The 278004-nt window shown below is 44.0% G+C and overlaps 4 protein-coding genes across 6 annotated transcripts; 3 read left to right on the plus strand and 1 right to left on the minus strand.

Moving 5' to 3' along the window:
- The first annotated feature begins 2383 nt into the window (after positions 1 to 2383).
- Positions 2384 to 58747, plus strand: SLC45A3 (solute carrier family 45 member 3). Of its 2 annotated transcripts, XM_060231319.1 has the most exons (6): positions 2466 to 2584; positions 40260 to 40374; positions 43936 to 44342; positions 45520 to 46344; positions 48604 to 48869; positions 54138 to 58747. In XM_060231319.1, exons 3-6 carry the CDS (start codon positions 44117 to 44119, stop codon positions 54567 to 54569), a joined length of 1749 nt encoding a protein of 582 aa, XP_060087302.1. In that variant the 5' UTR covers positions 2466 to 2584; positions 40260 to 40374; positions 43936 to 44116; the 3' UTR covers positions 54570 to 58747. The 2 variants fall into 2 exon arrangements, with proteins under 2 accessions (XP_060087303.1, XP_060087302.1); XM_060231320.1 differs by lacking the exon at positions 40260 to 40374 and having other exon boundaries at positions 2384 to 2584.
- Positions 58748 to 95494: 36747 nt separating this feature from the next.
- On the plus strand, positions 95495 to 103586 carry LOC132566362 (Krueppel-like factor 15). The gene is made up of 2 exons (XM_060231307.1): positions 95495 to 96521; positions 102703 to 103586. Exons 1-2 carry the CDS (start codon positions 95587 to 95589, stop codon positions 102881 to 102883), a joined length of 1116 nt encoding a protein of 371 aa, XP_060087290.1. The 5' UTR covers positions 95495 to 95586; the 3' UTR covers positions 102884 to 103586.
- A 5766-nt stretch (positions 103587 to 109352) lies between these two features.
- ELK4 (ETS transcription factor ELK4) lies at positions 109353 to 136785 on the plus strand. 2 transcript variants are annotated; one of them, XM_060231308.1, is made up of 5 exons: positions 109353 to 109600; positions 126320 to 126535; positions 129650 to 130537; positions 132009 to 132125; positions 134839 to 136785. In XM_060231308.1, the coding sequence occupies exons 2-5, from the start codon at positions 126329 to 126331 to the stop codon at positions 134935 to 134937; spliced, it is 1311 nt and encodes a 436-aa protein (XP_060087291.1). In that variant the 5' UTR covers positions 109353 to 109600; positions 126320 to 126328; the 3' UTR covers positions 134938 to 136785. The 2 variants fall into 2 exon arrangements, with proteins under 2 accessions (XP_060087291.1, XP_060087292.1); XM_060231309.1 differs by having other exon boundaries at positions 109359 to 109413.
- A 9280-nt stretch (positions 136786 to 146065) lies between these two features.
- Positions 146066 to 207394, minus strand: MFSD4A (major facilitator superfamily domain containing 4A). Its single transcript, XM_060231310.1, has 10 exons — positions 207153 to 207394; positions 182548 to 182746; positions 178298 to 178537; positions 156300 to 156468; positions 153295 to 153410; positions 152546 to 152719; positions 150284 to 150431; positions 149041 to 149111; positions 148142 to 148262; positions 146066 to 147269 (listed from the first exon to the last, which is right to left on the minus strand). The coding sequence occupies exons 1-10, from the start codon at positions 207383 to 207385 to the stop codon at positions 147208 to 147210; spliced, it is 1533 nt and encodes a 510-aa protein (XP_060087293.1). The 5' UTR covers positions 207386 to 207394; the 3' UTR covers positions 146066 to 147207.
- Positions 207395 to 278004: the final 70610 nt, after the last annotated feature.

Here is a 278004-nt window from a genome sequence, read left to right on the forward strand (position 1 = left end):
AACTGAGATAAGATCCAAAGCAACTATTAGATCAAACACAGCTACTTGCATTTTCTATGTGCTCTGAAATTAAGGGCACTGGTGTAAATTTAGGTGTCAGTAGTTGAAATCTCCACAAAAGAAGCAAGCTGGCTTGTCTTGCATGATCTACTCCTCCATTCCTCTTCTTGTTGTTAATATCCCCACTGTCTACTGATGTGATTAAATTCTGAAAACAAGACTGCCAGGGAAGAGGAGGCCCTGTGTAAAAGTATTCATGGAAGAGGTTCTAGGCATGAGGAACTACAAAAGAGAAAACAATAAACACATATGCCACAGTAGTGTGATTCAGAAAATTCTATGAGCTAATAGGTAGTTAACAGGCCAATCTTATTCATGTTTACTCAGAACACAATCTCATCATGATGAATGGCATTTCTTCCAAAGGACTGCAGCCTTAGGCTCTTCCCTTAACAAGCTTCTTGTAGAAACACCCACCCCACCCTGAATAATGTTCAATGTTCAGCCAACTAGTTCAAATGTATTTGCGTTTATGCTCATTCCTTTTTCAAAAGCATTTAAAGTCTTCATATAGATTCATTTTAAGGCTGAAAGGTTCCCTGTGCAAGCACCAGTCGTTTCCAACTCTGGGGTGACATTGCTTTCACAACGTTTTCACGGCAGACTTTTTACGGGGTGGTTTGCCATTGCCTTCCCCAGTCTTTTACACTTTCCCCCCCAGCAAGCTGGGTATTCATTTTACGGACCTCGGAAGGATGGAAGGCTGAGCCAGCTACCTGAATCCAGCTTCCACCAGAATCGAACTCAGGTTGTGAGCAGAGAGTTCAGACCACGGTACTGCAGTACTGCTGCTTTACCACTCTGTGCCATGGGGCCACTGAACTTAATTTAATTATTTATATACATTTGAATACACTGTGGAATTGACCTCTTTAAGAAACACTTTTATTTAGCACATTAGTTCTTGCAAAGTTAATTTTATCATACTTACCAGTAATACTGTAGAATACCTTGATTTCCCTTCTGCTGAGCAACAACGGCTTTTTGGCTGGAGATACAGGGTTATATGTAATAATGAGCTATTACTATGTTGAATGAGACAAAGGTTCTAAAATATTTTGTGCTGCAAAAGAGCTTTATTAGTAGTGTAGATCAGAGAAGAGAACAGTTTGACAGAGAACCTACTAGCATAACAATTCTGAATCACTCTGTAACTGGTACTGATACAGTCCCATACATTTATACTTTGCCTATTTTTCTTCTGTTGTGTACTATACGACCCATGTCTGTCCATCTTCCAGCAGAAGCCTAAGGCTGCAATTAGAAGCATGTGGATAGTTTCCTTCTGTGCATGTTCATTTAAGAACTCATTCCTGTTAATTTCAATAATGCTTTCTCCTGAGTAATTGTGGTTTACATGGCAATAGGGGTTTGCCCCAGTACTTGTCAGATGGGTGGGGTGGAGATATCATTCTAATGCAATGTTCGAAGTCCCCCAGAATACATACCAAATTTAAACTGCAAAATTTAAGAACATTTATTCTAATAAAATTCCTTTAATTATGTAGAATGTAATGGTAATCAACTCAGGTTCAGAGTCAACAGTTTACAGCTGTAATGCATAGTTTGTGTCTGTGTGCATGCAATTAAATATAATACTGTATTGTTATGCATGTTAAATTTGTTTTGGATCTTATATAAGCCAAAGGAAGATGTTAATTTATTTAAAATATTTATATAAGCCTATTTACTGTTTTGTTTTGACAGTGGCTTCTTTATCCATTGCACGCCATTAGAACGGGGTGTTAGTACCGGGGTTAGAAAGTCAGACAAGGAATAGGGCCAAGACCTGGTTCAAATGCCTACTCCTTTTAGCTAACTGGGAGACTTATGAACCTAACCCGCCTCGCAGGATTGTTGTGACGATAAAACAGAGGAGCGGAGAACCACGTAAGTCGTTGTTCTGAGCTTTTCGAAGGAAAGAGACCATTAAAATGTCAGGTATATAAAATGTTTAACTATATACCTTAAACAGTAACGTGCGAACAATCCAACTCCGTGTATAATCAGGCTCCTCAGGGAGCTATCCTAATTAAATGCGTGCGCGGATTTGCAGCTGTGTAATGACAAGTTACAGTAGGTCACACTTCCAAGGAATGTTCCCTCCAGTCAGGCTGCACCGCGTGTCTTTGAAGGGGGCTTGTTACGGGGCGGGCGGTGTGTCCGCACCTTCCTAAACGCTTCCCCCTGAGAAAACCCCAGCCACCTGCTTCCAATCAGGAGGGGAGCAACCAATCGCGCCTGGGGACTGGGCCGCTTGCCCCTTTCGGCTGCTTCCCTGCGACTGCTCGCGGTCAGAAATAGGGATCAACACAGCTTCGCAGGATCAGCTTCACTCCTCCCTGCACCTCCAGCGACGCATGCGCTCTGGATTTTGGTGATTTAAAAAGCGGCAGAGGGAGAGGCGCTGGCTGGGACTGACTGTCCACGAACTCTCTCCTCACCGCGGTGGCCGAAAGGAAGACGTGCAGCCACAGCGGCGCTCGGGAGCGAGACGTGCGGGTTGCTGCGCCCTTTTCCCCAGGTATCACGCGGGAGCAAGCCCGGCGGTCTGCCCTTTGCGCGGTATCCATTTGCACGGGGTTGTTTAAGGTTAGGTGCCTCATGCACTGAAACGTAGATGCTTCCTTTCCCACCCCCACTCCCCCGGTGAAATGGAAGCGGACGGAGGTGATTTCCGAAGCGAGCCACGCCTCCTCCCTCGCCAGCCCTTAGCCGGTCCATGTGGGCTTCTGGTACTTCAGTCTGCCTGGGTGGGAAGGGACGGAGGCAGACGGGCGCCCCGCGACTCCTCTTTCGGCTGACTGCTCTGCTGCTTTTGGCGGAGGGGGGCAGCGTTTGAAGCAGGGCGACGCTGCGCCTGCTCGGCAGCAGGACTCCAAAAGTTACCTTGCTTTGCTTGAACATCATCCTGCCGGCGCTCTTCTTTCTCTCCCTCCTCCCCACCTCCGACGTCTCTCTTTTGGAAAATGTTCCTTGGGTTTTCGCCTCCGGAAAGGGGGAGGAATGAGTCAGCCGGTTAATCACCGGTGTGTTTATTTTGGTTGACTTGCGGCAAAGCTGCTCCGCTGACCAACCTGCGAAAGAGTCCTCGCTTTGCTATTCCCAATTTCCTGGTTGCCGTAACTTGGAGCGTGTTGTGCTTAAGGGACTTCGTTACAGCCGGGAGATGTCGCCGATGAATGACTGCTGTTACTGTTGACTTTTTAATAAGCGCCAGTCGACTCGTGGGCGAAAGAAATAGCCTTGATTGGAAAGAGGCGAGCGAACGCTCTGCTGCTTTTCCAGAAACTGTCTTTCCTTGTCTAGATATGCTGTTATAGCCTCTAAATCTAAATAAGTTTTCTGCATTAATTCTGTCTCTGCTGAAGCTGGTGAAATGCTCTAAACACAGTAGGTATTTGCAGGACATTTTTTGTAGAAAAAACCCAGCAGGAACTCATTTACATATTAGGCCACATTCCCTGCTCACCATTGTTTCAGTTAGGGGTATTTTTGTAGAAAAAGCCCAGTAGGAATTCATTTACATATTAGGTCAAACCCCTGACACTAAGCCAGCTGGAACTGCCTTCCTGCTCAAAAAAGCCCTAGGTATTTGATATAGACCAGTTGCTGGCTGGCCTATATAATCCAAACAAAAATGTTTTTGACTAGTCTTCCTGTGCTTGGGGAGAGACCACTGTTTGCTCCCTCCCCCCTTTAGCAAAGGACCCTTTTCCACAACTGGCACAACAAGGGGCTGCACCTCTTAAAGCTTCTGGCAACTTGCTGGTAGGCGGCAGGACAGTCAGATGAAGAGCTCTCCCTGGATGACTGAAGCAGAGTTGGGTGTAGTTGGCTAATTTAGTGTGGTGGGCATGCTGGGTTAATCTGCATTTGGGGAATTAGATACTCAAAGAATGGTTGATGAAAGAAATGACCAGATAAAGGGGTTAAGTTCAGTAAACATCCTGCTATAGAAAAACATGGCGTGTTGGGGAAGTAATTTGGCCCTTCTCTGTAGGTGCTCATCAGTGCTTCTCTAAATACAAAGCTCTATTGAAGGTTTCATGAAGTCCATAAACAAACTGTTGCACAGATCAGTCAACTTGCTATTTGAGTCACTTTCTTGGTAGTCAATAATATTTGCATTCTGTATAGACAACTGTTCATCATAGACAGCAAGAAAGCCTTGATCAGCTCTGCCTGCTTGGGGAAAAATTCAACTGGCAGAAATCAATCCAATAAAGCAGTTGCCTTAATGCCCCCTTCCCCAGCTGTAGGCAGCCTTTAAAACATGAAATTAATGGCTTCTGGAAGCACTAAGCTCCTAGGATAAAGTAGGATATAGCCCCAGTGTTTTAGTTTGGTTTATCTGTAATAAGGAGCACTTTCTAAGCCAAGCATACAGGAGTGACTTAGTGCTATGATAACAGAAGGTGCAAATATTTGCGATAGGAGCAAACTGAAGGCTTTCAAAAATGTCCAGCTGTGCACTCAGTGTGCTGATGTTGTATCTGAGCACCCTCATAAAATTCCATACCACTATTAAATTCTTGGAAACCTCAACAATTTGAGTGATGACTCTGCTTCCTTCATTCCTAATGCATTTCAAAAGGTTGCCAATTGCTGCAATAAAAGGAAACTCAGGTATGCCACATGAGCATCCCTTTTGAGTTACTTAGTACAGTTCTGTAGTACTACCAGATGACTTTTGTTTAGATTCTGTGATAATATGCAGGGAGAGTAGTTCCCACTGGAATAATCTCCAATAGGATGGGAAAAGTGTCTCTGAAGAAGCCTGAACTACTCTGCCTGTCATAATGGCCATATCTTGTGTCTAGCAGTGCTTTACAAACCAGCTTTAGGACTTAGCCCTCAGTAGGATGGGAAGGGTGTCTCCGGGAAGGGTATCTCTGAAGAAGTTTGAAGTACTCTGCCTGCCAACATGGCCATATCTTGTGTCTAATGGTGCTTTACAGACCAGCTTTAGAACTCATCCCTCAAACTTCTTAGGTTATTAAAGAGACCTGACCCCAGGACCACTCAGATATGTTGGCACCATGGGTGCTAGAAATGGACGGTGCCAGGGAGGAATGGGGCTTACTGTCATCCATGCTGCCTCTGGAGCCAACATAATGTTACACTGGCAAAAGCACCAGTGAAGTGCTTCTGTTTAAGGAAATGGAAGCAAAAGAGCCCCCATACCTGCCTCCCATCATGCCTACATGACGGTAGTGCAGTTTAGAATTGTGGGTAAGCCTACAGGCCATTGCAGCTCTTTCAAGTATATATAAACCCCAGCCAGAACTAGGCATCTCAGGTATGCTAAGCCTGTGCTGTTTCACAGCACCTTTCTCTGTGGTCTTTCCTTCTCTGATGTCTGTATGGTTGGCTTCAATATTGGGGTCACTGAGGATTTCATATACTCTATGGTCAGGGTGCCCAACCTTTTTGAGTCTGTGAGTACCTTGGGAATTTTGAGAGAGTATGGTGAGCATCACCCTGAAATGGCTTCTGCAGGAGATGAGCTCAAACCTCCCTCCTTATGTTGCAAAAGAATCACAGAAGGGGAATAAAAAGAAATGAATGAAAACCTGAGGTGGGGGAAGAAGGGAGAAAAAGTGGAACAAAAAGGAGAGCCTGAAAGGGGGGGGGAGTACAAGGGGAGGTTACCAGCCCTCCTGACCCTCCAGCAGTTTGGGCTGCTGTTGCAGACATGGGAAGTCTTTTAATTTGAATGAGGGCAGTCAGTAACAAGCCCTGCCTTACAATGGCCCTGTCCATTTTTTGAAATGCTTAGGTGGTGGGAGTCTCATTGGGGAACCCTGCTCTATGGTATTTTTTTTTCTTGTTTGCCCGGTTGGCTGTGTAGTTAGAACAAGAGTCTCCAGGCTTGTTGAGTTTGTGGGAACTGAGAAACAGCACCGCCCCCCTCCCCCCTCCAAGAATTGAGCCTTGCGAATGGCATGGCCAACCACAACAGGGCTGCTGTGGGCTTGGGGCAAATCACAAAATGTTGGAAGGCCTCACATTGACCCCAGTTTATGTGGGGCGTGAAGCATTAGTTCTAGACCCACCTTGTCCTTGCTGGTCAAAATGTGAGTTTTGCCTTATTCCTAACTTGGTGGGACTCAACCTCCCCTCCATTTATTACTCAAGTACTTTCCTCCAATGAGTTATGTGTATGTGTGTGAGAGAGATAGGAACATAACTGTCGAATATAATAAATGTGTCCATCAGAACCTTGAAGACCTTTGATTTCACTTTAATAGAACTGTACGTTTTATATTGTTTTTACTATGTTATCTGCCCTGAGCCTGTATTTGGGAAAGGGCAGAATTTAAATATCCTAAAATCAGTCAATCAATAAACTGCCTAGAAGCAGCATGAGCAGGGAACTTGTGTTTTAATTGAACAAATGGGATGGTCACAGTGTTGCTTGTAGTTGCTTAAAATGGATTATCTTACAAGTAACCATGTTCATCTTTATGCGTCATAGATGCCATTTTCCTTGTACTGGTTACTCCAGCAACCATTGCACTGCCTCTCGTGCATGCTATCTTGTTCTCTAGTCTTCTGTATCTGCAAGATCCTGATTCTTGCACTAGGGCTGCCATCCTCCAGGTGAGGCCTGGAGTGCTCCTGGAATTACAACTGATCTCCAAACTGTGGGGATCAATTCCCCTGGAGAAAATGACAGGTTTGAAAGGTGGACTCAATGGCACTGCATCCCTGCTGAGTTCCCTCGCTCAACTCTGCCCTTCCCAGGCACCACCCCTAAGTCTCTATTAATTTCCCAAACCAGAGTTGCCAACCCTATTATCCTGCATCCAAAATAAAATAATTTGCCCAGTTGACTTGTATTATAAAACTTGGGAGTTTTCTGATTCCTGCATTAAAGCTTTTCTTTGGCATCCTAGACCCCCTAATTATAAGTGTTTACATAAGGCTGGCTTCTCATGGCGTCCTGATGTGTTTTGACACGTGAGGCTTAACTTGGTCTACATTATACCTAAAACTTTAGCTATGCTGTAAATTGTGTTTCTGTTTGCAATTAAAACATTCACAGGACACAAGAGGCTGTTACAGAGTCAGAGGAGTGGCGGAAGCCTTCGCTTGTATGGTTTATGCATTACCCAAATCTCTATATATGTAAATGAACGGAAGTTGGCCTCTTTTCTGCTCTATTACAGTAATTATGTTTAGGTTGACAATACAGCCTTATACAATGCCTGGCTTTTGATCAATGCTATTAGGCAAAGCACAAACCCAGAATCTCTATCAAGAACTACTTTGCAAGATGAGATTACCAAAATGATTAGGAGGCTTGTTTTACCTTCCTGGATGGTATTTTCTTTCAATGCCAGCAAGATCTCCAGGTACAGAATTCAGTATTTTTCAGACAATTGCTCTTCATTGTAGTTTAATCTAGTTTGTGGTCTGATCCAAAGGTTAGTTTGAGACCTGAGAGGTAAGCTTGAAGAATAGTTGTGTACTTGTGAAAGTTTGTATTAAAATGTCACTCTCTGTAGTGCCCCACCTTAATTGTGATTCATTCAGGATTTCTCTGCATAACATTTTAAAGGACAAATTTACCCACAAGTTTTCTCCGTTCTTCCTTGCTGGACTGGTACAATGCCTGGGTTTAGATCTCATAGAGCAAAGTAAACATTCATTTGTTCCAGGCCTTTTAACCAAGGTATTAATGTCACTTATGACTATTTCTAAGCTGATCCGGAAGTAGAATAGGATATGCCTGTAAGGCTGCAGTGTAGCAAAGAAAGGAGCAAGGGTGCCTTATTGGTGGCAAAATCCCTGACCCTAGAAACAGTGTGTATGAAAGGTAATGGAAAAGTTGCTTTACAACTTCTGGTGTTAAAACTGAAATAAGGAAGATCTAAGTAGATTTATCCTTTAGTGGCTTGATATGCTCTGTACAGGTCACAGTTGTTGGGGCTTGCTTTTGTAATGAGCTGCAGCATTTCCAGTTTGGGACTGGGAAGGATGCCTAAGCTTCAGGGCTGTGAAGTCTTGACCAGCTTGGTGAACTGGAGTCCAGGCTGCTATGGAACTACCCAATAAATCTTTCTGTTTTCTCTCCTAGGAGGTCCTTCGAACTTGTGGCACCTTTATTATTTTTTTCTGTCCAAATATAAGTCAGTTCCTGTTTAAAGTCTGAAAATATTTATTTTAACATTTTGCCAGTTGGAATATGAGAGGATGCAGGCCCTGCGAAAATAAAAAGCTGAATAGAGGAACACAGCTCAAGTAGCATTTTTTGTTTGGGTTGGGGAGGCAGAGTGAAGAATGGAATATGTTCTGAAGCAGGCAGGTGCCAAATCTGCAGACAGTACAAAATAATCTATTTAAAAGCCCATGTTGTGGCTCTCATTTACTCATAAAAGACAGCCCTCTATTTGTCCATAGGGTTCCATATTTTGGGGGTACAAGATTGACATCCACTAGGAGCAGAACATTTTCTCAAATTTGCCCTTTCTGGGCAAAATTATTGCGAGGGCTGTGGCGTTGCAGTTGCAGGACTTCTTGGAGGACGCTTCCACCTTGGACCCATGCCAGTCCGGCTTTCGCCCGGGCCATGGGACGGAAACAGTCTTGGTCGCCCCTCATGGATGACCTCCGACGGCAACTGGATCGGGGCGGCTCGGCAGTATTGCTGCTGCTCGACCTGTCGGCTGCGTTCGACGTGGTCGATCATCGGCTGCTGACCCGCTGCCTCGCCGACGCAGGAATTCGGGGGCTAGCCTTACAGTGGCTCTCCTCCTTCCTCGAAAATCGGGGACAAAGGGTGGCAATTGGGGGGAAGCTGCCTCAGAGACACCCACTCTACTGTGGGGTGCCTCAGGGGGCAGTTCTCTCCCCGATACTGTTGAATATCTTTATGCGCCCCCTTGCCCAGATTGCACGGAGGTATGGGCTTGGCTGTCATCAGTATGCTGATGATACCCAGCTCTATCTATTGATGGAAGGCCGGACTGGCGATGTCCCTATAAATTTGGACCGGGCGTTACAAGCCGTGGCTGGCTGGCTCAGGCTGAGTGGGCTGAAGTTGAATCCAATGAAGACTGAGGTCCTTTGCGTGGGCCGGGGCAGACCGGGAGGAGAGATCATTCTGCCGGCTTTTGACGGTGCGCCACTGATACCAGTACGCAGGGTCAAGAGCTTGGGAGTGCTACTGGAATCCTCGCTATCAATGGAGGCCCAGTTAGCCGCCACTGCTAGATCCGCCTTCTTTCATCTCAAGAGGGCGAGGCAGTTGGCTCCCTTCTTGGAACGCGATGACCTAGCAACTGTGATCCACGCAACGGTCACCTCAAGACTAGACTACTGCAATGCCCTCTACATGGGACTGCCCTTGTGTCGAACACGGAAACTTCAGGTAGTGCAGAATGCGGCGGCCAGGCTGTTGGTGGGACTACCTCGATGGGAACATGTACGGCCTGGGCTGCGGGATCTGCATTGGCTCCCGGTCGTTTACCGTGTTCGCTGTAAGGTGCTGGTTATTACCTTTAAAGCCCTATATGGCCGAGGACCTGCCTACCTTAGGGACCGCCTCTCCCCATATGTTCCCCGGAGAGCACTGAGATCTAGCTCCCAAAACCTCTTACAAATCCCTGGGCCAAGAGAGGCTAGACTGAAGACAACCAGGGAGCAAGCCTTTTCAGCAATGGCCCCTCGATGGTGGAACCAACTTCCAGAGATGGTGCGAGCCCTGCGGGACTTGAATCAGTTCCGCAGGGCTTGTAAAACCTTTCTCTTTCAGCTCGCATTTAAGTCAAATTGACTAAATTGTTTTGTAGCCCTAACCATCTTATGCACAACTGTGACTGACAGTAATGATTGTATGACAGTATGTATAATTGTGATTGATAGTAGTTATAGCACCTGTTTTATCTATTTTAATTAATTTATGTAATTGAACTGTATTTTAAATCATTGTTTATCTTGTATTTTATCTAAATCTTGGCATGCCATGTCTGTGAGCCGCCCTGAGCCCGCCTTTGGTGGGGGGGGGGGCAGGATATAAGAATAAAACTTACTTACTTACTTTTCAGTCACCACCCCAATGTTGTGGAATGCTCTCACAAAGAAATGGTTAATTTGACCTCATCATTTGCTTCCATTTGGTTTGTTCATCCATGCTTTTTAAAATATGCCTTTTCTTTTGGACACTGACTTATTCTTGATTGAATTTGCTATGGCTGATAGTTTTAAAAAAAAAATCGTGCATAAATGGGGCAATAGAAAAGTAGTACAAAATGCTGGAATGAAATAATTCTCCAGGGGGGAAAAACATTCAAGGTTGATAAAGCTGGTTCTTTGAGACAGGGTATTGACCTTTTCTCTCTAGGAAAAAAAGTCTGTTGCAGCTGTTTACAGTCAGAATCACCTGCTCTGGGTCTGACTTGAATCAACCATGCAGTGAACAGAATCATGCTGACTTCAATGAACTACAAGAGATTTCTGAATGAAGAGCTGTGCGGATTTCATAAAAACCTGCCAAGAAGCTGCTTTTGATATATATATATATATATATATATATATATATATATATATATATATATATATATATATATATATATATATATATATATATAATATGTTCTCCCCCACCCCATTCTGGAATGTTTTAAAAATCATTGTAACCCACCTTGAGTTCTCTTTAGGAGAAAGGGGGGGGGCTACAAATATCTTTTAAAAGTCGCAGCTAAACTGAGCTTGTGATGAAGGATCCTCCATTGTTTCCAGAGAACTAAAGTCAAACCAGACAATCTCTACAGTAGAAACTGAAGGTGGGAGGGAATTTTTGCAAGCCCAGCAGAACCAGTGCAATGTACAGTGCCCTGCAAACCCAGTACTTTTTGTTCATAATATTAACAAAGGTTTGCTACTGTACTACTCTTAAATACATTCTGTCACAAAATGGGATAGGGATGAGAAAGTCTTGATACCAAGAAGTGAAAATCAAGTAGGGAGGAGGAGACATGGAAAAACTGGGTGAAGGGAAGTTGAAATGATGAGAAACATGCAGGAAAGAGGGAGAGAAATTAAGAAAGGTTGTTTCATCTTGCTGGAACATCCTAACTATTGCTTTGTAAGATCTGGCTGAGCTGGGTGCAAGGAATGAAAAAGAGAAAGGCTAGACTATTGGAGAAAATGACCTGCAGACTGCCAATTACTGAAGCAGTTATTAGTGTAGTAGCTTGGTGGTACAGTCTGTTAAGAAAGTTTGCTTCAGTCTTGGAGAAAGGGAAGTCTAGCTCGGTGTTTCCCATTAGCAGGGTCGTGACCCGGTACTGGGCCACGGAAGCCTCAGTACTGGGTCACAAGAAAAGCCAAAGCTAGCCCCAGCAAAGCCTGAACTCCGCCTGGCTTCCTTCCTTCCCCGTCTCTGTGTTGGGCAGAGAGGAGCTGGACTGCCTCTCCTTCCTTCTCCCCCGCTCTGTGTTCGAAAGAAAAGCTAAAGTCCACTGGCACGTTAGACCCATAAAATGTTCTTCAAGATATGAGCTTTCATGTGCCTTGCAGTATTTTCTTTTGGGGAGATCTTCCTGGGAGGCCTGGGCGGCAAAGAAGGGGGGGATGTTTTTTTCAGCCAGGAAGGGTGGGGAGTGGGCATTCCAGAATTTTTTTTTTACCAAATGACCCCTGAGCAGAATTGTTGCAGGCTAGGGTAATCTGATGGTGAGTAAGGCTCTTTTCTTTCTCTTTCTTTCTTTCTTTCTTTCTTTCTTTCTTTCTTTCTTTCTTTCTTTCTTTCTTTCTTTCTTTCTTTCTTTCTTTCTTTCTTTCTTTCTTTCTTTCTTTCTTTCTTTCTTTCTTTCCCTGCAAGTGTTGCTCTTTCTGTATTCTTGGTGCTGGCAGGGAGGAAAGCAACAGTGGGAGGGCTTCTAGTGCCCTGGCCCCACAGGTGGACATTTTGGTGCTTTTTAAGCATTGTGTGAGAGAATTTTAGACTCGATGGTCCACTAGCCTGATCCAACATGGCTTCTCTTATGTTCTTTCTTTCCATGTCTTTCTTTTCATTTCCTTTCCTTACATTTCATTCTTTCCCTTTCTTTCCTTCCATTTATACTGGATGAAACTTTTCTGTTCATCATACTGTTGTTGCAGACATAGGAGCTCTGCCATTTAAAAGTTGGCACCCCCGATTATAGCCAGCTGGCCTTTCTATGAGATTTCTGTGTGAGTGAGTGAGTAAGTATGGGGCAGAAATAGATTATTGGAGATTACTGGTGTATATCTCAACAGCACTGGAAGTGATGGTACTATGAACTTGGCACCATTTTACTGGTCCTGCTTTTAACAGCTGTCTGACACCAAAATTAAACTCCTGACTATAGATATTAAAAAGAATGAAATAAATTCACTGGCTAAATATCTGCATTGTTTTTAAAGGCATGGGAAACACAGCCAGTAAAAAACTGCAAGCCCCTCATAAATATCCTTTTTGGGATAACTGCAGAAAAGCTTATATGAACTGCATATAATTTGAAATTCATTAATTGCAGTAGAGTTCTCTGCTACCTTTCACAACAATTCCCAGTGTTTCAGCCAAAGAAAAGTATGAAAAATAGCTGTCAAAATATTTTCTTGAAGCCAAGCAAGCTTGGTTGTAGCTGGAGGCAATGTTCCAGTAGTAGCAGCTGAAGGGAAGGGCCCACTAAATGTGTCAGCATATTTTGAGGTAGAGCAGCTGCCAGGGCCCAGTGTGGGTGGTACACAGTGCTGGCATTCCTCATGGCAATGGCAACAGCACTCCCACCTGCATACACTGGCCAGTGCTGTTGAGGAAGGAGCGTGTAGGTGGTGCAGACAATTGAACATAGGCATTAGGAGTGCTTGCAAGCTGGAGAAGAACACACAAACAGGTGCATGCCGGTGTGGAAAGAGAGGACCCTGGGAATGCCCACTGTCCACCTCCATTTTGGCTCAGCATGAGTTTCAGAGAGATTTTTCTGAAAACAAAGTTACTTCAGAAGAAGAGGCAGGTTTGGGGGAGTGCCCTGGAAATGACATCACATGAAGAGGTGGGGTTTTGGTTCAGTGTGCCCTGGAAGTGACATTACTGGGCCCTTGACCTGGAAGTGACACCATAGGAAATGACATAATTCCTGTCTCCCAGATCCACCTCCAAATTTTAGTGGCCCTCAAAGGAGAAGTGTAAAAATAACTGGGCCACAGGAAAGAAAAGTCTGGGAAACCCTGGTCTAGCTGATCCCAGAGTGCTTTTTGCTGTGCTCAGGCTTCCCTAAACCCCTGGTAGCTGTATTATAAAAATGAAAGACTTTGGCTGAACACTGCACAAGGACTTGCCTTTAAGGGTCTTCCTCGAGTTGCATGTGGGTTGGAGTACACCCTCTGTCTTGCCCTTGGTATGCCACTGATGAAGAGTGCCACTATGCTGCATGGCAGTTTCTCTACATGAAATATTAAGGTCCTGAAAAGTTCACTAGCTCTTCTATATCTGATGAAATGTCGTCAAAATACAGGGGACTCATTTCTTTCACTCCTGCACTATGGCAAGATCATCTGTATTACTAGCTGGCTAGTTCATACAATTGAATTTGTATCCTTTTAGTTTTGACATTTGTAAAGTTTTGAGTCAAAAATCTTGAACTCCAGATGTCAACCCAGTTTGACGGTCAACAACCGCTCTGAAAGACAACTCCTCTCATTTGCGGAAAGCTGGTCTCTTTATTTGAGAGAAAGATGAATTTCCTTTTTCTGGCAGCAATTTTCTTTCCTTGTCTTTTGACATTAGTTGTTGAGTCTTGCCCAGGATAGCTTTAGAATTTATTTCCAAAGCTGTGTTGTTGTTTGTGTGTGTGTGTATGATAGCTCAGCTGTCCGTTTTCTGGCAGCTAAATGCTGGTTCGCCCCACAAAGATGCCAACAGATTGCCTCAGGGAGGCTTTGCCAGCTAATTGTGCAATGGGAGTCAGCTGGGTTTTCAGTTTTGAAATTGTCCTGCTAAGCACTGCAGGGTGGAGGGGTGATGGCTGCACCTGGTATGCAAACAGCACACAGGACTTGAGTTGTAGATCAAGATGACTAAGAGGGAGGAGCTCCTTTCTCCTCTATCAAATATAAGAACTACGTGATGGAAGCAACGTTTTCTACAGACCATGTGCACAACAGTCATTAAGGCTGCAGAGAGCCCAGCAGGACTGGTCAAAGTAACATGGCACTTGCTGTGTTCCCTGGAAGAAAGATGGGGATGCACCAGGCCCTTTCCTCATCTTTTGATTCCTATGAACAAATGTTACTGTCCCTCCCGCTCAAAAGCTATTCATCATTGCCCTCCTACTCTGCTGACATCAGATTATGAAATATGCTGTTCTAACATTTTCTTCCCAGGTCTTAAGAGCCCCCCATTAATCAAGTTGCTTCTGTGCTGGTTCCCATAAGCGTTCTGCTCATAAGCCAGCATGAGACTTTGCTTATGCACATCCCTCAGTTGATTTCTTGGTGCTCAGTTGCTGATTATTAAAGACTTTATGACTTACAGTGAAATGTGTGATCTGTATTTTGGTGCTTCTATTCCACATTTCTCTCCAATAAGGACCAATATTCCTATTGGTTGTATTACTTACACTGTCCAATCCACTTTGAGTCTCAACAAGAAAGGCAGACTGTATATAAACAGGGCTTTTTTTTTTGAAGCAGGAACTCCTTTGCATATTAGGCCACACATCCCTAATGTACCCAGTCCTCCTGGAGCCTTGCAGTAGGCCCTGTACTAAGAGCCATGTAAGCTCTTGGAGGATTGGCTACATCAGGGGTGTGTGGCCTAATATGCAAAGGTGTTCCTGCTACAAAAAAGCCCTGGATATATAATAACAATAATAATAGCAGCTGACAATATCATTCTCAACAATTTTGTGAGGTTAGGCTGAGAGGAAATGATTGGTCCAGGCTTGCCCAGTGAGTTTCTGTGGCAGAGTTGGGACTTAAACTTGGCTTGAACTGGGGAGGGGGGGGGGTTTGAACCCAGATCTGCCAAGTCCTAATGTGACACGCAGAATATTTTGAAATGTCTAAGCCCTTCCCCTCATACCAACATTTAAAAGAGGCTACAAATTTAGAGATGTCTGGGTACTCTGCACACCTGATATTCTTGTGCTGATGATGAATTCAGAGTAAATACTGTTGAGTTGCCTGATTCTGAACTCACAATAGCAAAAGAGGACTAGAATCTCCCTGTCAGCCATAAATACCAATTGGAGGAGGGGGGAACTACCTATTCTCAAAGCCCTTACTTTGAATGTTTTTATTTTTATTTTTAGTATAGTTATAATTCTGTATTTCACCCAAAATGGGCTTCCCATCATGGCTTATAACAATCAAAACGTATCACAAAGATAAAATATAAGATCCTAGGAATACTTGACTGTATGTATTGCAAACTACTGTTGGAATTCCTCCAAGGGTCAGCACCTGTATAATATGGGAACAGCTTTTTGAGAAACACGAAATACAGTTCTTTGAGTCCTAAACCAAACTGTAATGAGTAATTTCAGTTCAAGGAAAGAGAGAACCACCCAGCATTCTTAGAAAGGCAAAAAAAGGGTGTGGGTATTCAACTTAAGTTTTTAGTGTATAGCTTTCCCTTGATGCTTCTCTATCTTACCCAGGCTGTATCCTCATTGAATACCTATATAGTGCTGCTTCTCTTCTCTTCCCGTCTCCCCCTACCCTGCCCCATTCTTCCAAGAAGCCTTTGATTTTAGCCCTTCAGTCCTCACCACAGCTGAAACTTAGGGAAAGTAGATGTATTACTGCTTTTGCTCAGATTTTTCTCCTCTTGTTCTTCCTTCAACCTTTTTTCCCCTCTCACTGTTGAAATTAGAGTCAAGCTGCACATTAGATGAAAAAGCCATGACGGATCTGACTTTTTTAAAAAGTGGAAAATAGTTGGATTATGGGGGTTTGTTTGGGTCAGGGCTACCACACAAAAGGAGGAGGAGGTCAGCCCTTTGTCCCCAGGTCATTGTCCTAACCCCTTTGAGCTGCTATTAGCCCCACTGGGGTGGGAGAAGCTAAGCAAAATATAGGTATCTGTCGTCTCTCCCTTCCCTATTGGGTCTAATAGCAAATAGGGTGACAATGGGGATTTCTAGTGGGAAACTGGCATAATGGGTAACTGTTACCCATCTCATAGCACTATATTTTTATTTTACTTCCTTTGTATCCTGGCCTTCTCTCTAGTGGGGACCCAAGCAGTTTACATTGTCCGCCTCTCCTCTGTTTGATCACCACAACAACCCTGTCAGGTAGATTAGGCTGATACTGTGAGTGGCCCAGGTTCACCCAGTGAGTTCCATGGCAGAGCAGGGATTCAGACCTGACACTGTAACCGCGACACTGTATTGGCTCTCTGAAACCCTTTCCCAAGTTGCCCTCTTCCTCATGGCTGCATTCACACTTGTAAGAAATCCAGTTGTGGCTCTTCTGTGCAATATGAAGTTCATTTCTTTAGACTCTAAGGTTATAGACCCATCTTTTTGTTGAGGGGCTTTATAATGCTTTGTGAATTTATAGTACTGACTGGTGGAAATGTAGAGTAGTGTTTCATTACATACTTTATCAATCTTTAATGCCCTTTACTAGCTTGCAAACAGAATGTTTTCCAGAGATGCTTACTCAAGAGTAGACCCCATTGTAGCATTTGCACATATGCCTTCACTGGTCACTTCTGATGTGATATTAATTTCCTGCCACAAAACTCCAGGTGGAATGAGAAAACTATATTCAAATTATATTCTGTGCATCTTACTTCATGCCCCTGGGTACTGGCAATGCATGGGTAATGCAGTCCAAAGGATAGCCTCATGTAAAATGAACTTCCTTGTAAAGCATTTGATGCTTTGGCTTGAATGGACTCTTGTTAATTACTTTGCAAGTAGGTGTATCATAACGGTTGGTTGTAAATGTGGATAATCAGTTACCCAGTTACTCTTCTGCTTCACCTGTGTTCTGTATGAACTTTGATTTGGTAAACACAGTCAGAGGTAGGTAAACATTTGAAGAAATTAAATGTAAGAAGCTAGTGCCCTTCATTAGCTACAGTTGGCCTGAAAAACTTTTTTCCTGATTCCCATCCTGTCCATATGGCACAATAGTGTGTGAGAGACAATGCGTGACTGCAGGCAGATTTCATAATCTGCTCATCAGCTATGCTTTGTGTTACTTGTGTTGGAGGGCAAGCAAGATCAGCTGACACAAAGACCTCTTCTACTGTCAAATGCATCTCCTCTTAGTCCCTTGAGGACCCTCCTCCTTGTTGGCTCTGATCATTTGGCACATGTTAAATTGATGACTATCCTAACTCTGCAGTGTGGCTGAAGTGGTATCCTTTCTTGAAATTCATATAGGACCTAGAGAAAATACAAAGTCATACCTGGATTAGTCCATACGATTGAGCTAGATGATGGCTAGCTATTATTGGTTTGATTGCTGACTTTGGAAACCACAGATATAAAAACAGCAACATTTTCTAGACTTGCAAACTTCTTTCCAGTCCAATTATTAAATAATGAACTGTCATGCAATCTTGTGTAGGGTTATTCCAGTCTAAAATCACTTATTTCAGTGGGATTAAAGTGAATGACTCTGCATGGATAGGGTCTATAAAATACTAATGGTGAGTTTTCAGTTCCATCTCCCCAACCCCACTAAGCAGTGCCATACTTTGAAATGGGATAGGGTTCCCAATCCCCAGTTGAGGACAGGGGATCCCCTCATTTGGATGCCCTCCCCCTGCTTTGGGGTTATCAGAAAGTAGGAAGGGGAGAAGGAAATGTCCACTGGGCACTCTGTTATACCCTATGGAGACTGGTTCCTTAGTGTAAAATGAAGACTTGATCCATGGGTGTCTGGGGCTCGAGGGGGGGCTGTTTTTTGAGGTAGAGGCACTTACTTTTCCACATGGCATCTGGTGCCTCTCCTCTAAAAAAACCTCAACTTTCAAAATGATTGGACCAGGGGGTCTAATGAGCCCCAAAAGAAAGTGCCCCCATCCTCCATTATTTCCTGTGGTAGGAAGGCATTTAAAAAGAATGTGGTACTTTTCAATGTGATGGCCAGAACTCCCTTCGGAGTTCAGCTGAGCTTTTCACAACCTTGCTTCTGGCTTCACCCCCAAAGTCCCCAGATATTTCCTGAGTTGGACCTGCAACCAAAAATGGGAGGAGTTCTTTAATCTGGCACGAGTTCAAGAGATCTACAGTTTGGCTTTGGGTAGCACTGAATTGTGATGGCCGTAATGGCATTTAGCTTTCTTGTGGGTGTAGGAAGCACAGCAGCTTCCTCAAACTTCTAAAATTTGCCATTCTGCTGAAGAGAAAAATCTTGATCCTTGGGCAGTTAACCTGCCTTTTAATGTCCTCTAACTGAAACTGAACGTGTACACATCTCAGTTTTTTACTTCATCCTCAAAAGGTTTTCAGTTTCCAAGCTATGCCCTCTTTCTCCCCTCCCTGCCCAGACGGCAAAGAAGGAACCTGCCAGCAAAGGTCAAAGTGTTCCTGGAGAGAGATGCTGGCAGGGATATAAATAGCTGGAATTGTAGACCAGAAAACTGCCATGGGGGGGGGGGGAGTATTCTGCTACCATGTGATTACAGAAGGCCCCATTAGCATTGTGTGTGTGTGTCTGGGATTCTAAGTGTATCCTCCATTGCAGAGCACAAGGTCATGTTCTTAACTTCCATCAGAAAAGGGTCATAAAACTCCAAGCCCTCTGTCATAATCTCTTCAAAGCTGCTTCTGGCCAATATTTTAATGGAGTGGTTCTTCTATCATTGCTTTGCTATAGCATTGAGGCATCTGTGTTGGTATCCAAATCCAAAGCGTTTAATTAAATTCCTGTTCTTTTTTTTTTTTTTTGCAGTTAATGCTAGCACTGAATTGATCAAAGGGCTGGTTGTGGTTTTCCCAGTGATGATGTTCTGTCTAGACCTCATTTTCAAAGGCCCAAGCAGCATCCTGCCTGACTGGTAGTAGTATTCATGTAGGCAACAGGCCTTGTGTACAATGAAAAGAAGCAAATTCAGTTTTTGGTACTTCAGAGGCGTGACCTGAACATTCAAAGGCTGGTTTACCTCCTAGAAATCCATAGAAAACTGAGCAATAAATGAGCATAGTTTCCTTCAACTTGCAGTATTCGATCTTGGATAAATTTCACATCTTAATCTACTGGTTTTAAGATTGTCACTGAAACATTCGTTCATTCTCTCTCTCACACACAGACACATCTCTTCAGCTTATTTCTATAATAGTCAATGACCCTAATAGTATGAGTTAAGGAGGCAGTGACAAGTTCAGTAGCCGTTAATGTTAACATTTTCTGTAATTTTTTCATTTAATATCTTCTAGAGTTGAGCTATTCAAAGTCCTAAAAGACGATGCTGTTAAAGTGATGCACACATTATGTCAGCAAATTTGGAAAATGCAACAGTGTTTCCAGGATTGGAAAATATCAATTTATATTCCAATCCCAAAGAAGGGTAATGGAAAAGATCAGTTTATATTCCAATCCCAAAGAAGGGTAATGCCAAGGAATGTTCAAACTATCACACCATTGCACTAATTTCACATGCCAGCAAGGTCATATTAAAGATCCTACAAGCTAGGCTTCGGCAGTATTTAGATCAGGAACTACCATAAATTCAAGTTGGGTTTCAGAGAGGTAGAGGAACTAGAGATCAAATTGCCAACATTCGCTGGATTATAGAGAAAGCACGGGAGTATCAGAAAAATGTCTATTTCTGCTTCATTGACTATGCTAAAGACTTTGATTGTGTGGATCACAACAAACTGTGGCAAGTCCTTAAAGAGATGGGAGTATCAGCCCACCTCACATGTCTCCTGAGAAACCTATGTAAGGTCAAGAAGTAACTGTCAGAACGGGATATGGAGCAACTAATTGCTTTGGAATAGGAAAGGAGGTTCGACAACGATGTATATTGTCACCCTGCTTATTTAATTTATATGCAGAGTACATTATAATAATAATAATTTTATTTGTATCCCGCCCTCCCCGCAAGGGCAGGCTCAGGGCGGCTCACAGCATATGAATACAATACAATAAAATTATAAAATTATACATAGTACTTACACTTATAATTATAAAATCAACATAAATCCATTTACAAATTGTGTTAAAATTAATTATGGTGCTATAACTTAGATCTTTGAAACATTCTGTGGCTAAAACATATCCAGCGACACTTTCTTAGCTTGGCATTAGGTGAAGGCTATTTTGAAGAGGTAGGTCTTACAGGCCCTGCGGAATTGATCTAAGCATCGCAGGACCCGCACCACCTCCGGGAGGAATGCGGAATGCTGGCCTGGATGAAGAACATATGAAGCTGCCTTATACTGAATCAGACCTTTGTTCCATCAAAGTCAGTATTGTCTTCTCAGACTGGCAGCGGCTCTCCAGGGTCTCAAGCTGAGGTTTTTCACACCTATTTGCCTGGACCCTTTTTTGGAGATGCCAGGGATTGAACCTGGGACCTTCTGCTTCCCAAGCAGATGCTCTACCACTGAGCCACCGTCCCTCCCCAGACACAGGGGAGGATGAAGCACAAGCCGGAATTAAGATTGTCAAGAAAACATCAACAACCTCAGATATGCAGATGACACCACTTCAACATCAAAAGAACTTAAGTTCATGGCATCTGGCCCCATCACACCTTGGCAAATAGAAGGGGAAGACGTGGAAGTAGTGACAGACTTCACATTTCTGGGATCCAAGATCACTGGGATCCAGATCACTGGTGACTGTAGCCATGAAATTAAAAGACATTTACTCCTTGGGAGGACAGCTATGGTGAACCTGGGCAGTATAAAATCTTCTAAATCATAGTCTCTTAAAGTTCTTGTTAATTTGTCCATCTCACTCCATGTCATAACTTTTACAATCCAATCCCATTTTTCTGGTATTTTTTCTTGCTTCCACAACTGCGCCTATAATGTCCTAGCAGCTGAAAGCAAGTACCAAATTACAGTTCTATCTTGTTTTGGAAATTTTTCCATTTGTAATCCCAACAGAAAAGTCTCTGCAACTTTCTTAAATTCATATCCCAAGATCTTAGAAATTTCTTGCTGAATCATCTGCTAATACTTTTTTGCCCTTTCACAAGTCCACCACATATGGTAGAAAGAACCTTCATGTTTTTTACATTTCCAACATCTATCTAGCATCTTATTGTTCATCTTTGCCAATTTTTTAGGAGTCATATACCATCTATACATCATTTTGAAACAATTCTCTTTAATACTATGACACGTTGAAAGCTTCATAGAATTCTTCCACAAGTGTTCCCAAGTTTACATCTGTATTTCTTTATTTACATTAATTGCCCATTTAATCATTTGAGATTTCACTACTTCATCCTCCGTAGACCATTTTAACAGTAATTTATATATTTTTGAAATTAATTTTTCATTATTTGTTGGAAGCCGCCCTGAGTCATTCGTGGGAAGGGCGGGATATAAATCCCAAGTAAATAAATAAATAAATAAATAAATAATCTCCAAGCAGAACTTTTTCCATTTCTGTTTGTTCTTTTCTTATTCCTTCAGTTTTTATATCATTATCCACCAAGCTCTTTATTTGTTGCATTTGGAACCAATCATATTTATTATTCAACTCTTCAGCAGTTTTCAGTTCTATTTTGCCACATTGTATTTTTAATAAGTGATTATATGACAACCACTTTTCTTCACCTATCTCAGCCGTTATTTTTCGCTCCATAAGACGCACCTAGTTTTTCCTTTTTTCCTCCTCTAAAAACTAGGCAAGGAGAGCTCCAGCAGCACCCGACGGCTGCTCCCGGCCCGAGCCCTTGGCCCCGGCAGCAGCGGCAGGGGGAGGCGGCGGTGGCTTCCGGGCTAGCTCCAGCACCCGGCAGGGCTTGTTGCACACGGCGGGGCTGCTGCTGCTGCTTCAACTCTCCTTGCTGGGGCTGCTGCAGTCGCTAGTCGGTGTGCCTTGCAGGGGAGGAGGCGGCGGCGGCACCTTGTTCTTCTGGTTGCTTTTGCCCCGCAGTGATGAGCCCTGCGGGAAGCCGCCACGGGGGTGGTGGTTGTGCTTCGGGTCCTCCGTGTCGCGGTTGTGCAGGCAGATCAGCCCGATCTTCTGGCTACTCTGGCCATCTTCCACACGGCCTCCTTCTTCGGGGGGGGGGCGATCTGCTGCCCACGCCTCCCAGTGCCAAGAAGCCTGGGCGGGGGCAGGGGGGAGGCGCTCCAGGAGGCAGAGCCCCCTCTCGCCACGCTCACTTGCTGCTTTGCGTCACAGCCTTCGGGGATGCTGCTGCGGGCAGCATTGCAGCCTTCAGGCCGCCTCTGCCGGGGCCATCAGAGCCACACAGCCGGAGCCAAGCAACAGGCATTTGCAGGCTGTGGCTCCGCTGCGGCTCCGGGCGGGGAAAGCGAAGGCGTCCCCCCTTCCTCCTCCTCCTGCTGCTGCTGCTGCTCGCTCCATAAGACGCACACACTTCCCCCCCACTTTTTTTTGGGGGGGGGAAGTGCGTTTTATGGAGCGAAAAATACGGTACTTCAACTGGCACTATCCATAAGTTTTCTCTCATCCCCGTATTTCTTGTATTTCATCCATGTATTTAGCAAATTATTTCTTATATAATGGTGAGAGAAAAAACCGTCCATCTTTTTTCCATAATACAAATATGAGTGCCAGCCAAATTTATTTCCGTGACCTTCCAGCACTAAGAGTTTTTTGTTTAACAGCGTTATCCATTCTTTTATCCACACTAAACAAACTGCTTCCTTATTAGGGGTCCCAACCCTCCCGCCCTGGCGGGGGACCCCAGGATTTCCACCCTCTTCCCCCGCTCCCCCCAAAAAACGGAAGTGGGGGGGAGGGGGGGAAATGGTGAGCCGCTGCCGCCCCCTCCTCGCCCAGTGAAGCCATATGCGGCAGGCCCGCCGGCGCCCAGCAGCAGGAGGAGGCGGCGGCGGAGGAGGAGCTGTCAGCCGAGGGCCTCGCTGGCGGTGTTGGTGCAGCAGAGGGGCAGCAGGAGCGCGGCGAGGAGATCGGGCGTGCCGGAGCAGTGGAGGTGGTGGAGCCAGGCGCAGCCCAGGGCGGTGAGGGAGCTCTTGAAGGGGTGCAGCACAGCCCCGCCAGCACCAGCGCGGCAGCGCTGGAGGCCAAGGAGGAGGCCCCGAGCCCCCGGCCCTGCTCTCCATGCCCGCGCCACCGCCCTGCTTCACCCAGGCCTCCAGCCTCAGGCGGCCGCGGAGGGGCAGGGAGGACGAGCGGGAGGAGGAGGTAGGGACAGCTGCCTAGTGCGGCTGCGGCCCGGGAACCTGCGGCTGCGGCGCTTGTCACAGCCTTGATATTGGCTCCACCCCTAACATCTCCTGGCTCCACCCCCAAAGTCTCCTGGCTCCACCCCCAAAGTCCCCAGCTATTTCTTCAATTGGACTTGGCAACCCTATTCCTGATATAATTTTAAATTCAGTAGTTGAAATCCACCTCTCTCTTTTGCATCTGTTAAAATTTTCATTTTGATCCTTTGTTTCTTCCCAGCCCACACAAATTCTGAAAATTTTCTTCGCCATTTATCAAATTGGGAATATCACAATGGGAATAGTTTGAAACAAATGCATTATTCTTGGTAGAATATTCATTTTTATTGCAGCTATTCTACCCAGCAATGACAAATTAAGTTTGTTCCATTTTAACATATCTTCATCCATTTTACACTATAGCTTCTCGTAATTATTTTTAAATAGATCAATATTCTTCATTGTTATCTCCACACCCAAATATTTTACCTTGGAGGTGACTTCACAGCCCGTTAGTCTCTGTAATTCTTGTTGCTTATTTATTTGCATATTTTTACATAGAAATTTTGATTTTTCTTTATTAATACAAAGTCCCGCCAACTCCCCATATTCTTGTATTTTGGCTAACAACAAAGGTGTGACTTGTATGGGGTTTTCATTTATAAACATTATATAATCTGCAAATGCTCTGTATTTGTAAGTAAATCCTTTTATTTTTAATCTTTTTTTATCTTCTTGGATCTGCATCAGTAATATTTCAAGAGTCATTATAAACAACAATGGGGAAAGCGGACAACGTTGTCTTGTACCTTTGCTAATTATCATATCTTCTGTAAGGTCTACGTTTATACATAGCCTTGCATGTTGTTCAGTGTATATTGCTTTTATCATTCTTATAAAGCTTTCTCCCAACTCCATTTTTCTCCATTACTGCAAACATAAAATCCCAGTTTAAATTGTCAAATGCTTTCTCTGCATCCAAAAAGAATAATGGTACTTCCTTTTCTGGACGTCTTTCATAATTTTCTACAATATTTACAACAGTTCTGATATTGTCTCTTATTTGCCTTTTGGGAAGAAACCTCGCTTGATCTTCCTTTATAAAATTTATCAAATGTTGTTTAAGCCGTTCTGCCAAGATTCTTGTATATATTTTATAGTCATTATTTAATAGCGAAATTGGTCTATAATTTTTTACATTTGTGACATCTGTATCTTCCTTTGGTATCGAAATAACAGCTTCCTTCCATTTGTTTGGTATTTTCCCTTTTATTCTTATCATGTTACCAACTTCTGCAATTTCGGTGTTAACTCATCTTTAAAGGTTTTAAAATATTTAGCTGTATATCCATCTGGCCCAGGTGCCTTTCCATTTTTCATTGCATTAATTGCAGTTTCAATTTCTATTTTTTCAATTGGATCATTCAAAACTTTAAGCATATTTTCTGTTAAGGGTTCTATTTTTATCTTTTGTAGATACTTATCCATCTTTTCTTTCTTTATTTTGACACCTTTGAACAACTTGGCATAATACTTAAAAAATTCTCTTTATTTCCTCTTGACTAAACACCTCTCTTTCATCTACCACAATTTTATTAATAATTTTGTTTTCTTCAGTTGCCAAGCCAAATACTTTCCAGGTTTATTTGCTCCCTCAAAAGATTTCTGCTGCAGTCTTTTCAAATTCCATTCCAATTCTTTATTTAACAAATGTCTCATTTGCGTTTGTAATATTGTAATTTCCCTTATAATTTTCTTTTTCCCTGGCCTTTTTCTCAACTCTCCTTTTTTCTTTATTTCATTTTGAATGTCCAACAACTGTTTTTCTTTTGCTCTTATCTTTATTATTCAAGGTAATCAATATTCCTCTCATTACTGCTTTGTAAGCATCCCAGACCATCTGAAATTCTATATCCTCTTTGTCATTCATTTGAAAGAAAGTTTTAGTTTCATTTTCTAGGTATGTCACTATTTCTTTATTCTGTAGCAAATCTTCATTCAATCTCCATCTTCTCAACTTCTTAGACAATTTTGTAATCCACATTATTGGGTTATAGTCAGCCCCGATTTTAGGTAAAATCTCTATTTTCCTTGTTATAAGACCTAAATCTTTAGTGCCCCACAACATGTCAATTCTAGAAAAAGTTTTTTGTCTTGCTGAAAAAAAGGTATAGTCCCGCACTTCAGGGTTAAATTTCCTCCATATGTCCTCCAAATTTTCTTGTTTAACCAATTAAAAAAAATGTTGGCAATTTTCCTTCTTTGTTATTATCCCCCGCCCCCGCAGACCTATCTAGAGAGTTCTTAATTGTTCCATTAAAGTCTCCCATTATCAAAACTTGGTCATAAGTCAGTTCATCAAATTGTTGTATAATGTCTTTTTAAAAAGCATCCTTTGCACCATTAGGTGCATACAGTCCCAATAATGGGGTTTTTTGCATTTAATATTATTTCTACTGCTACAAATCTTCCATCTTTATCTTTAAACACTAATTTCGGCTCCAATTCTTGTTTAATATAAAAAATCATTCCCCTTTTCTTTTCAGCCAATGAAAAAAATTCTAACCCCAATTGTTTATTCCATAAAAATTTGTAATCCTTTTGTTTAATATGCACTTCTTGTAAACAAATGATTACAATTTTGCTTTTTAATCCAATGAAACGTTGCCCTTCTTTTTTGTGGTGAATTTAGTCCATTTACATTCCAAGACAATAATTTGTAATCCATCATGGTGCAAATTCTTTGTTCTTCATAAAATCTACACAGTTCCTGTGCATTTGTAATTGTGATTCTTTTCCCCTGAAGTTCAAAGCTCAAACCTTCAGGTATTATCCACCTAAACCTCATTTCATTGTCCAATAATTTTTCTATCAGCTTTTTATATATTCTTATATCATTTATCACTTGCCTTGGCAACTCCTTCATAATTCTTACTCTGCTGCCTCCCACTATTAATGTCTTTTCAAAGTTTTTATTCATGATCTTTCCCACCATTTCTTTTGTCATGTATCTTATGACAACATCTCTTGGTAAATTATTTTTCTTGGCATAGAGTGAGTTCACTATATACATATAGTCATACATATTTTTAGTCTCTTCAGGAGCTTCCTCTAAAAATTCTGCAATTATTTTTATTATATATTCTTTCAAGTCACCATATTCCTTTTCAGGTACTCCTCTCAGACGTATCTGAGTCTCCCATCAGTTTGCAGTCATGGATTGTCACTTTTTCTTGCATTTTCAACAAGGTGGAATCATGTACTTTCATTCTCCCTTCTACCTCCTGCACTTTCTTAGATGTTTTCTCTGTTTCCTTTCTGAGATCTTCCATATCTTTTAAAATCTCTTCAATAATTTCTTTTTTTGATGCAGTTATCATCTCTCTCATGCCTTTCATTATTCTGGCCTCCATTCCCTCTAACTGATCCTGCATTTTCTCCAATGAAGTAGCCCTTGTACGGGTTTGCTTGTGTTCTGACATTTAAAAACAGTGAAAATTTTGATCTCACCAATTTCAAATTTAACTATCAGATTCAAAAGATTAGAGCTTGCTTTTTATAACAAGCCTAATTTCGCCGTCCTCAGAGCTTCCCAAGCCGAGATATTAATTTTTTAAATTTTTAAATCCTTCAAAATGGCGGTCGCAACTTTTTGCTTCTCTGCAACTTTTTTCCCTTTTTCTTTTAAAGGCTTCTAAAGTCCATTACAAACAATATGTCCAATAGTATTTATCTTCTTGTCATCATCTCAATTAATTCTAACAATTTTTAATGTCCCGAACACTTTAAAAACATTATTTTAATTTTGACCTCCAAGCAATGGCCGCCAATGTTTCTCAATGGTATTATAATCCTAGAGTAGGCTTTTCATCTGCTACTTCCTGCTTTACTTGCCACCAAATCTCGTTTTCACTGGTAAAGAGATCTCACGATGCTTGACGTACTTCCTGTGTTGATTGTATATGCTGCAGGTCTGTGATGGTGCTCTTTTTTCAAAACCGCAAGTAGACCAAACAATAAATTCCTTTTCACTTTTTAGCACTGTCCTTTAAATTTACAAAGTCCAAATTTCACCTCTTCCTCCCTTCTTCTTCCAAGCTTTCTAGATTTCCATTTCCCACCTTCTGAATTTATTCTGTTTAACTGTAAATAGTCCCGGAATGAAAGATAGTAATCTGTACCTTTTCTGCCAGTTATGCAGATCCACACCGGTCTTGTGTAACTTTATATGTTTAGCAAAGTCCAAGAAGGTTAGTATTCTGTCGAGTTTATGTCAAATAAATGACTCTGAGAACTTCTGCAGATGATGAAAATGCAACTCTTCTCCAGAGACCCTCAAAGCCTCAAAGGAGCTCCCCCCTGGGACTCCATTTTAGCCAAGGTAAATCTCCTCCAAGTTTCCTGTGCATATCTTGGACTAATCTCTAATTGAGAAAAGTAGGCATTAATTTGCCTTCCACTACCCCGAACAGAAGTTCCAGCCTGCTCCCGTTATGAGAAGCAGCTCAGCTCAGCATTTTCCTCCCCCGGAAGTCTTCTGGTTCCCAACTCTTAACAAGAGGGAGGTCTTCCTTTGCTGAAGCCTCACCTGGATTTGCAGCCAGGCAGCTTGATCAGACTGTAGCAATTAATCTGTAGTTCTTTCTCATTATATGTCTGTCTCCAAGGCTTATGCTCTGCATGTAGACAGCAAAATGGAAAATGTCAATGATTGCCTTTGACAGCATGACCAGACTTGGTCCTACGTGGGGAAAGGGTCTGTGATGCTGCTGTCAGATTCTTGACACCATGGAGTGATGTTAAGCTGACTAAGTATCTGTCTCTTTCTAGAGATGGGGACGGGTGGGAGGCAGAACCTCAAATGCTTCAGAGCATGTGCCCATCAGTTTCTGAATGTGTTGAATTGTGAAATGTGGCAGCAAAGCAGATCTCTTTAGCTATGACCTTGGGAGCTTAAAAATCATTCCCTCTAGCTTTGTAGCAAATGAGGTGCTGGGAAGGGAGAACAAGCAGTCAGGTAGGAGCTGTGGATTTTGGATGGAAGGACCCAGATTCTTCTGAGGTATAAAAGATGAATGACAATAGAACTTAGAAGTGTGCTAAGCCTCTAAAGACATGTCTTAAATGGCAAGGAAATGCTCATTTTCAAATTCTGCGTTGCTGGAACTTTATGGATAGGTTGCTTGGCTGGTAGTACTAGACTGTGTGGGTCAGACAATGCTGCTAATGGGGCTTTTGAAGGTTGAAACATATAGGTGGAGATACCGCCACCCTCCAAATACTGTTTGGACTAATGTGTGATATTGATTCCCCACCCCCAGTTGTGTCTTACATTTAGTTAGTGCTGCAGACCTAATATTTGCCATGTGAACAAAAAGAGGATATGTATCTATTGGGGGGGGGGGGCAGAGAGATAGATAGTAAACCAGTGGTGTAATGGGGAAGATAAGGTTATATGGCTTGATGGGTTTTTCTGATAAATGCAGGATAGTTGGTAATAAAAAACAACAACACTTTTGTTACCAAATGGTGACTCTGTTCATGTGCTGGCACAGCTGCAGAGTGAGAATCCAGAAACAAGATAGATGAGTTTAAAGAGGTCCAGTGTGGAAGGCAGCAGCCTAGGGGCCAATGTTGGATTAAAATGAGTGTGGGGGAAAACTGGCTGCACAGTAGCTTCCATCTGCAGTGTGGATTATGTGGAATAGTCGTTTCTTGGAATGTATCAAATGTACATCTGACCTTTGTTTGCCAAGGCGCTGGGTCAAAGGGAGGTGGTCCCCTCCCTTCTTTCAGTAGAAGACTTCTGCAATGGAAACATATGACAAAATAGTTTGCAGGACTTTGATCCTGCAATTGGGTCCAGATTTTTTAAGAAGAGTGGAAACCCTTGACTTGAAGGTGAACATTTTGACAGGAAGGCACAGTATAAGGGGGTCAGGCTGCTTTTCCTGCCCAGATCCCCACTGAAGTGAAATCAGCCAACAGTGCTTGACAGGTTGTACATAACCTCTGCATCTCTGACTTTATTTATTTAAAATGCATCTCTATTGCCTTTACGTACAAATAGGGTCCTCGAGGTGGCAGACTTTAAAATAGCATTTTCTATGCAGCTTTTCTATGAATGAAAGTAGGGTTGCACTTTACAAAATGATTCATAAAATTACTTGGATAAACAATTAGAGACTGTGGTCCATACCACTGTGTATAGCTTGCTGTAAGTAGGAAATATACCATGTCGTTTTGCATCATGTAATGTGTCGTGTTAATATTTATGCTTTTGCTTCAGTCTTGTTTTTAGATTTCAGGTTGGCTCTACAGCCCTAATCCTATTGGATTGTGCATTGAATGTCCCATCCTGTTGATTATATTGGCTCTCTCTGTGTAATCCACCTTGAGTCCAGTGAGGGAGGTGGACTGTAATGTAACTGAATAAATGAGTCCACTTGCAGAAAGGGCGGGATAAAAATCTAAAGTAAATAAGTAAATAATTTTTTTAAAAAACATATAAAATATTTGAACAATTTGATAAAAATATATGGACATACAGATATAACACAACCAGGGTGGAAGGCCAATAAGTTAGGAATATGCCAAACAAAGCAAAAAGTTTTCACCTACTTGCAGACAAATTTCCAGGTGTTGATTGTGGGGGGAGACCTCCAAACGTTTGGCACCATGATTGAGAAGGGCCTTTCTTGGGTTGCCACTCAACTAGGTGATGGGAGGATCTGAAGCAGCAGGGCCTCCAAAGATTACCACCGTGGACAAGTAAGTTTATGTGAGAAGGGTATGCTGGTCCCAAGCCGTATAAGGGTTTTTTGCCTTGAGATCTGGAAATGCTGGTGCACTTCAAACATTGCTAATTCACCAGCATTTTTTTTTTTAAATGTGATACCAACCATATTTGCTTCCTTAATCCCAAAAGAAATACCTTCTCAGACCATATGGGAATTTTGTTAATGAAACTTTGAAAAACACATGGTATTCTAGGGCGTGCTGGATGTTCCTATGTGATAACTCCGCAATTTTAAAAAGCTTTATGTGCTGAGGCATTCTTTCCGATGGGAAGTCTATGAACTAGTGTGTGTGTGTGTGTGTGTGTCTGGGGGGAATTAAGAGGATCTTAAAACAATACTAATGGGGCATCTCCAAAGATGGCTTGGGGGGTATTCTTCTCCTTGAAGTATGAGCATTTCCTGAGTTTAGCTCATAAATCGGCATTGGTACTTCAGTTTGTGAGAGATTCAAAGGCCCTGAACTTGGCAGAGCTAGAAGGGGCATAAAATGCCTTGGGCATTGCTCTGTAATACAAAACCTAGTTTCTCAAACTGTAGATTCCTTCCCTAGACGGGGAAGGGTGGGGTGGGGGGGGCGGTATGCATTGTTAGCCTCTTTTCAGTGCTGTTGTTTTAGTTACTGGATACAGAAAAGAACAGAGGGAGGGGTGCTGGGCCACCTGTTGGATTTTGACACATCAGGGAGCCCACTGACCTTTTGAACAGTCTCTGTCTGTCCTCTTTCTTCTTGCCTGTCTCCCCCCCTCCTTTTCCCTTCCAATCTCTCAGTATTCAGTTTACAACCATCCCATTGTGGCTCTTGGACTGGAAGCAGCTGTTGGGGGGGGGAGTGTTTCAGGCTCAAGTGTAATTTCAGCTTCTTCAAAAGCCTTGAGAGCTTTCTTTTTCCTTCTGAAGAGGACAGCAACGGCAACAAGGGGATAATTTGATGGATTACTCTGCAGGGCTGAGAGGCTGTTGGCTAATCCCTTTTGTGCATCTGCTGGACAAGACGCTCAGCAGAAGCCTCCAGCCTCAGGCGGAGAAAAGGCCGCTCAGCAGGGTGGGTTTTTACACACTGACATATAAATACAAGCACCCTGGTCACATGGTATGGGGTTTAATCCCTGCCCACTACCATGGCCTGAAGGTTAAAGGGGGGGCACCTGATTGGGACTTCTTTATGTTTTACTCACTTGATTTAATTTACATTTTTTATTCTCCTGCTAATAAAAAACCTGGAGGGGGGGATGGAGGCAGGCAGGAGACTGGAAGAGCATGACACAGACCAGATGCTGGTGCTATCAGAGCATCAATCAAGTCTGAGCTGAAGTCTGTCTTAATGCTAGTATGTCTGGAAACTCAGCTTTGCTCATCTTCTTTGATGCTGCTGAAATTGGTAGCAGTGGCGGTTCTGTGTCACAGAACGTGGATAGCAAATGTATTAGGCAATATGGTTTGGAACTCACCCACCCTGTGTCACTGTGCTTGGAAGCTGTTCATTCCCCACTATGTCTCTGCCACTTCTTTCCATTCGTCCTCGAAGACGCTCAGGCTGCTATTATATGGTACTTTCCTTTATTTTTTTCCCTCACAAGGTTGAGGGATCCAATAATTGATCCAAAGCCACTCAGTGAATTTCGTGGCTGAGTGGAAAATTTGAGCCTGAATCTCTGCAGCTCTAATCTAATGCTCTACCAATCATACCTCAGTATTGCCATTCAGGACTATGGCTGGTTTACAGCCTATGTCAAACAGGATGTGTGTTAGATGTTGAAGAATTTTACCCCAACCACAAACAGACACAAACTGCTGAATGACTTGGGCGGGGAGGTGGGGGGATGCTTTCATTGCAATCCAAGTTACATGCACCATGTGTGCTGTTTTTCTCAGAGAGAGAGAGAAAGAGAGAGAGATTATTTTATCATATTTGTATTTTGCTCCCCCCCCCCCCCGGGAACTCAGAGAGGCAAAACAGGCACCCCACTTTTACTGCACAGATTCAGCTGAGAGATGAAAGGTTGCCCAAGACCACCCAAAGAGCTTTGTGACAGAGAAGGAATTTTGACCCATACATTCAGCACATACTCTACCCAGCTCCCTATAACGACTCTTCAGCTCCAACATTTCCTTGGCTGACATAAACTTGTGCTATATCAAGCTGTTTGTGGTTTTTTATTGTAGAAATTGTAGGCAATGGTGCCTTACATTTTTACCTTTCCCCTTCACTGTAACTTAAAACTTAATTTTGCCTCTGTTGGGCTGGAGGACCTCACTTGTGTCCACCATCATTACACGACCAGACACTTTGGCCAGGTGTTCAGTCTATTTCAAATTATTTTGCAGACATTTCTTCTTCCTCTCCCTCTTTCCAGTTAATGCTGGCTGCTGAAAGCCAGTACTGAACTCAGCACTATAAATGACACCTTCTTCCAGAGAGTCCGATACTTGTGTGATTGCCAACTCAGTCTTGGGAAATTCCTGGAGATTTGTGGGTGGTACCTGGGGAAGGTTGAGTTTGTGGAAAAGAGAGAGTTCAGCAGGGATGAATCTGCCCTTGGAAGCTGTCATTTCTTGCCTGGAAGAGACCTGATCTCTTCTGGAGTCTGGAGTTGCAATTCCAGGAGAAATCTAGGCCCCACCTTGAGGTTGGAAACCCTGTGTCTGTCATCACTATGGACTGGAGAAGATACTAGAATTAGCAAAAACATTATTTTAAAAGATTCTTTTCCACACAGAAATTGCATGCTGATTCATATGTCTTCAAGATATGTGTGTTAGCTTCTTTCCTAGGTCAAGGGAACATTTCAGCCATTCTGTTTGAATAATAAGATTTCCAGAAGCATGTTTATTAGTCTCACTGTGCACTGAAGGGTCAGTAGTAAAATAGCACTCACCAGAACCTGAGCTAATTCAGTGAGATTTATTTTCATTTCCAGCCGTGCTTTCACCCCTGCCCTGGTAATAGGCACATACTTTTGCAGGGTCATCAGAGGTCAGGTGAGTTTTCTGTTCCCTCTGAAGCAAGAAAGCTAGAGCTGTTTTCCATGGTGTATTTCACATTCAACTGGAGTTACCACCTTCTGACTCTAAGCCTTTCTGGACATCAGCCTTTTAAAAACCCCACAATCTATGCTTGTGATCTTGATTCTAGCCAAACATGTGTACACACATTAGAGAGAGTGTAGGGGCTGAGAACAACCAATGAAGGTGTGGAAGCTGGAAAGGAAAGAAGATAAAATGGAAAATTCCACCTCACTTTTCTCACAGGGACTCAAGATGGATTACACAGAATAAACCAATGCAATCAACAAGATGGGACATTAATAAACAATGAAATAGGATCGGGCTTGTAGCTCCAACCATAAGTCTAGGAAACAGAACTGAAGTGTTAACATGACACATTAAATGATGCAGAATTACACAATGGGGGCCAACCAACAGCGAGCTATGCACAGTAGTACAGATCACAGTTTATCCAAGTAACTTTGTGAAGCCTTTTGTAACAGTGCCTACCCTATTGCCTGTGCAGAAGAGCCCCCTTGAATGATTTAGTTTTGCATAGTTTGCCAAAAGCCAGGAAACTGGGAGCCTTCCTGACTTCCTTAGGCAGGGCATTCCATAAGATGGGGACCACATTAGAGAAGGCACATGCACAGGCAATTGTTGACTTTGCCTGTTTGCAGGTTGGTACCTACAGAAGGCCTTATTTGGATTAAGTGAAGCTATTGTGGCAGAGCATAGGGGGAGAGACGATCTCATTGATATGGGGATCCAAGGCTATGAAGGGCTTTGTATGTCATAGACAATACCTTAAATTGAGTCTGATAACAGATGGATAGCCAGTGAAGTGACTGGAGAATGGGAATAATATGCATGCTCCATCTAGCTCCCAATAATAGCTGAGCTGTGCCATTCTGCAACAACTGTAAACTTCAAACATTTTGCACTGATGCCCTGCTGCTAGAACATAAACACAAACACTTCTTCCCCCCAACCCCAAACCTTGGTCCTTGTGGGAAACATGTCCTCTGTGCCAATATTGATAACACTTCATACAATCTCCTTGTATGAAGTGTGAAGAATATTAGTACAAAGTACAACTGTGTCAATTGCAATAATAGTTTTCTTTAAAGTAGAAGTGAATCACTAGAACAGTATCACCTGCAAGGCATTTGATCCACTTTCATTGCTGGTTGGTGCTGTAAGGCCAAGTCTTCAGAATCCAAAGATTGGTGTAGTGGTTAAGTGCTTGGACTCATATCTGGGAGAACTGGGTTTGATTCCCCACTCCTCCACGTACACCTGCTGATGTGACCTTGGGTCAGCCACAAGTTATCTGAGCAGTTCTGGGAGAGCTCTCGCAGCCCCATCTACCTCACAGGGTGTCTGTTGGGGAGGGTGGGCGGGGAAGGAAAGGAGATTGTAAGCCACTCTGAAAACTCCTTTGGGTAGCAAAGGGTGGGGTATAAATCCAATCTCTTGGTCTTCTCTCTTAAGGCCACAGCAAACTGGGCAGGGTCAAAACAATTGGGGGAATCCTATCCCACCCCTCAAATATCCCACTTTAGAATTCTATCAAGGGCTTGAATGGAAGATTTTATTCCTAGGGAAAACCCCATGCATCTGGAGCTTTTACCTGCTCTGTAGGTGGGTTTGCAGCTTCTATCATCCATGTATAGAGGCCAGCTAGTTCACTGTTGGATCCAGGGACATCTCCATGGCTCAGAGGAGACCTATTTTGTGTTGCCATTGCACATGTAAATAGTTCTAGTCTATATGTCCCTTTGTGCAGCTATCTTTAAGTTTATCATATTTTTGTTCTCAGTGCCTTAATATTTGCCTCACAACAGTTCTGGCTTCTCTACAAGAGGCTGAAAAAACAAATGACTGGCCCTTGCTCAATTGGGGTAGGGATTTTAATCTGTTTTTTCCTGAAACTTCTCTGACACTGTAGCTGCTGCATCACACTAACTCAGTTTGTTGTTTATAGTCCCATGTATGTAGATGGTTTTCTCTTGACTCTTTCCAGTGGCAGGGTACTGGATTGTACCTTAGCAGTGGACAACAGTGGTTTGTTGGTCCAGCTCTTGGACTGATCCAGGTTGTTTAATTGCATTTCACATGGCAGTCTTCAAAGCTCCCATGGGCACGTGACTGCCTAATAAATACATGTATAGGAGAAGCCACCAGTGGACACAGTGCAATGGAGGGACAAGTGGGCCATAATAGGTTGAACTGCTGCATGCATCCATCTTGGCACTTTAGCTTCATCCCTTCTGTGTGATAGCAGCACCTCTAGGATCTAATGCCACCTTGGTTTTTTAGGGGGTTGCAATGTTGTTTTTATCTGTTATACGACTTGTGAACTGCCCTGAGCCTGGTTTAGGGAAGGGTGGTCAAAAATTAAATAAAATAAATAAAATGAATGCATGTGGGAGGCATGGATGTTACTATATGTTACTATAATAATGGGTGTATATGTACATAGCAACACATGTAGTTATAGTAGTAACTGTATGTCACTATAATCATGTATGTTACTATATGGCTGTACAGTAGCATGGATAAGATTAGAAAAAATGTTAGTAGATAGGAGGTAACTGTTGGAAGACTTTTCAATTTTTCAGCAGTTTTGTTTTCCCAAGTTCTTTTAAAAAAACATATCCAGTTACTGAATACTGAAGTGGAAAATTAGTTGGGGGAAGTGTTTGATTTTAAATGGTGTTTTTCCTGATTTGGCACTTGTTCTGCATCTTCTGTTCTCTTTGTGCTTAGTCACTATGTTCAAGTTCATGAGATCCTGGATGATTTTTCCTTTTCGTCTTTGAATGGGCCGAGTGGAATAGGGGGAGGAGAGTTGTTCCAGTAGCCATAGGAATGCTAAACATTCAGGCGTATTTGGGGTCAGCTGTTGTCAAAACTGCTGCCCTCCTCCAAAACTGCTTTAAACTTTCTCTTTGTTCCATTCTTTCCCTTTAAATCATGTTGAAGCCCTGCCCATTTACCTGGCTTATAGGTAAGGAAGTTTGGTAAATTATTCTGATGTTTCTTGGAAAAGCTGCTCTTCTTGGTTCAACTGGTAGGGCTTGAGTAATACTGATTTTCAATCTGTTCCCCATTGTGGGAGGACTACAGCAGTACTGTATCCCTCACTGGTGGCCAGGGAGAACCTGGCAACGCTACTCGATTCTTTGCCAGATAACTGTAGACCACAATCAATATATTACATTCATGCATATTCATCATGAAACAGGTAATAGCTTATTTCATGACCTGAAATGAATTCTTCATTAGGAGGAGTGCAGAGATCTTAAAATTTAGCCATACTTTCTATTGAGCCTTAAATTGTATGTAAAGATGGATGAACACAGCACACCAATTTTTGTTCAAAGATATCTTTGGAGAGGATGGGTAATATGGGGGTGGGGGTGGATTGTTCATGAGTAAATACACATGGAAAATACCTTCATGCTCACAGAAATGTTATTCCCCACCCCCGGATTTTCCCTGCTGCTGTGGCAGCTTTATAGCTCTCACTTCATACTGCTCCTGGATGTCCCAGTCCCCTGGAAGGGGCATTTCCTTCTGCAATGGAAGCAGGAAGATAAGAAAGTCACGCTTTTGTGCACAAAACTGAACACCTGAAATTCATTACTAGAAACCATAAAAAGGGGCCATTGCCACTCCAGTATTCCTGGCATTCCTTTCAACATTTTGCAGTTGACCAGGTTCAAGAAGCTTAGTCCAGTGTACACATATCCAGTTTGGTGTAGTTGTTAAGTGCATGGATTCTTATCTGGGAGAACCAGGTTTGATTCCCCACTCCTGCACATGTACCTGCTGATGTGACCTTGGGGTCAAGCTACAAGTTCTCTTAGAGCTGTTCTGCTCAAGAGCAGTTCTAGGAGAGCTCTATCAGCCCCTCCTACCTCACAAAGTGTCTGTTGTGGGGGGGTGGGATGGAAAGGAGATTGTAAACCACTCTGAGGCTCCTTTGAATAGTGAAGGGTGGGGCTTAATTCCAATCTCTTCTCTCGTCCCTCTCTTAATTTTGAGCACAGGATTTGGAATTTCCTTGTAGTATTTTAAAATCCTGAAGTCATGTGTGAGTCTGCACAAAATGTAAACCAAGACTGACCTTGGAGTGTCATGACCCAGTGTTCCCTCTAAGCTGAGTTAGTGTGAGCTAGCTCACAGATTTTTAGCCTCCAGCTCACACATTTTTGTGCTCAGGAAAAATGGTCCCAGAGCACAATAATTTATGCAGTAGCTCAAACAGCTTTAATACCAGCAGCTCACAACGTAGAATTTTTGCTCACAAGACTCTGCAGCTTAGAAGGAACATTGGTCATGACTGTTGCAATTTTTTCGTTCTGGTGGGCTGCAACTACCCCTATTGGGCTGGGTTTCCTCTGCTAAACTCTCTGATGTGGCTATGTGCTTGATGGATGTAGTCTGCCAGCAAACCTGTTGTGGTTTATAATATATAAACCTATTCTCAACTGAGACTGCTACTTGTAGCCAAACTGGAACCTGCAAAATAGAGGGTGTCTTATTTTAAAGACAGATAGAGTTCCCTTCTTTCTGCCTTGAGCCATGCTTTTTCCAGATGATTGTGAAGCAACCTGGAACAACCTACAGCTTGCTCATTGTAATGTGGCCAGTGTCCCAAGAACAACTTTCTTCAGGCATTATGCATCATGCAAACTGGGAACCCACTAACCACATGTATTGGAAGCATACTGTTCTTGCAATGCAACCTCACAGTACAGGCAGTTGCTGTCTCATGTGAACTGGGCAATGTATGCAGTTTACACCTACATAACATTTCAACTTGGCTACTGTCTTATTCACTTGTGTTTACAGCCAGATTACCTTAAACTGCTGCAGGAAGGACATGTCTGAAAGGCTTTTCATAAAGCACCATATCTTCATATAATAATTTGTTTCTTCATATATGCTCCTAGAATAAAATTTCCTACAGTGTCATGTCATCTAAAAGGTAAAGGTAGTCCCCTATGTAAGCACCAGTCATTTCCGACTCTGGGGTGACATCACATCACAACATTTTCACGACAGACTTTTTACAGGGTTGTTTGCCATTGCCTTCCCCAGTCATCTACACTTTACCCCCAGCAAGCTGGGTACTCATTTTACCAACCTTGAAAGGATGGAAGGCTGAGTCAACTCTGAGCCCAGCTACCTGAGCCTGGTTACCTGAACCCAGCTTCCACCGGGATCAAACTCAGGTTGTGAGCAGAGCTTGGACTGCAATACTGCAGCTCACCACTCTGCACCGCGGAGTTTCTGGCAAGTCATCTAGATACCACTTAACAGAAATTCTTCTGGAATCTGATGAAAACACTCACACAAGTTAGTGTTCATGGTAGGGTCAATTTGTGTCTTTGTTCTTTGGAAGGGCTTCTGTGCCCCTAACAACTGTGTGACCAGCAAAATTCAGCATGGGGAACTTCCCTTGTCTATATCTGCTGTACTTCTGTTTGCAATGCTGCCACCACAGGGTGAGAGAGGCTTGTAACAGAAACCTTCTATTTTCTTGTGGAGCAGTGTTATTTCAGAAAGATAAGTGTGTGGCACACTGAAATAAAAACCCTAATATTTTAATTTACTCTCTCCATAAAAATATAAGAGTTGTAGTGAGTGACTGGTTTTTTTGCTATTGGCATCATTAAAAAAAGAAAAAGCAGTAGGGAGGGCTCCCAAACCAAATAGAATAGGTGTGCTGAGCATAGGTTAACTTGGGCCCGCCTCCTCCTCCTCCTCCTCCTTGCAAAGGAATACACTTCCTTTTACAATGACTGGTGCACTCCCTTGTGTCTGGGTCAGGCTCACTTTGTTAAAGCAGCTTTGTCTGGAGGATGAATCCAATGTGCCTGGAGTTCACCTGCTGGCTTTTGAATGATTGCTGCAGGGAATAAGGTGAGTTGGTTCCTGGTACTGGGGATGAGTAATGACTTTTTCCAAAGTTTTGGTGAAGCTGGAGTAGCCTGATCTTGTTGTCTTGTTAAGCTGTCTGCTGCCTTCTGTTTCTATCCCAGAAGATTTCTGCTGATGTCAGGCTGACAAATGTTCCTCCTTGAAGGGTACTGCAAATATTTTGAGAGAAATGTCATTTCACTTGAAAACTGTGGCTGTTCTGTGACTCATTGTTGATGGAAATAGAGCAGTTAGAAATCCACTTGGGAATATTTTTTATAAATTGCAGTAGAATTTGTATGGACCTGAAGTCTCTCTTGCAAATAGATTCCTGTTTTCAGTGTGTCAAGAAACATCATCTACACAATATATGAATTGGATTTGTGATGAAAGCTCAATGGAACCCCAGGTTTCAGCCTGCCTTCTGACTACTACTATTGCACACACTATGGCAGGTTCTCTGCAAAGTAGTATGAATCTCCTAAGGTAGTAGTAGTGTGATATTAGCTAAGTTAATTCTCTCCAAAGTAGTCTCTGCTTCTTTCAGTATCTAAATGCTGTGTGAGTTCTTCTGAGGTGGTACTTATGGAAGGGCTGAAGTGCTCTGCCTTGAGTTTCATGGCTTCAGGGAAAGTATATATCCCAAAGAGAGTTTCATGTTGATGAATTTTAAAACTGCTTGTCTAGTTCTTCAGACATCTTCTTGGCTGATTCTTTGTTAGCTCATCTTCCAGTGGTCAGACTGCAGATTTAAAAAATATTGCATAGGTTCTAATGGAATGAATATGTGCGGACAAGCACCTCCTTCCCTTCCATGTGGAAGAATGGCAACTCTGCATCCAAACCAGTGGTCCAGTTTTCACTGTGGTCTGCAGAAATGGATAGGACAAATGAATATAACTATTACATCGAATCCCCTTCAACATTACTATGAGCTCATGATTCTTGGCTGAATCACATATTATTGATTCTCATGAAACACTGGGATAACATTGTGTTTTTCACCAGCTGAAGTTTCAGTTTATGATTATGAGTGAACCCCACTCTTTTGTAACATCCCCCCCTTTCTATGGTGTATATTTTGTCCTATTGAGGCTTTGTTTGGTGTATCTACTAATATTGAAGGTGCCACAGAACTAATGTGTGTTTACCTTTGCAGATTAACATGGCTACCCCACTGGAAACTGAAGCACTCCATGACTCTTTGTTTTTTGCATTTCTGTGAAGAAACTAGTAATCTTACAGCAGTGTTCCACCCAGTCATCCTGAATACGGTATAAATATATGTTTTTGAGTATATGAGGAGTGGCAAGTGTATTACTGCTCCTTTGTATACTGGACATAGGAAGAAAATGTTCCATATGACAGACTCTTAGTTAAACCTAACCAGAGCTGCTTCCAAGTTTGTCAAATGAGCTTTTAAACAGGATTGTTAGAAAATGGATGTGAGAAATGTATTTTAGACACCTCCCCTTTTTGTTTTGTTTCATGCTGCCTGGGTCTCCACACATGCCGCACCTCCCCTTCTTCCATTATTTAGTCAGTTACAGTGAAGTCCATAAGACCTATGGAAGCAGTTGACGAGATGGAAGTCTATGGAGCACTTGTAAGAAGTGAAGCATCTTCAATGTGGTCCAGTCACCCCTTCTGAGTGTCTTTGTGGCTTTTCCCCATTTGGCTGTGGTCTGCTCTTTTCCTAAGTATGCCAGAAGTGAAATATTTGTGCTGCTCGTAGACTGGCTGCAGCTCTGAAGGTGGGCGATGGGCAAATGAGTTGCTGGGGGAGGGGAAGACATGAGGCATGAAAATGTCTGTCTGTATCAGTTCTATACAGAGTGATGGGGAAGGCCCCATGAACTTCTCAACTCTGAGCAAAGAGGAGGCTTCTCCTGTAATGGCCATAATTGCATCACTTGGGAGAAGTTGCTTCACCTAGAGAAGGCACGAGAGGCCACGGAGGTTTGAGCAGAGTTCATGAGAACTGGCCTCTTCTGGGTTTTCCTCTGAATGTTCTCAGGATGTTAGAGAGGTGTGGGCCACATGATTAAATGGACAGCCAGAACATCAATCAGTAAGCTGTTCTTGAAAAACATGGATTTCTATAGCGATGATTCTGTCATCACCTTCTTGGCTGAGACAGGAAATAATCTTGATATGGTAATACATCACGACCATCTGCAGGGATAACTCCTTGTTAATGGGAGTTGCCAGGTCTGTTTAGTGAATGTTGTGCAGGTGTGACTACTTGACACTTTGAAACCGCAGCACATTTTTTCCAGAATGATTTCAATTAGTTGTTTCCAAAGTAAATAAATAAAAATCAATGTACTGTTGGATGTGACTTGTTTTGCTTTTTAAAAGAAACAGGGCAGATTTGGAGATTTTAAAAATCCATGGCCACACTTCATTGGGAAGTTCTGCTGCACAAGGCCTGTTTGGACACTTGAGGGGTATGGGCACAGAGCTGTGTTCTTTAAAGGGAAGTACATTGTTCAGAAAATGTCACAGATAACACAAATCAATATGTTTGCTTAACTAGTTGGGGGGGGGGGATAGTAACATAGACAGGATGGGCACTTGCTAGCAGTTTCTCTGTTTAAAATGTGCTTGTTTCACATTTATGCAGCCCAGAGAGCCCAATAAGGAAGATGAAGATCAAACCTTAATTTTTGGTGCTCCCTTTTTGTTCATGGAACATGTTATTTGTCATACTAAGGGAAACATCTATGACCATTGAATATAACAGAATTAGGCAACATGGCTGTAACACAGAAAAATCAGTTTGTTTGCCTGTCCAAACCAAGTTCTTGATAGGGTTGCCAGGTCTGTGTTGGAAAATACCTGGAGACTTTGGGGCTGGAGCTGGGAGAGGGCGAGGTTTGGGGAGGGGAGGGGTCTCAGCATGGTACAATGCCATAGAGTCTACCATTCCAAGCAGCCATTGTCTCCAGGGGAGCCGATCTCTGCCAGCTGGAGATCAGCTGTAAAAGCAGGAGGCCGGAGGCCGGCAACCCTAATTCTAGACCAACATATTTTCTAGTATACATGAACTAGCATCACTTTCTAGATGGCTACAAGATCTCTTAGTTCCCAACTGCTGTAAATTTTGAAATTGAACAATGTCTGTAAATGCTCCCCATCTTTTTGTGATGATTAAAGAGCTGGTAGGGCAACATTGTCCTGGTTTGGAGGGGAAGATGGCTTTTGATACAGTACAAAGCAAAGTGGATTTGGGCCTGGAAAGATGCCTTTTCACAAAGAGGTCTGAATGGGCTGATGATAGAAAATTGATACTCGTTAGCTTCCATATTAAGAAGGAGTGCTTTGCATTCTACAAATTGTGGGCCCTTAGCCTATGCCTTTAGGACTGCAGCAAAGGAAAGGACAGTCGCTCAAGGATAAATTGGTTGTTAAAGTAATGAATTATGATGGAATAGTTGGAAACGACTGGTGCTAGCACAGGGGACTACCTTTACCTTTTTAGACTTTCAGCGTCATAGTAACAGGGAGGACACAGTCCTGGAGACAATTGTGCCACCTACTGGATATTGTTGTGTCTCTTAACTTATTTCAAACATATTGTGTGGCTCTCAAAGCCCCCATGACTGCATTGGCCAGCTTAGAGAAGGCATTTGTCTCTTTTAATCACTTCTCTAAATCAAGCCAGCTAGCAGCTTGGAGAATGCATTTAAATGTAAAGTTGCTTTCTTTCCACCTCTCACTCCCTCCTTTGTCTCCCCATCTACTTGTCTGCCTTCCTTCCTTCCTTCAAACATCTGACATTCATGCCTTGTGGTTCTCAGACATCTTGACATTTATTCCATCCCACTCCTCCACTTGCACCTGCTGGAATGGCCTTGGGTCAGCCATAGATATCGCAGGAGTTATCCTTGAAAGGACAGTTGCTTTGAGAACCCTCTCAGCCCCACCCACCTCACAGGGTGCTTGTTGTGGGGGAAAAAGATATAGGAGATTGTAAGCCACTCTGAGTCTCTGATTCAGAGAGAAGGGTGGGGTATAAATCTGCAATTCTTCTTCGTCTTCGTCGTCTTTGTGGTCTTACATTAGCAAGTTTGGCCACCCCTGGTTAATATATGTTTGAAACTTTCCCCTTTAAATTTATTCCATGTTTTTAAAAAATTAGGTCATCTTTCTCCTCAAAGTGGGAGCTCAGAAATATCCTTATTTGCTCAATTTTTAAATAATACTTGTGACAGAGCAGTATTTAAGTAATGGACATGTTTGAGAGCAAATAAGTGATTAACTTGGTGACAGGAATTTGGGCATTAAATTACTCTGACCCAGTGTCTAGCAAGTTTATTGCTGCAGGCATGCATCACTGGATACTGTACTACTATTGCCCTATAGTTTTAATTTACTTCCTGGGTTGTGTTCTCCACCGAGGGAAAAACAGTGTAATTTATTTCTGTAGCACAATATCCAACTATGTATGGAGTAGCCTTGCTGTCATGGTACCTAATCAAAGTTTCCTGAAAATATTAGTTCTGTAAAGCTGCTAGAACTAAAAATCTCTTGTGATCTATAGCTCCAGGGAATCTTTGGGAGGAACCATGGCAGCTGAACCTGTTTGAAAGCCATATAGACACATGTGTTTATGCGGGCTGAAAGAGAGATTACAGGTGGAAGCTAGGCCCTGGGCAAAAAATGAAGTATTTAATCAGAATCAGTATGTTCTTGAGTGAACTTTGGATGGTGTGAATGATTTGTATTGAGGAGTTGGCTGTCTGCTTTTGTAACAATCTAAACGTGTAGACTTGAGAAAATTTGATGTGCCCATGTGTGTTGTGTTTAACTTTTTTCTTTTTCTTATATAGAATGTGAAGCACAAGAAAGAGTCTGGAATGTTCCTCTTGCTGTTCTGAGCCCAAACTGTGTATCGGTTTGACCAGCATAACAGTCGTGACTCAGTACTGGCTTAAAAATGGCCACCAAGCACTTGCCTGTGAGACTTGGAAGAAGACACAGGACTACGATATCTCATTTTGGATCATCTTGATGAAAATGTTGTTGGCTTGGCACAGTTTTCTGATGCTGAGGTGCAAGGGTGGCATGGCTCAGAAAGCCTGGGTCAGCATGCTGTTTCAGAACCGTAAAGCCCAACTATTGTTGGTCAACTCACTGACTTTTGGCTTGGAAGTCTGTCTAGCTGCAGGTGTCACCTATGTGCCACCCCTATTGTTGGAAGTTGGGGTGGAAGAAAAGTTCATGACTATGGTTCTGGGTAGGTGGCTTTCATTTTTTTGTGTGTGGGTGTGTGTATGGGTGTAATGTCCATTCTCCATGCCAGATCAGGTGTGACAGACTAAACTCTAGTGTTGTGATTGATATATTTTGAAGTACTTCAATATTCCTTTTATGCATATTAGCAATGTGTCCCACATTATAGGGGATGTGTGTGAGAGATGAATGCTTACACTGCCTAAGTTGTATGGACCTCTGTGAAAATGCAATAAGATGTCTATATCTTCTGCAAAGTAGTGCTTTATCTGTAATAATTTAGAATCTCTAGACATTCTTAGAGCCAGTATTAAACTACTGTGATGTGTGCACAACTAGTAAAAATGTCAGTTTCCCACAAATACGTGCCTGAAGCAGTTCACATTAAATACAGTTGTTCATAATAGGGTTGCCAAGTCCAATTTAAGAAATATCTGGGGACTTTGGGGGTGGAGCCAGGAGACATTAGGGGTGGAGTCAAGATCTAGGCTGTGACAAGCATAATTGAACTCCAAAGGGAGTTCTGGCCATCACATTTAAAGGGACGGCACACCTTTTCAATGCCTTCCTTCCATAGGAAATAATGAAGGATAGGGGCACCTTCTTTTGGGGCTCATAGAATTGGACCCCCTGGTCCAATCGTTTTGAAACTTGGGGTATATTTTGGGGAGAGGCACTAGATGCTGTACTGAAAATTTGGTGCCTCTACCTCAAAAAACAGCCCCCCCCAGAGCCCCAGATACCCGCAGATCAATTCTCCATGATTTTCTATGGGAATAAATCTCCATAGGGAATAACAGAGTTCCCAGCAGACATTTCCCTCCCCTCCCCCCTGCTTTCTGATGACCCTGAAGCGGGGGGAGGGCCTCCAAACCAGGGGATCCCCTGCCCCCACCTGGGGATTGGCAACCCTAGTTCATAATCAGTAAATAAAACAATCTAAAATTCTAAATCAATTTGTTGAAACCTAAAATGGCATAATAACCATATAAAGCGTTGCTTAGAAACTGGTGATTCTTCTTTAGTGAAGTTCTTGACATTATCTTTGAAGCCTGTGTTTGAGTTTGATATTGGAGGCTGAGTTTGAATGTACTTGTTTGTGTTTCTGAACTGACAGCCACTATCTTTGTCAAATCCCTCCATGTCAAATAATCTGTTTTGTCTCCCTCTCTCAATTCTAGGGATTGGTCCTGTTCTAGGTCTGCTGTTTGTGTCTCTCATTGGCTCTGCCAGCGACCACTGGCGCAGTAGCTATGGCCGCCGCCGGCCTTTTATCTGGGTCCTGTGTCTAGGAGTTTTGCTGAGTCTTCTGATCATTCCTCATTCTCATCATCTGGCTAGCCTTATTACTTTGAACACCCGCTCCTTGGAGATTGCCTTTCTTATAATGGGCATTGGCCTGCTTGACTTCTGTGGCCAAGTCTGCTTCACCCCTCTGGAGGCTCTTCTCTCTGATCTCTTCCAGGAGCCAGACAACTGTCGGCAGGCTTTCTCCATGTATTCCCTTATGATCAGCCTTGGTGGTTGCATTGGATACCTGCTGCCGGCAATCAACTGGGACAGTAGTTTCCTGGCTCCTTACCTGGGGGGACAAGAAGAATGCCTCTTCAGCCTCCTCACCCTCATCTTTCTCAGCTGTGTCTTAGCCACTGCCTTTGTGACTGAGGAGGTGGTAACCCAGACTGAAGTGCTGGCAAGTCCTGCTATGAAGGATTCCTCCATGCCCCCTTCCCTTAGCTGCTGCTTTTGCTGGGTTCCAAAGAGCTTTCTGAAGGTCCGGCATTTGGTCCAGGCATTTAGGAATCTTTGTGCCTTGGCTCCACACCTGCACGGACTGTGCTGCCATATCCCCAAGGTGATCTGGCAGCTTTTTGTGGCTGAGCTGTGCAGCTGGATGGCCCTCATGACATTCATGCTGTTCTACACGGACTTTGTTGGGGAAGGGCTGTACCAAGGAGTTCCCAGAGCTGAGCCGGGCACAGAAGCCAGACGAAACTATGATGAAGGTAAACATATGGGGTAAAGAGAAGGAGAAGCTTGTTGCTTATGCCTCTGCAATTAGGGCTGCCAGGTCTGTGTTGGAAAATACCTGGAGACTTTGAGGGTGGATCCGAACTTTGGGAGGGTGAGGTCTTAGAATGGTACAATGCCATAGAGTCCAATGTTTTTTCTGCTGGAGATCAGTTGTAAAAGTGGGAGATCTCCAGGCCCCACTTGGAGGCTGGAAACCCTATCTGCAACTGATATCTGCATCCAAATACTTCAACTAACAATACTGATAAATGATGCACGCAAAGTGGACTTGGAGAAAGTTATTTCATGTTTTGTTGCAAATTCTTGGTTCTTTCTGACCTTGGGATTCTTTCCAAAGGGGAAGGAAGTGGAGGGAAGGAAGAATTGGTGGTGGAAGGAGGCCAGTTAGTGTCCATGTGGTCCTGTGACAGTGTTGGCTCTAGACCTAGGAAATGCAAGTTTAATTTTCTTTATTCTGGAATGTGCTTGCTGAATAGGCTTGTACCTAGTTGCTTCACACTGTACTAGTAAGGAATAATGTTTGTTTAAATTTCCTGAACAATCAAATAAAGGATTTTCTCCCAAAAGGCCTGGTTCAGTAGGGTAATTCTTATGCATATTAAGGCATCTTTCCTATTTATTGGTGTAGAAAAGTAAATGTGGCAGCAACATAATAGGATGCTAGCCAAATGCAACTTACTGGATGCTTACTTGTAGTCCATTCTTATCAGGACTCTTATCAGGACTCTGAGATTCTCAGCTAGGGAATGTAGCTTATCATTCATGTTTATAGAAAGTATATGATCTGCATCTTACAAAGTCAATAGTCCACCACTACTTCTAGCCCTGTCTGTTACTGAGTTTCTGGAATCTCAGAAATTTTTTTTGCCCATCCTGCTCCTCAATACTGTTTTTGTAAGGGGGGGGGGGGAATAGCTGAGCATGGTATATTGTTATTGTATTTAATGAAGCATGCCAGTTCTGTAGCACATAATTGCCTTTCTGGCAAAGTTTCTGCTGAAGGACTTCGACATTCTTTTGCAACAATGTTGCAATGTGTAAAATACAACCTTTATGTACCCCTGCCTGACCCAGCACACATGCTTGGAAGATGTGCAGGCTGCATTTCACATGCAAGATTGCAGAGGAACTAAAAGCAGTTTTTCTTAGAGTTGATTCACTAGTTCTTTAAACATTTGGTGCCTTGGATTCAGTAATAAATCAGGAATGATGATTCCCTATCTGGTTTATGAGCAGAAACCTCAAGAACTGCTCAGGTGCCTAGGTTAGTACAAGATCCTCCCGATGCATATCCTGTGGTCAGCATGTGCCATTCTGCAAGTATGGATTTCTCTTCTGTTGCCAGGCTTTTGAAGATGGAATCTTTTCTTTCTTAGCTTAAAAAGGTGCCTTAGTGGTAGGTTTTCTGGAGTGGTTCCAGCTAAAGCTCTTTGGTCTTTTGCCTGCTTTTTTTGTTCCAGTATAATTCATGTTGAGGTTGGTGTGACCTTGACTGAATATAATTAAAAGTAAACATCTGCAGCCTGTGGTGCCTGCAAGTCCTGCCCGCATTGGAGGCTCCATTAAGTACCAACAATGGTATTCAGTGACTGCAGTGATATGGAGCCATGACTTGTATATCATTCCCTTTGGAGATGCATGGAGGGAAAGTCCAGACCTTTGGATGCCTTGGGAAATGTTATGGATGAGCAACTCTAGTGGTTGTCAGCAGCAGCTTGAGTTGCCATTTCCAGTGTTAATGCTTCCATGGAATTCATGGCCAAGACTTATGAGCTCCAGGTCCACAAGTTAGGGTTGTTCACAGGTTAATCTCTTGGCTGCAGTTAACTTCATGAGTGGACATTTTGATATCCCATGTACATGTTTGAAACTGAGAATATTAAGGGATAATTTGTCATATATATCCCATCTGTGGTTCTGCAGAGAGGAGTCAAAGAGGAAGCCTTCCATGCTATGTATGTTAGGTGTCTGTGGTTCCCTTGAGCAACCCACCTAATACTCATTTGCACTTCTAGCTTGCGTATCTTTATTAGTAATAAAATGGGTAGTTGCAATGCTGGGACAATTAAGAAGTTTTTCCAAGATGACTGCTTTATTAATGGAGACAGTTACAATTTAACAATCTTAAAACTGATCCTGTGGCCAAACACATAAGATGACCTGGCTGTCTTGGGTAGTCTACCTGCAGTTTCCTCCCCATCTCACCCAATGTTCCTGCATCTCTTTTTCAGGTATTCGGATGGGCAGCTTGGGCCTCTTTCTCCAGTGCGTTATATCCATCTTCTTCTCAACAATCATGGACCGGATGGTGAAGCAGTTTGGGACACGAATGGTCTACCTCGCCAGTGTGGCCTTTTTCCCACTGACTGCCTTCATCATGTGCTTTTCACAGAGTGTCATCATTGTCACTGTTTCTGCTGCTTTGACGGGCTTCCCCTTCTCAGTGCTGCAGATCCTGCCATACACACTGGCATCACTTTATCATCATGAAAAGCAGGTGGAGTAATGTGTGTGTGTGTGTGGGGGGGTGTTATGTGTCTAACATGTGTAGGAGGCTTCTTAAGGGTTGTGGGTGGGGGAAACAGGCTAGTTTTGCTCAGAGTGTTTAAACTATGAATAATTTCATCTTATAAGAGCAATATAAGAGCTTTTACAGACTCTGGCTTATACCAAGTAGCATTTGTCTCTGAATGGTGTGTTGCCTGGAGTGCCTTTGGTAAGAGAGGCGACTTAGAAATAAAATTGCAGAGAAAAGCTCACAGCATGGTAAACTAGAGAGCTGAGGTTATTGTTTGTTTAATAATTTTGGTTTTGTGGGATTGGGTTGAAGGCTACTTTCTGCTTCCTTTTCCCTATTTGCATTCTTAAAACAAGTCTAAGGAAGAAACCTGGAATGGCTGAAGGTGTAGAAGTTTCTTGGAACTCTTTATAAGCACTGCTTGGGGTTCCCCTCCCCTGGGATAAAGCAGCTGGAGGAAGTGCAGTTGGAAAGTATACCAAAGAGTGGAACTATCTGCCCCATTCTCTAGTGCCATGGCCCCAATCTAGGCCACCATCTCCCTGTGCTTGCTTCTTAGGGTCAAAGTGCACATCTTTTAGTTCTAGTAATGAAACTCCACCATAAGGCTGGCTTGATGCCCAAGCAGCAGTTTTTGGAGGGGGAGACAAATTGGTAATGGAGGCACCCACACTCACATCCTGTTTCTGCTGCCTAGTTCCAAGGACCTAGCCAGGGTGGCACTGGAAAAGAGCATGTGAGGTGGCAAAATGCCTTCAGTCACCTCTAATGTATAGTTAGTATTAACAGCAAGCTCACAGCTATAATGTTGAAAGTGTGTGCAAATGTTCCCAGTGGGAAGAAAAAAGACAGAATCCAACAAGGATGATTGATTTGTCACTACAATTCAAGGCCTATCCCCTTCTCCTCTTACTCTAGTTGCATTACTGCTAAATATACAACTCTTTGTACCTATCTCTTTCTTTGGGTATTTTACTATTTTAAACTCCTTTTTCTGTCTGCCTCTTGTCAATCCTTTTTGTATCTGCTTCTTGTGTTTTGATTTGTTTGCTTCTCCTCTCTTCTGAACTGAATCAACAAACAGTTCCTCCATAACTGCTGCCAATCCAGTTTTGTGAGAGCCCGCAAGACTAACCCTGTCTGAAGCTTCACACTCGCAAGCCGCGTAAGTCGGTTGCATTTAACGCATGCCCTTGAATAGTGCTATGATATGAGCATCTGAGCATGAGGACTTTCGACCTTTGGATAAGTTTTTTTGACTGTCTGGGGTTGAACAGGAAGAAATGGCTACACTTCTGAGGGTAGCAGTACATGGATTACAAGTACCCTAAATGATTGATGGGGGCCAAAATTCCTCCTGCTTTACCCTATTCCTCCTGAAATGATTCTTGTGAATTGGATGGTAGCTATTAATTTACTTCCAGAAAACCTACCCCGGTATTTTTAATGCATCTAACAGTGGAAGTTGGGCGGGGGGGGGGGGGGGGAGAAATTAATGGGAGGCTTACCATTTCTTGTAAATAGAATACAGCCATTTTCACACTCAAACCTGAACAATTATTCTTTTGAAGTGTTTCTCGCTTCTCCATTGATCAGTTCTTAAAACTAGCTTAAATAACTAACATTCTGCATGTTACAAGGTCACTTGGGCCACCGTGTTCTCAGAGTCCATGGCAAAAATGGAACTTGAACACAGACCCATCTCTCTCTCTTTACAATTGAAATATACATGCTAAATATGTTGACAAGATACAAGAGGGGCCCAGAGTTATTGTGATGGCAAAAATCCATCACATAAGCAAGGAAATATTTAAGTTTGGACTATAAATAGACTATATTGAATCCACTTGGTCTTCAGCCTTGTCAAGTGAGACTTTCAGCTTATAACTGGACTGCCCTGGAAACATGGCAAAATACTCTTTTGACAGAGCTCCGCTTCCTTTGTAGACCTTTGAGGGACAAAGTAGACACAGTGGAAGTAGCCATGTTTATATGCTTTATGGGTCTGCACCACTCAAAGTTAGAGGCAGGAGTCTAGTTTTCATTTTTAAAGGGGGAACTGAGCTCCTTGTACTGCATTCCTCACTCACAGCACTTTTGTCTCTACCTTGAGTGAGAGAGAAGTACTGGAAATAGCTGGAGGAGGAAAAATAAGATGGAGGTGGACAGGGACTATCTTTCCAACCCCATCACATATTGTTTGGCTGTAAGATTATCATGCTAGTACTTTGGATCCTGGATGAAACCATCCTCCCCTTTTTCACTCAGTGGTGCTTCCACTGGTGCTAGGACTTCTGTTGGTTCAAGGGAGGTGCCTATCTGGTTCTTCCTCCTTAATGGTCCATACAACTTTTTGCTCACCTTGGTTCCACAGCTTCCAGCACAGGCTCTTTGGAGGCCTACTGGGAGGAAGGTAAAGAATGTGAAAGAACTGCCTTCTGAGTATTGTTGCATTTGAGCTTCATAGGAGCCAAGCCAGTGTTCTCTATTGGTGAGGTCAATTTGGAGCAGAACACCAAATGGTGAAAGCTCTTTTCAAGAAGTGTTTGTTCTATTGGCATCCACTGCCCTGTTCTTTAGCTTCCGAGAACTGGTCTCAGTGTAGCTTTTGAGATTGTCACTGGACCTCCCACTTTTTTCTTCTAAGTTCAAAGCTATTGGGGCTGCTGATTTGATTGGGGAAGCATGCTTGAAGAGGAATTGGAGTTCCATGAGCTCCATAAGAGGGAACAAACAGTGTGGTGCCTTTATTTATCCCTAACATTATAGAAGAACAGTTTTAGATTGGGAGTGAGGGGATTGTATGGGCAATGGAATGTTACACGGATAGTTTGAATGTGAGGTCAGTTCCTGTGGGATCAATAGCACATGGCGTTTATATAGAATTTTAGACTGTTCAGTGTGGTTCATGTAATTCCTTAATGAGCCTCACAGCAACCAGGTAAGGTAGGTTAGATTTCCATATTGCAGATAGGGCAAGAGAGTCTGAGATTCCAATGGATCTCATGGGAATGTAACTGTGGAGATTTGATTTGAGAGGGCCATCCGGGTAACAGGTCAGTCTTAACTGCCTGCACTATTTATCACCTTTCTTCCTGCATGTGTTCAGTTCTGATTATCCTGTGGCATGCAGGCATCTAGAGAAATGGAATGCCAGTTGCTGGATCACTGACACAACTAGTCTCAGTTTCTACAAAGTGGTAGTTTGAATCAGTGCTGCTGCTATCTTATGAATTTGGACCTAATGGGATGACTTTTAGGTAACTTTAGGCAATAGTATTGCTTTCTGATGGCGCTGAACTTGAAGTTCTTTATCTTCCTTTCTGTTCAAAATAAAAACAGGAGCCATTTGTGGATAGAATTTAAATATCATCAGTCATGGTTGTGGCTTTGGAATATCAAACATGAGACCACAGTTACAGCTAGCTGAGAAAGGATTATCTGACCCCTAGGACCATATAACTATCAGCAGCCAGTGAGAGAAAAGAATGTGTAGTCAAGTCAAAACCAACCCCCAGTGGCCCCAGCCATGGGTGGGGAGGCATTCAAGGCATGAAATGAGTGGAGGTGGTTTGCCATTGTCTACCTCCATGTAGCAACCACAGTCTTCCTTGGTGGTCTCCCATCCAAGTACTGACTGCTTAGCTTCCGAGTCCTGATGAGCTTGGGCCAAACTGGACTGTTCCATTTTCAGGTTTTCTGTGCCAGAATTTCTACCTTCCAGTCCCCCCTTCCCCTGATGCTAGCCAAACTCTGTCACCTTCAGCTGTGAGCCTTACAACTCACATACAGGAATTTGCAGGATGCATTCAGCTTCTTTAATATCATTCTGCTTGCAAAAGTTGGCACTGTTGGTTGTAGAAAGGAGAATGTATTGTGCGGGGGGGGGGGGGAGTGAGAATTCTGTATAATGAGAACACTCAAGTGTGTTTAACGCCAAAGTGGTTTCAGCTTGGCAGAGCGTGGGAACTACAGGGGGCAGGTATCAGTCAGTAAAACTAAGACCATGCAAACTCCATTATGAAATATGATTGATATGGACATAATAGTTACAAAAATGTGGTGAGGGCTTCTAGCTGAGATTGGCTTTTCTTGTTTTGTTTTGTTGTATCTTAAAGCTGTGGTACTAACCTATATTTAAAAGTGTGCCCAAATTTCCTGCCTGTGGATTAGAATAAAGATTGGTGGATACTAAGGAAAATTGCAGAAGATTGATTATTTGTACCATGGGCCCATTCTGAGTAGAGATGCTGAGGTGGGGGAGAAGAGATGGCAAATGCCTGTGTGCTCTCTTCTTCCTCCCCTCCTGTGAACTTCATAAGGGTTTTTGGGCGACCAGTACCCCAGAGTATTGCACCAGGAAGGCCTTTGGTCTGCCTCAGCATAGCAATGAGCATATCATCCTGTTCCATTGCGTGCTTATTCATCTCAGTTGCAGGAAGCATAGGATGATATGATCAGACACATTCTTAAGACTTCTTCATTCATACCAGTATCAACTACAATGGAAAGCAAGCCATAGCTTATCTTTCTAACATGTAAAAGTACCAATGACCCATTGAAATGCTGTCTAACATGAGACTAGAGCTTTGAATTTTTTTAAATTAACATATTTAAATGTTTATACTCTTTTTCTTTCTCTGTGGGGAATCAACCCATTTTATATCATCTTCCTTCCTTCCTCATGTTACCCTTGCAACCCTGTGACAATGACTAAGTCACCCAGTAGGCTTCAATGACAAAGCAGGGATTTGAACCTGGGTCTTTCAGATCTTAGTTTGATATACAGACCGCTACAGCAGTCTGGCTCCCCAAGCCAACTTCCAGTAGTCAGCTTGGTAGTAAACTTAAAAGATACACCTCTACATACACATAAAACTGATAATAGTTCTTTTATGTAAGTGTTTTGCTGAAGCAATAGAAACATGGGGTGTCAAAAGAGGATATGTTGATTTGCAGCAAAAGTCCAGTCATATACAAAGCGTTGGTCTATTTTATTTTATTTATATTTAGACTTATATCCCGCCCTTCTCACCGAAGTGTCTCAGGGCGGCACCACAAGAGAAGGCCAGTCTTGGGCTAAAACTAACTCTGACTTCCTGGTCCTTACTGACTTGGGACTGAAGCCAAGCACCTGGTTGTTGGGTGAAGCAGCTCCATTGTCCAACTTCTGTCTTGATCTTTCTAGTGCCTTTTAAAATGGCTTCATTGTTCTGTTGCAGCCTCTTACCCTGTTTTCCCTTTCAGATCTTTTTGCCGAAGTACAAAAGTAAAGAAGAAGATACAACTCAACTGGACAAGAAGGCTGGCTTCCTCAAAAGTCACCTTTCTGCCCAAAAACTGACCTACCAGAATGGACATGGTGGGACCCTCTTTTCTCCTCCTGTGGCTGGCTCTGCTCTTTGTGTCAGCTCACCTTGCGAGGTCTCACTCAGGACGATGGTAGGAGAAACAGATGCTGCAGCTGCAAGCCGGGGCATCTGTTCAGACCTGGCCATCTTGGACAGTGCCTTCCTTCTCTCTCAGGTCATACCCTCCCTCCTTCTGGGTTCAGTTGTTCAGTTCACACAGTCGGTCACTGCTTATATGGCATCTGCTGCTGGCTTTGGGCTCGTGGCCATTTACTTTGCAACCAAAGTTGTCTTTGACAAGAGTGATATGGCCAAGTATTCAGTATAGGAAGGGTGGGGAGAAAGACTATGAGAAAAATTGTGCACATTGTAATGGGTAATGTAGAACAGTCAACAAGGCACATACGGCCTTCTTTCTCTCTTCCCGGCTGGGTTGCAATGAGACCTGTGCAAAAACTCTGACGGGAAAGAGAATGCTGAGCTGATCTCAGGGTATCAAATGAAAGGGAGCCTGGTACTGTGTCCTTTGTTTCTCCATGATGCCTTCATCAAAGTGCCTCTGTTCAAAAGCCTACCAAAGGGGCTTGCAGGAAAGGCCAGCTTGTCAGGCTATTCCAGTGTTAGCTTTGTCCACCTGTGTGGGAGGAGAGTGACACTCTGCAGAAGGCATGAAGGATGGATCAGAGCTGTTACCCTCCCTCCTTATTGGCATTGCCTTTTTACTGTTGGTCTTCATTTTTGGTCTAAGCTATGCTCTACATATCACACCTTTTTATGTCTTTTTGTGAACTGGAAAAACACAGGGGAAGGAGGCCAAGTTGGCGCACTTGCCCTTTTTGAAGGGATGAAGCAATGACCCACACCCCTTTATCCATCCCAGGATATACTGCAAGTCAAGATCATGGTGGTATGAATATACTGGGTAGAGCTGTGCAAGAGGGGGGCTTGTTTAGGAGAGGATGCTGTGGTTGAGCTGGCAGGAACTCTGCAGTGGCACGATGGAAATGAAAAGCTTGGTCCTGATCTGATACTCTTTTCCCATAAATGCCCTAAACAGAGCTTGCAGTTAGTGCAAACAGAGAGGCTTATGTAAGTACAAGCTGTAGAACATGCCTCTCTGGAGACTTGGCTTTAAGTGACTGACTGGCACAAACAAATGACAGAACCTTCCACTGTATGGTACTGAAAAGAATCCTTAGTGTACCAGCTGGGTACAAATACTTGCATGCATCCCTCCTCTCCTGCCAAAGTGATGTGGCCAATTTGTCTGTGCTGAAGGGATTGATGGGGGGAAAAGACAACCCTTGTCCTTCTGTATACGACAAGGATGGGCTCCAAGCTGTGTTTTTCTACATGTGATCCAGCTTTTCTGCCACCCAAATAGACCACCAGAGGCACTCCTCCTGCCAGGTAAATGTGGCAAAGCGTTTTGCTCTTTTTAAAATCTTTTTTCTGCAAAGCAGTTTTTAATGAGCCATATTATAGCTAGCAGCTATTCACTCAGCAGCATGCAGAGCAGCTGTTTCTAAGGCAGAGTGTAGACTTGGCATACCCAATACAGAAAAAAGTTCAGGGTGCACTGAATTATAGGACTGCAAGGACACACCAGCAAACTGAGTCCAGCCTTCTTTCCCCATGGCAAGAATTCTTTATTTGATGCCACAAATTATATTGTTCTGTAGCTGTAATGATAAATTCCTTCATGTTTTGAGCCTTTGGGTCATTATCTAGATGACTCCTTAGAGCTGAAGGGATGGGAAGACTGTGCAATCCAGTTCCTTTTGCCAGCATAAAACCTACAGTGCTCTGCAATCCTGACAGATTATCTTGGTGCTGTATAGACTGTAGTAAATCACAGGCAACAAGCATGAAAGCCAAGAGGATCATACCATAGGGAAAATACTCTTATTCAGTGGTGAGTATGCTTGAGGGAAAACCCCCTATCAGAGCTAAAGACAACTCACTCACACTCTCTGAGACCATGTAGGATGACTGCTAAAGCCTGCAATAGGGGAAGTGGCCCATAAGGCTTTCCCAATAGATGGATTTGTTGGCCTTTAGCCACAGGCTGTTAACCCTAACAGAATTCATAGCCTCTGACTTTGTACACTGTTGAGGTTTTAGAGGAAGAAACAACCCAGTTTCTGATATGGAGTCTTCATTCCTAGAAGCTACAATTAAGGCCTTGGGTTAAAATACCCTCCTAGATCTTTCTAGTCCTGGGATAATCCAGGGCTGCTTGTCTAAGAATCAGAAGGAAGTGACAGCATTGAAGTGAAATGAATATTCAGGTACAGCTTTCAAAAGGTTGCATATTGTAGTCTCTCGGAAGTCATTTGCATGGGATTCTACACTCCTGTTGGTTCTCTTGGAAGTGCTGCCTTTAACAGGCCTAGACATCAGCCAAGGCGTGAATGCAACAACTCCACAGATTTCTTCTCTTTCCCATGATTGCCTATAAATTTAGCATGCAAGTCTCCAACAAGCCTAAGGCACTCCACCACAAAAGCCCCAGCCTCTTGCTGTGTCATGGCTTCGATCAGTTCCTGTAAGAGGTAGAAAATCCTGTGTGTGAAACAAGTGCAGCTAGTTTCCGACACCTTGGTGTGATGTCATGGGTGGCGGCGGCTATATTTTATATTTTCAGAGAGCCAAGCAAGTTGAATGCCTGGGGCCCTAACTTGCTTCTAAAAGCATTTGCCAGTTCTGTGTACTATTTTAATGCAACGGGTGGCTTCGCTATAGATCTTCATGCTTTCTCTTGTGCAGCTTTGGGAGCTTTCTGCTGTTGCTTGATTGGGTGGGAGAGATTTGCTGGTAGTTATATATTTTTTATGTAAAAGATTTTTCTGCCAACTTGGGTCTCCTGCAACTAGGAAGACAAAAGGTGCACAATACAGTACATGTAGTCATTTGTATCTCATTTGCTTCTTGTGAAGACTTCCTTTCTATAAAGGGAAAGGCCTATTTTTTAGGCCAGGGTTTCCTGGAGCTTCTTTAACTTGGGTAGACCAAGTTAGAGCTATTCTACTCCCAACAAGCCTAGGTCAAGTATCTGCTTCAGTGTGTTGGGAATATATGTATATATCCCATGGCTGCATATAAAAATATGTGGATAAATGTCACTCCCTGTTTTCTTGCTTAGCACAAGGACCTGACTTTCCACTGGGGGTGGGGTGGGGGGCGGAATAGGGGAAACAGTGGAGCACCTTCCCCCCACTTGTCTTGTAACAGCAGTGGCTCACTCCTAGCACTTCTGATTTACCCATCCCACAGCTCTTGTGTGACTCTTGAAGGGGATCCTGATATGCTACTTGAGAACCCATGTCTGGTCCTCTAAGGAAGAGTCCATGCAATGAAGTAACAGAAATGTCAATCAATCTCAGGTCATAGGTGTGTGCAAGACCCACTTTCTGTGGCTGCCACATCCCTTCCTTTCCTAGGGAAATACTTTTACCTATCTGGCAAATAAGGACAGCAGCAGTGTTTGAAAACTGCCATGAATACCAGAACAAATCAGGCTTCAGGGTTTTTTTGGGGGGGTGGGGGTGGGAATTATGTATTACAGGTGGGATCTAATTATACAAATATACAGGTTAGCACGTTGAAGAAATGAGATGCTAATGACACTGAAAGAAATTGTAAGGCTTGGATGCTGAGGCCAATTGTAGCAGCTGAGCAGAATGTGTACAGCTCAAGAGCCAAAAGTCTATGTAGCCTATCCAGGTGGCCTGCAGCTGCAAAGACAATCCTTAAAAGTATCTGAACAAGCATTCCAGGCACAGGGAGGTACTCGGGGTAGGAGCATGCTACATGTTACTTTGGAAATGTACAGTCAGTCCTAGGTGTGAGCCTCTGCATTTCTTTGTTTCTCATGAGCAATGAAACTGTTGGTTGTATGGATGGAGAAGATTTAGCTAAAGCTTAAATTTAATTGAGCCATTCTTAATTTGATTTTTTTTAAACCTCAAATTGAAGCAGGAAAAATAATGCCATTCCAGTTGTTCTTTGTAACTCTGCTCACTATTGCTGCGCCAGGTGTTCAGCAGTATCCACAAGTACTCATTACCCAGCATGCAGCCTGCTCTGTGCCAGTGTTTTTTTCTTGCACCACAGACAAGCCAGTGAAGAATCAGACACTGGGCATAATGGATGAATACAGAGTCCAATTAGCTCAGTTACAATGGCTACCATGTCACAGGCTCTCTTCACTTTTAATAAGTTTTGTTAGCTAGCGTCTTTCATCCTTTTCCATTTCACTCTCCTCAGGCAGCTCTATTTTAAGGGAACTCGTTGAACTTTTGGCTAGAGATTGGATGGTGCTTTTACTTCTCTGCAAGAGATTCTTTTGAACCAGTTGGTCTAGAGGAAGGAGATTTCACTGCTGTTTTTATTCTTTAAAAGTAAAACACTGTCTACAATTGTGTGTTTTTATTTATTTAGGGAAGTAAATATTTTGTACATTTTATTGTGCAAGGAATATTAAAGTCTATTAAGGAATAAAAAGCCAATTTTCTTCTTTTTTCTTTTAATGATGCATTTGGTTCGGAATTGGGTGTCAAGTCTGAAACCACTTTTTGTGTGCTGAACTAAGGGAGATGCTTCTGACCAATTGCAGCCACCTTGGCCTATAGGGGTCTTGAGTTATTAAAGGGAAGAGGCCTTTTTTGTTTTTATGGATCCTTAGCCATTGACATGCCGAAGATAACATAATTCTGGCCTCAATTCTCATTTGCCCAGTTTCTAAACGCAAAAGGGCATTTGACACACCTGGCGGAAGCTGCAAAACGTTACGAAGAAATTTAGATTGCACTTTCTCGAGAGCCTTCAGTTTTTTAGCCGAAATGCCCAGGTTAATACCATAGAGCAATTGTGTTAACACTTTGTTTTGGAACAGTTTCAGTGCTGCCGGAACATAGAAGGCCCCCTTAGAGCGAAAAAATCTCAGGATAGCGTACATTGTTTTCTCAGCTTTCTCCACCCTCATATTACAATGTTCAGTATAGGCACCTGTATTCTGAATTACCATTCCCAAATAAGTAAATTTTGTTACTTGTTCTATTTTCTTCCCTTTCATAGGCGCAGAGCTATGCCAAAGCAAAAAGTATTATCAAACAAAGAATCTGCGATATAGAGAGACAAAGGGATCTAGAACAGGCCCCCTCTTTTTTAGCAGCTACTGAGACCAAATATGTTATGAGGACGGCCAAGTACTTTTTTTATTTGGAGGTACCAGCCCACAGAAGAGCCTTTACATTGGCTCGATGCGCAGCCATGCCCTCAAAGGTGCTAGAAGGGAAATATAGAAAAGTCCCATATGAAGACCGACGCTGTCCTTGTGCTATGGGAGAGGTGGAGTCGATGACTCATATGTTTTTTCGATGCCCTTTCCACCAGGTACAGAGGGATAGGTTTGTTTCCCCGTTTGTAGTTAAACCAATGGCAGACGCGGACGAGGCATGTTTGGAGAAACTTTTGGTGGATGCAAGTCCAACTATCTCTAGACAGATAGCCAAATTTTGCCATTATCTTGTGAAGTTCCATACTAAGAAACAAGAAACTGCATGTCTTGTATGATCTCTTGGAATTTTAGTTTATAAATGTTTTTATATACTCTGATTTAAAGGATTTATATTATAAGGGAGATGAATAATGCACAAAGGCAACTATCCAATTTACAGTACAATGTAGGCATATCCATGAAAGCTGGTTTACTCTTCAGTGTACTTTGATTTGGTTTATCAGTCTCTTTTTACTTCTGAAAGGAGATGTTTGCTTTTAAAAAATATTAAAAGGGGCATTATTCAAGAAGCAGGTATTTTTAGCATAAGACAGTTAGTCAAAGCCTACACTGCTCCAGAAGCTAAGCAGCTGCCTTTTCAGAAAAGGGATTGCTCAGTATTGCAAAGGTTTGGATCCTGTGAACAAGAGATTTAAACACATGGCATTCAGGTATTGCAATATCAGATGCAAGGGGGGAAAATCCCACTTAAAGTTGAGATTGGTATATGCAGGGGTGGAATTCTAGCAGGAGTTCCTTTGCATATTAGGCCACACAACCTGATGTAGCCAATCCTCCAAGAGCTTACAAGGCTCTTTTTTGTAAGCTCTTGGAGGATTGGCTACATCAGGGGTGTGTAATAGGCTTCCCAACCCTCCCGCCCTGGCGGGGGACCCCAGGGTTTCCACCCTCTTCCCCCGCTCCCCAAAAAAAACGAAAGCGGGGGGAGGGGGGAAACGGCGCCGGGGAGCATGGCGAGCCGCCCGATCCTGGGCGCCACACCGCTGCCGCCCCCTCCCCGGCCACCGCAGCTGCTCCTCCAAGATGGGCCCAAGCTGAGCCCATCTCGGAGGAGCAGGCAAAACCAGAGAAGGGGAGGGTGAGGCAGGCCAGGAGCATGGCGAGCCGCGAATCCGGGCCCTTCTAGGATCCGGACTTGCGGCTCGCCACGCCCCTGGCCCGCCTCCACCCCCCCTCCGCTTCCACCCCAGAGGCGGAGCGGGCGAGGCCGCAGCCTCTTCTCCACTCGCCGTGGCTGCTCCTCCAAGATGGGCTCAGCCCATCTCGGAGGAGCAGCCACGGCGAGCGGAGAAGAGGCGGCAGCTGCGGGGCGGCTCGCCACGCTCCCCGGCGCCGTTTCCCCCCTCCCCGTTTCCCCCCTCCCCGTTAGCTCCGTTAGCTCCACCCCAGTGTCTCCTGCCTCCACCCCCAAAGTCTCCTGGCTCCACCCCCAGATATTTCTGGGGTTGGACTTGACAACCCTAGTGTGTAACCTAATATGCAAAGGAATTCCTGTAGATTTCTACCCCTGGGTATATGGAAATATTACACCATGTGAATTTGTGGTCTGTGTCCTATTGCATGTATTTGCATTTGAATGGGAATATAAACATATTTCTCTTAATGGTCCTGCTAATAGGCTGCCAGTTCCTCTTCATGGCTGCTAATAGGCTCCTCCTAATGAAAGTGACATGGCTCTCTTTACCCAGTCAGCTTTTTTTGATTTGTGGAACTCTAAAATAATAGATGGGATAAGAGTAAAAAATTGGTGCAATGCAGAAAAATGTTAACAATGGTGAGTTGGCACTGTCAAATGTAACACTATTAATAGTTGTGAACCAATGGCTATAAATTCATTACACATCTTAGTTGTAATGTAGATATACCAGTTATATTGTCCCCAATGTGGTGCCCGTGGGCATCATGGCACACAACACCTTTTCTGTAACTTGCCAAGTGTTCTTTTAAAGTTCCGTTGGCATCAGCTGCTACCATGGCAAAAGGATCTTCAATGTTTGACTAAAGGTAAGTTGTATCAGCCATTTTGTGGCTGTTTCCACCTCCTCTAGCAATGATTTTGTGGCAGCTATGTTGTGAATGCACCCACAACACTGTAAGAATTCTAAATGTTCCCACAGGCTCAAAACAGTTGGGAACCCCTGAATTAGATATTTCTATACCAGAATGGATTTTATCAGAAAAAAGTTGGATGTAAATTTGCTGTAACTTGAAATATTTTAATTGTAATCTGATACGTATTCAAACTTTAGTCCTCTAACATCATCCAGAGTTTCTATTGCAAGGTGCTCCACAATTTTGCTTCCTAGAGGAGTATGACTTCTGTTTTACACTTTGAAAATCAGATTTTAAAATTTAATATAGAAACAGGATCATTCACTGCAAACTGGCTGCAGTCTTTGCAAACAAGCACTGTCATTACAAAATACAGAGAAGTTACCAAGTGAATTGAAATTTTGATTAAGCTGGCCTAACTTTTCTTGAGTATGAAATTATAAATGGCACAAAATACTAATATCCTATAATACTAGGGGAGATAAGCATATAACCATGGAGACATTTATATTTACCAGCCTGGTTCCTGAATATTGCAATTAAGGAAATTTTTAAAGTTAAAGTCTCTCTCTTTTGACAGCATAGGACTGGACCTGAGCCTACTTCAAACAGAGTGATTCTGAAGACATTTTGCCTTCCCTGTCTCATTGTAGTGTCCTACCACTGCTGAAGTGGGGGAGAAATTGGGATGGGGTATGCAGAAGACAAGGTACATGTTTGCTCTATTTGCAGAGTTTGCTCTGTCACACAAGAGTGTAGGAATATTTCTGCTATTGTTCCAGCCCTTTTTACTATAAGACATTTGTTCCAAAGGGTTCTTCAGCTCAAAGGAACAGTTTTTTTTTTGTTTTGTTTTTTTTTGGGGGGGGACAAAAAAGCAATATTGGAAGGAACAAGAAAAAAACTGCCAAACCATTTCTGTTGAAAAAGTAACATGTCAGAGATGCCCTTTATCCCCTTTATTATTCATACTAGCAATAGAAATTTTAGCTATAAAGAATGGACAAGATTATAGAATTTCCGGAATAAAAGTGGATGATGTAGAGTTCAAGTGAAAAGCCATGCAGATGATGTGGTTAACAGCTTTGAATCCCCAGATATTTTTGCAATATGTAATTGAACATATTGAAGAATTTGGATACTTACCAGGCTATAAAATTAACAAAAAAAAAAGACAAAAACGATAATGAAATTTTTAACACAACAACAACAAGACATTATAAAGGGTGCGGAGTGCTCAGAAGCTACCAGTCCTATTAAATATTTTAGAATAAATTTGATTGGGCAAAACTGTATTCTTTTTAAAAATAACTACCAAAAACATGGAAATTGATACAAGTAGATTTATCAAGATGGAAAAAAATTAAAAATGTCATGGTTGGGAAGAATCTTTGCAATCAAAATGAATGTGCTGCCAAAACAACTTTATGTTCCAAATGTTATTGAAGAAGAGAAATGAGGTCCGCACAATTACTGGTTTGAAGGGAGGTTTACTTTTTGGTACCAAAAAGTAGGACCCAGCCAGGCTTAGCTGCCCCAAAGACTGAGTTAAAATCATTCTACATATATACAGTTTTATTCACTCAGAAGCACCCAGGTAGGCACACATGCTTATCTGATTTCAAAGATCCAGCCTCCACTGAGTTCTCCCTGGTAAATTTCCATGATTAAGTTCCTTCACTCTATCTATTTACAGCAAGTTGCCTGTAGGAGGCTGCTCCCTTATCTAATCTTCCAGCTGGAACTCACAGCTGCTGGGTGGTGGTCAGTTTCTAACGGAAGTATTGCAACAGACACCCTAGTTTGGGGCAAAGCATGCTCTTATTCAATATAGCAATTATTATTATTGGGGGTATTAATTAATAAAGTACTGTTTCTTTCTTTCCTGGAGACATATATGTAATGTTAACATTTTTTCGCTAAAGCAGTGAGTGCCTTCACGGCATTATTAACACTATACCTCATAATAGGAATTAAACATGGCAATAACATTAAGCCTCCAAAAGAAATACCAATTAGAAATAAAATACGTTTCTAATCCCATTATTTGTCCAAACTATGATACAACCAATTTTTTCCATGTCTGCACTGGTACATGAGCAATTTTATGAATTTCAGATGCTATATTCTGTACAGCTTCTCCACTATCATCAATATTTAAACAACAATTTGAAAGATTAAACTTTCCACAGATCCACCTTCCTTGGCTAACGGATAATCCAATGCCAGGCGATTTTGATATATTGCAGCACGCATCTGGGTCTGCTGTCTAGCTAACAACTCTAATGCCATGGCTGTTTGATTCGTTATAATCTCTACCACAGCTTGCAATCTAATAATTCGATTAAACAAATACACAGGCATTCGGTAACCCCAGGACCCATCGTGCGCCCACGTGGCTGGGCCATAATATTCAATGATCCATTGTGTGGGCCATTCATTTCCCCACTGTGTACCTCTAATGTCCAGAGAACACTTTGATCTAACATAATCATCAAACACTGGGATTCCTAGAGATGAGCCAACATTTGAAGGCAAAAGGAAAAAACAGGAACGTATTGTTCCAATAATACAAGTCCCATGCCATCTCCTGGGCAGGAGAGTATAAACCATTTTACCACAGATCCAATATAACCCTTCAGGAGCCATCCATTGATCAGAGGACTCTGAAGCAGCTTTGGAATATTTATTTATGCTGCTAATATTTTCCCATGGCTGAAAATCTTATATAACAGTGCCATCCGCTTCTACCCATTTTGGTTTCTCCTTAGTGGAGCTAAATAGCAGGGTTCGATGGCACAAAGACTGCCCAACATGCTTTCCATCCACAACACAGCTCGAGAAATACACAATTCTCCATTCACAACTGCCTGCAATTGTCAAATCTTCCTCTCTTCTGACTTTGACTACGATCTAGGTTTATTCCATCTGGCCAAGTCTGAAGGCAAAACTTCCATGCCACCCCAAGGCCATCTTTCACTCATTAGCAGACCTCCACACACCCAACAGTTTGAAATATTTAGGGAGGCGGCTATCTGTTCAGCCAGGGCTATAAAAAGATTACTCCCAGGCTCTAGAATAACAAATTTCTCATCCTGAGCATCATCAAACAGTCCTATACAGAATTTTCTTAGTCTCCTGGACAGGTGCCTTAAACTTGGGGTTAGGCTTTTTGATTTTGTAAGATTTTAAATTAACTGGCCAGCATACTCACTGTAAAGTCGGGCAGTGGTAACTCCTTCTATAAGGTATTATTCCTCCTGAACCGAGATACTCAATTTTTGCCTGATAATGACACTCCACATTCTACACAAACTATTTTTGTATTTTGTTCTATGCAAGCCCCATACACTTCCCTAGATCAAACACGCAGCATGCGTTGTGAACTCTCTCCTTCCCAACATTTAGAACATCTTGCAGTTTGAGAACTACACACAAGCAAAAGCACAGCAGAAGAACACAGCAATAAAAGTGCTTGAAGCATGAATGATTCTTTGTTTACACACTCAACACAAGGAATAATGAGGGAGGCTCAAGAGATTCAGAATAACTAATACAAGGAAATATTTAACTCTATGTTGCTCCAGATGACTTCCTCAAAGCTTTGGCCATGAGTAGACCAACATGCTTCCAGGGGTGGCTGGGGCAAGGCTTGCTGATGAAGCTTGGGGGCGCTGGATCTGCTTTCAAGCAAGTCCCACCAGCTTCAAGTTATTGACTTTTAACAGTCTTTACTAGATGGCTTAGGGCTAGATAGAGTCTTTAGTAAGTTTCAAAGTCAATGGCTTCCCCAGGACTGGCTGTGCCTGCCAATGGTCTGCAGCTAGCTTTAAATGAGACCAGTGAATCCACGTTGCCACTCCTTGGACCTTGACAGCTGTAGGGGAACTTAAAAGAACAGTAAATGGGCCCTTCCATTTAGGCTGTAAAGTCTTATTCCTCCAGCTGTTAACCCACACACTGTCTCCTGGCTGGTAAGCATGTACAGGAGAATAAATTTGACATGGCAGAGTCTCAAACACATACCTATTCACATCTTTTACAGCTTTGCCCAAGGTGTGCAGTTCCTTATAAGTTATAAGGCTCCCTAACTGAGAGAGGTTGTCCCGAACTATAGGGGGGCGGTCTTCCATAACTTCTAGGCAGTCATGTTCTAATTCTACACCAGGAGTTGGCAACAGGGAGGCTGGGTTCGGAGTTGACACAGTCACTATCTTCACACGGGAATTTTCACACACAAAAGCTTGGTATCTGACCATGTGGGCATTAGTGAATCAATAGTTCCCTTTGTGCTCAAGAAGCACTCGCACATAGTGGGGTACCTTTACTGCAAGCTGGCTCCCGAAGGTAAACTTGTCTACTTCCTTCACAAGTTTTGCTACAGCTGCTATTGGATGCATATTTTTGGGGGGTGGGGGGAACCACCCTTTAGCCACAGTGCCTAGTTGCTTAGACAGATATGCCACTGGTCGGGGCCAGGATCCCAGCAATTGAGTCAATACGCCTGCAGCTATTCCTTCTCGCTTATGCACGTACAGAGTAAAGAGCTTTTTGGTATTTGGTAATCCCAGGGCTGGAGCCTTCATGAACTGGCACTTCAAGATTTCAAAAGCATTCTGACATTGCTCTGTCCATTCAAAGGGTGCTTTTTCTCCCCCCTTTGTGGCTTTGTATAAGGGCTTAGCAGTTATAGCAGAATCGGGGTCACTAATTCTGCAGAACCCTGCTGCTCCTACGAATTCTCTCAGCTGGTGCCTGGTAGTGGGCACAGGAATAGCACACACAGTCTCTTTTCATTCCCTGCCTAGCTGCCCGGCTGCCCTGGGATATATGGAAGCCCAAAAATTTCACTGTCTCTTGGCATAGCTGAGCTTTCTTCCGAGACACTTTATACCCAGCCTCAGGAACGTTAGCAAAGTAGCAGTGGCTTCTTGGTATGTCTGTAAGTCTTTGGCTGCTGTCAGCAGATCATCACAGTTCTTTGGTTTTTGCCATTCATTCCTTGTCCCCGTACAGCCCCTCTGCCTCTCATAGATGGCTGCCCAGCCAGAGCTGCTGCCAACAGATCAGCCTTCTTTTTCATTTTTCTTTCTGCCTCCCATTTCTGGTCTACATTCTGATTGGCATAAACCTTCTGGGCAATCTCTAGCAATCGGGATAAATTCATGCCTGCAAAGCCATCTTGCTTCTGGAGCTTCTTGCGGATGTCAGCATAAGATTGGGCAATGAAAGCTGTATTCACCATGCACAAGTTTTCTGCAGCCTCTGGGTCGAATGAAGTAAACATTCGAAATGCTTGCATCAAGCACTCAGCAAAAGCTCCAGGGCTCTCATCTGCTTTCTGGAGAACTTCACTGACTTTGGACATATTAATAGGCTTCTTGCCTGCCTCTTTCATTCCTTCTAAGATTGAATGTCTATATTTGGGTAGACGCTCTTTGGACTCACAGCCATTGGGATCCTATTTTGGGTCTGTTGCAGGAAATCGGGCCTTTATCCACTCCTCTCTATCTGCAGTTTCTGGGGGAATTTTTCCCTCTACATGCTTTCGGGCATGATGCAGAATGCGGCTTCTCTCCTCTGTTGTAAAGAGGGCCAGTAAAAGCTGTTGACAGTCTGCATAGGTGTGTGGCCATAATACTGGTTAGCAGAGTAGTCATTAGGGTAGGATTGTCAGAAAATGCTTCAGTATGAGCCTTCCAATTTACTAGATCACTTGAAGTGAAAGGCACATACATGTATCGGATTTCAATGCCAGGGCCGGGCTGTAGTGGGATGTGGACTTCCCAGAGAGGAGCTAGCAAAGAGCCCTCTGTGCTAGATATAAAATCCAGAAAAGTCGAGGGGGAGACCGTGGAGGGGCTAGAAGTTTGCTCACTACTGGGAGAGAGTTCAGTGTTGGAGAAGAATTCTAAGACCTGCTGCTAATCCTTGATTGTTAGACACAGACATGGAATAAAGGGGAGCTGTTGCATGAAACGATCGTTCAGAAAACAGCTGCTGGACTGGATTTGAAGTTCGCAGAGATCTTGCTCGCCCTTTCACAGCCCCGGCTTCCTCATTTGTCCCTACTTCCTGGTTCTCCTCATCAAAGGTTTCTGGAGTGCTTTTAACTAGCTGCGCTTGGCTCTCGCCTTCAGCCTCGCTTTCTGCTGCCCTGGCACCTCGTTCAGCTGGCGGCATTGGGAGAGATGGATACCCTGGAACATATGGTGGGGGACTAGCCAAGGGGTCTTCGGGTCCGGCATCTAACACCTGGGGGCTTTTCCTTCTTTGGAGAGGTCATTGTTTTTGTTAACACGTCCTGGCGCAAAGCCATAACTTGACTTGCAGCTTTGGCAACAGCCCTCTGAGCCCATTTTTCCTTCATCTTCTGCAACTTTTCTGGCCACCAGTAAGACTTTTGCAGCATTGCTGCCCAAGTGTCGATGTAGGGGAACTGACTTGCGTGTCTTGGGGACTGTGCTACACTCTTGTACGCTTTGTGAACCAAGCCTTGGTCAAAGCTACCCTCGGGCAGCCATTCTACATGTAAGGCCACCCAGTTTTCCTGACATAATGCTTTCAGAGTTTCGGGAGTCAGTTTGACTCCATAATTATCACAAAAATGTTTCTTAAAGTTTTTACACATGTACTCTAGCAGGGTTTTTGACTGATTTCCACCCATGGCACCAGACGTTTAGACAAGACACTTCTAGGGAAAACAGAAAACAGCAGTAGCCAGTAAGGGGTCTGGACAGCCAGGGAGCCTTAGGGGTTTTCACTTCCTCTCTCTCGTGACCCAGTGAGGTCGCTCTACTGGGAAATGCACAAAAGAGAGTCCCTTTCACTTAGAGGCTTTGCCTCTTCTCATTCTCACACACACACACACCACAGAAATCCTCCCAGATCCTAGCTTCTGTGCTTCAGCTCCAAACTTTCCAAAGTGAAGCCTAATAGACAGAGCTTAAGAGGTGATCAGACCCTTCTTCTCTCCTAAGAACAGGTAATTCCAGATTCCCAGTCAGTTCATACTCACAATCCTGAAGATCTTCTGATTCCCTGCACACATCGGTTCAACCTGGCACGGGATCTTGGTTGGCGGACTGGATACCTTCCCCCACCGGGGTGGAGAGAGCTGGATTCTATCGAAAATGTAACCGTGGCACCTAGTCCGATCTTCCCGCCGTGAGGGTGGAAGACAGACGGTAATGCGGCTACCCCAAGGGGAAGGAAATGTCCTACCCAGTTACTTCCTGGTGGCCAATCCACCAAAATGAAGTGGAGAAATAATGAGGTCCGCACAATTACTGGTTTGAAGCGCGGTTTACTTTTTGGTACCAAAAGATAGGACCCAGCCGGGCTTAGCTGCCCCAAAGACTTGAGTTAAAATCATTCTACATACAGACAGTTTTATTCACTCAGAAGCAACTCGGAAGGCACACATACTTATCTGATTTCAAAGATCCAGCCTCCACTGAGTTCTCCCTAGTACATTTCCATGACTAAGTTCCTTCACTCTATCTGTTTACAGCAAGTTGCCTGTAGGAGGCTGCTCCCTTATTTAATCTTCCAGCTGGAGCTCACAGCCGCTAGGCGGTGGTCAGTTTCTAATGGCAGTATTGCAACAGACACCCTAGTTTGGGGCAAAGCATGCTCTTATTCAATATAGCAATTATTATTATTGGGGGGTATTAATTAATTATTCAGGGGCTCTCCATTATCCATATACATAGAAGAAGGACTATCAAAAGAGTGGCAAGACAGATAAACAAATTTATATGGTATGAGAAAAAACCAAGATTAAGCTTCAAAATGCTACACAATGAGAAAGAGAGGAGGATTAGCAGTCCCAAATATAAAATTATATTACCAAGCAGTAGGTCTGGTCTGGATTGTGGATGGGATTAAAAACCCAAGACATAGAATCATAAAGTTAGAAACAGCAGACCTTGACAAAGGCTTGCACAACTATTTATGGATTAAGAAATTGGCTAAAAAGATCGTAACACAAGAAAGAAGTCACATCATCAGACATGGACTTCGATGAATACAGTTTACATACTGGAATTTATTGAGCCCCTCAAACTCTCTGATTATGTCCCCAATAGAAGCCCACCAATATAAGAACACAAGAAACAAAAATGATTTTTAACATATGGCATGATGATAAATAGGGGAAAACCAAGTCTTGGCAAGAACTCAAAGATGAAAGTGTAAACATTCAATTGCTGCTATATTATCAGTCTCAAGACTAAAGGAGATAATGAATACTGAACGTCAAGAGATGCAACTTAATTGGAACAACTGATTATAAAACAGATTATTTTCTTTTTATATATATATATATATATATATATATATATATATATATATATATATATATATATATATATATATAATATAAAGATTTTACTCCAGTTAGAAACAAGATGAACAAGGTGTTTTTTTAAGTATGATTAACCACTGCAAAACTTTTAAAAACAAATACCTATGCAACAGTGGGAACAATTATGGGGGAAGATATCAAATTTACAGACATTAAGAGAAAATTGGTACAAAATGTTTTTAGATGGTACATAACTCCAAAGGACATTGAGAAAGCAGATTAAAAACTACAAAAGAAAATGCTGGCAATGCCAAGATGGAACTTTTTTTCAAATGTAGTGGAGCTTCAGATGTGGACAGCAAAAAAGATTCTGGAAATAAATACACTAAAAATGCAGGACATATTAAAGTTTAAATTTCCAAATGAAAACTAAGAGCATAAGAACATAAGAAAAGCCATGTTGGATCAGGCCAATGGCCCATCCAGTCCAACACTCTGTGTCACACAGTGGCCAATATGTGTGTGTGTGTGTGTATATACACACACACATATACATACATAAATGCACACACACACACATATACCGTGGCTAATAGCCACTGATGGACCTCTGCTCCATATTTTTATCCAATCCCCTCTTAAAGCTGGCTATGCTTCTAGCCGCCGCCGCCTCCTGTGGCAGTGAATTCCACATGTTAATCACCCATTGGGCGAAGAAGTACTTCCTTTTATCCGTTTTAACCTGATTGCTCAGCAATTTCATTGAATGCCCATGAGTTCTTGTATTGTGAGAAAGGGAGAAAAGTACTTCTTTCTCTACTTTCTCCATCCCATGCATTATCTTGCAAAGCTCTATCATGTCACCCCTCAGTCGACGTTTCTCCAAGCTAAAGAGCCCCAAGCATTTTAACCTTTCTTCATAGGGAAAGTGTTCCAAACCTTTAATCATTCTAGTTGCCCTTTTCTGGACTTTTCCCAATGCTATAATATCCTTTTTGAGGTGCAGTGACCAGAATTGTGCACAGTATTCCAAATGAGACCTCACCATCCATTTATACAGGGGCATTATGATACTGGCTGATTTGTTTTCAATTCTCTTCCTAATAATTCCCAGCATGGCGTTGGCCTTTTTTTATTGCAGTCGCACACTGTCTTGACATTATCAGTGAGTTATCTACCAAGATATCTCTCTTGGTCAGTCTCTGCCAGCTCACAGCCCATCAACTTGTATTTGTAGCTGGGATTCTTGGCCCCAATGTGCATTACTTTGCACTTGGCCACAATGAACCTCATCTGCCACGTTGACGCCCACTCACCCAGCCTCAACAGGTCCCTTTGGAATGCCTCACAATCCTCTCTGGTTCTCACCACCCTGAACAATTTAGTATCATCTGCAAACTTGGCCAGTTCACTGCTTATTCCCAACTCCAGATCATTAATGAACAAGTTAAAGAGCATGGGACCCAGTCTTGCATTTGATTTGACACAGCCTGTATTCCCTTTTATTAATCTCACTTGGACTAGCTTTCCACTGCTTAAAGGAGTTCTTCTTAACTTTTACAGCTTCCATTACTTTGTTTGTTAACCATGCAGGCCTTTTCTTATACCTGTTTGTGCCTCTCCTAACTTGTGGTATATATTTTATCTGAGCTTCTAGGATTGTAGTTTTAAATAGCCTCGAAGCTTCCCGAAGGGTTTTGACTGTATTTACCTTTCCTTTCATTTTCCTCTTCACATGCCTCCTCATCTCAGAGAATTTATCCCTTTTAAAGTTAAACATGGTTGTGCTGTTCTTTTGGGGCAACTCCCTATTTATACAAATGGTGAATCAATAACGTTATGGTAACTGCTCCCAAGCGGTGCGATCACTTTTACATCTCTCACCAAGTCTTGGGCATTACTTAGGACCAAATCCAGGATCGCCCCACCCCCGGTAGGTTCTGTGACCATCTGCTCTATAGCACAGTCATTGAGAGCATCTAGAAACTCTTTCTCTTGACCTGAACACATATTGATCCAATCAATCTGCGGGTAGTTAAAATTACCTATTATGACACAGTTTTTACGTTTAGCCGCTATCTTTAATCCTTCCATCATATTATAATCATCCTCTATCTTTTTATTTGGTGGGCGGTAACAAACTCCCATAGTTAAATTTCCTTTTGGGCCCTCTATTTCCACCCAAAGCATTTCTAGAAGAGAATCTAATTCTTTGACCTCAGTCTTACTGGACTGTATACCCTCTCTGACATACAAGCCACCCCACCTCCAACCCTTCCCTCCCTATCCTTCGGATATAACTTATATCCAGGAATCATCGTGTCCCACTGATTCTCCTCATTCCACCAAGTTTCTGAAATTCCCACAATGTCTATGTTTTCCTCCAACACTAAACATTCCAACTCACCAGTTTTACTTCAAATACTTCTAGCATTTGTATACAAACATCTATAATTTCCCAGGCAAGTTAGGCCGCAACCTTCCTCCTGCTGCCTCGAGACTTTGGTAGACATACTGTTTGTCACCATCTCAGTGGACAACTCTGATCCATTGGACAGTGGACAACTCTGGACAGTGGACAGCTCTGATCTGGTAGAAAAGTAATAGCTAATCCTTCATCTCTTTGAAATGAGTCCTCCCGAAACAGAGACATTTTATCTCCTGTTGGCTTTCCCCCAAGATTTAGTTTAAAAACTGCTCTGCCACCTTTTTGATTTTAAGCACCAGCAGCTTGGTTCCATCTGGAGACCATCTCTTTTGTACAGCTCCCGCTTGTTCCAGAAAGCATCCCAATGCCTAACAAACTTAAACCCTTCCTCCCTACACCATCGTCTCATCCACACATTGAGACTTCTAATTTGTGTCTGTTTCTCCAGCCCTGCACGTGGAACAGGTAGCACTTCTGAGAAGGCTACCTTGAAGGTCCTAACCTTAAGTCTGCTGCCTAGCAGCCTAAATTTTTCCTCAAGGACATCACGACTGCATTTCCCCATATCGTGGTTGCCAACATGCATCATGACCACTGGCTCCTCCCCAGCACTGTCTAACAGCCTATCTACAACATGTCAAGTCGGCTGAATTCAATAACGAGTCTCTTGTTAAAACAGAGTTGCAAGTTTATTGTAATCAGAACTGAAGACCATGGCAGAGATTGAAGGACTGAGATACATAGGCATTAAACCAGCATTTAAGGTATAGATCAAAGGATTCCTACGGGGAGGGCAATCTATGCAACACATTTTCACACGCGGGTGCTACTCCCTTCATTCCCAGCCTGAGACCTTGCCGCCCCATCCTCCCACAGACATCCAGGCTGGGAAGGTGCCACTATCTTGTTCACATGTTAGCATTTCAAAGCAGACTACACAACAAAGGCCTCTCTATGGAGGGGGTAGGGAAGTTAGCTAGCAGCATTCGGTGTTCAGTGTAAAACTCCCAGACTCCTTCACTTCAGAACCAAACTTAATACTTTAGTTGGGAAATTCATAGCAGACTTGACATACTGCCCCCCCTAGGCCCCCCCTGCAGGGCGGGCCCGCGAGGATGGCGGTTCACATTTATGGCTCAGTAACTTGGGCCCCGAAAGGCTTCGGCACTCCCCCTTCGGGAGGAGGGTTGGCGAATCTTGTGAGTGCCATTTGGACGGCTCCGGGCATCGGCGCAGCAGGCTGCAATGAAAAACAGGGTGGACTTTACCAAGAGCAGGGGGGAGGTCGAGTTCTACCGTCACTGGGTTAATTACCCGCTTGATCTTAAATGGCCCCAGGAACTTAAAAGCCAGTTTTCTAGACGGTTGTGCCAGGGGCAGGTTTTTTGTTGACAGAAACACGGAATCCCCCACCTTCAAGTCCCACACTGGCACATGGCTTTTATCGTACTGCTTTTTATATGCCTCTTTGGCCAGCCTCAGGTTTTCTTGTATAGCTGGCCAACACTGGCTGGGACCTTGCCACCACTGTTCGAAACTTGAGCCCGTCAATCCCTCCCCTCCTGGTAACATGGGAATCAGCTTCCCCTCATACCCAAAGACGGTTGCAAAGGGAGACGCTTTAGTGGAGCAATGGGCGCTGTTGTTGTAAGCATATTCTGCAAAGGGGAGGAGGTCTGCCCAGTCGGATTGGCATAGGCTGACGAAGCACCGTAGGTATTGCTCTAGCACCCCGTTCACTCTCTCTGTCTGTCCCTCCGTCTGGGGGTGATAGGCAGAGCTCAACCCTTGTTCCATCCCTAACAGTTTACAAAACTCCCGCCAGAAGGTGGCAACGAACTGAGGCCCCCTGTCGCTTATGACCTTGTCTGGGATGGAGTGGTGTTTGGCCACGTGGTCGAAAAATAAGGCCGCTAACTTCTTGGCCGTGGGCAACTGACTGCAGGGGATGAAGTGGGCTTGTTTTGAAAACGTGTCTACCACGAATATGACTGTTTTTCCCCGGGAGGGTGGCAGCTCGACTATGAAGTCCATAGACACTATGGCCCATGGCCGTTTCGCTGTTTCTAACGGTTGTAGGAGCCCCGGGGTTCCCCCCCCTCTTTTTTGCCATTACACACACAGGGCAACCGGCCACAAACTCTGAGACATCTTTCTTTAGGGACGGCCACCAAAACTGCCGGTGCACTAAGTGCAGGGTTTTGACATAGCCGAAGTGCCCCGCTAGTTTGGAACAGTGATACAGTTGAAGAATTTCTTCTCTTAATGATTCCGGGATGTATAGTTTCTCCCCCTTGTACCAAAGGCCGTCTTTTCTCTTTCCCCCCCCCCCTGGCCGCCCACCTCCCTCCCGTTCGGCCTCTAGGGCGATGCGTTCCTTACTTAGCCCGCTCAATTCTTTTTTCCTCTGCGAGCGGGTGGTGACCATAGCTGCTACTTGTGTGTGGGGGGGATCAGGGAGTCTACTACCTCCTCCCTCTGGCTTTCATGCTGTGGGAGCCTGGACAGGGCGTCTGCTAAAAAATTCCGGGTCCCCAGGATGTGCTTCAGGGTGAAGTCAAACTTGGAGAAGAACCCCGCCCACCTGATCTGTTTTTCACTCAATTTCCTTTTCCCCGTTAGCGCCTCCAAATTCTTATGGTCTGTCCAGATCTCAAAGGGCACCCTGGCTCCCTCCAACCATGACCTCCAAGTCTTTAGCGCAAACATGACAGCGAAAGCCTCTTTGTCCCACACTGACCAGTTCCTCTGTTCCTCTGAGAACTTTCGCGAGATGTAGGCGCAGGGTCTTAGTTTCCCCTCCCCATCTTTCTGCATGAGAATGGCTCCTACGGCGACATCGGAGGTGTCGCATTGGACCACGAACCCCTTCCGCTCGTCTGGGTGGCTCAGCACCGGCTCGCTTGTGAATAGTTGTTTGAGCCGGTCAAAAGCCGCCTGACAGTTTGGTGTCCAATTCAGCCGGGCCCCGGGTCGCTTCGCTTCCTCCCCTTTTCCCTTCGTCTTTAGGAGGTCGGTCAGGGGTAGGGCGATTTGGGCGAACCCCTCAATGAATCCCCTATAGAAATTCGCGAATCCGAGGAAACTTTGGAGCTGTCTACGTGTCCTCGGGGGGGCCCACTCTAGGACTGCCTGCACTTTGGCTGGGTCAAAATGTCAAGTCGGCTGAATTCAATAACGAGTCTCTTGTTAAAACAGAGTTGCAAGTTTATTGTAATCAGAACTGAAGACCATGGCAGAGATTGAAGGACTGAGATACATAGGCATTAAACCAGCATTTAAGGTATAGATCAAAGGATTCCTACGGGGAGGGCAATCTATGCAACACATTTTCGCACGCGGGTGCTACTTCCTTCATTCCCAGCCTGAGACCTTGCCGCCCCATCCTCCCACAGACATCCAGGCTGGGAAGGTGCCACTATCTTGTTCACATGTTAGCATTTCAAAGCAGACTACACAACAAAGGCCTCTCTATGGAGGGGGTAGGGAAGTTAGCTAGCAGCATTCGGTGTTCAGTGTAAAACTCCCAGACTCCTTCACTTCAGAACCAAACTTAATACTTTAGTTGGGAAATTCATAGCAGACTTGACACAACATGCGTAATGTCCGCTACCTTCGCACCAGGCAGGCAAGTCACCATACGGTCAATATGAGGTTTTGCCACCCAGCTGTCTACTTGCCTAAGGATTGAATCACCAAGACCCCCCCCTCTCTCCCTGCCCAGGGATGGTTCCTTGGCGCGAAAGGATACCCACTCACCAACTGAAGAAGAGGTCCCTTCTGAGGGCGCATTCCGCTTATCCTCAGCACGGTGCCCTGTTCCCTCTCGACCCTCATGCTCCCTGGCAGAAACGGGCTGCCACATTCAGAGTGGGGCTCATCTAATACATCCCCGAGAGTCTTCTCCGAGTGCCTAACTGACTGTCTCTGCTTCTCCAGGTAAATCACCTCAGCCTCGATACGAACTCGTTCTGAGGACCAGGAGCTCCTTGCATCGAGCACACACCCAAGACTTCTGTCCCATGGGCAGATAGTCATACATGTGACACTCAGTACAAAACACTGGAAAGCCCCCACCCCCCTGCTGGCATTCTACCTTCATGATAGCTTTTTAAAAATATACAGTCCCCTTTTACTATTAGGTGTTTGGCTTAACAAATTATCAAACATTTTAGAAGAGGTATTCAAATACATGGTGACAGTGGCTAGAACTATTTATACAATGAAATGGAAATTAGAAGTCTGTCCATGTTTAGAAGAATGGGAAAATAAACTTGCTGGATATGTAGTAATGGCAAAATTAACAACCTACTTGAGAAATAGGTCTATTATGAAATTGGAGGAGAGATGAAGTGTGTATGTGTACTCTGTTAGCTGGAGACAGAATGAGAAAGTCTAAAATACTATATAAAATAATATATTCAAATGTTAATGAAATAGAATTAAAATGTTTTAAATGTAACATCTTGAATACAAGTGGGTTCTTGATATTATATAATAGACCTTCCTTTGCACCTTGATATATTTTTAATCTGTTAAAGATTAAATATGTAGATTTATAAAGATTGAATATTCAAATATAAAGATTGAATATGTAGAAGTGGTGAAATATGTAATATTGAATAAGTAATAATGATGAAACTAATGATGTAGTTAAAACAGATTAACTTGGAATCTTTGAAGTTAGAAAATTAAAATTCTCTTTGAATGTAAACTTTATCAGAACATTTGCTTGACTTACATTGTTCTTATTTGTGACCAATTTCTGAGGAGAGATTTTAGCTTTTATTTAGATAAGATTTTAGCAGATAAGAACCATGAAATTACTTGTGAAGGTGGCAACATTTGCTGTGCAAGCCATAAGATGCCATAAATAACTAATTGATAAAAACATTTAAATATCTATGAAATATTTTAATTTTACTTGTTTTATAACTAGAAATGGAAACTGAAATTTTTAGGTATATTTTATACTGTACCCAAACTGAATTGTATACCTTGGTTTTTCTAATGCCACTTGTCACTTATTTTTCTTTTTTTAGATGGGTCTCTGACTGCATTAAATTTGACTTGACTTGAATACAATCATATTCCAATAGAAGTAAGAACTATTGCATACCTCAAACATTACAATGAAAGAGATGTAAAAGAAAATATTTTCTGTCTTATATGTTTTTCATTACATGATTGTCCTGGACAAACACAATTATGTTGTATAACCCCCTTTTCTCTTTCCCTTTCTGTACCCCCACTGTCTTTTCAAAGAAATAGATTCTTTTTAAAAAAAGAAAAATTTGCCAACATATCATTATACACCAGGGCTGGCCAAACTTCCTTAACATAAGGGCCACATAGAATAAATGTCAGATGTTTGAGAGCTGCAAGACAGGAACATCAGATGTTGGAAGGAAGGAAGGCAAGTAGACTGCAGGGAGAGAAAGGTAGAAAGAAATCAACTTTAATTTTAAACGTATTCTCCAAGCCTCTGGCTGGCTTGGCTTGGATAAGTGATTTAAAGAGAGAAATGTTTTATAGTTTCAAGTTTTTCAATTCTCCTACGATTCTCTGTTTTTTAAATTTTTTTTGGGGGGGGCACTAGTGGGCAGCTCGCCTAGAGCACCAAAAACCCTAGCACCAGCCCTGCTGACTGGGCAGTGGGGGCTTCAAGAGCCGCACAATATGTGTGAAAGAGCCGTATGTGGTTCCTGAGCCATAGTTTGGCCACCCCTGGTATACACCCATGCAACTGTAATTCTTGCCATGGAGTGGGTGCATAAGAGAGCAACAAGAATGATCATGGGCCTGAAGAGTAAGCCCTACCAGGAAAGGCTGGGGAACTTGGGGATTATTATTATTTTTACAATAAAAGTGGAATTGGCTGCCTAGGGAGGTGGTGAGCTCCCCCTCACTGGCAGTCTTCAAGCAGCAGCTGGATGAACACTCTCAGGGATGCTTAGGCTGATCCCGTATTGAGCAGGGGGTTTGACTAGATGGCCTGTATGGTTCTTTCCGACTCTATGATTTTATACATTTCTTTAACTGTTGGGAAGAAGGTGAGCAGGGCCTCCTATTCATCCCTCACTGAACCAAACAATGGAGAAAACGTAGCTGTTCAGATTGGAGCACTTTATAGTCCTTTGTTGGTGTGACTTGCTTGCTTTTCTATGTGGCACTTTAAATGTGACAAAAACAAACAAAAATCTTTATACTCCTTTCTCACTGAGACTCAAGGAAGATCACACAATCAAATAGGATGATACATTAGTAAACAATGTAATAGGACTACAATTGCAAAAAATTAAAGTGGAGCTGTCATCTGAACAAAGTATCAGGATTAAATGGGAGGAGGAGGAGAAGGAGAAGAGGAAGAAGGGCTGATGACTGCTGATGCATGAGGATATTTGATTTATATCCTGCCTAGACTCTGAATCTCAGTGTGGTCACCATCTCCTTTACCTCCCACCAAAAAAACCCCAGACACCCTGTGAAGTAGGTGGGGCTTAGAGCAGCTGCCCTTTCAATGACAACTCCTGCGACAGCTATGGCTGACCCAAGGCCATTCCAGCAGCTGCCAGTGGAGAATCAAACCCTGTTCTCCCAGATAAGAGTCTGAACACTTAACAACGCCACCAAACTGGCTCTCATTCATTATTAAATAATGCAGAACATGATATCACAAATGGTTCAGCAAGATGTGTTGTGTTTCTGATATGATGTAGCCCTATTCATTTCCTTTTACAAGTGTTTATATTCTGGCATAAGCTTTTGTGGAAGACATTATGGTTTCTGCTAGAATAAAAGCTAGGTAGCCTTTAAGCTGCCAAGAGAATTCCCAAGTTACTGCAACAGATTAACACGACTTCCTTTCTGGAACAGCTGCTTCAAAAAGAAAACACAACTCTCTTGGTGCCAGTTTGTTCAAGCTCCTTCCCTCCAGTAGGTGGTGATAGACGTTCTAGTTCTCGGGAACACTGCCATTTTTTATTACACTGTGGCTGGGATATTACATTACTGCAGCCATTCTATCTTGTGAATTTTAAATAGCTCTCAGATTTACTATAGCTAAAGTCCTAGACATTTGAGCATGAATCCTAGACTAATAGTAGTACAATTATTTCTCTGGAGCAATCCCGTTGACAGATTTTTAACGCTGTGACCTGAACTTTATCAACCAAGATGGCCATTTCCCTCTTTGAGCAGTTATATGATAAATACAAAAGAAGTGGGAACCCACAAAGACTTGCTGGAGATATTTCCCTTCTCCCTTTCCCACTATTTCCTCTTTCCCTTTCCTCCCAGTCTCTCCCCTTTTTCCAGCTTCCTTCTAGGATTGCCAACCTCCAGGTGACAGGTATATAGCACACAAAATCCACGAAAAACCAACCTCAAGTATGAAAAATATTCAAAAATTTATCACAAATAATAAAGTATTTAGACAAAAGTACATAAGTCACACCTGACCCAAAGTCCTATCATTTAAGTCCAAAATCCTTATTCTTCAAAGTGGTGGTCCGGGGTGATAGATGAGCTGTGAAGACAGAGTCCAACGGTCCCAAACTTCTTTCAACAGCAGCCAGTGTAGAGAGGACTAGCAGCAAAGCGCAAATCTTGAGGATGGTTTTTTGTGGATGCTCTGTGCTATATACCTGCTTCTCTTTTCCACGTTACTCTTTGGGTTGCTACAACCTCCAGCTGGTGGCTAGAGATCTAGAATCACAACGGATCTCCAAACTACAGAGGTCAGTTCCCCTCAGCATTGCCAGATTGAGGCTGGGAAATCCCTGGAGATTTGGAGCTGTGGGGAGGGAAGCAACACCAGCAGGGTATAATATCATAAAATATATCCTCCAAAGCAGCCTTTTTCTCCAGGGGAATTGATCTCTGCCATCTGAAGAGCAGTTGTTATTACAGGTGATGTCCAGCCCTCACACATGGAGGTTGGCAACCCTAACCCCCTGGGAGAAATGGCTGCTTTGAAGGATGGAGTCTATCACATTGTACCCCTCCAAAGTCCCTCCCCTCCTCAAACCCCACCCCCTTCCCAGGGTTCCTTCCCAAATTTCTAGAAATCTCCTAATCTCTTTGCCTCCTCTTGGCAATCCCCATACCATCTCCCTCTCTTCTTCTCAGCCACTCACCAATCTTCATTTTATCTGCCTCCCATCTTCAGCTATATTTATCCTTTATTGACTTCATTAATACCCCACCTTTTTCTACACTGGAGACCAAGCAGCTTACTTTATTCTCTTTTTTTATCCACACAACAACCCTGTGAGGTGGGTTAGGCTGAAAGTATGTGTCTGGTCCAAATCACCCATTGAGCTTCCATAGCAAGATGGGAATTCGAACCTGGGTCACACAGGCCATACTCCAAAGCTCTAACCACTACACCAAACTGGCTTTCATAGGTGGCTGCTGTTGAATAGTAGCAAGCAGCCAGACCTGAGTCATGTAGGTTGGTTGGTATCAATCCATCCAAAGACTGCTTCCAGACCTAGGGTTGCCAACCTCCAGGTGAGACCTGGAACTAACCCAGAATTACACCTGAACTCGAGAACAAAGATCTGTCCCCCTGGATAAAATGACTGGTTTTGAGGGTGGAATCTATGACATTATACTTGGCTGAGGCCTCTCCCCTACCCAAACCCTGCCCTCCTCAGACTCTACTTCAAAATTGCAGGAATCTCCCCCCCAAATTTGGTGTCATCTGCAAATTTAATGAGTAGTCCCTCCACCACCTCATCCAGATCATTTATAAAAATACTGAAAAGTACCACACCCAGAACTGAGCCTTGTGGTACCCCACTTGACACTTCGCTCCAATCAGATGAGATGGCATTGACAACTATTATTTGGGTGTGTTTCTCCAACCAGTTCCCTATCCATGTAACTATTCTAGAGTCCAATACTCCAGTTCACCCATCAGAACATCATGGGGAACCCTGCTGAAAGCTTTACTGAAATTCAGGTAAAGAATGTCAATGGCATTCCCATGAATCAGTAAGCTTGTCACTTGATCAAAGAAGGAAACCACGTTAGACTAATAGGACCTACTAGGGACAAATCTGTGCTGATTTCCTCATATCACCAAGTTGTCCTTCAGATGCTCACAGACTGCAGTACTCTTGTTGAAGCAACACTGAAAAACTAAGTTTGTAACACTCATCTAGGCAGAAACCTGTTGGATAGTATGCTCTCTCTCTTATGTACAGGGAGTTCTTCTCTCACCCTCATTTTCCTTTATGCATTCATAAGGACAAATAAACTGTAGCAGTTTCTGGTTGATATTATACTGTACAAATTGCAACTTGATTTTTAATGCAATGTTTTATTCATTTAAATAACTTAAACTAAATACCCATTATCATATGTATACGGGAACTCAGGATTGTATTTGCATACTATATTACAGATTCCCCTGAAGAAGCCTGTTGGTGAAACACATAAGGAATTTTTAGCTGAGTAAATGACTAGGGAAGGCAATGGCAAACCACTCCGTAAAAAAGTCTGCCATCATATTGGCTCATTTATCCATTGTTGGTGGGAATGTCCCGTAGTTTTGGAATTCTGGAAGAAAATTTTACCCACAATTGAACATATCATAGATCACAAGGTGCCCTTCTCCCCTGAATCTATTTTGCTTAATCTATGGAATAATGAGGAAATACCAAAACATAAGGAAGAATTGGCATCTATGCTTATTTTAGCTGCGAAATTATTAATAGCGCACCAGTGGAAAGCTTCAGTTTTACCTTCTAAACGACAATGGTTTCTAAGAATTTGGGACTTAATAGTGATGGATAAGTTAGCTGGTACCATACAAAATTCTGAAACACCCGATAGAGGAAATGAGAAGAATATATTTATAGAGAAATGGTTTCACTTTTTTGCATATGTACAATCTGATCAAGGTGCACTATGTAAATTACCGGATAAATACTTAAATTTTGCTTTATACTAGATATTTACTTTGTACATCGTACACATAACAGGATGGCTTGTGCTATAGATATTGCTATTGTTATAGTTGATGTTTGTAGAATTGTGTTTTTATTCATTAATAAAAATATTAAATAAAAAAAAAGTCTGCCATGAAAACGTGAAAGCAACATCACCACAGAGTTGGAAACGACTGGTGCTTGCACAGGGGACTACCTTTACCTTTTAAAATAAATTTTTACTTAATGTGCACCCTCAGCACATTATACTTATTTTTTATCGTGTAAAATCTAGTCATATAAACCATTGGCATGCAAATAAAACAGCTAGAGTTGAGTCCAGTAATGCCAGAGAACAACAAGATTTTCAAGCTTTCAAGAGTCGAAGGTATCTGGCAGAGGCAGCTTTGATTCTTGAAAGCTTATGCCTGCAAAACCTTGTTGGTCAAACTCTAAGGTGCTACTAGACTCGACTCTAACAGTTCTACTGCAGACCAACATGGCTATCATCTGAGACTATAAAAATGGGAGTAAAATAAGAATCAGGCCCAGGTTTTTTGGTCACATTAATGAGCAGCTTTTAAAAAAGCCACCAATTTCAAGTAGCCATTGAGAAACCCATGGGACCCAAGCCTGAAAGTAGAGTAACAGCAGCAGAACAGTACTTGCACTTAAACCAGTTTAGTTCTATGGATGTCAATAATGGAACTTCTCTGTCTTTTAGGATTACATGAAAAACAAACAAAGTTTCAGGTTTGCACAGCCCATCGCTGTTCTCTGTCTTGGGGGCACTGCCTGTTAAAACACGCAGTTTAACAGTGGCAGAAAAACTTGGCAATTTCCCAGATAAATGAAAGGAAGAACAAGGATGGTGGCAGCCTGTGCAAGAGAAGTGAATGATGACACCTTTTTGTTACTATTCCTAGTACATTAATTAACCTGGCTACAAGTTAATGCAAGCATCTCAAGTCTCCTGGGAGAAAGCAGCAACAGTTGCTATCAAGCTGCCTTACACTCCCAAGATATGAGAGGGCGCAGTTGGCATGAATTGGGAGACTTGATGGGGCAGGGGTGGCACAAAACACCAGGTAGTAGGTCAATGGTTTTGTACACCTAGGCAAAGAGTTTCCAGGTTTAGTAGTAAAAATGTTTAGAGCAGGGGTGTCAAACTCATTTGTTATGAGGGTCGAATCTGACATAAATGGGACTTCGTGGGCCTAGGCCATGCATATCATAAAATGTAGTGCTTGGCTGGTAGTGGAGATATAAACTTTATAAAAGACACAGGAAAACACAATTAGATATTTACTTAAAATACATATATGCTTAAAACTCTTGCAATGTTTTGTTTAAAATGGAAAGGGGGAGGAATAGTAGGATTTGGCAATGAAATTTCATTTATTTATTCATTTTATTTACCTTAGATTTATATCCCATCTACTCCACAATCAGACTCAGGGTGGCTAACAGCCATATTAAAAACAACAATTTCATTTTAAAAATGATGCAACTTGAACAAATAACAATTTAAACTAAATATTTGGTGCTATACAAGAATTTTAACATAGGCAGATCAGACATTGATGTCATAATTCTTCTGTTTATCAGTTAGTGGTCCTTCTGATGGTATTGCTCAGCAGCATAGAGTGGCAGCCTTCTCCCACTTAGTTATTATAGGCCTGTCAGAAAAGTTCAGTTTTACAGGCCCTGTGGAATTGGGAGAAATCCTGCAGGGCTCTTACGGCCTTTGGGAGAGCTTTCCACAGCATTGGTGCTGCCACTGAGAAGGCCCTGGCCCGTGTAGAGCATAGTCTGGCCTCCCTTGGTCTGGGGATGGATAGCAGATTTTTGAACTCCTGAACAGTGCTCTTTGGTGAGCATGTGGGGAAAGGCGGTCTCGTAGATAGACAGGTCCTTGACCATATAGGGCTTTAAAGGTCAATACCAGCACTTTGAAACGGACTCGGTACACAATAGGCAGCTAGTGCAGCTCTTTCAGCACTGGTTGAATATGCTCCCATCGAGGGAGCCCCATTAACAACCGCGCTGCAACTTTCTGCACTAGCTGCAGTTTCTGAGTCAATGTCAAGGGCAGCCCCATGTAGAGGACATTACAGTAGTCTATTCTTGAGGTGACCATAGCATGGATTGCCATTGCTAAGTTGTGGTGCTCCAAAAAAGGGGTTAACTGCCATACCCACCGCAGATGGAAAAAGGTGGACGTGCCAATGGTTGCTACCTGAGCCTCCATAGTCAGAGAGGAATCCAGGAGCACTCCCAGGCTTCTGACCTTTGGGGCCGGTATTAGTGGCACCCTGTCAAAAGCCGGCAAGGGGATCTCCCTTCCCGGACCAACACGACTCAGAGAACCTATGTCTTCAATGGATTCAGCTTCAGTCAACTCAGTCTGAGCCAAGATGCCATGGCTTGTAGTGCCAGGTTCAAGTTGTCTGGGGCACAGCCGGATCGGCCACCCATCAATAGATAGAGCTGGGTGTCATCCGCATAGGATGACACCTAGCCCATATCTCCTGGCAATCTGGACAAGGGGCCGCATGTAGATGTTAAATAACATTGGGGACAGAACCATCCCTTGTGGCACAACACATGTAAGTGGGTGCCTCCAGGACGATTCTTCCCCTATCACCACTCTTTGTTCCCAACCTTGGAGGAAAGAGGCCAGCTATTGCAAGGCAGACCCCTGAATCTCCATGTCAGTGAGGCGAGGCGGCTAGACAGTAGCTGGTGGTCAACTATATCAAATGAAGCTGACAGATCTAATAGCCGCCTTGATCCTGATGTCACAGGAGGTCATCTATGGGGGCAACCAGAACCGTCTCTGTTCCATAACCTGGACGAAAGCCAGACTGGAACAAGCCCAGTGCAGAAGTGTCATCCAGGAACCCTTGTAACTGAGTCGCCACAGCCTGTTCTATAACCTTACCCCAAAAGGGTAGGTTCGACACCAGCCGATAGTTCGCCAATTCGGCCAGGTCTATGGATGGCTTTTTAAAGAGGGGGCAGATCACAACCTCTTTAAGAGGCATGGGAAACAACCCTTCTAAGAGAGATCTATTGATGATCACCTGTAGCGGTTCACGTTGCATCGCCTAGCTAGCTTTCACTAGCCAAGACATGCACGGATCCAACCCACAGGTGGTAGGATGCACAGAAAGAAGGATCCTGTCGACTTCTTCCAGGCTGAGTGGAGTGAAGGAATCCAAAAATGGACCAGAAGACATGCTCAGTGCCTTGAGTTCGTCCACTGTATCAAATGTGGTGGGGAAGTTATGTCGGAATCAAATAAGGTCCCCAGGTGAAATCTAACGTGTTTTCCATGTTGTTGTTTTTGTTCAGTCTCACAGTCGAGTCCAACTCTTTGCGACCCCATGGACAAAGTCATGCCAGGCCCTCCTATCTTCCACCATCCTCCAAAGTCTGCTCAAATGTGTGTTTGTTACATCAGTAACGATGTCCAGCCATCTCATCTTTTGCTGTCCCTTTCTTCTTTTGCCTTCTGTCTTTCCCAGCATCAGGATCTTCTCCAGTGAGCGCTCCAGTATTTGGGCTTCAGCTTCAGCCCTTCCAGGGAACAGTCTGGGTTGATTTCCCTTAGGACTGACTGATTTGATCTTCTTGCAGTCCAAGGGACTCTCAAGATTCTTCTCCAGCACCACAGCTCAAAAGCATCTATTCTTCTGTGCTCGGCCTTCCTTATGGTCCAGCTCTCACAGGCATACATTACTACTGGGAATACCATCGCTTTGACTATATGGACTTTTGTTGGCAGGTTGATGTCTCTACTTTTTATTATACTGCCCAAGTTCACCATAGCTGCCCTCCCAAGGAGCAAATGTCTTTTAATTTCATGGCTATAGTCACCATCTGCAGTGATCTTGGATCCCAGAAATGGGAAGTCTGTCACTACTCCCATGTCTTCCCCTTCTATTTGCCAAGGTGTGATGGGGTCGGATGCCATGATCTTAGTTTTTTTGATGTTGAGTTTCAAGCCTACTTTTGTGCCCTCCTCTTTCACCCTCAATAAGAGGTTCTTTAGGTTCTCCTCATTTTCTGCCATTAGAGTGGTATCATCTGCATATCTGAGGTTGTTGATGTTTTTCCCGGCAATCTTAATTCCGGCTTGTGCTTCATCCAGGCCAGCATTCTGCATGATGTACTCTGCATATAAATTAAATAAGCAGGGTGACAATATATATCCTTATTGAACTCATTTTCCTATTCTAAGCTGTAAGGAGCTTCTCCATCTTTGACTGCAGAGTATATAATCGATCTGATTTCTGTGTTGCCCATCAGGTGATGTCCATGTGTAGAGTTGCCTTTTAGGTTGTTGGAAGAGGGTGTTCACTATGACCAACTTGTTCTCTTGACAAAACTCTATTAGCCTTTGCCAGGCTTCATTTTGTTCTCCAAGGCCAAACTTGACAGCTGTTCCAGTTACCTTTTGACTTCTCACTTTGGCATTCCAGTCCCCTATCATGAGGAGGACATCTTTTTTTGGTGTTAATTCTAGAAGGTGTTGTAGATCTTCATAGAACTGGTCCACTTCAGCTTCTTCTGCATCAGTAGTTGGGGCATAGACTTGAATTACTGTGATATTGAATGGTTTGCCTTGGATACGGACTGAGATCATTCTGTCATTTTTGAGATTGTATCCCATTACTGCCTTCCTCACTCTCTTGTTAACTATAAAGACCACACCATTTCTTCTACGGGACTCTTGCCCACAATAATAGATGTAGTGATCCTCTGAGTTAAACTCACCCATTCCCGTCCATTTTAGTTCGCTGATTCCCAAGATGTCGATGTTCAGCCTTGCCATCTCTTGTTTGACTGCATCGAGCTTATCTTGATTCATAAATCTTACATTCCACGTTCCAATTCGGTATTGTTCTTTGCAGCATCGGACTGTCCTTTCACTATCAGACACATCTATAGCTGAGCATCCTTTCGGCTTTGGTCCAGCCGCTTCACTCTTTCTGTGGTTACTTGGACTTGCCCTCAGCTCTACCCCAGTACCCAGTTGGGCACCCCAGTACCCAGTTGGGCACTCTACCCCAGTTGGGCACCTTCTAACCTGAGGGACTCATCTTCCAGCGCCATATCTTTTAGCCTTTTGTTATTGTCCATGGGGTTTTCTTGGCAAGGATACTGGAGTGGGTTGCCATTCCCTTCTCCAGTGGATCGCATTTTGTCTGGGTTCTCAACTGTGGCCTGTCCATCTTGGGTGGCCCTGCATGGCATAGTCCACAGCCTCACTGAACCGCACAAGCCCTCTCGCCACGTCAAGGCAGCAATCCATGAGAGGATTTTCCATACTAAACCTAAAAATGTGATGATTATTATTGCTCATGTATCTGCTATTTATACATTAATGGCTTTTTGAGTAAGATCTGGGTGACCTTAGGCCAGCCACAGTTCTCTCCAAACTCTCTCAGCCCCTGTTGTGGGGCTATTGTGGGGAGGGGAAGGGAAGGGGATAGTAAGTTACTTTGAGACTCCTTAAGGTAGAGAAAATTAGGTTAACTTAGGAGTCATTTCCATGACTCTACATACCAACTCACTGCCCACTTTATTAAGGACTGCTTGCCATTCCATTTTTGTCTGATTAAGTCTGTTTAGAGCGTATGAAAGCTTACATTCTGAATAAAACTTAGTTGGTCTTAAAGGTGTCACTTGTCTACTGCTTTGGTATAAAAACCAACTTGTCTTCTTTAACTCTTCTAAGACAAAATAAAAATAATAATTAAAATAATCAAATATTCAGTATTATCCTTAATGATGATATTATAACATTATTTTCTTCTGGAATCAGCTACCGAGGGAGGTGGTGAGCTCCCCCACACTGGCAGTCTTTAAGCAGCAGCTGGCCAGACACTTGTCAGGGATGCTCTAGGCCAGAGATGGCCATACTGCTGCTCAGGAGCCACATGTGGCTCTTTCACACATATTGTGTGGCTCTTGAAGTCCTGCCACCTGGCTTGGAGAAGGCATTTCTCTCTTTAAATGACTTCTCTAAGCCAAGCCAGCCTGTAGCTTGGAAAATTAATTTAAAGCTAAAGTTGCTTTCTTTCCACCTGTCCATCACTCCTTTCATCTGTTTGCCTTCCTTCCTTTCAGCTCTCAAACATCTGACATTCATGTCTTGTGGCTCTCAAACATCTGATGTTTATTCTATGTGGCTCTTACGTTAAGCAAGTTTGGCCACCCCTGTTCTAGGCTGATCCTGTAATGAGCAGGGTTTTGGACTAGATGGCCTATATGACCCCTTCCATGAGTGTATGATTCTCACCCTTCCAGTCTTGAAGCACTTTGGCAGCAATTCTGAAAATACATACCTAGAAAAATTCCAAAAGCAGCAGACAGCTTTGCATTAGGACAACTAACCAAAATATCAAAACAATGAACATACTCAGAACTCTTCACATGCTGGGCTAATCAGAATTTAAAAACAACAACCCAAAAGGGTGGGAAGGAAAAAGTATTTCAGGAAGGATGGATAAGCACCTAGTTTGCAGTTTGTAAAGTCTTCACATGGAATACAAGATGTGCTGCAGACTGACACTGAAATCCTACTCCCCCCCCCCCCCCTCCAATGGGATCCACAGCTAGGGAAGTCTACATAGGCTCGCAGTTTGAATTCAATTTGGTGGCATTTGCCTTCACTTCACTCCCACTGATATTACCGGGACTTCTGAAGGTGTAGGACCGGGGTGTGGGGCTCTTTCCCTTACTCACCACCACTCGGTCTCCTTGGGCATAACCCAAGCGAAGGCCATGCGGCGCTGCGAGCCGAGCCTCTGTGACCAGCTGTCCAATGAGACCGCCGGAAAGGAGCCAAGCCTTCGAGTGGGCGGGGCCCTAGCACCGTTTGGCACTTTCTCCCAGGTCACGTGAGCAGAAAGCGAGCGATCGCGACAGACCGGGAAGGGCGAGCGTCTTTGGATACCTGGCGCCGGTAAGGGTTAACAGGGCAGCCCATCTGCGGGGCGGGTGGGTGCAAATCGGAGCCTGAGAAGACATGGCTTCGATGCCGAAGCAGCGGGGTTGCCACCTGGGAGCGTGGCACCAACTGTCTGTTAGCTTGGGAAGCCGGAGTATTCCTTCCACTGCCCGAGTCCGAGGGGACCTCTCTGGGCAGGCGGGCTGTTCCTTCGCCTGACTGCTGCTGCTGCCCAGAAGGAAGGAGTCCCCAAGAGAAGGGAAACCGTCTGAACTGGGAATTGGCACCCTGGAGGCAGGAGCCCCTTGGCGCAGAGTGGTAAAGCTGCAGTACTGCAGTCTTAACTCTTTGCTCACAATCTGAGTTCGATCCCAGCGGAAGCTGATTCAGGTAGCCGGCTCAGGTTGACTCAGCCTTCCATCCTTCCGAGGTCGGTAAAATGAGTACCCAGCTTGCTGGGGGGAAAGTGTAAAAGACTGGGGAAGGCAATGGCAAACCACCCCGTAAAAAGTCTGCCGTGAGAACGTTGTGAAAGCAAAGTCACCCCAGAGTCGGAAACGACTGGTGCATGCACCGGGGACTACCTTTACCTTTTTACCCCGGAGGCACGACGCGCGATACCCTGCCATCCTCTTAAGGATACCCTGCCATCCTCTTAAGGATACCCTGCCATCCTCTGTTTTCGCCCCACTAAAAAAAGTTCTCTCCTCCTCCTGGGCTGGCGGCGAGACTGCAGGAGGGTTCCCCGATGAGCGTGCTTGACGGAAGAGTTGCAGGCTGCCAAATCTCTCCCACTTGTTGTAAAAGCTGCAGCCTACTGGCTTGGGGGTCCACCCCACAGAACTCAGTAGCAGCTCCTGTCGAGGAAGCCTGCCCAGCCCATTGGCGTTTCGGAGCGCGGCCACACTGGAGGGGCACTCGCCCTTTTGGCGTCTCACTGACCAGCAGCAGAGCAGGGGGGCTTCTTCAGCCGCACGCTTGCTCTTCCGCCTTGCTTTCCACGCAGGAATCCAGCCGAGCGCGCTCAGATTCTGGGGCCGTTTCGCAATCGCGCCAAGGTGGGAGGCGGGGCACTCGAGCCGCCGCACGGCCTGCACGTGACCCGACACGCGGCGCCCACCCTATCGGCGGGGCCGAGCGGCCTCGACTGACTTAAGCTCCGCCTGGCCTGCTGGAGTGGAGGGCGGGATTCCCGCTTGCCGTGCCCAGCCAGAGGGCCGAGCGGGGGCTGGTGGGCGCGGGCGGGCCGGCTGAAAGCGGGCCGCCCATTTGCGCTGTTCGCGTGCGAGGAAGGCGCCAGCAGGCTCCGGCGGATCGTGACCTTGGCCGAAGCGCACGTCATGCATGCCTTTCAGCATCTGGCAGAGAGAGGAGAATAGGTGGCCTTGTGCCACGCAGATGCCCCGCTCCTGGAACGCGAGAGGAGGCTCCTCGCCGCTGGGAGGTGTGGCCCTCAAAGGGTGACGCATAGCTGCTGCCGAGACTGGAGGGAATACCGCCCCCCAGCCACGTCCCCTCCGTCTTTGTCACCTGTGCGCATTCCCCATCTGCCCCTTTCCTCGGAGGAATCACATCCCATCCATACAGAGAGTGAGCGGCCCTCTTCCTTCTCACCCTCCTTTCTCCTTCCCTAGACCCACCGCTAGCTCTGGTTTCCTTCATCCCTCCCACCCCTCTGGGCTCTTCAACTTTCTCTCAAGCAAGCACACAGCATTTCCCCAGTGTGCAAGCAAGCCATGCTCCCTCCTGGGGTCCCTGAATTCTGCCTCAAGTCTTTATTTGAAGAAAGGCGGACTAGAAATGGGTTTAAGTCAAGCCCGTGCTGGGGGCTGAGACCCCCCCTTCCAACTCTCCAGCCTCTTGTTCTTGCTTGCAAATGCCCTCTAAATAGTCCACTGTATTCTTACAGCCTGCTCTCAGTCTTCCTCCTGCCCTCTTGCCTCTCTTCCCATATTGCTATTATTATCTTCTTCCCATCTGTCCATCACCTTGGACAACCAGCTGCCTGGCTTGGCCTCCTCTGCAGACAGGAACCAAGGATAGTTATTTCAACCTCTTCTCTTAAAGCTGTTCATGGCCAGGAAAAAGAAATTGCACAGCACCTTTTCTCATTCGTTACAACAATCCAATGGAAATTGTATAGAATTGTCACACCCATACTGCCTACCCCCATTCTCTGTTGAGGACACAGGGAGGAACGGTAGGGCTCATTTATCCTTAGCGCCGGGTTTTAAATTGTTAAAATCAATCCAGGGACTGGAATTGAGTAATCTGATGGGGTTTTGGAATATTGCCAGGATTTAACTATGCAATGTAATATTAACATTAGGTAGATGGCCAAAATTATTATCATTCTCTTGGGGAAATCTTCAAAACAAATTAACGCACCCAGGTTTATGTGATGTGCTGCAACAAAGAGGTTGAAGTGCTTCTGGTGCCTGGTGTCAGAACATTTTACAAATCTGGTATAAGGCTGTGGAAAACCTTTATACATATCACTTCATCAGCACACTAAAAGCCTTCGTGTAATTCAATTACTGTCTAAATTAGGGCACATTTCAAATACCTCTTTGACAGACTTGAGGACTGAAGCACAAAAAAGCTGAATGGCAGAGTTTGGGCTCAGGTTCATCAAAACCTGGGATGCTCAAGTGCAAAAGAAAATGAATAGTCATAATTTTATACCTGAACCTGCATTTTTTTGTGTGTGTGAATGTTAAAGCATGTTACCCGAATGATCTTAAGTGATGCTGTTCTCATCTGTAGTGTTTTATGGAACTGGTAGACAACAGCCCTTCTCACGCGGTCAGACAATTTACAATAAATGCTCACTAAAAGAAATCAGAATGGCAGCAGCAAATTCCACCTCCACCCTAATGCATTCATGTATTGCACCAATAGTCAAGCAAGCAGGGATCCTCATTCTGTGGACAGACCCCTATGTGCATACCTTGTTTGAAAGTATTTACTTCTGAGAATACCTACTTAGGATTGCTTCATATGTCAGAGGCAGAGTTTGTCACCACAGCCCCCACTATCTATTAGTTGTACAGGTTTCAACATGTGGAATTCTTCTTTATTCCTATATTTTAGAGGGGTGATTCTCAAACAAGTGACATAAGTGACCTTGAAGTGCAGCTATTTATTTTACTGCATCTATATCATGATTGCTTACTGGAGGCTTAAGACATTTATGTACAAGATGTGTTGTTAATTGCTCATGTAATTCAATGTAAATCTACGTTTGTGATAATGCATCTGGTTCATACACGGCTTTCTTCCACTTTGTCTCCAAGGTTAATAAAATGCACGAGTGCTGCTAGAAAGGTTCAAAGTGCTTTTAATGCAATGTGTGAAAATACTGTGTTACTCCTGGTCATAGCTTGTGGGTAGGGTTGGTGCCAGAGTTCCTGGTGTCCTAGGCCCCGCTCCCACCTTGGGCAGACCCAGAGAGCTGAGAGTGGTGGGGCAGGGCACATTCTCCTCTGAGGCTGCCTTCCCTTGCAAGGGAAGGCGGGCTCAGAGGAGAGCACATGCTGATGCGCCGCTCCAATGCTTTCAGCTTCCAGGGTCTGCACAGACACAGGAAGCTGAGACTGGCAAGGGGAGGGGGTGCCCAGCAGCACTCCTGTAGGCCAAGCGGTACTCTAGGCAGCCACCTACCAGGCCTACTTTCATGTGTTGGTTCTGTTTGTGGGCGGGTTCACGTGTACCTGCTCATGATTTCCTGTTGTTTGATGCATAGCAGTTTCAATTAATTGTTTTTGAGGTGACACTTCTTTTGGAGGTGATTCAAGCCTCTGAGAGCTACATCTGAAAGCACAGTTATTCTGCATGGTTTCTGCAAGAGTTCTCTATAGACATTCATAAGAATCATTAAGTAGGCACCTCATTAACATCCACAGATGATTAAATGATTCAAAAGTATGCAATTTATTTATTTTAGTGCCCACAGGGCTCAGAGAGTATCCCTTCAGTTGCTTGTAGGAAATAGACTAGACCTAGAGCATAGCTGTGAGGCTATCTCCATAGAGGCCTTGGTTTTAGCTGTGTTAATTTGTTTCCTGCAGTATGGTTAATGGTTGCTACTGAAGGTGGGCAGGGCTACACATGAGCTGTTCTCATGATGCTTTACTGAGACCTGATTCTGCATCCCGTTCATATTGGCAGCCAGTCATCACTTATGGGGGGGTTATGCATATTTACACTCTTAACAGATTCGCAGGTGTACATAAAGTATAAATAATGCAAGTACACATGCTTTATGTCCTATGCTATACTTTAAACTGTAAGAGGCTGCAGTTGAACATAGGAAAAATTCATGAAGCAGTCTTTTCTATTTACCTGACTTAAAGTGGGAATCAAAGTTCACAATGTTTTTCTACCTGACAGAAAATAGTTGTCCCACCCATTATATAAATGTGAAAAAAAATCCATTATATAAATCTGAAAAAAGGCTGGAGTCTTAAGAAAAACAAATGGGTAGGGAGTAGAGGTATATAATTGAAAACTACTTTAGTAATGAAAAATATAAACAATTGAGACTTGATTCTATAGACTTATCTGAAAACCACAAGGAATGTGGAATTCTCTGACATCAACATGTTCTTGCCCTTATGTCAGCAGCTGCTGAGAAGAGGGAGGAGAAACAAGAATGACATGGCTCAACACAATCTCAGTCTCTTGATTTCTCCAAGCAGATATTGAAGCAAGAGATTCAGCCCCAATGTTGTGAATAGTGTTACAGTGTGCCTTGCAAAATGTCAGGCATATGCCCAATATTTTCCTATGGGCAGGTCATGAAATAACTTAAATGCTGCTCATTCATGGTCTAGGTGTATTATAAAAAATGTTTCTTTGAAGTGCCAGAGGTGCCAGAACTCTCAAGAGGAAAATGAAGGGGAACCACACGGGTGCCCACCATAAACTTTTAAATATTTTTTGAGAATTTTGTTTCCACAAAGTGGTTCTGGAACTCTGTTCCCTCAGAAAAAAAGCCGTGGATGTACTATATCAGTTTGAAATGAAGCCATATTGTAAAACTGAAGCTTGAAATCCAAGCTGTCAGATGCTAAAATTTTAATGGACCAAGTCTGACCAAAATTTCATTTCTGTACCAGCATCAGCATACTTCTTATAACAGACAGGAGCAATGGATGCTCCAAGTTCCATCATATGTATTTATTTACTTCATTTACAGTCTGCTTCTCCCAGCCAGTGAAGTCTTTTATTTCATTTTGTTCCACATTCCTTCACTAACTCTTATTAGCCCTCTTCCATGTTTGTTTTATATGGGGTTATGTGTTTTGCTTAATTGTGTTTATAAAATTGTATGTTTTGTAAACATATTTATATTACATGTTTTATAATTTACATAGCTATATTTAATGTTTTCATATTTTAAGCTTTAAATGTTTGCCTGTGTTGGTTGAAAGGTGACATACAAATCTTTTAAATAAATAAAACTGGATTACCAAAATTACAGAACAGTACACTTGAAACGAGTTTGTTCCTGGTCCACATATGGCTGACAAGGAATAATTCTAGATGCCTGTTGGTGTTGCAGTCTGCTGGCTGACTTCCTGCTGTAGATGAGATGGTGCTTTTGGCATAAACGCTACCTGCCTTTCCCCAGTATGCCTCCTGCTTTCCAGATTACCTACTGAACTGGGAATATGGGCAGTATTCCCAGTTCAGTAGGTAATATGGAGAGCAGGAATCACAGGCAGAATCAGGGACAAACTACATATTATGTGGGATAATTATTACCTGGGAATATCTTCCACTGGGATGGAATATAGGAACAATTTAGATGGGATGTGCTAGGGGAGAAGGGTTTAATTGCTTCTCCATGACATTTCCTAAAAGAAATAATTTTTGCAAAACTGAAATTAACCTATTTGGTTCTTCATTTTGCCTTCTTTCCCCCCTTTTGGGTCTAACAGAAGCCTGGGGGAGGGGGAAGATTTTATTTACTTATTTTATTCCCCAGTAGGGAACAGAAGCATCTTATGTTCTTCTCCTCTACTCCATTTGATTCTCACAGCAACCCTGAGAGTGTATGACAGGCTAACAGTCACCCATCAAGCTTCCATGACAGAGTAGGGATTTGACCTTTTACCACTATAGCTGTGTAATTTCCCCATTTGAATGCTAAATTTGGATTAACAACCCTCCTGTTCTTGGTTCATCTTCTGTTAGAACAGAGACCCTCTTTAGTTGTTCTTTGTTCCATATGCTGTTTTCTCTTAAATAAGTTTTATTGTGGTTGTTTTCTTGCAGGTGGATCTATAGCTTTCTAGACTTTGTGATTTTCAGCCACTGGTACGCCTATTTATGAAGAAGACGACCAACTAATGGTCTCAGTAAATGATAGCAAACTGGTGTCTGCTTCAGGTCCATTTATTACGTCTGCTTCTGTTCAACTAAACAGTGCAGCGGATGCACTTGAGCCCGATATTCCACCATTAAGCCTGGTGGAGGGTTGCAATGGAGAACAGGTATCAAATCCAGCGATTCTCTCGAGCCTTCCCTACTCACTGGAGATGGATGTCTCACTGTCTAAGGTAAAGAAGGTAGTAGAGAAACCCCAGAGCACCATCTGTGAAGCCCATCTCAAGCTACCTGATTTTTGCACAGAACTCTCTAGGGATTTCATCCCTACGCTGGAGGAGATTGAGGAGTTCCTGAATGAGAAGACAGCATTTCTTAAGGATGAGCCAAACAACAAGCAATCAGTAGAAGGGCAGCTTGAGATAAAATCTGAGATCAATTTGAGCAGCCCTTGGAATCAGTGTACCTCTAGAACTGCTCTAAATGAAGACCTTTCAATCTGTATTCCATCTGGTGTGGCAGCTGCAGATACAAGCAGCCCTGAAACAATGGGAAATGTTCCTGTTGTTCTTCAGATTCAGCCCATTCAAGCAAGTGAAGGTAGTTCCTCAACTCAGGGCCTTACTGGAAGTATCAAAGTGGCCCAACTGGTCGTCAAAATGCAAGACCAGAGTGTGACCATTCTTCCTCAGGTCATCCAGAGCCCTATGATAAGCACAGACCAGAAATATGTACGAATAGCTCCTTTGCCTGTAACACTGAGGCCAGGAGTTATTGGAAACACAAGGAACATGGAAGCCAAGGTCCCCAAAGCTTCCTCTTCTGTCATCCGAGTTCACAAGTGCACACATCCTGGCTGCACCAAGATGTACACCAAAAGTTCTCATCTGAAGGCTCATTTCCGACGCCACACTGGAGAAAAGCCATACACCTGTACATGGCCAGACTGTGGCTGGAGGTAAGTGTGTAAAAATGAAAACAGCCTAGCAGTTTATTTTTAGCAGTTTTGTTTTTGTCATATCTCTTGTTCCTCAAGGAAGGTTTTGAAATGTTCGGTACTCTAATGTAGACAAATCACATAATGTTTGAAATAAAATTTTTAATTTATTGAATCAAATATATACCCCAATTGAGTACAGATGGGTGACCATTTCCAGTGTTTTTAATTTATCACTTTTACTCTTTTGCAAGAGACAGCTCCAGTTTTTAGAATAACATATTTAATCATCAATTGATTACTTGGTTAATGTCATTTAACTGGGAATCAAAGTAATTATTTCATCACTGGTTGGATATGGACTGAATCTCTTTTCTGGAAAGTTTTCTGTGATTTTAATCATAGCATGAGATCACACAGCTGAGTTTTCTTAGCAATAATGGAGAAAGCTTTAACTGATAAAGACCAACATATGGTAGCAAAGGGGATTAATTTCATAAACTTTTCATTTGCATACATACCCCAACGAAACCTTTGTCCCAAATGTGACTGGTCATCCTTGCTAGAGGATGAGACAATCACTCAGTGGGATCAAGCCTTTACTCACCTGAAGTAATGGTTCTGTAACTTTTTGAAGTGGGACCTATATCTAAACTTATTGTCCTTTTTGAGATACATTTCTAAAGTCATTCCATACTGCTTTCATTCTCTCCAATGTAAACCACAAGAATCTCACATCATTTAACTTTGAACAAATTTATTTTTCATATGTGTATAAGTACTTAATGAATTGACTAACAGGCTCTGATGCATGGCTATTTTGCTCATTATGCAGAGGCAATATCAAATTTATTACATTTCTTTCTTTAAAACATTTTAATGCCCTTTCCACCCAGCCAGGGTTCACAAGACAACAAACATTAAACTATTTAAACTATGAAAATACAGTTAAAATATAAAATTCAATTTAAAACACATTAAAAACAGTAGGAGGGGCAAACACTGGGGTATGCAAAATGAAATAGAAAAAGTCTCGACCTGCTGGCAAAAGACACCGATAGAGGAAGACAGACAAATCTGGGGGAAGGAGGTCCAAAGTTTTGGTGTCATGACAGAAAAGGCCCTTTCTTGGGTCATCACCTCTCTAGCCTCAGAGGGTGGGGGCACCAGAAGCAGGGCCTCTGAAGATGACTGGAGTGAGTGGTAGGTTTGGATAGGAGAAGGCAGTCCTTAAGGTATGTTGGTGCCAGGCCATACAAGGCACCTTTCCCCAAAACATTACAGATGAAGGTTGCATATCCATGCTGTTGAGATTTATAGTTAGCAGAGTGCCCAAGACTTTAACACAGTGGAGCCATCTGGTTCAGAGAGTGTGTGAGCAAGAAACAATAGTTACACGGATCCTCTTTATATTTGTAAACTAATATTAGGAGTTTATTATAGGAACTCAATTTCTAGACAGGATAGAGGAGAGACAGGTTGACTGATCCAAGTATGTGGATTGTGATTTGGGAAAGCATCCTGTTCTCATGTTGCCAAGTTGGAGAAACATGGCATTGTGGCAAAAGTGAGGGGGGGCAGAAGGAAACTTTCCCTGAGAGTAGCAATCTACACTTCAAAGGGACAACATTAGAGAGTAGAAACATACAGTAAGTGTCTTGTTCAGTGTCCTGTCTATCTACCCATTTGACTCTTATTCCTCTGTATTCTAAGGCAAGAGACAGTGCAAAGTCCTTGACTTCCAACAGTTCTACTGTCACATCACTTAGAACCCAATGCAGGGCAGTCACAGATAATAGGCTTTGCTGGGTGGGACAGGAGAGCAACCATCAAGGGACAAGCGAGGCTGAAAGAACCATAGGGGAGGTGATGAGAAATTGGTTTAAGAGAGGGTGACCTGTGTGCCACATTGCTTCTCAGCCCCAGTTCCTTATCCCCAATGATGGGGATTGCCAGGCTTGTTTTGAGCAGGGACACACAGGAACACAGTTCCGCCTGGCTTGGCGTCAGGGGTGTGTGGCCTAATATGCAAATGAGTTCCTGATGTGCTTTTTCTGCAAAAAAAGCCCTATGTGAAACAATGGTGATGTCAGAGGGTGTGGACTAATATGCAAATACGTCCCTGCTGCGCTTTTTCTGGGGAAAAAGCTATAGGGACTGGCTACAGGGTGGGCAGTATTCCCTCTAAACTGAGTTAGTGTGAGCTAGCTCACAGTTTTTTAGGCTCCAGCTCACACATTTTTGTCTTCACTCAGGAAAAACGGCCCCAGAGCAAACTAATTTATGCAATAGCTCATAACCTCAATGCCAGTAGCTCACAAAGTAGAATTTTTACTCACAAGCCTCCATAGCTTAGAGGGAGTATTGGGGGCAGGAGGTGGAATTTGGCTTGGAGGAAACTTTTTCTAAGTGCTGTTCTCCTTCCAGAGTCAGTCTGTTGTGGGGAAAGGGAAACACAAGGAAATAAAAATAATCCTTTTTGCTTCTGCAAATCATTTAAAGTTCCCAGTTCATGTTACAATATCAACATCCACAAAACAGGACGTCCTATGAAGTACTCATTCATCAAAAGAAATTAATGTGCTGTAGACATGGAACAAATAGAAGTTGTTCTTCACACAGCACAAAACTAACTAGAGGGTTTCATTGCCACAAGATGCAGTGATTTATCTATTTATTTACCTTAAATTTCTATCCCACCCTCTCTGCAAGCAGACTCAGGGCGGCTAACAGTCAGTTCAGACATTTACACTTTCAGTTTAAAAACCAATAAAATACAATTACAATTAAAACATTCTATGGTGCTGTCTTCAATATAGGCAGATTCTTTTTTCCTAATGGTGGTCATATAATAATCAGTGATGGCTCAGACAGTTTCCCTAAGAGATTAGACAAATGCATGGAGGATCAATCTGTCAGTGGCATGATGCCCTGCTTGTAGGCTTCCCAGAGCCATATGGGTGGCCTAGATGAACCATTGTGCTGATCCAGCAGGTTTCTTCTTGTGACAACAGAGAGGAAACAAATGGCTCTTCTTTTTCTTATCTGTGAGTGGAAGGAGAGTGCTACAAGGATTTCAAAAGCTGGAAAGTTTAGTGAATTGTGCTGAACAAATGCAGCAATAAACTGCCCAGTTCTCTCCTGGACCATATGCTGCTTTGCAAACCCTTCCCTTTTAGCCTGCATGCGTACAACAGCAGGACATCAAAAGTCATGCTCTAGTGTCCTTGGCTGATCTTCCTTCCAGCATCTTTTACGATTGTGATTTGAGACACTGGAATGTATTTCAGCAGAAAGTTAGTACTTTTTCTTGGAAGATCTGATAACTATATTAGGAATCTGTTTGATCTCTGCAGTGTTCTTTTAAGAGCATATTCTTCTGCTATATCAGATTGCAGCTAGAAATCCCATAGGTGGCATGGTGTCATAAGCAGTGAACACAACAAGCTATTGACACTGCATCTTCTTGTACATAGTCAACAAGCTCTTCTAATAGCTCTATCATATGCCTCAGTTACCAAGATTCCATTGTTCAATTTGAAAGCTTATGGCCAAACTGTTACATTGGAAAATCTTGATCATTTTGTCAAACTTTGACAAGATGTGCATGCATACAAAAGCTCACAGCCTGAATAAAACTTTGTTGGTCTTAAAGGTGCTATTGGACTCTAACTTTGTCACATTGCTTCAGACCAACATGGCTACCCCCCCCACATCTAGCTAAGGGCCAGTCATTTCATTCTCACTTCATGAGGAGCAGATCAAAGGTGGTATGATAGAACTGAGGGTGCCCTGTCCCCAAACCTCCAAAATCCCAGTTGACTCTATGCTTGAATACATGTGAAACCTGGATTGCACAAATATCATTCTAAAAACTGCCACATGTTCTAAATGGTCACAATGCTTATCTTGTACACATTTGAGCTTTGTAAGATGGTCCCTTTTGTATTTCATAGCCTTTTGACAACATTGCTTCTAAGTTTCTTCCCTAGGTCCAAGTATATATGTCAACTGATAGATCCAAGCGGGCAGCCGTGTTGGTCTGAAGCAGTTGGACAAAGCAGGTGTCAAGTTGCACCTTTAAGACCAACCAATTTTTATTTAGAACGTAAGCTTTCGTGTGCTCTTAAGCACACTTCATCAGATGAGGAATCCAGCACAGTGAGCAAGTCATACATAGCTGGTAGGCAGTGGCCCAGAATGCAACATGGTACAGATTTAAGAACCAATGACAGTGAAGTAAAATTATCTGGTAGACTGTGGTTTAGAATGTAAAATGGTACAATGACAGAATAGTAAAATTAACAAATTGAGCAAACCTTTGATCTGAGTAGCATGAGCATGCAAAAGCAAAAAAACAGCAGTATGCAGTAAAATTAACAAATTGAGCAAACCTTTGATCTGAGTAGCATGAGCATGCAAAAGCAACAAAACAGTAGTATGTCAAAATGTGAGATTGTCTGTCAATGACAATGGGAGATGATTTCAATATACATAATGGGATAAGCAACCAAAGTCCCTGCTTGAGTGTGTCAATACAGCTAAAAGAGAAATACATTGGATAGTGATCTTCTTGTCTACCTAATTTACTTTTTAACATGTAAACATAATTCTAGTTTGCCATAGGAAAAAGGAATACAATAAAATATAGAGAAAATAGGTAACGCATATGTAATGAGATATACAGCCAATATCCCTATTTTGAGTATGTCAATACACATAATTATACTGATACACAATTCTAAAAGAGAAACACATTGGAATACTGTGGATGTATAGCTATACTCTCAGTGAGATACTTCATGTTTAAGCATGAGCACACACTGAGAAACTGCAGCTAGCTGTGTCTCTCAGTAGTCACACACCACATGTACATGCAGTACATTCACTATACTCCTGCCTGGTAACAGGGAGATGCTCTCCTGGCTGCCCCATCAACCAAAGAAGCTTGTTTGTCATGTATACAAGAGAGGGACTTTTCAGTGGTAGTCCCATGATTATGAAACAGCCTCCCCAAGGAGGTGTGTTTGGCCCCCTTCCTTTAGGAACCAGTTGAAAACTATTTTTAGGCCCACATTTGATTAGTGTACTGGCAATCCTAAATGGTGAATTTAAATTTTGGTATTTATGTATTCTATTTCTGTATTTTATCTACATTGTAACATGCCTTGAGTTCCATGAAGTAGAAAGGCACCTAATAAAAGCTTTAAATAGATAAAATAAATATTAAATAATAATACATAATGTGGTAGTATAAAAGAACAAGACTTCCGTAGCACCTTAAAGACTAACAAAATTTGTGGTAGGGTATAAGATTTCATGAGTCACTGTTCAGTTCTTCTTGAAGTGAGAAGTGACTCACAAAAGTCTATACCCTGCCACAATTTTTGTGAGTCTTTAAGGTGCTTCTAGACTCTTGTTCTTTTTCTACTGCTACAGACAAACATGGCTACCCATCATGATCTATACAATGTGGTCTTAATCATGAGCTTTCATGGTCTGAAACTGTAAATGTGCCTATCAACTTATAGTTCATTATAAGATTGTCGAAGAAGGAAATATATTGTCCCACTTGAAGATTTCAGTTGAGCTCAATTGGCCTCAGAAAGGAAAATATCTGATTGAAGGTTATTTCTGCTGTGACTGCTTTGGCAGTGAAATCATGTTCAGTCTATTCCTGATTAGTTATGTTAATGTTGGGCAAGCTCTGCATCTGTCTTCTCCTTCTCTAAAAACAGAGTATTGCACAACACATTATTTTTACTTTGGTAATATCTGTTAATCTTTGAATTATTTTGATGCATGGGTTGACACATCTCTATGTATGGATGCTTTGGTTCATAAATGACGCTTGACATTTGTATATGTGCCCATAAGAATTTGAAACTTCTTCACATGTTCCACTACCTGCAGAATTTACACATGGCGTGAACTGGCCCTTGGGACTGTATTTCCCAACTCCCACAATGCAGAGACACATGTTTACAGTTGTTTTTCTGCAGTATGTGTTCTGAAAGTGTGTAAGAGAGGAAATGTAATTCTGGAAATAGAAAAACCCTGCTCTCTTAAAAATCAGTCTAGAGCACCATGGGTCAGATCATTTGTCCTGCATCCCAGAATTCTTTTCTGTATAGTGTGATTTGGCATAAAGCATAAAAACAGGCTCCTTAGTAAACATATATATATATATATATATCTGCAGGTTTTCCCGTTCAGATGAACTTTCTCGCCACAAACGTTCTCATTCTGGACTCAAGCCTTATCAGTGCCAAGTTTGTGAGAAGAAATTTGCCCGCAGTGACCACTTATCCAAACACATGAAGATCCACAAAGTGTCATTCAGTTTGGGAAGCCAGACAAATCAAAGTTGTGGTAAAAGTTAGTCTTCCTTCATTGCCTTGGTAGGAGAAAAATTCCAGGCAAGATAAATGGAAGTATAAAAGACCATATTTCTTTGGAAGAGGAGGAAATAAGACACTGATTGTGTCAGAATCTGTGGAAAGTCCAAAGCCTACCTCTAACCTGAACATGCCTTACAATCAGAGTCACCTCCAATTGGAGTCTACTGTTCTTGTGAACTTTTGTAAAATCTGTAATTATGTTTGAGGGATCTATTTGACAATTCAGGATGCTAGAGCAGGTGCAGGGGTAAAAGAGTCTTTGCTTTCAATTTTGGAATGCTGATTTTAGAGGCATTTCTAATGCTCCTGCCATGGTGGACACTAGGGATACTTACATGAATCAGAACTGCATTTTACAGTGTTTCTTTCTCAATAAGCATACATTTTATCATCAAGTCTAGAACTGACAACTAGAAGGGGAAGACCACCAGGCAAATGTTTGCTAAAAACTGACAAATGGAGGAGTCAAAATCAGAAACTCTCTTGTTGCCAGAAATGGGTTTCATAGCATTCAGTGCCATTTGCTTTAGTCAACAGTATTAGAGAAATAATTGAATTTTGGATAACTGAATTTCATTTTGGTTTCCATAGCCAAGATTTAAATGCTTATTCTGTGGCTCATGATGCAAAGGCCGTCAGTGCCTCAGAATGATACCCCCAAGGACCCTTACGTTTCTGTTTTTGGAAGTACTCTTGCATGATGCAAAACTTAAACTCTTTATAAGACCCTGCAACGAGATAGAAGAGTCATCAGCCTGCTTCACTGTATAAGGGCTGGCACAGTACAGCCCTTGGGATTCTGCATACTGCCTAAAGTGATCACAGCTCTGAGCCAATTTCTGCTTTTCTTTTCTACACTATAAATAATGAACAGATGCAAATATTATTGATTGTAAAAGTAAGAAACAGGTCTTTAAAAAATAATTCCTTTTAGGAAGCACTTTGGGAAACCTCTGTGTTCTTTGTGGTCTCTGCGTAGCCCAACATGTAGCTTCTGCCAGTGCAGAGGCAGCCCTTTCTAGAGGCCTGGCCCAGGAACTATTGCTCCAATCCGCCTCCCCTGCCAAGAGGCAGTTCTGCTTCTCTTCATGGGCTCCGAGCAGAGGGGCAATGTCCTCTTTTGCTGTTTTTAGACTGTCATGTTAGCTCAAAACATCCTCTCCTCATGGATCATTATCGTCATGCTTCAGCCTTTCTCTCTTCTTAGTTCTTTTTAAAACCAGTTTTTAACTTTTTGTTTACAGCCGGAAGGCTTGGTCATTGTTTTCTCATTTTTTTTCTTATTACTCCTTTTTCCAAAGGAAAGCTCATTTGAATCACTGTTATCCCACCAGCATCTTCTCTGGCTTTCATGGAAGAATGTGTTGCTTATTTTCTTTACCACATTATGTGTAACAGGTTTCTCTCCCCAGCCCTTTATAATAAATCTGTGACTGACATTAGGCAGAGGTGATGACTGACAAAAGCCTAACCTGTGAGTTTCATGACTAAGCAAGGATCTGAACCCAACTCACTACAATCCAAGTTCCATTCTGTCCATTCGATCACACTGGCTTGCTATACATTCACCTCAGGACATGTTTCTTTTGCTAGGCATTCAGTATAAATGAGTGTGTACTGCTGCTATAAAAGAAAGAAATCTTCCCCTGGTCAAAGGGGAAGGTATCAGGTTTGGGTTTTTTTGTTTTTTTAAGTTATGTTTTTTGTTAAGTTATGAGGCAAAGAGCATTGAGAAGCAAGTACACATCTTTTTGTGTAATTTCATACATGTCACCAGCTGGCCCCAGTGTTCAGATTCTGTTCTTACTAGAAGAGAACGATAGTTTACTTAGCAAATACCTAATCCTATGTATGTTTACTTGAAAGTCATAATTCTGAGGCCTGCATGTGAGTGAGAGTCCTGTTTTTGCTTGCCATGGGTGTTCGAGCCTCCTTCCCCTACGGGCACCATTCTTCAGGATGTGCCAGCATGAATGACTCACACCACCTCCCCCTCTTAAGCACGCCAAGGTCCTGCCCAACAGAATTCTATTTTTTTCCCTCCAACAATCCCCAATTGCACAATTTTTTATCCAGGATGCTGACTGACATTATAAAGAACTGCCACCACCACTACTCTCTTCTAAAAGCATTTCTGTCTGGATAGGCAACAAAAATTAACTATGAAAAAACAACACCTTTGGAAAATTAAACTATGGCAATTTAGCTATTTAAAGCACAAAAATAACTAATGCTCACAGGTGCAGCATTCCAGGATTCATGCCTAGCCAGGCATAGAGATATTTACATATGGATGAAAAACAAACTGAATCAATCATCAAAGCATTCAGAGCTACAAGCTAGCCTCAGGATTCTCTATAAAGGAAAATGGGTCTTCATTCTTTTTCCAATTCATGTGACTTTTACCCCACACCCCTTTATTTTTAACCTCTTGTGAATTAAATGTGTGGTGGGGGGGAACTGTAGCTCAGTGGCAGAGCATTTGCTTTACATACAGAAGGCCCTAGGTTCATCCCTGGAATCTCCAGTTAGAAGAATCAGGTAGTAGGTAATAGGAAAGATTTCTGCCCAAGATCATGGAGGGCCTTTGGCAGTCAGTGTGGATCAATAACACTGAATATGGTGCAAAAAAAGCTACAATGGTGTGAAATCAGTGCAACTTGTTACTGGCGGGGGGCGGGGGGGACTGCAAATTGTTAAAAAAAAAGTAGTATGACACTCTGATCAGCCTGGTGTCATATTAAGCTTCTGAATTTCAAGTTTAGAATGATAATAGTGGCTTATAACAAAGAAGAATGCCAATAAATCACCAATTAAAGAGACTGTGTGTTAAATTGCCTATCTACCAATTAAAGAGGCCTTTAAAAACGAACAAGAAGGGTGGGAAAACAGACACTGGTTTAAAATAATACAACTGACAGTACTAATTAGTAAATCAATCACTTTCAAGTTCTAAACCATTTCCACTGCATGCAGTTCTGGTCACTGTATTTTTAAAAGGGACATTGCAGAGCTGGAAAAAAATGACAGAAAACGGCAACCATAATGATTAAGGGATTGTGGCACGTTTGCTGTGAGGAAAGGCTGAAGAGTCTGGGACTTTTCAGTTTAGAAATCAGATGACAGCCCTATTTTCAAAAAAGGAGTTGGAAGAACTGAGCCAGAGGTGAAGCTTTTGACCTACTAAGTTAAAAAACAATACATCTCCAAATCCTGATTGCATACACCCAAGCGTTCTTAAAGCACTCAGATGTGAGATAGTTGATCAGCTACCCTGTATATGTAACCTATTACTAAATTCAGCCACTATACCGAAAGACTGAAGAGAAGCAAATATTACACCAATTTTTAGAAAGGGATCCAGGAAATTATAGGCTAGTGAACCTAATGTCTGTGCCAGGCAAATTAATAGAAACTATAATCAAAGATAGAATTGTTGAACATGTGGAGGGACAAAGCCTACTAACGGAAAATCAGCACGGCTTCAGCAAAGGGAAGTCCTGCCTCACCAACCTTTTGGAATTCTTTTAGAAAGTGAATAAGCATGTAAACGGTGACTGACCTGGTAAACATATACCTATACTTTCAAAAGGCTTTTGACAAGGTACCTCACTAAAGACTCCTGAGTAATTTAGCAGTCATGGGATAAGAGGACAGGTTTTCTTATGGATTAAAAACTGACAGGAAGCAAAGAATAGGAATCAATGGACAGTTCTCTTAAAAGTAAGCAGTGGGATTCTACAAGGAATGACATTGGGGCCAATACTAGTTAATTTATTCATCAGGAACTAGGGATAGTGGTCAAGTTTGTAGATGACTGATACCAAATTATTTAGAATGATAAAAATAAAGGCTGACTGTGAAGAGCTCCAAGACCTCCACGAACTGGGTGAGTGGGCAACCATGTGGCAAATGAAGTTCAATGTTGATATCTCAAAATGGACATTGCAGAGCTGGAGAAATTACAGAGGAGGGCAACCAAGATGATTAGGGGGTTGAAGCATCTTCCCTATAAGGAAAGGCTGAAGAGTCTGTGACTTTTCAATTTAGAAAAAGATGACTAAGGGGATATGATAGAAGTTTATAAAATTATGCATGGGATGGAGATAGTTGATAAAGATAACTTTGTCTTACTCTCTGAAAATGAAGAGCATCCAATGAAACTGACAGGCAATAAGTTCAAGACAGACAAAAGGAAATACTACTTTACAGAGAGTAATTAAAATGTGGAATGCACTGCCAGAGGATGTAGTGATGGCCACAGGAATAAACAACTTTAACACTGAATTAGATTAATGGAGGTTAAGTCTATCAGTGGTTGTTAGCCATGGTGGCTAAGGAGAACCTTCATTTTCAGAGGCACTAATCCTCTGAATCCCAGAGCCAGGCAGCAACATCAGGGGAAGTCTCAGCCTCTATGCCCTGTTGGCTGTCCAGAGGAACTGGTTGACCACTGTATGAGACAAGATGCTGGAATATATGGGCTACTGGTCTGATGGTTCTTATGTTATGATAGATGGTTCTTATGTTATGATAGATGTTCATAAAATTGTTCATGAGGTACAGAGAGTGAGCAGAGAGAACGTCTGCCTCCCCTAAAATACTTGAACTCAAGATTCAGGTACATCCAATGAAGTTGGTGTCTAGTAGATTCAGAACAGACAAAAGTAAGTGATTCTTTACCAAACAAGTGATTAGAATGTGGAATTTGCTGCAGGGTGGGAAAAAAGTGACATTGTTTGAAATGACCATAACACTTCAGAGATGGCTCATTAACAGAAGGAAATTTGCTGTATGAAACCCCCATCTCTGTGTATCACTTTACTAAAAATTGGGCCAACAACAAATAACATCTGGTTTAAAATAGTAACGTGAAAAACGCCACTGACTTGATCAAAGCCACCTAGTGAGCTTCCATGACAGACTGCAGATTTTAACCTGGGTCTCTCCTAGATCCAAGTATAAGCACTACAAAACACTCTATCTTCAGTAATAGAAGTGGGGAAGTTTAATCACCTTGAATTCTGCAATCAGAAAATTCAAATTCTTTAACTGGAACATATTATCTAAATAAAGCTGCAATTCCATAAATTTAGGTGCTGTTAAACCCATTGATGTACTTATATGTTGAGGTGGAGGATGTTGAAAAATTGATAAGCAGGGTAAGTGCTTTAGCCCACTAATGTTGAAATAAAAAACGCAGCTCAGTCCTTGGGTCAGGAGGCACGCCCTGTTAAACTAACGTACTTCATAGCATAAGAAAGATAAGATCTCAATGTCCACCTGAGTTCTGCAATTACATAAAATCCAGACACTTTATGAAGCAACTAGTTTGCAGCCGGTACACTGGTGTTTCTAGTGGCAAACACTAAAGCATGAAGCTGTCAACACAATTAGAAATGCACAAACAGGCATATACCAGAGGCCCATACATGTCTCTTGTATATCTGCGAACACCGTACACGTTTGCTTCAAGTTTATGATGTTTACTGCTGCAAAAGCAAATCCGCGTGCACCAAAGTGCAAGCGTGAATCAGTTCCATTAATCTGGACTGCATCCAACAGCTAAACGTAAGATACAATTTGCAACAGAAAACAAAGATGAAAAGTAACCTTTTTCCAGGCAGCATTTTTTTAACACCTCATCTTGTCCTGCTCGTGTAAGCATTGCATCGGGTCTCCAAAGAACCCAAAACAGGCTTATGTTTTTGCCACAGTATTTTATTTTGTTTTAAAAAGTTTCAGTTTTCTGAAATTTCACTGTTCCATCACAGTCTTCCAGATTATATAATAATTTTAGGGACTCCTATATTTATTAACTGTTCTTCTGCACCAAACTATGATTTCGCAAAAGGGCAGCTGTTACTGGGGTGGAAGTTAGTTCTGGAGATACATCTTACTTTTAAAATAACTCTCGGAAACACTCCTGTGGGATCAAGCCTTTGCTCCTTAGTTTTCATCGTCTAACACACACCCTCCTCTTTTGAAATAAGACACTTACTCTGAACGTATTAAGGCCTCGAAAAGAAATTAATCAGCAGAGCAATCGACTTCCTAAGCAGTCAACTTCACAACATCTGTTCTCAAGCAGATTGATTTCTGTCCTTACGGGTTGTAGAAGACGTCAGTGGAGATATACTAACAGTACAGTCTGATTAAATTAAAAACAAACAAACCAGCAGGCTGAAAACGTGTGCCGCAATAAAGAGGGCGTATACCAAAGGAGCCTTTGGGGACAGGCCCGAAGCCCATTACCAAACACATTCTGCATAACCACATGCTTTGTCTGCCTCCGGCCTGTAGAGGCGGCCAGCCTCCCACTTACTAAAAACTTCAATCTCCATAGTTCCTTGCGGTCGAGAGGCGGGACAAAGCTTCTCATTGAACAATTTTCTTGGTAAACCTATCACGATTGGTTTGGTCTTCCAGTTTCTATCCTCTCCCCTGGGGGAAGGGGCGGAAGTGTGAGGTACGGCAGCTGAAATGGGACAGGGGAGTCGCTCTGTCACGGAGTAACTGGCAAGTCCACGAATCGCACACTCTAAGGCGCTTCCCTGTTTCGCTTTTGGCCGCGAAGGAATGGGGACCCGAGCATCGCGGCTCCGCAGGGGCCCCGGGTCATGAAAGACCACCATCCGGCAGGGAGCTCAGCACCTGCCGCTGCACGGGAACCGCTTGGCGCGGAGAGGCTCCGCCTAGGTGAGGGGGCCGTTGGCTTGTGGAGGGTCTCTTCTCCTGTTCCTTGCCACACCTCCAGTTTCCGCCGGAATCCTCCCGAAAGGCTTGCGTTTAGTGGACATGAAGCGGCAAAGGAGCACTCTGCGCGTGCTCAGGCGACTTTCCTTTCTAGTGCTCATATTCTGAAAAGGTCTTGGGTTTGAGACCCGGCTAGCCTTTAGCCCTGCTTTTCCCCTTGACATGGCTCCTTGTGGAATGTCTTCGCATCTGTGCAATTTTTCCTGGTAGTTTTTTCTTTCCCCCTTCACCCAAACTTTTATTTCGTCAATAATTTTACTAATGGTCTGCCTATAAATTCGTTGTACTTCTGATATTCATGGCCATTTTTGTTCATCTATCTTGTCACTTGCCATGGAAAAAATAGGATTATTTATACCTAAGCAAGGATTTGGAATCGGGGCTCTTCCATTCAGTACCTCAAATGTACTGGGTTATATTTGCTTTTGACGGATTTACCTTAATTCTTCGGAATAACTGGATAAGACGGATAAAAGGAAGTACTTCTTCACCCAAAGGGTGATTAACATGTGGAATTCACTGCCACAGGAGGTGGTGGCGGCCACAAGCATGGCCACCTTCAAGAGGGGGTTAGATAAAAATATGGAGCAGAGGTCCATCAGTGGCTATTAGCCACAGTGTGTGTGTGTGTGTGTGTGTGTGTGTGTATATATATATATATATATATATATATATATATATATATATATATTTGGCCGCTGTGTGACACAGAATGTTGGACTGGATGGGCCATTGGCCTGATCTAACATGGCTTCTCTTATGTTCTTATGTTCTTAATAAACACCCTTCTAATGTAGCTTCTTGGGGTGTAACTCCCAACCTGTGGCATTCAATGTCAAGGCCCCTTTCACTGTTTACTGAAGTGTTCAGAAGTTGCTGTAGAGGCCTATTTTTACCTTCCAGTTATCCCACATTACAGGATTTCCCAATGTAGTTCTTCTGGGATCCATGACCCTACCAGCCTAGTAATTGTTGTGAGAGTTCCTCACTACCTAATGCTGTGCAAATCACTGCTGTAAGAATTTATTCAGGGGCAACACCTTGTTCATTTTTTGTAAGAACCAGAATATACAGCACCATTGTTTGCCTCTGAGAATTCCATTCAGAATCCTGTAAGGCTTTTCTTTCTTGCTTGCTTAGTGTTCCAAAAATGACCAAAATAACCATGCTTTCTGTGGGGGGTGCACACCTTGAGAATAGCGTTGTCAACAATCTTGGAGAAGAAATATCCTGTTCCTTTAATATATACTTAATGAGTGGAAGTGAGCAGCTGTCGTTTTTTGTGGCTTTGAGGTGAGTAACATTCCCTTGTGAATAACATCCCATTAAGCATCTAAAGGGTCAGGATGTTCTTCTCCACACTAGATGATGACCTTACTTGATCACATTAACAACAATGCAGGAATTAAGCTATTGTTCTAATTTTAGAGAACAACCCAGGCTTGAGTTTAGCCACATTTTAACCCACCTTTGCAAATGGTACCTGAGTGAAGAGCCTCGCTGAACCAGAGTTCCTTCAGAGTGTGTGGCCAGTGCTGATACAAGATCACACTTGTTATTCCTCATTGCCTAATCCTGGCTTTGTAATTCAACCTTTTAAAAAAATCTGTTTGCCTAAAGAGCCTGTATGAAAGGGACCTTATTCTTTCCTGACTCAGGTTCTGCAGAATCTGTTAGTCTTTTCACCTGTTTTGCATCACGTACCTGTCTCTTTTTGACACCCCCCCTTCCTTTAAATGTTCTGTACTCCAGCAGCACCTGATCTTCCATTTTTGTCTTTCCCTGATTATCTTCATTTTATCTCTGCGTGTTTTCATTATCTGCATAGCTCAGCTGCTTCAGCTCTGTTCTTCTTAATTGTTATCATATTAAAATACCCCATTTCTCCCCTTTGTTTATTGTGCACCCATCTACACAGCTTTGTATTGTCATCTGTTTGCTGCTGCCCTGATTGGGAGAGCATGAATAAATGGCAGACACAGCAGGATGTTTTTGTGGTTTGTAGGAGCCGACACGGAAAACCCCCGGACATTTTTGGATGCTCAAAGACTGGTGTTGCATGTTTACCAACTGCTGGCATGTGGACTTGCTCATTGTTGGGGTTCTTTTCAGCAGAGGAGGCAGTTCATGTCCCAGGGCTTTTGAAAAGAGTTACAAGCATTTTAATACTTGCTCTGAGTGCATCTTGCTCTTAAAAGGTTTCCATAGGCATTCTTCTGAAAGCTCAGTAGTAAAGAAGTTATCTGAGGTGTGATGTTCTGACAGTGCTGGAGGCATTTGTATGAAAACACTGAGGCTTCATTTTGTGGCCTGAAGTGGGTGGAGAAACAGGAGTGTGCTTGCACACCAGGAGCTTGGCAAATGAAAGTAATTGCTAAAAGCATTGAAGTCTTGTGGTTCCCATCAGGACTTTGATCTCTGGAAGGTTGGTGGAGCTCTTTGTAATCAGCTCTGCTTATGAGTGTGTCCATTCTCATTATGAGATCACAGCACATATTCATGATTCTCTAGGCTATAATAAATATGCATGCTCAAATACTTTTCTAATTTGTACCTAGGCATTAAGGGCAGAAGTTCAAATGTGTTAAAATATAACTTCCACTATTATGGCCTGGGAGTTCTTTTTAAATTTATTTCTAAATGTACACACCTCTTTCTCATCTAGAGGTAGTTGAAATTGTTTACAACAAATAATTAAAATGCAGCTGCAGATGTGCATACACATGAAGCTCAAAACATGTCTGTTCATAATAACAGCTGGAAAAGATCCAGATTCAGCAGTAAACTCTATATGCATTGAAGCTGTTTGGTTTTTTTTAAGCTGCTGTTCTAAACAAATGTATATTTTGATCTGAGTGTGTACTGTGTACACACTGCTATGTTTTGGGGAGGGGATGTTAAGGGTTCAAGACAGGAAGTTGTACTTTTCATCTCTTCCTCAGTCTTCTATTCCAGGTTTGGCATTTGTTAATCATATCCTGCTTTTCCTCTGAGGAATTCAGGACATCTTGCATATCTCTAGCATCATGTGGCTTCATGTCAGTTTCTTTGGACTTCATGCCAGAGCTCCTGCTTCTTAATACCTCTTAAACATCAGTAATGTGGGGGTTTTGCCCATCTATGAAACAGAGTTGATGTTATTACAACCACAAATTAATTAAAGTGTGGTGTAGTGGTTAAGAGTGTCAGACTAAAATCTGGGAGATCCAGGTTTGAATCCTGATTCTGCCATGGAAGTTTGGTGGTGGACCTGGGGCCAGTCATTCTCTCTGATCCTAACCTATTTCACAGAGTAGTCATGAGAATAAAATGGAAACATGGTGTAAGCCACTTGGGATCCCTAGTGGAGAAAGGGCAGGGTATAAGCGAAGTTAAAAAATGTATGTGAGCCTCTTTGGTCAGAAAGCATTCAGTGTACATGTACATTTATTTGGGCTGGGATCTCAATAACTTTGTATCTAGGTCTGTGTACCTAAGGAGTGCATGCTTTGGACCCATATGTCTTAAACAGCAAGCCTTCCCCAGATGCTGTATGACAAGCTGCTTTTGAAATTGAGCATAGTTTGAAAATCACAGTGACACGTCAGTGCTCCCCAAAAAGGAATGTGGAAAAATTATTGCATTGGCATACTGGAACTAGCTTTTGGATCTGAACTTTGATATAATATGTGGTATCGTATGCATTTGTATTAATTGTGTAGATAAAGTTATCACTTAAATGCAATTAATTCCCAAATTTAAAACTTTCACCCTTGTTTGTACAGAAAATTGCAAATCAAGAATGGCAGGAAAAAAATGTGTACATAGCCAGGAATGTCTTTAAAGTTGTGTTGTGACTGCTTAGTGGACAAAGTCAGCTTTGAAAAAGCTGCTTGTCCACTCAGCCATGCAAACAGCTGCAGTAGAAATGTTGAAGATACCTCCAAGAGCTGCCTTATTCTGAATCAGTCCATTGGTCCAAGGTTAACATTGTCTTCTCTAACTTGCAGTGACTCTCCAGGATCTTCCATATGACCTACTAACTTCTGTCTTCCATATGACCTACTAACTGAGTCTTTTAACTGGGGATGCCAGGGATTGAATTTCTGCATGCAGAGCAGATGCTCTCAATCATGACTTTACCCTGACTGACTCAGTGACTGTCTAGTAACATGTAAGTTCATGTGTGGCTCTTTGGATCCTGAACACGTGTCATGCTATGGAGGTAGGAAAGCAATAATTCAAATTCTGCAGGACATTGAGACAAATTTGAAAAACTGGCCACTCCATGTAATTTGTGGGTTTATTTTACATTTCAGTACTTTAAATATTTCTAAGCCTGCTCTTCTCACAGCAGAGTTGGATCCCAAAGCAGGCAACATAAAAGTAGAACAGAAATAAAATAATTGAAAAAATGCAGCTCAGCAATAGCCAGGCAATTTCTGTTTGAGAGCCAGCATGGTGTAATAATTCGAATGCTGCTCTAGAACATGGGAGAAATCTGCATCCCCAGCCTCTGTGGATGACCAGCAAGGTAGAAGCCATTCTCATGCCCTCTGGGAGGCTGCTCTAACAAGTTGGGGGACCTTTAGCCTGTTACTCTCCAAGCCTAACATACCTCACAGGGAATTGGTTGTGAAGATAAAATGGAGGAGAACAATACCGTAAGCAGCTTTTAAATCCCCACTAATGAGAAAATGTGGAGTATAATTTTAAAAAGCCCTCCTAAACAGTTTGGATTTACAGCCTCTGTGGATGATCAGAAGGCTGAAGGCAGGGCTTTTTTGATAGAAAAAGCCCAGCAGAACTCATTTGTATATTTGACCACACCCCTGACACCATTGTTTTGCACAGGGCTTTTCTGTAGAAAAAGCCCAGCAGGAACTTATTTGCATATTAGACCACACTCCCTGCCGCCAAGCCAGTCAGAACTGTGTTCCTGCTCAAAAAAAGCCCTGACTGAAGGCATTCTCACTTCCTCTGGGAGGCTGGTCCAAAGAAAGGGGACATCAAAGCAGCAACTGGACCAGGCCTGTAGCCAGAAAATTTTAGGTGGGGTGGCTCAGGGAATAAAATTTCAGGTGGAGGGGCCTGGGGGCCCAAAATGACATCACACATTTAAAAAGCAGGATGGTGGGAAGAGTGGGGGCCGCCAGAGCAGTGGTGGCGGGGATATCAGGGGCCACAAGAACAGGGAGATTGGGGGCTGCAAGAGCAGGGGGAATTGGGGGGCCGTGAGAGCGGCGGGGAGAGGAGGGCCATACAGGTGAAAGGGGGGTTGGGTGGAGCTGCCGGCCTCCCCCCCCCCCAAACTACGGGCCTGAACTGACCATACTCTGGCCAAATGGAAAAGGCAGAAAGAAGATGCTTCTGAGTCAAGCAAAACTGATGAATTCATACATACAAGGAGAAATGGTTCTTCAAAGATGTAGATCCCAGGTTGTTAAGGGCTTTAAAAATAAGCACCAGCACTTTGTATAGAGCCTGAATATGGGAAGATATTTATAGCTGCATTTCCCTTTTGAATACTTGTACAATTTTAATTCTGCTATCCTGAACAGGGAGCAGTAGGTGTCTTCAATTATCTTCCTGTCCACCCTAGTCCTGTTGATCTGAACCAGGCCTCTGTGCTACTAGAACATAAGAGAAGCCATGTTGGATCAGGCCAATGACCCATCCAGTCCAACACTCTGTGTCACACAGTGGCAAAAAAATTATTTATATACACACACACACTGTGGCTAATAGCCACTGATGGACCTCTGCTCCATATTTTTATCCAATCCCCTCTTGAAGCTGGCTATGCTTGTAGCCGCCACCACCTCCTGTGGCAGTGAATTCCACACGTTAATCACCCTTTGGGTGAAGAAGTACTTCCTTTTATCCGTTTTAACCTGACTGCTCAGCAATTTAATTGAATGCCCACGAGTTCTTGTATTGTGAGAAAGGGAGAAAAGTACTTCTTTCTCTACCTTCTCTATCTCATGCATAATCTTGTAAACCTCTATCATGTCACCCCGCAGTTGATGTTTCTCCAAGCCCCAAGCATTTCAACCTTTCTTCATAGGAAAAGTGTTCCAAACCTTTAATCATTCTAGTTGCCCTTTTCTGGACTTTTTTCAATGCTATAATATCCTTTTTGAGGTGCGGTGATCAGAATTGCACATAGTATTTCAGATGAGACCGCACCATCGATTTATACAGGGGCATTATGATACTGCATGATTTGTTTTCAATTCCCTTCCTAATAATTCCCAGCATGGTGTTGGCCTTTTTTATTGCAATCACACACTGTCTTGACATTTTCAGTGAATTATCTACCACGACCCCAAGATCTCTCTCTTGGTCAGTCTCTAGTTCTAGTTAATTTAACTAGAATTAATTGGTTCTGACCTTTAAGGCCTTGAGCGATCTGGGACCTTAACATCTCCGGGACTGTCTCCTCTGATACATCCCTGGAAGAATGTTATGGTCTGCTGAGAATCTTTTGGTGGTCCCTGGCCTTAAAGATATCTGGGTCTCCTCATCCAAAGCTAGGGTGGAACTCTTCGACAAACACCACCAGGGCCCTGTGGACTTAATACAGTTCCTCAGGGTCTGTAAGGTGGAGATGATCCGCCAGGCCTTTGGTTGAAGACAGTGACAGTTCCAGCCTCCTCCTCTTTTCTTTTCCCCTCCATCTCTGCTTTGGCCCTCTCCTCACATGCCTGTGAGTTTATGGTGCAGTCCAGAGTGGAGTAGGAAGTATTTGAAACCATCTAATGTAGCTGTCCATTTGGTTTTTTAACTTGCTTTTATTGGTTATACATCACCTAGAGCCTTAAAAGAATAGGTGATTCATAACTTGAATATATAAATAAGTTCTGAGCATGAAAATCCTAGTGCACATCTGGTTGACAGGCCTTGGGGTGATGAAACATGCAATGATATTGTGACATGAAGTTAGACTGTCTGTGATGCATTCGCAATGGGTGTCCTGCTAATGCTGCAAATCCAGGTATGCTGAGTCCTCTGAATGACTAATACATTTGGCATGATATCATTAAAAGTGATGAAATAACAGACCTCACCTTTTTTAAAAAGAAAAAGGATCTGCCCTGAGGCACAACTTTAAAAAATATGAATCCTGTTTAAATTATGCTAAACCTTTTCTGGGGCTACCTACATTCCAAAATCTCCTTTGAGCTGGCCATTTCTGTTTCTTCCTTTGTACATGGTTCTTTCTTGGTCCTTGCTGAGGTGTGTTTAGTAACAGAATTGCCACCAGAGCCTTTCATTACTGAAAGTATGGATTTGTAATTGCATTTTTTTAACTTAAAACTGGTGATGTGTATTCCTTGGCCATTGCTTTCACCAGGGACCAACCTGTGGGTCAGGACCCAAAAGTGAGTCACAAAGTGTCTAAGAAGTGGGTTGCCACTGCCAGTCAGCCCTCCCTGATGGCTGCCCCTGCCCCTCTCATTGCTCTCTTCTGCATTTTGGAAACCCAAGATGTGACCCTGTATCTTCCATGTCATGCATTAGTTGGTGTTTTCTTCATTGCTTATACATTTTCATCAAATAAAACCTATCCTGATAGGTACTAGAGTGTTTGCTGTATTTGGTATATTTCAAAGGATCAAAGGTATTAATTGCAATAAACTTTGGGCCAGTGCTGGATGGGTACCATATCAAATAATTGGAACTTTTGGGTCACCATACTGAAAAGGTCAGGAATCGCTGACATGGGGGCAGTGTGGATTTGATTTAAATCAAATTTGGGTTGATTTAAATCAACCCAAATGATTTCTCAATTTAGAATGAATGAGTCCAAAGGAAGAGAATATTCTTCCTATTCTTCCTTAAATCATGGCTTTACATAAAGACTAATTCTTGCTGGTCTAATCTTAATATTTAAAACCAGATGAAGGTTTCATTTTTGGAATAGCAACTTTTCAGATTAGTTTTCCAGTTATATCAAAAATTACTGATTTCTGCTGTACTTTATTGGAAGGAAAAAATAATCACTAGCTTAATAACAATTTAAATAGTTTTATTTAATTAAAACAGTAATATTATAGCATATGTATTCTTGTATTTGTTTTAAAACAATAACATTATAGCATATATTCTTGTTTTTGCTTAAACATCTATGTTTGTTAATTGATATAATTAAACAAAATATCTTTTTTTAAAAAACCCTTAGAGTATCAGCCTGGTCCACGTATTAAAAACTTAAAAAACCATCCTCTGTAGCTCACTCAACTTCATCTTGTTCGTTCATAATCTGGAAAAGAAAACCAAACTTTCCTGCTTTATCAGGTCCCAAATGATTTTTCAATTTAGAATGAATGAGTCCAAAGGAAGAGAATAGTCTTCCTATGCCAGCAGAAGATGCTACTGCTGTTCAAAGTGAAATCATTACTTCAACAGTCTCTAAATCCAAATGCTTAAGTGACTTCCACCAGTTCACTGGTGTGACTTCCTTTAAAACATCATCAGCAAACATATATTTCTTGAATGCCCCCCCCTTAGCTCTGAAGTTTATTATACAGATGGATGATTGCTGGATACCCATGTCATAGCTAACTCCTCTTCCTTAGCATTTAAGGTTTGACCCTGGTATAGGATATATTTGTGGAAAAATTAGCTGGAGACAGTTTGTGTTTTTTTAATGCTTGTAATTTAATTCTGTCAGTGTGTCATCCTGTTTTTCAGTGCTTACTTAGTTCCTTGCAAATTTCAACAGCATCAGCAATAAAAACAGCTATATTTCTATATTTTGTTTAAAGCTTCTGAAATGGGTTTCAGGATGCTCAGCATATGTTCAACATTTCTCTTAAGCCCAATGTTGAGGATTTTGACCGTGACAGTGCTATCTATTTTTTCTCAATTTTGTTTGCAAAATGTCATCAGAATAGGCTAGTTCTTGATATACTGCTCAACACAGTCCACTACAGAGTTCCATCTAGCATCTTGTGGGAGCATTAGTTTGGTTCCACCCATTCTTTTCAGGGCTGCTGCAGCAAAATGATTGTTACAGAAGTATTTAGCAATTTCAAAAACATTAGTCTTTATTTCTGGAACACTGAAGTCTTTGGCTAGGAGATGCAACAAATGAGCACTGCAACCATATGTTATTAGCTTTGTATTCCCTTCCTAAAAAGAGCCCCATGGCGCAGAGTGGTAAAGCTGCAGTAACGCAATCCTAAGCTCTGCTCACGACCTGAGTTCGATCCTGGTGGAAGCTGGGTTCAGGTAGCTGGCTCGAGGTTGACTCAGCCTTCCAAGGTCGGTAAAATGAGTACCCAGCTTGCTGGGGGGAAAGTGTAGATGACTGGGGAAGGCAATGGCAAACCATCCCGTAAAAAGTCTGCCGTGAAAATGTTGTGAAAGCAACATCACCCCAGAGTCAGAAATGACTGGTGCTTGCACTGTCGGAGCGGGAGTAGCAGAGTGAGGGAGATGACTTGCCCGACACAGGGCTTCAGGAAAGAAAATCAGGCAGACACGTGCAACTGGTGCCAAAAGGTGTATTAACATATATACACGACAAGTGCTCTCTTGTGCAGTCTATACAATATCACCTCCACGGACAAAGTGCTTCGCCTAACCACCATCTCACAGGGAGAGACCTGTGTGATGCACACACAGATCATATATAGTCCAAGCAGCCAATCCTGGCCGTGCTGACTCAGCAGATTGCATCACTTGGCTTCTGCCGGCTCAAGCCGGTCTGCTGATCAGGTCACTGTGACCTAGCCTGGTAGCTAGATCACCAGCTGTCATACTGTAGCTGTCAGACTGGGTTTATGTAGATTCTTGCTCCAACACACCTCCTAATCTATTTAAACCCAGTGCACCAAAACACTTTACACAGTTTACATACATGTCCACCAGCAACATTACAGTTCATATTTACGTAGCTCGGAACCCTTTCCGGAATTCGTTCAGGAACTCATCATGATTGTAAAACACATCATCGTGTTCCTGTTCAGCCAGCTCTTTCAGACGCTTGGCTTCAGCCTCCTTCTCCCTTGCCTCGCACTCTGCCACCCAGGCTTTCCATTTCTTAGCCTTTTCTTTTAACATTTCCTCAAATCCGGGTGGGTCTGGATTGACAGTCAGAGTGACATAGGGACACTTGTACCTAGCGGGACGTTGGCCTTTGGTGGACCTGGCAGACACCCGTGGCCCTGTGCTTGGACCAGCTTTGTCTTCTTCGGGTTGCTCTGTTCCCACCTCCTGGGCTGGTTGCTCTGCCCCTGTAATTGGGTGTTGAACCTCCTGACTCTCACACTTTACCTCCAGTTCCTGCATTTGAGGCTCTGCCTCCTGACTCTGCTCGTCAGGCTCTGTGCCAGCATTCGGCTCACCTTCTCCAGCCCCACTGGGTGCCACCTCCTGGGCTGGAGTTCTGGGCTGCGCTCCAACATCGTTATCGCTACTTGGCAGCAGGACAAATTGTTTCTGCAAGGAGTGCAACCTTGGCCAGCTGCTTTCTTCATTGAACTGGGCACTCTTACTAAGTGTTATCTTGCTTTTGCTATTGCAGAAACGATAACACCTGGCCCTTGGCTTGTAGCCCAGAAAAATTAGGCTCTCTGCCCGGACATCCCCCTCCCCGCTACTCGTGGAGTGGATGCCAACCCGAGCCCGTGACCCAAAGACTTTTAAAGAACTCAAATCTGGGGTCTTGTTCAACAGTAACCTGTAAGGCACATTTTTCACAGTATTACACCAAACCCTATTTTGCAAAAAAACAGCTGCATGTATGGTTTCTGCCCAATAGGTCATTGGCAGTTGTGCATCCTCTAACATGCAATACATCACATTCTGCAATACAGCCCCATGCCCATTTTCTCGGGGCGTTGCCGGGTTCGTCAGACGGTGGGCGATGCCCTTGTTCTCCAGCCAACGTTTCATCTGGTTAGATAAGAATTCCCCCCCTCTGTCGGTTTGTACAGCTAGGAGATTAACCCCTAATTGTCTCTCCACTGCTTTGACCCACTTGGTGAATGTCTTATACACCTCAGACTTATGCACCATGGTGAAAACCCACGCGTACCTCGTGTGGTCGTCGGTGGCCACCAAGCAGTATCTCCTCCCCGACAGACTCTTTGGCAATGGGCCAATAACGTCTAAATGGACTAGTTCCAGGGCTCGTGTGCTTTCCCTTGAGCTTTCTTTAGCAACAGCACACGCCTTGCTTTTGGTCTTCTTGCAGACCTGGCAATCCAAGTAACATTTGCAAGGATTTACTTTCAAACTAGGCACAAGCTCCAGGGTTTTCTTTAACGCCCTAAATCCGCAGTGCCCAAGTCTCCTATGGAGCAAATGTATACAATTATTGTGCACAGGCTCATTTGACACCTGAGCCACCTGGGCACAATCACTCTGGACCACATACAGTTTACCTTCCCTCTTTCCTGTCACAAGCAACTTTCCCCCACCTCCCAGGATTTTGCAGCAGGTTTTCTCAAATCTCACCTGGTATCCCTGGTCAAACAGTGTGCTAACACTCAACAGGTTAGACTGCAGTGAGGGTACATACAACACATTTTGCAACATACATTTCAGTGCAGGAAATTCCACATTGCCTGAGCAAACAGAATTGGCAGTGGTCCCATCAGCCAATCTCACATACTTATGCTCAGGACTGTCAATGTTTTTCAACAACTCCTTCTCGCAGCAGAGATGGCTCGTTGCCCCGGAGTCTAAAATCCAAGCAGACCCTGTGCTCTCTACTGCAGACGTGACCAGCCGGGTTGCTTCCTCACACGGGCTGGCGGTCCTCCGCTCTCGCCGCACACGCCCCCGCCTCTTCTCCCTCTCAGGGCAAGCTCGGAGCAGGTGCTGCGACGACCCGCATCCATAGCAGCGACGGACTGCAAACGCAGTCGGCTCCACTTCCTCCACCTTCGGACGCCTGCCAGCAGCAAAAGCTGGCTCATTCTTGGCTGTCTTCCCGGACACACCGATAACAGCACGCTGCCCGGCCGACACCCCCGGACAGCTCACGGCCGCAATTCTCTCTTGGAAGTCAAGCAGGTGGGCACAGACGTATTCCATGGTCAGGGTCGCTACGTCCACCGTCTCCAGAGAAGTTATCAGGGGAGTGTACTCAGGTGGCAACGACGACAGCAAAATGTACACTCTGTCGTCTGGAGCTACAGTCTTGCCTCTTGCCTCCAGCTCAACAAAACAGTCCGTTAGCCGTTTGATGTGATCTTTCACACACCCTCCAGCCGGCATAACGGTGCGGAACATCCTCCTTGTCAAGGCCATGAGGGAACCAGCAGTGGTGCTAACATGCACCGCACTCAACGCGTCCCAGGCAGCCTTGGGAGTGTCCTTCCCCGCACATAAACCAGCTGGTCATCTCCTATAGATAGCACTATGTTGGCCAGTGCCTTATCCGATAACACAGTCTCGGCAGGAGATAAGTCAGCAGGGGGGTTACTCACGAACAGCCATTGCCCTTCACGCTTGAGGTAGTGTTGCATTCTCAGGCTCCACACCGCGTAGTTGGCTGAGGTGAGCTTCTCAACGGCTACTCCAAGCTGTTGCTGAGCCATCGTGCCGACTCCTCCTCACGGCTGGCTGCCGACGTCCCTCTGGCTCTCAAACAGAGAACGGTGGTGCTTCTGTGTCCTTCACCGGCGTTCCTCGCCTCCGGCTCTTTCCAAACTCACAGTCAGCTCAACTCTCAACTCTCTCCTCCGCGCAGCGGAACCGCCCTGGGCCCATAACCCTGTCGGAGCGGGAGTAGCAGAGTGAGGGAGATGACTTGCCCGACACAGGGCTTCAGGAAAGAAAATCAGGCAGACACGTGCAACTAGTGCCAAAAGGTGTATTAACATATATACACAACAAGTGCTCTCTTGTGCAGTCTATACAATATCACCTCCACGGACAAAGTGCTTCGCCTAACCACCATCTCACAGGGAGAGACCTGTGTGATGCACACACAGATCATATATAGTCCAAGCAGCCAATCCTGGCCGTGCTGACTCAGCAGATTGCATCACTTGGCTTCTGCCGGCTCAAGCCGGTCTGCTGATCAGGTCACTGTGACCTAGCCTGGCAGCTAGATCACCAGCTGTCATACTGTAGCTGTCAGACTGGGACTACCTTTACCCTTTTTATTCCCTTCCTGGTCTTCTAAATTTTTTCTAATCTTGGATACATTTGCAGCATTGTCTATGACCAAACTGCGTACTAGACATTTGAATTTTTGTTCACACATTATTACAGCTTTTGCTACCACTTCTTGTAAGTATTCTGCTGTGTGTGCATTTCCTGACATATCAGTTGTTTCTGCAAGGAATACATTCTCTTTTTCTCTTGCTATACAAGCACGTACAACAGGATCATTGTGGACATTACTCCACCCATCAAGACTTAAGTTAACAGTTTTACCCTCTAGAGCTGTTGCACATTGCTCCATTTCTCTGTCATAAACTTTATCTAGCAGTTTCCCTGCAACATCTACTCTGCTGGGTGGACTGTATCCTGGTTTCTGTGACTGAACCATATTAATGAAGTGTGGATTTTCAATCAGATGGAAAGAAGAGTTTGTTGCGTAAACAAACTGGGCAATTTTTCATCAATTAACTCTTTTTCTAATCTGCTAGTTTTCATCACAAACTTATCTATGGTGGTTTCTGGGTGGTCAGCTTTTTTGTTTCTTTTAGGTGATATACTGTGGATGTGTGATGTATATGATGGACTGAAACACTATCCTGCACAGATAACTCTGAAACTGTAGAAAAGGAGGATAGTGATCTCAAAAGTGGATAGTTTCCAGAATCCTTTATGTTGATGATGGATTCCCCTAAACAAAAAAGTCAGTGCTGTTATTTTATTATTTATACAATTTCTGCTTATGTAGTATTATTCATTGTATTTACTACCACTCAGTACTGCCCAAAAAGGAATATTTGCTTGTTTCAACATGCAGTAATAATAATAACAAAGTTAATTTTGCTCAAACATGATAGTTTCTCAAGGTAGCCTTTAAGAAATATGATGAAATCAAAATGGTTGTTTACCAATTTGAAGATACTGCCTGTTCAAACATGTTCCTTTTGTCATCTTCATCACAGCACGTCTCATGATGTTGTTTCATTCAGGCCACTAGGCCTTGCATTTCTTGGTTGCAGTGTTTGCATTTTGCACAATTGCCTGCCTTACCCATAGGTAGAGGAACTTCATTAAAATATTCCCAAACCCAGGTCTCTTTTATGGCCTGCTGCCATTATAAGTTTTCTCCTCCAAGGAAAGAATAATGTGATAAACCTCAGGCTATACACACAAAGATGCAAAGACTTGTGGCGCATTCTGCTCAAAAGTCACTTTCATTTTTACTTCTTACCCCTCCCTCCTCACACTTAACTTCTTGCACAGATCTATTCCACTCCCAATGATCTTCTATTTGATTTTTTTTAATTTAGCATTTAAAAGGTAAGGGTTTAATTTAGGGTTGCCAAGTCTTACCGGGCTCTGGGCAGGGGATTGTTCCATAGAGTTTTTTACCTAATTGCTAGAGTGTCACATGCACAATGTGCATGGTGTGATACCATCACTTCCTGGTAACACACATCGCACCAGGCATGTAGCAGTGCACTGGAGCTTTTTGGAGGTGGGGCTCCTCCTACTGGCCTGTTATGGGGTGGTGGGTTGGAGACCCCAGAATCAGGGGAACCCCCACCCCCCAGTGGGAACTTGGGAACTCTAGATTGTTTCTGTGTACATAGATATGCAAAGGACTCTATGGGATTAAAGTCTTTTAAACAATGGGATTAAGGTCTTTTTCTCAACTCTGTACATTTTTGCTGTGAAGAAGAGGCATGTGATCTCTGCAGACAAATTCACAGTTTTGAGAACTGTAAAACCAAGCATCTGTGATATTATGTTCTAGACAGAAAAATTGCCCAATCTTACATAAATTTCTGGAAGAATATGACATTGTGAATGGATTAATGGAATTCATTTACCAAAAAAATTAAACATTTGTATGAATATCCAGCCTCATACTACATAATTAAAACCAAACCATTTCATGATGAATAACCTTTGGACCATAATGTATCTTAACTGAGAGCCAGTTTGTTATTGTGGTTAAGTGTACGGACTCTTCTGGGAGAACTGGTTTGATTCCCCACTCCTCTACAAGCAACAGTTGGAGTGATCTTGGGTCAGTCATAACTCTCTCTGAGCTGTCCTGCTTAAGAACAGTTTCCGTCAGTGCTCTCTTGGCCCTACCTACTTCACAGGATTATGAGGGGAGGGGAAGGGAAAGGAGATAGTAAGCCTCTCTGAGACTCTTTCAAGTGGCGAAGGGTGGGGTATAAATCCAATGTCTTCTTCTTAAATAGAAAACTATGTTTAGATTTTCCTCAAAAAGCATTTTATTTTAAAAATCCAATTTTTAATTAAAAAAAAAAAACTCATTGATTTTTTTCCACCCTATATGGGTTGCAGTGGGGTTTGAGGCTCCAGCCATCTCTCAAAGTGACAAGTCTGACAGATCTGTCCTTTCAGCTTCTGCTATTACTGCATCCTCCTTTGGGGTTGGTAACTAGGTATGTATTTTGAGGAGGATGGCTTTGGAAGCGAGCCTGTGGTTGGCCCTGCACTTGGAGAGTTTCCACTCAAGAAAATTAAGAGCCATTGCCGCCTCATGTGAATATTCCTTTAGTTAAGGATATTCTTATTTTATTGTGCTGGACATCTAACTCTTCCAGGGTTCATCAGGCACAGAATTTCAAAGAAAAAAATTAAAATTGGGAAAAAATTCTCATAGATCTATGTGGATGGTAGCCTAGTTTTGTCTCACCTCTTTGAACAGGGCAAGTGTATGCTTAGGTATGGGTGTAAAAAAATCACATCTGTGTAGTTCAAAACAAAGGTGGGTTTGAGTGCACAGGGAAAGTGTAAGGCCATTTAACTTATAGCTTTTAGATGTATGCCTAAGACGATTAAATGCCCTACTAAAAATATGATGTGAACATGATCAGTGTAACTTGGCAAACATGGATTCACTGAGGCTACTTGTCAGGTGTGTGCTTGGTAAGCAAATATGTGTTGCTTTTGAATATATATGAAATGGTCTTTGCAATAGCTCTTTCCATTTGCCAGCTTTCTGGATACAAGTGACCTGTAATGCAGACTTCATTTAGAAGCAGAATTTTAATAATAAAATATTTAGCTTAGTCCTTGAATAGAACGACTTTTTTTTTCAGCACAAGTAATATGTTCTTTTTTTCTCCTTAAATTATAAATTATAATAATGGCTACTTCTAAACTTATAATTGTGGCACATTTGGAACTGCTCCTGCCCTTCCATATTTGTGTTCTGATTGGTGTTGAATAGATTTGGTAGCAAGAGTGACATAATTTCTTATGAGGTAAGTCAGAAGTAGGGATGTTTTGCAGATAAATTTAATGAATGACTGAAGCTTGCTCAAAAGTGACCTAATTTAGTTAGATGAGGCAAAGTATAGTCCATGTGAAAAAGCAGAGTGGTAGAGAAAAAAGGCTTCTGAGCTGCAGCTGCTTATCTGGTGGCAATAATGACTGGGAATACACTCTGTCTTCTGCCTGCCTTGAAGTAGGAGAGATGTATATGTTTTCCCTGCCCACCCCCCTTCTGACTCATAACCTCTGTGGTGATCTTCTCTGTTTTGTTCTGAATTTCAGCTTACTGCTATGGACAGTGCAATCACTTTGTGGCAGTTCCTTTTGCAACTCCTCCAAGAGCCTCAGAACAAGGAAATCATCTGCTGGACCTCCAACGATGGAGAATTCAAACTTCTTCAAGCGGAAGAGGTAGCCCGCCTCTGGGGGATTCGTAAGAACAAGCCTAGCATGAATTATGACAAACTCAGTCGGGCACTCAGATACTATTATGTGAAGGTAACTCTGTCTTTACCTCTCAGATCCTTAATCCTCTTATTTGCTGTCCTTTGTCTAATGAGCTTTGGTTTTTCTTATTCATGGCAGCATAGGTGTCGGTGTCATCGTCTGGAGGACACATGCAAATAAATGTTACTTTTGTGCTTTGGTGTCATTGTCTGTCTTGATCCAAATAGCATTCTAGTTTCTGCTTTATTATGCAGCATAAAATTTTCAGGCAATTGATGGTGTTATCCTAAACCAAATTGTATCCTTCTAAGTCAGTTGAAATCAGAAGAGCTTAGGATGTACTTAGGATGACACAGTGGGCATCTCATCTGTTCCTTCATTTTCTCCTTCCTATCAGAGAAATCACTTTCCATGGTGATTTATCTAGGTTTGAATATCTTTAGATTGATTTGAGATTAGAATGCTTAGTTAGTATCTATAACATATAGTTAAAAGTGTTTGATGAAAAGTACCCGCCAGCTCACCAAATACAGATACACATCTGGGGAAGAAGCAACAACTGAAAAAAAACTGAATTCATGGATGGCGGCAAATGGTATTCTGAATTTGGCTTTTGTTGTTTAGAAAAAAAATCTTGTTTTACCTTTGAAGCTTCATAGCCCATTTATCCTCAGCTGTTTATTTGAAATATGTCCGTGTTACTCTTCCAGAATGGTGACTATAGCTCTCATATCTTTTTAAATCTCACACTTCTTCTAAGTTGTTTAGGGTGACAAATAGTTCTACCCATCCTTTGTTTTTTCTGTCCAACACCCCTTTGAGATGGCTTAGGCTCAGTATTTGCGACTACTCCCAGATCCCCCAGTAAGCATCACTGCTGATAGGCATTTTGAACCTAGGTTTTCTCACTCCTCCTATGATGCTCTAACTGTTATAGCACAAGGGCTTGGGATATTTATCAAAACTTTTTAAAAAGACACTCCCCCCCCCCTTACTTTTTTTGTAAATCAGTGTCATGCCAGAAACAGCTTATTAAATGCTCTCCAAGAACAGCAATAAGTGTGACCTCTTAAGAACGGCTTATTTTGTAACTATCCTTCTGTGGATGAGAAAATAAGTGTTCTGGAAGTAATACAGTTGGTTCTGAGTGGCAGGCTGATCAGAATTCTGTTGGCCTAACATTATATCTGGCTTGGTAAGTGAGTATTATGCAACTGCACAGCACATACATTTTAGATCAACACTTCTGCAAGTACAGAAGAAAGCTACTGCCACCAAATATTGTTCAAAGGCATTGAAATGGCTGCAGTTCATGCTGTTCCATGAGGTCTTGCAGCAACCTGTTTGTTTCTTCTACATTAAATGTTCTCTCACTCAAAGCCTTGGCGCTGTAACACTGTGTGCGCATAGATGTGAATGTTGTGCCTGTTTTGTGGAATTTTGGCCTTAAGTTTCATTGCCTTCTGCATCAAGGTTTCCAACTGTGGAGGCAATAGGCTAACAGTTAAATGGAGTTATTCCAGTCTAAACTGACTGATTTCAATGGTCTTAGACAGGAATGAATTATAATAAACTAGGCTAGTCTTAAAGTTAAATTGTTGGGTAGCTTGATGGCCATTGTTACCTATTTTGGCCATGGTTGTTTTTTCAGCATTCAGAGAAATGGTAAAGCTTTCTTTAACGTGACAGACCTCAGTGATGGAGGATCATGGGGTCTGTGGTCATGTGATTAAGTGATCCCCAGGAATCTCCATATATGCCACACTAAGGCCGAGGTCAGACGCACATAAACTGATGAGATGGGCATGGATGAAAGCCAGATGCATGTCGGATTTTATGCGGTTGTTCAAACATCAGCATCTGGCAATGGTCATTGGCTCGTTCGTGTCCCGAACTGCCACGACTGAGACGCGGACTTTTTTGATAGTACATTAAATTTGGAATAAGAATGCTTCCGACGACTCCCGCGCATACATTCTATGTTTGAATGCTCCATTGTAGCCGACTCGTCGCAAGCGCACATCCGCTTCCCTGCAAGAGCCCACTCCAAATGATATCATTGCGCCAGCAATTGTTGACTCAGCTTTCCAACCTTCTGAGGTTGGTAAAATATGTACCCAGCTTGCTGGGGGGGAAAGTATAGATGACTGGGGAAGGCAATGGTAGACCACCCCGTAAAAGGTCTGCCATGAAAACTTTGTGAAAGCAGTGTCACCTCAAAGTCGAAAACGACTGGTGCATGCACAGGGGACGTTTCCTAAATGTGGGGGGGGAGGCAGATCACCCACCTTTGCTGTCTCCCTGCCAGGAGAGGAAGATGACCCACCTTTGCCGCCTCCCCGCTAGGCGGAGAGACAGCAAAGAGAGTTGCCGTGCTCCTCCCCCCCCCATATAAACACACGGCGGGGTGTTTAAATGGAGGGGGGAGGAAGATCACCCACCTTTGCTGTCTCCCCGCCAGGCGGAGAGACAGCAAAGAGAGTTACCGTGCTCCCCCCCCATTTAACATCACGGCGGGGTGTTTAAATGGGGGGGGGGAGATCACCCACCTTTGCTGTCTCCCTGCCAGGCGGAGAGACAGCAAAGAGAGTTGCCGTGCTCCCCCCCATTTAAACACCATGGTGGGGTGTTTAAATGGGGGGGGGAGAAGATCACCCACCTTTGCTGTCTCCCCGCCAGGCGGAGAGACAGCAAAGAGAGCTCCTGGGCTTCCCCTTCCTTTCTGGGTGTTTAAATGGGGGGGGGGGCAGATTGCCCACCTTTTCTGGCACCTTTTTTTTTTTAAAAAAAAGCCAAGCACAATATCCCACGTACTGCGCTTGCGCGAGTGTGGAATGCCATCTCAAAAAATGAGGTCCGGTTGAGACCTCTGATCAACCAGCGACGGGACCAATGCTGCTTAGAACTGAAGGATGGAGGGATGTCTGATCAGTACATTCGTTGTAAAAAAGCTTCGGGGTATAATAGCGACAGGATGGATTTAATGGTGAGTGTGACCACGGCCTAAGCTTCTTAAGAGATATAAGGATAATAAATATACTCATGGATTACTTGTCTCATTGTAAATAGTATTTCCTTACTAAAGGTCACATTTATAGCAAAATAGGAAAGTTAGCTGATCTTTCTCTCTCTCTCTCCCCCATCCTTGGATTTCTCTTTCCACAGAACATCATCAAAAAAGTTAATGGTCAGAAGTTTGTTTACAAATTTGTGTCTTATCCAGAGATTCTGAACATGGATCCGTTAGCAGTTGGCAGGACTGAGGGTGATGTTGAGTTGCAGGCTGGCTTGGTAGATGCCAGTAATGCTACAAAGGACACAGAGAACTGTGGGAAGGAGAAGCCTCTATCCTGTGCAAAGTCCTCCAGCCGCAATGATTATATCCACTCAGGCCTATATTCATCATTTACTTTGAACTCCTTGAACTCCTCCTCTTGTGTAAAACTCTTTAAGCCGATCAAGATAGAGAATCCCACAGAGAAAGTGGCAGAGAAAAAAACTCCTCAGGAACCAACACTCTCAGTCATAAAATTTGTGACTGTGTCCTCCAAAAAGCCTTCAGTCTTTCCCCTTGCTTCTACTACTCACCTGGCTTCTAACACATCAGCAGCTTCTCCCCTTCCTTCAGGTTCAGATGAAACTCTCCAAGCCTTGGAGTCTTTAGTGACGCCCAAAGTGACTCCAGCTGAAACTTCAGCACCCTCACCAAGCTTAACTACCAATTTCACTCCTACGTCACTTGCATCCTCCACTCAGCAGGCTCCCACTAGGTCACCTTTGCCACCTTTGAATTCCAATCCTGATCTGATTATCGACACAGAGATAGAATCAGTGGCTTGCCATCAGCTGGAACATTCTCAGATCCAAGCTCTGGAGTCCAAAGAACAAAGTTCATCAGTGCTAGAGAAAGAGTTGCGTCATAGCCGAACTAGAAAGCCCAAAGGGCTGGAAATAGCTCCCACTCTGGTCATTACTGGCAGTGACCCAAGTCCGCTGGGAATACTGAGCCCTTCCCTCCCAACTGCTTCTCTTACACCAGCACTTTTTTCACAGGTAATCCTACCTTCTTTCATTTTTTTTAAAAAATGAATACAATATATATGTACTACAAGCTAGGTAGAAAAATGAATGTTGATTCAGTGGCCTCTTGAGAAGAGGTTTTGCTGTTTTTTAGAAGGCTGAGGAAAAGTGTGATACTTAAGAAGCTGGAAAGAAATCTACCCTGAATTCCATGTGATTAGGTACACTGTCTACTATATTCATTCTCTTTAAAAAATCATATCATCTATATCAAATGATGGTGAGGGATGAAATCAGTTTAGAATGTGTGGAGTTGTTGTATTCTGTTCTGGGGAGAGAATCCTTCAGGACATCCAGACTTTCTAGCTTGAATGTTTACAGATGTGTTGCCAGTAAGGATGACTACAGGTGTTCCCAGTTCTTTAACCATGATCACATAATTGGTAGCAGATTTGGGGATAACATCCCTCCTTTCCTCCACTCTCTTTGCCTTCTGGGTTGCAGATGTTGCCCTTACTTATCTAACTTTAGTTAACCATTATGTCTGCAACAATGTTATGTGTGCTAGAATCAGAAGGGAATTCTTAGATCTTGAACTAATATTAAACTGAGATTTTAGAACTGGACCTAGCTACAATTGATTGTAGACATAACTCTAGCTACAATTGATTGTAGACATAATGATTAACTGGGAACATTATGTCTGTATTGACCTAAAGTATGCTAATATCTGCTTTACAAAAGTTACAAAAAATATAAGGTCAGAATGGCTGCATAAGGGTCTGTTTCACTCCTGGTGTACACCTGAGAATCTATAGCATGTGTTGTGAGTCAGTAAGAAACTTGCATAGCTACTCCTTTTTATACATTGGGTGCTTTAACAACACACTTTTTTGTAGTTGTGTTGGAAGAAGTCACATGAAAATTGTCCATGCCCCATTGCTGTTTATGCTTGTCTCTTTCAGGGGCACCATTTTAATTCTTTAAGGAGTGCTTTACTCAGTTGCTGTATACTGTTCATTTCCTTCAGTTTGATTCCTTAATATTGCCTAAGTAGAATATTAGGTAGCTGAATTAAATAAAGATTTTTAGTTTTTTTTTCATAGGAGTGGGAATGTAAGTTTGGAATAGAGGTACTTCCCTAATGGCCCCTGGAAAAAGTTTGAAAATGCATTTCCAGTTTTTTTGCAGTGTGTCTAGGGTTAACGTAATATATATAACTTGTCATTCTTCATAATACTTCCATGTGGGTTAAAACTAGGACATGCTTATATGAATGAAGTGTAGACATGGACAACTAATTCAACTCAGGTGATCATCTTTGGTTTTCTGTATTCCACACAGCCACCATTTTCCTCTAGGGTTTGCACATGTTAACTGAAGATTGCGTTCTGGAACTGATGCTCTAAGTCAGCAGTGTTTAATTGTTTTGAAATTAATGGGAACTTTGGGTATTTTGCACACTCAAAGCTGGTTTTGTGATACTGTTCTGTATGTCTCACAGACGCCTATTTTGCTGACCCCAAGCCCCTTGCTGTCCAGTATCCATTTCTGGAGCACACTCAGCCCAGTTGCTCCCCTCAGTCCGGCAAGATTGCAAGGTGCTAACACCCTTTTCCAGGTAAGTGCCTGAAAAGAGCAGGAAGAATTTTGTTGCTGGCTTTTAATTTAACTTAATTTTTCGATTTATACCCCGCCCTATCCCACAAGCGGGCTCTGGGTGGCTTACAACATCAGGATTTTTTGAAAACTGAAATTTCACTTGAATGTGGGGAGTTTATTTGTTTAAGCTATAAATTATTAGCTTCCATGGATGCATTTTTAAAAGCCAGCTTGGAAGATGAGAGGTGAAGACCTGGGCACTCATTCTGTTCAGAATGTACCAGGATGGCTTCTCCTCCCATCATTTCTCCATCCCTTTTCTTCCAGGCAGTACATTACATTGAGAAGTACTGAAGTTCAACACAATCTGCTAATCAAAGCATCTAGCTTTTTTTGCCCTTTCTCAAATGAATGGCTGCAGTAAAGAAAGTAAGGAAAATGTGTGTGTGTGTGTGGGGCGGGGACCTAGTGCTTCTGATCTTCAGCAGTCAGATGCCATTTGTCACCATAAATCCTCTAAAGTACTAGTGGTAACTGGACACTGGATTTTCTCACCCTTGCCTATTACAAGCACCTGCCTAGTGACTTAGTCTTTTTTTTACCAGTAAGATAAGTCCTTGAAGATAAGCCTAATATTCCATGTTTTAATCCTGAACTCAAATTGGCAACCATTCCTGAGTTCAAACTGGCTTAATGCTGGATCTACCACTATCAGTTGTGAATTGTTTGCTTTTAAACCTGTGTTCTATACTGTTTTAATTTCATTTATTACCTCTGGGAACCGCTCTGAGTCCTGCTTCATGGGGAAGGGGAAGTATACAAATTGAAATAATAAATAAAATAAAGAACCATCTACCCTCTCCTTTTTACTTGTAAGACACCTATATATGAGACATTTGATTAAAGCATTCAGTACTTTGTTTCTTTGCTGTAGTTTTGGGGTATGATTGTGTACTCTTTGGAGGATTCTGGTTCATGTAGTGGAAAAAATTTATCCTGGCCCATGAGCCAGATGTGGATTGATGAGAGACCAGCCCAGTGAGCAAGAGAAAGAAACAAAAGCTTGCACTCTGTTCTACTTTATTTAGCTAAATATCAAGATAACCAAATTGCTTAGAGTGTATGTCCAACAGTGTACACATATTGATCAATAATCAAGAGATCCCTTGGGATGCCTAAATGAAGAGTCCAACTGGCCATCAGAAAAAGCAACCCCCAGCATCTAAAATTAATACCTTTTATATCCTTTCATTGCTAAGCATTTGCAAGGTGGGTGTTACAAAAAATGTCATACCAGCAACAATATGCAGACCCTTCCCACTAACACCATTGTAAACTATACACAAATGTGGGACAGAACAAGCATCTTTTGGATAGCACTATCTGGCCTGTCCTTAATCTATAACAGTTTACACTTGGTGCTGGTACACTCTATTCTTGAGCAATATAAGCAATCTGGAGTCTACAGTTGGCTAGTTACAGGGGTGTTCACAAGCAGAGCTAGACTGCAATCCCTTCTGGGGTAGAACCAGAGCCCATTCTTACTTGAATATGGGCCTTAGCGTCTTTAGAAAGTATGTTGAGAGGAACAGTAATTCTCATGTCTCCACCTAACCCAAATTTTGCCACAGTTCACAATGTATTGATGTGTTGTATCAGAGGTAATGCTTTTGTGCAGTGGGATGGACATTGGTTTCTGCTTGTCTCTCTGAAATTTTGCCATCTTCTTCCCTGATAGAACATACAAGTGAAAAATGTAGGCAACATTATAAAAATATTTTCTCCTAAGTAACACCTATGTGATTATCAAGGTCGCTTGGAGACTTGTCTGTCATCTGTGTTTTCACTGAAATTTGGAGAGCTTCCCTTAATGCCCCTTCCCTAAACCTCTATACTGTGGTGTGATTTTGTATTAATAATCACAAGCTTTTAAAACTCACAGCAGTGTAGTTGTGAGAAGGAATATTATATCTTTAATTTGTGCATTGAATTTTTCCCCTCCTCCTAAGCAAAATGTAATAATTGGTAGATTACTCATTTTCTTGAACAGATGCTGATATGAAAAAGTCAAAAGTACCACATGTGTTTTTTATTTTGAGGATATATTTGATACCTCATCTGGTGCAAACCCTGATGACCTAAGCATGGGGATTTTTATATATATATATATAATTTTGATTTATATATTTAAAATCTTGTAGATTGACAGTTGATATATAAGGGCTTGTCTGTTGGTAGAAACCAAAGACAGATTGCCAGAGTTCTCATGGGTCCTTCACTTGAAATTCCAGATAACAGAATAAGGGAAAATGTTTTATGGCTATTGTTAAAGTAGATAAATCAGCCTGGATTGACCTTTTACCTCATTAACCACATGGTTGAAAGCAGCCCTGTGAAGATGCCAGGATGTTATAAAAATGTAAGATTATTTTTCCAAGACAAGGTCCTTTGAGATTTTGGAACATGGGGCCATTTTGATAAGAACCCTTAATAGCATGAAAGTCTAACAGAAATGCAACCCCATCCTTACTTTTTCTTCCTCAGAAATAGTACTGTGAAATTGGTCTATATTCTGCCCACCATCAGCTCAAATGAAAAACTCAGAAAATGTTTGATAGCTTTGAGTAATACAAAGACCTTGATATAATCAGCCATGATCAACAAGAATAAATACCAAAACAAACAAAGCCTTTTACAGTCTTACAATCTTAACATCTCTTTCTGTTTTTTAGTTTCCATCGGTGCTGAACACTCATGGACCATTTACTGTGTCAGGAATGGATGGGCCCTCTACTCCTGGGCCTTTCTCCCCAGACTTACAGAAGACATAGTATGGGTTTATGGGGGAAAGGACAGATTGGGAATCAAGACAATGGGATTTCATCAAAGTGATGCAGTCATTTTTAAGGAGTGTGTTCAGTTCCACAGAGACTGAGCTGATTTGATTTCTGCCATTCCCAGTTCAAATGCCTTTGCAGAAATTCCCTTCAAGATGTGAGGGAATTCATTTGGAAACGCCTTAATTGGAGTCCAATCTCCACCATATTTTCCTTTCCTCTTGTTATTTTGGCTTATTGCAGAAGTGCACACAACTGAAGCAGTTACAGCGGCCATAAGAGAACTTGACTGGAGGTAAGCAAGTCCCTGTCTCACCTGTATCTTTATGGCCCCAGAACTGCCTGTCTGAGGGGTGGTGGTGTCAGACCAAAGAAGAAATTGCAAGGAGGGCCCTCTGCCCAGAGAACAACAACGCCCTCAATTCAGGGGAGAGGAAATTTATTGCTATTTCCCAGGGTAACAAAGCATTGAGAAATTTCTAGGGAGTGGGTTGGAATATTGCTGTGCTGACACCTCTCTCCTCCAGCCTCATGAGAGGGTCTGTGGGACATTCGCTTCCCCAATCTGCATGCAGCCCTCAGGCTGGATGTTGTGCACTTGTGGCTTAATTAAACTTTGTCTGGTGAAAGGGATCTTCTCTGTGGATTCAGTGGCTGAATCTGTATTGCCTGTAGTAGACAAAACCTTCCCTTTTGACTGGTAACTGACTGTTTGATTGAAAAATCTTAATAATCTTTGGAAGTTGGAATTCTAAGATATTCTTGGAGAAATTATGTTTTTTTTAAAAAATAGCCTTGCTTTTATGGTTGGCAACTCTTGTATTAATACTTCAGGGCTATAGTAAGAGAATCTTTTATTTCTTTGCATGGAGACATTTATGATGATATTGAAGAGAATCAGACAATCTTTTCAGGGTGGCATCTATAAATAAATAATATATAGCTTTGTGTTCTATAGTGAAAGATTTGGTCATCTCTCAAGAAATATACATGATTCTGTGAGCTGGAACAATAAAGCTTTGTATAGATTATGGGAAAAATTCTTTAGTATTCTAAAGAGAATTTATATTGCTTGGCAGGAAATAATACTCCTCTGAAATCTAGCAGAAAAACTCTGACCTTAAATTATACTAGCTGAAGATCCCTGTAATTTTTTTGTGGCTATTGACAATTGATCTTGTATTTGTCAGTCTTTGTGTAGCATTGCCTTGGTTTCTGAGAATGTTATATGTGAACCTGACATTAGGGAAATGAGCACTTGCGCTTTGCGCCCCTCTGCCTCACCAATGCATGTGGTCTGTTCTTCTGGTCTCTTTAAATCAGATCAACAAAGGTCTCTTTAAATCAGAACTGGGCTGAAAGTTAGGGCATATAGAGATTCCTAAAACTAAAAATAACATGAAGTTATTGGAAGAGTTTCCTGTTGCACAAGAAGAGTGTGGGTGGAAGGTTGACATGAATTCTTGATAGTCTGCAGTACCTTAAAATTGCTTTAAGACAGCACTTAACTTTGCGGCATGGCAGTGGTTAACCCCCTTCCTGGGGTTTCCCAGAGACTTCACTGGTGGCAGTTCAGGCATAATTGGCATGTAAAATTATCCTGACGTTGATGGGAAGGTCTTGTTTCCTTAACTAGAGATGGAAGGCATGATGACAGCTTGTGTGCATAGGCATCCAAGGTATCTTGCAATAGAAGGAGATGCTCTGAGAACCACAGGAGTTCTGTACATACACAGCACTTGAATTCTGGGAACAGCTTCCAGGGCTGTCTGTAATTTTTGAAAGCACCTTAAGACTTGAAGCCACAAGTAGATTTTTGTTAGAAAATTAAAGTACATATCAGAAGAGATTCCTAATAGTTTTGTTTTGCTTTTTAGCTTTGGAGGGATAACTCAGCTGTCTAAATAGAACTGTAACTATAACAGTAACTTTTAGGGGCAATTTCAGTAATGGCCTCAAGACTCAGTATACTAAGGCTGAAATGCATTTAATTATTTGTTGTTCAGCGCTGAGGACTGTAAACCAGATCCCCTATAGCATTGTGACACATCATTCTCATGAACCATGCACAAGCAAAACTGTTTGACTTCCCTTCTAAAAGTGCTGTTATTCAAGTCTGGTTGGAGGAAAAGAATGTGTATCTAGGAATGAAAGCCCAAGGCATACATTGCCTTTACAGTTTGTTGCTAGGGGTGCATTACTGATTCCTTTTCCAGATGTCCTCAGATAATGGTTTGAAAGGCCCATTCCAGTTGTGCATAAATTGAATGTGAAATGTTTCATAGGCTTTTTAATATAGCCGTGAGTAGTAGTATGTGAGAGGAGGCATCTTGCACTCCTGTGGTTGCAAAGCAAGTCATGTGCTGCCTCTGGCCCAATTGTAAGCATCATTTAATGGCTGTCATTCTAGGCTGGCCGCTTTGGGCATGTGTCCTGGGTCAGAGAGATTTTAAACCAAAGATTTTTTATTTTTTCCTTGAGCACTAAAAAGGCAGCAATTAAATTATCTGCAGATTCCTGCTTCATTTTCCCTCCACCAGCAGGAGAAAAAATAGGTTATCTTTGTTCAGATATTTTTCTGTGCAGTATATGAAGCATCTTTGTAGTATTTTTAGATATACAAGTGATGCAAAATTTAGATCATGCTGATAGCTGCAGTGTGCTCCCCAAGTTTTCGTGTTCAGTCAAAAAAGATACACTGCTATAAAGCAATCATTGGCAGAAACAGAAGGATCATAGTTCCATTTGATTTGGTGGGGCTGTGTGTTTAGCATTTTATTTAGCGGTTGCATTTCTGTATGGTCATGAGTTTTCTTTTTTGCTTAAGCCTTGTCATGTATGGTGGGTAGTGTTCTTGCTTTCCATGTAGGGGTGGAAGGTATCACCGTCTACAGTGGGGTTACTGCATTTGGTACTGGGGGTTACATGGGAAATCTGTGCCATTGCATGTTTAAGCATACCTCTTCAACTAAAGAGATAAATACTTGCTTTAAAAACCAGAATTTAAAATATTTTAAGCAACCTCCAGATGGGTAACTGGGAGTAGAAGGTAGGGAGAAGAGTAGGAAATGGCTGCAACTAGAAACTCTGCCTGTAAGAGGATGGTTGGAGGAAGGTTCTCATTAGCTGATCTTAGATGAAACCTTGGTTCAAGGAGAAGGTGCTTGGGTGCCTGTCAGTCTGTTATTCCTTTTTCAGGGTAGCCCAGGCAACCATTTGGCCTGGGCCAGAAAGAAGACTACAGCAAGATAAGTGTCTGAATAATATGTCCCCATTGCCATAAAGTGTGAATCATCTCTGAATCCAGCCATTCTGGTTTAGAGAGATTTCTGCTATGCTTACTCCAAAGCAGTTATGCAAACTCTTCACCAGGAATTTAAAGTCAAGGAGCTGTACAGACTACTAATTCCCTGCATCCTGGGAAGGCACCTCATGCAGAAAGGTTGAGCTGTGTGGCTGCATTTTGCTTTTGAACTCAGGCATAATGAAAGTGCAACCAGTGATTTGTTGCTCTGGAATTCCTGCTTAGCTGGAAAGTGTTTTTCCTTTAAGAAAAAGTTTGAGTCCAGTGGCACCTCTTAAGACCAACAAAATTTAATTCTGGGTATAAGCTTTCATGTGCGTGCACACTTCATCAGATAGACTGAATACAATTCATTAGATACACTGAATCATTGACATGTAAGGCTTGAGGAAAACCTATTTCAATGTATGTGATGGTGGATGCACTCAAAAGCTTATACCCAGAATTAAATTTTGTTGGTCTTAAAGGTACTACTGGACTCAGACTTTACACTGTTGCTTCAGACCAACATAGCTACCCATCTGACTCTTCCTTTAGGAAGGGTCTTCTGTGACCAGATGTACAGCAAGCAGAGCATCAAGGAGCAAAGGTGCACACTGCAGTGCTTAATACTGTGGGGAGTTTGCACATCCTGAGCAAGAGAAGTGGGTTAGAAGAGCTCCCTATGGGCTGAGTGTGCTCTGTGGAAGTAATTGGGATGCCTTTGCTCTGTCTGTTGCTCTTTCGCTTTCAAGTTGGATTTCTGCTCTTGCTTGCAAGCTCTGAGCTTCAGTGCTGCAGAGTGTCCCAGAGGCTAATGTGATTGTTTTATGTCTGCATTTCAGTCAAATCCAGGGATGAACAGATCTCATTCATTTGCATATATATTCTTTTTGGTATATTAACTTTTTATAAACAACAGTCACTCTTTTTTACATGAAAAATATTTCTCCGAGTTCAAAACTAAGCTTCTGATCTTCTTAAGGGTTCAATGCTATGCTTGTACTTGTGCTCTGCTTTTCTCCCAGAGTGGTTTACGACATTCTCCATTTTGTTCTCACAACAATTCTGTATGATATTAGGACCCTGTACGATTCAAGGCCACCCAGCAAGTTTCCTTGGCAAAGTTGAACAGTCTGTGGGATATCCAAATAATTATTCACTTTGAGTTATAATGTAACTTTTATTTCATTTTTGTGTTAATATTGTTCACATTATACATGGTGTTGTATTAAAATTAGATATATTGGTTGATGTCAGCAGTATTGAGAAGACCTGCAACCGAGTTCTTGAAGGGGAGAGAATGTTAATACAGACACTTGCCAAATGACATGACAGTGAATTGTCAGTAATACAGTCCATTGTATTAGTCCCATCCTTTCTGGGGAAGGGCCAATGTAAATACTATTAAAAGTCTGAAATTCAGTGTTTAGGGCAAATCACATAAATAGGGCAAATCTTAAGCTTGCTTAGTGTTGGTGCTTCCTGGAGGTTTTGACCTAGGAAGTAGAGGGGAGATATACTGTTCAATTCTGTGTTTACTCAGAAGTTGTAACTGGTTTCAGTGAGACATGTTTCCAGTTAAATTTATGTAATATGGCAGATGCTGAAGGGTGAAGAAATGCCGGTCTTTTAAAAAAGGGAATTAATCTTGGCATAAATGTCACAAATTCCTCACTTCCTGTGTAGATGTCTATATTCTTGCTTCTTCCTTTTTTCTTTTGGCCTTCAGTTTCCTCTCTTGGACCCCACCAGGATTAGGTATATATGTTTGGCTTTTTCAAAGACTTTCCCCCAAAATCATTAGCTTGAGTGAAGGGTCTTGAGTGCATAAGGTGCATCCCCTTGGATGTTACCTTTGGTTGCTCATTTAGGGCAAGAGCCCCTAATTGTCCAGGAAGCTTTCTTGGTTACTTATATCTTGATTAACTCTAGGTAGGATGAAAAAGGTGTGGGCTGTATACCAAATCTAAGCTGAGCTTGAAATGGATTTTTTTTTTTTTTTGCAACAGATCATTGGTATTTTAAAGATAACTTTCTGCCAACGTGCTTGTAATTTCCCAGTCAGTTATGTTCTCACTGGAGATCCCATTAGGGATGTTGGTTCCCTTTGGGCAAACTCCTGCCTTACCAGCCATCCCTTCCCATAGAGACTCTAGTAGTTCGAAGAGGTAGGCACTGCTTTTTAAGTGTTTCTGAAGCTGAGGGAGATGGGTTATACTTGCCTGTGAAGGCAACTTTGCTGGAAAAGACCAGCAAAGTAACCTTAACATACTGTGCCAGGAACATGTGCTGTGTAAACGTTTGCACTTTATAGCCAGGTGGTTCTATGGTGAGATTCTCTTCATCTCATCCTGTCTAATGGCACCTACTCAAGAAGCTTTAAAGCTTGTTTCCAGTCAAGAAATTATATTTTTCTGGAATACAGTCTATATCGTAGAGTTCTGTGGCTAAGGCTTAAGCAGCCCCCTCTGTCTTTAGTAAAATCATGTAGGTGCATCTAAAGAAAAGCATAGGTTCCGATAACAATCTTATTCTTGCTGGGGGGGGGGTGTGTGTGCTTATTTTTTTGTTTTGAATCAATAACCCTCCCATCTCAGACTACTTTTGAAACTCAAAAGCTGCTTTCCATGATAGCATCAGGAGTCATCTCTGGCACATGGAACTATAAGTCTTTGACCATTGTTTCCTAGCACATAAATCCCCCTCCCCCACTTCCAGTGCTACAGAATATATTGAGCTGAATCTAATCAGTGGTCTGAAGAAATAAGCATGTAAGGCAATGCTCTACGGACATAAATAATGTAGTTGGGCTTCTGAATTGTGTTTATTGCGCTTTGCAAGCTGCATCTTTTGAAAGTTCTTGCACTTATAGGATGTTTTGTATATGTGTGTGTTAGGCCCCCATTATGTTGTCTCTGCTTCATGACAACTTTAAAACTGTTTACTAAGGTGCCATTTTCTCTTAGTGTTTTAAACAAAGTAAATTCTTAAATTCGTGGAATTGGGTTTATTGTTTAGCAACCTTGATGGATAAAACAATTTACGGTTGAGATATGGTCAGTCAGTGCCTCTTTCTATATAATAAGCTTTTACTTGACAATGGCAATCAAGCTGGCAAAGTGAGGCCATTTGCATGTCACATGAACAGTAATTTGGGCAAAGATTTAGTTTTAAAATCTCAGTAATGTCAGCGAAGGTTCATTGAAGTTCCCAAAGGAGCAGACTTGTTATTTGATACAAAGTTGTCTTTATTGTATACTCCAAAGTTACTCCAACATGATAGGTATTGGAACTGATGGCAAGCAGTTTGAATCATTGGTATTTAACAAGAGTTTGTGATCATGGAATGATCAACTCAGAGGTAAATTTCTTTGTGATGTGTGAAGTCCACAGTGGTACAATCAAGATGTGTTGACATAGAAGCCAGTACAATTAAGAAATTGTCCTGTCACAGCTTTTCATAGATGATTTTGAGCAGTACTCTAAGAGCACTATGTTAATAACTGGAAGCATTTATATTCAGACTGTCTCACCCATGGAAAGCTTCTGAATGGCAGTCTCTTTGATTTGTGGAATTAGTGGAGGCAGGGTTTGAATATGAAAGTTTGCTATCAGGTCTCTTGAGCTGTGAGTTTTTTGTGGGTTTTTTGCTTATCTGTTTTGAAACTGCTTTCAAGTTGTTGACTTTCAGTCTTGCTGTTCAGTTGCACAGATTTTTATATACTAGGTAGAAAATGAAAAAAAAATAAATACTTTGTAAACCTTATATAGAAAGTCTTGTTTCTAAATAATTTTTAAAAGTATCATTTGTATTTTTGCTGCAGTGTTACCAGATGGCCTTATGTACGTCACAGTGCTTGTGATGGATACAGTAGCATACTTGATGTTTTTGTTTGCTGTTTATACTCATGTATAGTATTCCATGTATCTTTTAAGCAAGGAAAGTCAGGGATTGGGGGGAAGGTGGCGGTGGGGGGAACACAACCTACATTTTCTTGGTCTGTATATTGCAGTGCAGGAAAATTCTGATAAAAGTAACCAGCAAAACTGTAGGTAAGGGGCAAGTGACTTCCCTGTCATTGCCCTAAAAATGGATTCTACCAGAACGCTGACCATCAAACTCTTCTGCTGGCTCACACAGGCACCATTCAGTTGAAGTCCCTGGGTGGGGACTTGGATGCTCCCATTGAACGGGCAGGCTGTGCACAGTATGCTTCTTTGACTTAATAGTGGACAGAGCACTTTGATTATTGTTGTTCCAAAATGATGCATCCTGCTAAATTCTACTCAGTTAGTTGCTTGTTCTGGCATTGGTCTGGTATAGCTGAGGCAAGTCATGACTTTGCAACTGTCATGTTGATTTTAAGCAAATACTCTGTTGGTTCTCCTTTTTCTTGATCAATTTTGCAGGAGAAGTGTTTGCTTTTTTCTAGTATGCATGAGACTTGACTATTCACCTGCTGGTTAGTGCAGGAGAGAACAACGTGGCTGGTTTTTGCAGGGACTTTAAACTGTTTCTACTGCAAAGAGCAGGTGATAGGACTGGCAGAAGGGAAAGAGAAGCCCCCTGCTGTAATGTTCCAGCCCTCCTCCCAGGGCTATTTCACTGATCTTTGTAATGGAAACAAAGGCAGGTCAAGCTCCTTCCACCCTTCCTTTTGCAGCTGGGGGCACATACTTAGCTAATGCATAAGGGATAGGCTTTGGGTCTGTAGCATCTTTGCAGTCTGGCATATTCGAGGGGAGCATTTAGTTACATCAAAGGAAAATGCATGCAATTCACATGCCTCCCTATATACTTGCAAACACAGTATGTGCTGTTTTTGAAGATTTGGCAGTCTGCCTAATGTTTGGCAGGTATTTCGCCTACAATAGTTGAGAGGTTAGCTGGGGGAAGGGAGTAGCTTCTTGGAGTCCTGCCCCCCCTTTTAAAAATAAAATAAAATAAAATTCTGTATCTTTTATATATATCCAGTATGCTAATGCCATTGTGTAAAAATAATGCCCTGTTCACATTACAGTGAATGCATAGACATCCATTTGTAAGGAAGGCCAGCATGCATTCACTTTACGAATGAAACCGAGGACCAGTACCTGGATAAATGTGGGGTTTAAATCACATATTCAGCTGTACCTGTGTTGAATGTAACATGAGAATTGATCAACAAATGTATAAAAAAATAAAATGTATGGTGAACAGATTGTAGGTGCGCTCACTGAAATTCGTGAACAGGACCAGTATGTAATGTAATTGTATACATAGCCAAAGTTTTATCAGTGTTATTAATTCTGTTGGACTGTAAGCACCTCTGGGTAACGTATTAGGGAGACCTTCATAATGTTGTGATGCTGATTGGAAGAGAAATGTGCTTGTTTAGAAACAGTTTTATTTGGGGAACTGTGTCAGATTTGACCAGTAATTGTCCATAGTTAGTCTTAAAGTGTATATTAAAGTTGCACAGTCATTTGCTGGAGTGGTTTGCTTTCAGAGGACAGTATATTGGCTTCGTTTTTACATCTAGACATAATGAAGGTCTTTCCTGAGAAATCAGGTGACTTTTTTATTGCTTAGATTTTATGTGCAAATAAAATTATGGAAACCTTTCTTTTTTAAAGAGCATTTTTTGTGGGAGGGGAGTGGTAAATGTTAAAAATAGAGGGATTTGCTTTGTATAATATTGCAAGTTGACTTTAAACCTTGTAGCAAATTATGTTAATAAGGAAGTACAACCAAACTTGCAAAACAATTGTATTTTTTTAAATAAATATTTTTTAACAAAACTCCTTATCTTGAATGTCGTCTTTTCTGCAGTAGAAGAAGTTGTCATGCTGTACCCTGTATATGCTTAGTTAAATCATGAAATAGATGCAACAATGTTCTCAGCAGGTGTCTAGTAGTATTAGAATCCTTAAGTTCAGTGTCATCTTCTGCCTATATTCAGTGATGGGACTGTACTTGAAGACTGGAAAAATTATGCATATTCATTGCTTAGCACTATTGCTGTATTCAAGTCACACCTGAGATTCTTGCAAGCTAAAAATATTTTAGTGGCCTCCTGATACAGTTTCAGCACCTGGCTTTAGAAGAAGTCAAACCCTCTGCCTTTCTTACAGGTTTTCTTAACTTGTGTTTATGTTGTTCTAATCTGCAACTGTTAACTGGTATGTGGATAAAAGGGTCATGAACTATTAAGAACCATCAGACAGGAAAAATGAGTAGGAGATCCAATAGGGGCAAGTTGCACATGAAATCAGCTCTTCGCAAGTTGGATCCTTCATGCAGAAAAGGGTGTAGTGCAGTGTTCCCTCTAAGCTGAGTTAGTGTGAGCTAACTCAGTTTTTTAGACTCCAGCTCACACATTTTTATCTTACCTCAGGAAAAATGGCCCCAGAGCAAACTAATTTATGCAGTCGCTCACAACTTTAATGCCAGTAGCTCATGAGGTTGAATTTTTGTTCACAAGACTTCACAGCTTAGAGGGAGTATTGGTGTAGTGCAGGCATAGTTGATTCATACAGCACTGTACGTAATTCCCCTTGTTGGGGTGGGATGATATATAATGTGGGGAACAGAAGACCCATCTCTGTTTTTTATTGTGAAGGTTGAATCCAACTCTTCTCTCCCACCACAAATAATGATCAATGCTACCAGAAATGAGTGTCCATATATAAGTGTGTATGTATGCAGCATATTGCTATAGGTGGCTCTGTCTCTTAATGTCAAATTAAAGAAATACTAGATGTGTGATTGGATCTGCCCAGCATTTAGAATAAATGCTGTCAGAAACCATGCAATTGGAACCCCCCTCCATTATTATTTTCAGATGGAATAAAGGCATATAATGGGTATGTTAGTTCAATTTTAGCAAAATGACTTGGAGGAGAAAGAACTGAAGCAGCTTCTATTAGTATCTAAAAACCCTGAGGGGTTCCAGTCAGAGACCTCTCAGCATCAAACACCCCCCCTATTGGATTGTTTGTCTTCTCTTCTTATGGCACTCTCATGTTGAATGGCTGCAGCAAGGTCTCTCAGTTCTGGGGTGGGCAGTAGGGAAGGCAAACAATTTTGAGATAAAAAACCACAAAAGCTAACAGCCATCTCAGAAGAATTTCTCACATAAGAGAGAAACGGTTCACTAACATGTTTCATAGAAAGTAGGCTAAAAAAACAATTGCATAGATATAAAATAAAGTTAAAATACTGTCCTCATCAGGCAGAACTGGGGCTTGAGCATCTTCCCTCATCAGCCAGAACTGGAAGACCCTGCAGCCAAGGTAATAAAGCACTAATTGTATTGTGAGGTGTCTTTTTTTTTTAAGACATCCTGAAGTGCATCAGTTGACTACACTCTACTGTCAAGGTTCAGTGTCTGAGCTTTGGGCATTACTATGGCTATGCACTGGAAGGTCAGGGTTGCAGAAGGCCATTTTATTTCTTGGAAACAAAGGGGGGGGAGAGAGCCCATAACTGTTATTTTTATATCTTTCAGATAGGGTTTTTTTTTTGGGGGGGGGGTGGCAGAGCACTGAGTTGGGTGCCTGGAAATCACATTTCATGTAAAAATTTGTGGAACAGCTGAATGTACGTGCCAAATAGTCGACTCAGGAACTCATAAGCAGTTAAGAATGTATGACCAAACTGTAAAGGTCAGTATGCACCCTTACTTAACAACAGATGCTTAGTTGCTTTCAACAAGGTCCTTCTAATCCTGCATTCTTGGAAAGAACATAAAAGAGCAGATCTGTGGGTAATTTAGGCGGTTGCCTACCTGGGGACTTTCTGCTCTCCTTCTTAATTGTGCGTGTATATATAAATATAAAACATGAATGCACACATTCTGTATTCAAGGATGTTGTATTCAAGGTTTGGGCAACACAGAAACCAAAGATGAGGGCGCATACCCATGCAACATAGCATTCTGTAAGTCAAATGGCAACAAAAGTTTGGTATCGGGTACAGGTACAGAGATGAGCAGGGTGACCAGCCTGTCGGGCACATTTTTCTGCTTCAGTGAAGTTGCTGGGTCCCATCTTTGTCACTCCACAAAAGTTCATGCAACAAGAGCAATCACATTAATTAACATTCCCTGTATATACATATGTATATTAGGGGGCAGCATTTGCAACAAAATCAGCTCCATTCTGCTCAAGTTCCATCTTCCAGCTATCCCACCACCTTCTCTTCATAATAGTCATTAACATCACTACTACTATCTGGCTACCTTCATTCCAGGCTGTTCAGTACCTTTCAAGTTCTGCTCCTGGAAGGCACCTCTTGTTTATATTGCACATAATGGAAGAGACTTGATGTTTGGCTTCATGTACATCAGAACTTTCACCCAGTCTCAGTTGGGCAATTCCTGCAACTGAAGTAGGCTACAGCTTTTGTGCTAATTTTAAGAGCTTAACCTATTTTGGTCCAACTGTGCTTTATCCATCACTAGCTGTACTTAAACCACCTCTACCAGCTTGGGGCCCTTCTGCCATGCTAAGATAAAATCTCATGGGGGGAGGGAGTTGTACAAAACTTGCATATCACAATCATGATACAGCAGCAGGGCTAGAGAATTTTTTAAAAATTACTCTGCAGCAAACAGCTTGCAGGTTACCAAATTAGGAGGGCTATACAGAGAGAGGCCTCCTAGTGAGAGTGAATATAGGGCGGGTGCCCCTCACAGCGTGTAAGAAGTGACAGCAGTACACTTGTTCACCACCTGCCTCCACAAATTTCTTTACCAGAGAAATTAGATTTCCATATCAAAAATTCAGCCCTTCTAGGATTCTGCAGCTTTAGTCCCTTAGTTTGTGCTGCAGTGAGCCTTCCCTGGTAACCATGAATGCTTTTTTTTGCTAGGAACAAGTGGGAACCAAAAAGTCTCATTGTAAAAAAATTTCAGGTAGTTTAACCAGGTGGTGAGAGCAAATCTTTCACGCATAGTGATACTGTGCTTGGTCCAATTACAAATGTGATGCTTCCTTTAGCTCTGATAAAGTTCAGGCTCCCCCATGGGTGGTGACTTGTCAGGTGACAGATCCGTATCTGCAAAAGAAAACTTCCCATAAAATCTATGACAAACCTCACTTCTGTTAACTACTGAGAAACACATTAGAAAGCCAGCTTGTACATATTTCAGCACTAAAAGGCTTCACATTGTTAGGTACAGTGGTGGTGGAAAACCTGAGTGTCTAAACCCTACACATGGGATATGCTAGGGATCACTGCACTCTGCCCCCATCCCCAAGTCTTTTGCAGTGTATCTGCCTGCAATCTGTGAATTTATTTGAGATAAAGCCTGAGACATACATGGTGGAACCAAAGTCCTGTTCACTGGGGCATGTATTGATACATGAAACCTGTAGCAACAAGAAACCATGAGACAATTTCATCATAGCCAAAACAAAGCAATGCCGGAGGTTGATTTTATTTGGCGGGGGGACACCTGGATGTGATACTGCCTTCATGCGGACAGCTTTTAACAACAGATCCACTGTTGACATAAAAGGGTGTTAATGCTGGTATAGGAGCAAAACTCTTCTTTGGGTTTGCCTTCTAACTGAAAAGATGGATAGCTAAAATCCTGCTCATTTGAGCTCTCTCAGGAGTTTAGTAAAGAAAGCCAACCAATGCTTGTTTATTTAGCTGTTTAAATGTGTTCTTTCCCACACCTACTTGCTGCTTCTACAGTGTGTTTCATTTGTAGTTGGAGAAGGCCACAGAAAAGAAAGTGAATCCCTGTGTTCCAGCAAGAGGGTTGTGGGCCAGTCCAAGCAGGAAGACAGAACAGGAAGCAGCTATAAAATAAACACTTCCTTACATTTTTATGGGAAGCTCTGCCTGCTTGCTCTAAGCTAACATATGCCTCACTCTTCCTTTCTTTCTGAAGTGCAGGGGTAAAGGCTGGCTGTTCTTACCTGATTGTGGCTGAGGGTGCATCCTGTGGAAGAATAAAAGGAAGACGTAGAAAATGAAGGCCAAGGCTCCAAAGATGGTTCCACAGACCAGGAAACTGTAACTGCCCTGGTCATGAATGATCTGTCACAAAGGAAAACATTGGCTTTAGGTGGGTTAGAAGCAGCTCCACATAGTACTTAAACTAATTAGAGAAACCCATGGGGCTTGGTAGATTCAAAGTCAGAGGAATAACAATGCTTGACTGAGGTGACTTTTTCCCTGGCAAGTGATTTCAGGCACAGTGTTTGACCTTCAGAGAAAGCAAACATCTGTTTCCCAAGGGGTTTGACTTCCAATGGAGGAATTGTATGTGTGTTGTGGGGAGGGGCAGTATTAGTGGTTGCTAGTTCAAGAAGTGTGCCATTCAGCTTCTACCTGCAAATGTGTCTAAATTATAAACTGATGTGATTAAACAAAACAGTTCTCCTATGGGAAAGAAGCAAGACAGGAAAAGCTAGACAGCTGCATTCTTCAAGACAGAGAAAAAACTTAAAAGTGTTACTGAATGACCTGGGCTGATTCCATGATACATGCAGATTCCCAAATTCTCCCCTCTGAGGATAGTAGGTTATGAAATCTTTTCCCACTGTCATAACAAATCCAATTATTGGTTGCTATTCAGCTCAACCTGACTTGGAAAACAAAGCTAGCTTTCTAGGGCCTCTGTAAACAATGAGAAATATTTCCACAAATAACACATCCCTTTTTGTGAAAAGTGCTCATATTATTCTGAAGGTGATAACCAATTGTACTATGGAATATGTTCAAGGTATCTTTTCTGTGGTGGTTGTAAGAATCAGTCCTGAGTGGTAACAGAAGGGGTGTAGGATCAAGAACACGGACACTTGAGAGGGCTTACCGATCCTACTAGCAACTGCAGAACCATTTCTCCAAGTCCTGCTCCTGTCACCAAGACAGTAGTGGCACAACCTAAAATGAAAAAAGTTACATCACTACACTCAGCTGTAACAAGCAGATAAAATGAAGACTACTAGGTAACTCTTGTAGTGTGCCTGTGTTCAATTTCTGTGACAAATGAATCTTTAATAAAAACATGCATGGTTTCCTTCCCATTAGACAAAGTTTCTCCAGGCTGCAGCAGGAAGCGTGATGACAACAACAAACAGGAGAGTATTTAACACGGAGTGGTAGAAGTCAATGGCATAAGCTTCCTCTTACTAAGGCAGACAAATCGTGTCTTCTTATAAACTATGTGGTACTTTAGTTTTGTGAGAATAAAATGGTATAAACCCAGTAGAGCCCAGAGGATTATTGCATTTTGAACTGGAAGATTCAGAGTTCATTTCTGAGATACAGGCTCAGTTCAGGCATCACATGAAATCCAATTCTAATTCCAAAAATCTTTATTGGCATAACACACATGAAATCATACTTTAAACAAATCACCTATAGCTAATTGATAATCCCAAACACAGGCCACTGCATTAACTATGTTTCATGTCTATTCAACCAGGATCTTGGCCTTGAAGCATTAAAGCATTTCTGGAACCAGATGTATTTCTGCCTCTGGAGCATGAGTATCTTACCACCTCATGGCAGCCTAAAGTACTGCTCAGAGACTTTAAGTAGCAAAACAAACCACAGTTTTGCATTGTGTCTAAAGTAAGCCATAGAATCACCACATAGCTTTAAATAGGATGTTTGTTCATCCTTACTGTTATTTCACGCACTATCCGGTGGCCAATCTGGGTGTAATGCAACATTTACTATTAACAAGAAGCAACCAAAAATTCCTGCTCCCTGACAAATGTATCCGTCTGTTGTATTCACATACATTGTGTTTTATGTAGACCTTAAACACTTAGTGTGTTGCATTAATTTCAGAATTCCTTTTGTAAAGTGCAAAAAGAACCCCACTTGGCAAGGCTGCCAGTGAGGCCCAATAATGGCTGTTCTTGGCTGACCAGTGCTCAAGGAGGCTGCCTGCCTTAAAATTGGTCTCAGTGAGGTCTTTATAAGAAAGACAAAAAACCCAAAATGACTTGACTCTTGGCAGGCAAAGGTAAGCCTTTCCTCTGCCTTAATTGTGGTTGTCAGCCCTATTCGTGATGGAAGGAAACAGGTTGAGAAATTTGGTTTACCTTTGTATTGGAGGATGTCTTCAGTGTAGGCCAGCACACTGGGGAAAGTACTGCTGAGGAACAAACCCAGGGATGCTGTCCCCAGAAATAAGAAGACCACGCTGTATGAAAAGATCAGCAGCAGGAAGAACGTGATGAGCACCCCAACCTGCAGTGACACACCAGGGAGGAGGATCAACATGCAGTCAAAAAGCTGGGGACCTGTCTCAAAAGATGAACAAGCTGTTTATAAAAAAAATCCAGAAAATGGCCCAGGTGAGCCTAGCCTCTGGATGAATGGTTTATGTGTGCCTGAGCAACTCTCAGTATCCCAGCGCCCCAAAACTACTTTGGAGTACCCAGAATGCCTCACAGAAGCAAAGAAAGCCATCTGGGTGGGTGGGCAGAAATTAATTTTAACTGCTACCACCTGGCAATTGCAGCACACATGAATGCTCGATTTACAAGCCTGAAATCCAGGGGTGTATATTAGATGCTCAAGCAGACTGCTGGAGTGAAAAAATCATGCAATTTCTCTGCATCCCAACAGGTTACACTGTTTTAAGTAAGGGCCAAGGCAGACAAACACCAGGAAGCAGCTCACAGTGTCCTGAATGCTCCTTGAGCTCTCCAACACAGATCTGAACTTGGTCTGATTTCTATAAAGCCACACTGCTCTGTGGCAGCAGGTGCAACACAGAAGCTGTGCAGAAGCACTCACTCTCCTGGCTGGCTGAACTGCTCCACCAAGAGCAGCATCCTCCCATCAGTTGCAAGTGGCTGCAAGGCGCTTTGTTCAGGCAGACTCTCTTGTGCCCCACAGCTGCTTGTGCTAGATAGGAGGGGCCTGCACTTGTTCCACCAAGAAGTCTAGCTCTGGTATTTCAGCTGTTTGAAAGCATCAAGATCGTATTTTTGGAAGTGTGCTCATCTTGGCCCTGACCAGGCAAATAGGTTATTTCAAGATTATTTCTGCCCATAGGTATTCTTTTTTCATCATTGGATATAACTACCAACAAAGACTGCACCCCAACACAGGGTGTGAATTTTGAACTTCCTTTAAAGGCAGGAGCCCAGCATAAGTAAGAGACTGATGTTCCAGACCTGCTGTTTGAGAAGTCAAAGTGGACACACCTATAGAGAGCAGATGACAACCTGGACTGCCAAGGATTATGTATGTCTGGCCACTGCCAGCACTTGCAGACTCTGAAGAATGGTTGCAAACCAGATGCAGAAGTCCCTTCAAAACAGCCATTTGGATTTGTCTCAAACCCTCGTGTCTTTCCTTCATTCTCACACACACCTTGTTTTAAGCATGTGCAGGAAAACACCTGAGCAAGTCTTACTTTAAAGCATTTAACACAGACCCTAAAAACAAGACCATACTATATACATCAGAGCAGATTCTCATGCTCACTTCTTAGAAAGGGAATTAATGGAACCAGTTCTCTCCTGCTTGTCTGACCTCAGAGAAGGCAGCAGACAAAGTGGAGGGCAAAGCCAGTTCAGTATTCATTCTTGTGGAAGGAGAAAGCCACTCTTGCCAGAAGAAAGGACCAGGCAAGGACAGGAATTCAGCTTTGCTGGATCAGACCAAAGATTCTTTTAGTCCAGCATCCTATATCCCATAGCAGCCAACTAGACATCACAAGAATTGGTCCTGGCACTCATTTCTCTGCCAGGTTGTCTGCCCCAGCCACTTCCTGCTATCTTGGTTTCTTGCAGATGTTTTACAATTATCAGAACAAGATGGTGGCAGCAGCTCCAAAGGATTTAGTTGTATGTGTTCTCTCATTAAGATGGAGGCATATGAAATGGCACCAAACTACAAGCATGAGCAGAAATGCTGAAATATATGAACACTGCTGGGAATAGGCTCTCCCTGACTAAGTGGGAGAACATGGAACTGAAATGTATCCACACTACAAATCCATACTGATTTTAAATATCAGTACTTGGTCTGATATTACTGCAGTCAGAACTACTGCAGAGAAACCATGAGAATGAATGAAAAGGTTTGAGGATGGCAAGACAGTTAAAGAGACCTTCACACCCAACTACAATTTCCAAGATTCCTTGAAGGAAACCCATGTCAGTGTTTACATTACAAATGAGTGCCCCATCATATTGGTAGGGAATGTAGTGTGGGTGTTGCTTCCAAAATGAGGAAGCCAAGCAGCAGTGCTGCTTAGCTTGCCTAGGACCACAGAAGCCAACCAGCCTTCTTTGCCAAGTTCCTTATCTTGGCTGCCTTGGAAATACAAGAGAAAGATTTGGCCATACCACGTTGATGAAAACCATAGTTGCTGGCTTCATTCTGTATGACACAGGGATGGAGATGAGCCTGCCCATTGTGATGAACCCCCAGAAGAGGCTGGGCAGATACCCAGCCATCTTATGTCCCACTGAGAGTGGTTCCTCCACAGCATAGCTGTACACAAAACCTGAATACTCGCCCTGCAAGAGAAACAAAGAATACTTGGCATTAGATTGGCATTAGATTTGCATCACCTGGGCCACAGTCTTTCAGCGCTAAGGGAGGCCCCTTCCTCATGCTAGGTACTCAGCAACATCCATGGAAGGCTTACTAGATAAAGCTTCAGAAGAAACTATGGAGATCCTTAACTCAAGGGGTTTTGGACTCAGCATAATCTGAGGAAATACTGAAAATAAAAAAGCAAGGGCAATTGCACTTGTGATCCTGGATTAACAGCCCAATAAATAAGAGCACATGCTACATACTTTGAGCCAGAAGGAGCTGATACAGAAAGGGAAGAACAAAATTAGGAAAGAATGAACGGTCTGTTAAATCTTAGCATAAACTGCACAAGCATTGAGTCCAAGGAATGTTACCAGTAAATATCTGCCAACCATTACTTGCTGGAAAAAGCACACAGCAAGTCAGTCACTTGTTCTTTGGCTTGTGAGTACTGCAGCCCAGGTGAATAGTTCAAGAACATCCAACCCATTCTCAGGAACTTAGAGCACAGCAGCTGTCAACCTGATACAAGTTCCCTGTCACTTGTCCTTACCATGATCCCATCAGTCATGAAGAGGAGAAGGGCTCCAGTCACATGGACAGCAAAGTAGGAGCAAGGAACTCCTCTGAAGTTCTTGCTTTGGCAGCATCCAAAGAGGTCACCATGCCCTGGATAAAGAAAACAATACTATGTAAGTAAAGCCTTGCTGAACCTTCTTGACTAGCCAGGAACTCTCCACATGTGCAAGAATGATTTCTCTGGAGTCCTGCAATAGGTTCTGGTACTTAGCAATGATTTCAATGACGTCTCTGTTTTTGAAGACATTCTGCTGTATTTTCTGGTTCAAACAGGAAGGGATTGGTCATTTGAAGGCTGAAAAAATTGTCTTTGTGTTAAAGACATAGGCCTACTATCAATCATAACTCTACCACCAGCCTGATCATGACATCAGATTGAAGAGAAGAGAGAGACTTGACCAATTTTATATAAGGACATCAGAATGAAGATCTGTGCTTTAGAAAGCCTGGATAAGGTCTCCCCTCCCTGTGTGTGTATGAGATCACAGGCTAGTTTCCCTAGCTCCCTGATGTTTCAGTGCTAGGAAGATGTGTATGAGGGAGTTGGTGTTAGGTCTCAGTGACCCCTCCCCACAATTCCTGGTTCAGCAAGTTCACACAAATTTAGTTCAGGCAGTGGGTGATGAGGGTTGTTGCCATCCTGTTCTGCTTGTGGGCTTCCTGGTGCTATTTAGTTAGATAGAAGAGCAATCAAAAAAGAAACTTACAAAAAACCTTCTGGCAACCAACATGCCCCCTTGGTTTACAGGTAAGAGAACAGTAAGAGAATAAAAAAACCCGGGTACAAATTGTCTCAACCTGTCTATGGGCGAGTATAAGCCATGGGAAATCTATGAAAGTAAAATAGTGCTTGCTGTGTGTTTATAAATCAAGTAAGCTTGGAACTGCATTAATCAGACTATGTTCTGTGGAAGGCTTTTGTCCATCAGGCCTCTTATCGAGGAAAAGTTACCAGGGTGTATGAGATTTTCAGGTCCTTCCACCATATGGGATTCACCAGTCATGCTGATGCCATAATTTTCCTGGCTTGCCACGAAGACCGCAGGGAAACTGGCCTTATTGCTGCATGGATGGGGGGAGGGGCTGACTCAGAGCCCCCTCTCCTGATGTATGCACATAAATGTCTGACTATGAGCCACATATATGTACTGTCTAGTATTCTTGGAGTATGCATGCATGTATAATCATATCTGAAAGCTGGTAAGTGCTACAGCAACATCACCAGAGAAACATTTAAACACATACACAGACATGTTTCTTCTTTCAAAGTTATAGTAATTACATTCTTGGCACATGCTGACTGCTTTTCATCTTCAGAACATTTCTACACAAGACTATAATGGCTCTCCTGTTACTCATGGGAGTTACTGCAATACAGGGAAACAGACTTGTTCTTATTATAAGGCCCAGTTTTCACTTTGTCACCACTAATACAAAGCAGCTATGAAATTCCATTCTAAATCAGCAAAGGGTTTCCTGTGGATGGACATCAGTGGCAATGCTGCATTCAGTACAGCAAAGAGTTTATTCACATCATACTTAAGACTACTGCAGCACTGCAAAATCAATGAATACCAGCAAAGGTTTTGGCCTGCTGGACCAAACAGAAGTCATAGTCTAACTAGCTACAACAGAAGCTAAAAGATGACCAATATTCTTTGTATTCTTGGATACAATAAGTCAACCTACTTGGAATGATTTGAGTTTCTTCACCGAGAGCAGAAGGTTTTTGACAGGACTGAATTTCTAATCAGGCAATCTGATGTGGTCACCTCAGGCAGTAGATTGGAGTGAATGGCAACACCCATTGCCTTGTCCTCTGCTCCTGCCCCTCTCCAAGAATTGGAAGAAGTAATCCTTATAATCTCCTGGCTTCCCCCAGCCTTCTTAAAGAGCAGTGCAGCAAGTACATAACTACTTCCCATTCTCTCACAAGATCTTGTCTTCTTACAAGACTCTGGCCACCATTTCTGGTTGCCAGTTACCAAGATGACCAAAATGATAGCTGAATTCTAGAGTGGATGCGATCTGATGATAGTTTGGGAAGTCTATAGGACATGCATGGACCATCTTCAAATGGAACTGTGGGCAGTGAAGTAAGGAGAGTTATATGCTGAGACAGACGCTACTATCACCATAGGTATTAGGCACCAAAACACCTTTGAACCACTGCTGTGGTCTGGGACTAGTGTTGTAGCCACCAAGAGGACTGATGAAGTTGTCAGAGTAGGAATCCCCAGCCTTTTTGAGCCCATGGGCACCTTTGGAATTTTGACAGAGTTACCAAATGGCTGCCACAAAAGGCAGAGTCAATGAATTCCAGGGAGTAAGGCCATGCATAACTATTGTAGTAACTCTTCTAACATTTCAGGCAGAAGCTCTATTTAACAGGATGCCTTTTAAAATCATTTAAAATATTGTCTGTCTTACACACAGCTTCACTGTGTAACTAAAGGTAAGACTCTTGTACTGTGGTGATGGTTGCTGCCAAAGCAACTGTTAAAAAAATCTGCACAGCCAATCAGGTCTCTTAATGGACAATCGGAAGTCCTGCTGGACAAAATCCCCATGTGGCTTTGCCCACTTTCTAGAAACACTTGGCAGGTACCAGGAAAAGTGTTAGTACCACGCTGGGGACCCCTGGATTAGAGTATTCACATGGTATTCAGGAAGCCTGTGGTCAGTTCCTTGTTCTGCTACTGCTTTTCTGCAACCTTGAGCACTTGCTTATCCACATCTAGATTGAACATATGAAGCTGCCTTATACCGAATCAGACCTTTGGTCCATCAAAGTCAGTATTGTCTTCTCAAGATTAAAGAACATTCCCGCATTTGGGCTCAATTCACACAATCCCAGAACAACTCTTCGTCAAAAATTAAATGAGCTTGTGAATCAAGTTGCAATCCATTACTGAAACACAGCAGCCATTCCATTCTTACTCCAGCACACATGCTTAAAGTGGGCATGGCAGTTCTCACCTATTTCTGGCTGAATTTTGGGTGAGGAAGTAGAAGAATCATCCCTGTCAGCTGCCCGTGTTTCCATGGCCAGTTCATCGGCTGGCAGCAGTGGGGGGCTGCTGCTCTGACAGCAGGGCACCAGCCTTTCCTTGTAGAGCAAAAGGAACACCGCAAAGGGGACAGGCAGCTAGAAAACAACAAGGAAAGGCAGGTCAGCTAGGAACAGTTTGTGCTGGGCACCCATCAGGTGGAAGCTGTGCTGTTTGCCCAGGAAAACATCCACAAAAAACAGCCACCTCTTTGGCACCTTCTGTCTGTCTGCCTTGTATCAATTCCTTACACAGTATGCCAGAGAATCACGGATGTACAGACATCGACATGTATTATAACTCCTCTGTGAAAATTAATAAAGAATATTTATTTATCCACTGTATAAAAATCACTTCTCAAAGTACATACAATATCAAAATATCTTATAGTTTCAGCATCAATATAATGTTAGAAGGAATATCCTGTATTTTTGTACTGTCAGATTCAGCTTGTAGCAAAACCCATCCGTTTTAACTAGTTGCTCAAAAGCACATCAAACAGCAGTCTCACATCAATGCTGAATATATGTTGTGACTTATATCAGTTCCTGCCAGCATAGAGGAGGTGAAAGGCTCACAAGCTGGGCAAACAGAATGGTCCTCAGTCTTGAAGCTCCATGCAGAAGAGGGACATTCAGAAAGTGCGGTTTGTCTGTAAGGATGTAAAAGCAGCTGCAGCAGCTGCACCAGCCAGTTGCTTTGCATAACTGCTGGATGAACAGATCTCTCTACCTCAGACATACTGTTTTTTGAACCTAGAAAGAGTGTGAAAGAACTCTGTGCTGACACTGCTCTGCAACAGCACAGACATCAAGATGGCAGTTTGCATAGATATTTACACCCACTGTTCTCCCCAGGCCTGCAGCCAGAAAATTTTAGGGGGGGGGGCACGGAATAAAATTTCCAATGGAGGGCCTCCCCTGCTCTGGCAGCCCCGATCTCTCCACCACCGCTGCTCTGGTGCCTCAATCTCCTCACCCCTCTGGCAGTCCTCTCCCTGGTGCCTCCCTCTCCCTCCCACCCATCCAGTCAAGCGTTGGCTCCTGAGGCTCTTTCAAGACCCCCTTCGCTGATCAGTGGGAAAAGCTGCGCAGAGGCCGGTGCTCCTATGCCGGCCTTCTGGCACTCTCCAGACCAGCAAGCACTGCAAAAGCACCCTCTGCCTCCTCCCCACTTCCCTCCCCAGGAGAGAGCAGAGGCAGTGGGTGCTTTTGCAGTGCTTGCTGGTCTGGAGAGTGCCAGAAGGTCAGCATAGGAGTGCCGGCCTCAGCGTGACTCTTCCCACCAATCAGCTGATCGGCGAAGGGGACCTTGAAAGAGCCCCAGGAGCCGATGCTTCACCGGGTGGGTGGGTGGGAGGGAGGGGGGAGGGCCACCAGAGCAGCAGGGAGATTGGGGCTGCAAGAGCAGCAGCAGTGGAGAAAGTGGGGGCCACAAGAGCGGTGGAGTGGGGCTGCCAGGAGGGGCTATACAGGTTGAGGGCGGGGGGGTTGGTGGGTAGGTTGGGCCTCCCGGCCCCTCCATGGCTATGGGCTTGGTTCTCCTCAAAGGAGACTCCAAAGTGACTTATTGTTTTCCTTCCTCAGTTTATCCTTGCAACAACCAAATGGTGAGGACTATCAAATTGGAACCATTTAAAGATAGATTAGGCTGGAAGACAATGTTTGGCCCAAGGTGACGCAGAGAGCTTCCACAAGCAAAGTGGGGATTCCCACCCCAAGTCTCCCAGTCTGGCATTCTAACCACTACACTCCTCAAGTCATACCCACCTGCTTACACAGATATGTGGAACTGGATGTGTGCACATAAATGCCTCTGGCATTCAACTGAATGGGGATAACTGCATTAGCACACAGCCACTGCCTTGCTTCCTCATCTTCCTAGCATGCAGGGCTCTCAAGAAACTGTGCTGAAAATCCTCAAACATAGCATAAAATCTGTGTGATATTTTCTGTAGAATCTCTGCCACTCTAGTGTGATTCACTTTCCTCACCAGTCTGTGGTTTCAGTGATTAAAATGGGGGAGTTGCATACATTGTTAGGTAGCCCAGGCTAAACACAAGAACATAAGAGAAGCTATGTTGGATCGGGACAATGGCCCATCCAGTCCAACACTCTGTCATACAGTGGCCAAAAAAACCCAAGTGCTATCAGGAGGTCCACCAGTGGGACCAGGACACTAGAAACCCTCCCACTGTTGCCCCCCCGCCCCCCAAGCACCAAGAATACAGAGCATCACTTCCCCCATGCAGAGAGGCTAGCCATATCTCATTAGATCTCAGATGCTAAGCAGGGCCAGTCTTTGTCAGAATTTGGATGGGAGACCACCAAGGAATACCAGGGTTGCTTTGCGGAGGCAAACAATGGCAAACCACCTATGAATACCTCTTGCCTTGAAAACCCTTTGGGGTTGCTGTTAAGTTGGCTGCAGCTGACAAAAATGCTTTCCACTCTGCCAGCAGGTGGCAGTCTAGCACCACCACTGTCAGCAGCACTGGACTAAAATTACCTGGCCAGCAGCCCAGTATAGGGTCACAGATTTAGAGAGACCACTGGCTCCCATCTGGACAGGCACTGCTTTAGATCAGACACAACACCTCAGGCCCACAGGCAGTGTAGCCAATCTCCAACAGGACCCTGGTGAACGCCCAAAATTACAATGCAACTTCAGACTAGAAATGACAGCTTTGGAGTATGGACTCTCTATGGCAAGGTTTCCCGAACTTTTCTTTCCCGTGGCTGTTATTTTTACACTTCTCCTTCGAGACACTAAAATTTGGGGGTGGAGCCAGGAGACTTTGGGGGTGGAGCTGAGAGACAGAAATCATGTCATTTCCTGTGGTGTCAAGGACCAAGTGATGTCACTTCCAGGGCACTCCCCCAAACCTGCCTCTTCTTCGGAAGTAAATTCATTTTCAGAAAAATCTCTCTGAAACTCATGCTGAGCCAAAATGGGGGTGGAAAGTGGGTGGTCCTCTCTTTTCACCCCCCACTTGCATGCACCTATCTGTTTGTGTATTTTTCTCCAGCTTGCAAGCACTCCTAATGCCCATGTTCAATTGCCTGCACCACCTACACATCCCTTCCTCAACAGCACTGACCAGTGTATGCAGTTGGGAGTGCTGTTGCCATTGCCATCAGGAATGCCAGCACTGTGTACCACCCACACTGGGCCCTGGCAGTTGCTCTACCTCAAAATATGCTGACACATTTAGTAGGCCCTTCCTTCAGCTGCTACTACTGGAACCCTGCTTCAAGCTACAACCAAGCTTGCTTGGTTTTAAGAAAATCTTTCGACAGCTATTTTTGATACTTTTCTTTGGTTGAAACACTGGGAAACTGCTGTGAAAGGTAGCAGAGAATTGTACTGCAATTAATGAATTAATTTCAAGGTATATGAAGTTTATACAAGCTTTTCTGCAGTTATCCCAAAAAGGATATTTATGAGGGGCTTGCAGCTTTTTACTGGCTGTGTTTCCCATGCCTTTAAAAGCAACCTGTCATGCAGATACTTAGCCAGTGAACTACTTTCATCCTTTTTAGTATCTACAGGAGTTTAATTTTGGTGTCAGACAGCTGTTAAAAGCAGGACCAGTAAAATGGTGCCAAGTTCATAGTACCATCTCTTCCTGTGCTGTTAAAATATACCGCAATAATCTCCAATAATCTCTTTCTGCCCTACACCTCTTACTCTCACTTACTCACACAGAAATCTCATAGAAGGCCACCTGGCTACAACTGGGTGTGCAAACTTTTCATTGGCAGAGCTCCTATGTCTGCAACAACAGTATGATGAACAGAAAAGTTTCATCCAGCAAAAATGGAAGGAAAGAAAGAAAGAGAAGGGAAAGAATGAAAGGAAAGGAAAGGAAAGGAAAGGAAAGGAAAGGAAAGGAAGAACATAAGAGGAGCCATGTTGGATCAGGCCAGTGGACTATCTAGTCCAAAATTCCCTCATACAATGCCCAATAAGCACCAGAATGTCCACTAGTGGGGCCAGGGCACTAGAAGCCCTCCTACTGTTGCTTCTCCCGCCCCAGCACAGAGCATCACTTGCAGGGAAAGAAAGAAAGAAGGGGTGGGGGGGAGAGAAAGAAAAAGCCTTCTTCACAATCAGATGATCCCAGCCAGCAAAAATTCTGCCCAGGGGCCATTTGGTAAAAAAAAACAGCTACTGGAATGCCCACTCCCCGCCCCTCCTGGCTGAAAAAAATGCACACACCCTTCTTTGCTGCCCAGGCCTCCCAGGGAAATCTCCCCAAAAGAACATACTGCAAGGCACATGAAAGCTCATATCTTGAAGAACACTTCATGGGTCTAAAGTGCCAATGGATGCCAGTTTTTCTCTCAAACACTGGGAGTGGGGGAGAAGGAAGGAGAAGCAGCCCAGCTCCTCTCTGCACAACACACAGATGGGGCGGGGCTAGCTTTGCTGGGGGTGGGGCTAGGTTTGGCTTTTCTTGTGACCCGGTAGTGAGGCTTCCGTGGCCCAGTACTGGGTCACGATCCTGCAAATGGGAAACACTACTCTATGGCATTATACCCTGCTGAGTCCTTCCCCATCCTAAACCTCCACCCTGCCCAGATCTCCAGGAATTTCACATCACAGAATTGGCAACCCTAAAGAGCTGCTCATATTACATGGAACAGCACCCTCTAGTGTTCTGCCATGGCACCAACCAATTTAGTCACCTAAATCTTATCTCTGAGATAAGGCTGCCTTTTAAAAGTCCACTGGGATATTCTTTTTTAGAAGATAAGGTATATTAAAAGAATTCAATAATTTTAATTGAAGCTGTCTTCCTCCTCTCTTCCCTCCCTCCCCCCCTTGGCTGCTTAAGCCAAGACATTCATAATTAACGGCTGGTGGCTTTGGTGTTTGTTTTCCCTCCTGTCTGTGAGTTAGCAGAAGTCGTAACTCCACATTTCCTGGCTTTTGTTGGCTCAAAGTATTCTTTCAACCTATGGAGCATTCTCTCCCTCTCTGTCTACCCTCCTCCCCAGCTGAATTCATTTAAGAGGACTCCATTGTTCCCAGAACAATAGGCACAAGAACAGCCAGCTCAGACCCATGGATTTTGCTAATAGTCAGAATCCTTCCGGAGGTCAGAACTACTTTGCGTGAAGGACAAGTTTACTGCAAAAATGAGAGCAGCATAACACAGTTACATTTCCCAGTCACACTTGAGGTACAGAACTAAAATGGCAGTCGCCTATGCTTGCCTTGGGCAAGTTACTGCCTCAGCCCCCTTTTCCCTTCTGTCCAGTGGGGTGGGGTTAGTGACCTAGCTTGCAGATTGGTCTGAGGATGAAAAGCTATGGATGGTAAAGTGTTATAAAACCACTGAAGTGGCATACAGAATATTGATATGAATTACAAGAATCTTCACTGAATCAAAATTCATGCATTTGGGAAGGGAACATAGCTCAGGGAGAAAGATGGTCCCAAGTTCAATCCCTGACATTTCCAGTTAAAAGAACTGGCTAGTGGGTGATATGGAAGATTCTACCAGAGACCCTAGAGAGCCACTGCCAGTCAGAGTAGATAATACAAACCTTGATAAATGCCTGGTCTGGCTCAGCAAAAGCCAGCTTCATGTATGAGAACCCAAATTTATTGCTCTCTTTAAGCTCTCATCCTCCAAAAAGCCATGACTATTAAGAGTACTTTGGGGAAGGGGGGTCCAAGCATAAACAAGCAAAGAGAACAGTGTGTCAGCTGCCCCAGAAACATTACTTCCATTTGCAAAGCCAGACAATTTACCCTGGAATGACTGCAGCGTTTTGCTGAACTGGGTCAAAATGTTAGCCCTGTTCAAAAGCTAGAAGCAGCAAGGAGACAGGGTAGAGAGAATCTTGGCTGAGCATTGTGTCTTCAGAACCTGTTTTGACTATCAAGACTCAGGCCTGGGGCATGCCACTCAAAAGTCCTACAAAAGCAAAAAGTGTAACTGAGCACATACAGAATGCTTTCTTCTCTTTCTCACCACTGATGCACATCTGGGATGAGGGAATAAGGAAAACAAAGGAAAGGTCCCCTGTGCAAGCACCAGTCATTTTCAACTCTGGGGTGACGCTGCTTTCACAACATTTTCACGGCAGACCTTTTTATGGGGTGGTTTGTCATTGCCTTCCCCAGTCATTACACTTTCCCCCCAGCAAGCTGGGTACTCATTACCGATCTTGGAAGGATGGAAGGCTGAGTCAACCTCAAGCCAGCTACCTGAACCAGCTTCCGCTGGAATCGAACTAAGCAGAGGGCTCCGACTGCACTATTGCAGCCACGGCTTCCCCTCAAAGGACTGGAAAGGTAAACAGCACCTTGCAGGAGCTGAACAAATGCTGAATTAGTCCCTTCCATGTTCCTTCCACCAGCCCTCTGAGTGTTCTTTTATGGACTCATCTGCAGAGATCTCATCTGCCTGTGTCTTTTTCCTTGTGTTTCACCTTTACAAACAAAAAAGAAAGAAGATGATGAGCCTATTTGGCTTCTGTGGCTTGGTTCATCTGCCAAGATACACACAGGCAGGGCCAAGGAGTTTTATTACAGGATCTTACTACTTGGCATACTTTGCTTGTCGATGACATACTGAACCTACTGGTATTCTGTTTAATGAGAGGCTTTAGTATAGGGCTCGCCAGCATAAGCAAGCCTAAACAAACAGCAAAATCAAACCCGTTTCATGCCCTGCCCGCAATTGTAAGCAGAGCCTTGCTTCTGCATTGATGTAGCACTTGCTCAAAAGCTAACAGTACACCAGGTAGACAGATTCAGGTGCGCAACTGTGGGATCACTTGTTGCCAGCCACCAAGGATAAAATATTAAAAGGCGAATTTGTGGACCTTTTTTCTCTGCTCTGCAGGGAGCTAGAGAAAAAGGATAAGGAGGACCTTGATGACAGGGAAAAGGAGAAAATCAAACGGCGGAAAGTTGATAGGACCTGGGCAAGTTGGGTGCCCGGGTTCATTATTTAGGCCGGAATAATTTCCGGTCTCATCCATGGAGGGCCACTTCCCTTTTTCAGTATTTTGATATCATATACAAGAGCTGCACCAGCTTTAATGGCCCTGCCTGGCTCCAGTAAATTCAGCCACAGTTGTGGCTGCAGGTTATATCGCCAGTGAGACCTAATCTTGGAGATAAGGTCCAATAGCGGCCATGTTGTGCAGCGCACAGCTGCTGCTTCTGGTTCCTGCGGTAATGCGGGGTAGGCGGTTCAACCCCGCTTGCTCTGCTGGGAATTTGGGTCACAGGGGGGGTGTGGAAGGAAAAACTGCCCATACAAGCATGAGTACCCTCTGTGCAGAGGGTCTCACTCCTTTACTAATTGTTCCCGGGGTAAACCCAGGAGGGGGTTGCGCAAGCAGGGCTTGGATGGGACAAATAAGCCATTTGGAAAACGGCCCCAGCCCAATAAAGGTGACAGTGCTTGAGGCCTGGCTCCATAATTATCCTAAGGTTAAGGACAGAGTTTACCTGTTCAACGGTTTTAAGTTCAGTTTCAGAATTCCTTGTCAGGGTCCCAGAAGGCCGTTTATGGCCAATAACCTGAAGTCAGTTATAGGTATGGAGCATATAATCGGGAAAGAATTGGCTGAGGGCAGGGTGATTGGCTCATTCCCTGCACCTCCTGTGAGTTCTCTGTGGGTCTCTCCTTTGGGCATTGTGCCTAAAAAGACCCCAGGGGAGTTTAGATTGATCCACCATTTATCTTACCCTCGTGGGGAATCGGTGAATGATGCCATACCTGAGGTTTTGTGTATTGTGTGATACACATCTTTTGATGCAGCGGTTCACATGGTAAGGTGCTGTGGGGTGGGTGCTGAGCTGGCGAAATGCGATATAAAGCCTGCCTTTCGCCTTCTCCCTGTTCATCCTTTGGATTTTGAATTGCTGGGTTTCTAATTTGATGAGCAGTTTTACATTGATAGGGCCTTGCCCATGGGGTGCTCAGTTTCTTGTACTCCGTTTGAGCGCTTTAGCTCTTTTTTAGAATGGGGGGCGTGCTGTAGGGCTGGTTTAAGCAATGTGGTGCATTAACTTGATGACTTTTTGTCTGCCAGCCCTTTGGGCTCCGGCCAGTGTGCCCGCTTGCTTGTAGCCTTTACAGTGCAGTCTGAGGAGTTGGGCATCCCCCTCGCCCATGAGAAGACAGAGGGCCCTACCCAGCAATTGACATTCCTAGGTGTTGAACTAGATTCCTTGCAGCAAACCTCTCGCCTCCCAGGGGAAAAACCATCCAGGAGATGGTTGCCCAGTTTTTGCTGCGGCGGAAGGCAACCTTGAAGGAGTTGCAGCAGTTAGTGGGACACCTAAACTTTGCTTGTAAGGTGGTCGCTCCTGGTTGTCCTTTCTTGAGGAGGCTGTGTGATGCAATGGCTGGTCTACACCAGCTGCATCACAGAATTTGGATTTCCGGAAGCATACGGGAGGATCTTTTATTATGGCAGGAGTTTTTTACTTCATTTAATGGTGTCTCCTTTTGGAGGGAGGATTTGAGGTTGGAAACCAAGCTTCAAATTACATCCGATGCTGCAGGGTCCTTGGGATTTGGCGTCTATTTTCGCGGACACTGGTGCACGGAGGACTGGCCTATGGAATGGGAGACGCCAGGTGGACCAGGGATTTGACCTTCTTAGAGTTCTTCCTGATCTTGGTAGCCATTTGGTTGTGGGGAAATGAGTTGGCGGACCACACAGTCCACTTTTGGTGTGACAATTTAGCTGTGGTGCATGTCATCAATTCCCTCACTTCTAAATCACCCAGGGTTATGAGGTTAGTTTTGGCTTTCACACTGCAATGCCTGCGGCGGAATATTTTATTTTTTTGTCAGGCATGTGCCTGGGGTGGATAATAGGGTGGCTGATGCTCTCTCTCACAAACAGATGCAGAGGTTTCGTCAGCTCGCCCCAGACGCAGATCTTCTTCCTACAAGGATGCCCCCCGAGATTTGGAGGATTGGCGGGTCGAGGCCGGCAGTGTGATAAGTATCACTATTGCTCCTAGCACTAGAAAATCATACACAAGGGCAGTAAGCCAGTTTGAGAATTTTAGGAGCACCGTAGGTTACAGCATGGAATGGCCTCTTCCAGTGGAGCACTTACTCCACTATTGCATATCTTTGCAGCACAGGGGCCTGGCAGTTCGATCCATTCTGGGCCGGTTGTCTGCTTTGGCTTTTGCCAGTAAAGCCATGGGGTTACAGGAACAAACCAGTGATTTCTGCATTCAGAAGGTGCTTGAAGGGTGGGCCAGAGAGGCTGGGCTTAGGTCAGATGCAAGGCAGCCGATTTCATCTGTAACTCTTAGGGGTTTACGGTCAGTCTGGGGCCAGGTGTGTCTGTCGGAGTACGAAACACTTCTCTTTCATGCTTCCTCCCTGGTGGCATTTTTGGGGGCTCTCCAGGTGAGTGAGCTGATAGCTCAGTCCAAAGGGGATGTTTCTGGAATGGTCTTGTTGGCCCAAGACATTCACATTGCTGATGGAGCGGCATATATTACAGTGCATCATTCTAAGACTGACCAATTGCAGTGGGGGAACACTATTAGTTTAGGTGCCTGTTCCGAGGGGGAACTGTGTTCTGTAGTAGCTTTAATGAGCTATCTGGCTGCCTGCGATTCTGGGGCTGGTCTGTTGTTCTGGCATAGGGACGGTAGGCCCCTGACGAAGCATCAGTTTTGGTCTCTGACTGTCAAAGCTCTCGCTAGGCTTGGCCTGGTGGGGGTTAAGTTTGGCACTCATTCTTTTCACATAGGGGCGGCTTCTACGGCGGTGGCTCTGGGGTACTCCCCACCATCCATTCAGAAGCTTGGTAGGTGGTGTTCTGCGGCCTATAAAGGCTATGTCCGCCCTCTGGCACTGCAGTAACTGGCATCAGGTTATTGAGGGTGTTGTTATTCACTCTTTTCTTCTTTTCTCAGGTGCTGTTGTCCGTGGGGAGAGACGACACGTCCTCATATGCGGGCACAGCTTCGTGTTCTGGGTTGCCCATTGGGCCAGGAGGACTTTGGCCAGGTCACAGCTGGGGCTCAGCAAGTGGGCTACCATAGAGTGGCGTGGATGGCAGGGTCTCCATTGGTTGAGCCGGTTGCCCTTGCTTTTGAAAATGTTCATGTTTTGCCACCACATGTTGTGGTGATACATTTGGGAGGAAACGATCTAGGCTTGCTGAAGGAAAAAGCCCTTGTGCTGCAGGCCAAGGATGACTTTAGAGTCATTAGGAGTTGGCCTCAGGTTTTGATTGTGTGGTCGGCCATGATCCTGCACCAGGTATAGCGTGGGGCATGGGATCCACAGGCAATTGAGAGAGCTCGCCACATAGCCAATTTAGAAATTTAAAAAGCCCTTGAGGGGGCATTGGACCACTTTCTCCCTCATCCGGGGATCCGTGCTAATTGCACGGATTTATACAGGATTGATGGCGTCTATCTTTCCGATAAGGGAAACGACGCTTTTTTGGATGACTTAAAACTTGGGCTTAGGGAAGTGCTAGGCGTTTAGTGGGTGCAGCTGCCTAAGCAGAGGCTTGGCCTCATGGTGGCTGGGGTTTTTGCCTAACTTCCGTTATGCAGCTTGGTGAGCACCAATAGCATCCCAGTTTTGGGGCACGAGGTCTAGCTAAATCATTCCTGGGCTGCGTGGACTAGTTAAGTGATGAAGCAGACTGCCTCGGGTTTGCATGGATTGATCCGCCCTTCAGCCATGCAGATGGGGGCTTGGAACTCCAGGGCATAACCTTTGGCCGGGTATGAGCCATGCATTTTGGCTATACCTAGGGGCAGGGTGGCTCACCCGTCATGTGGCAGGGGAGGGGTATTTCGTCCCCTGGCCCTGCTGTGCTGCCTGTTATGTTTATAGCCCTTGCTGTTAATTTAATAATAAAGAAAGTGGCCCTTAGTTACCTAAACCCTTGTGTCCATCTCTTCCTTCCGTCTGTGGGGGCAATGCGGCTCCCAACCGGAGGCAAGCTGCACAGCCTTGTTTCTGGAGGCCGTTTTGCCTCTTCGTAAGGAGGAGGAGCAGGCAGGGCATTATGGGAGGTGAGGGCGGAGCAGGCACGCCTTAACGGCTTTCTCCACTCCTGCCTACAATCTTCGCCTCATGCTCAGCCCACCTTCCCGCCCTTGTGTGGCAATGTGGGCGATAGCTGGTTGCTCCTAATTTTGGGAACCAGGTAGGAATTTTTTCATCACTTCCTGTTTGGCTGTTGGAAGTGGTGTTTTTTGCCTACCTCACACTGCTTGTAAAAGGGATTGTGGAATTGGCTAGGGTGTGGCTGGTTTAAGTAGGCTTTCAGGTTGGCTGGGGTTTTTTGCCTAACTTCCGTTATGCAGCTCGGTGAGCACCAATAGCAGTCCAGTTTTGGAGCACGAGGTCTGGCTAAATCATTCCTGGTCCATGCGGACTAGTTGAGTGATGAAGTGGACTGCCTCAGGTTTGCATGGATTGATCCGCCCTTCAGCCATGCAGATGGGGTCTTGGAAATCCAGGGCATAACCTTTGCTAGGCCAGCTGGGAATGAGACATTCACTTTGGCTATGCCTAGGGGCAGGATGGCTCACCCATCATGTGGCAGGGGAGGGGTATTTTGTCCCCTGGCCCTGCTGTGCTGCCTGTAATGTTTATAGCCCTTGTTGTTAATTTAATAATAATGAAAGTGGCCCTTAGTTACCCAAACCCTTGTGTCCGTCTCTTCCTTCCGTCTGTGGGGGCAATCAAGTTTTTCCGTCAACTAGAGATGGAGCTGTCCTCCCAGCTCTGTCAGGGATTTTGTGAGGCATGAGCGATCTATGAGGACAAGTGTGCTGGAATCATCTAATCATGGAATTCTCCATCCTAAGGATGCACTTCGGTTTCTAAAATAGCTTTAATATAGTAAACAGCTAATTAAGCAGGAAACTCAGATAGTCAGAAAGCAATTTACGGGAAAGGGAACTATTACAGCTGGATTTGATCCCAGCAGCACCTTAGAAACCTAAAAGATTTTTGGAGTATAAACTTCCAAAAGTCAACGCTCCCTTCATTAGAAGGGGCTTTCAAAAGCTTACACCCCAAAGATCTTGCTTGTCTCTAAGATGCTACTGGACTCAAATGTAGCTGTTCTATTGCAGACCAGCCTCTGAAACTATAGCAAAAGCTCACTACAGAAAACCAACAAATTACAGGTAACTTACACTCTGTGGGACATCTCCACATTCTCCTTGACAGAGGGGTGGGTCAGTCCCTGTCCACCTCTGAATATACTGAGAGGCTTATTCTCCCTGAGGTTCCATATCTCTACTAGACTGACAAAAATAAAACCAAAAGCTGCAGAGTCCTATTATCCTCGACTGCAAACTGGAAGTCTTATCTTGTTTGGATGAAAGAAAATGTTTGTGTGTGTCTTAAACTCTAGTTCCACACACCACAAATCAATTGACCAATGATTTTTCCAATTACGGTTTAAAAACTTGCTGGTCCCACTCCTGAATCTAGTGTTGAGGCAATTTGGCTCTTGGTACCAGAGAAAAAAGCAGGCTCTTCTATCAAAGTAAAGGTGGCAGCAAGAGGATTCTGTAGTGCTCCTCCTCTGGGTATTCCTAAGTCATGCATCACACTAAAAATGCTACCTCTTTCCTTATGGTGCTGCTGGGGGTCTGAGTAACACTTCCAGCAAACAAACTTGAACATCAGAGTGAGCCTCATTTATAACAATGAATGTTAAACTATGCTTGGCTAAGCACGCCTGGGTCTGGTCAATGCTTAAAAGAGAAACCTTACAAGGAACTTTTGTACACCCCATCAGGTTCCATAAAAGATAATACAATATAAAGTAATCAATAATAATCTCTCAGCATCCCATGTACTTTGCTCTTAGGAAAAAAGCCCAGATAACACACTTCGCTGGTTTTTCCCCCATTTCACAAATAACAGATTGCTTAGGACTAAAGAGCCACATTTCCAAGGCCAATTTTCAAAATGGCCATTTCCTACTACATTATAATAATCACAGCTTTAAAAATTAGCATTTGAGATCAAAGTCTGGTTTTAGCCTCTCTTCTGAAAGTACTCTCAGAGGCTTTCCCTGACTTGTAACCTGTCATCTCTACCACCCCTTAATCCATTCTCAGTCATGGCAGCACTGACAACGTTTATCATTCATGTAATGGTGAGGGGAGACGGCTTATGTTCTCTCCCCCAGTTGAGAAACACCCTTCAGGAATAGACAAAATGGAAAAGAAGTAGTTTGATTCCCCACTCTCCACTTTTGAAGTACTCTGGTACAACAGGTGGGAACTGCAATATTTGGATCAGGTGCACTCTGGACTAGAGGTAGCATTATGGCAGTTGCTCAAGGGAGGATCCTCCTGCTACAGGTGCAGGTCTTGTCATTATTCAAACCTGAGTATAGACGTGCACCAAGGTTTTTGAAACAGTTACACTTAACTTCTTGATCCACCAACTTGTTGAGTGATAGAATCTAGAAGTGAACTGACTGGCAGAGGACAGCAGCTTGATTAATTTCAAAGAATTCCACAAGGTCCTGTTTCTGTTGGCTCCATTTACAAGTCCAGGGAACTCTCCTATTCAGGGCAACTCACTGAAGAGAAGCTAAAAGAAAGGTTTTGTTTCAAATGCTTCTTTGTATGATTATGAGACTGCTGCTGAATTTCCAGCTGGTCAGATAGACTGCTCTTGCAGAAGGAACTTGTTCCCCAGTGCCACACATCTGTTAGTGTTCTCCTTCCCCCGCCAGCAGTATTTAGCAGCTGAATGTGCTTTGTTAAGCCTGGCCCTGTGCCAGATGCCTGTGAGAAGCTGCAGCAGCTCCAGTCTGCCTGATTCCCTTTGCTCACTAAACTGCTTTCTGACTTTTCATTTACCATTCTGAAAACATACTTAATTAATTCCATACTCAAAAGAAAACATTATTGTTGTCAGTGTATTTCCTTTTGATCCTATTTTGTAGGTCAAGTGGAGCCCTGGGGAGGGGTCTTGATCAACACATCCCAGCTCTGCCACTGTGGGTAAAGACAAACTGGCATCCCTTGAGCAATGAGTGAAGAACTGGGGAGGCCCACACGGCTTCCAGTCGGTTTTTCCCTTCACAGGTTCACAGAAAAATGCAAAACTTTTTTAAAATCCCCAAACCAAGTTTCATGAGTCATCAGCTCTTAATGATCTTTTGCCATTTATCTATTTCAAATGTTAACAGAGCCATTATAGGCCATGCCCAAAGAAAAGAACAAAAAAAGGGGGATGACCACCATATGAGCTGTGATGACCACATCCTCAGAGCCAAAATAGAGTTGTTGCCTTGCATGTGTGGAAAAGTCAGGGAAAAAAGAGAGCAAAGCACAGAGAAAACACCCCTGTGCAAAAGATCTGTCACCAACATTCATGTATTTGCAGCTAAAGCAGAGATTAAAGCAATACAAAAAATTTTTGCTGTGGGAAAAGAGTCCTTGAGAGTCAAATGGCTGCAACCATGAAGCTTGTTGGCTTTCCTTGGGACAGCCGCTTGCTTAGGCTAACCTACCTCACAGGGTTGTTGTGAAGATAAAGTGGAGGGAAAAAGAAATATTTATGCTGCCCTGAGGTCCTTGGAGGAAGGAACATAAGAGAGACTTACAGACAGAGAAGTGGCTACAGACCTGCACATTCTCTGTTTGGACAAATGTACACAATTCCAGCCTGAATCCTGTCCAGGAACAAGAAGCAGTCAGCTGGTCAGCCCCTGTGATGATCAGCATCACCTAACTCTCCAATGTCTCCTCTACTGAACAGCTGGGCCTTTGCTATCCCTCTGAATGGCCACAACAATGTTTCAAGTTTAGTTTTTTAATGCCTCCGCTGCACTCTCTAAGCTAGTTTCAAGCCCTGCAGCACTGTACAGCACTTTCAGGGTATGAGTTTTCAAGAGTCAGAGCTTCCTTCGTCAGATATCTAAAGAGCACCTGTTGTGTCTGACAAAGGGAGCTTTGATTGAACTCGAATCCAGCTGTTCTACTGCAGACCAACATGGCTACACCACATTGCATCCTTGGTATTTACAAATGCTAAATAAATATTCAAAAGACGAAGCATGACATATGCTCAAGCGCTGTTTGATGCATACAGGGAGAGATAAAACCCATTCTGGAATCAGATCGAGGTACTTGAACCAATCAAGGAACAAGAATGGAGAAGCAGAGTTTGCCCAACAGCAGCAATAACAAAGGCTTCTGCTCGCTCCAGGAGGTACATCTGTTTTCACTCTGCTTTATAGAACTGCTGCTTGCATAGTTCCTCTCCATCACCAAATTCATTGGTTACAAAAGAAGGTTCTCCTTTTCTTTAAGGAAAGCAGTTCTATAAAGCAGAGTGAAAACAGATGTACCTACAGGAATTTCTCCTGTTCCTACCAACTCCATATGTTTTGCTTGACTACATCAGAGTTGGTAAACGTAGGCTGTTCTATTTTCAAAGTCCTACTGAAAACAGAAGTTCCAACACCCACCAAAGTGTTTGAAGGCCTGGCAGAAGCTGGAGAGTGTTCAAAATTGTGCAAACAATTTTGCAGTAGAGATCTTTCAAAAGAGGAGGTGAATGAGGTCAGAGGAGACCACCCGAATGAATCCTCCATGAAATTAAACTTTGCACAGTCTCCCTGAAGAAGCCATGGCACACTCACAGCTGTTGTTCAGTGGCACCCAAATGCACTAATTCTTACAAAACCTACTACATGTGAGCCCACTTTATGAAACAGATAAACAGATGCCAGCATCTGCAATATCATTTACAATTATTCCCCCAATACGCTCAATGAGACGTTCACAGGATTCCCAAGCTGGCCCCATCCAGGCAGCCCCATTTTCATGCTTACCATTTGCCTGCCCTTGGTAGGCCAATGCCTGCCCTTACCCTCATTTGTCATCTAAGCAGCAGGAGAAAAAGAATGGAGGGAATGACCTCACAGCCTCCCCACAATGTTCTAGAATTTTCCCCAATTTCCAGAAAGTAAACCAAGCACAGTCAAAGAAACTGCAACAAGAAACTGAAAGCCTGCCTCCTGAAGGAGACTAATTATCATAACTTTTCTCACTTGCAGCTATGTTCCATTATACCCACATTTTCTCAGTAACACAGCAACAATATGAAAAGACATTCTGTTTGCCACTGTGTGAACTGTTGGTTTATATTATAATCAATTGTACCATTATGGGGGGATGGGATAGTCCCTGTTTGAACATGACATTCAAACCAGGAGTAAGATTGTTGCAGGCTGGCACAAAATCTGCTTCTTTCCATTCTTCAGATACCTATTTATTTCAGACGTACTTGGCCACCTTCTGTTTAGAACTCTTGGGGTGGTCTACATACAGCAAGTCCCACCATCTTGAATACAGGATAGCCTTGCTGGGCATACATGTTCACGTCAGAGGTGGGACCATGGCTCAAGGGTAGAGGACCTGCTTGGCAAGCAGAAGGTTCCAGGCTCAATCCCTGCCTTCTCTAGTTAAAAGGATTGGGTGGTTGGTGATATGAATGATTTTTGAGATCATGGAAAGCTGCTGCCAAGCTGAGTATACAGTGCTGACCTTGAAAGACTAGTGGTCAGACACAAGATAAGTCAGCTTCACAAGTTCACATCCTGTGCTAGAGAGCAGCAGCCAAGAGGGCCATGCTCCTACCATTCTGCTGGGGGCCGAATTACATGTTATAGTGGAGATTCACAAGCACATCTTCTAATTATAATCTTAAAAAGAGGAGAGGGGAAGGGAAAAGAGGGGACTGCAGCACACTTCCCCTCCCATTATTTCCCCCCAATGGAAACTGGACCCTCTCAAATGTCCATCAGCCCCTGGGAGGCAGGGGAGATATAATATGGGTGCCTACCCTTTTTGCTTAAACAGAGCTAGCAGCTACTGGGGTGGGGGTCTGTTTTCAAATCAATTATGGAAATGGTGTAGGAAAGAAATGTTAACTCCTCCGCCATAAACATCTCGCACTCAACAATGGGTATATACTAAGGTTAAATTACATACTGGGAAATCAGATTATGAATCCCTGACATCTTTTATAGTTTGACTCTTTCAGCCTATTTGCACCCAGAAGATTCACAGACTCTCACTGTACAAGGACAAAATCAGAGAACTCAAAGGATTCAAAACTTCTGAAAGTTTAATCCATCCCCAACTGGTGGTGGTGGTGGTGGTGGTGGTGGTGCAAACCTTTCTACCAGCTTTCTACTTGATTCTCATGACTCTACAAGAGCCCTGTCTTCACCAGTAGTTTGGTGAACAAGCTCTAAGTCAACAATTCTAAGTAGGTCAAATCAAAATCCTACTTCAAGTCTGTTCAACAGGCCTTACTCCCAGGAAAATATCCTTAGAATTGCAACTGCTTTTGCACAGGGATGTGTTGCAAAAGGCATTGGAGCAGACATGCAAATATATGTACACATCAAGCAATATATGCAAAATTCCAACTAGAACCAGTCGTGGACAATAAGGCCACAGCTTCACTGGGAATGGGAGCAGACCTGAATGGTAAGCCTTAGATGATACTGAGATAGTCTACTGCACATAAAATTGATAGAAACCTTAAATGCAGGTTGTTATTCATTAAATACTTTATATATATATAAAAAGGTAAAGGTAGTCCCCTGTGCAAGCGCCAGTCATTTCTGACTCTGGGGTGACGTCACATCATGACATATTCACAGCAGACTTTTTACAGGGTGGTTTGCCATTGCCTTCCCCATCATCTACACTTTTCCCCCAGCAAGCCGGGTACTCATTTTACCGACCTCGGAAGGATGGAAGGCTGAGCCAACCTTGAGCCGGCTACCTGAACCCAGCTTCCACCGGATCGAACTCAGGTCATGAGCAGAGAGCTTGGACTGCAGTACTGCAGCTTTACCACTCTGTGCCACGGGGCTTTTAAAAATATTTTATAACATCTGACAAAATAAAGATGATAAAAGGTGGCTGGATCAGGCTTAGCTAAGGCTGTTGTCCCTAGCTGTAAGCCTGCCACAACTGCCCTGCCCAATGCCCAGGAGCCAACCACCACATGTTCCTTCTAGCCTCATATCCCAGAAAAGGGAATGGAGATCCCTACCAGGCATGTGTGACCTGCACTGCTGCAGTGACAGATGACTGAGGAAGGGAGGAGTGTGAGGCAGCTGAGTAGGAGTGGGGTGACAGGGCAGTAGCAGAAGTTGTTTTCCATCAAAACCTGCTGCCTCACCTCACTGTAGAGCCAACCATGAATACAGCAAAGGCTGTTTTCCTGTGAAGGAAAACTAGGCAGGGTAACTAGTTCAAGTTTACACACCAGTGGTGGATGGGTGGTGAGGGATCATTTCAGCCAACATCCATGGTTAAAGAAAAGAACTGGACATCCACACACAAACTTCACCATCCCCAGAGAAGAGTGAAGTACTTTCATATTACATCTCCAAGTCAATGTAAATTTCCAAAGATGTGGACCTGGGTTTTCTCCAAGAGATATTTAAATGCCCGTCTACTTTAAGAGCACCTTGATAAGCATCTTCATAGATAATGGAATCCCTATCAAAAGAGTCAACTGTAAAAAGCTGACTATGTTTTTCCATACAGATTTTAGAGTAAGGACTGCAGTGATCTTTTGTGTTCATTTTTAGCCAACACTGGTCTACAACTACTGCTTAAATGGACTACAACAGAAATATTAATATTCCTCTGCATATTTTATATATTTAATTAGCTATCTATCCTGGCTGTTTAGGTCTTCTAGACCCTTTTTGCTCCTGAATGGACCCTGAAGTTATTCTTGACTATTCTCTGCCATTCCTTGGAAGTTAAATCTGAGCTTTTACGTAACATATTCAAGATAACATCTGCAGTGATATAACAAGATTCTTAAATAGCAGTTTTCCCTTCCTGCCCTCCCACTAGTCTTTAAGCTATATAGTCATGGAACAATTGGAAGTTTAAAAGAGTTTGGAAACAATTCCTTCTATTTAGCTTCAAAGGGAACCTTTCATGGATAAGAGAGGAACTTCCAACTCAACATCATCAGGTCCAAGCAATTGGTTTAACATACCAGTTTTAATGAACACATGCTCTTGTCAGTCTCTGCCCACTGAGAGACAGGCTTGACTTTGTTCTCCAAGAATGAGCTAAATAATTTGAAGATTCCTTGTAGCTCTAAGTGCAGTGTCCTTTCCTATGGCACATAATAGCATCTGAGCATTAGTCACACAGCTATTTTATGTTTCTTTTTAGCAGTCTTGCGAAATAATGTTTTGCCTCTCAGAGTAAATCTTTTGTTCTAGCCAAACCACAAAGTTAGATTGTTGAATTGTATTAACACATGATATAATTCATAGGACAGGTAGGTCAGATACTGGCCTAGGCTAAATAAAAAAGATGTGCAAACTCTATTTGTTTAATTCATAACTGGCTGTGAATTTCCAGAAACCTTTACCCAGCCTGGGTGCAAAGAAAGAGGATGAGGGTTGACAGCATTGCACATCAAACCAAAGCCCTGTTTAGCCTCATTTTCAAGTATTAAACATCAGTCTGGAGTGATTTTTCAGAAGTATGAGCACAGAGATTCATCAGAAGCCCTATCAGGATTCTAAAAACCAGCCTCTATTAACAGGCATGGATATCAAGTATCCAGAATATATATGCTGTTTAACAACAGAGACTGGCGAGAGCTAAAGTGCAATGCTATGAATACAAGTGCTGTACAGGTGAGCCACACACTTCAGCCCTACTTGCCATTTAAAGCTTTTAAGGTTTGCCTAATTAGCTGCTAGGGGTGTTGTTACTGAAATGTTATGCTGTCATCAGGGGGTTGCTTCCAATGACTGTTAGGATTCGGTTTGCCAGGTCCCCAACATCCCAATTTCTGACTCATTGTTAGCTATTTAGCATATTTTTATCTTCTTGCCCTTCCTCCAAAGAGCTCAGGGTAGTGGACATCGATCTCCCTGCCTCAATTTCATCCTCAAAACAACACTGTGAGGTAGGTTAGATTGAGAGAGAGTGACACGCCCAAGGTCACCTGTTAAAGTCGGGATTGAATCCTTTGGTCTCTCTGATCCTAGCCTGATACTCCACTGATGCTAAGGAGTAGAGGGAATGAGGAAAATCCTGCTGAATTTCATCTAGGCTTTTTTCCTCCTCTTCCTTGTTTGGGTAGGGCCAGAGATACAAGCCCTTGGGTGCCAACCAAAGGGCTCTTGGCCATTAACTTGCCAGCTGGGGCCAGAGGTAAGCTGCTTGGCATTTGTTTGCATTTTCATGGCTTATTTGTTTTGTCATTTGGAATTTTTCCTCATGGGAAACTCCAGGCAGAAAAGTGGCCTAAAATGAGTTACCACAGATAGGCACGTATAGGAGGGAACTCATATATTCAGGCATATATTCAGACCTAAGATGGTACAGTCCAGGAAAGACTTTACCAAATGTTTCTGCTGACTATGCAAGCTGACCCATCACATTCTGAACCATCTGAAAGACTGACAAACACACACATACTCCTTTTAACAACACACTACTGTTACATTGCCTGCTTTTTTGGAACATGTAACACTAATGAGGGAACAGTTCCACAAAAGCTTTAGAAAGCAGTGATGTAGGTCAGATACCACCTGACTGTCCCAGGTGAAAAATATGACTCAGATCAGAACATAGTTGCCCAGCAAAGATTCATGCTTCTTTATGAGTGCCTAGAGTTAAAACTGTCCCTCATTTGAATTAATACTCTGCTGGAAAATGCTCACATTGGTGTAACCATTGAGGGCTAAATGGCAGAGAGAAACCTTGTTTGGTTAATACTTATGTAGGTATTAATACAGAAAGAAAATATCCAGAAGGGCTCTTTTGCAGCCAGTTACTACTTAATTGCAAGGTGGACATGAAGACTAATAACCGCACAGCAGAACAAGGAGGAAGAGACAGTATCTACTCAAGAGAGGGAGAGAAGAGGATTTTATGCTCCCCTTGTGTCAGGAAGGTTCTGCAGGGCAGGCAAATTGCAGACCAACACTTCCAATAACCCATTGATCTCTTCTTCAATAATCCTGGCAAGAAGAGACAGGTGAGCCTTCCTTATGCAAAGTAGTCACATGCAGCTGCCTTCTGAACTATAAACATTTTTACCCCAGCAGGTTCATCGGTACCTCTCTGTCTGGCGGCCATATGATCTCCGTGCAGTCTGTTTTCCAACTATTTGAGGAAACAACCACAGTGGGACAGGAGTAATTTGGTGCCACACCAAAAATGGTTTTAAAACTACAAATGAGAACCGCTAATGCCACGAGAGAAATTGACTAAGTGCGCCCATACTGTTTCTGAGCATTGGTTCCAGACAATAGGAAGTGACTTGATCCGACGAAGGCTGACGCCAAAACACGGGTTTCAAAACCTAGGAATTGAGTTAACTTCAACTACACTTCATTGTAAAGATATTGCTACACTGCATAAACTTTCACGGCATTGCAAAACAGCCTAGACTCTGCTATCTACATTTACTGACTGAGAAGGGTCTCTGCACCTACAACGACTTTCCTTACATTTGAGTTGTCATTCTTGGTGGACTCTCTTTAGTTTTTTTTGTATACTGGCTAGTGTTTCCTGTAAATCATGTTTGTTGTGAATTGTGCTTAAGCAATTACATAATATGTAGATTGAATATTTATTTAGTTGGTGTTTTTGCATCATGCTACTTTAGCTTGTTTTGTAAAAAATCCATTGAGCACGGGTTTCTCCTATTTCTCAACCTCCAGGTGGTGGCTGGAGATCTCCTGGGATTGCAACTGATCTCAAGGTGACAGCGATCAATTCCCCTGAAAAAAATGGCCATTTGGAATGTGGACTCTATGGCACTGTACCCCACTGAAGCTCTTTGTCCCTTCAAGGATATTCACCTGCAAAGCTTCATTAGTCAATCAGATTCCATTACTTACATTGATCAAAGCCATAATCCAGAAGGCATAAGAGACCCGAGTCACCACCAGTCCTTTTGTGGGCAGGTCATAGTGTGACAGGTTTCCAGGATGATGTGGGACCAATGACTTTCGGATGTGAGGGAGATTGCTGCTACCGTTGGCTGTGACATTTGTCAAGATGCAGTTGGTGTCCGACAGAAAAGGGTCAGCTATCAAAGGGCTTAGAAGGGCACCAAAACCCACAAAGAAATGAAGAGCCTGCAGAAAAGAACAAGCAAACAGATTTTTAGTCCTAGCATTACCCAGGATCTGGTGACAACAAAGGCTGGCCAGATTAAGTTTAATCAGACAAACAAGAAACCTAGAACAATGGTTAGAACTACTGCAGGTAACTTGGAAGGCCTGGGTTCTGTTCAAACATTCTTCTAGAATTAAGTCTTTTCCTATCACTACTAATTCATAATAGCAGAAATTGTTCTCTCTGCACAAAACTATCAATGGTATTGGAGTCCCACGTAGGCCAGAAAATGGTGTTACATAAAAATCTGCTGCAGTTAATTAATGATCCTTGGGAGGTCTTTTTGATACTGAGAGGTCTTGCCCCATTAGATTCAAGCAACTAGTGCATAATGTTCAAGTTCCTCTGATCTCTCATAATAACCTGCATTAACCAGAGGAGTCACACCCTGATGGGCAATTGTGGTTTGGTGCATGACTTCTCTGCAAGGAATATCCTGGGAGTAGAGGAAGGAATGTCTTTCCCAAAGTTTCATAACTGATGAATGCTACTTCATCCAAGTGGGGACGTGGGTGGCTGCTGTGCATAGATGTCCTGGAAGTACCTGGTGAAAGATGTTAAAATGCTACAGTCCTAGTAAACTTTTGAAACTGGTCAGTTAGGCTAAATCCAGGCGTCAAGAAAAAGCTCTTTTTCATTACAGGAGTATGGACTCTCCCCTGGCACACAGTGTAGAGACCTCCTCAGCAGCAGTTCAAGATATTTTGCTACCTAAGGCAGCTGGGATAGAACCCACCTCACCCCTGTCCATAAGCCTGAGGAGATAATCTTTTTTACCTCTTAGTGCTCCCTCCACCGCCATAGGCCATGTATGCTCAAATAGGCCTTCTCAAATGTTCATCTTGCAACCAAAAGTGGTGGCTGAACTCTTGCAAGGAGGAGGAGGAGGAATCTCTCCAGAGCTCTGCAACTGGCATATGTCGCTTACTGCTGTGTTTTTAAAGAATCCTGGAGAAACTAGGAGGTAAGGAGGACTGTCACCTCTGGCCAATGATGGCAAGTTGCTTTCCCCCAAAATCTGCCTCCCAAGGTGACCTGTCTCAGGTAGCCTCTTTACAGAGCTCTGGACTTCCTGGCTTGAAAGACATTACTGTTTGTCACGACAAATTATAGTGCTTTAATGAATGCCCCTTTGATTCTGAAAAAACAGGATTTAATAAAATTGTTAAACAGGAAGCTTTCAAGTTCTGCTCTGCAGCTGAAGGACAGAGGGAGGGAGCGTGCAAGCCCAAAGCTATATGAGGCCTATTCTCATCACACCCACAAAAGGAGTTTGAAAGCAACCTTTGACCAATCTATTTCTTTCACATTATAAAAGTGACCCTCACTGATCAGGAGATTATTTTTCTTACAAGTGTCCAACATCATCACACGCGAGGTTCTTCCTTTTCTCCCTCCTCCCACCCACGCACATAAAGCAGCACCTAAAATGGTGCCTGTTGCAAGAGGTGTCCATTTGATCTACAGGCAAGAACAACAAAGCCCTGCTTTGTTCACATGCACATTTCTACTGATCAATGAAGCTTCTACCATTTATTTAACTGGGTGACAAACCTAGTATTTATTATCATAACGAACATGTCAAAGAGAACAAACCAGCTGCCTGAACTCAATTATTCAGAGTATAATTACTTCCTAATGCAAACAACACAATTCACGTTCTGGGGTTACAACACTACCTTCCTGAAGTGACTGAAAGTATTGGCATTTGTGAGTAGCTTTATGCTGTACATAGGCATGGATCCCTCCTAGATGTTTCTACAGGTGGTAGGATTTCTGCCCATAGCCACCTGACAGCCTGCTTCTGGAGGAGCAGGGAACAGGATTTCAGAGGCCATTGCAAGCTGCTGTGAGATGGGGAGGCAGGAAAAATCCTACTCTGTGGGCAAAATTCCTTTCTCCTGCAGAAATGTTGGTCTGGATCAATCCCACAGTCATGAGCAGACAACTCTGGACTTGTCTTGCACTTTGCAGGCAGGACCAGTTAAGTCTGCTCTGCAATTGTGCCGTCAGGCCCTAGAAAGCAAGACTTGAGGAGGGCATCAACAGCAGGAAGCAGCCAGGAACTGGAGACAAGGAGCTGGTACTGACTCCCAGGTTTGTGCCTAGCAGACTGGTAGTCTTCCCAAGCCTCAGCAGGCTGGGAGGTAATGAAGCTCAGCTGCACTGCACTGCTGGCAGGGGCTAGGGTCCAGTGCTGCACTGTGCTTTGGCCAGGATCCTGTGAAGAAGTATTGCTCTCGCTTCATAGCTCTGGATAGGGATGCATGCAGCCAACCTGCCACTTCACCTCCTTTGGTAAACCGGGGCCTTCTGTTGCTGCTGTTCCTGCAGAGTGGAGAGGGGTTCCCTGGGGTCCCATGTTCAAGCCTTATGCAGTGGAGGCATGGTGGCTATTTCAGCAGCCAGGTCACACTTGTAGGTTCCAACAGGGTGGCCTCTGGCACTTCATCCATGGGTGCCTCTGTCAAGTTAGGCCTTTCCCGGTCTCCCCCAGGTCCTCCTCAGCTGATGGCATTGGTTTAGGGTGGTAAACAGGAGTACAAAGTAGGTAGATCCAATAGTCAGAAATATGCTGACAAAAATTATGCTTGAAACCATGAGCTCTGACACTGAAGCCACCACATCACAAAACTTATCATTTAATGCAGATACAAATCAATAGGTATATAAATTTTTAAGAACAATTTTTTTTTTACTTTAAACAATATAGATCTTTTTTCTAGATACATTAATTGTGGACCTTATTACAATTCAAGTAGTACAGAACTCCAGACAGGTCTGATGAATGAAACACTCCAATTCAGTCAATAATATCACAATCCAAATCCAATATCTTCTTCTTCTTTCTTCTCCTTAACCAGTAAAGAGCTCATTATAATTCAACTGGTGTAGAACTCCATTCAGGTCTAATGAATGTGAAACTCCAACCCAGTGAACAGTCCAGTCGGTAGAGAACTGCAAAATTCCAATCCAACAATTCAGCTGGTAGAGAACTGCAAAATGACAATCTAGCAATTCAACAGGTAGAGAACTGCAAAATTCAAACTGCAAAAATCAGACTTCAGCATACCTGCCAACATCACAAATCCACCAAAGTAAATAAAGAGCTCAAAAGTCACATTTGTATGACAAACCAAGAGCTTCCTGCTTCACTCACTTCATTGTGAAATCCAAAGTCAGCAGCTGTGGTTGGAATCTGTTTGACTTTGAAGATTTTATATCAAAATGGGTGAGGAGCCAGCTGTGATGATGCTGTGTAAGATTCTCTTGTACTACATTGTCCCTTCCGTCTTTGGGCAACAGATCCTGCACTTTCAGTTTAGCACTCAAATGTTAAACTGAGATTAGGAATAGAACGAAATTTGAGTCCAGTGGCACTTTTAAGACCAACAAAGTTTTACTCAGGGCATGAGCTTTTGTGTGCAAGCACATATCTTCAGATACAATGGAATGAAAATAGAAATAACAGTCATACATATAGAGGGTGGGCACTCAATTAGCATACAGAGTAATGAAGGTGTTTTAACCAGATTAAAAGAATAATTAGCTTAGTATATATGGTTATCATCTGTTTGGGTTCAACTTGGGGGGGGGGGAGACATACCAAAGGTTATAAATATGTCAGAATTGGAGATTGATGTATTCTTAATTATGGTGAGAAAAGATATTTGAGTCCCGTGGCACCTTTAAGACCAACCAAGTTTTAGTTTTATTCAAGGTATGAGCTTTCATGTGCAAGCACAATTCTTCAGATACAAAGGAATATCTTGACTACTCCAGATCTCTTTGGGACTCAATTTCCTTGGTTGTAAAATAGGATAACACCTCCTAACAAGACAGTGAAAATGGATACTTCAAACTGAAGAGAGAATTTAGGTAGAGCCAGAACAAGCATGAAGGTACACAATATGGAAATCAACAGAATTTCAAAATAAAGTAGGAAGAGAGCTTTTTGTTGTTGTCTTACCTGCAGGAAGACAGCAGAGTCCTTCTGATAGATCTTCACCAGCTGCATATTGGAGAGAGTGTCGATGCATCCCATTGCCAGCCCAGCCATGGCCATGACCACTGCGAGCACCACCACATTGTGGCAGAAAGGGATAATGGCAAAAACCACAGAGATCGCAAGGGATGATGCAAAAAGGGCAAGCAAAGACTGAGCCAACCTGGACCAAACAAAAGAGGCAGAGGTCATCTCTGTCTACATCATTTTTAGCTCTACCCTTCAGGGCTCCAAACAAGATTTTCCCAACACCTCTGGGGGGGCAGGTTTAACAGAGAACGTAGCTGCCCCCAAGGTCACTCCAGTGGCCTCTGAAGTAAAGTGGGGATTTGAACTGTGGCCTTCCAGTCATAGCCAGCTTTCTAACCATTAGAGTAGACTGCTTCTTGTTCTTTACTTCTCTTTTCATCGTTAACCCATGTGTGCTAGTGGCTACAGCCTATAAAAAGCTTTTACAAAATAAATGCAAAGCACACTTTGCAGGCAATTACATCTAGGATATGGGTTTAAGAGTGCTTAACTCTATGTTGGATTGTGGACATCATATGACTCATCTTGGATTCAGTTTCTCTCACTGGGCCAAGCCCAGTCATTACTCTTGTAAGAACTTAACTGCCCTTGAAACCACTTACGACTTTGGGATTACTGCCCTTGAAACCACTTACGACTTTTGGGATGCAAATTAGCCATCTAAAGACTGCATTGAGATGCTGTTGTGGATCCATCAGAAGATTTCTGCATGCTCTATGGTCCTTGTGCTAGCAGAAATGTGAAAAACCCTTACCATAGTTCCCCCCCACACACACACACACATACACATCACATCCTGCATCATTCCTTGACTAGCGCAAGATGTTGTGTCTGAAATTTTTGGGCACTATAAGATATAGGGAGGGAAGCACTAGGTGTTGCACAAGAACTTGCACTAGCAGAACTATGCCAAGTCTGTTTATGTTTTTGCTTGCACATAGCCGGATTTAAGCCTCTCCCCAAAGCACAGGTTCCAGTTAATTCCCTTTGCTATACACAGTGGTGCTTGGCTGGCCTTTGTGTCCATCACAAAGCTACTGAAATAAGTTTTCAAAGTGTAAATAAGCAAAAGAGGGCTTAAAATAGTAAAATGCATAACAAACGTCAGACTGGATAAAACAAAACAAAAAAGATAACCTGCTTGAAACATTAAAAGGGAAGGCACTTTCACTAGAGGTAGGTTGCATTGAGGTACTTACGCAAAACTTTTCCTACAACAGACAACTTCTACACTTATGTGGTGCAAATGCAGGATTCACAGACTGGTATGTAACTTTTTATAAGCCTCACAGTAGCCATGTGCAGTAGATTTTTATTGCTCATATTTGATGGAATGGGAATTCAAGGCTGAATGAAAGGGCATTCCTGTGATAACTAGTAGGTTCATGAGTATCACAGTGGGAGCACTTATCACTGATGGAGCAGTGAAGGAACAGCTAGACACATTGGTTAAGCAGCATTCTACCGTTACACAACCTGAAAATACTATTCATCATAAAAAGCCAGGTAATTTACCCCAGATTCTAAAATGAGGCCCAGTAAACCTTCCCACTGATATCTGAGCCAGTGGCTGCGTTTATTCGCCTTGAGTTTGCAGGTGCAGAAATTGTTATTTGCACTCTTGCCTCCATCCCCAAGCAGCCAATGTCCCTTCCATTCTCACCCCTTTCCCCCAGCAACTTTAAATGCAGCAGGGCAAGCAAGGATTTTGTAATAATTCAGGAAGCCCTGCTGGACAAGCTTGTTTTAAAATGTCCAGGGAACAAGAAGGGAGGGAGCATTAGGTACTCTGGAATAGGAAGAAAGCAGAGCATTATAGCAATGATGAGGGGCAGGAAGAGGGGAGAAGTCTTAGTGAACACTCTTTGCCGAGCCAGCACTGAACAAAACATACCTTACTTAAACATCTTCATTTTTCTGGCAAAAGTTACATTTTAAAATTGGAAACATCCCATAATTAGTGTTGTGGGGGTGGGACACCCTGTTGTATCTCAATGTATAAGGCTTCAAAGTTCTTATTCTAACTATTCACTGAAGTGAAAGCAAGTTGAGCTCATGTACACACTCTCCCACTCAAAATTTAAATTGTGGCCATTTCTCCAGCCAAATGCAGAGAAAGACACTAAAACCACAGTAGCAGCAGCACAAGATTAGCAGGCAAGGGGTGAGAGGAATTGCAGTTAGACCTGCAGAACAATAATGTGCCTGCTAATTAGGGTTGCCAGTCTCCAGGTGGGGCAATTAATTACCTTTAATTTCTCTCACTATAATTCTTTCTAACTTATGCTATCTCCTCTTTCTCTTTTTATTTAAGTATTCCCTTTCGTTTGGCTTGGGGTGAAGCAAGGCAATATTCTTAACTTAAGAGTCAAAACTTCTGGTCCAATTATCAATTAATTTATCCTTAATAGGATATTTATTTATATATTTAATTAATTAATGGTGAACTTTATCTTAAGTGCTAAATAATATGTGCTACAAGGTTATATATACTATAGTGCTTTATGAACAGTAAAATTTTGTTATGTGTGGAATTAATCTACGTGATACTACTTCATTCAACAAAGTTCTGTGTAACTTGGAATCTTCAATAAACTTATCGTATTAAAAAAAAAAAAGATCACCACCCATAATTAGAACTGGTCTCTAGAGTGCAACAATCACTTCTGTAAAAAATGATTGCTTTGGAATATGGACTCTTAATTGCAATATACCCCACTGACATCCTTCCCCAAGCTCTACTCCCAAATCTCCAGGAATTTCCCAGCCTTCAGTTGGCAACTCTAAACTTGTGTGATATAATTTAACATTCATGTAAAAAATTGTTTGTTTCCATTAGTTTTAATAGGAAACATTTCCAGCAGTAACTCCTGTTTTCCATACAATTTAGATGTTATTTTCAGGCACTGAACTCCTCATCCAAGAGAAAATTACTGTAAACATTTCAGAGACAGAAAACAGCCTTTGTTTTAGAGGTAATTAAGATCAAAGCACATTTGCAGATGTCAGGTTTGAGTGACATCCTTTAGAACAGTAGGTCAGACTCAACAGATTATTCCTGCCAAATTTCAGAGAAATAAATTAAAATGTCCAAAGTTTTATTGGAATTAAACGCAAAATATGCCAGAAAGAACCTATCTGTTGTAATGGCTGAATGCTTCTAGTTATGCCAGTTTAACATCTCTTGATTGTCTTGGCCTGTTTTGATGACTAAATGTTTCCTGTATATCAGTTTAACATCTCTTGTTTGTGCATGTCTCCCAGTGACCACACGTATCAGAAATACTTTATTTTATTTTACTGCTTTACTTTTAATGATTGACTGAATGCTTTCTCTTTACATTTTTCTCTTGGACATAAATATCTTTCTATGCCTCATATTAAGTGGATAAATATTTTTTTTAGATGCTATGGTGTCTATGTTTGGATTCACAAGCATTTATAAAATTGAGATACCTTCTCCCATCTCTTGTAATTTCAGCAGGGAACATCTGTGAGAGTGCTAAACAGAGCTTTTTTTGTAACAGGAATTTCTTTGCATATTAGGCCAAACACCCCTGATGTAACCAATCCTCCAAGAGTTTACAGGGCTCTTAGTACAGGCCTACTGTACGCTCCAGGAGGATTGGCTACATCAGCGGTATGTGGCCTAATATGCAAAGGAGTTCCTGCTGCAATAAAAGCCCTGAGAATTTCATTCAGCTGGGAATAAATTTGCTGCTACCTCCCAACACAGAGGGCTTGTGTAATATGTTGACTTTATTTTTAAAGAACAAAGGCAATTCTAATTTTTTTTTAAAAGTTTTGATTTGAAAGAACAGTAAGTTTGACAGTGCTTTAATTGTTCTCTTACAGGATTAAAAATTAGATTATACTGTTAGTACTACCCAGGAAGAACAAGGTTTTAAAGTTTGAATGTGCTGGAGAAGAAGAATAACTGAAACTTTCAAACAAAATTAAGTGTTTTTTATATTTATTGCTGCAAAGAGATTTCAGCATATATTCCCAAGGAACTGGAAACTGTGAACTATTGAATCATCACATTTGTCATGTTTTTGGTTTTAAAATTATTTAATTCACACCTCCTGTGAAAGTACATGCAGGATTTGGAAGAGATGACACATCCTTCAGTTATAGCAGTTCAGCAACTGAACTAAATAATGAGGGAGCTGAGATGGGCTCTTCCTCACTGGTTATCTTCAAGCAGAGGTTGAACAGCCATCTGTTGGGGATGCTTTAGCTGTAGTTTTCCTGCATTGTCTAGACAGCCTATATGATGTCTTCTGATTCTGTGATTTTAAGAGAGGCATAAAGCCTGGAACCCAGGGCAGGCCAAGGGTGTAAAACCTAACTGGAATAATCAGTTTTTTCCCTCCCATAATGACAAAGACTAAAATCTCTGATACACTCTGACTTGGATTCCAGTTTGCATGCTGATCAACTAGTAGAGCCATCTGCAGTAAGGTTGCCAGGTCCAACTCAAGAAATATCTGGAGACTTTGGGAGTGGAGCCAGGAGCAAGGATGTGACAACCACAATTGAACTCCAAAGGGAGTTCTGGCATCTCATTTAAAAGGACAGTGTTCCTTTTAAATGCCTTCCCTTCATTGGAAATAATGGAGGATGGGGGCACCTTCTTTAGGGGCTCGTAGAATTGGATTCCCTGGTCCAATCTTTTTGAAACTTGTGGGGGTGTTCAAGGAGATGCACCAGATGCTATGCTGAACATTTGGTGCTTCTACCTCATAAAACTGCCCCCCCCCCAAACCCCAGATAGTCACAGATCGATTCTCCATTATACTCTATGGGGACCAATCTCCACAGGGTACAATGGAGTGCCCAGTGGACATTTTCCCCACCCCTGCTTTTTTATAACCCTGAAGCAGGAGGAGGGCCTCCAAACCAGGGGATCCCCTGCCCCCTACTGGAGATTGGCAACCCTAACTGCTAGAAAGTAAAATTTGCATGGATAGCTTCAGTCTGGTTTCCCTGATAGATGCCGACATGACTGTGCGAGTTGTTACATTTCTCTCCTTCCTGTTTGTTAAAATCTTGTCTAGGGAAAATTAGGCCCTCTTTGATACAGGTTATTCTTAGTTATTTGAAAGAGAAGATTTTCACAAAGCCTTTGAAGGGAGACATCCCACATTTTTTTGCGGGGCGGGGGGATCCTCACTGTCTGTGGATGATCCAGTGAATGAGTTGTAGGCCTGTATTAAATCTACCTCTTCTTCGCAAGGTGTTTGAGTGAATTGTGTCAAAAGCAACTCTTTGTATTTCTTGATAATATAGTTCAATTTGGCTTCAGGCTGGGCTACGGGACTCTTTGGTTATGAAAACTAGAGTATTTTGGCTGGGAGATCCAAATTCAAATCCCCTTTCTGCCATGGAAGCTTGTTAGATGACCTTGGGCCAGCTGCTCTCTCAGCTTATCCCACCTTACAGGGTTGTTGTGAGGCTAAAATAGAGGAGAATCATATAAACCGTTTTGGGTCCTCATTGGGGAGAAAGACAGTAAAATAAATATGGGACTCAAACAGCATTAGTTGCTCTGGTGAATGATGTCCATTGGATAGAAGAAATGCCTCTCTATTGGTCCTTCTGAATTTGTCAGCAGCATTTGATGCTGTCAATCATAATATCTTGGTGCACCAACTTGAATATCAGATGGGGAAGAGGCTTTGGGGTTCCCAGGAATCTGTGGCTTCCCCCATGGAATTCAATACCTCAGCAAGATCTTTGGAATTTAGCATCTTCCATATATTGACGATACGCAGCTATGTATCACTATATGTCCCTGGATACTGGTGTCTTGGCCTTTTTCAATGTCTGCTCAAGTGTTTGACAGCTGAGTAAGTTGAAGCTGAAGCCAGACAAGACATAGTGAACGCTGATCAGGAAGACTGATGCTTTGGAGATGTAATTTTCCCTCATGGATAAAGCATTAGTAGGTTAGGAAACTGTGCCTACACTTGCAAATGTAAAATAAGTAAGTACTGTTGCTAGGAGTGCTTTTTTCCAGACTGGCTCAAAAGCTTCACTGCTTCTTTGACACAACCAACCCAGCCACACTTATCTACACAGCTGTAACCTCAAGACTGGGTTATTGCCCTGTGCTTTGTATGGCACTGCCTTTGAAGATAACTCTAAAAATTCAGCTCATGCAGAACACAGCAGCCTGTATGCCAACAGGAATCAGTCAAATCAGCTATATTACAAATAATATTAGTTCTGCTGCAGAGGCTACCATTTTGTTTTTGGGTTCAACTGAAAGCACTGACTCTACTTGAGGAGCTGCCTGAGAACATCTCATGTAAAAACCATGGAGGAGTCATCTCTGCCACTATGTGGTCTCATTTCAATGCTCTACTGCTCTTCATGGCATGCATGCAAAGGCAGGCAGAGGCCATTGCACCCTTGCTCTCTAAACTCTTAGAAAGGCAACAAGGAAATATGCCAGCTCTCTAGAGTCTCTTGAACCAGTAGAGGGCTGCATGCCTCATAGACTGGATACTACTGAGCTGGAAGACCTAGATTTTGCCATACAGTTGAGCCACTTCCCATAGCCTTTGGGGCAGACTGGCAGACCTGAGGTGGAAGATCCAAGTGGCAAATCCTTCAAAATAACAATATTCACACCAGCTCACATCTGCTCTCAGATGCCTCAAGGCCCAGCAAGTTTATCGCATGCCCAGGTGCCAAGATGAGCAGAAAAACTGCACCCATGATTCACATGGAGCTATTGGCACTTTCTGAAAAACCTGACACAGAAGTTTGCCCTGTTCAGCTTGATGGGACTGGGAAGGCCTTCTTATGCAGCCAGATATATCAGCCTGCAAGTTAGGAGAGCATAAAATGAAGGGAAGTGAGCCCTGCCTGTGCTAACTGATCCTACTTGCTGCCAGGGCTACCATAAACTAAAGAGCCCTAATTATGGCCAATGAGCTGGTCAGCCCACTGCACGAGACAGCAGAACTCAAACTGGCACAGCAAAGCTTGGAAACTGCTCAAGAATGAAAGCAGGCAGGCAGGAAGGAAGGAAGGAAGGAAAACACAGACTAGACAGTAAAGCATGGAAAAGACTGGAACAAGCAATATCTCAGTCTGCTGTGTAGAAGGAGAGCAGGGAACAAGCAGCACACAAAAGCTCCCTTAGCCAACCAGAGGAATAAATTCATTCTCACCGACAGCTGCAGTCATAAAAACACTTTCCTGGGAGTAGCCCTGCTGAATAAAATGGGACTACTGAGTAGACCTGCTCCAGCTTAACCCCTGTGGTATTGTGAGAAATCAGGCAATTTGTTCTGTATCTGCTAGCCATGGGGAAGAGCAGAGAGCTGGGCAGGGTGCTGAAGTGCCATGCTCAGGAATCCCCCACAGGCTCTTTCTCCTCTGGTTTCATGTAATTGGGCACTGCTGACTCACCTAGCTTAATCTCAAAGCACTGAGAACTAGAAACTGCGTCGGCGAAGCGGAGGGTCAGCAACTGATGGTTGATCATATTGAATGCAGCCAATAGGTCTAACAACCAACAGTACCGCCGAACCACCTTGATCCAGATGCCGCTGGAGATCATCCATGAGGGCGACAAGCACTGTCTCCATCCCATGGCCCGGACGGAAGCCGGACTGGTATGGATCTAAGGTGGAAGCGTCATCCAGTATACCAAATGTACCCAGTATACCAAATGAGACCGTACCATCGATTTATACAGGGGCATTATGATACTGGCTGATTTGTTTTCAATTCCCTTCCTAATAATTCCCAGCATGGTGTTGGCCTTTTTTATTGCCATTGCACACTGTCTTGACATTTTCAATGAGTTACCTATCATGACCCCAAGATCTCTCTCTTGGTCAGTCTCTGCCAGTTCACAACACATCAACTTGTATTTGTAGCTGGGATTCTTTGAAGAAATTTTTATTGTTGGTCTTTACGTTTTTTGCAATATGCTCCTCATAGTCCCTTTTTTGTCTGCCTGATCACAGTCTTGCATTTGATTTGCCACAGCCTGTGTTCCATTTTATTAATCTCACTTGGACTAGCTTTCCACCACTTAAAGGAGTCCTTCTTACCTTTTACATCTTCCATTACTTTGTTTGTTAACCATGCAGGCCTTTTCTTATACCTATTTGTGCCTTTCCTAACCTGTGGTATATATTTTATCTGAGCTTCTAGGATTGTAGTTTTAAATAGCCTCCAAGCTTCCCCAAGGTTTTTGACTGTATTACCTTTCCTTTCAGTTTCCTCTTCACATGCCTCCTCATCTCAGAGAATTTACCCCTTTTAAAGTTAAACGTGGTTGTGCTGGTCTTTTGGGACAACTCCCTATTTATACAAATGGTGAAATCAATAACGTTATGGTGCAATCACTTTTACATCTCTCACCAAGTCTTGGGCATTACTTAGGACCAAATCCAGGATTGCCCCACCCCTGGTAGGTTTTGTGACCATCTGCTCCATAGCACAGTCATTGAGGGTGTCTAGAAACTCAATCTCTTTCTCTCGACCTGAACACATATTGATCCAATCAATCTGCGAGTAATTAAAATCACCTATTATGACACAGTTTTTACATTTAGCCACTTTCTTTAATCCTTCCATCATATTATAATCATCTTCTATCTTTTGATTTGGTGGGTGATAACAAACTCCCATAGTTAAATTGCCTTTTGGGCCCTCTATTTCGACCCAAAGCATTCTAGAAGGGAATCTAATCCTCTGACCTCAGTCTTACTGGACTGTATACCCTCTCTGACATACAGAGCCACCCCACCTCCAACCCTTCCCTCCCTATCCTTCTGATATAACTTATATCCAGGAATCACCGTGTCCCACCGATTCTCCTCATTGCACCAAGTTTCTGAAACTTGCACCGATTCTCCTCATTGCACCAAGTTTCCCACAATATCTATGTTTTCCCCCAACACTAAATATTCCAACTCACCAATTTTACTTTGAACGCTTCTAGCATTTGTATACAAACATCTATAATTTCCCAGGCAAGTTAGGCCCGCAACCTTCCTCCTGCTGCCTCAAGACTTTGGCAGACAGTCCATACTGTTTGTCACCATCTCAGTGAACAACTCTGATCCATTACCTGGTAGAAAAGCAACAGCTAACCCTTCATCTCTTTGAGATGAGCCCTCTCGAACCAGAGACATTTAATCTCCTGTCGGCTTTCCCCCAAGATTTAGTTTAAAAACTGCTCTGCCACTTTTTTTATTTTAATCGCCAGCAGCCTGGTTCCATCTGGAGACAAGTGGAGACCATCTCTTTTGTACAGCTTTCGCTTGTTTCAGAAAGCATCCCAGTGCCTAACAAACTTAAACCCTTCCTCCCTACACCATCGTCTCATCCACACACTGAGACTTCTAATTTGTGTCTGTCTCTCCAGCCCTGCACGTGGAACAGGTAGCACTTCTGAGAAGGCTACCTTGGAGGTCCAGGCCTTAAGTCTCCTGCCTAGCAGCCTAAATTTTTCCTCCAGGACCTCACGACTGCATTTCCCCACATCGTTGGTGCCAACATGCACCATGACCACTGGCTCCTCCCCAGCACTGTCTATCAGCCTATCTACAACACGTGTAATGTCTGCTGCCTTCGCACCAGGCAGGCAAGTCACCATACGGTCAGTACGTGGTTTTGCCACCCAGCTGTCTACTTTCCTAAGGATCGAATCACCAACTACCAAGACCTCCCCCTCTCTCCCTGCCCAGGGATGGTTCCTTGGCACGAAAGGATACCTGCTCACCAACTGAAGAAGAGGTCCCTTCTGAGGGCGCATTCCTCAGAATGGTGCTCTGTTCCCTCTTGACCCTCATGCTCCCTGGCAGCAACGGGGCTGCCATGTTCAGAGTGGGGCTCATCTAATACGTCCCCGAGAGTCTTCTCCAAGTGCCTGACTGTTTCTGCTTCTCCAGATCAGTCACTTCGGCCTCAAGGGTATGAACTTGTTCCCTCAGGACCAGGAACTCCTTGCATCGAGCACACATCCAAGACTTCTGTCTTGTGGGCAGACAGTCATACATGTGACACTCAGTGCAAAACACTGCAAAGTCCCCACCACCCAGCTGGCATTCTACCTTCATTATATATTTTTTAAAATATACAGTCCCTTTTAAATCCTGTTTGCTTATGTGGCTCTCCTTCTGGAGGGTCTACTTACACAAAGAAAATTGGGATCTGGGTTCCTGGTCCTTACACGGCCCCCAGGCGAAGAGCCACAGGTCAACAGCCCTTTAGCTCTCGCCCTTCAGCTCGTGCCTCTGGCAAGGCGCAGCTTAATAATGCAAATAATAAGGCAATAATAAGGCCTCAGTCTGCCTCAGGAACACAGCCACTCCTAATCAATCAGCAACAATCACCTTCAGCCCGCTCAAACCAAACAAACAGCAGTTCCCCAGCAACCACAAACTCAGAATTTTCAGCAACCACAGTCACACAAACTCAGAAATTCTCAGCAACTTCCACAGCTGTTTAGAAAGCCAAACCTCACCCTTATAGTACTTCTTATCTGCTCTCTTTCAGAGCTCTCAGAAATGTGCTCAGCCTCTGGCAAGGCACAGCTTAATAATGCCAAAGAAGCCTGCAACTAGGCACAAAATTATTTATTTCTTTATTTCATGTATACCCCAGCCTTTTCTCCCAATGGGGACTCAAAGCAACTTACAGTGTTCTCCTTTTTTATATATACTCACAACAACTCCGTGAGGTAGGTTAGGCTACTGGCATGTGACTGGCTCAAGGTCATCTAGCAAGCTTCCATGGCAGAAAATCATGCAAAAGATGCATGTGCTTACTGTGGAGTTACAGCACTATTTATTTACCCAAATGCAGATTTTCAGCAAATAATTGGGGTTTGCTCACATTTATTACTTTTGCCTATTTGGGGCCATGCACATGCCAGTGATCATACAAGCAGCAATGCAAACTGCGCTGTTCAGATATAGAGGAGTGGCATCATCAGCACTTCTCCCAGTGCTGTAATCACAGTATTGGTGGGGCACACATTTAACTTCCTCTCACAGAAATCATTGAAACTTGAAGTGGGTTGTTTGAACTGGGTTGTTCCAATCACTAATCTGCAAGTGATCCTGTATCAGGAATCTAACACAATGGGGAGACCTACACCCCCTTTCAAAATGCCTATGAATTTAAATTCTGGTTGGGCATGAGAGAATTCCTATACAGGAACTGCTTCTGGTACTTGCAGCTGTACAGGTGTGTCTATGATCACCACATGTGGCAATCTACACAGGTCACATGGTATTTCTTACACAGAAGAAAAGATTTTGTCAGGTTTGCTGTGGCCCTAAACTGAGGTTTGAAGTTGAAAAATACAACTGCAAAAAATAGTAATAAGAAGAAGGGGGTGGGGGGAGGACAGGCTCTGAATGAAAAACACCCGTTAATCATGTGCCAGCAATAAACTGCCATCTCTGGGGAAACAAGGCATCAGGGGATAAAGCTGCAACAGATACAGAGGAGATGGGAGCTGTGCCAAGACTGGGGCTCTATGTACATTCTGCAGCACTAACAACCCTTCTAGCCATGTTTGATATGAGAGCACACGGAGGAATTAAACATTAATCATGATTTGTGAGCTCTTCAGAACAACATAAAGATCAGTAATACTAAAAGGGGTATGACTGGGGGGGAGGTGGCTGTAGAAAATTGAGATCCCATCTCTAATCTATATCGGAGATTACGAAAATGCTTTGTTATGCAATGCCGGCAGCCAAAACAATAACCTGCTTGATGCACAACTACATTAATTCCCAGGGTCTGACCGTGAGCAGGATGGAGGAATTGCTTGATTTCTGTTATTGTATTCAGAATTCAATTGTCCATATGTCCCAAGAGCACAGCTTTATAGTGCCATCTGACTGGACTCCCTGAACTAGATGCTTACAACAGGTTGGTGCTAGCTAGGGGCATCAAAAACATTAACCAGTTTAGTCTAGAGTGGTGCACCCATTTGTCCTGCAGCATCTGCACACTGCAAAGGATAAAATTCAGTGGTGCTGCAGGACAGAGACAGGACACATTATTCAGGACAGGTGCATGCTGTACCCTGCTACTAAGTGGCATCACAACAAAGGATGCTCACTGAGAGCCAAACTAGATGTGATAGTGGCCTTGTGGCTGCCATGAGTACGCAGCCACTATTTTAAGGTCATTAAAAATGATGTGCAGGCCCAATCCCAATCAGGCCCACACACTCTTGTCCCTTACCCACCTTTTCAAGTGCCAAATTAGCTGTGGGGCATGCAGCCATTTTGGCACTTGGTAGGGAACAGGGGGAAGAAACATCAGGACCTCTGCTCATCATGCTGAGGGCCTGATCAGGATTGAGTAAGAGCACTTTTGAAATACTTTAAAATGGTGGCAGCATGCTCATGGCTGCCACAAGATGCTGTCACCTCTAGACCAATTCCGCACTAGCCTTGTACCGGTCTCGTGCTCCTCTTCTCCATGGCGATTCTGTCTGATTTCACACAAGCTGCTGTGGGGCTGCAACCTGCTTTGCCTCTTTCCCACGGCAAGCAGAAACTGGTTTTCAGAAGATCTTGCTTGCTGTGAGAAAGAGGCGGAGTGAGTTGCATCCTTGCGGCAGCTTGTGCAAAGCAAGTACAGCTTCCCAAATGAAGGCTTCCCAAATGAAGCAGGTACAGCTTCCCAAATGGCTAACCAAAGCTACCAAGTTTATGGAAATGTGGCTTTGACACCAGATGCTGGGAACAAATAACTGTTGCATCCATGCCCTCTGAGTGCACTTCCCAGACACATCTAGCTGCCCCCTCCTGAAAACTGAATAGTGCACTAGGGATCCTTAGTCCAGTCCCACAAGTTTCTCACTACAGCCCTATGTTTTTAGTGATAGCTATACATTCTAGAGAACCCTTAAGGGAAGGAGATTGTAAGCTGCTCCGAGTCTCTGATTCAAGAAGATAAGAAGAAGAAGATATTGGATTTATATCCCGCCCTCCACTCTGAAGAGTCTCAGAGCGGCTCACAATCTCCTTTACCTTCCTCCCCCACAACAGACACCCTGTGAGGTGGGTGGGGCTGGAGAGGGCTCTCACAGCAGCTGCCCTTTCAAGGACAACCTCTGCCAGAGCTATGGCTGACCCAAGGCCATGCTAGCAGGTGCAAGTGGAGGAGTGGGGAATCAAACCCAGTTCTCCCAGATAAGAGTCCGCACACTTAACCACTACACTAAACTGGCTCTCCAAACTGGATTCAGAGAGAAGGGTGGGGTATAAATCTCCAAATTGGATTCAGAGAGAAGGGTGGGGTATAAATCTGCAAATCTTCTTCTTCTTTTACAAGGCTGATCAGAATTTTCCACATTTCCACAATCGATCAAACATTACACATTTAGAAAAACTTCACAAAACAAGCTTTGGAATCCAGAAAGAATTAAACCAAACAACTGCACAAATCCTTGTGAGCAAAGCCTTGGCAGAACTATACAAAAACACATGCCCTTCTCTCCTAGGTGGCACTGATGGGACTTCACCTGTATGTGGCAAAAATAATCAGTTCTTCATGGCCTTATAGGAGGAGTCCATGGCACAGTGGAAGAGAGTAAACTTTGCCCCGTGGTGCAGAGTGTTAAAGCTGCAGTATTGCAGTCCTAAACTCTGCTAACAACCTGAGTTCAATCCCCAGCAGAAGCTGGGTTTTCAGGTAGCCAGCTCAAGGTTGACTCAGCCTTCCATCCTTCCGAGGTCGGTAAAATGAGTACCCAGCTTGCTGGGGGGAAAGTGTAGATGACTGGGGAAGGCAATGCAAACCACACCATAAAAAGTCTGCCCTGAAAACGTTGTGAAAGCAACGTCACCTCAGAGTTGAAAACGACTGGTGCTTGCACGGGGGACCTTTCCTTGCCATTGCCTTCTCCAGTCATCTACACTTCCCCCCCAGCAAGCTGGATACTCATTTACCGACCTCGGAAGGAAGGATGGAAGGCTGAGTCAACCTGGAGCTGGCTACCTGAACCAGCTTCCGCTGGTATCGAACTCAGGTCATGAGCAGAGGGCTCCGACTGCAGTACTGCAGCTTTACCACTCTGCACCATGGGGCTGTTCAATTTTGAAGTAATGACCTTGAAAGACCAATGGTTGGGCTAAGTAAAAGGCAGCTTCATGCAGTGGATTCAAAGGGAAGTGGATATGGCTCAATGGTAGAGCATCTGCTTTGCATGTAGAAGGTCCCAGGTTTAAGCCCCAGCAGCATCTCCAGACTCCAGAATGTCCCAGGTTCAAGTCCAAGCATCTTCCAAAGGATAAAGTGGTGGCTGATGTCAAAAAGATGCTGAAACACTGGAGGAGTCCCTGTGAGTTGCAATAGGCAGTATTCTTTTTGTGTGTTTTCATGTATGAACTGATAGAAGTCTGAGGCAAGCAAACACAGAAAAAGCTTCGGAATCCAGAAAGAATTTAACCAAACAACTGCACAGGTAGGGTGGAAGGCAGAGAGGGAGTAGCAGAGAAACAACATTTTGTGCAAGCATGCTGGGGGAAAAAGGCCCTGGAAAAGCACCAAAAGTGATGGTAGGCTCCTTCATGCTCTCAAAGCCAAGGCAACAATGCTGGATACATTGCAGAGCTGCCATGCAGAGACAGACAGCCTCATTTACAACATCCCAATCAGGACACATCTGAAGACTCTCTACCCAGCATGCTGAGCTCCCTTGGAAACCTGGAAATGTCTCTCCAGCCTTCAGTAAACCACAGGGTCATTTACAAGAAGCAGCCCTGGGAAGAGACAGATAAGCCAGCTCTTTTTCTGAAGGATTACAAAAAATAAAATCACACCATCTCACTCTCTCCTGGTCAGAGCATTAAGAACAGACAACAAAGCAGGAAATATCCTCAACACGCACTAAAATCTGGGAAGAAAACATATTATACGTATATTTGGATATGAAAAATAGGCCAGCATTGTGAGGCAACACAAATCTATGACTGCCTCTCAGTCGTAAAGTGTGGCGGTTCAATCTAGTGACCGGGGTGGGCTTGAGCCATTAGCTACAGACGCAGACAATTCCTTCCACTTTGAGATGTGATGCAATGCTTTTAGCAGCAGAGTGTTGAGTGGGTTGGGGGAGAGGGGTATGGAGAAAGAGACACTGACTAATAGAATATTGCCAAGCTTGATGATAATGTACTGTGTATTTGGCTTCAGGCATACACCCTTCCACAGCCCAGAGTCCTGAGATACACAGCAGAATTTTTCTCCCTTTGAAAAGTGTTTTGGCTGTTTTCACGTAAAAGGTTGACTGCTTAACCCCAGATGGGCCAAAAGCAATCCGATTCTGTGATCTGGAGAGGACAGGGTGGACAATGTACCCGTGGTTTGCTACTGTTCATTTGGACGCAGCAACCTTTTGAAGCAAGCGGCAGCAAGACAGAACATATTGGGGTTTTTTAATGTTTTATCTCAGATTTTTTTTAATCTTTTTGGTCCCAGGATAAAATTTGTCTGATGAGCTGGAGGAGTCAGGAAGCATGTCAGGCCTCACTTATACTGCAGTCACAGATTGTGCACGAGGGTCTACTAAAAAGTTACTGCTGTAGGCTCTAAAAGGTGCAAAATGATTATACAAGGCTTGTCCACATCAGTGCTTGATGATACAATTGAAGTAGTTGATGGCTGTGGCAATATTAACACTGGTTAGCTGTGTTATCACTGTTACAAGCTACAAAGAGAGTGTCTGAGATCAGACACAATGCTAAACTGTGATTCCTCACTACATGATTAAGACTTAGCCTTGTAATCCTCCTTCTTAACAATCATGATATCCTCCTTCCCTCCTCATGCTGCAGAAAGTTACACTTTACCATTTTATCCAAACTAGTATGGTATGCTTTGTAGGATGCTTCCAAGGGTGGAAGGACTTCCCCAGTGTAGTGTGAATTTTTCACCTTCCCCACTCACTACAAAATGCTGTCCTGAGGACAGGGTCCCGGGGCAGGGGGGAAACATTTTAGGGGTGTTTGGGGCTCCAGAGAGAGGGTGAAGGTGAGAAGGTCATCTTTCACAGGCAGAAATCCTTCCACTCATGGAAATACTCTACTGGATCCAAACTACAATTTCTCTGGAAACCAGAATGAAACTATTATCAAACCATGGTTTCCAATTTGGTTCCAGGCAAATTACAGCAAACACTAACCACAGTGTGCTTAGACTGGATGTGCCAATCATCCATCATTTGCTACAAAACGAAAAAGGATGGAGGGAACAGCAGGACACAAGAGAAGGTGGTGAGTGTGAGCCCATGGCTTGTTCATGCAGAGCCAGACAAGGGTTTGTCTGAATGGAGCCAATGTAGCTCTGCATCCTTTGGAACTTCTGAATTATTTTAGGGAACTTGAATTACTGCTAATAGCTGTTACTAGCTTTAAAAAGATACCTTCTTGATTTTAAGTGTTTGTTGATTTATGTATTTGGGCCTTATTATTAGCTGTTTAATGCAGTGCCAGGAAAGTGGCACATCAATTAATAAATAAGTTCCAACTACCCTATGACTCATACTGCTAGTGTAACCCCTAGCTAGAAATGGAATAAGCCAGGAAGGGGTGGAGCCTCTAGATGCAGAAGTGTACAGAATGTGTGGAAAGCAGAAGAGGGGAAAAAGACTGCCCTGCTGGGGAGTCTGAATATTAACCACAGGCTCTTAACACCTTGTTTCAGTTGTGTTATCTAATGGGGAGTTCATTGGGGACCCTCATCTTTGAAGCTGGTGCAGAGAGTGTTCAGCTGGAGATTTCCTGAGCCACCAACAAGAGAACATAAGAACATAAGAGAAGTCATGTTGGATCAGGCCAATGACCCATCCAGAGAGAGCTGGTTTGGTGTAGTGGTTAAGTGTGCGGACTCTTATCTGGGAGATCCGGGTTTGATTCCCCGCTCCTCCACTAGCACCTGCTGGAATGGCCTTGGGTTAGCCATAGCTCTGGCAGAGGTCATCCTTGAAAGGGCAGCTGCTGTGAGAGTCCTCTCAACCCCACCCACCTCACAGGGTGTCTGTTGTGGGGAAGAAAGATAAAGCAGATTGCGAGCCGCTCTAAGACTCTGAGATTCGGAGTGTAGGGCAGGATATAAATCCAATATCTTCATCTTCTCAGTCCAACACTCTGTAACACACAGTGGCCAAAAAACCCAGGTGCCATCAGAAGGTCCATCAGTGGGGCCAGGACACTAGAAGTCCTCACACTGTTGCCCCTCCCAAGCACCAAGAATACAGAGCATCACTTCCCCCAGACAGAGAGTTCCAACAAAAGAGGAAAGAGATGGATTTTTTTTTTTGGGGGGGGGGGTGACATTCTGTAAAGGAAGGGAAAGTTAATTATTGGACTTTAAAAGATCACTCTTCTATTGTGTTACCAAGTTCTATTTTTTGTTATGTGATATGATGTTAAGTGAAGAGTAAAAATGTTTTATCCTCTTTGAGTTATAGAATTCAAAGAGAACAATGCAAGATTTGTTCAAAGTTCTGCCCCACAGAACCCACAAACTGAGGTTACACTAGCCATCTTGCTATCTGTGTCTTTTAAGAGGGCAGATCATTGTCTTCTTTAGGTGCCACCTTGCAAATGGATAACATCAACAGTTGTCTGCATCCAGGCAATCTCTGTTGTGGGCTCCGTCTGGTGGAATGGCCCAACTGAAGAGGCCAGGAACATTTCCTCTGCTAAATGTGTAAAACAAAACTTTTATAAAAGAAATATGGTTCTAGCTTAATGGCCTCAGAAATTTTAGCCAATTTTCATTGCACTGCTTGCTGTATTGTACTGTATCACAATATTATCCTAACTGATTTTTTATGGCATTGTTTGTCAGGTGTATCATACTGGTGGTTCTTGCATTCTCCAATTTTGTAAACCAGTTATATGGGGTTTTGCTGCATTGTTGTTTAATTATGTGATCTGCCTTGAGTACCAGTGAGAAAGGTGGACTACAAATGAAGTAAGCATGTAAATAAAATCAAGTCAGTCTTATATGCATGCAGTGCTCTAAGCAAAAGAAAAGGGAAGTAAGATGATTTAGTTTAAAATTAGACCAAATTCAGTCAGGTGGTCCATTCATCACCTTTAGATAGGTAACTGCTGTGCAAACTATTTGCCAACAAGTCTAAATCAAGAATTCAAATTCTGAGATCAGCCCAGCTGGTCAACAATAATTACCAATTACCTTTTTCCATCTTTTTGCCTTGCCCAAGCTAGAGATACCTATGGAGCTAGGAAAGACAGATTTGCAAGCTTCTGTTGTTGGAAGAAGGGGAAGCTGAATCTCATCTCCAAACACGCTCTCTCTGCAGCACCTGCCTCACCAGCTCCAACTCTTTAAGCATTTAGAGCCTTGACAAGCCTAGACGGAATAGGATCCAGACTTTCCTACCTTTATCTTTCCCAGAGAGACTGTTGGAAGATAGATCTTTTCCCAGCAATCAAAACCTTTAACTCAGCAGACCCTGTTTCCAGTCAGCCTTGTACAGACAGATGACATGAATGTGAAATATATTCTTAGAGATTTCTCTCATCACTGGTGTGTCTGGCCTGCTCCATCCAGGGCTGGCCCTGCCACTAGACGAACCAGGAGATTGCCTAGGGTACTGGCCTTCTGGGGACACCGGATTGGGTGCCTCCATGGGACTCGGTGATCTTATCAGTGCAATGGGGGGGGGGGTGCCAGAAGTTAGCCTTGCCTAGGGTGCCAGACAGTCTGGGGCCGGCCCTGGCTCCATCCCCAAATGGTTTACACTCAGTTGAAAAATGATTTTGTCATCCTGAAAAGTGAAATGGCATTTCACTCCTCCAGGTACTGTATGCATAGAACTGACTTGAGGCAGTAATGGAACATCAAATAGTCAGTGGTATTATACTGAATATATGTGCTAATCTGCTCCACTGTGAAGCTAGGCTAGAGAAATTTACTCAAAATTCAGTCAGCACATTACAGAAAAGGAAATGGTGCCCATGGTTCATGGATTAAACCTAAAGAGTCATTCTTTTAATCTGCATCACAGTTTCTAAATATCAGACAGCTACACCCCTCTTAGCACCTGCAGTGCATCTGAAGCCATAGGAGCAATATCAAGTTTGTTGGGACCATAAATCCAGGGCCAGCCCTGCTACTAGGCAAACTAGGCAATTGCCTAGGGCACCAGCCTTCTGGGAGTGCTGAACTGGGTGCCCCCCATATGACTCGGTGGCTTTATCAGTGCAGGGGGCCATGCCAGGGTGCAAGACAGTCTAGGGCCAGCCCTGCATAAGTCACAGTCCCTAAAAAAGAATGTGTGAAAAAGGTAAATTGAGGCTCCTCCCTTAACTTGCATGCTATGTTAGCTTCAAACTATACCTGTAATAATTATAATCTCTGGACAGGGTTTCATAGAATTCCATAAGCCTCTCTACAGCACTGTTCAATACAAATTAGTATAAATGGACTGTTTGCTTATGACCATTGTCTGAGAAGCATGATGCACTGTCCAGCTACTAATGGCCTCCTGGATCTGAGAGTAAGTTTATCAGTGTCAGCAAACTCTTTTCCATCTGCTGCCCGACTAAAAGAAACGCTATGACCAAACTTTAAGAACCATGCTTAGCAAGATCCTTGAACAAAAGGAAAGGCTACACAACTTGTTGCAAGGAAACAACATGTCCAGTGGGATCGTCCAAGTGTTCACCATTACACTGTCCCCATTAGACCAAAGTTAGTCTTGGACTTTCTCAGTAAAATTATAAGAACACTTTCTTAGGAGTAACCCCATGGAACAAATCTGCAGAGGATTCTGAGTACAGTCGCTTAGGATGGCAAAATGGATTCAGCACTACGGAGATTTGCTGAAGAGATTCTGCTAAGTACCAATGGTACAAACTGGACTGTGCCTGCATATATTGCCTCTTGCTTGAGGTGAAATATGATCAGTCAAGGTGCACCCTGAAAGGTGCATGGAATCTCTCTGTAGTTGATAAATTTCAGCACAGGATGAAATGGTATCTTCATAATACAAGTGATCTAGGATCTTTTCTAGGAGCATCCTAGAATTAAAAAAAAAACTGTTGCCCAGAACACACTATTAAATATGGCCAGGTCAAACCACTGAGCTTCTGTTAGGTTATTACACAGGCATAATGGCAGTACATAGACAGGCAGGTCTTACCTAACCATCTTGCCTGCTGTGTGAACCACAGACAATTAAAAGGGCTAGCATTCCCATAGCAGTGCCACCTGTAAACTGCTGAAAACATTAATCAGTATCATTCATTTTAATCAGTAATGATGGCCTATGAAAGGACACCCTATGCTTAAACCATTGCTGAGACTATTCTATAAACTTGTCTTGACTGAGAAATATGCTTTCAAATTATTTCTCCCCAAAGCACAGCAAAGAGACAGTTCATCAAATATTATCTAAATAGACAGCGAAATTAGATAACTAATTTTTAATACAAGAAACTAAACAAGCAGAAAACTCGTTGCAGTTAGCTGGCCCAAGTCAATTACACCGCCAGCCATGAACATACATACACTGAAAGCAATCTGTTTGTACATCAGTTCAGGCATGATTATACAATAGCTTAATGCCCCAAAATAAGAGCACCTGACACAAACAGGATACAAATGAGTGCTCAACACAACAGGAGCCAAAGATCTATGAGGTGGGGGGAGAAGTCACTGCATAGAATGTGTTACAAAGTGAACACTACACCAGAGGTCTGCTATGAGTTTTCATTTTTGGGATCAGAAAGCACAGCTGATTTGTAAAGGATATCACTCTCCTTCCAGAAACTTGGTGTGAACATGAAATATTTACTCTGCCTGTTTTACCCCACATCAGCTTCAAAGTGCTTATTGTGTGACATTGAGTGTAACTTGCCAACCTTCTGGAGCGCACAATAGGACAGCTTGAGTTTTGACATGGAGGTTATTAAAACAGATCCTTTACAAGAGAACCCTGGGGTTATAAAAACACATTGAGAAAGCCACAGCATGGTGTCTGAAGCCCAAGGGCTTTGTGCTGATGCAATCTGTATTCTATTTACAGCAGCCCTGTTGTAAGTCTAAGTCTTTCCAGGATCCCACTACATGGCCCAGTTTCTGCAACTAGCTCCATGTGGAAAGAGGCTTCAGATAACCATGATGACATCAAGTTCCCAGGGAACAGATCCAAGAATCTGGCTGTGTGGGCTCTAGAACAGAGCCAGGGTCCCACAGAGCAAAAAACCTGCAGCCTTTACTCTTCCAGGCAATCCCACTGGTTCCAGTGGAGTCATTCAAGTGACTAAGAGCTCTGTTGGTTATGTAAGGCTTACAGCACACTTCTGTGTCAAAACTGTCCAAATTGGTTTTGGGTCAATCAAATAGCACCCACGGTCTTTTGATCTTATTCAGATCAGCCCTTTAAAGACTTCTGAAGATGCATTCTTCAATAATTCAAGAGGAAAAATAAATGCAGTTAAAGTTAAAGGAATAAGCAGTAGAAATGGTGGGAGCAAGATTTTCCAGATGCAAGTGGAACAAAGTCACTGCTGACGAGGTTTAGCTAAACTGCAAAAGCAACAAAAAGACTACATGGAATGCAGCAAATGGGAGAGAGCATTAAACCAAATGTGAAAGAGGGATAAACCAGGGAAATGGGGGAAAGCAGTAATGGTAATGCTGGGAAGACTGTAAGAATGAATCAGATTGCAAGAATTTTAACCTCCAATATTGTCATAAAGTAAACACAGGAGCAGAAAAAGTAAAAAAAAAAAAATAAGACACACACAAACTAGTCCACTGTTAATTTCCTGACATACAGAACTTTTGGTCCTGTTGAGGTGGACATGCACATCTGTATACTAGCCACAGGAGGCAACAAGCTGCCCAAACTCAACTTACCAGCTCTTCTAATATTCTCCTAAAAGGGATTTTTTTTTAATGCAATACCTTATTTTTGTTCAGTCATTGTTCCTGCTATGAATATGTTTGAGATGTTGATGTATAGGTACTAAGAGCAAAATAGCAAAAAATTGCTATTACTCAATTAGAGATGTCAAAATCATCATACTTTTGATCCTGTTGAAGTGGACGTGCACATCTGTATGTCCGCAGTAGGCAACAAGCTGCCCATACTCAACTGCAAGTTCTTCTAATACTCTCCTAAAAGGGATTTTTTAAAATACAAGTATTTATTTTTGTTCAGTCATTGTTTCTCCCATTAATATGTTTGAGATGTTGATGTATAGGTATTAAAATGTTATTTTTTAAAAAGCAAAACATTGCTTTTTTTGGAGATGTCAAAATCATCATATGATTTAATACAGTTTTAGATTTTAAAAAAGCCATCAATTCTTGCTAAATATCAATTTTGTAGAATTTTAACTCTCAGCATTTGTTTCCTATCACTCTGGATGGTAGATACATAAAAACGATTTGGAGGTCTATGTTACAAATTTCCTACTGCTTTTCAAACTGCAAGCAGCACTGCTGACCTTACCCTGTTCAGACTGCAGGGCTGCTTTTAAGTCAGCTTCTGTGTTTTTATCTAGTTAGGCAAGTAGCAGGGGCAGGGGGAGCGCTTTCTCTCTCTCTCTCTCTGACACACACACACACTCACTCACACAAAACCAGGATGAAAAAATTACTTCCCTCTCCCTAGTTCTAATCCCAGTAAGGGATTTCCAAAACTGTGTATATGTGTCTCTGTGTGGGTGGGTGTCCTCTCTGTAAGTGTAAATGTCTAGGGGAGGTAGATTCAGATGGGCAGAAGCAGTACGAAGTTTGAGTCCAGTGGCACCTTTAAGACCAACAAAGTTTTATTCATATCTTCAGACACAGTAGCTTCCTCAAGCCTTACTTATAGAGGGTATGTGTGTGTGTGTGTCTGCTGTCAAGGAGAGCCACTTAGGCCTAGGAGAGGGTAGTTTATAAACCAAATCAATTAATCTATCTATCAATGCACTGCATTTGTGAGGAAGGGGTTGTTCACTACCTGCGGCATCGCCTTCTTCCATGCCCAACATATGAAGAATGAAGAGACAAATAGCTGGCCAACTTATTTGCAAGAAATAGCCAATGGGATAATGATCAAGAAAAGACTAGTCAACAGGCAAGAGAAATTTAGTGGAAGAAGGAGGCTCCTTTGTATTCACAACTGTGGATGTATGAAATAATTGGGGAGGGGGGGTATGAGAATGCTTCAGAATAACTGACTTTAAACCTCTCATGTGATTTTATGTTCCATTCTTGTCAGAACACAAGTTCAACAAATAAAGAGTCAATTATACAATAAAGTTCTGATCCAGAGGCTGGGTTTTGAAAGTATCAAGCTGCATAGGCGCAGAGTTGGTATGAAAGGTGGCAACCTGATCAGAAAAAGGAGCTAAAGAAATTGTGGCATTGGATTAATACTCCCCTGTACTGTTACAATATTACTGATTAACATTTCCCTGTACTTGGGCCCAAATGGCTCAGGAACCTCCTCCTCTACTCTTATGTTTTACCACTGCCCCCTAAGAACAACCAAGAGAGCCCTCCTGGTGGCATCATCTGCATCCCACCTCTGAACAGAACAGCAGCCAAAGGGGGCAACACCCCAAGAGCTGTTCAGACCTGAGCATTTTCTAAGCAATGCAGTAAACCCTGTTTGCCCTGGGTACCATAACTGTTATGCAATTGTCATATATATATACATAGGCCATTTCAGCTTGTCGGTTTCACAGCTTCCTCCTCCTAGGCATGCTCAGAAGTCACTCTGAGTTCAATAGGACTTGACCCCAAGTGTACAGAGGCCTGCAACCTGTAATATTTAAAAGGCCACTTCAAGTTTTATTACAGTTCCAGGGCACCAGAATCTGAAGCAGGTGACCCTATATGAAGGGTTCTTAAAAGTTTCTGGGACCCCTTTGAGACTATATGGATCCCTTGCCAGAAAAGACAACAACATTGTAACGTTGTTTTAATGACCATTGTATATTACCTGACTGTGTACAGTAGCATCCCCTGCGGCTCTGTGCTTGTATGGAGCATAATTTGTCTTGTTTTAGCATAATCTGGCATTAAAACATTCCACCCCCACAGAGAGACATTTTTAAAAGGAAACAGAAAGAAAATGAAAAGCAATTGTTGTACCTGGTTCATGGACAACCCGCCCCCCATCCCTGCAAGGGTCTATGGTCCTTCTGTCCTGTGTAGAGGTAGGCAATTCCTTACAGTGTACTTAGACGTCCCTTGCTCTGAACAGCCTTAAGTTAGAAGGTCAGAAACTGCAGCAAGCCAGTCTGTGCCCGATTCTGAGGATGGCATGAGGGACAGGCACAGATCCTGCTGCAGGTACACAGTAAAGAGCTGATTTCTGGACCACAGCCTGCCACGCACCTCTCTGGCAGGATGCTGAGCAAAGGAGTCAGCATGGATTTTTGTAAAGGACCCGGCGGTGGGCAAGTGAGAGGGCGCAGAGCGGCATCCCCCCCTCCCCTTTGGCTGCACAAGGCGATGCCCCAAAAGCCTCCAGCCCCCCGGGGGGAGGGAGACGGCCTTACGTTCTCTTGAAGACGCCTCCCAAGCAGCTGCCGACCAGCAGGCAGAACTGTTGCGAGAAGAAGACCCAGGTGATCTGCGAGAGGGAGCTTTGGGTCTGGCAGCGCAGGTCCAGCAGGGTGGGCCCCAGGAAGGCGATGCACAGGCCGAAGCTGAAGAAGACGCTCCAGTAGGTCAGCGTGGGTTGAAGGTTCCTCTTGAAGAGCGTCGTCACCCGCGCATCCCACCACCACATCCTCGGCAAGCCCGCGGCCGGTGTCCCCTAGGCACTCGCGAGCCGAGCGCTCTGCCGGAGCCTGCCCAGGTGACCACCCGCAGCCCCGGGACGGGAGATGGGGCGCCGCGCCAAGACACCTGCAGCAGCAGCAGCAGCCCCTCGAGGCCGCACCCGCCGCCCTGCCCACGCCCAGTGGCCCCCTGCCGCCACCTCGCCAAGCCCTGCCCAGCCGCCGCTCTCGGGCTTGCAGCAGCAGCAGCAGCAGCAGCAGGATGTGAGTCGCGCACGGGGACCAAGCAGGCGGCAGCGCGGGCTGGGCTGGGGATGACTCCGCCCCTCCAGCCCCACGAGCAGCGCAGCTGCCGAGCGAGAAGGAGAGCCTTCCTTTTCCCCAAGACAGCCGGATCCCCAGCCGCGCTTATGGCGGAGGAGGACGGCAACGCCGCGCCGGGCCCTCCTGCGCTATCCCTGGGCGCTGCGTTGCTCTGCATGGTCAGCCCAGAGCCGACGCCAGAAGGCAACGCCGCCGCCCCCCACCCCAGGCGAGCCCCCCCTGCATATGGGGAGACACGAACCCGGCCACGAGAGCTCGCCCAGCTGCGGGACAGCCGGGCTGCTCTGGGATTCCACCCCTCCCCCTTCTGCTTCAAGTTTCCTTGCGCAGAGCAAAGCCTGAAGCCAGGTGTCGGTAGCAAAATTATACACACGTCTTTTGACACGGCACAGTGTACACAGTGGCAGGAGAGATCGCTGCTGCCAAGTGCGCCCAGTTAGAAAGAGCTGCATTTGTAGATATCACGCGCGGCAATCGACCTGCTTTCAGGTATTTTCCTGCAAGGAAGTACTTGCCACCTACGAAAATCGTAAAACCTGAAAGTGCTGTTTTTGTATCCGCCCTGGTTCTCTCTCTCTCTTCCCCCACCCCAACCTGGATTTGTAATGTTAAAATATGCCCGCCATGGTGGCGTTGCTGCCAACAGTTTGTTTACATTTTAGATTAGAGATGCCAGATCTACGGATTGCCCCTTTACTTCCGATGAGAGACTCACACTGGGTGGGTACACAAATAAATCTCTCTGGGGCTCCGAAGTTTGGAGTCCAAACCTATCTTTCCTCTGGGCTCACTCCTACATACATTATGGACCCTGAGATACTGGCCTCCCTTGACCTTTACATTGTGTTTAATATCAGCCTAGTTTTGTTGATTTATCATGGGTGGCCTTTGTAAACTTGCATATTGGTTTCAGGCACTTACAGCACTGTGACACTAACAGACCTGCCTGTAATATGTGAATCCAGCCTGAGCTGAATAACATATCAAAACATAATAAAAGTTCGTAATACTAAAAAGAAAGTATTCTTGAGCATATGCAGAGCATGGTTATCTTACTACAGTGCATCCATGCACATGGTCAGAAAACAGGAGAAGTGGAAATTAGTACTCGTACTATACTTATGGGACTGGTGCAAAGTATCAGCATGTACATCTCCATGTGGAAAGGGCTGAATTGCTCCTTCAAGCAGTTTCTGGAGTTGTGTAAAGAGAATGCTTCTCCTGCCATCATATCCTGGCAACATACAAAGAGGGTTCCAGCAACAAGATTGGCTCCAGATGTTTTGCCGTCTGCAATGGCAAAACCAAATGGTACTTCCTACCCAAGGGAGATCTGCCACAGGCAGCCAGCCCTGGCCAGAAGCCAGCTGTTAACAGCTCTTGCACATTCAGTTTAGAATCAGGTCTTGCAGGTCCAACAACAAGCATTGCATATAGGTCTGAACTCCAATAGTGCTCAAGAAATTAAGCTGGTCTTGACTTTAGGGGCTGTGTCTCAATGGCAGAGCACCTGCTTGGCATGCAAAAAGTCTTGAGTTTCAGTTCCCAGCAACTCCTGATGAAAGGATCAGGTAGTTAGTGATGTGAAAGAAAACCTCTCTACCTGGAAGAAGCTTCATGTGTTCCTGGGACTTCCTTCAAAATGGTAATAATCTTGGACCTTTGAAAACATACTGCAGAGTGCACAAACTATGCTGAGAGGAGAAAATCCTCTCAATATCCAAATCCTAATAATTGTAGCACACTAAACATAGGCAGAAATTTAGATTTTTCTAGTGTCTGCATGACTCTATGGTGGTAGAAGGAGGCAGAGAGGGGAACTGAAGTGGTTGATGCTATGTTCACGTAGAAAACTCCCTCTGGAGGAGGATGAGTTTATAAATATTTCACCTGCTGCAGTTGAGACACTAACTGGCAATTTTTAGAACACTCTTGCTTGTTTCCTCTCTCTCTGTTTTCAAGGCACAGCAATCTGCAGGCATGCTGGGCTGATTCAAGCTAATGATTGGATCTCATTTTTCTTTCTTTCTGTACTCGAGTGCTCCTGGGATACATAGCCTTTTACTGCCCGCTCTGGAATGTTTGCACAGAGAGGCTGGAGGTGCCAATTTGCACAACAGGATTATTATTTGGAAGTTTAGCTTATTTAAACAGCCCTCCCCCAAAAATATCTTATTCTGCTTCAGTCTATCCCTGTGCCCTAGGCATCCCTTGGGAGGCAGTTCTGCCACCTAAAGAAAGATGCATTCTTAACAAGTACACCTCTTCATCTCAGAATACATGTCCATTAACCTGGAATGAACACCAGTCTCATTCTTACCATTGCTCTCATGGTGGATAAGTATAGTTACTCTACTCTGTGGGAGTATGTTGTTGTCAAGGCCTTTTAAAGCAAACTGGCCCAGCAGACATTTTAAGTCTTGGTGCCTTCACTAACAATCAGTTCTGAAAAATGTTCTCATGATCCTCTTGAGTTTTTGTTGTAATTCCACAACTGGAAGAATATGATCTCCTAACAGGGCTTTGTTTATAGCAGGGGTGTCAAGCGTGCAGCCCAGAGACATATCAGGTCCCCAGAGGGCTCCTATCAGGCCACAGAGAGAGAGAGAGAGAGTTTTGTTGGCTTGTTATGTCAGGGTTCTCCTGGGTACAACTGGGTTATGCCCATGGCCGGCCCTTCCACTAGGCAAGCTAGGCATTTGCTTAGGACGGCGGGCTGGGGGGGGGGGACCAAATTAGGCACCCCCATGTGACTGTAAAAAAAACTATTTTAAAACATTTCTATGCCTCATTTTTACTCCTGCAGTGGGCTGCACAGCAGCATCTTGAGTGGGGTCAGCAGGCAGTGGTGACAAAAGTGCCTGGGCCACTCCAGCTTCCTTCTTCCTGACCCTGAGTACTGCAGGTGCTCTGTCTGACTCCTGACTGGTTCACATCACTTCATTTTTTAGTCTGCCTGCACTAGCACTGGAAGCCTGCTCCCTGACCTGGCTTAAGGCAGGCAAAAAAGGCAGTGGAAAGGGATGGCCCTGGGCAGTGCAGCAGCAGCCACAGTGTGAAAGGGCTGCTGCAGCAGCTTGTCTGGCTGATCTGGCTCTGGGACGAGAGGGCAGGCAGGGAATCTTCTCCTTGGAGGCAGCAGTGGCAGCAGCAACTAAGTGGAAGCCTGGAGGTAAGGAGAGAGGTCTGGCAGTCAGCTCCCAGGGCTTTCTAGCAGCCAGGCAGGGGACCCGCACATTGCCCATAGGCAAGCAGATGGGAAAGAAAGAAAAAATCTCCAAAAGACAGGCTTAGGAAAAGCTGCGTTATCCTCAGCCAGCCAGCTAGCCAGCCACGGGGTCCTGAGTCACCTCCTCTCTCTTAGTACTGGGGGTATCCAACACCTGCCAGATTCCTCTGCCCACTCCCCAAGTCATGTCTGTTGCAGAAAAAATTAAAATTGGTCCCCTTATGTCAACATCCCATGTCTTTTAATTGTTTGAAGCACTTGAAAAGTTTGTAGAGATTTACCTTAGAATTTAGGTCAGTAGAAGAGAGTTTATCTGAGATGAATTTTAGATGGAAAGATTCGGGGGGGGGGGAGTATTCTGGTGAAAAAGATGTTTAAGTTTAGTAGATGGGGAAAAAATCTGATAATGGGAGAAGTTCTCATCAGATCTCATCTGTTCCCAGCTTGAGATCTAAAGATAGATGACCAGTGGCCAGTATGAGAGTCCATCTGCAGTTGCAGCTGGAGAGAAAAGTGTCAGACTGACCTGGGAAAGAGATATCTATCAGAGATGTGAGAAGATTCTCAGGGCAAGAGTCTATATAAGCTCCAGAATTTTCCCACCATCTTGCTGCTTGTATCAGAGAGCCAAACGGTGTCTATGGGCAGGTCAGCCATAAACTGGGTTAGAGATCTCTAACAAAGATTTAGAGCGCTAGAATTTTAGCAGATTTAGACTTTAGCAGGTATATGACTATAAGAGGTTTATTGAGAAATAGAGTAAGTCTAACTATTGAAACTGGAAAGTGTTTTAACTGTATTCTAACTGTATATGAATCTATGAGTTTTAACTGAAAGCATTATGTGAGTTTGCTATCTAACTGTTTTGCTTTTTTATATATAGCTTATGCACACTGTCCTGAGAGAAAAGTGGAGTACAATAAAGCTTATCTTTGTTTTTGAAAAGTTACTTAGTCTCATATATTAGGTACTGAGAGCCTTGGGTTGTTTGAGGAAAACTGTGGGTACAGAAGGTGTTTATAAAATATATAAAGAAAATTCCCCCTCAGTGTCCACTTCTTCCCCCAGTGCTGTCCTCCCCACCTTTTTTCCCTCCCCTCCTTTCAAGTACCTCTGGACTGCTGCCATCCATACTCAGCCTCTTCTCTCCTCCTGTCAGCTACTGCTGCCAAAGGCTCCTCTGACATGCCAGCAGGGCCAGTGCATGAGAGTAGGCGGTGTAGGTGGCTGCCTAGGGCGCCACCCCACATGGGGACACCACCAGGCACCCCCTTACTCCCCTTGCCCCTTCCCTGGTGCTGCTCAGCCACCACACTCTTTGGCGGCAGAGAGCACGGTGTTTTAGCACCGCCTGGCTGCTTTCAAGCCGAAAGTGGCCGCCATGCTATTCGGAGGCTTCCTTGGAAGCCTCCAAAGAGCACGGTGGCTGCTTTCTGCTTGAAAATGGCCAGGCGGTGCAGGGGGAAAGCGGCAGTGTGGCAGCACTCTTGTGCACTGCCCATCACTCTCTCCCCCATGTTGTCCTGGTTGGGAGCAAGATCTGGGTGGCTTTAGCCTGCATCAAGAGGGGCCCCTAAATCCATGCCTTGGAGCCCCATCCAGTGAAGTTCTGCCCCTGGCAATGTGTCCTCAGATAGCACTACGCTTGGCCAGTCCCTGGAACTCGGCACGGATTTACTCCAGAGTAAGTAGCAGCCCCTGCTAGGAATCAGTACCGGGGGGGGGGGCACACCAGAAGTTAATCTTGCCTGGAACACCATATTGTCTAGGGCTGGCCTTGGTTTTGCCTCTCCCTTTTCTCGATATTCATGCCTTCATGATCCAGTCTTTCTCAGTAGGAAAGCAATGTGAACTACTTAGATGAAGAATAACAATAAACCAGTGAGGTGGATTAGGCTGAATATGCGTGTCCCGACCAAGTTCGCCCAGCACATTTCCTTTGTAGACTGGGAATTTTAATATTGTCTTCCCATATAAGTAGGCTGATACTGACCACTATACATTGCTGTGTCTTATTCTTGCACTGCCTCATAGGAGTTGTAGTTATTTCTCTGGGGAAGACTATAGTTTTGTAGACAAACACATAGCCCTCGGTCTGTGTCACAGTGCCTTTACATGTTCTTGACCAGCACAAGAAGCAGTTTATGGACAAAAGTTCACAATGCCCAGCCATTTCATGTTTTCCTCTGGGTCTTAGGCTCAAAGCATTGACCATTATATTTCTGTAATGAATGTCAATCAATCAAAAGTAGGTTTGCAACTTACAGATACACACCTGAACAGCCTACTCAAGATTGTTACAGCAAAGACATTGCCTCTAGATTTTGATGCAACAATTCAGAGCAAGAGCTGTCAGTTATCAGAGATTGTTAAATAAACAAGATATTGCAAGAGTGCTAATATTTTAAGCATGTTTTATTTTACATTTTTTAAAAATGTTTCGTTGTGTGTCTGTGTCCTATATAAAGTTTCTATCTCTGCTACTTGGAATTAAATTTTTTGACACACATGGCCCAGCCTGACAAGGTCTAATTTATATCAGATCTGGCCCTCATAACAAATGAGTTTTACACCCCTGGCTTATAGGGATTTTATTACCCACTAGAATTTGACTTTTATGGATTCTTTGCCCACTACATCAACTAAAAGTAATGTCAAACAGGGACTACCTTGTTTGTCTTCAGCTGTTTGCCTTACAGGGATCTGCAGATTTCAGTTAGTTGATTAACTGTTAGCTTTCATCCTTTCTAGAAGAATGGCTATATTTCTTGATCCCAGCAGTCTCCGGTGTACCTTGAAATGTGTTTTGTACACTGTACTAACCTAATTAAGCCTGCAGCACCTTCTGGGCTCCATTTCAAAGAAGACTACAAACTGCAGTCTTTGGGCTTTTCCAGCATGCCAGGGATCCCTTGGGTTTTTCTGTGGACAGGAGGGGATGAACATATGAACATATGAAGCTGCCTTATACTGAATCAGACCTTTGGTCCATCAAAGTCAGTATTGTCTTCTCAGACTGGCAGCGGCTCTCCAGGGTCTCAAGCTGAGGTTTTTCACACCTATTTGCCTGGACCCTTTTTTGGAGATGCCAGGGATTGAACCAGGGATATTTTAACAATATACCCTCCCAATGGATATTTTTGACCCTCCCCCTGCTGTTTCTGCAGGTCCTCCCCTTTTTTTGCAAGGAGCAGCAAGAGAGTTATTTGGGAATGCAGCTAGAGGAGGAAGTTGATGTCCCAATTGAGATAAGAAGTCCAGAAAGGCAATACTTGGGAGTAGGTAAGTAATTTGTGTGGTGAAACTGATGGCAATTCTGATAAGGAAAAAAGTGTATATATTTCAAGTTTAGCTTGGACTATTTATTACGCTTGAATTGTATGCTTTGTCCAATAAACTTACAATATTATATGTGGGATTCCTCTAACTTTTATCCTCATAGCAGTTCAATAAGGTAGTGTTATACTGAGATCTAGAGAGTGAGCCCAGGGGCACACTGTGGACAGGCTTCACAGATGTCACTTTGGAGTCTAAAACTCAAGTCATTGCACCACTCTGGTTGTTCAATATTCTTTTCTCCCTCTCAAATAATCCTGGGTGATTTTGCATATTGCAATAGCCATTACTATTAATCCTGTGACATGTAAAATAATACACAAAGGAACCTTTGATCCTGCAGTGCCTTGTTTTTCTGTTGCAAAGCGGAGCTTTCCAAAGGTGGTTTTATGAATATAATGGTGAAGAGAGATAATGCTGAGCAAAACTAAATATCTCTAATCGTTTCTGGTTATGTAATATGTCAGTTTGTTAGATGGACTTTGTATACACTAGTGCTAATTAAGAAGCATGACAACAAAATTTGAAATGAGGATTCATAGCAACTAGGTCAATATGGTAGTAGGGTGACGTGTAATTTGGGTGAGCACACCAGAACACATGTGCACTACACAGTCATGCCATCTTTCTGATATCCTTTCCAACTCATGGAACATGCTGGAAGTTCTCTTACCTCTTTACCTTCTTGCAAATGCAATGATGATGAGGTCTACTTAGGCGTAAGATATTCAGTACTTCACTGCACTAATCATAATCAGCAATAGCTGTGGAGGAAGTAGAACAGGATGAGGTAATACATGCCTTTGAACTTAACAAACAGAGGTTGATGAACATGACTTAATTGAGAAAATGTCTCAGCCCTATTGGACCATAGGACAAGCGTTCAGAGAAATAATGAGTCAAATAGGAGGGTGGAAAGGCTCACACCAGTAGGGCATTAATGATACACTCAGATCAGTGCTGCCTTCTCTGGATTGTTTATCCATGACCTTGATCTCTTCCAAACGCCTCATGGGCATTACTGTATGGTATCAGAGAAGAGCTTAACTTGTAGAAAGAAGGAAAGATGGCCACATAACTTCTGGTCACATAATGTAGTAGTATTAGATACTTGGTGCTCCCATGGTTATCAATTATTTATAGATTTCAAAATCAACATTATCCCAGAACAAGGTTAAATACCAGCACTGCATTTTCCATTGTCTCACGCAAGCCATTGTCCAGCTCTTGTCATGCTAGTCACTCAAATACTTCCCCTACAGAACAGATCACTGCGGAAGAACTAGCACAAGCATGAAAATGTGTTTTGTCACATACCATCTGGCTTAATTAAAAGCAAGCTGCCTGCAAAGAATACATCTATAGCATTCTGTTTCTCCAGCAGTATCTAATTTCCAGGTACCAGAACAGTCTCTGGTTGCCTTATACAAAGCAGAACATTCAGAGGCCTGTCTTTGGGGGCCGTGTAGCAGAAAGTGCTGCTGGAATTCACCAAACATAGGCAGAGACCAAGAAGGAGAATAGGACAGCCTGCATAAGGTAAGCAAAGTGCAGATTTGAACTAGATGCTGGTAAATGTGGCATCATCAATCAGTCTTTGACCAATTCTAATCAACACTGTTTATCTGTCTGTTACCTTGCTCTTACTGCATTGTTGTCTGCTTTAAAATTCCAATTTTTTGCATTGCTTCTGATGGGTAGCTGTGTTAACTCTATCAGTAGAACAAAAGTCAAGTCCACTGGGACTTTAAGATAGGCATTGTCCAGGGCATATGCTTATACTACTGGGCTCATTTTTGCACTGCTTATGCAATAACATCTCTGATACTTTTTTTTTTTGCACTGTTAATAATTTTTGTGATCCCAGTCCAATTGCATTGTCTGGTGGATGCTTCATGCCAGTTAATAGAAGTGTCTTGTGTGTGTGTTTGTGTCTATACTACAATCCTGTGATCCTCACAATGACTACAGACCTCCTGTGAAGTTTGCTGCGATGAGCTGAGGGATGATGCCAGATCCGGGAGGACTGCCCAGTATCCTTTGAGGCTGGGCAGAGATCTGAGCCTAATCTCCTCATCCAGCACTTCAACTGCTACAATCACACTGGTTCCCAGATAAAGAATGCTATTCCAGTTACTTGGACTATTTGCATTCCATAACATTCTTTTGAAGACAAACTTGCTTCCTGGCAACTGAGTCTCATTGCTTGTATATTCTGAGCTTTCAATAGGAATTAGGGTTGCCAATCCCCAGGTGGGGGCAGGGGGGCTCCCCCCGCTTCAGGGTCATCAGAAATTGAGGGGGGAAGGAAAATGTCTGTTGGGCACTTCATTATACCCTATGGATATCAATTCCCATATGGAGAATTAATCTGTGGGTATCTGAGATTCTAGGGGGGCTGTTTTTTGAGGTAGAGGCACCAGATTTTGCCTCTCCTCAAAACACCTCCCAAGTTTAAAAAAGATTGGACCAGAGGGTCCAATTCTATGAGCCCCAGTAGAAGGTGCCCCTATCATTCATTATTTCCAAATGGAAAGAAGGCATTTAAAAGGTGTATAATCCCTTTAAATGTGATGGCCAGAACTCCCTTCAGAGTTCAGTCATGCTTGTCACACCCTTGCTCCTGGCTCCACCCCTAAAGTCCCCAGATATTTCTTGAGTTGGACCTGTCAACCCTAGCAGGAATAGTGTTATTAGTGTGATAAACATTCTGTCCTTTTTTTTAAATCAAAGGCCGAAAGGTATACTTGAGTGAAATGTGTGCATAATCCACTTCACAAATATGTTCAGCGGCTGTAAAATGTCCCCAGCAATTTGGGGAGGACAAAACTGCAAAAGGGAGAAAACATGTTCACCCATAAAGGCATTTCAGAGTAATGGCAAACTGATGGTCCAATTGGATGGAATTGCCCATGTGATCAGTTCAAGCAGCTTTGACCTCTTCTCAGTTGGCTTAGTTTCCCTGAAGCAATATATCCTCACACAGCACTATGACATTGTCATGTTCATTATGTGATCTCAGATTGGCTAGAATTGTGTGGGGAATGAGAAAGAAACTCTACCTGAGAGGGAAACATAGTGCTGAAGCAATCACTGGTTGGGTTATGAATATACATGAAAAAGATGAACTTTTGGAGAAGTAGGTGGATTGGGAGGAAATGCCGCCTGAAAGCAAGCTTTTTGTTCAGAAAGTATTGTTGGGTTATCATAAGGTACAGATCTATCTGACCCTGCAATTGTAAATGAGTTACACACTTAAATTAATCTTGACCATTGAAGGGTATAATTCTGTTTAGGACTGCTCTGCCAAAGTACTTAAAGTTGTAATTAACGACTGTAATATGCTACACTTCTGTCTTAAAAGCTTGATCATGCCAAGTTCTTGAGTCTTTAACTACATTACAGTTCTACATGTTGCAAATGTTATAATTCACCGTTGAACATATTAGACTATAATATCACAGGCATTTTACAAATTTTGATTCTGATTGGAAGCACTTAAGAAACTTTTCTTAAGATCTTATCCCTAGTTACTGAACTAAAAAAAACTACTTCTGTACTCTTAAACACATAATAAACACCAAACACCAAAAGTACCTCTGAAAAGACTTGAATCTAACTTCTAGAATTCTCCTTTTTTAACCCTCCCAAGGCAAAAAACCCCAACTATATTATTTTGGTATATGGGTCAAAGTGACCCCATGTTACAGCAAAAAGCTATGGAAACCTGATAGCTCTCCCAGTCATTGCATTAGCTACTAAGAAAAAAAAATCAGGACTCAAGAATAACTTCCTTTAGAAATGCAGGACAAAGGAGAGACAAATTTGGAAATGGGGTCAAAAATTCACCTCACTGAAAACATCAAAACCCCACAAAAATGTAAATAGGGTCAAATTGATCCCACAATTTTAAAAGCAAAGGACACAGTTGTGGGAATCTATAAATTTCTATTTCAAAGAACTGTGAGAAGTGCCAGTTCTTCCATTGTTCAAGAGAGTTCTGCATTTCAAGCCTAGGCAAAACCTCAGTGATATGCACTACTGGTGTGCCAAAGTAGAAATGCAGGTGGCTGTGCAAGGATGTCACACCTCCTTATATTCAGATGTTGGTCTGAAGCAATAGAATAAAGTTGGAGTCCAGTAGCACTTCTGGTCTTAAAGGTGCTACTGGACTTCAATTTTGTTCTACCTCCTTATATTGTCATTTCAACCTTCCTCCACCCCACCCCCCTATATAAAGTTGCAGAGGTGACTCAAAGATTTGGAGAAACTGAAAGTGAAAAGTTCAGTGGGCAGGTACCTGGGGTCATCTATATTTCCCCCACCCCAAATATATAAAGATGAGAAGATCACTCTGAGGTTTGCAAAATTTGAAGGACAAAGGAAACCAATTAGCTGAGCAAGTTGATGGTGAGGGGTCATCTACAGTTTCAGGCTTCATGGCTCCTTCAAGTATGGAAAATGTGAGGTTCAGAGGATGCCTGCAGAGATGTCCTGGCTTGTCTTGCAATGACCCCATTTCCAAAAGTGCAGTGCAGTTCAATTTGGGCTTTTCCATTAGGCTATGGGCTTAAGGGAAGCTTTCACAGAGCACAAACACAGGGCTTTTACCTCTTCCTACTATAAACTCAACAACTCAGGTTGCAAGGACTGCTTCCCCTTGGGGTCATTACAACCCCCAATTTCAAAAGTGTTCTAATTCCTCAAAGCAGGGAAAAAATCTATAATTTATGAGGAAAGGTTTTTTATTTACTGTTTGCTCCACTTTTCTATAAAATTGATATTATAGGTGTTGGTCCATCTATTTAAACATGGGAACAGTGCTAAATTATGATTCTGCATAGTGCTTTCATTTTCAAGCCAAGTCTATTAGAGCCAGATTGACCCCATTTTTCCTTTTGATGAAACTCAAAATTAAAAAAGAAAGGTAGTTAGAAGGAAAGAGAGGGACTTCAGGGCCCTGCAGTTTACTGAGGAGAAGATATAACAGGAGGTTGGTGCCTGTAGAAAGCTTTAAATGGGTAAACCATTCCCCACATCATGACTCGAGGGTTAAAAATACCCCAGTTCCTTGGGAGGGTTAAAATATGATGTTGGCTAACTAATGTTAAGTTACTGGACCTGTTTCTCAGCTTGTAAACTTGAGATAATGCTCCCTTTTTTCTGTGTCTGATCTACAGTGGTACAGAATAGGGCAATATGATTTGTGAGTATAATTTTAGTTGGAGCTGCAAGAACAGGAACATAGCTTGGTATATGTATATTATGCCTACCCTTAAAAACTGCCCATCAGGGCTTTGCCTGTCTTTGTCCTGCCAATGTTTCTTTTTATCTAACCACAGTAAACATCAAGTAGCATTGATATTATGTGGTAGGCTGATACTAGATAGGTTCTGCTGTTGGTACTTATATCTATGTGTGTAGGAAAGGTAGAGGAATTTGAAGGAATTTGGAATTTTGCACAGAGCTGGAGAGAAACAGAGGCCCATTAGTGTAAAGGAACAGGAGCCCAGCAGTAGTCAATGGCTCACAAGGGGCTAAACACTACTGAGGGTGTCCAAAATTGTTCTGAAATAATAAATTCAGATATAAGGTGGTTTCAAGATGCAAATGCAAAGAAGCTTGCACTGGAAACTGAGAATCTACTGCAATTTTACCAAAGGCTGGATATAGTCCCCCTCCCCCCACCTGTGATTGTTTTCCTTCTTGCAATTACTTAATATCATGAAGTATTTAAAATGGCATGATGAGATCACAGAACATTTTCCATTGCTACAAAAATCATTCACAATGTTATCTCAGCCCATTCACCCTTGTAGTTGCTTCACCCTGTGCTGCAATTATGTGTAAGATTTGGGTCTGGGGCTGTGCATCATAAGTTACATCACCCTGTGTAAGATTTGGGTCTGGGGCTGCCTTTGCTTTGTCCACATTTCAGATAATTTGAGTTGTCATCCAGTATCAAAATAGGTGCCATAACAGACTCAGCCTCTCAGGGAGATCAGGAAGACCAAGTTCAATGTGACGATGACAGCCCCAGGCTCAGAATTTGGCTAGAATTGTGTGTAAAGTAAGTGAATTGCTGTAAAGTATTATCGTTTCAGAGGGTAGCCATGTTGGTCTGCAGTAGATCTAACTGTTATAAAATGTTATGTGAGTGTATGGGGCATGAGGCATGATATGGATGGTTGCAAGGGGAGAATGGACCATTTACTCCATCCATGCTCTTTGGCAGCAAATCAATTTTTTAAAAGCTGTTTTCCAGCTGGAAGGGACTGAAGGAACCCAGCTGGGTGCAAAGTAGTTTTGGGAGGAAAAGTGCAAACCTGGGAAGGGTTTGGCTTCCCCTCCTGTGTGCTCTTGGCTTGGGTTCTGTTGCCATCCTGTCTAGTACTGCCCTCAGAACCATTCAGGTAAGCACTGAAACAGAACCCTTCCCTCCCCCCCCCCCCAAAAAAAGGATTTTTTTTGTTCAAAGAACACAAAAGTATGAAAAGGCTCTTTTCATCACACCGTTTGTTACAGCCGGACAAGTCAGTCCCTTTTGGAAGCTGATGGGAACAACTGCCTGTTTAATGTAATGGGACGTGACTTACAATGACGGGATTTTAATGGTATTCTCTGCAGGAAGCCAGATGCCCTCATTCAACATAACATGATTATGGCTTTGCTTCTTTTTTTGACAGACCCTTTTCTAAAGGGGAAGGGAAACTGCAGTGCAAAGAAGAGGGAATTATCTTCCACTTTAGAGGAAACTCCACCTTGGAAGGCACAAGGACTAGTGGAGAAAAACACAGATGCATCTGGTTATATTCGGAGCCCAGACCTCATTTCTATCTGGGCCAAATGGAACAAAATGACTGTCAAGGAGTCTCAGATGGAATCCTGTGGGTCCCCAGGCTGTGGTACATAAGTAACCAAGCATTTCTTTATTTTTAAAAAACAATATAAATGTTATATAAATTTTTATTTAATTTCTGTCAAAATGAAAGGTTTAATCTACAGGGAACATAATGCTCTAAAATGACACAGCAAAACCCCCAAGAAAACTAGCTTAACTATCTAACACATTTTCAAGACCTGCATTAGAAGGTCCAAGAATCAAAGGCCATAGCTTACATAGCTTAAGTCCAAGAATCAAAGACCATAGCTTACATATTCTCTACATTGCCATCTATTGCAATTAGGGGTGCCAGCCTCCAGGTGGGACCTGGATATCTCCCATTTTTACAACTGATCTCCAGGTGGCAGAGTTCAGCTCCCCTGGAGAAAATGGTTACTTTGAAGGGTGGGTTCTATGGTATTGTACCATGCTTAGGCCCCTCCCCCCAACCCCATCCTTTCCTGAATCCACCCCCAAAGTCTCCAGGTATTTTCTAACAGACCTGGTAACCCTAATTGTAATACAAGCATATCATAGCCAGTGTTCCCTCTAAACTGAGTTAGCGTGAGGTAGCTCATAGATTTTTAGCCTCCAGCTCACACATTTTTGTCTTAGCTCAGAAGGATGACCCCAGAGCACAATAATTTATGCAGTAGCTCACAACTTTAATGGCAGAAACTCACAACTTTAATTCCAGTAGTTCACAAAGTAGAATTTTTGCTCACAAGACTCTGCAGCTTAGAGGGAACATTGATAGCCCAGATCTTCAGTCCATCAGAATCCAATCTAGCTCCTTTCTTTAGGCTTTTAGCTCAATTATAGCTTTTTTCCAAACAGGTGATGATGATAAACACCAAATCAGGATAGTTCTTGCTGGAACCCTCTAGAAAATTACCCCATCACCCCTGATTCTGCCCCTCCCATCCTACGGGTTGCATGTTCTCATGAGAACCAAATTACTACATTTCCAGCTCTGGCATTGAAGAAAATAAGAGCTGTGTAGGCAGAGAGACCAATCAGTGACACCTGTAGGATGGAACAAGACCATTACCATTCATTAACTCATGGTTAACTCATATATATATACGTTTGTCAAAAGGGCATTAGTTTGGAACATGGAATTCCCTCTCAATATTTGACAGGTCCTTGTGTTGTATTAAGTAAACAAGTGGCTCATACTGCAGCTGTGGGTTGTCTCTTATTTTCATCCCTCTGCTTCCTACTTTATATGGGAAAAATAATCAGTTGTTCCCTATTTGTCCTTTCTGAACCTTGCCTGGTTTTAGAAATGACTTTGTTATATTGTTCTGTGATGTGTCTCTTCTTGCCTATTCACTGTAAAGGGATACTGTTTGATAGCTAGGAACATTTTGGTTGTCCTTTTGTATTTTCTCCAGTTTTACTATATATTTTCACGACAAGGTGATCAGAATTGCATCAAGCACTGCCTCATTGATTATATGATCATATGAGCTTTAATGATCTCTGAGAGTCCTTCTTATCATTTTAATGGTTCATAGAATTTGGATGGGCAAGTCTTCCAGCAGTATATCTTCTTCAAGAGGCCCTTCTTCACTGATTGTAGCCAATTATTTAAAAATCTACAGCATAATCTCCGTTATCTGAATGTAGTTATCTTCGATCCTGTTTTCTGAGTTTGTAGCATGTTCTGTAGCTGGATATCTGTGTAACCTCCATAAGGAGAGTGCTCTTGAGTATTTTTAAACTGTCTTGTGGCCTTTTCATTTGCAAGAGGTTGTATGGTATTCATTTTTAAATCTGAGATATGAATGATGATTGATTATCCCATTTTACAAAAGGGAGACTTAAGGCATGGAAATTATAACGAGCCAAAGAAACCCATGCTCCAGGAATGAATTCGTAACTCTTCCAAGACCACAATTTCACCATCAGAGATTTGAATAAATGTGGGGGAAAGTTGCATCAGTGGCTCTGGTCCACAGAAGCTTATGTTTCAAAAAATTTTTGCTAACCTTTAAGCTGCTGCTGTGTTCCTACAACAGACTAACTCTCCTACTCTGGTAGAATAATTTTACCATCCATTCTTTTCATCCCTTCTATTCAAGGCTTATCCATATGAGAATACATCCCATTCCTCATTCTGTGATTCAAATCCTTCTTGAGAAGATCTCTTTCCTTAACCCAGTAAAGTATCCACTTATGAATTATCAGGTGTGGCCAAACTGTGGCTCATCTTTCACACATATCGCGTGGCTCTTGATGCTCCCACTGCCCCATCAGCCAGCTTGGAGAACATTTCTTTCTTTAAATCACTTCTCCAAGCCAAGCCAGTCAGCAGCTTGGAGAATGCATTTAAAGTTGTTTTCTTTCCACCTCTCCCTCCCCATCTTCCTTTCCTCCTTCCCTTCCTCAAACATTGGGCATTCATGTCTTGTGGTTCTCAAACATCTGACGTTTATTCTATGTGGCTTTTATATTAAGCAAGTTTGGTCACCACTTCAGAGGACTGTGTCCCAGTTGAAATTATAGCAGAGTGTCTGCCTGGAATTAAATCTACTAAACAACCAAACCTGTGAGGAAACTGCACAAGAAACAATAAGAAACACCAAATGATCCATGGCTGTAATTACTACACGATGGAAAAAGGAATTTTAGCAAAAAAAATCTTTTGTATTTTTCATATAATATCAAAGTGACTCTCATAAACACTACTCCCAGTATTTCTAATAATAAACATTTTGCCCCTAAACAAACCCCTACGTAGAGGGGATGAACATCTCACCAAGATCACTTAGGCATTCAAATAGACACCAATCAAACATTCAGAAAAAAAAGTCTCCAGAAAAAGTGTCCAAAAATGCAAATTAATGAGGTGTTGTACATGATCTGGCCACACCACTCTGGCGATGGTGCCACTAGCCGGATCAGAATCTAGCTCAGGCTCTGGAACAGGGACCACACATGTAATTTCACAGTCTTTCTGAACAACCACATACAGGTCAAGCTGGCTTCTCCTGAAAATCTAATCAAATCTGTTCTTTGAGAAAGCATTTGGCAGACATGTTTGGAATAAGCTAGCATTCATGTCAGAGAAAGAAGGAAGATCTGTATGGTGAAGAAGAAATTTTTTTGTGGACTAAAATTGAACATATTAAGGAGTTGTTACTAATAGTGTACTTGGAATTACTACACTTCTTCCTTACATCCTTTGAAGAAGACAATTTGTATTATCATCTGTATGGTACAGTCTTTTTGAACATACAGAATTGTAGCATAATATAATATTTTGGATGTTATGTACAGTATTGGTGCACAGTTCTTTTGGATTCGTGTTCTTGTTACTGTGTAGCTCACCTTTGTGTTGCTGAGCTAGGAGTGGGGGCCATCATAAGAAGCAGGGGAGGAGGAGGAGGAGGAGGAGATTGGATTTATACCCTGCCCTTCAGTTGGATTCTCAGTGTGGCTTACAGTCTCCTTTCCCTTCCTCTACTCACAACAGAAACCCTGGGTGGGGCTGAAAGAGCTCTTTTGAGAACTGCTCTTGAGAAAGCAGCTCTTTCAAGACTGTGACTGACCCATGCAGGTGCATATTAAAGTGTGGGGAATCAAACACAGTTCTCCCAGATTAGAGTCTGTGCACTTAACCACTACACGAAACTTGTAAAAAAAGCCCAGCAGGAACTCATTTGCATAACACACCACATAACCTTATGTCACCATTGTTTCACACAGGGCTTTTTTTTGTAGAAAAAGCCCGGCAGGAATTCATTTTCATATCAGGTCACACCCCTGATGCCAAGGCAGCTGGAACTGTGTTCCTGTGCATTCCTGCTCAAAAAAGGCCCTGTATGTATATGTTAGCAATAAGAGCAGTAGAATCCAATAAAACCTAACAAAAGATGATGTTGAGACTACTAATGATACCACTGCCCCACCAGGGCAGCGAGGGAGGTTAGGCAGGAGGACAGGAGTGCCAGACCAATGGCAGACGTTGCTACCCTCAATCAAATGCCTGGTGGAACATCTTTGCCTTGTAGGCCTTGTGGAATTGCATTAGATCCTAAAAAGCCCAGATGTTATTTGGCAGAGAGTTGCACCAAGTTGGAGCCAGGGTGCAAAACACCCTGGCCCAAGTCAAGGACAGCCATATATCTCTTGTGCTGAGTACCAGTAGCAGGTTCTTATCAGCTGAGTGTAATGTTGTCCGTGGGGTATTCCTGGAAAGGTGGTTCTGAAGGTACTTGGGTCCTGGACCATTGGGGCCTTAAGGGTTAACACAAGCACCTTGAACCTGGTCTGGTGCTCTACCAGGAGCCAGCGCAGCTCACACAGCACAGGTTGAATGTGTGCCATTTATGGGGTTCCAGTAAAGCCACATTCTGGATCAGTTGGAGTTTCCAGGTCAGTCTCAAGGGTAGCCCTACGTAGAGTCAGTTACAGTAGTCTAATCTGAAAATGACTGTTGCTTGGATTACTGTGGTCTTCATGCATTTCAACATTTTATTTGAACCTTCTGGGAGAGATTATCTGAGGGGTGGTACCACCATGTATATAACTGCTCTTTCGCTCTCTTCCCCCCCCCCCCCTGTTTTTCCCCTTCAGCTTCTCCTTCCTCTCTCTCTCTTTTTCCTGAATCCTTCCCTCCCTTCCATTTGTTACTCTTTCCAATCAGCCCTCTCCCTGCCTTTGACTGACAAAAGCCAAGGGGTGGAACTATTGTTGTGGTTACTGAGCAATCCTTAAAATGGCCCCCAAAATCTCAGGACTTAGGTTCACAAGATCTCAGTAGGCATTCATTTCTTAAAGGTACAGACATTGATTTTATTATTTTAACCTCCTTTGCATTTTTTAATAATCCCCCTTAATTATTTTTTGTAAACCTGAGGCTTCATTAAGGTTTGAAGAAAAATCCCCAATATCTATCCCTGGCCCCACTGTGTGGTTCTTTTGATTTCCACTGTGGAATCTGGTTCAGAATGAAATATAATTATGGCCTATTTTCTCCACCTGAGATGCTTTTATGACTCACTTAAAAGGTTGTTTTATATTGCTGCGCACAATGGCTGAGTCTGGGATGGTTTTATCTCTGGGGTGTGTTGTTTTTACTGATTGTTGAAAAGTGGGATTTTTTCATTGTTCTAGTACTGTTAGCTGTCTTTTCTTCAGCAGGTCTTGAGAGGGGTGACACACATATTCATTAGATGCATTTTTAAATGTTGATGGAACACATATGTTTTGATGGGAGAAACTGAGGTATCTACAGATTCTTAGAGGGAAAGAAAACAAATTAATAACACTCATCTGGAGCAGTGGAAAGTAATTTCTAGAACTTTTGTGATTTTTAAAAAGGAAATGTTAATAGAGAAATGTCTGAGTATGCAAGGAAAGGAGGCTGGTAAAACCCTTGCCTGGCCCTGGATTTTCTACACCCTAATTATTCTTACTGTGGTGGTTCTTGTCAAGAGTCACTCCATTTTGTTCCTCTTGTCATATGTATTCAATGCCATGCTTGAATACATATTCAATGCTGTGCTTGCTATGCTGCCTTTGATATAACTTGTTGCTTGCTACTTATCTGAAGGGAGGATGGCATGTCTGGGAACTGGCTAGTTGCTATGCAACCAAGGTTGAAGAACTGGAGGAGATGTGAACCCTGAACTGATAACGACACCTGTGGTGATGAGAGCTTAGTAGAAAGCCCGTGCAAAACCCCTGCTTTAGCTTGGCGCGCTTTGGCTTGAATTATAATGGTCAGGGCAAAGGTTTATAAGTTGGAGGGAATGGCAGGGAGGTCAGTTCCGACAATGCGTGTGTATGCCCACGAAGCTGAAATAAAGATCTTGAACTCCACTTGTCTTTTCCTTGACTCTGGGTCTAACGTTTTGTTGGAACTCCTTACTACCCTAGCCTGGCCTAATCCCAGACTCACGATGGCTGGTGAATAGGACCAGGCTACAGGGATTACCAAACCAAGGGGAAGGGCCCGTAAGCCACAAAGTGTGGTGCCAGCCTCCCGTGGGTGGTGGAGTGCCAAAAAGCATTCAATGAATTCAAAGCCCAGTTTACATCCGAGTCCTGCCTAATACACCCCGATGAAAACAAAAGGTTTGTGGTGCAATGTGATGTGAGCGATGTCACCCACGCAGCCGTATTACTCCAGAAGGGGCCAGATGGCCAGTTGCACCCCTGCACATACTTGTCCCAAAAGTTCAGCCCAACTGAACGCAACTGGTCAGTGTGGGACAAGGAAGCCTCTGCCATCAAACTGGCTCTAGAAAAATGGAGGCATTACCTGGAAGGGGCGCGAGAGCCATTCAAACTCTGGACAGACCACAAAAACTTAGCTGCCCTCATTGCCACTCGCAATCTTAATAAACAAATAAGGTGGGTGGGACTGTTCCGGCACTTCAATTTCAAGCTAGGGCACATCCCCGGAAAACTGAACTTTTTGGCGGACGCGTTGTCCTGCTCCCTCAACACGACAGCAAGAGGGAGGAGATTATCGATTCACTGTTCACACCCTCCCAGCTAAGTGCATTGGTGACCACGTGTGCACAAAGCTGAAAGGAGAGGGAGCCCCCCTGATGGGTTCCTAGCAGAACTGAAACAAGCTTTTCCCAACAATCCCCCAGAGAAGGATTTACATTTGGCAAAGGCAGGGGATGGTTTTTGGCACCGAGGGGAGAAACTCTATGTGCCCCCCCTTTGCATAGACAAGTGATCCAGAGGGCGCATGACTCCAAGCTGGGGGGGGGCATTTTGGGTTTGTAAAGACAATACATTTAATTCAAAGACAATTCTGGTGGCCAGGGCTGCGTAAGGATGTGGGGGAATATACAGCGGGGTGCCCCACCTGTATCATGGCAAAAAAGAGGGGGGGGTTTACCGCCGGGACACTTACAACCTCTTTCCCCTGCTTCACGCCCCTGGGAATGCATATCCATGGATTTTATAACTGATTTGCCTCCTTTGATGGGGAAAACAGTGATCTGGGTTGTTGTGGACACTTTTTCTAAACAGGCTCACTTCGTACCTTGAAGCAACTCCCCATGGCCAAGCAATTGGCCCAATTGTTTATCCAGCACATCTTTCCGCTACATGCTTTTCGCACTAAGGTGGTCTCTGACCGCGGCCCACAATTCGTTGCCAAGTTTTGGTCACATCTCGGTGAACTGGCAGGAATGGAGCAAGGGCTCAGCTCAGCCTACCACCCACAGACGGATGGACGGAACACACCAATGCGGTGCTCGAGCAGTTCTTACGTTGTTATACTTCCTTCCAGCAGGACAACTGGGTAACACTGCTGCCCTTTGCAGAGTATGCTTACAACAACAGTGTGCATAGTGCCACCAAAGTGAGCCCCTTCCAAGCGGTGTATGGATATGAAAGCAAACCATTCCCTGAACTCGCCCCCCCCCCCTCGTCAGCCCCCATGGACTTCACAGAATGGTGGTAAGGGATAGTAGAGGGTTGGCCAGTTATTAGCAAACAACTGCAGAGGGCGCAAAAGTCTACAAAACCCAATATGATAAAAGACACTCTGAACTTTGGGACTTAGCAGTGGGAGACAAGGTATACATTTTGACCAAGCACTTACCCAATGCACAGAATTGTAAAAAGTTGGGGATGAAATATTTGGGACCTTATCTCATAAAATGGACTCATTTCCCATTAAGCCAAGCTGAATGGGTCAGCTCCAAAAATACCAACTGTAAAGCCCTAATTAAAGACTTTTACAACAAACATCCCAATAAGTCCGGGGGAAGGGGGCCTTGGGGGGGCAGAATGTCAAGAATCACTCCATTTTGTTCCTCTTGTCATATGTATTCCATTTTACAATGCCATGCTTGTGCTTGCTATGCTGCCTTTGATATAACTTGTTGCTTGCTACTTATCTGGAGGGAGGATGGCATGTCTGGGAACTGGCTAGTTGCTATGCAACCAAGGTTGAAGAACTGGAGGAGATGTGAACCATGAACTGATAACGACACCTGTGGTGATCAGAGCTTAGTAGAAACCCCGCGCAAAACCCCTGCTTTAGCTTGGCGCATTTTGGCTTGAATTATAACGGTCAGGGCAAAGGTTTATAAGTTGGAGGGACTGGCAGGGAGGTCAGTTCCGACAACGCGTGTGTATGCCCATGAAGCTGAAATAAAGATCTTGAACTCTACTTGTCTTTTCCTTGGCTCTGGGTCTGACAGTTCTGTGAAATGATCAATGAATACATTGCATTTACACACCCCATCAGGAAATGTGAATGTAAGTGAAGGTTTCTTGTTCCATCTGATTTTGCACAGCCCTCATATATGCTTTACCAATGAGGCAGTAGCCAGCTATGCTGACATACAATGAAGATGAAGGAAGCCCGACTGTCTTCTTTCCCTACAGTTGTGTAGGAACTTGAACTCAGTTACTTTCAACAGTTGTAGTTGGGAAAAGACTTGCTGAACAAGTCTGAGTGGATATGAAAACTCCCTGTACAAGAAGACTTTTACAAAATCTTGCTTTGTACTTGATATACTAAGATCTCCCAGATGATGAGCTAAATCCAGCTAACTTTTCTACTGGAGAAAAAGGGGAAAGGTGTCTTCTTTATACAATGGATCCTGGACATGAAATGTATAAAAACCATGTGGAATGAGGGCTGTAGTAAGAGAAGAATTGAGTGAGTGAAAAAGCTGACTGCATCCAACAAAATACATTCAGGTTTTGTGCCAGATCCTGAAGCACATGCTGAAAGGCTTAGTGGGTTGTCCAGATTTTTTAAAAATACAAAAGAATTTGTAGTTTTCCCTTTGCTCTGACTCTTTCAAATAGTGTTAACTTTTATGGTCAACATTTAGAGATAATTGGTGAGGTGCTATCTGTAGATCTGGATGCCTTGGACAGCTTGAGAGCTTTGTTGATCTGAGTGTTAGGTATCAGCTGATGAGGGCTGGATTCAAGTTTCTGTTTTCCTTAGGCCTCTTGTGCAACTGTGATCAAGGCTGCCTTCTCCATGAGTTGCTGCAGTGTATTCATATGGTAGTGTCCCAGGACACCCAGGATCTAACCAGAAGTTCAGCTTTCTGCGTGCATGTGGATCAGGGATCCCCAACATGATACTTGCTGATGTATTTCCTGGTGCCTGTTTGCTTCTTGAGTCTTGGGGATAAAATTTACAAGGTCTTTAATAGAACATCCCTCCCCAGGATGTTTTAGGTTGCTCACTTTCAACTGGTTGACTGAGAAAAAAACGGAGCTCATCACAGATGTGCGTCCACAGCTTGGCTGGCTCTGGCCTTGGCCACTTCTCCTTGAGGCTGTGCAGGGAGTTAGCTTTCCCCATTCTTTTAAACTCAAACAAAGCAGGATCTCTTCCTCAAAGTACATAGCCAATCCTTCCAACCAGTGGCAGCTGTGTGATTGGCCCCACAGCTCATTTTGTGGTGGTACCTTCTACTCCTTCTCAACGTTTCAAAAGTGTTCACAGGCTCAAGAAGGTTGGAGGCCCGGGTGCAGAATTTGATATAGATGTCCTGTCTAACGAACTAAATCCCACCTACATTCTAAAGTAGGACAGACTATCCAAGAAGGTAAGTACTGCATACTTGGATATCTGACAAGAGAAGTACCGCTTAATAGTAGCAAAGGGGAATGGGCATTTCCACATAGTCCAAAAACACTTCTTGCTAGCATTTCTAACAGCTGATTGTTGCCAACATTTGTTTTCTTTATTCAGTAAAGGATGTGTAACAAAATCTCTTCTTCTCCAACAATCATTGCTCCACTGAATAAATTATTCTAGAACTTCCTCTGCAGTCGTAGACAATTGTAGACAATCTCTAGGAGGTATTAGATAACTACTTCATACAAACAAGGTTTAGTAACTTTCTGAAGCATTTCCCTCTATGAATACACTGTGGATAATTAAAAAGCATTTTCTAGGTCACTTCTTTCTCTGTGTGTGGGGGGTGAGTGTATGTGGTTAAAAGTTGTGACACTAGAGCTGGTGTTTCTTCCTTTTCGTGCCTGAAGCAAAGATACAGAATGATTTGTTAAGAGAATGAGGCAGTACCAGTGATGAAAAATAGATTTTTCTAATATATCAGATGGTATGCTATAGCTGAAGAGATGAAAGGCACAGTGACAAACTTGTTTCAATGGTGAATACATAGCCAGAAGAGCTAAAAAGCCATCCATATATTTCACCCTCTAAGAGCTGGTACAAATGTTATGGTTGGAGGAGAGGCATGTCATGCAAGGTTCTGTATCACATCTGTAGTGTATCAGTAACAACTTGCGCCCCGCGCAGAGGCTACTGGGCTGTCCCAGAAGCCTCCAGCGCAGGGCGCGGAATCACCCGCCAATCAACAGCTGCGGCGGGTAGTTCAACAGGTCAGGATTGGCCTGACCGATCCAGTAGGCTGTACCGGGAATTGTATATAAGCGGGGCCCGGCCCGCGTGCTCCCTCTCTTGCAACGTGCTCCTAATAAACTATGTTGCCCTACTCTCGTCTCTGCCTCGAGTACGTTACACTGGCGACGAGGATGGGATCATAGCCTCAGCGGCTAACACGGAGATCTAGGGCAACCACGAGTCCTGACCGCCGCCGCCATGGCCACACCGAACGGAACCACCGGCTACATCGAGACATTCGACCCCGCCAATCCCGAGGGCTGGGAGTCCTACGCGGAGCGGGTCGAGTTCTACCTCAGGGCCAACAAGGTCACCGACGCAGGCACAAAGAGGGACGTTCTCCTGAGCGTCTGCGGGCCAGCCACGTTCGAGATCGCCAAGGGTCTCTCGGCTCCCGCCCGCCTCACGAAGAAGTCCTACGAGGAGATCATCAGGCTCCTCACCGGCCATTTCTCGCCACAGCCTTCGCGGGTGGCCCGTCGGTTCCTGTTCCACAGAAGGGACCAGGCCGTGGGGGAATCGGCCGCCGACTACCTGGCAGCCCTCCGCAAGATCGCCGGGAACTGCAACTTCCCCCAGCTGGAAGACACCCTGGCCGACCGATTCACGTGGGGCCTCCGCGACGAGAGGCTCCAGCAGAAGCTCTTCGCCAAAGAAGAGCTCACCCTCCAGAGCGCCTTCAGCGAGGCGGTGGCGTTCGAGAGGACCTCCAGGGCCTTCCCCAAGGCCCGGACAGAAGCCGCCCACCACGAGGAGCTGGACCACGACTGCCCAGAGGAGGAAGAAGCCCACCAGCTGCGCCGCCCAGCCGGGCCACCCAGCAGAGCCGCCCAACGCCCCCGAGCGGCCAAACGACCCCCAGCGACGGAGAGGGTCCCGGCCACCAAGTGCGCCAGCTGCGGCGACCCCCACGACAGGCGGGACTGCCGATACCGGACCTGGGACTGCCGGAGCTGCGGAAAAACGGGCCACATTGCGAGGGCTTGCCGAGCCAAGCCCAACCGCCGGAGGCCGACCACGCATCACGAGTCGGCGGAGTTCCACTCCACGGACTCCACGTCCCTGCAGGTACTGAACTTGCCCCTCTCCACCCCCGATAAAATCAAAATGGCGGTCCTCATCGAGGGGAACCCCTGCCAAATGGAAGTGGACTCTGGTTCCTCCATCTCCATTATAGCGGAGGAAACCCTGAGGAAGCTGTGTCCCCCCCAGCGGCTGCAACTAAGGCCGGCGAACTTCATACTCCGGGACTTTCAGAAGAATCCGGTGCAAATTGCGGAGTGGGCGCGGGTGCAAGTCGAGCGGGGGTCCTTCTACGGCCCGCTGGACATCCTGGTGGTAAAGCGCCAGCTTGCCACCCTGCTAGGACTGGCGTGGTTCAAACCCTTGGGGATCCGGGTGGAAGGGGTGGGGCAAACCCTAACACCCAGGGGGTTCGGGGAGATATGCCAAGAGTTCCCTGACGTGTTCGATGGTTCTCTAGGGAGCTACAAAGGGCCGGCCATCTCCCTACTGCTAGACCCCACGGTCCGGCCGATTCGGCTCAAGGCGAGGAGGGTCCCGTTCGCTTTAAAGCCAAAAATAGAGGCCGAACTAGACCGCCTCACAGCCCAGGGAGTCCTGGAGCCTGTGGACTACGCCACCTGGGAGACCCCCATCGTAACCCCCATCAAGCCAAACGGGGAGGTGCGGATCTGTGCAGACTATAAATGTACGATAAACAAGGCACTGCAGGATAACCCCTACCCAGTGCCGGTGGTAAGCCACGTTCTGGCTGCCCTAGCGGGGTCCAAGATCTTCGGGAAGCTGGACCTGGCACAGGCCTACCAACAGCTCCCGGTAGATGCTAAGACGGCGGAAGCCCAAACGATAGTGACACACAGGGGGGCCTTCCGGGTGAGGAGGCTTCAATTCGGGGTTAGCGTCGCTCCCGGGATCTTCCAGAGTATAATGGACGCTCTCCTGAAAGGGATCCCGGGAGTCCAGCCGTTTTTCGATGACGTGCTAGTCGCCGCCCCGGACCCCGAAGAATTCGGCAACCGCCTAAGAGAGGTACTCCGCCGGTTCCAGGCAGCGGGGCTCAAAGTCAAGAGGGAGAAATGCCTGTTGGGGGTCCCACGGGTGGAGTTCCTGGGGTTCGCCGTAGACGCAGCGGGAATCCACCCAACGGAAGAGAAGACCCGAGCCATTGTGAAAGCGCCAGCCCCCACCTGCAAAGCGGAGCTACAAAGCTTCTTGGGGGTGCTTAACTTTTACCATTCATTTCTCCCCCACAAGGCGGCCCTAGCAGAGCCCCTGCACCGCCTGCTGGACAAAAAAGCCCCTTGGGTTTGGGGCAAACGCCAAGCAGCCGCGTTTCAGGCAGTCAAGGATGTGTTAGTGTCTAATGCGGTGCTCCACCATTTTGACGAGGGCCTCCCCGTCATCCTGGCATGCGATGCGTCGCCATACGGGGTGGGAGCAGTCCTGGGGCACCAACTACACGACGGGAGGGAGGTACCGGTCGCATACTACTCCCGCACACTGACGCCAGCCGAGCGCAACTACGTGCAAATAGACAAGGAGGCTCTGGCAATCGTGGCGGGGGTCCGCAAGTTCCATGAATACCTGTATGGGCGGAGGTTCACCATAGCTACGGACCACAAGCCCCTCTTAGGTCTGCTGGCCCCCGACCGTCAAACCCCCCAAATACTGTCGCAGCGCGTGTTGAGGTGGAACCAATTCCTCAACTCCTACACTTACACACTGGTACACAGGGCCGGCAAGGCTATGGGTCACGCGGACGCACTCAGCCGCTTGCCGCTTCCGGAAACGGGTCCAGACCCCGCCCCCGCACACCAGGTCATGCTAATGGAGAGCCTCCCGGAGCCGCCCCTACACGCAGCGGAGGTCGCCAAGGCCACCCAGAAACACAAGACACTAGCACGGGTGCTCGACTGGGTGGTGAGGGGCTGGCCGGAGGGGAACATGGGGGAAGAATTCAAGCCGTATAAGACCAGGAGGGAGGAACTAGCAGCCCACAAGGGGTGCCTGTTATGGGGAAGTAGAGTGGTGATTCCGCCCCCGCTGCAAAAGCGTGTCCTAGAATCTTTACATGAGACCCACCCCGGCATAGTCCGAATGAAGGCCTTGGCCAGAAGCTACGTCTGGTGGCCGGGGATGGACGGGGAGATAGAGAGCTGGGTCCGACGGTGCCAAACGTGTCAAGAGTCGCGGCCCGAGCCTCCCAGCGCCCCCGCCACTAGGTGGGGGTCAACCCGGAAACCATGGTTGAGACTCCACCTCGATTTCGTGGGGCCATTCCAGGGGCAGATCTTCATGATAATAGTGGACGCCTACACCAAGTGGTTGGAGGTCATCCCCGTAGGGTCCACCTCATCCGCCGCCGCAATCCGAGCGCTGCGCAGGGTCTTATGCACGCACGGGATCCCGGACACCATAGTCTCAGACAACGGGACCGCGTTCACGTCTGCAGACTTCCAGGCGTTCCTCCATAGATACCTGATTAGGCACATAAGATCTGCCCCCTTCCACCCAGCCACCAACGGCCAGGCGGAGCGGATGGTCCGCACCACGAAAGAAGCCCTGGGCCGAATTGTGCAGGGGGACTGGGACCACCGATTAGCGGCATTCCTTTTCAACAATAGGGTCACCCCCAACCCGGTCACAGGGGTGAGCCCGGCAGAGCTCCTAATGGGACGCAAGCTGACAACCCGACTGGACAGGCTACACCCCGACCGGGCGTCAGACACCAGCGGGAGCCCCGAGGTTCGGGACGCAGTCAGGGGGTTCTTTGCGGGCGACCCAGTTTACGCCCGGAACTATGCAAGGGGGCCTGATTGGGTGGCGGGCCGAGTGCTACGAGTAACGGGGTCCCGCCACTACGACATATCCACCGAGGGGGGCCAGGTATTACGGCGGCACATAGACCAGTGCGCCGCCGCACGCTACTGGTGGAGCCGGCGGACGCAGAAGAGGCGTGGTCCGGGGAGGGGCCAACCGAGAGCCGACCTGAGGACGAGGCCCCAACGCCCATCACACCGACGCAGGGAACACCAGAACGGTCTGAGCCCGAAAGACCCGCTGAGCCGGCCCCGCCGCCTCCGGCCACACCACGGGCCGCTGAAGCACCAACCGCGGAAGCAGCGCCTCCCCCACCAGACCTCCCTAGAAGGTCCACCCAGGAGCGCCGACCTCCCGCGTATCTCAAGGACTATGTTCCTTAAGTAGGGGGGGAGGGGTGTAGTGTATCAGTAACAACTTGCGCCCCGCGCAGAGGCTACTGGGCTGTCCCAGAAGCCTCCAGCGCAGGGCGCGGAATCACCCGCCAATCAACAGCTGCGGCGGGTAGTTCAACAGGTCAGGATTGGCCTGACCGACGCAGTAGGCTGTACCGGGAATTGTATATAAGCGGGGCCCGGCCCGCGTGCTCCCTCTCTTGCAACGTGCTCCTAATAAACTATGTTGCCCTACTCTCGTCTCCGCCTCAAGTACGTTACAACATCAAAATGTAAACGATGACTGGTTGGCTTTGACAGCTCCCCCCCCCCCACCCCAGTATTTACATTTACAGTACAGTCTTAAAAGAAAATTACCCTTTCCTAAAGCCATTGAAATCAGTGGGATTAGCAGAATGTAACTGTATTAGACTAGGATCGCAACTGTGTTTTCATGGTCCATCACTGGATCTTATAGGTACCACAGCAGAAAAATACTATAGGTCGGTCTCCAGAAGCATCCTTTGGAATTGAGGCTATTATGGGATTAGATAAAGGGAATAATACATTGTTTGCATTGACTTCTATCATATATTCTTTTAATGACTGACAGTGGTCTTTTTTGATTTTTTTTTTTAGCTTTGAGTATTATTTGCAGGCCTTGTTGTCTAATTACTATGAAGGTGTTTGGCCTAAATGGGGTGTGTTCGATGGGAACAAGGCTGACCTATGATGAAAGAAAATGTTCTCCAGTGAGCACTAGCTGGATGCACCCACATGCCTTTGAGCTCTGTGCTATTGTAAAAATTCCCCTCTTGGTCTTCCCATCTGGCACAGGAGATGGTTGCCTGATAACTGTCAAGTGCCTGTCAGAGCTCAGAGGAGGTGACCTCTTCCAACTGAAGGGAAGGGGCAACAGTACGTGAAGAAACAGCAGGTCTGAGTTTGGAAGAGACAGAGAGGCAGACAGAAACTGTGATGAGTTCACTGAAGTACCTTGATGTTCAAGATGTTCAAGAAGTACTTTTCTCCCTTTCTCACAATACAAGAACTCGTGGGCATTCGATGAAATTGTTGAGCAGACAGGTTATAACGGATAAAAGGAAATACTTCTTCACCCAAAGGGTGATTAACAAGTGGAATTCACTGCCACAGGAGGTGGTGGCGGCCACAAGCATAGCCACCTTCAAGAGGGGTTTAGATAAAAATATGGAGCAGAGGTCCATCAGTGGCTATTAGCCACAGTGTGTGTGTGTGTGTGTGTGTGTATATATATATATATATAAATTTTTTGCCACTGTATGACACAGTGTGTTGGACTGGATGGGCCATTGGCCTGATCTAACATGGCTTCTCTTATGTTCTTAAAATCGCTTGTCTAAGGGATCTGTGATACTGTAGTTTATCTAGTGCCCTGCAGGAGTCCTATTTAGCTCCCACCTATAATGTGCCTGTATATATTTTTAAATAAATAAAATATTATACATTTGATTTTAAATAAATCAAATATTATATACTTCAGTGCTACCTTTTCCCAATAGGAACCTGCTCAAGTATCACTATATTCCAAGGCTGAGATTTCAGTTTGACCAAGAGTAACCAGAATTCTTCTGTACAGATGGATAGCGTTTCTGAATCACCCATTCTGCAAAAATTCCACTTTATCTATAAGGCAAGTTATAAACTAGCTACTGAAGGAATGAGAGAGGGCTTGGGCTTAGAAATTCATCAAGACCAGTTTCTCCTGGGATTCTTTTAGTGGCAAGTGAAGTCACATGACCTTGCCCTTACACCCCTCTCATGATTGATGCTCATCACTAGTAAACTCTGGAGGAAGATTATTCTGTATTATGTTTCAGATTGGGTTTATAGCTCAGAAGTATAGAATATACTTTATAAGCAGGACGTCCAGTTCCTGGCATCTTTAGTCAAAAAGGAGTAGACATATTTTGCTAGCGGAATCAATAGCCTGATAGTTTCAAAAAATCATAAGGCATACTCCCCTTGACACCACTTAAATCAGGGGTGTTATGAGGGCCATATCTGACATAAATTAGACCTTGTCAGGCTGGGCCATGTGTGTCAAAAAAATGAAATTCCAGATAACAGAGATAGAAACTTTATACAAGACAAAGACAATGAGTTTTTTTTAAAAAAACTTAAAATATGCTTAAAAGATTAGCACTTTTGCAATATCTTGTTTATTTAACAATCTCTGTTACCTCTTGCTCTGAATTATTGCATCAAAATCTAGAGGCAATATCTTGAGCAATCTTGAGTAGGCTGTTCAGGTGCTGTTTAGGTGTGTGTCTGTAAGTTGTAAACTTACTTTTGATTGACATTCATTACAGAAATATAATGGCCAATGCTTTGAGCCTAAGACCCAGAGGAAAACATGAAGTGGCTGGGCATTGTGAATTTTTGTCCATAAACTGCTTCTTGTGTTGGTCAAGAACATGTGAAAGCACTGTGACATAGAATGTGGGCTATGTGTTTGTCTACAAAACTATAGTCCTCCCCAGAGAAATAACTACAACTCCTATGAAGCAATGCAAGAATACAGACACAGCAATGTATAGTGGCCAGTATCCGCCTACTTATATGGGAAGACTAGGTTCAAATCCTCTCTCTCTCTTTCTCTCTCTGGCCTGATAGGAGGCCTCTGGGGGTCTGATCTGTCCCCCGGACTGCATGTTTGACACCCCGACTTAGACTGTGCCCACCTTTAGATCCCTGCCACCTCTGCTCCTTTTTGTTCCTCATCAGTGTGTTCTAGATGACATCAAGTGTCAAGTCTGAAGCCAAACAAGAGGAAGAGGAAATTAGAGAAACCTGTTTGGCAGGATGATCCATATCTCCTATGATTCACATCTGTCCAAGCTGCCTTACTGATGAGACACCAAGATATTTAAGGTCTTTCCACTTACATTGTTTGCTAAACCACAGGCTCCAGAGCTGATGTTTGGAGCCGCTCAATGAATTTTCTAATCCTTGGCGGGTCAGAACTCAAAGTCTTAGTTCTCCTTCAGACAGGGTATGAAGTATTTAGATGAAAGAAGTGTGGGTAGACAGGACATGCAGTGGAAAATGCAAAGTAAGGCTGAAGTCATCTGGACTTATAAAGAAGGTATAGGTGAAATTCCTTCTTTGTGTAGACAGCTATGAATTTCAGTTGCATAAAAACAAATCCCTCAAGAGAGAAACACAACATTTTGAAATGGAGAACTGTGATCTGCTGCTGGCCTGAGCACTATTTAATCTGCAACTAGGGTTGCCAATCCCCAGGTAGGGGCAGAGGATCTCCCGGTTTGGAGGCCCTCCCCCCCCGCTTCAGGGTCATCGGGGGGAGGGGAGGGAAATGTCTGCTGGGAACTCTGTTATTTCCCATGGAGATTTATTCCCATAGAAAATCATGGAGAATTGATCCGTGGGTATCTGGGGCTCTGGGGGGGGGGGGCTGTTTTTTGGGATAGAGACACCAAATTTTCAGTATAGCATCTAGTGGCTCTCCCCAAAATATCCCCCAAGTTTCAAAAAGATTGAACCAGGGGTCCAATTCTATGAGCCCCAAAAGAAGGTGCCCCTATCCTTCATTATTTCCTATGGAAGGAAGGAATTGAAAAGGTGTGCTGTCCCTTTAAATGTGATGGCCAGAACTCCTTTTGCAGTTCAATTATGCTTGTCACAGCCTTGATCTTGGCTCCACCCCTAATGTCTCCTGGCTCCACCCCCAAAGTCTCCTGGCTCCACCCCCAAAGTCTCCTGGCTCCACCCCCAGAGTCCCCAGATATTTCATGAATTGGACTTGGCAACCCTGTCTGCAACATTTTGTGAGGCTTATTGTCTATGTAATGCTGTTATCATGCCTTGGCTTGTTTTAATAGCTTAGCTTGTATTTAATGATTTGTGTTGTTTTATTGTTTTAATTGCAAGCTGCCTCAAAGCTGGTCTCTGGAGAGGTGGCATAAACATTTCCTAAATAAATGAATGATGCTTAAAGTACTTTTTAAAAACCTGACTGTATTATGATAACAATTGTGCAACCATCTTAAAGAGTAACACTTTTTAAAAAAATTTTTTTTACTTTTGTGATACAATTTGCCTGTCAAAACCAATTTAAGCTATTGGCCAAAGAGATCTGGGTGTTTTGGGGTTTTTTTCTAGTTCTTGCATTCAGTCACATGGTCCATTTTAATTACCATGCAAGGAGTTATGGCCCTCCTCAGCTCCATCTTTTGCCATAGTGCTTGTCTCACTGCAGGATCTCAGCCAAGTCTTCCTTCCTACCTGGGGCTGTGGGTGCCAAACTTCCAGGCAGGGCTTCAGAAAATTAACAAAAAAACAAGCAATGCTTTGCCCATAATCAAAAGAAACAGGAACATAAGAATATATGAGGAGCCATGTTGGAGCAGGCCAGTAGGCCATCCAGTTCCTCAGTGTCACACAGTGACCAAAACCAGATGCCGTCAGGAGGTCCACTAGTGAGGATAGAATTCCAGAAGCCCTCCCACTGTTGTTGTCCAAGCACCAAGAATACAGAGCATCACTGCCTCAGACATAGTGTTTCACCTATACCTTGTGGCTAATAGCCAGTGATGAACCTCTGCTTCTTATTTTTAGCCATTCCCCTCATGAAGCTGTATGTGTTTGTAGCCACCATTGCCACTTCCTGCAGCAGTGAATTCCACATGTTAATTACTTTGGATGAAGTACTCCCTTTTATTTGTTCTAAACCTACTGCTTATTAATTTCATTGAGTGCCCGTCAATTCTTATATTGTGAGAAAGGGAGAAAAGTACTTATTTTTCTACCTTTGGTATCGTAGATATAATAAAAGCTGAATGTGTTGGCTCGATCCTCAATTTTTATTGGAAGTTGTGGCTACCACAGGAGTGGCCTTGCACTCTGTCACCACTCTTCCCTGTCATTGGGTAGCCTTGTGAGGCCAGAACCCCATCTAGGGTTGCCAAGTCCAACCCCAGAAATATCTGGGGACTTCGGGGGTGGAGCCAGGAGACACTGGGGTGGAGCTAGGGGGGAGGGGGGAAATGGCGCCGGGGAGCGTGGCGAGCTGCCCCGCAGCTGCCGCCTCTTCTCCACTCGCCGTGGCTGCTCCTCCGAGATGGGCTCAGGCTGAGCCCATCTCGGAGGAGCAGCCATGGCGAGCGGAGAAGAGGCGGCAGCGGCGCGGTGGCCTCTTCTCCGCTCGCCGTGGCTGCTCCTCCGAGATGGGCTCAGGCTGAGCCCATCTTGGAGGAGCAGCCACGGCGAGCAGAGAAGAAGCGGCAGTGGCGCGGCGGCCTCGCCCACTCTGCCTCTGGGGTGGAAGCGGGGGGGGGTGGAGGCGGGCCGGGGGCATGGCGAGCCGCAAGTCTGGGTCCTAGAAGGGCCCGGATTCGCGGCTCGCCATGCTCCTGGCCTGCCTCGCCCTCCCCTGCACTGCTGCTGCCTCTTGGCTGCTCCTCCGAGATGGGCTCAGCCTGGGCCCATCTTGGAGGAGCAGCTGCGGTGGGTGGGGAGGGGGCGGCAGCGGCGCGGCAGCCTCGCCCGCTCCAGGATCGGGCGGCTCGCCAAGCTCCCTGGCACCATTTCCCCCCTCCCCCCACTTCTGTTTTTTTGGGGAGCAGGGAAAGAGGGTGGAAATCCTGGGGTCCTCCGCCAGGGCCAGAGGGTTGGGAAGCCTAACCCCATCAGAAGGTCACTGACATTTGAGTGAGACAGTTCTCTGCTGAGAGACTCTCCTGGAGCCTTACTACTTACTACTGCCTCTCCTCAGGGCCTGTTGTAAGAAGTCTGGGATAGTCCATCTGCCCCCCCCCCCGGCAAAACAAACAAACAAATAAACCCTGCTGCAAAGCAAACAGTGAAGCAAACAGTAAACTGTGAGAGAAATGTTCTTCGACCCCCGCCTACTCAGGCCCAGGAATGTTAACAGTCTTACCTCAGAGATAGCCAACTCTTCAGTGTGTCCTCTCTGTTAACCAGTCTTAGTAAGGGCTGCAGAGCTACTGTGGCCTCACAAAAGGCCTACCAGCGCACACATCCTCCAAAGGCCACAAAAATAGCCAGGGAGGCAAGGCCTCGCTTATTTGCCCCTTGGAAGTGCTAGTCAGAGGCTGTTGCTAGGCTACCCAGGCTGCTTTTCTCAGTAAAGGGTGAGGCCTCAGGCAAATAGAATTCTCTACAGAAAATACCTTCCACCCCCCCCCCCCCCGCAATGTCACAAGCTCACACTGATGCTAAACACGGCTGGATATGACAGGAAAAGGTGGCAACAATGCACTGCAAACAAAAGGAATGATGTGCTTCAGTTTCTGTGTGACTGTTGTCATGTTCCCCCTGCACCCCCCCCCCCCCCATTATTCTTCCTTCTTGACATTCTGGACCTTTTTCAGGGCTTTGAGCCACCAGACACGGGGACACACACACACACATGCGGGGGGTGGGGAATGGAAAGCTGGCGTCTGTTTCAGCTGCAGGGTGGGTGGGAAGACAGCAAGGCTGAGGAGCAGTGTTCCCTCTAAACTGAGCTAGCTCCCAGATTTTTAACCTCCACCTCACACCTTTTTGTTTTAGTTCAGAAAAAATGGCCCTAGTGCACAGTTTATGCAGTAACTCACAACTTTAATGCCAGTAGCTCACAAAGTAGAATTTTTGCTCACAAGACTCTGCAGCTTAAAAGGAACATTGGTGAGGAGGCAAGCGAAAGCCAAGGTTGGGGGGAGGGGTTCAGGGTGGGGTCTGCCAGACCCAGGTTTTTCCTGTGGAAGCTGACAGGGTGATTTTGGGCCAGTCACAGACTTTCAGCCTAACCTAATTTACAAGGGTCAGTTTCAGTTTGCTTTATTACGGTCCATGACCAAATATACAACACAATGCAGGCCAACAACTACCACAGAAAACTTGTAAAAATCAAGATGTACCTAAATAGGTAAAACATAAGATATTTAAAAAATAAATGTGAAAATAAAATATAGAACATTAGTATGAATAATGAGATATAACAAATAATACAGTACTGGTCAAACATCTTCTAACTTAATAGATATAGTACATATGATAGATAGAAAATTTAAAAATTATGCAACTCCAGAAAAATATTAACTAGAATACACTGGTTAAAATTACAATCTGTTACCTCGGCATTGGCTTGTAAGAACCATAAAGTGCAATTTGATTGCATGGGAACAAAATTTGGCAACTGTATTTGTATCAGTTTCAATAGCATTTGTGGTGGTATGCAAAGTACTCAGGCATTTAAGAAAAGGTAAAATGCAAGCTTGGAAATATTCAAAAAACAGCCAGTTCAAGACCCCTTCTTTACATAATCCTCACGAATTCTCCTAGCTGCCGCCATAAATTTGGCATAATTAATTGTGAATTGAGGGTTAAAATCTGATAACAGTTTATTTCTGATTTTGAAATCAGAAAACCTGGGACATCCCTCCAACAAAGAATAAATGTACCTGGCACGTATGCCTAGGTATAGGCCACACCCAAACAAAACATGGTCAATCGTTTCCACTTTATCTGCACCACAAGGACAAACCCGCTCAGCCATAGGCACCTTTTTGAAACGGCCCTCAATGACTGCTGAAGGAAAGATAATGCAACGGGCCATAGAAAAAGCCCTTCTGTGGGATGGTATTGTTAGAGTTGAGAGATAGGGGGCTGGAGCTAGCACATAACTCCTTTGAGGGGGAGCTAGATAATCTGGGACCTTGGCAATATCATTCTGTCTCTCAATGTCTTGTATTCTCTGTTTGACTATGGCCCTGGCTTGATCCAGGGCCATTATCTGGAGAGATTCTGGTGAAAAGCCAAGCATAGACAATTTCTGATGGATGGCTCTAACCCAAGAAGAACAATATCTATCCTTTAAAATCAACGATGTGATATTCGTGGGGCAATGGCTGAGATTGAGCCAAGTGGTGATTGAAATATAATCCCTGGCACAACAGAGAATGTCTTCGATTGAAGTCCACACTTCGCTCTATCTATCATCACTATAGGAGCCAAAAAAAGTCTGTGTTACCAAAAGATTATTTTATTGTTAAACACAAGCTGTTAGATATGGTCAAGGCCAAGAAGCATCAGCTTGCAAGGGCCCAATGGGATCGCTTGATTGAAGCTTCTAGGTCCAATGATAGTGGGAAATTTTGGGCTTTAATTTCCGGGGTCCTGCAGGGGAAACCTCACTCTACAATAACAATTTCTTCCCAAGCCTGGCACTCATATTTTTAAAATCTTTTTGGAAACGATGGGGCAAATTTCCCTATTTCCCTTGAAACTGACATCAGTGAACATCCTGAGTGGCCACCTGTGTCCCCGGAGGATATCATTACCCTGATTTCGCAACTTAAGCCCAAAAAGGCCCCCGGCCCTGACGCAGTCATTCCAGAGCTATTGAAATTCCATCCAGAATGGTGGGCTCTGCCCCTGGCTGCCCTGTTTACTATGATAAACAGCACTGGAATAATGCCCAGGACATGGACCAATGCAATCATTGTCCCCATCCACAAAAAGGGCAATCCTTCATTACCTGAGAACTATCGGCCGATTAGCCTCCTATCAGTTGTCGGCAAGCTTTATGCCAAACACCTCCTAGTGAAACTAGAAAGCTGTCTGACAACAAACAACATATTAGGCCCAGAACAAATAGGGTTTCGCCATGGTAAATCCACCCTTGACCACTGTGTCGTTTTATCGCACCTAGTTTCTAAATACAGTGGGAAATCTGGCAACAAACTCTTCGCTGCCTTTTTAGACCTCAAGGCAGTGTTTGACTCAGTTCCAAGAGAGTTGCTTTGGGTTAAGTTGGCCAGGATGAACATGGATCCCAGATTGCTTACCTTGATTAAAAAACTGTATACACGTACCAGCTGTCAAGTTAAGTACAATCTTCAGGGAAATCTAACTTCAGAAATTCCAATTTGTAAGGGTGTGAAACAGGGCTGTATCCTTGCCCCAGCACTTTTAAATCTTTTTTTAAACGATCTAGCAACTGTTTTATATGCAATCGATGGGCATGCCCCTAAAATTGCTCACTGTCACGTTCCCATCCTTTTATATGCGGATGATGCTGTTTTACTGTCATGTTCCCAAATTGGATTGAGGCGTCTATTATACCAAGTTATGACCTATCTCAATAATAACGAGTTAACCCTGAATTATGGGAAAACAAAAATTTTAGTTTTCTCTAAATCCTGGAAGCAACAACTATGGTCAGTCCAGGTCAAACCCTATTGAACAGGTCAAAACTACCAAATATCTGGGGATTAATTTTTCCTACAATGGGAGCTGGGCAGCCCATCGTAAGCGCGCTCTAACAGTGGCAAGAACTAGTGCCTTGGCTATTGCCTGTTTTTTCTATCTCAAAGGGAACCAATATGTCCCCATGGCCCTAAGAGCTTTCAATGCGAAATCTAGCCCCCAACTCTTATATGGTGCTCTCATATGGATCAGTGCCTTCGATTACACCACTGAAGGCCTGCAATCCTTCTTTTTGAGGAAAATACTGGGATTACCCAATTGTGTTCCTTATGCTGCAATTTGCATGGAAACTGGACTGTTGCTGCTGGAAACTCGCGCCTGGCTTTTGACCTTTAAGTTTTGGCTGCGTCTTTTATTTAACTCTGATCAGAACTCTTTCACCTTTTTGATGCTGATGGACCATCATGCATCCAAATGGTTGACCCTGATCCAAAAGAAAATCACATCCATAGGAATTTCCTTAGATGCATTTTACCTATCCTCTGCTCCTGCGGTATTTCAATCCATCAAACGCAGATTACTAGACATCCAGTTGCAACGTCTAACTGAGGCAGCTCGGAAAACTTGCTCCCCAAGCTATCTGGGTCTATCCCAGACTCCTGGGCTTTTAGCTCCCTATTTCCTCTTTTTAACTGATCCTCACCAAAGAAGAGCACTCATGCTGGCTAGATTTAATGCACTACCATTGTCACGGCCCGAGTCTCTGACACGAAGCTGCGGCTGCTATCGTCCTGGCAACGAGCCAGGACCTCTCGCAGACAGCCCAGGCGAAGCACAGGGAGTGGTCGTAAAACAGTCCAGTTGATTGATAACGTAAACAGGCAGGCTGGAGGGTGAGACGGAAGCTTGGTCAGGGAAGCCGAGAGTCAGAAGCCGGGGAGCCGAGCCGAAAGTCAGAAGCCGGGAAACAGAGCCGAGAGTCAGAAGCCGGGAAGCAAAGCCGAGATCAAACGATACCTAAGCCAGTCCGATAAGCAAAGCCAGAGTCCAGAATACCAGCCTATGGGTCAGGCCGGGTCAGGAATGCACAGGTTCTTTCCGAAGCAAGGGGTGCGAGACGCAGACACATCCAAGGGTGTTCGCTTGTTGCCAGCACAGTTTGGCCTGAGGCCAGGATCCCAGATATACTGCTGGCTAATTGGCTCGTTAGAACTCCGGGCTCAGATCTCTTCTAGCCCGCATGCGCGCCTCTCTACGCCTGTTCCTGAATTCCAGGCGTCTCCTCTCGCGCAGGCGGGCCCCAGGTGTTGGTGAGTCTGGGGGAGATGAGCTAGTACCTGGTGTGGCCAGATTGGTTTCAGGTGGCCCCTGCTGCTGGCTGGCTCCTTCAGGACTTACGTCCTCTGTTGCTGAAGGCATCTGCACAGCAGGGGCGGGGTCAGAAGCAGGCACCTGCTCTGAGTCAGCAGGGGCAGGCATGACACTATCCCCCCCCTCAGGCCCCCCCTCATCCAAGCCGCCTGGCTTATCTGGGTAGGCCTCATGAAACTGCCGGAGCAGGTCAGGGGTATGCAGGTGGGCAGCCGGTTCCCAGGAGCGATCCTCGGGAGGGTAGCCTTCCCAGTCCACCAGGTACTGGAGTTGACCTCGGTGCAGCCGGGAGTCTAGGATCTGGTGGACTTCAAACTCTTCCTCATCGTCCACCAGCACCGGTGGCGGAGGCGGTGGTGGAACGTCCCTGTTTGGGTCCGGCGCTGCCGCTGGTTGGAGGAGGGAGCGGTGGAATACGGGGTGTATCCGGAGGTGGGCCGGAAGGCGTAGGCGGAATGCCACGGGGTTGACTTGCGCCTCTATGGGGAAGGGCCCGATGAACCGATCGGTTAGCTTGGAGGACCGGCCAGGAGTCCGGAGGTACCGGGTCGAGAGCCAGACAGAATCTCCGACCTTGAGGGGGGCTCCGTCCTGGCGATGTCGGTCCGCGGCCAGTTTGTAAGCGTCCTTGGCGCGCTGGAGCTGAGTGCGCAGGAGGGCGTGGAGCGCGTGGAGTTCCTCAAGTCGGTCGGTGGCTGCGGGAACGTTGGCGGAGGGGCCGAGCGGAGGGAAGAATCGGGGGTGCAGTCCATAGTTGGCGGCAAACGGCGTGGTCCGCGTAGAGCTGTGGACTGCGTTGTTATACGCGAACTCTGCCAGGGGTAGCAGAGTGGCCCAGTTGTCTTGCTGATAGCTGGTATAGCAGCGCAAGTACTGCTCCAAGGTGGCGTTGGTCCGCTCGGTCTGCCCGTCGGTCTGGGGATGGTAGGCGGAAGACAGGTGTAGTTCTGTCCCCAAACCGTGCTGGAAGGCCTGCCAAAAGCGGGATGTGAATTGTGGGCCCCGATCCGAGATGACCTGCGTGGGTAACCCGTGCAGGCGGAAGACGTGGTTTAGGTACAGCTGGGCAGTCTCCGGCCCGGATGGTACTCTGGCACAGGGGACGAAGTGGGCCATTTTGGTGAACAGGTCCACCACAACGAAAATGCAGGTGTGGCCCTGGGATCGTGGCAGGTCTACGATAAAGTCCATGGACACCACGTCCCAGGGACCGGCGGGAGTCGGCAGGGGTTGCAGGAGACCGGAGGGCTTGGCCGGTACGTTCTTGGCTCGGCGGCAGACCTCGCAAGAAGCCACGTAGCGACTAACGTCCGCTCGGACGCGAGGCCACCAGAAGTCCCGGGTCAACAGATGGGCGGTCTTGTGCTGCCCGAAGTGCCCAGCCGGGGGGGCATCGTGGGCCAGCCGGAGGATGCGGGATCGGAGAGGCCCGGGAGGGACGTACAACTGCTCCCGATGGTAGAGCAGCCCATCCCGGGTGGATAGTTCTCCGGCAGGGTCTTGCTGCGGTTCCTGCAGGTGTTTCTGCGCCCACGGGTCGGTGTCTTGGCTGGCCTGTATCTCGGCCACCAGGGCGGGTGCGGTCAGAGTGGCGGCAAAGACCGAGGGTGGCAGAATACTAGCCCTGGGGGCTTCGGTGGCACTAGAGGTGTTATAGTCCGGCCGGCGGGACAGAGCGTCGGCTCTCTGGTTCTGGGAGTGCGGGACGTAGGTGATGGTAAAGTCAAATCGTGAGAAGAACAGGGACCACCGGATCTGCCGCTGGTTCAGCCGGCGGGTGGTCTGCAAATGTTCCAGGTTACGATGGTCGGTGAAGACTTGGACCGGATGCCTGGCCCCCTCAAGGTGGTGGCGCCAGACCTCAAAGGCCACCTTGATAGCCAGGAGCTCTCTCTCCCAAATGGTGTAATTGCGTTCGGCAGCCGAGAGCTGCCGGGAGTAGTAGGCGCAGGGCTGCCATGGCTGGCTAGGCTCGTCCCGCTGGGAGAGCACGGCTCCGAGGGCCACATTGGAGGCGTCCGCTTCCACCATGAAGGGCAAGCTCGGGTCAGGGTACCGCAGAAGGGGACTGGAGGAAAAACTCTGCTTGAGCTGGCGGAAGGCCCGGTCGGCTTCGGGGGTCCACTGAAAGGGCTCCTTCGGTCGGAGGAGTCTGGTCAAGGGCTTGGTGAGGTCGGCGTAGCCCGCGATGAATTGCCTGTAATAATTGGCGAAGCCCAGGAGGCGCTGGATGTCCTTCCGACTTCGAGGGGCCTGCCATTGAAGGATGGCGTCGACCTTCCGCGGATCCATCTGGGTTCCCTGGGGGGAAATGATGTGCCCCAGGAACTCAACGGACTGGAGGTGGAAAGCACATTTCTCCAGCTTGGCATACAGGCGATTGGCTCGGAGTCGCTGTAGCACCTGGCGGACGTGGTGGATGTGCTCCTGTTCGGATGCAGAGTAGACCAAAATGTCATCTAAATAAATGATCAGGAACCAGTCTAGCAGGTCACGGAAAACGTCATTCATAAAATGTTGGAAGACGGCGGGGGCATTGGTGAGCCCAAAGGGCATGACCAGATGTTCGTATTGGCCATACCTGGTGCCAAAAGCGGTCTTCCACTCATCCCCGGCTTTGATACGAACCAAGTTGTAGGCCCCGCGAAGGTCGAGCTTGGTGTAGATCGTGGCCCCTTTGACGCGGTCGAGGAGCTCAGGGATCAGTGGGAGCGGGTAGCGGTTCCGAATGGTAATCTTATTGAGGGCCCGGTAGTCGTTGCAGAGTCGCAGGTCCCCGGTCTTCTTCTTAACGAACAGGACAGGTGAAGACAGGGGCGAGGTGGAGGGTCTAATGAACCCTCGGGCCAAGTTCTTGTCCAAGTACTCCCGGAGGGCAGCCAGTTCCGGGTCTGCCATGGGGTACAGGCGGCCTGCGGGTAGCGGAGCGCCGGGCACCAGGTCGATGGCGCAATCGTAGGGCCGATGTGGGGGAAGCTGGTCTGCTTCCTTCTCATTGAAGACGTCCGCGAACTCCTGGTAGGGAGTTGGGAGTGTGGTGGCGGCCCCCAGGAGGCTGGTGGTGCGTGGGGAACCGGGTTGGTTGACAGGCGGCACCTGAGTCGAGTCGGGTGGTAGCGGGGAACAGGGTGCGAGGGTACTCGAAAAGCTCAGTTCACGTTGCACCCAGTCCACATGGGGGTTGTGGGCTTGCAGCCAGGACAGGCCCAAGATAACAGGGAAGCGTGGCATGCGGGCCAAATCGAAGGTCTGCTTCCCTTGGCGCTGTTGGACCCACAAAACGAGTGGTAGAGTTTCGTGGCGGACCGGCCCCGAGCGCAGCAGACGACCATCCACTGCCTCGACCAGTGTAGGAGTTCCCTTTTCCCGAACGGGGACGCCATGCTCCTTGGCAAAGTGGCTGTCCATGTAGCAGCAGGCAGCCCCTGAGTCCAACATGGCATGGACGAAGATCCACCGGTCGTCGGGAAGCTGCAGGCGGATCGGGACCAGGAACGGGGTGGGTGGTGGATGGACGGAGCTAGAGGACCTCAAGGAGTGCCCCAGGCCAGGAGATCCGGCTAGACCTGGGGCTGGCCTTTTACCGAGGCAGCGGAGCTCGGGGTGCGCTTTGATTTGGCCGGGCAGGAGCTTGCAAAATGCCCGTCCCCTCCACAATACAGGCACAGGTTGTGGGTGCGCCGTCGGTTCTTCTCCTCAGGGGTCAGGCGAGGGCGGGCGCCGCCCAGCTGCATGGGTTCTACAGCCGGCGGTAAAGCTGGGGTACCTGGAACGGGAGCCGCCGGGGGGGGCCTTGTTGGAGTAGTGCCCCTCTTCTGCCTCTGGCGCCGACCTTGCAGTCGCCCATCAATGCGTAGACACAGCAGGATCAGGTCCTGGAGGGCGGCTGGGCGGTCGGTGCGTGCCAGTTCGTCCAGGACGGCATCGGAGAGGCCTTCAGTGTACTGGTCCACCAAGGCAGCTTCATTCCAGGCCAGGTCTTGAGCCAGCAGCTGGAACTCTGTGGTATACTGAGACACAGAGTTCTGGCCTTGGTGCAGAGCCCGTATCTTGCGATTAGCTGTCTCAGCACGCACAGGGTTGGCATAGGCGGCCTGGAAGTGTGCCTTGAACCGTGTGTAGTCTGCTAGCAGCGGCGAGGGCTCTAGCAGCAGAGGAGTGGCCCACTTGGCCGCTGGCCCTTTAAGCAGGCTCAGGATAAAACAGACTTTTGTTTTGTCTGTAGGGAAGTCGCCCTGCCTTATCTCCATGTATAGTTCACACTGGGCGAGGAAGGCAGGGAACTCTTCCAAGTTTCCTGCGAATTTCTCAGGAATGCTCACCGGGCAGCGAGAGCGGGGAGCAGCGGCGGCAGCCAAGGCCACGGCATTGGACGCAGTCTGCTGCTGCAGAGTAATCACCGCTTGGGTTAATTGCTGCACCTGGTCTAGGAGCCCCGGCAAGGGGTCCATGCCTCCTGCCGCTTGGTCCGTCATGAGCGTGCCTGGTGAGTTTTGGGGTGCTGGCAAGCTGTCACGGCCCGAGTCTCTGACACGAAGCTGCGGCTGCTATCGTCCTGGCAACGAGCCAGGACCTCTCGCAGACAGCCCAGGCGAAGCACAGGGAGTGGTCGTAAAACAGTCCAGTTGATTGATAACGTAAACAGGCAGGCTGGAGGGTGAGACGGAAGCTTGGTCAGGGAAGCCGAGAGTCAGAAGCCGGGGAGCCGAGCCGAAAGTCAGAAGCCGGGAAACAGAGCCGAGAGTCAGAAGCCGGGAAGCAAAGCCGAGATCAAACGATACCTAAGCCAGTCCGATAAGCAAAGCCAGAGTCCAGAATACCAGCCTATGGGTCAGGCCGGGTCAGGAATGCACAGGTTCTTTCCGAAGCAAGGGGTGCGAGACGCAGACACATCCAAGGGTGTTCGCTTGTTGCCAGCACAGTTTGGCCTGAGGCCAGGATCCCAGATATACTGCTGGCTAATTGGCTCGTTAGAACTCCGGGCTCAGATCTCTTCTAGCCCGCATGCGCGCCTCTCTACGCCTGTTCCTGAATTCCAGGCGTCTCCTCTCGCGCAGGCGGGCCCCAGGTGTTGGTGAGTCTGGGGGAGATGAGCTAGTACCTGGTGTGGCCAGATTGGTTTCAGGTGGCCCCTGCTGCTGGCTGGCTCCTTCAGGACTTACGTCCTCTGTTGCTGAAGGCATCTGCACAGCAGGGGCGGGGTCAGAAGCAGGCACCTGCTCTGAGTCAGCAGGGGCAGGCATGACAACCATCGGCCATCCTCTCCGGAAGATACCACAGAATCCCCCGCAATCTTAGACGATGCCCTTGTAGTCATCGAAACAGTCCCTCATGTTCTTCTGGACTGCCCTTTCTATAGCAGCCCACGAGCGAAATACCTAGATGCTCTGCTCTCTGACCATCAAGGCCTTTCTGATAATGCCAAGCTCCGCTTTTTACTCCACGGGAAACACAACTTTGTCACTACTCATGTTGCTTGTTTTTTACAGGTTGCAATCCGAATCAGAGAGGCTTTTACTCATGCATAGCCCACAGCTATTTTATGCCATTTAACTTTTGCTGGTTTTTTTATTATATTATATTTTTTATTATATTTCATGTCATTTAGCTTTTGCTGGTTTTATATTATATAATTTTTATTATATTCTATAGTGTCACTGCTGGTTTTAAAGTATACTGTATCCTTATATTAATGCCAATAAAGGTTTATGATGATGATTGAAAGTAGGCTCACCCTTGCCTCTATCCCCAGCAAGCCAGTTTCCAAGCGTAGTACTGCACCGGAAACGCAAGTTGGAAAGTGGAAAATGGCTCTCAAAAATTTGGACTGAATTTTCTCAAGGGGATCAAAGCTTGATAAGGATGGACCCAACATAGTTCCATAAGTGAGTTGGGGTATTATCAAAGATTTCAGGTTTTCACGGCTGGTAACATCATTAGGGTTTGTAGAATCTTTCGGGCTCAAGTGCCGTGTTCTACTGGAGAAAGTTTTCCTTCCAAACGTTTCGTTCTCAGCTGCAGAGAACGAAACGTCTGGAAGGAAAACTTTCTCCAGTAGAACACGGCACTTGAGCCCAAAAGATTCTACAAACCCTGATGAGTTGGGGTATTGTTTTGGCCAAGTAGAGTTTTAATGCAAATGGTATAAAATGCCCCCCTTTCGTGAGAAAAAACCTAATGGTGGCCTGGGTCAATTTACGACCAGAATTGGCAGCATATTCGTGGTGAGCCTTCTTTGACTCTGAGGACTGAATCATGACCCCCAAATATTTGTAAATTGTTATCTGTTGTAGACTATGGCCATTTATACTCCATCTCCTTAGCCTGAGTTTTGGGCCAAAAGCCATTACTTTTGTTTTCTGATAATTAATCTGTAAGAGGTTATGATCACAATAAAGACCAAATTGAGCTAATGCCCTTCTAAGGCCTACTGGTGTTCTAGACAGCAAGATTGTGTCATCTGCAAAGAGTAAGGCTACCAGTTGCCTATCTGCCAGGGAGGGGGGATGAGTATCAACTAATAAAGATAGCAAAAAGGGAAGGGGCCAACACGCAGCCTTGCTTGACTCCTTTTAAAGTTGGAATAGGGTCAGTAAAGAGACCTTGCTTATTGCACCTGACCCTAACAGACGTATTGGTATATAATGCCTGGATCAGGAATAAAAGTCTCCTGTCAATTGAGGTGGTACTTAACTTCTCCCATAATTTCCCTTTGGGAATGGAGTCAAAAGCAGATTTTAAGTCAATAAAGGCTGCATAAAGAGAAACCATTCTGCTGTTTGCATATTTGTATATCAAATGTGATAGAATCAAATTATGTCCCAACGTGGATCGTCCTTCCCTACACCCAGCCTGCTCATCTACCAAATACCTTTCTTGAATCAGCCAGCACTGCACTTTCTCTAGAAGATGGCTAGCGTATAGTTTGCCCAGAATACTCAAGAGGCTGATTGGCCTATAATTGGCTGGATCATCTTTCTGCCCAGACTTAAAAAAAGGAATGATGATAGCCTCTCTCCAGACCTCAGGTAAATCCCCTGTCGAATCTATATATGTAAACAATGGGGCCAAGAGAGAGGACCACCAGTCTATATTATCTTTCAATACATCTGGGGGAATAAAATCCAGGCCTGGAGCTTTGCCTCTCTTGAGTTTACTGATCAAAGATCTACGTAACTTCTCCAACCGTCACCGGAGGCCAAGGTGGCAGGTCTGAAAGGGCCTCATGAATCTGGGAAACTGCAGAATGGTGGGGATCAGAGTACAGCTCTTGAAAAAATGATTCCCAATTCTTGGGGGTGACAAATGAGTCAATGGGGGAGATGTCTCTGCAGGAGTGGCTCGAGATCAATTTCCAAAACCCTGTCAAGATCTTCTCCTTGGATGACTGTATAATGCTATTCCACAGCACTTTCATGGCCTCACACTTCTTTGTGGCAATCAGTTGTTTATATAACTTCTTAGAGCATGAAAGATGGTATTGTGCACACAGAGAATCAAGGCCCTCAGAGTTCTTATACGCATGATACGCTGATTTTAGATCTCTTCTTGCTTGCTTGCATTCTTTATCGAACCAGGACTTGGAGACGTTTTTGAATCTACAATGTTGAACAGAAGCATCTTGAACCAGTAGTGGTTTTATGTTGGAGGAGATGGTCGAAGGGGTTCAGAGGGTTAAGTCATGGGGTGTATCCATAATTAATTTTCTATTGGAGCAAGCATCCTCCTTCTTCAGGGCTCCCTTCACTGTTTTTGCCAACTGATCGGACCACTTGGCGCGGCATCTCATTTGTTGGACTGGAATGTGGGCCCATCGTAATACTGTGAGAAGTCTCAGGAACTAAAGGAGCTAGGGTGAGTAATAGTGGGAGATGATCACTTTCTAGTTTGGGTAGAACTTGTAGGTGAAGAACCTTTGAAAGTAATCTTGGCCTGGCTAGGAAATAGTCGATAGTACTGCATCTAGTGCCGACTAGAAAGGTGATCTCCCCAGGATAATCACCTATGGAGCCATTCAATATGGAGAGGTCGAACCTTCTAGCCATCCTTGCTAAGCAAGCCCCTGCAAAATTTATCCTGGGGTCTTTTGAAAGGCGTCGGAGAGTGGGATGGCGACTCGCCTCATTGATGAAATAGGAAATCCAAACTTTCCAATAAGGATCTCATAATGGGGGCCTAGTCGAGCGGGTTCAGGGCGGGGTCTGCCAGAACCAGGTTTTTGCTGTGGAAGCTGACTGGGTGATTTTGGGCCAGTCACAGACTTTCAGCCTAACCTGACTTACAAGATTGTGCAGATCAAAGTGGGGAGAAGAGAATGATGTAAGCTGCTTTGGTCTTTCCTCCCACCAATGTGAAGAAAGATTGTCTTTTTCCTATGTAGAAGCTGCAGGGCAGGGAAAGGCAATGGAAAGCTGAAACAGGGACAGATAAAGAGGAGATATGGTTGCCAACTCCAGGTTAGGAAATTCCTGGAGATTTAAGGGGTGGGATTTGAGCAGGGATGAGACCTCAGACAGATACAATGCCATTTCCTCCTGAGAAACCACTGTTGCCAATCTCCAGGTGAGGGCTGGAGATCATTCAGAATTACAACTACTCTCCAAGATGACAGACATCAGCTCCCCTTCAGGTAGGAGGGGGGAGTGCATGCCTTCACTTGGGTGGGTGGAAGACAGCAAGAGTGGGAGCTCTTACCCAGAGCCTTTTTCTAGAGCCTGTTTTCTTCACAACAGGCCTTATTACTAGAATAAAACTTAATTGTCTTAAAGGTGCACTTGTCTACTGCTTTGTTCTATTGCTTCAGACCAACACGGCTGCCTACTGGGATCTATCAACATGTTCAGTGAGTTATCTACAAGGTCTCTCTCCTGGTCGATTATAGCCCATTCTGCCTCATCCTTGTATATTTATAGTTGGGATTTTTGGCTCCAACGTGCATTACTTTGTAGTTGCCCGTGTTGAACCTCATTCAGTACACTGATGTCCACTCGCTCAGCTTTGATCATCTCTCTGGAGCTCCTCATAGTCCTCCCTGGTTCTCTTCACCCTAAACAGTGTCATCCATAAACTTAGCCACTTCATTGCTTACCTACAATTCCAAATCATTAATGAACAAGTTAAAAAGCACCAGACCTAGTACTGAGCTCTGTGGTACCCCACTTCTTACAGTCTTGCACTGTGAAAACTACCCATTTATACTCACTCTGTTTCCTGTGAATTAACCACTTGTCCTCTTTTACCATGACTGCTGAGTTTACTTAAGAGCCTTTGATGAGGAACTTTATCAAAACCTTTCTGTAAGTATAGGTAAACAACATTTACTGGGTCACCCTTGTCCACATGTTTGTTCACCCTGCCAGAGAACTCTAAAATCCATGCTGATTCTGTTACCAAAAGAGGCAGTCTCCAGTTAGGAGTCTGAGGAGACAACCAGAATCGAAAAACCAACATTTACAGAGATTGTCCCTGTGAGAACTCTCAAATAAACAGGTGATTTGTTCAAATTAAGAGGGTTTTTTTAAATTAACAAAGAAAATGAGGGGGGAAAGGTTTATTCAGCAAAACACACAACATTGGTTAAATGGAAAGGCGGGGAGGAGTGGGGAATAGCATTTTAGGAACCAGATAAAATTAGGAACCTAGAGAGGTCTGTGGAAGCAGCAGACCTGGAGAGAAATGACCAGCATTTTGTTCTGTGCAGAAGGGAAAGAGAAGCCTACAGTGGTATATGTGGTTGGTACAAAGAACACACTGAGTGGGTTCTCAGGAAAATTGTGCCCTGAGGCTGTGAGAAGGTATGTGACCTTTCCAGTGGGAAACTTTTAAAGAACAATCATGATGATTGCTTTACTGGGCAAATGACCCTGTTGATGACCTAGGAAGGCTTGGTTGGACAGGTGACACTGAGATAAAGTGATTAAGGTGCACTTAGGTGACAGCAATGAGAAAAAGGTGATTTTGCTTATGCAAAAGAGGGTTTGAGAGTAATAATAATTATTACTAGGGTTTGATAATAATTGCTTGCTTGAGTTGCTGATGAAGTCTTCCAGGTCTCTCTCTTTTGCATAAACCTGACTAATCCAGGGCTTTTTTTGAACAGGAATGCAGTTCCAGCTGGCTTGGTGTCAGGGGGTGTGGCCTAATATGCAAATAAATCCCTGCTGGTTTTTTCCTACAAATAACCCTGTGTGGAACAATGGTGATGTTGGGGGTGTGGCCAAATATTCAAATGAGTTCCTGCTGGGCTTCTTCTACAAAAAAGCACCCCTGGACTAATTCATTTTATTATGCATGCCTTTAGGGTGGGGGAAATGCATCTGTTCCGACCACCTCCAGATCTATATATTTATCTTACTTTCCTATGGAGTTATGTGACTGGCATCCATGTTTGAACAGTGCCCTGGCCTGCCCAAGCTATGACAGTGCTTGCCCCAAGCTGCCTTGAGCTTGAGGAGAGGTCTGGCTGCTAACAATACTTCCTCAATAGCTTTTGTTCATCAGTGTGCCTACTAATTCTATCTTTAATAATAGATTCCACCAACTTACCTGGTGTCAAAGGTTGTCTGACTGGCGTGTAATTTCCCAGCTCTCCCCTAGAACCTTTTTAAAAGACGGGTATTACCTTTCAGTCCTTGGGAATGGAGGCAGACTTTAGTGATAGATTTAGGGTTGCCAGGTCCCTCCTGGTCACAGGCAGGGGGTGGAGGGGTTGGGTTGCAGATCCAGGTTGGGAAACTCCTGGAGATTTGGGGATGGAGCCTGGGGAGGACAGGAGCTCAGCAGGGTATAATACCACAGAGTCCACCCTCCAAAGCATCTGTCTTCTCCAAAGAAACTGATATCTCTAGTCTGGAGATGAGATGTAATTCTAGGGGATCCCCAGGTCCCACCTGGAGGCTGACATCCCTAGATTTTTGTCAGGAGGTCCACAAGTTCACATTTGAGTTATTTTAGAACTCTTGGATGTATGCCATCCAGGCCTGGTGATTTGTTAGTTTTTAGGACCACACAACTACATTTTCCTACATCAGTCATAGGACTTCCTCTTTCATCACCTCAATCTGGCTCTGGTCTTTCATCACCCTTCCTGAAATTGGTGGCTCCCATTTTCCACAGTGAAAACAGAGGCAAAAAATGCATTCAGCTTCTCTGCCATTTCTCTTTAGTAATCCTTTCATCCCTCGATCATCCAAGGCCCCACTGCCTCCCTGCCTGGTTTTTCTTTGAAGAAATTTTGATTGTTAGTCTTTATGTTTTTTTGCAGTATGTTTCTCATAAACTCTTTTTGCCTGTCTGATCACTGACTTGCATTTTATTTGCCAAAGCCTGTGCTCCCTTTTTATTTACTTCACTCAGACTAGCCTTCCACCACTGAAATGAATCCTTCTCACCTTTTACTGCTTCCATTACTTTGTTTGCGAATTATGCAGCTATTTAAAAAAAATACCTATTCATACCTTTCCTAACCTGTGATATAAATTGTATCTGAGCTTCCAGCATGTAAGTTTTAAATAGTCTCTAAGCTTCCTGAAGGAATTTGAGCCTCCTTACCTTTTCTTTTACTCTCTTCTTCACAAGCCCCCTCATTGGAGAGAAGTACCCCTTCTAAAGTTAAGTGGCCTTTTGGGGCAGCTCTCTGTTTACATAAATGCTAAACTAAATAGCATTATGGTTGGTCACTGTTCCCAACTGGTGCTATCAGGCTTACATCTCTCACCAGGTCTTGAACATTACTTAGGACCAAGTCCAGGATTGCCTCCCCACCTAGTAAGTTCTGTGACCATCTGCTCCATGGCACAGTCACTGAGAGTATCTACAAGCCCAATCTCTTTCTCCTGACTTGAACACATTTGACCCAATCAATGTGTGGATAGTTAAAATGACCTATTATGTCACAGATATTTTGTCTAGCTGCTTTCCTTAATTCTTTTGTTGTTTTAAATCATCTTTTAATCTTTGATCTGGTGGGCGATAAACTCCTAGAGTTAAGCTTCCTTGTGGGCCAATTATTTCCACCCATAGCATTTCTGTATGCAAATCTCTGATTCTCAGTTTCACTCGATTGTGTGCTCTCTGACAGAGCCACTCTGTGTAGGAGAAACACATGGGTGTCCCTCATTAACTTTTAAACATTTTTTGAGAATTTTGTTTCCACAAAGAGGTTCTGAAACCCCATTCCACTACATTCCCCTGAAAAAAAGCCCTGTATTCACCACCTCCAACCCTTCCCTCTCTATCCTTCTGATATAATTTATATCCGGGAATCACTGTATCCCACTGATCAAGATGGGTAGCCATGTTGCTCTCTTCTACTGCTATAGATGAAGAGGACAGTAGCACCTTAAAGAATAACAAAATTTGTGGTAGGGTATGAGCTTTCATAAGTCACCTGAAGAAGATACCTGAAGAGGTGAGCAGAGTTACAAAAGCTCATACTCTACCACAAATTTAATTAGTCTTTAAAGTGCTACTGGACTTTTACTCTATCCTACTGTATCCCACTGATTATTCTCATTCTACCAAGTTTCTGAAATGCCCACAATGTCTATGTTCTCCTCTGTCATGAAGCATTCCAGCTTCCCCGTTTTACCTTGGACACTTCTAGTATTTGCATATAAACATCTATAATTTCCCAGACCCATTAGGCTTGCAACCGTCCTCCTTTCTCTAGACCTTGTTAGGCAGTCAATATTGTTTGTCACCCTCTCAGTGTCCAGTCCTAATCCACTTCCCTCTTGAACACTAACAGCTACCCCTTCATCTCCTGTCAGCTTTCCCCCAGAATTTAGTTTAATGCTGCTCCATCACTTTTTTGATTTTAAGCACTAGCAGCTTGGTTCCTTCTTGGGACAACTGGAGGCCATCTTTTTTGTACAGGTCTTGCTTGTTCCAAAAATAATCCCAATGTCTAACAAAACCCTTCTTCCCTACACCATTGTCTCACTCATGCATTGAGACTCTTAATTTGTGGCTGTCTAGCTGCCCGTGTGCAGAACAGGCAGCACTTTTACATCTTGGAGGTCCTGGCCTTGATTCTCCTGACTAGCAGCCTAAATTTTTCCTCCAGGACCACACAACTATGTTTCTCCACATCATTGGTGCCAACTTGTACCATGACCACTGGTTCCTCCCCAGCACTGTCTATTAGCCCATCTAGACCACACGTAATGTCCTCTACCATCCCACCAGGCAGGCAGGCAGGCCACTATGTGGTCAGTACATGTGTTTGAATTGCAACTCCTCTATCTACATGCATAAGGATTGAATTATCAACTACCAAGATCCCCCCCTTCCTCAGTGCCCAGGGATGGTTCCTTGGTGTGAAAGGATACCTGTTCACCAACTGTAGAAGGGGTCCCTTCTGAGGACCATTCCCCCTGTCTTCAGCACAGTGCCCTGTATCTCCTTGGTCTTCTTGCTCCCTGACAATGTTTTTCACCTTGTTGCCAAGCCCCAGGATTGTTGAACTGGCAGCATCACAAATGCACAGAATCAGAATGAGTTTACCTACTTACAACAAACACTTTCTATAAACAAACAGTCCAACTAAATTAATTACAATGATGTGTCCTAAATGGATGAGCATTTTTTTGTTTGTTTCTAAAGAATTAAAAATGTTAACAACATGCATCCACACTTGATCACAATTATTCTTGTGTGACTCCGAAAATAAACTTGCCTTTTAGTTGCTGTGTGTTTGGGGTATGTAGGGGGAGAGTAGCTTTAAAATTTAACCCTTGAAGGCTGTGGTGGCTGATTTAGTAGTCTACCAGCCTAGCTTGCAGTGTGTGTTGCTAGAGAGCTGCCATGAACCCAGCCAGCATCCCTCTCTCAACATCCCTCCCCATTACTGCTTCTCTTGGCCTTTCTTCCCAGCAGTGCAGGGAGAGGAATCCCCAGAGGCCCGAGGGTGTTCAGCTGCTTTGCATGAGGCACCCTCTGAGTGGTAAGTGGCACCTCTCATGCTGCAAGCCACAGTCAGGAACACCACCTTGTGTGAGGCTTGGCTGTGTGCAAGAGTAGCAGAAGCTGCACTGGAGCGGGGGTTGGTTGAGGCCTCCTTCTCTGGGGTGGAAGATGAACCTGCACACCCCCTTCACTCTTAACTTACTATGTGACCCCCAGACATGATAAACACTGCCACTACCACCCAGGAGTTATTCATCTGGGGAAGTCTGGATGCTCCATTGTCAGTGTGAATGCTTCTTCATCTTTGGTGTTGATAACAAGGAATGAGAGGATCCTCACTGTGCAGAGGCAGTTCCTCTCTGCCTTTGCTCATGAACTCATTAATCTTGTGATCAGTAAACACAATCAATTCTTGAATAGATGTTGGTCACTGTAAAGGTGCAAAAAGCAGGCAATGCATTTCCGTTAGATATTGGGCATTTCAAGGATGCAACCTAGAGTTTAGGAGGAAAGATGAAAAGCAAGCCATTACAGGTTGGTCAATTTATACCTGACTAACCTGAACAGATTTCTACCCTTCTAAACCCATTGCATTCATTGGATTTAGAAGGGACTAATTCTGTTTACGACTTCATGGTTAGAATAATAGAATCATAGAGTTGGAAGGGACTTCCAGGGTCATCTAGTCCAACCTCCTGCACAGTTCCACATTAGGCTTATGGTCTAAATGTGTATGTAACACACCCTGAGCCTGTTCTATGGGAAGGGCAGACTACAAATCAAATCAAATAAATAATCCTGTCTCTTCTCTGGTAAATAAAATGATTTAATTCTTGGACTGTGGTGGCACAAAACTGTCCAATATGTGATTGCACCAAGAAACACTGAGGCAATCTGATCAGGAGCTTGCCTTGCATCTACCTATAGGAGGTCTAATAAGGTACACTTGCCCGGCATGCACAGTTGAAGTGAAACTCTCAGCGCTCCAGAAAAATTGACAGTGGCAACTGGTTTGCTTCTGGTCACTATTAAAATTTGGAGTGCTTTTTGGACTAGCTTGCCTTGTCAAAAAGAAGCAAAGCTTTTTAGGAGGTTCCCCCAAACTGCACCATGTCCTTTAAAGCTTTAGGCATCAGGTGAAAGTCTTTTCACTCAGCATCACCTCCTCTGCATTTCTTCCTTCCTTGGCTGAAATGGTTAACAGCTTTGTATTAGCCTTTTAATCAGTTCTTACAACCTTTAAAAGAAATGCCTGATGCTGTTTCACTGCTTTTATGTTATTGCTGGCTCATTGTTTATGTCTGGTACTTTTAGGAGATGATTGTCATTTGGGGGTATTATTTTATTGTTTTAATATTGGAAGCTATCTCAGGAGTATTTATACTGAGAGGTTTATAAATATCTTAGATCAGTTTTGGTGCCCCCCCCCCAGTTATTGTGCAGTCCATAGTATTTTATCACTTGTCTGTCTTCCATAGTGTTCTACTGGGCTTCAGTAAATCTACCAAGCAGAACTCCCTGTTCCAAGAGATGACTGTGATGGATTTGTTGCATTGTAATGGAAGGTATTGAAATGGCGAACCATGTGGTCACGTAGGAGATATCCAATTTCCATTTGCAGATAATGGGCCTGTTGACACTCAATGACAATGGAGTTAGGCTTAATTAATGAAAAGGAATTTGGGGTTGACGTAAAATTGTTTATACGACTGCACTTGAATACATCAGCAGAGCTGACTCAAGGACTTTTGGCATCCTAGGCATGTAAGCAACAGCTTGCCCCCTCCCATGAGGCAAGATGAAAAGCTGCTTTCCCTTCCCCTCACAGGGGTGAGGAAGTGATAGTTGCTGATCAGTCACCTCTGGCACTTCAGCTGATCACCTAGGTGTACCTATTGGTTGGGCTGGCCTCCTAAACCAGCAGGGTAGAAGGATGTAAATGGCAATGAATGCTGATAAGTATATAAAGGTCACTGCTTTTTCATTTACAAGTCTTGTGGGTATGGCTGGTCTCCTTGTGACTTGCCTATGCAGCTTCCAGGTGCTACAAACATCCATGCTAAATTGCAGTCTCCAGAGCTCGCTGACCCTACTTCTGAATCAATTCTGTTCACCCACCTGTCACTTTCCCCATCTTTCTTATCCAGTGTGTGTGTGATGGTGGGGGAGGGGAGAAACAGGAATCCTGAATGTTGCAGCAATTATTTGAAGAGGTAGTGTCAAGGGACTGGAGGTACAGGAAGGAAAAAGCAATGGCTGTATTCTCTCCCATGGCTTCAGACAAACAGGCTTGTGGGGTTACAAATTATACACACACACACACACACAGACAGCAGAATAAGCCTGCATATCTTCCTTATCCATAAAGCCTCCACAAAGGCACAAGAATGATCACTTCAGAAAGTCCTTCAGGCTTTTTGAATGGAAACAAATGCTGATTTAAAGCTGCCATAAAAGATTTACTTGTTCAAATAGATATTTGATGTTATTAAGCTCTGTTTCACAATACAGTTTGTCTGTAAGTATGTGTATAAAATTTTGATTCCAGATTTTTAAAAGGTTACACAAAAGAAAACGCTACTGTTTATATACGTCGAAATGCCTTTTCCATTTCTGTTCAACCACTCTAGTTGGGAGGGACTTCATCAGCCAGCCAAGATACAGGAAAACTGGCACTGAACCCTTTGGAAGAAGTTCTCTAACCAAAACAAGCAGGTACTCAGAAATGTTTATTTTCAACACCCATAACACTCAATACATTTGCAGTACAGAAAATGATCCACATTCACATCAATGTATGTTGCATCTGTAATATAAACACCCCCCTTTCTTTATAAAACATGCATCAATGAACTAATACAATCTTTATGTTATCTTTCAATTTATTCCAAAACTTTCCATTAAAAATATTATTGATTTATATGGAATAATTCTTGTAAAATCTATCCTTTAAACATGTCTTTTGTTTGTACAATAATAGCAAGTTTAAATATATTATCTCTATTTTCAGTATGGTCACATCATGGAGAATGCTCACAATATGGTATTGCAGCAACTTTTTTCAGTTATTCCCTCTTCCCCTCCTGAATACAGTAGATATGAAGGGTGAGGAAGGACCTCAGAGCTACATTTGTACCTGTTGCTATATGGCACCATTAAGCAGGGGATGAAGTAAGACACTTCAGGGCACATTCCATACACTATTCCACAACACAGTGACAAAGATACAAATACAAGTGGAATTGGCAGGCATTGGTTTGTGACTTTTGGTTTGCAAACCCGTCAGTTTAACATCCTGGTCTCCTCATGAATGGATCACTCATGGAGCACATTGATTTTTTGCCTTATCTGTAGGCTTCCCAACCCTCCCGCCCTGGCAGGGGACCCCAGGATTTCCACCCTCTTCCCCCGCTCCCCCCAAAAAACGGAAGCGGGGGGAGGGGGGGAAACGGCGCCGGGGAGCATGGCGAGCCGCCCGATCCTGGAGCGGGCAAGGCCGCTGCCCCCTCCCTGCCCACCGCAGCTGCTCCTCTGACATGGGCCCAGGCTGAGCCCATCTCGGAGGAGCAGGCAAAACCAGAGAAGGGGAGGGCGAGGCAGGCCAGGAGCATGGCGAGCCGCGAATCCGGGCCCTTCTAGGACCTGGACTTGCGGCTCACCACGCCCCCAGCCCGCCTCCACCCACTCCACTTCCACCCCAGAGGCCAAGCGGGCGAGGCTGCCGCGCCGCTGCTGCCTCTTCTCCACTCGTCGTGGCTGCTTCTCCGAGATCTCGGAGCCCATCTCGGAGGAGCAGCCACGGCGAGCGGAGAAGAGGCGGCAGCTGCGGGGCGGCTCGCCATGCTACCCGGCGCCGTTTCCCCCCTGCCCTAGCTCCACCCCCAAAGTCTCCTGGCTCCACCCCCAAAGTCCCCAGATATTTCTGGGGTTGGACTTGGCAACCCTACTTATCTGGCAAGCACCTAAAATGAGTGTGCAGTGGAAATGCACTAAGGAAATTCACTTATGCTGCCAAACATGCCTGGAAAGAAACCCAAAGTAGTACAAGGTTACATATATTGTAACAGCAATTCCACAAACAGGAATTAGAACTAGCCCATAGTGATGCCAATGGCCTCCTTCTTGAAAATGAGAGCAAGTGGGACCTTGAAAATGCAATACAGCACATGACTTTGCAGGGACCTCTGCTCTGAACCTGGCATCAGCTGATCTTAGTTAACCTGCCAGAAACACATGAGGCAGGCATGCCTGCTTGTACTGACCCCACACTGGTACTAACATTAAATAAGCAAGCGTTAAATTACATTTCAAGGTCGAGTTCTAACAAAGGCCCAATTTTTTTTTTAAAGTAAGAGCAAGTCATGAGAAACAGACCAAGAAAAAGGTGTGTGCATGGAAAATGAACAAGTTTCAAGTTAGAAGGAGGCAATCTAGAAGGCTTTCTACGAAATAAACATTGCGGTTTTTCAAATTTTGCCTATTATGGCATTTACACCTGACCTGGATAGCCGAGGTTAGCCCAATCTTGTCAGCAAAGCAAAGTTGGCCATGGCCAGTGTTTGGATGGGAGATCTCCAAGAAATACCAGAGTCGTAAGTGGAAGCAGGCAATGTCTCTTGCCTTGAAAAACCACAGGGTCACCATGTCAGCTGTGATTAGATTTCAGCAACAACAACAAAAAAAGGCATTTATATCCCACTGTTCTTATGAGAACTCAAGGCAACATACATAAGGTTCCCAGATGGGCTCCCAGCCCAAGAACTAGGAATGCAAGAAGTCAGAAAAAGACCACTGTGCTCGAAAGTATTGTTACTCAGCAACCTAAGCATTGTTACTGATGTTATGCTCATGAGCTTGATAGGCCCAGCTAAAGAAGTCAGCTCTCTTTGATGATAGAATCCATTAAGGTACCGGCTGCAGTTTTGAACCTGCTACTTACAGTAGCAAACCTCTGAATTACAGAGAATTGTTTAGGCAATAAAGGAAGTAAAAACAGCGAGGTCTAAATGGCATAGTTGAGTTGGGAGGGGGGGAGGTTCCTCATCAAAATAGTATTTTAATGCCACTGGAAGATTAAGGCTGCAACCATTGCAACCGTATGAGTGATTTGGGCTGGCGCCACACCTTCACAGTGCAATATGTAGCAATAACACAGGGCCTCGTGAGGGTTCAGACACAGGTGTATACAACAACAGATATTCTAGCCCACTGGACATTTGGCCCATGGGATAGAGTGGAATGAGAAGTGTCTCAGGCCTGATGTATACCCTCAATAGTAGAACGCATTAGCATCCTGAGGTCACAGACTGCACTGTACCACTTTTGACCACAGATGGGCAAAATCACATTTTAAATGCTTTTATGTGTATAAACACACCCCCATGTGCTCTTTTTTGCCAAGTGTTTCTTTCCACAGAAGAGCATTCAAAAACAACCTCTCATCTAACAGAAGTCCACAGAGTACCTTTCTCACCATCACCTCAGGATTCCACTATTTCATTTACAACATACAGGCTGTACTTTACTCAGAACACTGCAAATGAATCTGAGGAGAGTGCTTAAATCACATTCTTGCCATTATATTAGCAGTTGCTTTCTTAGAAATTGTAGGATCAGGTTAATCTTTTTTGCTTGGTAGGAATACTGCTGTAGCTATGCTTTCTGGACATGTGAGGGTTAAACACAGTTTGATTCTCAAAGCAAATGCAAATCTAGTATTGAATGCACATTTGATGCTCATTTTTTCATGTATAAAAACACTCTGCACATACACAGCTTTGTCTGGGAAACTGATTAATCAGACCCAAAGACTACAGGCTCAAATCCTATAGCATATGTTCTGAATAAAACTTTGTTGGTCTTAAAGGTACATTCGACTCCTACTTTGTTCAACTGCTTCAGACCAACATGGCTGCCCACTTGGAACTACCTATAGCACTGTTCTTCTTGCACTTCTCTGAGGCCTCTATATGCTGTCTTTCCTATGCTGTGGTTATTTGCTTCCTCTGTGGGTAGCACTTTTGTATTTATAAAGAGTTCTGTAAAAAACATTGATCTTGCATACAAGGAAGTATAGTGGCAGAGGATGACAGCACAGCAGCAGAGAAAATCCTCCACTGCATCCAGAGAGAAGCACAAGGGGGGAACAAGGTCATAGGATTCAAACCACTGATATAACACTTTAAAAAAAAAATCCCCCAAGCAATGCACATCCGAATAAGCACTGCAAGACACTATTATGCTAGTTGCTGACAGAGAAGGCAGGAAGAATCAACACATCATCATTGAACTCTGCATGATGAATGCCAGGTTGTACCACTAACATGCACTGGCCCTTTGGTCCTACTGTGCTGTTACTCAAAGACTGGACAAACCCTTCTGATGTCTTATAGAATACAGGGTTCACAAACCTTAAAAATTAAAAGGATGAATGTACCTCTGGAACAAAGTAATACAAGTATGTTCAGTTTTTTGAGAAAATTGTTTTTGTCTTCTGTATTCTTTCCAGCAACCATGGGGGGGGGGATCCTGATCAGTTAGTTCTCTAAAAGAGACAGGCCAAAACATCAGCATTGCTAGGGTTGCCAAGTCCAATTCAAGAAATATCTGGGGACTTTGGGGGCGGAGCCAGGAGACTTTGGGGGTGGAGCCAGGAGACATTGGGGCGGAGCCAGGAACAAGGGTATGACAAGCATAATTGAACTCCAAAGGGAGTTCTGGCCATCACATTTAAAGGGAATGAACACCTTTTAAATGCATTCCCTCCCTTCAAAATAAGGATAAGGACACCTTGGGGGGGGGGGGGGGCTCATAGAATTGGATCCCCTGAAATGGTGGTTGTGGGGTGTGGGCCTCGGGGGGTCGTTCCGGAGAAGAAGGATCGAGCGTCCCCAAAGAGCATCCGCGCCTCGAAATACATTCGGGGGCTAACAGCCGGGGGTCCCCCCTGGGGGTCCCACGCCTCTCCCCCTGAGGAATCGCTCACCATTTTGGTGGCCCCTGGCGCAGACACCCTCGGAGGCAAGGGGGCGTGCTAGGCGTCAGTCTCGCGCCGGCGGTTCGCAGCCTCCTCGCCCCTCTGCTGCGCCAACGCCGCCGCCTCTTGCTGCTGGGCACCAGCGGGCCTGCCGCCTACGGCTTCACTGGGCGGGGAGGGGGCGGCAGATGGCGGATGGTTCTGGATACTCTCGTTCCCTTCCCAGACCCCCACCCAGCAATCGCCGCGGCCGCCTCAGCTGAGACCAAGGAGGACTGGAAGAAGAGCGCGGGAAAGAGCGGCCCCTGGCGCGGACACCCTCGGAGGCAAGGGGGCGCGCTCCTGCTGCCCTTCTGCTGCGCCAACGCTTCACTGGGCAGGGAGGGGCGGCAGCGGCTCGCCATTTCCCCCCTCCCCCCCGCTTCCATTTTTTTGGGGAGCGGGGGAAGAGGGTGGAAACTCTGGGGTCCCCCGCCAGGGCGGGAGGGTTGGGAAGCCTAAGCATTGCCTTGCTGAGAAGTGCCTCCCTCCAGCTAGGAGGCAGAGCAGACATTCCCAGGAGAAGCTCCAAGTCTTGTTTCAATAAACTTTTCAAGCACATAAAACATAAATGAGAAAACAATCACAATCAGTATTTGAACATTAAGAATGGGAGCTGGGAAGACTGATAATTTTTCAAACAGATAACAAGCGAATACAAAAAGAAATCTATACATTTCTCTTGTCAGTTAATGAGTGTACATTTTAAAAGGAAGGAGGAAAAATTGAGGCACATCAATAAATGCCTTACTGTGCTAAGGACAAACAAAATACTGAGGGATTGTGGATGGTTAGCAGAGCTTTTTAAAAGCATAGTGTTGAATATGAAAGTCCACTGCAGCTAAACTGAGTCATGATTAAGGCTGCAATCCCATGCACATGTACCTGGGAGCAGGCCTCACCGAACATGGTGGAATTTATTTCTAAGTAAATGTGCACGGGATGGAGTTGCAAATGCTTTTGAACCAAAATAGCCATGCCAAATTTAAAAGTCCCAAAGGAATAACTATCAAACTGGAGTTTACAGGTTAATCAAAATAACTAAGAAAGCCATTACTCTAGGGCTATAACAATACTGGGCCATATGGAGGAGGAAAGGGAAAGAAAAAGTGAACTGGAAAACCTAAAATTTGGAATAAAGGCTGTGTTAATTGTAGACATACTTCACTTGGAATAAGTCCCACTGACTGCAATAGAATTTACTTCCACATATACATGCAAAGGATTGGATTGTGACTTTGCAAACTGAAGTCTTTCACTGTTGTTATTACCTCTGCAGGAATTTTAGCTGTGCATGTCAGCTGTGTCAATATCCTATCCTCATTCTAAAGACTGCAAGTTGCAAACTGTTACTCAGAAACAAGGGAAAATGAAAGGCCAGAGAGGCAATATGTGTGTGTCCACACACACACACACAAACAAACCAATTGAGTTGCTGCCAGCCAAGATATAAGAGTGAGCAAGCATGATGGGATTATAAATCAAGCCTCGCACAGCAAGGAGCCAAATATTTGCACACAATATCACCGTGCAAATAGGAATAAACAGCCATTGAAATACACTGGAACAAAAGGAGTTATCTCAAACTCACAATGATAGCTAAACACTATCTAATAAATAACACCGTCTTGACAATAAGAAATCCTTCAGGAAAGAGCTGTGAAGGAAATCTGGCAAAATATCCAGTGGCAAACAAGAGACTATCGCAGGAAAGGGCTTTCACCTTCAGAGAAGGACCCTTGGAAAGGCGCCCTCTCTAAAGTTGATCAGAAAACATAGGCCATTTCTGTATTTTGTCTCCAGTGCTCTTATTTTTCCTTGTTGGTCAGACCTTGGGTCCATTGCCTTGGAGAACTATTGCAGATTTTAATCTGCTTCTGCATGCTATAAACAGCAGTAGTGTTGGACTAGACCTGAGAAGGTCCTGGTTCAAATGCTATGAAACTCATTGACATTTGGTACTTCATTTGCTCATCCTAAACTACCTCACAGGACTATTGTGAGGACTTTGAGGGAGAGAACCATGTATACTGCCATGAAGTCACTGGAGGAAGGGCAAGATAAACATGTAATTAGTAATAACCTGCACTAAGAGTTGCATGCATGATGTAAACTGAGCTACATGACCTGAAGAATGCCATATACACACATCTGACACTGTGTGGAACTGAATACTCACTGCAGTCCACATAACAAATTACAAATGTGCGCACAAATATATCTATTTTTCAACATAACCAAGTTTGTGGAACCTTAAATCCAGAGACTGGGGCTGTGAACAGACAAAAAATTAACTACAAAACTTTTAAGGAAGCCCCAGGTTTGTAGAAAAATCTGATTTTTTTTAAATAGGGTTAAACCCCCCCCCCATAATAGAAGCAGTGCCTGTAGCTTTAAGAAATAAAGTGGCTGCTGCTAGACAACCACAACAGCACTGCAGCCAAACCTTGGTTTCTTTCACTAAAATGGGGTAGGGCCCTTTCCATGGCTGTTTGTGCCTTTGAGGGAGGGTTCACTGGGGTCTGGCTCAGCAGCAATCACCAGGTGATTTGCTACCATGTGACTTGTCTGCCTCACCCATGATTGGCTTCTTGCTACTGTTCAACTACAGTCACCCTGTGATAGTGCTGAGTAATGGTTAGAGTTTCCAAGGAGGATTTAGGGGACTCATAGTCAAATCACCACTCCATTGGGCAAGCTCCCTGGGTGGGCCAGTTACACATTCTCAGCCTAACTTACCTCAGTCAGGGCTGGTGCCAAGGTTTCTGGTGCCCTAGGCCCCCAGCCCCCAGAACAAAAGTTTGGAAAGAGCAGCAAAAATAACACAGGTGTACTTTACACCCAAAGACTCACGGTGAAGTCCTTCAAGATACTTCCGAAGTGGCATGGCAGGAAGAAGCAGTGCAGGACGATCAGGCCAGGACCAAACCCAGCGAGGCACTCATCATGGCCAGCAGCAACAGAGCACAGCGCACCAGGCCACCCACCACCAGTGCACCACCTGCAGCCTGGACAGTAGCTACCAGTAGCTCACAACAATGGCTGTGCTTAGGGTTGCTCCCTTGAACTGTGCCGCTGCCACCACCATGTGTACTCCCTGCCTTCTGCACCCTTGCAGGGGGGCCAGCTGTGGAGCAGCCTTATGGGTCACTATTAGGTTGTGGCCTTGCAAAGCAGAAGTGGAGGGTTGCCTGGCCAGAAGCCACAGTGCCCTAGGCAGCCACCTACCTGACCTACTCAAACACACCAGCCCAGCTCACAGTGCTCTCTGTTTATTTACTAGGAATAAGGTCCATTGTGAAGAAAAGCACAACTAGATGAGGGGCACTCACCTAGAGCCTCTAGAAAAAGGCTCTAGGTGAATGCTCCCCCTTTTTGTCTTCCTACCCTCCCAAATGAAGGCATTCACTCCCCCTCACCTCAGAAGGAGATGATCTGTCATCTGGAGAGCAGTTTTAATTCTGAGTGATCTCCAGCCCTCACCTGGAGATTGGCAATAGTGATTCCCCAAGAGGAAATGGCTGGTTTGGAGGGTGAAGTATATGGCATTGTACCTGTCTGAGATCCCACCCCTCCTCACACCCCACCCTCTCCAGGCTCCACCCCTTAAATCTCCAGGAATTTTCTAACCTGGAGTTGGCCGCCCTATCTCCTTTCCTTTATCTGCCCCTCTGACTGCAGCTTTCCATTGCCTCTCCTCTCCCTGCAGCCTCTATGCAGGAAAACAGTTTTTCTTCACAGGAGGAAGGGACCAAAGTAGCTTACATCATTCGTCTCTCCCCCCTTTGATCTGCACAACAACCCTGTTGGGTAGATTAGGATGAAAGTGTGTCACTGGTTCGAAATTACCCAGTCAGCTTCAAATGCAAAAGCCTGGGTCTGGCAGACCCCGCTCCGAAGCCCTAACACCTATGGCCTCCTCAAAGTGCATGACAAAATCTCCAGGAATTTCCCACCAACCTGTAATTGGCAGCCCTAGTCAGGATTGACTACAGTGAGTTCTCCCTCAGAGGCCTTAGAGCAACACTCTCTGATAATGTTGTTGGTCTTAAGCACAGGATTTCAATCTCTCTTTGTCTCTCACTTTCCCTCCCCCTCCTCTGTATCTGGTCTGCTGACACAGGATGCCATCCCTCCGCCCCCCGCTGTTTCCCTTCTAGAGGATAGGGAGGAATCCTCAGCCAATCAAGGGAAGACTTTCTTTTGCTCCTTCCCTCCTTCCTCAGCCAATTGAGGTGAGGCTTTCTCTGGCTGTTTTCCTCCTCCTCTCTCCCTCAGCCAATTGAGAGGCTTTGTTTCTGTCCTTTGAGAAGCAGTGTGACAGGCGGCTCAGCCAATGGGAGAATAGGGAAAGCCAAAAACTGTCAAAACCAAGCTGTTTACTGACAGAATTAGCTTGGCTGGCAAGCAACAGCCACTCGGGCAGGAGAAAGGAGTGAACTCGACCAATGGCATACAAGTATTCTTGATTGATGGTTTGAAGGGCCAAAGGTTGATGCAGCACAGTCCCAACCAATCAGAGTGCTTCATTTTGCTACCATAAAGGGCTTTTATTATATATAAAGGATTTATTATATCGGACTTCTAGCCCTCCCACCCTTGTGTAGGAAGACAAGAAATTAAAACTAATCAAATTATTAAAACAATATCATACAGACAGGATGAAATGGACAGGAGGACAATATAAGCTGCTTTGTGTTCTTTTTGTAAAGAAAAGCAGGAAGATAGATTGATTGATGGTTAAAAAGGAGAGAAGGAAGCAGAGAAAAGTTGTCAGGAGGAGTGAAAGAGGAAATAGTGTGGCAAGGGGGATTACAGGGGAAAGTGAGGACTTGCAGTTTCTCCATTGCACAACTGGGCCCAGCCCTGTGGCCAGAACTGTGCAACTGGGTCAGAGTCCTCCCAGGTAGAGGCCGTCAGGGGAAAGAAAGCAGAAAATCTGAAGTCGGGGGTGGTGGCGGGGAAAGAGTGAAGGAAGCTGGAAAAAGGGAGAGCCTGGAGCTTTCAGGGAAGTAAAGGAAGAAATAGTGTGAGAGGGGGAAATTAGATGCAACGTGTTAAGTCCTTGCTGATCCTCTGCTCATACAACTAATTGCCCACCTTGTCTTGCTCTACCAGACCCTATAGGAATGCCAATTCAACTGTTTGTATTCTTTATCATCACCATATTCAGCACTTGTTTCTGAAGCAAGAATCAGATAGAAAAATCAGGTGTGATATGCATATTATCTCCCACCCCCTTGCTGGACCATAATGTATGTTCACATTGTAGGGAAAAAAACAGTACAAAATCTTCCTAGTTTAAGTGAGATTACCAGCATTTTGGGGTATGTGTGTATGGCAGAACTCACATGCCTTTAAGAGCTGAATGATCAGCAGACATTCAATAGGTGAAGTATTCTTCCATCACTGCATCTGAACACCAGGGAAAAAACAGGGTAAATACAGTATCCTTGTAAGTCAGACCCTAAAAGTCATGAAATACATACTTCGTATATGAACATATATATCTTATATTTTGCAGACTGTCTTGCTACTTCAGTATTTGTGTCAGTGGAAGACCTGGGAGACCCAGGGTTGAATCCCTATTCTGACATGGAAGCTTATTGGATGACCCTGGGCCAATTATGCTATTAGCCTAACCTACCTCACAAGGTTGTTGAGAGGATAAAGGAGAGTATAGGAGAATGATGCGAACAACTTTGGATTCCCACTGGGGAGAAAAACTGGGAATTAATGAAGTTAGTAATAGTTTGGTATTGTGAACGTCTCACTAACGTCAATAGAACTGTAAGAGAGCAACTTGGTGGTATGTTTTTTGTATCAAAACAGAATTCAAGGTTTGCCATCACAGCATGTATTAAGCAAATGTAATGATGGGATTATAACACAGTGACTTGGTGTTGTAAGCCAAGAGAGGATGCTTTTATTACTTGATTCCAGTCCAGCATTCAAAGGAGTCAATAGAAATGCACTGACTACATCAGGGATAAGTCAGTCTACCTGCCAAGACTGGGATTAACTGTCCTCATTTGCCATATTTCCAGAATTGCTAAACCCATATTAGATGTCTTATCTATACCACTACTGGCTCTACCAGGGCAATTGTTTGGCACTGTAGGTTCAGCCTTTGGCAAAATGGAGTAGGATACAAACCCTGTGCTTTTTCATGGGCATTTTTGGACATAATTCATTAGCGCTCCTAATCATACAGATACAGGGATCTCTTCTATTTCTGGTTCCTCATTCCCCAGATGACACCAGCAGGCTTTGGCTCTGGGTTCACAGAGAGCAAAGATTCCCATATGTGCTCCAAATCCCTTCTCCAATCCTACCATGAATAGAAACAGGATTCTCTCATTTACAGGCTTCTGACCAGTGTTCCCTCTAAACTGAATCAGTGTGAGCTAGCTCAGTTTTTTAGCCTTCAATTCACACATTTTTGTCTCAGCTCAGGAAAAATGGCTCCAGAGCAAACTGATTTATGCAGCAACTCACAATTTTAATAGCAGTAGCTCACAAAGTAGAATTTTTGCTCACAAGACTCCACAGCTTAGAGGGAGTATTGCTTCTGACTGTGCCTTGAAGAGAGAATTTTGTAAAGGGCAGAATTCCTTTCCCAGACTGATTCACAAGTGGAAGAACCTGCAATGTTATCTCTGGGTTTTAGGTGAGTGGACAGAACAGGAAGGCTAGTTCTGCAATAGCACAGGTCTGAAAATGCCACAATTTGTTTACTCCATTTTTACAGGCAATCCTGATGAGACAGTAATCAAACCTGCTGCATTCCATTGTGTTCTGTGTCCTTTCATTTGTTTAGTTTGTAAAACTAAAAATATAATTTTAGCACTGAATTGTCCCATGTAGAGTCAAAAGGCTATAAGCAACATCCTAGGCTACTGTCGTTCCTTTAAAGTTACATGCCTTTCTTCTCCTTCCAAATTAATTAATTACTTACTGTTCTGATCCATAGATAACTAGTGGAGAGTGTGGATTACTGGGTTTTGTGTTGACATCATATAGTTAAAGCTGTCCTCAGTCAATGCTAAGTGTGGTGGAATTTATTTTGGATTGGCCCTCTCTATGATCCTAACCATATTCTTTATGATCTTAAACATACTCTTTATGAAATTGGCTACAGGAACTCTTTCTGAAAGTAGCCATTCTCTTATGAAATGAGCACTAAGCTCTTTAAACATCTTAGAAGCCTCTATATTTATGAGTTTTGACTGCAGTTATGAATTTGGCAACCAGAGGTTTCAGTCTCTCAGCATCATGGAGCCTCTATAGAGGGCCAGATGGGGTAATTGGGTACAAAGTCAACCACTATGGCAGCCATTGGCATAAACCCCGAAACTAGAAGTAGGGAACTGGTAGCCTAAGGTGTTCCCAGCCATTATTGTTTATTGTTGATAGTTGGCCGTAAAATCGTTTACTGCTGAATGACACAAGTAGCTGTGTGTGAGGTATGAGGTCATAAAATCCTACTTAAGCTGTGGATTTTTTGGCTCGCGCTGCTGATCTGACCAGAGGGTAGCAAGACTGCTTTTGTGTCAGATTATGTCACAGTAATTGGGACTTAGAATCTTGGGCTGCTCTGCAGAGACAATTTCTTCTGTTGAACAGCTTAAGAAAGGAAACAACCTTTACTGATTTAAATCATCTTCTGTTTGAGATTTTAAACATGGAAAAAATGTTTAGACTTAGAATCTAGAGCATAGCTCTGATAGAATGGGATTTGGGGCTTAGATTTTAAATGGGAAAATGTAGACTAATAAGGCTAAGTCCTATTGGGACTTATATTTTCCATTATTGCTTTATGGTATTTTATGCTTTATTCTCTGTGTAAACTGTTTTCTGTTCTGCCTTTCTATCCATATATCTGAAGCCTTCTGTCTAAAGAAGAAACTGAAATGTACTAATGGTATCTAAACTGTCTAAAGAGAAACTTGGGAGTCTAATAAACTGTTTTTGCTTTGAGAAGCCTGTAGTCAGATGAAGTTTATCTACGAGGTCTTAAAACTTATTAGTGTGTATGTAGTAGCCTTCTGATAACTGCAGGTTGTTTTGGTAACTGCAGGTTTTGATTTTGTTGTTTTATATTGTTGGGGGTACAACAGAAATCCCCCAACACTAATTAACTACTAGGCATTGTCTTACAGAAAATTCTTTGAAATTGGCTACTGTAGATTTTTCCAGGCTATGTGGCCATGGTCTTGGCATTGAGACCCAGAGAGAACTCCAGTTTTCTGGGTTATGCTTCTGAGGATGCCAGTCACAGTTGCTGGCGAAACATCAGGTCTCACAATGCCAAGACCACAGTCACACAGCCCAGAAAACCTTCAACAGCCAATGGACTCCAGCCATAAAAGCCTTTAATAACATAAATTTTTTTGAAATCTTATATTCTAATAGTGAAATCAGGATTATCTTTGGATATTTAAATCTGGTGATTAGAGCTGGGAATGCATAAAAGCTCTTTCTACAAATGTGAAAAGGGTCCTAGATTGTCAGAAAAAATGTGAAAATAATAAAAGGAGTGCATGTAGCTTTAACAGATTTCCTCAATGGCTGTTGATATTGCTCTCCAGATGACTGAGATCAGTTCCTCTGGACAAAACAGCTGCTTTGGAGGATGAATTTTATTATAACCTGTTGAGGCAGTTTCCCTCCCCAAACCTTGACTTTCTAAGACCCCCAAATCTCAAGGGATTTCCCAACCTTGATCTTGCAACCCTAAGGGGAATATTAGGTAGTTGGGAGATCTGTTGTGATTCCAGATCCAGGTCTCACCCGGAGACTGGCAACCCTAGAAGGAGAAAGGGAAGAGGAAAAGAGGAAAGACTATGAGGGCTTTCAGGAAAGAAGAGATAGTGGAAGGGAGGGGAAGTGAGATGCCTCACAGAAGTCCTTGCAGGTTACCACTTGTACCCAATCTAAATATGGAATGGTAGGATTTACAGGGGCTTTGCCTCCACTCTATCCTATACAAGTTGCTTGGAAGCTATGGTGGGATCTGATATGAAACTTTTTCTGTAGATCATAACTGAAAGCACATTCTCCATTTACAGTCACACTTTGCTTTTGATGAATTTATATCATATTGAACTTGTACCAGTGGAGTTTCTGATACATAGTGGTTGAGCTGGTCTGATGGCAAAGAATGTTTAGCCAGCTGCTCAGAGAACAAAGCTGTCAGAATATTTGATGTTCAGATTCTGTGAGGGAAGGGGACAGCACCAGCTTGGCACTTTAAGAGACACAAACAGCTTTACAAGGTACACCAAGGATGGAGAAGTAGTCCTAGAAAGTAGGCAAGTTCAGGTTCAGAGGACTCAGAAACAAGGTGATTGACGGATACAAATCTATGGACTTAGAAACCTTAGGAAAGAAATTAAAGAAGCTTGAGGGAAAAGAACATAGTTGATAGAGCACAGAGGTGGCTCAAACATCAGGAGCCCCAAGGAAACTACAGAGGACTCAGTTAGATTAGATTACGTGCTGCCCAAGAGAACTAAGCAGCTTCTCTTGGATAGCCAAAGACAGTAGGACAAAGTAGGAAGTGGCCTTCAAAGCTAGGACTGCAAGAAATAGTGAGTGCTTTAAACATGATGCTGGATTCAAACTGCCTACTGCAGTTTCATTCTTCCACTGGAAAATGTAGTCTGGATTCAACCTATGAAGCTAAAGTCAGGATGAGGCAAAGAGAAAACAAGAGCACGAGCAAAACAGACACTAAGGACTGGAGGGGCTGTGCATTATTGGAAGACACAAACTGGACGGACAAAAGAAGTTGAGAGGACTCAAAATTGTAGGTCAAGGAGCCAAGTGGGGCATAGAGTTGCTAGATCTAGATCCCAACAGGATTGCTGTATCTTTCATAGTTGCATAGAAGGGGAACACTGCCAGTTGTGATTCTATTATCACTACAACATGACCTGATGGTGTCTGTCGTATATTGGTCTAAGCTAACAAGCCAACTATTCTGTTGTATCCTTCTCTTTTATTTCAGAATTGACTCATTCATAGCTGATATGGCTCAGCTGACTATGCTCAGAGCTGGAGCCTTTGCCAGGAATTCCTTGGAGTAGCTGGATTAAATTTGTCATATTTCTCAAGTCCCCATGAAAAAGAGACACTAATGTGCTTTTGGCCTAGGCAGTGCTAACCTTTGCCATTTTTGAATCTAAAGCCAAAGTGTGTCCCCCATCCCATACACTGGACTAGAGCTCAGTTTAGATATGACGAAGCGATGGCTTCATGATAAGAACAGATCCTGGATGGACATAAAGTTCTACTAAGCAATACTACTTAATTACTTCATTTCTTTGACAGCCATCAAAACTGAGGTCATGAAAGGCTGTAAAGATTATCAGTTCATCAGGGTAAGCGAACAGGCTAAGAGAAATATCTGATCACTAGAACCAGCTGTTTATTCTCTAAAAAGATTTCAAACTAATTTTCCCTCCCCCATGTCATGAGTACTTGACGGTTAGAATAAAAATAAACCAGGGAAAAAAGGGGAGGGGAGTAATTCAGAGACCTTTTTCAAGTGTATAAGACAGTCAGTTTCAAAACAGGCCTGGCTTTTGGGAAAGTGTTCCAAATAGATACCACCTCAGTTTACAAAGAAATACAATAAACAAGCTATTTTAACATTGAGAACATTTTTTGTTCTGAAAACCTAAGAATGTGTACACACACAATCCATCTACGTATAGACATAAATACGCACACAAACTGTGCTTGT

The sequence above is a fragment of the Heteronotia binoei genome, chromosome 2 (assembly GCF_032191835.1).
Source record: "Heteronotia binoei isolate CCM8104 ecotype False Entrance Well chromosome 2, APGP_CSIRO_Hbin_v1, whole genome shotgun sequence".
Classification (NCBI taxonomy): Eukaryota; Metazoa; Chordata; class Lepidosauria; order Squamata; family Gekkonidae; genus Heteronotia; species Heteronotia binoei.

Coding starts and splice junctions, on each gene's coding strand:
- SLC45A3 (XM_060231320.1), top strand. CDS start 44,117: ATGAAAATGTTGTTGGCTTGGCACAGTTTTCTGATGCTGAGGTGCAAG. Junction 44,343..45,519: donor GTTCATGACTATGGTTCTGG/GTAGGTGGCTTT, acceptor TCTCAATTCTAG/GGATTGGTCCTGTTCTAGGT. Junction 48,870..54,137: donor TTTATCATCATGAAAAGCAG/GTGGAGTAATGT, acceptor TTTCCCTTTCAG/ATCTTTTTGCCGAAGTACAA.
- MFSD4A (XM_060231310.1), bottom strand. CDS start 207,385: ATGTGGTGGTGGGATGCGCGGGTGACGACGCTCTTCAAGAGGAACCTT. Junction 150,432..152,545: donor CTATGGTTTTCATCAACGTG/GTATGGCCAAAT, acceptor GTGTCACTGCAG/GTTGGGGTGCTCATCACGTT. Junction 149,112..150,283: donor AGACATCCTCCAATACAAAG/GTAAACCAAATT, acceptor TTTTCATTTTAG/GTTGTGCCACTACTGTCTTG.
- ELK4 (XM_060231308.1), top strand. CDS start 126,329: ATGGACAGTGCAATCACTTTGTGGCAGTTCCTTTTGCAACTCCTCCAA. Junction 126,536..129,649: donor TCAGATACTATTATGTGAAG/GTAACTCTGTCT, acceptor CTCTTTCCACAG/AACATCATCAAAAAAGTTAA. Junction 130,538..132,008: donor CACCAGCACTTTTTTCACAG/GTAATCCTACCT, acceptor TATGTCTCACAG/ACGCCTATTTTGCTGACCCC.
- LOC132566362 (XM_060231307.1), top strand. CDS start 95,587: ATGGTCTCAGTAAATGATAGCAAACTGGTGTCTGCTTCAGGTCCATTT. Junction 96,522..102,702: donor TGGCCAGACTGTGGCTGGAG/GTAAGTGTGTAA, acceptor ATATATCTGCAG/GTTTTCCCGTTCAGATGAAC.